The sequence below is a fragment of the Cimex lectularius genome, unplaced genomic scaffold (genome assembly GCF_000648675.2).
Source record: "Cimex lectularius strain Harlan isolate CLEC.00 unplaced genomic scaffold, Clec_2.1 scaffold92, whole genome shotgun sequence".
Lineage (NCBI taxonomy): Eukaryota > Metazoa > Arthropoda > Insecta > Hemiptera > Cimicidae > Cimex > Cimex lectularius.
The window spans coordinates 1,187,058-1,414,547 of NW_019942502.1; the positions used below are offsets into that span (position 1 = coordinate 1,187,058).

General features: G+C 33.5%; 6 protein-coding genes and 1 long non-coding RNA gene across 17 annotated transcripts; 3 read left to right on the top strand and 4 right to left on the bottom strand.

The window, feature by feature from the left end:
* Positions 1 to 52,692: 52,692 nt before the first annotated feature.
* On the top strand, positions 52,693 to 164,387 carry LOC106670029 (atrial natriuretic peptide-converting enzyme-like). 5 transcript variants are annotated; one of them, XM_014400030.2, is made up of 12 exons: positions 52,693 to 52,780; positions 81,084 to 81,107; positions 156,740 to 156,884; positions 159,252 to 159,350; positions 159,420 to 159,688; positions 159,752 to 159,878; positions 159,940 to 160,182; positions 160,241 to 160,351; positions 160,829 to 160,967; positions 161,030 to 161,130; positions 161,244 to 161,300; positions 164,069 to 164,387. In XM_014400030.2, the coding sequence occupies exons 1-12, from the start codon at positions 52,760 to 52,762 to the stop codon at positions 164,230 to 164,232; spliced, it is 1,500 nt and encodes a 499-aa protein (XP_014255516.1). In that variant the 5' UTR covers positions 52,693 to 52,759; the 3' UTR covers positions 164,233 to 164,387. The 5 variants fall into 5 exon arrangements, with proteins under 5 accessions (XP_014255516.1, XP_014255532.1, XP_014255499.1 ...); XM_014400046.2 differs by lacking the exon at positions 81,084 to 81,107 and having other exon boundaries at positions 52,711 to 52,780; XM_014400013.2 differs by lacking the exons at positions 52,693 to 52,780; positions 81,084 to 81,107 and adding an exon at positions 99,458 to 99,675.
* Positions 164,388 to 166,917: 2,530 nt separating this feature from the next.
* On the bottom strand, positions 166,918 to 181,678 carry LOC106669647 (tyrosine-protein kinase shark). Its single transcript, XM_014399251.2, has 16 exons — positions 181,414 to 181,678; positions 181,266 to 181,350; positions 181,061 to 181,210; positions 175,046 to 175,210; positions 174,808 to 174,989; positions 174,587 to 174,674; positions 174,366 to 174,524; positions 174,093 to 174,292; positions 173,879 to 174,037; positions 173,607 to 173,817; positions 173,446 to 173,546; positions 173,229 to 173,375; positions 173,054 to 173,162; positions 172,339 to 172,510; positions 172,144 to 172,270; positions 166,918 to 168,503 (listed from the first exon to the last, which is right to left on the bottom strand). Exons 2-16 carry the CDS (start codon positions 181,339 to 181,341, stop codon positions 168,306 to 168,308), a joined length of 2,244 nt encoding a protein of 747 aa, XP_014254737.1. The 5' UTR covers positions 181,342 to 181,350; positions 181,414 to 181,678; the 3' UTR covers positions 166,918 to 168,305.
* Positions 181,679 to 186,073: 4,395 nt separating this feature from the next.
* LOC106669406 lies at positions 186,074 to 198,689 on the bottom strand. The gene is made up of 8 exons (XM_014398876.2): positions 198,360 to 198,689; positions 191,612 to 191,683; positions 191,052 to 191,267; positions 190,742 to 190,993; positions 188,789 to 188,911; positions 187,018 to 187,231; positions 186,634 to 186,959; positions 186,074 to 186,571 (listed from the first exon to the last, which is right to left on the bottom strand). The coding sequence occupies exons 1-8, from the start codon at positions 198,492 to 198,494 to the stop codon at positions 186,317 to 186,319; spliced, it is 1,593 nt and encodes a 530-aa protein (XP_014254362.1). The 5' UTR covers positions 198,495 to 198,689; the 3' UTR covers positions 186,074 to 186,316.
* A 16,495-nt stretch (positions 198,690 to 215,184) lies between these two features.
* Positions 215,185 to 216,758, bottom strand: LOC106669501 (slit homolog 1 protein-like). Of its 2 annotated transcripts, none has more exons than XM_014399029.2 (5): positions 216,674 to 216,758; positions 216,358 to 216,568; positions 216,056 to 216,298; positions 215,840 to 215,997; positions 215,185 to 215,779 (listed from the first exon to the last, which is right to left on the bottom strand). In XM_014399029.2, exons 1-5 carry the CDS (start codon positions 216,712 to 216,714, stop codon positions 215,293 to 215,295), a joined length of 1,140 nt encoding a protein of 379 aa, XP_014254515.1. In that variant the 5' UTR covers positions 216,715 to 216,758; the 3' UTR covers positions 215,185 to 215,292. The 2 variants fall into 2 exon arrangements, with proteins under 2 accessions (XP_014254515.1, XP_024086167.1); XM_024230399.1 differs by lacking the exon at positions 216,674 to 216,758 and adding an exon at positions 216,585 to 216,642 and having other exon boundaries at positions 216,358 to 216,491.
* Positions 216,759 to 217,171: 413 nt separating this feature from the next.
* Positions 217,172 to 222,337, top strand: LOC106669531. The gene is made up of 5 exons (XR_001340941.2): positions 217,172 to 217,258; positions 219,083 to 219,179; positions 219,237 to 219,281; positions 219,343 to 219,402; positions 221,216 to 222,337. It is a non-coding gene; the product is annotated as an uncharacterized LOC106669531 (long non-coding RNA).
* On the bottom strand, positions 218,520 to 222,722 carry LOC106669478 (prolyl 3-hydroxylase OGFOD1). Of its 4 annotated transcripts, none has more exons than XM_024230398.1 (9): positions 222,502 to 222,722; positions 220,065 to 220,361; positions 219,889 to 220,005; positions 219,680 to 219,771; positions 219,505 to 219,627; positions 219,245 to 219,447; positions 219,043 to 219,170; positions 218,763 to 218,974; positions 218,520 to 218,703 (listed from the first exon to the last, which is right to left on the bottom strand). In XM_024230398.1, the coding sequence occupies exons 1-9, from the start codon at positions 222,584 to 222,586 to the stop codon at positions 218,557 to 218,559; spliced, it is 1,404 nt and encodes a 467-aa protein (XP_024086166.1). In that variant the 5' UTR covers positions 222,587 to 222,722; the 3' UTR covers positions 218,520 to 218,556. The 4 variants fall into 4 exon arrangements, with proteins under 4 accessions (XP_024086166.1, XP_014254487.1, XP_014254504.1 ...); XM_014399001.2 differs by lacking the exon at positions 218,520 to 218,703 and having other exon boundaries at positions 218,763 to 218,840; positions 218,921 to 218,974; XM_014399018.1 differs by lacking the exon at positions 218,520 to 218,703 and having other exon boundaries at positions 218,763 to 218,840; positions 218,921 to 218,991.
* A 4-nt stretch (positions 222,723 to 222,726) lies between these two features.
* On the top strand, positions 222,727 to 226,554 carry LOC106669508. 3 transcript variants are annotated; one of them, XM_014399038.2, is made up of 7 exons: positions 222,727 to 222,960; positions 225,039 to 225,275; positions 225,332 to 225,499; positions 225,619 to 225,711; positions 225,958 to 226,044; positions 226,115 to 226,272; positions 226,332 to 226,554. In XM_014399038.2, exons 1-7 carry the CDS (start codon positions 222,864 to 222,866, stop codon positions 226,395 to 226,397), a joined length of 906 nt encoding a protein of 301 aa, XP_014254524.1. In that variant the 5' UTR covers positions 222,727 to 222,863; the 3' UTR covers positions 226,398 to 226,554. The 3 variants fall into 3 exon arrangements, with proteins under 3 accessions (XP_014254524.1, XP_014254539.1, XP_014254531.1); XM_014399045.2 differs by lacking the exon at positions 222,727 to 222,960 and adding an exon at positions 223,002 to 223,176; XM_014399053.2 differs by lacking the exon at positions 225,619 to 225,711.
* The last annotated feature ends 936 nt before the right edge of the window (positions 226,555 to 227,490 follow it).

The following is a 227,490-nucleotide window of genomic DNA, read 5'->3' on the forward strand; positions in this document are numbered from 1 at the left end:
TTAATCTAAACATTTCTCTGAAAATCTAATAGCACCGTTGAAATTCCCGTTAATTTTTCAATAAGAAGATGACGGTGGCAAAATGTTTGGGCTAATTTTTTGTGTTTTATTTCAGCCAGAACTACAAAAAGAGTGGAAAATTGTGTAAATCGGAAAGTGTATAAAGTAATCCAGAGTTTCTAATTTTAGTCTCAGAAGGCAGCAAATTTGAGGAAAACTACCTGATTTAATAACGCTTCCAACGCACTCGTCATTTTCTTATTTAGTGGTTGTGAGACCAAGATGTTGATGACAAAAAGAGAAAAAATGGTGGTTCAAGGATTGCTAATGTTTGAGAGTGACTTGCTACTCGTGCTACAAACTTCACCAGTAGATTCTTGACCCTAAAATGAACAAAAAAGTTCATATTGACCATGGTCCGATTCTCAACCATTTCAGAGTAATTTCGCTTTTTATCGATTTTGAAAGATATCACGTCCTGGCGTCGGAAAATCGTGATATCTTTTAATCTAAACATTTCTCTTAAAATCTATAAGCACCGTTGAAATCCCCGTTAATTTTTCAATAAGAAGATGAAGGTGGCAAAACGTTTGGGTCTTTCTTCCTTGACCTTCTAGCTGTTTGTAAACTTCTTAAGCATTACATACTAAATGGGCATTAAATTAAATTAAAAAATTTCAATGGAATTATGATTTTGATTCTCTCTAAAAATTAACGGGGATTTCAACGGTGCTTATAGATTTTAAGAGAAATGTTTAGATTAAAAGATATCACGATTTTCCGACGCCAGGACGTGATATCTTTCAAAATCGATAAAAAGCGAAATTACTCTGAAATGGTTGAGAATCGGACCATGGACAATATGAACTTTTTTGTTCATTTTAGGGTGAAGAATCTACTGGAGAAGTTTGTAGCACGAGTAGCAATTCACCCTGTATACAATAAGAAGGAAGCAGGAACAAACCGCGCAATCTAACAGGATTCTTAGAGGGAGACTGCAAATTAAACTGACATTTAAAGAAGATTGGCATAACCCAACACGGCACGATTCGGCAAAGAAGCATAGGAGACACCAACACACCTACTAACAAACTGGTGCTACACGCCCGCAGGAGGAAGTGTTTTGGGACATATAACGTAACCTCAGAAGAGATTCAACCGAAACCGGGCTAATCAAGTTCCTTGATGATCTAGGACTTACCGGTGTGCTTTAAGCATAGAACGGGGGATACAATAGTTCTTAAAGCGCAGTATAATATGCACACCGTCTAATATAACCTAACCTGTTTCTAAGCCTGAACCATGCTAACATCATATAGCCTAACATAACCTGTCTCAAACCCTACCTAAAATAACAATAGCTAACTTAACCTAACCCAATCCATGTGCTCGGAAAATCGCGAAGTTATAAGCTCAATTCTATATCTGTTTTATGTATGAGTTTATATGTGTCGAATCGAGGTTATATAAATCAATCATTCGTGCAATATTTACGATTAGGATATACCAATCAAATAACCGTATAAACTGTCAAGGCTACCTTGGATATTTTAATTTTATTTATCTCGAAACAAAAATATACATGTTATCAGAAATAATAGCAGAGTTCGATGTTTATTTTTGATAATAAAACTGGGGTTTCCCGTGTACAATCCGACACATGCCGATTACTGGAAATAACATGTATTTGAAAAATGTCTATCGAGATATTATTATTTTTTAAACAGAAATAAACACAAAACTATCTAGATCTTGGGTCTTTTTAATTAGGCATATTCTCATAATAAAATTGCCAAACTGTTGCAATGAAAATCATGAAGATTGAGGGAAACTTTGACTCGCAACGCTGCGGGTAGTTCCATTTATGATAACCCATATTAATGGTCATAATTGACCTTATTAATTATTCAAATTAATTATTCTTTTTATCTAAGGTTTTTGGTCGAATTGAAAAATTAGCGTGACGAGCGGGATTCGAACCCACGACCTTCGGCTCAATACGCCGCTCATCTAACCACTTGAGCTATCTTGACTTCGATCCCCCCGTCGTGGGTTCGAATCCCGCTCGTGACGCTAATTTTTCATCTCAACCAAAAACCTTAGATAAAAAGAATAATTAATTGGAATTTATGATAACTTTCACGAATTTTGGACCAAGTCGGCCAATAAAGAGTAATTTTGGATTGGGCGTGTTCTTTACTAGAGATCATGATTTCTACAAACTTGAAATATCAGAAACTATTTTTAACATAAATTATTTTTCAAGATTTTTTTTTGGTACACAATATATAACGTTTTAATGACATGAGTTTTCCCTAGCAAATTCCCATTGAAAATGTAGCAAAAAGAGGAAAAATTCGAACTGTTGTAGGTTGAAATGGGAAGTTGGTGTCCGGGGGGATCGAAATCCCCATAGTTCAAGTGGTTAGAGTAGCTGCGTATTGAGCGAAAGTCGTGGGTTCGAATCCCGCTCGTTACGCTAATTTTTCATCTCAACCATAAACCTTAGATAAAAAGAATAACTTATTGGAATTTATGATAATTGATAACTTTGAGTTAGTAGAAATACTTTGATTGAATACAAAAAATATTTTTGGCATTGTATAAATTCACTTTTTCGACATCCTACATGTATTTAGAAATCATTTTCTTTATCGTGCCAACGTTTCGAACTTTATTGAGATCATCTTCAGCGCCTGGGATTTATAAATTTTGTTTAAATTTTACAAATACACGTAGAATGTGAAAAAATGAATTTATACAATGCTAGAAATTTTAGATTAAAAAATAAAGAAAGGAAGGAAAAAATAAAATGAATTTATACTATGCTAGAAAATTTTTAGGTAAAAAAATCTGAACATTTTCTAGCATTGTATAAATTCATTTTATTTATTTCTTTATTTTTTTTATTTTTGGGATTTATAAACTTTGTTCAAATTTTACAAATACATGTAGGATGTGAAAAAATGAATTTATACAATGCTAGAAATTTTAGATTAAAAAATAAGGAAAGACAAATGAATTTATACAATGCTAAAAAATTTTTAGATTAAAAAAAATCTAAACATTTTTTAGCATTGTATAAATTCATTTTATTTCTTTCTCTATTTTTTTATTTTTGGGATTTATATACTTTGTGCAAATTTTACAAATACATGTAGGATGTGAAAAAATGAATTTATACAATGCTAGAAATTTTAGATAAAAAATAAAGAAAGAAACAAAATGAATTTATACAATGCTAGAAATTTTTTAGATATTTTAAATCTAAAAATTTTCTAGCAATATATAAATTCATTTTGTTTTTTCTTTATTTTTTTATCTAAAATTTCTAGCATTGTATAATTTTTTTCTTTCTTTGTTTTTTTAATTTAAAATTTCTAGCATTGTATAAATTCATTTTATTTATTTTTTAATCTAAAATTTCTAGCATTGTATAAATTCATTTTTTCACATACTACATGTATTTGTAAAATTTAAACAATGTTGTAAATCCCAGGCCCTGAAGATGATCTGAATAAAGATCGAAACGTTGGCACGATAAAGAAAATGTTTTTCTGAAACCTACATCACACCAGACAGCATCTCACGATTTCCGAATAATCATTTTTCTAAAAATTTATGCCGATATAATATTTTTGTCTTGACAGAACGTCTCATGGTTTTCTAAACTTAGTACACTGCCCCTTGGTTTTTCGAGTCAACATTTTGTAAAAATTCGTTGTCGATTGTCTTAAAGCTGTCTTTAATACAAAAAAGGTTAGTAAACCACGTAGAGAGAAAAAAAAATAGTTATGGTCAGACAATTTTGAAAGGTGCCTCTGTGGTATTGAATAACGACACAGCCTCCCATTATATTTCTATATATCGACTTCAATTTACCAATTTGCGAAATAAGTGTCAACACAGAAGGAACAAATTGTGTAGACGGGCCTGCAAAGTTTCTAAACTTCGCCTTTGTGTCGAAATTCAACGCTTCTCCCATGGTACGTAATTCCGCATTGTTCAACCTCATTAATCCCGACATTAAACATTCATATTATTCACTTTAAAAACTGGAATGACCTCGTTGGCCACTTTATTTGATTCTTTTATTAAACTGTTTTAAAATCGGTCGCAATCTTCTGTCCGCCCCCCTTATTGTCCGGATGTTGGAGAGAGGAAATGACAGGACGTGTCTGATTTTAAGGAGCTAAGCTAAACGTTCTAATTTTGTTTGTATAACAGTTACTCTGTAAAAATACACATTAAAGCGGAATAAAACGCACTAAAAAATCTCGACGATTTTGACGATAAGAACGCGACAGTTGCCCTACTAAAACATCCCCAATAGCAAACTTCCTCATTACTTAAAAATACCAATTAAGATTAAAAACATAATAAAAAGGCAATAGCGAAGGTTTATACAAACATGAACGAAACGGGCATTGAATAAAATTAACATCCAAAGTAGACAAATTTTTTTTTAATATGATTTTCTAGCGCTGGATTCGCCTTGATAAATTTTTTCCTCCGTTGTTTCGTGCTCCACTTAAAAATTCATAACTTCCCCAGATTTTATCCTGATTCATCGATATTGGGAGGGGCGTCGGTGGCCGCAACGGTTTAGGCGTTGACACGGCGCTCATCTGTAAGGTAAAGGTCCCGGGTTCGAATCCAGCGGCCCTGCTTCGAACCCGACATGGTTATAAATGGGCTTTTTCGCACGACTATACGATTATTGTAATTTATAAGCTTCAAAACCTTTGTAAAGTTTACTGTAGATCCGTGAAGAAGTTTTTTTGTTTAAAGTTAAGCCTATTTTGCAAAAAGTTTCATTAAATCGGTTCTCCCAGGTCTGTAGCCTCCTCTTAATAGATCCCAGCCGGTGTACCGCAAGGCTCGGTTCGTGGACCTACTCTATTTTAAAAGCATTACATTTCCTCCCGTGGTCTTCGGGGTGAGGAATCTGCATTTGATTACCTGATCTTATTCTTTTTGTCTATTCATCATTAATGACCGAATTTAAACTAATAAAGGAATATTACACGAGAATCGCATGTTTCCATGTTCATGTTTGGAGGTATACTAAAAAGTGTGTAACAAATTGGGTAGCTCATCATTACAAACAAAGATTATTCGGAGATCGTGAGATGCTGTCTGGTGTGACGTAGGTTTTAGAAAAACATTTTCTTTATCATGCTAACGTTTCGATCTTTATTGAGATCATCTTCAGAGCCTGGGATTTATAAACTTGGTTTAAATTTTACAAATACATGTAGTATGTGAAAAAATGAATTTATACAATGCTAGAAATTTTAGATTAAAAAATAAATAAAATGAATTTATACAATGCTAGAAATTTTATATTAAAAAATAAATAAAATAAATGAATTTATACAATGCTAGAAATTTTAGATTAAAAAAACAAAGAAAGAAAGAAAAAAAAATTAATTTATACAATGCTAGAACTTTTAGATTAAAAAATAAAGAAATAAATGAAATGAATTTATACATTGCTAGAAAACTTTTAGATTAAAAAAATCTAAAAAATTTCTAGCATTGTATAAAATCATTTTGTTTGTTTCTTTCTTTTTTTATCTAAAATTTCTATCATTGTATAAATTCATTTTTCACATCCTACATCTATTTGTAAAATTTGAACAAAGTTTATAAATCCCAAAAATAAAAAAATAAATAAAATGAATTTGTACAATGCTAGAAAATGTTTAGATTTTTTTAATCTAAAATTTTTCTAGCATTGTATAAATTCATTTTATTTATTTCTTCCTTTCTTTATTTTTTAATCTAAAATTTCTAGCATTGTATAAATTCATTTTATTTCTTTATTTCCAAATTCATTAATTTCGTGGTCCGCTTGACCATTTAATATATTACAATTAATTAAGGTTTTAATCTCAAAATTCAAAAGGTGGGGTTGAGATGGGAAGTTAGTGTCCTAGTGGATGGAGGTCACGATAGCTCAAGTGGTAGAGCAGCGGCGTATCAAGCCGAAGATCGTGGGTTCGAATCCCGCTCGTGCCATTGACTTTTTTATCTCAACTAAAAACCTTAATTAATTTCTTTATTTTTTTCTTTATTTTTTAATTTAAAATTTCTAGCATTGTATAAATTTATTTTTTCACATTCTACATGTATTTGTAAAATTTAAACAAAGTTTATAAATCCCAGGCGCTGAAGATGATCTCAATAAAGTTCGAAACGTTGGCACGATAAAGAAAATGATTTCTAAAACCTACGACACACCAGACCGCATCTCACGATCTCTGAATAATATTTATATTTTATGCTAGCTTGATTAATTATCTCTAATGAGCCGATTATTTGCTATCTGTTAATATAAACATGCTTCAACATAGACCTTATTCCCAAATAAAATAAGATTCTTTATTTATTTTATCTTGTTTCATAAGAACTGTGATAAAATACAACTATTTAAAATATGTTGGTTATGAAACAATTTGTACAATGTTTTATAAATCAAATTTTATAAGTTTATAGCAAAATTTCATCACATGATAAATAATTGATGAGGAGAATTGAGCACTGTCGCAATATGGGAAAATTTTGGTTTGACGCTTTGTTCGACTGCCCTTTGCCCGTCATGAACTGGGTCTGACCCTTCTCCGTCCTAAGGCGCTCACGATCCACTCGGCAATCCCCGGACCACATCCGATCTACCTTCATCACTACTGGAAATGCCAGTCGTGTCGAAACGGCCCGAACACGCAGTCCACGCGGGGGAGACAATCGGCCCCTTTTCAGCGTTTATCGAACCCAGGAGTTTATTCGCTCCGATGTCATATCGGATTCCGAATCACCAGAGGGGAATGCACCCGGCACTCCGAGAGTAAAAAATTATCGTCCAGTTAAAGAAAACGGCTAGTGACCAGGAAGTCTGTTGATAATACGTTTTTCGCCCAGGCCCATGAGATAGAAACTATCTGGGTCGCGACCTTATTTCAAATGAATATGCTTTCTTCCTCAAGTGCAACCATGAACGAAAACCACAATTGAAATGCGAAAGCTTGATAATACTGATTAAACACCAGCAGAACACCGCATAGTACATGTGGGATAATTAAATGACAACGAATTAAACGACCAAGTTTTAAAATTCCATTTGCACGCAGTCATGCTTACTCAATTATTTTAATAAGCTGAAAATAAATATAACAGTAAATTCTAAAACTCACGGTCTTTCCTTCTTCTTGAAGTCTGCGAGGTTTCCGGTCAGTCTGCCTATCCTTGCTGGATTATCTATCTGCGTTTATTTTTCTATTTTCCTTCTCTTGTTCTCTTCCTCGTTCTCTCTCTCTATTTGACTATTTGACTATATCACTATCGCCCTCTCTCTTTTGCTCTGCTTTTGCCTCAATTTCTTTCTCTCTCTTGATCTCTACCTGTCTATTTTTATATTGTAAATGTACAATATCTCACTCTCTTACTCCCTCTCGCTCACTCCATCTCTGACTTTGTTTTGTTTTTCTTTTTACCGATCTAACGATTTTTATATCATCTTTCTCTTATTCTCACTCACTCCCTTTCTTTCTCTCTTTCTACCTATAAAATTATTTTTATATATTTCTCTCTTGTCTCTATCTTTATTTTCTGTACGTCTACATCTACTTCCTCTCTCTTTTCCGATCTCTCTCTTCTCATTTTATCTTTCTCTTTACCTATCCAGCTATTTTTCTATCACTCTTACTCTCTCTTTCTCTCTACTCTCTATTTCTCTCTCTTTCTCTCTAACTATCTATCTGTCATTCTATTTATTGGTATATGTAAATTTTTCTTTCTTATTCTCTTTGACTGAGGGAGCTTGATGGTGATGGTGATGAGGATATTAGGAAGCGGGGTTTATTTTCCCCAAGCACTGCTGCCTTCTGGCTTATTGTACCTTCCTAGTTCCTTAGTTCAGTGCAATAACCTCAATCCTTCTCCTTAGAAATATGAGACAGTCAATATTAGGCCATTGACTGTCAGAGCTAGGGTTTGAGACAGGTTCTGTTAGGTACGGTTAATGTTAGGAAAACGTTTAGACTTAGGGTTTGAGATAGGTTAGAGTTAAGGATTAGAGTAAAACAGAGGTAATGCGAAACTGAAAAAAAATCATCAGCATTAGATTTAGCTAAGATAAGACTAAGTTAGGTAAGAGTTAAGTTTATGCGCAGGTCAGGTTAGGCAGGGGTAAGGTTAGATTATTTAGTTTAAATAAACACCATAGCACCAGAGGAATGGAGATAACCTCAGATGTTTGTCGATAACCTTCCACATCATATATACATAAACATACAGTGTGGACTATTCCACGCTATAATAGTAAGGTGTTGGAAAGTTTTAAGTTAGTTATAATTAAAGTTAGGGTTAAGAACAGGTTAGGTTATGAAGGGCTTCAGTTAGGAAAAGGTTAGGTAATGTTTGCTTTAGGTTACGCACTGGGTAGATTATGCAGGGTTTGGGTTATTAGTTTATTACATAAACATCTAGTGTACAGAAAATGTTGGACGTCTTTGATATCAGCCTCAAAACAATCTTTATATATATTTTTTTTGTCTGTCTCTTTCATAAGAAATATTGAACTTATAAAAACTAAATGAAACGAAACAATTTTTAATAAAAATATTGCCCTAGAAGAAACGGCATTGTTGTCCATTCAGTATGGTATGGTACGGTAATAAGGATACTAGGAAGGGTTTGTGCTCCCCAGGCACTGCAGCCTTCTGGCTTATTGTACCTTCCTAATTCAGTGCAATAGACTCAATCCTTATCCTTAGACATATGAGAAAGTCAATATCAGGTAATTAACGTCGTATGTTAGGTTACATCTCTACTGAGCTGTTAGGAAGCGTAGTCGTTTTTATTTGGGCAACTATATCCGGCTAGCCAAATAATTGTTTTAATTCATCATTGTTGCGTATGGTATGGTAAAAAGGACGCTAGGATGTGGGGTTTGTGCTCCCCAGGCACTGCAGCCTTTTGCTTATTGTACCTTCCCAGATCCTTAGTTCAGTGCAATTGACTCAATCCTTCTCCTTAGAAGTATCAGGTCATTGACTGCTGTTGCAATTTGACTCTCTAAGTTTTTCCGTACGTTAAATCTCCATTGAGCTGTTGCTTCACCTTCGAAGAGGACATGGGTTGCTGTTTCCTCCTCCTCATTGAACAATATGCAGAAAGGATCACCGTTGTATATGCCCATGTTGTGTAGATGTTTACTCAGATGCCAGTGACCGGTTAATAGTCCTACCACTTTCTCGTAGCAGTGATTTTGCCAGTCTTGGTGAGGGTTGTTTCATCATAAGTTTACTATGTCCATCGCCGCTAGAGTTCACTCACTTCTTTTTTCGTTTTGTTTGGATCCATTCTGCGATGGAGGATTCTATATTTGTTTTTGTTATCTCAAGTATAGGTTCGGGGCCTCTGTATTCTCTTGCAGATCCTCCTCTGGCCAGTCTGCCTGATTTCTCCTTACCCAAAATTCCTCTTGCCCTGGCCCCCAAGATATCATCAGGTTATTGTGTTTCCCCAGGTTTTAGAGATTTTGGACGCATTCACTGATGATTTGACTCTTTGCTTTAATGGCTACTTGGCTATCAGATCTTATGAGGATTTTTTTGCCAGTGTAACCTCTTTTATGATTTTCCAGGACAAAAACATGACGACATGTATTTCTGCTTGAAAGACCGAAGTGTACCTTCCTAATGAGTTTGATTGCTCATGTTTTGGGCTTGTACAGAAAACGCCCTTCCTGCGTTTGTTTTGGATCTATCTGTATACCATATCATTGTAGCTGATGCTCTCCTGAGTTCTTCCTCTCCTTTATAGTCCGTTGAGACTTTATAGGATGTTGTAAAGAATGTTTACGGGATCACAGTTCCCGAAATGAGTGTCCGATTTTGTTAATTACAGTTGTGTGCCCGAATTGATTAGTTCCGATCCAATTTGATTGTTTTTTGAGTGATGAACTTTTCCTAGTTTTTCATTGCATAGATGTTTCGAGTGGAGGTAGGTTTAGCAGAGTTTCTAGTACTCTTATTCCCTCTCTCACATTATCTCTGTCTGTCTGTCTGTCTCTCTCTCTCTCTATCTCTCTTTATGTCTGTCTCTCTCTCTATCTGTCTGTCTGTCTGTCTGTCTGTCTGTCTGCCTATCTGTCTGTCTGTCTGTCTGTCTCTGTCTCTCTCTCTATCTGTCTGTCTGTCTGGCTGTCTGTCTGTCTGTCTGCCTGTCTCACTCTCTCTCTCTCTATCTGTCTGTCTGTCTGTCTGTCTGTCTGTCTGCCTATCTGTCTGTCTGTCTGTCTGTCTCTGTCTCTCTCTCTATCTGTCTGTCTGTCTGGCTGTCTGTCTGTCTGTCTGCCTGTCTCACTCTCTCTCTCTCTCTCTCTCTCTCTCTCTCTCTCTCTGTGTCTGTCTGTCTGTCTGTCTCTATGTCTCTCTCTCTCTCTCTCTATCTATCTGTCTGTCTGTCTGTCTATCAGTCTGTGTGTCTCCCTATCTCTCTCTCTCTGTCTCTCTCATTCTCTCTCTCTCTATCTGTCTCTCTCTCTGTCTCTCTCATTCTCTCTCTCTCTATCTGTCTGTCTCTCTCTCTCTCTCTCTGTCTCTCTCTTTCTCTCTCTCTTTATGTCTGTCTGTCTGCCTCTCTCTATCTGTCTGTCTTTTCCTTTCTGTCTGTCTGTCTGTCTGTCTCTCCCTCTCTCTCTCTCTATTTTTCTCTGTTAATTTGTCTATTTCAAAAATTGATGATTTGGTAAAATACAAAATTTTAACTATTTTCCATGACATAATAACAATACAAATACCATTATACCTATTTGATATTGTTTCTTATTTTAAAGTTAAAAAGCTATTTCTTCACGTTTTCAATCTGCATTTAAAATGCCGTTGTTTTGTACACACTTTTTTTATAATTCATTCTTTCCTAAATCTATAAAACTTTACAATGATTTATTCAATATTATACAATCATGTTAATCCAAGCATAAGAAACATCAAAAAACTTTTCTCTCATTTCATTATGCTCAACCGTAAGCTGTATAACATGAATAATATTTAAATATATACGTAGACAGTAAAAAAATATATTTTTATTATACATATTTTGTATTTTGAGTTATGTAAACTTTATTTGTATGTATGAATGCTCGTTAAATGTAAGAAAGGTCCATGGGACATGATTTTACGAACTTTTATAAATACTCAATTGAATTCTTTATATTTTCCTTTGCTTGTCAGTTAATTTTTCTCTTTCTTTTCCCCATTTTCTGTCTTTACTTATCTATCTTTTTATCATATTTATGTTTCTCTATCTCTCCCTTTCCTATTTATGCATCTCTCTTTCTCTGTATCAACGATTAATGCAAAGAGTCAGTTTGGATAACGTAAATGTCGTAAGAAAAGTTGTGTCAATGAATATAGTATTAGTGCCGGTTACTCATACAGGAACAGAAATGCGAAAATTATTCGTCATAAGTGAAAATGGCCCTGAGAATTTTTATCAGCTTTTATCCAGATCCAGGAGGCCTTAATTTACATGGTGTTGCACGTTCGCCTCGCCACGTCCTTAGCTTACTTCAGATCCTTTTATTTTTATTTTGCTCACTTTTACCCATTCTTCAGCTCACGCCCATTTACCTTTCAACTCGTTCTTAATCGCTGATCACTGAAGCGGTCGTCAGACAGAGTCAAGGCTGGGTCTCGAAACTCCAATTAGGATGTTCGAACTTTAAAGATTGGAGAAGAGGAAAACAATGATTAGTGCCGGATTTAATGGATATTGAGTCTTTGAGTTCAATTCTTTTCTTCCCTCTTCCTTATAAACGAGGAAGTGCACTTTTAACATCGTGACTTGTCATTTACCATCTTTTAAAGCTCAAATTCAGTTTGATTCAATGTCAAAATAAATTTAAAAACACTTTATTTAAATACACCATTTGCCTGTGCAAACTATTCATAAGTAATGACGCGGATTGAATATTTGTATACAAATCAAAATTATACATATGCATTAGGTTAAAAATATGTGCATAACGAGTGAAAGAGATGAATAGATAGATGTGTAGACAAACGGTAAGGGAAAATGGAGAAACTGAGTTTGTGTCTGTGCGAGGGTTTTGTGAGAGTCTTCTTCTAACAATCTTTCAATGTGCACGCGTCTGTACAATTGTGATTGTTGTTGTATATACTTCTGTTTTTGACTATATTTGTTGGTTAGTGTCTGGTGTGTGTGGAGGGATTTTTAACTATTTTTTTTATCACACTCTTGTTCTTATTTCTCATGTTTTTTCTGTCTTTCTTCTCTACTTACCTACCTATTTTTCTATCTCACTCCCGTACTTCTTTCTCTCTCTCTCTCTCTCTCTCTCTCTCTCTCTCTCTCTCTCTCTCCCCATCTTACATCTTAGTCTATCTCATCTTTATCTCCTGTTTCTTCCTTTATCTAACCATCTGTTTCATTCCTTCCCTGTATTTCTTTCTCTTTTTCTCTCTCTCTCTCTCTTTCCTTCTCCTATTTTTTGTCTATCAGTCAGTCTCTCCTTTCTCTCTCTCTCTCTCTCTCTCTCTTTTTCCTTCTCCTATTTTTCTGTCTATCAGTCACTCTCTCCTTTCTCACTCTCTCTCTCTCTCTGTGATCTCTAGTTTTATCTTTTTATCTTTTTCTTTACCTATCTGTCTATTTATCACACTGTCGTACTTCACTCTCTTTCTCTTTCTCCCGTTTTTTCTGTTTGTCATTCTGTCTCTCCTTTTTCCCTGTCTATCTTTCTCTCTTCTCTATTTCTTTCACTTTACCTTTACCTGTGTTTATATATTTCTCTCTCTCTCGTTATCTTTTTCACCTATCTATTTATTTTTTTATCTCACTCACTTTCTTTTGTCTTTAAGTTTTTTTTTATTTCACTCATATTCTCTCTCTGTCTCTCTCTCTCTCTCTGTGATCTCTGTTTTTATCTTTTTCTTTACCTACCTACCTATCTATCTATATCTCACGCTCATCTCTCTCTTTCTCTTTCTCCCGTTTTTCTGTCTGTCATTCTGTCTCTCCTTTTCCCCCTCTCTCTCTTCTCTATTTTTTTACTTTCTCTTTACATATGCATATATATTTCTCTCTCTCTCTTTCCATTCTTTAACTTCTTCACCTATCTATCTATTTTCAATCGTAATTACTTTCTTTTCTCTTTATGTATCTACCTATTTTTTTTATTTCACTCTTATATTCTTTTTTTCTCTCTCTCCCTCTCCCTCTCTCTTTTTCTTATTCTTTCTTTCTCTCTCTCTTACTACGTATCTTTCTATTTTGATATCTCACTTTTTCTCTCTCCCTCCCTCTTTTGTCTTTCAGCTTGTTTCTCTTTATCTGTTTCTCTCTCACTCTCTTCCTCATATGTTTTTCAGTCCGATTCTCTATCTCTTTTCTCTTTTTGTATTTCTCTCCCTTTCTCCTTACTTATCTATTTTTCTATTTTACTATCTTATTCTTTCTCTCTTTCTCTTTCTTTCACTCCCTCGATATCTACCTATCTATCTATTTTTATATCTCACTCTCTTACTCGCTCTCACTCACTATCTCTCTCTTTCTCTTTATATATCTTTTTTATATCCAACTCTCTCTTTTACTGAAAAAATGCAAGTTTGATTGGGGAAAATGGTAAAACATCTTCAGAACCGGCAAGTCTGGAGTTCCGTGGCGCGCTGTCATGGGTCACTTTTATTTTCTCAACGAAGTCAGTGATATATCTACTTCTATTAAATATTGTAAATGTTCGATGTGCGCTGAAGACATTGACATAATAAAGTTTTCTTTCTTTCACACTATTTATTATATATTCGCGTTTGTTTCCGTACCTTGTGAGTAGTTTGCTTCTATTCCAATAGAAAAATTTGCTTTTATGGAGAATAATCGATTTCTCGGACAAACAGATATTCTCTACCATAGCCCCGAACATTTCATTTTCTAATATTTTTATCACGATCTGACAAATCCGATCGCCTGGAACCATAGGTATAAATCAAAATATCGTCCGTAATTGGTATAGAGGTCAACGGAGTCAATGGCAAAGCGTAAAGCTCTCCGTTTAGAATGGAATTAATGTCACCTTTGGATTCTTGATAAATTGCTTATAATGACTTTCAAGTCTCAAGGCTGCCGTGTGCGGTATGTGTAAGATGCAGAATAATTTTGGCCTGATTAGGTATCAACGGTCAAAAACAAAAACTGTTAAATAGGAGTTAGCGTTAGTGATAGAAGCAGGTTAGATTTGGTAGGATAAGAGTTATGTTAGGTTAAGTGAGGTTATGTTAGGTATGTTAGAGTAAGTTGAGTGAGGTTATGTTTGGTATGGTTAGAGTTAGGTTGAGTGAGGTTATGTTAGGTATGGTTAGAGTAGGTTGAGTGAGGTTATGTTAGGTATGGTTAGAGTAGGTTGAGTGAGGTTATGTTAGGTATGGTTAGAGTTAGGGTGAGGGGCATGTTTGAAAAAACCACGAATGAAATTTTATAATTCATACAAATTCTTTTCGAAAATGATTTATATAAAATTTTACATATTGAGCAAGACTGATGAAATGAAATTTCATGGCATACGTTAGATTTATGGGAATTGAATTTTTAAAAATTTATTTTTGGATCATTAATATATTTGTATGTATAGTTTGTAAAGTTGCTAGTTTAAATAAAATTTAAGCAATTTAATATGTATATTATTTTTAAAAGTTTTTTCATATTATTGAAAAAGATAAAAGTGGTAAGAATACGTTCATATTTGAGATAGTTGAATATCAGAAAATTAATTTCAAATTTTGAACTATTGAAACAGTTATTTATTTTAGTGTATTTTATATTTTAATTTTCTTGGACTTCTTTGTTTCTTTTTTAAATTTAATGTCGGCAATATAATGTTGGTAGATTCGACTGAAAAAATATATTATTAAACAAGGAACCAGAAAAATGTAAATTTTTATGAGGCCAAGAACCAAAAGTTTGTTGTTTAAATGTTTTATCGTGGCATAGAAGAAATATTTAGATTTTCCACGGAATAAAACTAGTTGTCAGGTAGGCAAAAAAATATTAACGGTCCATTAATAAATAAATAAGAACAAAGAAAGGTGCATTTGAAATTCCGCACCCATTTAATGGCTGGAGGCTTGTCTGGAATCCGCGGTGTCAAAGGGTCACGGCTATCATTTCATGGTCAAATCGTTCATCTGTAAATTCATTATTTTTAAGATTTCTCTTTTTTCTTCATGCGAAAGCAGAATCAGGAAGCTATCAAAGGTGTTTTATAGGGATCGAGAAACGCGTATCTCGGACCGGCGCGAGGTGAAAAAGTGTAATCAACCATCGTTGCTGCCTGATGTGATAATTATGCGTTCATGGTGATCAAATACCACTTGAATACAAACCAGAGCAAACACTATCAAAATATCAATCATCAAGGGAAGAAATCAAGTCGATATTTCTACATGATTTATCGATATGCTAACCGTCAAATTTTTTTGTATTACGAGAGTTTATATAACAAAGAAGTTTCATCCTCGCCAGTTTTCGCTTTTGGTTTTTTGAAAGACTTCCTGTCATGTGCCATATCTAATGAAAGTTTGTACGTACCCGGAAGTAAAATTGAAGACTAACTTCTGGATTAAGGATCTGTTTAGATTACAATTAATTAAGGTTTTTAGTTGAGATAAAAAAGTCAATGGCACGAGTGGGATTCGAACCCACGATCTTCGGCTAGATACGCCGCTGCTCTACCACCTGAGCTATCGTGACGTCGATCCACTCGGACATCAACTCTCCATCTCAACCCCACCTTATGAGTTTTCCCTCCTTTTGCCATTTTTCAAATGTCGTGTAATCGGTTTGGATTCTCGACGACAATTGAAATGGCGACGGAGAGCCTTAGTGAAGTGTACTTCATTTTAATTCATTAAATTCACTAATTTCGTGGTCCGCTTGACCAATTAAACATTACAATTAATTAAGGTTTTTAGTTGAGATGAAAAAAAGTTAATGGCACGAGAGGGATTCGAACCCACGACCTTCGGCTAGATACGCCGCTGCTCTACCATTGAATCTATCGTGACCTCGATCCACTCGGACTCCAACCTCCCATCTCAACCGCACCTTTTGAATTTTCCTTCCTTTTTGCCATTTTTCGATCTGTTTAGAACAAACCGATTACTAAAATAACATTAAAATATCCAATATGTACAGGCATGTGTGACTATATATATATATATATATATATATATATATATATATATATATACAGAAGTAGACGACCCGAAAGGTCTTCCATTGCTACGAAGAAACTGGTCGATACTCAAGAAGTTCAGGTAGCAATCATGCCACATCTCAGGGAGGTCTGCCAGTGGTCCAGAATTTAAACTGGCTTTGTAAGTTGAAAATGTAATAAACGAAGTTGTTCCTTTTGAGCCATTAAATATTGACCGGCTTGATAAAGCAAGGCCATAGTAAGGTACGTTTCTGGCTACTTGGAACAGGAGGAACCACATGGAACTTCTTTGACACGGGCTGTCAAAAACGTTATAAGTCGCCTAGTTACTTAAAAAAACTTAAAGGGGTTTAAAAATGGAGTAACAAATCATTTTACAGCACTACATTCAAAACATAGCATGTAAAAGAATCACATCAAAATTAGTCAAGGAATGCATCCAAAATCTCCAAAATCTGCGGAAACACAACAACCTGATGATATCTCGGGTGACAGGGCACAGAGGAATTTTGTGTAACGAAAAAGCAGATTCATTGGCCAGAGGAGGGGATCCGCAAGACCATGCATAGTCCCCGAACCTATACTTGGGATAACAAAAAGAAATGTAGAATCCTCCATCGCAGAAAACGAAAAGAGAAGTGATGAACTCTAGCAGTGCTAGACATAGTAAACATGATGAAAAAACCCTCACCTAGACTGGCAAAATCACTGCTGCGAAAAAGTGGTAGGACTACTAACCGGTCACTAGCGTCTGAGAAAACATCTATACAACATGGGCATAGACAACGATGATCCCTTCAGCAAATTATGTAATGATGAGGAGGAAACAGCCACCCATATCGTCTTCGAAGGCGAAGCAACAGCTCAATGGAGATTTAACGTATGGAAAAAACTTAGGGAGTCAAATTCCAGCAGCAACATTCAATGATTTGATACTTCTAAGGAGAAGGATTGAGTCTATTAGACTGAACTAAGGAACAAGGAAGGTACAATAAGCCAAAAGGCTGCAGTGCCTGGGGAGCACAAACCCTTCCTAATATCCTTATTACCATACCATATATTCAAAACATCACAAGATTCCAATTCGAATGCAACGGGTCATTAACGCAAGATGAAGAAATACTCCATTCTGAATAGACAATAATATCGTTTTTTCTATGGTATTATTTTTTATTAAAAATTGCTTCGTTTAGTTTTTATAAGATCAATATTTCTTATGAAATAGACATATAGCGCACAAAACAAAATAACGACTCTTATGAGGCTGATATCAATGACGTTAAAATTTTTCTGTACACTAGATGTTATGTAATAAACTAATAACCCAAATCCTGCATAAACTAGCCAGTGCGTAACCCCAAAGCAAACTTTACCTAACCTTTTTCTAAATCAAGCACTACATAGCCTAACCTGTTCTTAACCCTATCTTTAATTATAACTAACTTAACACTTTTCCACACTCTACTATTATAGCGTGGTTTGTCACTGTATGTTTATGTATATATGATGTGGGAGGTTATCGCGGGCCCTCTGGTGCTATAATGTTTATTTAAACTAAATAAATCTAACCTTACCCCTGCCTAACCTGGCCTGCGCATAAACTTAACTCTTACCCAACTTAGTCTTATCTTAGCTAAATCTAATGCTGATGATTTTTTTTCAGTTTCGCATTACCTCTATTTCACTCTAATCCTTAACACTAACCTATCTCTAATCCTAAGTCTAAACTTTTTTTTAACATTAACCGTACCTAACAGAACCTTCTCAAACCCTAGCTCTGATCCTACCTTAACTTAAAAAAATGTCTAATCCTAAATAAAACCTTTCCTAACCTGTTTCTAACCCTAACCCAAAACTGCCTAACTTTACGTTTTCCTAACCCTATCCCTACCTAACCTGACATTTTTGTAACCCTAAATCTAATTATTGCAAACGTAAAATGGTTCCTACCCTAACCCTAATGTTTGCTGAAACCTGTTAATAACTATTAACGCAATTCAAGGTTTCTTTTGTACATTGTATATTTATGTAATAAACTAAATACCCAAATATTGCATAACCTAAGCTGTGTTCATGATTTTATTGATCACAACGCAAAATTAAAAGCAAGAAAATCACACGGCTGTTGCAAATTGGTACAATCATTTTGAAGTAACAACCGAGCATTAAAGTATAAAATTGAAATATCACGAGTTTCAAATGGCAGTTTGGATCTAATCGATTTCATGACATATAGCTTTTCAGTCGAACTTTGCAAGCTGGGGTTTTCATTGTTTTGGACGTCATGAGGCCTCTCGGACTTCGGGTCTCAATGACAAGACTTCTCCCTTTCCACATTCTTCACAATATCCCATGATCGCTTTGCCCAACACACGTGAGCTTGGTATTTCACGATGTGCACGTCCGACGATTGCGACAAGAGATGTGCTATTTTGGACATTTCTCACATGCCGATCTAAAAAGGATGCAATTCGAATATAAAACTTATATTTAAAGAAAAAAATAAGAACTCAACAAAAAGAATTTCTTCTTTCTAAAATCAATTTTATTATGGAACATGATTTCACCTTAGTATTAAATTTTCAACCAAGTAAAATATATAAAAATATAACAAGAAGATACGATGTTTATACAGCGAGAGACAAAGTGGCCACCCTTGTTTTTGTACATATGTAAAATAAATAAAATCATCAGAAATAAAAAACGTCAGGAATAATGATTGTAACGTCTATCTGGTTATCCAAATCTTTAATTTTATATTGTTCTCTCTCATTAATATTACGTTTGGTTAAGCTCAGGTTAGGTTAGGTAGGGTTAAGGTTAGGTTATTTAGTTTATTACATAAACTTTCATTGTACAAAGCATCTTGACCTGATTGATATAATCTTTAATTCCACAATCTTTAACTATTATAATAGTTTAAGTTTCTTCCCTGTTCCTTCTTCAGAAATAAAATACCGAAAGCGAACAATAAGACGTTTATACCCTGAGTGACAAACAAAGTCTCCATTATTGTTTTTTTCAGTAGATAGATGGTTAGATAGATTTTTCAGTAGATAGATAGATGAAAAATAAGGGATAAGTTATCTGGTTATCCCAATGTTTTAATTTTATATTTATCTCCCACATTAATATTTATTTACAGGTTATCGATAGAATAATGTCGATAATGGGCCTTTTATATTTGTTTTAAGGCTAGGGTCAGTTTTAAGTGACAAAGGGTTACAGGTTAGGTTATGTTGGTTAGGATGGAGAAGAGTTTAGGAAGAGCTAGAGTTTGGTTGAGCAGAGGTTAGGTTATGTATATTTATATATAAACTAAATAACCCAAATCCTGCATAACCTGTGCTTAACCCTAAATCTAACATAACCTAACCTTTATTTTTACGAGGGTTCGCAACAGCAGAGGTTTATATCAACCCTCGGGGTGCCGGTGGTTTTGAGAAAAAGCCCCCCAGCAAAAACAAGCAACTGTCGGCGTATATACGCATATTATGTATAAGGTAATTCATTTTTGTTTAACAACTTGTAACCTGACAATAACCCTGACCCTACTTCACCCATCCTAACCCCTCCCTAACCTAACATAACTCAACCTAACCTAGCTCGAATATTTACGGCACTATTTCTGTATCCAGCCCCAAAATACATTCACGTTAAAAATAACACGTTTGTGAAATGTTTGGCGGACTCTTTGAATTTTGAAAAAATTTAGTATTTTTCTTTTAATTTATATGCACTTTATTAAAACTCTGCGCTTAATGCATGTTTTTGAACCTCGTGTGCGTATTTTATATTTTTAAATTCACTAGTTTTCGTGGTCCTCTTGATCAATTAATTTCTCTCAATTAATTAAGGTTTTTAGTTGAGATCAAAAAGTCAGTGTCACGAGCGGGATTCGAACCCACGATCTTCGGCTAGATACGCTGCTCTACCACTTAAGCTATCGTGATTTTATATTATGTGCTCATGTTCATTTTTGTAATCTGGCCATAGTTAATTTTTTTTAATTTATAAATGAACAATAGTAGAAAAACAAGAGCATACGTGTGAATATTTTTTTTGTATTTTGTGTTGATGTTCATTTATGTTAAACGTGTCTTTTAGCATATTTTTCTAATCAACCTGAAACCCATCCATAGCTCATAACCTAACCCTAATCGTACCTAACTTAACGATTCCTAATCTAACCCAAAAACATACAGTCAAACAGTTAAAAAAATACTATGTTTCTAAAATGAATTTTGATGCAGCCTGAGCAATGATCAACTTACCCGAAATGTCTCATTATTCCAACCACCGAAAAAATTGCAGTAAAAATTGCCAAAATTTGCAGTTAAAGCCCTGAAATATGCAATAATAAGCAGTATTAATACGTTCAAAATTACGAGATTTATTTAACGAGGGTATTTCAACTACAATGTAATTTGAACCCTCGGGGTGCCAGTGTTTTTGAAAAAAGCCTAGTCGTAAATATGTCGGGTTCGAATGCAGTGCCGCTGGATTCGTACCCGGGACCTTTACCTTACAGTAATGAGCGCCGTGTCAACGCCTAAACCGTTGCGGCCACCGATGCCCCTAAAAAACCTCTTATTAACTTTCCTTAACAGTAACAACCCTAACATTATAAGTCGGTATCAATGACATCAAAATTTTTCTGTATAGTTGATGTTTATGTATATGTATGTTGTTTTTAATTTTGCGTTGTGATCAATAAAATCATAAAAATTAATAAGAAATGAAAACTAATGTTCTGGTCTAATTAATGTAATCACTCAATTAATTACTTCTGATTGTATTTTTTAAATAACACTAATAACCACCGGAGTAATATCGATTTTTAATGGTTTTAGTGTTTTGTTTTTCTTATTATCTATTGCTATATTTCTTACTGCACCATTCAATAAAAAGATATGTTTTTTTTATTCTGACAGTCCATTGTTCTATTTTAACGGTTCGTGCCTTTTTTTTTAAAAAAAGAGATCTAAAATTGTTTTTAAACCGTTGAAACGTTCTCCCAGACAGGTTGCAGACGGCAGTGATATCCGTGTTGTTAAACGGACCGTGAGACGTTATGAAATTTTTATTTAATGATAAACAAGTCTGTACAAAAGGGGTACAAAAACAACTGATAAGGTTTTTTTAAAAGAAAAGATATGTTTTTCATCGGTCAAGTCTCATAACTGGGCAAATCTACGATGACCGCTTTGGTTTTTCTCAACAGGCGACAGGACTAAAAGCTTGTCACTCTCCATCAGTCATTCCGAATGAATGGTTCGCTTCAGAACGAAATAGAGAATGGACGATTGCGACAAATTTGTGCCGGTGGAAGCGAAGGGCGTCAGGCAGTTTAGTAGAGCGTGTAATCTTATAAACAACGGTTATGAATTTTTCGGCTACTGGATCGAATAAATTACATTGGATCTGAAGTGTCACAATTACTTTTCATCTCTAGGAAAAAGTTAGCCCTGGTGTAATAATCCAAGGATAGTTTCTAAAAATGATCTAACCTTTCCTTAACATTTAAATTGTCTATTAATCAGAGTCCATCCTTGAAAACTGATGAATCTTTGAAAAGAATATTGTGCAATAATTTTGATAAGATTATATTGTTATATTATCTATTCTATAAATAGATATTTATAGATTTATAACAATAACATGTCAATAGAAATATCTATCAAATTGCGCATCATTTCTAACAAACGATAACAACTTTTGAAGAAGAGTCTATTGAAAATTTTACACATTTTGAAAAAGCAGATCAGATTTATTTTAGTCCTTTTTAAATTTATTAGTTGCAACAAGTCTTTGCGTTGTTTAAGTTAGGATTAGGCCTAGGTTAGGTTGGGTTAGGTTATGTTGAGTGCTAAGAACGGTTAGGTATTATAGCATTTACTGACGCAATTTTAATAAGGAGGCTGATATCAATCACACCAAGATGTCTTATACACAGGTGAGGTTATATAATAAACTAAATAATTCTAACCTTAACCTTACATAACCTAAGCTGTGCCTAACCCAAAGTCAGGTTCTACCTAACCTGATCCTCATGCTAACCCTACTGAACCTAACATATTCCCCTGTTAAGGTAACCTGTAACCCTAACTCCACTAAAAAAATTTTAATTGCTTACTTTCGCTATGTTACTTATGAGAAAACAACTGGGAAGAAATTTGTACAATTAATAATCTAATAGCCTTTATTTACGCCTCAACTTTAATTTCTTTCCAAAACTTTGTTCAAAATCTACAGCCCATTATATTTCAGTACTTTTAATAAGGAGGCTTATATCAATTACCCCAAGATGTTTTATACACTGAGAGGTTATAAAATAACCTAAATAATTCTAACCTTAACCTTACATAACCTAACCTGTGCCTAACCCAAAGTCAGGTTCTTCTAACCTGATCCTCATGCTAACCCTACTGAACCTAACATATTCCCCTGTTACCCTAACTCCACTAAAAAAATTTTAATTGCTTATTTTCGCTAAGTTACTTTTTACAAAAGAACTGGGAAGAAACTTATACAGTTAATAATCTAATAGCCTATATTTACGCCTCAACTTTAATTTCTTTCCAAAACTACGTTCAAAATCTACAGCCAACTATATTTCAGTACTTTTAATAAGGAGGCTGATATCAATCACACCAAGATGTTTTATACACTGAGAGGTTATAAAATAACCTAAATAATTCTAACCTTAACCTTACATAACTTATACAATTAATAATCTGATAGCCTATATTTACGCCTCAAATTTAATTTCTTTCCAAAACTACGTTCAAAATCTACAGCCAATTATATTTCAGTATTTTTAATAAGGAAGCTGATATCAATTACCGCAAGATGTTTTATACACTGAGAGGTTAAAAAATAACCTAAATAATTCTAACCTTAACCTTACATAACCTAACCTGTGCCTAACCCAAAGTCACGTTCTACCTAACCTGTTCTTCATGCTAACCCTACTGAACCTAACATACTCCCCTGTTAAGTTAGCCTGTAACCCTAACTCCACTAGAAAAAGTTTTAATTGATTACTTTCGCTAAGTTACTTTTGACAAAAGAACTGGGAAGAAACTTATACAGTTAATAATCTAATAGCCTATATTTACGCCTCAACTTTAATTTCTTTCCAAAACTACGTTCAAAATCTACAGCCAACTATATTTCAGTACTTTTAATAAGGAGGCTGATATCAATCACACCAAGATGTTTTATACACTGAGAGGTTATAAAATAACCTAAATAATTCTAACCTTAACCTTACATAACTTTTACAATTAATAATCTGATAGCCTACATTTACGTCTCAACTTTAATTTCTTTCCAAAACTACAATGAAAATCTACAGCCAACTGATATTTTAGTACTTTTTACTTCTTAAAATATTTGGCTAAGCAAAAAGTGGATTACGGAAAAAAAATGTTGCAATAGGAACAAGCAAGGTCGAAACTGTATGCCCGGATGAAAAGTTTCAATATTTGGCATTTTTTGACACTGAAATATCTGGCATATTTTTGAAAATTGGAACAATTTTGAGCTTATTAGCATTACCCACACATTATTTTTAGCTTTAAGTAGTCAACATCAATTTTTAATTACTAAATTAAATTTTTTTTAGAATAGTTTTTCTCATTTTTCATGGATGATTTAATGAAGATAATGATTCTTATGAGGATCTTAGAACCAGCTCAATATATGGTGCAAACCTTTAATTCATTAGTGAACATTCTTGTGCTTGTTGGTAGCAGAAGTCGATTTCAAAATACTGATGTTAAAAGGTCGTCAACGGCTTGATCTAACTCCTCTCCATCTAATAGCCTTACCATGTAAAGCCTGTTGAAATAAGTCCACTTCTCATCGCGATCGAAAAATTTCAAAAAGAAAAATTCTAATTGCTTAATCTTGGTATAAAATGGATACTATTTATCGATAGTTAACAGACTATGGATTGTCTGTTTATTTGTAAATAAAAAGTGAAAATTTTAATCGAAAGCTGCTAATAAATTAATTATTCAATATAAAAACCAATGATTTATCCTTACTACAAAAGATTTTGTATATTATGAATTTTTTTTCTAGAAATTTATGTCGAGGCTGATCTGTCGTATATCATTGTCGTGAAGCATGAGGATGTAATGCATGCAACTAATGCTTGGAGAGGTCGCATCGAGTTCGAATATAATCATGGAAATAGAGTCGCAATATGCAATCATAGAATAGATTACAAATTTCCACTGTAGAACGTAATAACCCAAGAGGATTTTATAACTGATTTAAATACTTTTCATGCTCGGTTACAAAACCGAAACCTTCTACATGTTTTAACTATTTTAGGAATAAACCTTAAAAATAATTTATAAACGTGGCATTTAAGAAGGACAGGGGTTAGAGAAAGGAATTAGACATGAGGTCTTCTCCGTGATTCGTCTCCTTATTTGCATAGATGGACGATAAAAAAAAATAATAAGACTGCACACAATAGGAAATTCTTATCTTGACCACCCAATTTCTTTATTCGTAGCACAGTATAATTATTGTTTAATCACGTTTGTTTTTTATCCTCATATGACTTAAAAGAGAACGGCAACAAAAATCGAAGCTCTTCACAACTTAAAGACGCGGAGTCACGATCGGCTACTCTTCACTCATTATAAAAGTTCAAGGATGAAAATCCGCGAAATATTGGTAGAAAGAGATGCTTTATTAATGCCAGCCGATTGCGAAAGTCAATTAGTTGTTTAAGAAAAAAACAATCCCTGATAATTATTTTTACCTTTAAATTCCTCGAATTTTTCGCAAATTACAGATGAATGTAAGAAAATCATCATTGATCTGTTTTGAGTTTTTCCGTTTTGGAAGGGTTGGCCGGTTGTGAAGACCAAAAGTTTGATGATTAATATTCAAAATGATTTTTTATATTCTAGAAACTCGATTCTCTGGAAAAAATATTGAATCATGGAATCTAACCCGTTCTCAACACTAAACCTACCCAACTTAACCTAACACTAATGTTGCCTAACTTAATTAACCTAACCTGTCCCTAACCCTAACCATAATCTTCCCATTATTGAATTATACCATTTTTTACAACCTGTTAATTAATAAAAATGTTGGGTGTAAAATTGAACAATAAAAAACCAGCTACTAATTGGAAAATATCAGCAGTGGATCGGTAGGTTCACTCTTACAGTTCATGTTGAGAGAGAGTTTGTAACTCTTTCGACCTGATGATGATCGTTTAATACTTGAATCCAGATCGTTGTATACAAAAACCATTATTTGCAAAAAGTGAATATTTATACTCACCCCAACAACATCACTTCTAAGAAAACTATACCTCACACTAAACCTAGCCGAATTCGCCCTAACTTGAGCACTCCCCTGCAAAAATCATGTCCATTTAAAATAAAATTGAAATTCAAAAGCATTTATACAAATTAGACTTCTGATTGAAGGTTCATCAAATTTTCTTAATATTCCTTAAATATCTCATTGTATACAAAAAATTTCTTTTCCAATAAAGTCATGTGCATTCGGCCAATTATAAGTAAAAGAACTTAACAGGGAGTAGATTCTTAAGTTATTTCGCTTATGATTGTAAACATTACTTTTTTAAAGTAAGAAGTTTTAAGAACTAGAATGAAAGACTACCAGATATTTCCCAGCTAAGTCCATGAAGTTTTGTTCGATCCTCTCTAAAAATCAACTGGTTTAGGGTTAGCATGATTTTCTCCAGACTTTGAAAATACATAATCTTTTTAAAGCAAGAATTTTTAAGAACTTGAAGGAAAGACTACCAGATACTTCCAAGTTAAGTCCATGAAGTTTTCTTCGATCCTCTCTAAAAGTCAGCTGGTTTATTAGTTTTAGGGATAGGTTAGGTTAATTTAGTCAGCATTGGGACATGTTAGGTTAAGTTAGGTAGGTTTAGAGTTGGGGACGGGCTAGGTTAGGTTCCATGATTCAATATTTTTTCCGTAATGAGAATCGAGTATCTAGAATATCAAAAATAATTTTGAATATCAATAATCAAACTTTTGGTCTTCACAACTGGCCAACTCTTCCAAAATGGAAAAACTCAAAACGGACAATGATGATTTTCTTCTCCAGACTTTGAAGAAACCTTACTTTTTTAAAGTAAGAATTTTTAAGAATTAGAATGAAAGACTACCAGATACTTCCCAGCTAAGTCCATGAAGTTTTGTTCGATCCTCTCTAAAAAAAATGAACTGGTTTATGGTTAGCATGATTTTCTCCAGACTTTAAAAATACATTTTTTTTTAAAGAAAGAATTTTTAAGAATTAGGCTGAAAGGCTACTAGATACTTCGCAGCTAAGTCCCTGAAGTTTTGTTCGATTCTCTCTAAACATCAACTGGTTTATGTTTAGTATGGTTTTCTCTAGACTTTGGAGAAAAATTACTTTTTTAAAGGAAAGATTTTTAAGAACTAGTCTGATAGATTTAGAATCTTTTAGCTTTTTGTTAATTTGTTTTTTCTTTTTAAGGGTTGGTTTTAATTCTTGCATAATTAGCTCTCTACTGTCTTATTTTATTCTGCGTGTGGGAAATTTTTGTTTTCGCATTCGTGCACGAACAGATGGAGAGTCTATCCTTTACACGTAATGAAATGATTAAATAATGAGTCTAGCGACTGTGGAACTTATGAACAGTTTGTCACGATCTCCTTCACAATGTGACAGAGGATGAAACGAAAGTATTTTTCGACAACAGTCAACAATGATCAATGAGGCATGTCAAATATCATAGTCCGACGATTGCGACAGTGGTTTAATCCAAGATTAAATGATCAAAAGAAACCGGTAGCACGTGGGCCAAATGAGCCGAAATTCATGAACGAACTTAAAGGCTGAAAATGATGATGGATCATCTTGAAAAATTATCGGTGGAAGTTGGGATGCACAAGACGATTCGGGTGAAGGGGATTCATTAGCATAAAAGAACAATGGACGTATTATCGACCTGTCAAACGACACTTTCTCATCTCCTCTCAACCAATCACTGGGTAAAATATGGAATACATTTTTTGTAAAGAAGATTAGAAATTTTTATGACTTTCTCTGAAAGAACAGATCTCCTAAATACTAAATGTTTTCATTATCTAGGGTACTTGTAATTTAAAAAAACCACTGTTTTGTTGATCTTAACATTATTTAACATTAAATACAATAGAAATTTTAACCAAGAAGTTTTATTATTTTTACTTCAAAACTTTAAAATTGAATCTGTTGTATTGTAGATCAATTTTGCAATGAGATCTACGCTGTATTTTCTTATCTAATCGACTTTTTGCAAAAATAGTTGTTTTATTGCTTTACTGAGATAACACAATAATGCGAGATAAGTTCAAAGTTAAAGAAATTTATCGTGCAGATAAAGGCATGGGAAAAAATTGTCAATGTATTGCGTTGATCAGAAAATGGCGTTCCTTTAAAGTACGTTTATCAATTCGTTATATTAATCATTCATTATATTTTTTAACACTTTTTTATATCAGTAAGTATCAATAATTACTATTAGAGAATACTATTTTTGTTCAGTGGTTAAAAAGTACATCATAGTATTCGATAGGTATCATTATTTTACGATTGTCACACGTTCTGTTCATAATATTCCCTCTTCTTAAAAGTTTGGTCCTCCGGGCCGGATAGAGGCGCTGCCTTATGTTTTCAATATAGTCGCACATGATCTGGTCAATGCACGATTTGATTGGTCGTATATTAGAAGTTGTTCGACATTCCGCCATTAACTTTTTGATTTGATGTCCGTCTTATTTTACCGGTCATCAACCTCTTCATTTCGATCAAAAATCATTTTCAACAGTTATCAACTAATTTGTTTTTATTATTTTTTAATCTTCAATAAATTCTCAAATCAGAAATGAATATATTTATGATTTAAAATCCCTTTTGCTTAGACTTTGGTCCTCCGGGCCGGATCGTGTGTCCGCGCTTTCTTCTATTTTCTATATTTTCTCACGTGTTCTGGTCATTACAAGATTTTATTAGTTGTCTTCTCTGTTTTAAAGTTCGATCCTCCGGGCCAGGTAGTGTGTTCGCGTTTTATTCTTTTTTTTAATATGTTCCCAAATGTTCTAGCAAAATTTCATTGAGCAAAATTTGTCTGCTATAAAGTACCTCAATCATCATATTTGATAGGTATCAAAGTTTTTGGATTGCTGCGGGTTCTGGTCATTGCACGATATGATCTGTACTTAAAAATTTGGTCCTCCGGGGTAGTTGTTCATAATTTCTCCTTTTTTAAAATATATTCTCAAGGGGTCTGATCATTGCAATATTGGTTAGAAGTTTTACTTCATTTTGTCATCTTCTTGTTGGTTTGTAGTTCATCTTGTTCCACCGATCATCAAACTCATTTCGATGAAAAACCATATTCAACAATTACCAACCAAATTAGATTTTATTTTTTTAAATTTAATAAATTGTTACATTAACGTCCGCCTCTACTTATCGGTTCCAATATATTTCCAATATTTCTTAATTACAGTTATCCATAGGTGTTTTTTTACTGATTCGATGTTTGATCAGATATCCTGCGCGATAATCGATCATCGAAGCCCCTCATTCCTTAGCAGTTTTTAATTAATAACAACTCTTAAATTTATACCTAATTATATTTTTATGGCGTAATAGTTCATAATAAATCGCCCTTGGAAAATACCTCGCTGAATATTTTACAATAGGCCTTTCTTTTTTCTTTATCACTTTACTGCTTCGTCTTTTAGACTTCATGTCTTTGGTACGTTTGAGCTTGTAAGTTGAGATACTATTTACAATTTACGTTACCATCAATAATCAGAAAAAAAGTGGTTGAATAGATGTTTTTATGGAACTTTATTACCATAATACACTTGTTTTAACAATAATAAATGTATATCTTTTACTGTCTTAAATTTCGTTAACGTAACGTTAGCATGATTTTCTCCAGACTTTGAAGAAACATTATTTTTTAAAGCCAAAATTTTTAAGTATTACAATGAAACACTACCAGATACTTCCCAGCTAAGTCCAACAAGTTTTCTTCGATCCTCTCTAAAAGTCAGATGGTTTATGATTAGGTTTAGAGATAGGTTAGGTTAATTTAGTCTGCATTTGGACGTGTTAGGTTAAGTTAGGTAGGTTTAGTGTTGGGGACGGGCTAGGTTAGGTTCCATGATTCAATATTTTTTCCGTAATGAGAATCGAGTATCTAGAATATCAAAAATAATTTTGAATATCAATAATCAAACTTTTGGTCTTCACAACTGGCCAACCCTTCCAAAATGGAAAAACTCAAAACAGACAATGATGATTTTCTTCTCCAGATTTGAAGAAAAATTACTTTTTTAAAGCACATATTTTTAAGAATTAGAATGAAAGACTACCGGATATTTCCCAGCTAAGTCCATGAAGTTTTCTTCGATCCTCTCTAAAAATCAACTGGTTTATGGTTAGCACGATTTCTCCAGACTTTGAAGAAAAATTAATTTTTTAAAGCAAAGATTTTTAAGAACTAGACTCTCTTTGATACGTTTGAGCTTATAAGTTGAGATACTATTTAAAAATTACATTATAATCAATGATCAGAAAAAAAGTGGTTGAATAAATGTTTTTGGAACTTTATTACAATAATTAATTAAAGTTTTTTAGTTGAGATAAAAAAGTCAATGGCACGAGCGGGATTCGAACCTACGATCTTCGGCTAGATACGCCGCTGCTCTACCACTTGAGCTATCGTGACCAAGGTCGTATCTAGCCGAAGATCGTGGGTTCGAATCCCGCTCGTGCCATTGACTTTTTTATCTTAACTAAAAAACCTTAATTAATTGTAATATATTAATTGGTCAAGAGGACCACGAAATTAGTGAATTTATTACAATAATGCATTTTTTTAACAATAATAAATGCATATTTTTTACTGTCTTAGCTTTCAGATTATAATAATTCAATGAAAATTAAGAGAGTGGCCTAGCTCAACGGTCTAATTTCTTAAAACAATTTTTTATTTCTTAAAAAAAACTTTTTTCTAATAGCTGATAAAATTGATAAAGAAATACAGGCATAGAATGTAAATAGCTCAACTGATTGTACCATTTTTGATGTATCAAAACGTATTCTTGTTTATCAATTATATCAATTTGAAGATAATAACGTCCAAATGATTAATATTCTCGAGGATACGATAGGAGTGTGCAGGAGTACCCAGTAGTTCTCGCAATGTTATTTCCCAACAGGGGATGTTTTATTTCAAAAAACCGTTTGTAGAAATGATTTGAATACGAAACGTCACGTCCACAACCTGATAAATGTACGTGCCAAGCCGCAGAACGCAATCGTCTTTTTGATAGTTCAATAACGGAGTACTCCGAGCATCAGGTGACCTTTCCCATTGTACATGATTCCAACCGTTAATGTACGAGATTTACGACCGTCTGTGGGGTCTTATGTAGATATGAAAACGTTGGGCAATCAACCCCCCAATGGAATTCTGATTCCGGCGTTAAACCTGCAAAATCCCGTGTTACTTAACGAAACTGAATAAAAAGCAAGGATTAATACGCCTATTTATACCAACGGCGGAAATTCTTGCAGCATCATTCCATCCAGCACAATATTTTTTTTTGCAACTCCGTTTTAAATTTCAGACATAAATAAAAATAACAATATCGTGATTCTACGTACACATATATTTAAATTATGCGCAATCAGGTGCAATCTCGTTTTACATCTCTCCCGATCCTTTTCTGGATTTGGAGTCGTGCGATCCATTTTTGAACGTCCAATCTGAAATCGTATCTGTTAGGCATCCTATTTTAAAAAGTTGGCCAAATTGAATTAGATTGTATAAGACAATTTATACAACTGAATGTAAACAGGACGAGCTTGTTAAGGCCTCAGAAACTATTGTAACAAATTTATTTCTTGTATTTCTTAAATAATTTATTTATAAAATTTCATAATGAATATTTTTTAGCAGTGGACTAAAGTAGCATATGTATAGCAACTTTTAATTAACTTTCACATAATTCTTCATAAAACATGATTATCAATATTAATTATCAGTTAAGGGTTCAGTGATAAAAATATGTGACGTGTTTAGTAATTAATATCCTATTTTGGCTTAGCATGTCAGTAATGACTTTATTTTTTATGTTAAGAGTTTACAGTACGTACTCATTTCTAACACTTTTCTAAGCAAGGTAAATAATAATTTTATGACGTGATAAACTTTTTATTTTATTATCTGTATAAAGAATTACAGAGGATTTTATATTTATGGCAATGGCATAAATACGAAATCATCGGTTTGTATCAAGCTTGAGTAATTTTCTCCAGTCACAAATGAAACATGTGCAACCTTGTGATGTTAAGATTTATTTTTAACATTTCCCTTGATAGGTGCACATACGGTCGTGATTTAAACATTATTCGAACTGTTTTATTCTCTCTCTTTTTCTTTCTATCTCTTTCTTTGCCTGTCTGTCTACCTATGTATTTAAAGCACTTACTCACTCTACCATACTTCACTTCTATCCCTCTTGCACACATTTTATTTTCTCTCTTCTTCTCTCTCTATGTATTTAGTTCTTACTAAGTCTCATTATTTCTTTCTCTTTCTCTCTCTCTCCCTGTATTTTTCTCTTTCTGTCCCGCTCTTTCTTTCTTTCTGTCAATCAATCACTCTTTCTTTTTTTATCTTTCTCACTAACTCCCTCAACTATACACAAACACTCTCTTTTTTGTCGGACCTTTTTACTCATTTTCCCTTTCACTCTCTCTGTATTTTTTTTCTTTCTCGCTCTTTCTTTTTTTCTTTTTCTTACTAATTCTCTCAACCGTACACAAACTCTCTCTTTTTGTCGGTCTTCATTCCTCATTTCCTCTCTCATTCTCTTAGCTTTTTTTCTACTCTTATCTTACTCGTTCTTTCTCTCCCTCAATCACTCACGTTTTCTGTTTTCTTTCTTCCTTATTTTCACTTACTTTTTCTACCATAAGGAAACACTCTCTTTTTGTCCGTTTTCATTCCTCATTCTCCCTGTCACTCTCTTGGCAGTTTTGTACTCTTATCTTGCTTGTTCTAGCAGAGCAAACACTCTGTTTTCGTTGGCCTTCTTTCCTCATTTTCCCTCTCTCTTTCTCTCTGTATTTTTCCCTTTCTGTCGCCCTCGCTCTTTTTCTACATTAATCAATAACTCTTTTTCTTTTTTTCCTTTCTCGCTATCTTTCATTTTCTTTCTTTTTCTTTCTCACTAACTCTCTCTATCGTACACAAACACTTTTTTTGTCGGTCTTCTTTCCTCATTCTCTCTCTCTCTCTCAGTCTCTCTGTATTTTTCTTTTTCTGTCTCGCTCGCTCTTTCTCTCCCTCAATCGCTCACTTTTTCTTTTTTCTTTCTTTCTCTTTTTCACTCACTCTCTCAACTAAAATGAAATACCCTCTTTTTATCGGTCTTCTTTCCCCATTCTCCCTCTTACTCCCTTGGCATTTTTCTACTCTTATCTTGCTCGTTTTTTCTCTCCCTCAATCACTCACTTTTTCTTTTTTTTATTCTTATTTTTCACTCACTTTGTCAACCGTAAGCAAACACTCTCTTTTTGTCGGTCTTCTTTCCTCAGTTTCCTTCTCACGCTCTCTGTATTTTTCTCGTTCTGCCTCGCTCTTTCGTTCTGTACTAAAATCAATCACTCTTTCTTTTTTTCCTTTTCTCACTCTCTTCCATTTTCTTTCTTTTTCTTTCTCACTCAATCCCTCAACCATACACAAACACTCTCTTTTTGTCGGTCTTATTTGTTCATTCTCCCCCTCGATCTCTCTATATTTTTCTAGTACCATTTCGCTCGCTCTTTCTCTCCCTCAATTGCTCACTTTTTCTTTCTTTCTTTTTTTCACTCACTCTCTCAATTATAATGAAATACCCTCTTTTTATCGGTCTTCTTTCTCCATTCTCCCTCTTACTCCCTTGGCATTTTTCTACTCTTATCTTGCTCGTTCTTTCTCTCCCTCGATCACTCACTTTTTCTTTCTTTCTCTTTTTCACTCACTCTCTCAACTATAATTGAATATGTGGTGATTCGTGACCGTTAATCGATATTTATTTAGAAATCGTGAGATGCGGTGTGGTGTGAAAACACTTTGAGCCCTGAAGATGGTCTCAATAAAGATCGAAACGTTGGCACGATAAAGAAAATGTTTTTCTGAAACCTACATCACACCAGACCGCATCTCACGATTTCTAAATAAATATAATTAAATACCCTCTTTTTGTCGGTTTTCTTTCCCCATTCTCCCTCACATTCTCTCTGTATTTTCCCTTTCTGTTTCGCTCGCTCTTTCTCTACTTCAATTAATAACTCTTTTTTTCTTTTCTAACTCTCTTTCATTTTCTTTCTTTATCTTTCTTCTCTAATTAATTCTCTCAACCATACACAAACACTCTTTTTTTGTCGGCCTTCTTTCCCAATTTTTCGCTCTCTCTATCTTTCTGTCTATCTATTTATCTATTTACGTGTCTTTGCCTCCTTTACTCGCTCAATCTTTCTCCTTCTTCTTCTTATATCTCTGTCTCTAGTATCTGACCCCTTCTCTCTCTCTCTCTCTCTCTCTCTCTCTCTCTCTCTCTCTCTCTCTCTCTCTCTCTCTCTGTCATGAACCTCAAACAGAAAAATCATCCCTTACCCTAATGTAACCCTACGTAATAATACCTAGCTTATGGGAATGGGATAAATGGTCATGCAAAAACTTTGTGTATTCAGCCCAATTTCCTCATATTTATCTTAGTTTGCAAAAATTAGAGAAATTGTCAAGGAAGCTTGAAATCTAGCCATATATCCAGTTTCTTAAAATTATTTAAAGTTAAAAGAAATTTAAATGTCTGTTCCGGTTTAAGAAAACAGCCAGTTTGTTTGTATTCTTTCGCATCAAGTCTGACAGATTACAGAAGACAGGCGAATATCGTTTAGAAAGAAGTTTAAAAAGCAGTGGCCCAGCTGACTTATGGAAAATAAAAACTCTCCGATTTCACTTTCTATTACAAAAAATGCCCCGGAGAAAAACTTTAAGAATTCGGACACTTCCGTTTTGCGTCATATCGAAAATGCGAGCGATTCAATTAAATGCCAGCAAACGGCAGTGCGCGCCCGGTTCAAGGTTCTCTTGCAAAACTTGGCATGTAACGGAGAATTTTATTTTTATATTTACATTCATCTGTAATCGGAGTATTTAAAAAATCTGGGTAAAAAATATATAACTTCTATTTTCATAAGTAACCTTAAGTCACTGTTTTATCTTCAGTTATTGTGATATAAGGAAGCAACTAGCATCACTATTGATTTGAAGATCAATTTTAACGTGTTTTTCAAGAAATAAATTAAAATATATCGTAAATTTACACGGGTTTGATATAAAAAAAGCAAAAAACGCAACAAAGAGTACCGAAAAAAATTGTAATTGAATGAGATTTGGTGTTGATCAGTGTGGATATTCAATCAATTTTACCTCAATGCACTTATTGGAAGTCATTGATGTAATAAGAACAAATTAGGATAAAACAAAAAAAATACTAATTTAACTAATAATTTATCCATTGAAATTTTGGAAAAAAGTATAGTAAATTTATATTTCATATTTAATGGTTGTTTGTACAAACAGTTAATGGGAAAGGGTGATCACCAGTGTTTGCATAGATTTTTGTAAATGAATTAATATTTACTCTACTATAAAACTAAGACTGGAGTACATATTTAAAAAAAAAGAAGATGACACCATTATTATAGTACATAAAGAGGACATGAATACATTATTAATTGGCTTTAATGTTTAGGTTCAAATTTAAAGTTCACAGTGGAAAAAGAAAGAAAAAACATCACCGTTTCTAGATATGATAATAATGAGAAATTTAAAAAAAAATTTGCTTTTAATGTTTACAAAAAATGTGTTTCTTAGTGACCTGTTGTTTTATAATTTGTTGAATTCGTGAGGAGCGGTCAAGAATGAGGTATTTTAGAAAATCACATTTTTCGTTTTTTTGCTGACGTTTCGACCTTTATTCGGGTCATCTTCAGGGCATAAAGTGTGATTCTGTTCTTCTGGTGTCATATTGGATTTGTGTGAAAGTGTTGTGGAGCAATATGACACCAGAAGAACAGAATCACACTTTATGCCCTGAAGATGACCTGAATAAAGGTCGAAACGTCGGCAAAAAAGTGAAAACGTTTTTCTAAACTACCGCATTCTTGACCGCTCCTCACGATTTAAACAAATTGGTTTACAAAAAAACTTGAATGTTTTGATTGCATATTAAAATTTGGCTCAACGCATCTGATGACAAAAAATCAATTTTGATTAGAAAATAAGACATCTTTTCACATTTTTATTTTTATTTTAGCCTTTAAACCTGTTTTTTTCGATTCAATTAGATCGAATGAACTTTTACACCTCTCGTAATTATTCACTCCAGGTAACAATTAATTGTTACACGTTGTAATTACCCTTTTGACAGCTGAATTCCCATCGAGTCCCCATTCTAAACCGATTAGTTATTATTTTGATTCGTATGTGGGTTCCGATGAATATGAAATTTTTTCGCGTGCTCTTTCCGATTGCGAAATACAAAAAGAACGCCACCCTTTCAAAGATTGCCCTAGTTCCTTTCTTTGCAAATTTCTAGCAACAATGTTAATCAATGCTTTTACAAATTATTCATAATAAATCATAGAGGATCGTTTTTATGTTAATCACTCCAAGCATACTTCCCAAATAAATGTTTCATTTCAATATCTAACATCAATACCTAAAAACAAAAAGACAAATTATTTTTTATTTTATATTAACAGAAAATGAGTAATATAAAAAATTTCTCTGTTACAATGTCAAGAAATTGTCAAGAAAAGACTATATTTGGTTTGATTTTGCGATGTCAAGGTTATAAGCAGGGTGAGGCAAGACGTTGACTTTTTTTGTAGTTGCTTTTGCACTGGTTATGTAGATTGAACGAAGTGAAGGATTTGGTTTTGTTGTATTAAAATCTAGCTAATAAAACATCTTCTATTTTCAAACAGAAACACTCCCTGAGATCTAAAAGCTGAGCGAAAAAGACTTGTTTGATGGTGAGACATTAGGGATATAAGCAGGGTAGAACAGACGCCTTCGATTAAAGAAACATCTGAATTCTACAGGATTGGCCGGAAAAATTCATTGCTTGATTGTTTGACATCAGGATTATAAGTAGGTTGAGGCGATGCGCCAACTATTATTTCTATATTTTACAGCACTAGGTTTTAGATTTAGGTTGATCAAAGAGAAGAATTTAGCTTTTTCTTATTCGTTTCTTTTGTGTATCAAGTCTAACAGAAAAAATTCTAAAAAATGACCGTATAATACTTTTTTGATGGTGCTACGTCAGGGTTATAAACAGGGTGGGGCGATGCACCAATTTGTATATTAGTTATTATAGTCCTGTTTTATTTAGGCTGGACAAAGAAAAAAAATCATATGCGTTCATTTGTGTATCAACTCTTACAGAAATAATTCTAAAAAATTACCGTATAATACTTTTTTGATGGTGCTACGTCAGGGTTATAAACAGGGTGGGGCGATGCACCAATTTTTATATTAGTTATTACAGTCCTGTTTTATTTAGGCTCGACAAAAAAAAAATCATATGCGTTCATTTGTGTATCAACTCTTACAGAAATAATTCTAAAAAATTACCGTATAATACTTTTTTGAAGGTGCTACGTCAGGGTTATAAACAGGGTGGGGCGATGCACCAACTTTCATATTAGTTATTATAGCTCTGTTCTATTTAGGCAGGACAAAGAAAAAAAATCATATGCGTTCATTTGTGTATCAAGTCTTACAGAAATAATTCTAAAAAATTACCGTATAATACTTTTTTGATGGTGCTACGTCAGGGTGATAAAAAGGGTGGGGCGATGAAACAACTTTTATATTAGTTGTTATAGCCCTGTTTTATTTAGGTTGGACACAATCATATGCGTTCTTTTGTGTATCGTCTGACAGTGATAATTGTAAAAAATGACCATATAATAGTTGTTTGATGGTGCTACGTCAGGGATATAAGCAGGGTGTGGCGTTGCACCAACTTTTATATTAGTTATTATAGCCCTGTTTTATTTAGGCAGGACAAAGAGAAAATGAATTGCATATGCGTTTTTTTGTGTATCAAGTCTTACCGTAACAATTCTAAAAATGACCGTATAATACTTGTTTGATGGTGCTACGTCAGGGTGATAAACAGGGTGGGGCGATGAAGCAACTTTTATATTACTTGTTATAGCTCTGTTTTATTTACGTTGGATACAAAAAAATCATATGCGTTTTTTTGTGTATCAAGTCTTACAGTGATAATTGTCAAAAATGACCGTATAATAGTTGTTTGATGGTGCTACGTCAGGGGTATAAGCAGGTTGAGGCGATGCACCAACTTTTATATTAGTTACTATAGCTCTGTTTTATTTAGGCTGGATACAAAAAAAATCATATGCCTTCTTTTGTGTATCAAGTCTTACAGTAATAAGCAGGGTGGGGCTGACTACTTTGACTTCTGCTAATGTCAACGACAGCTTCTTCGTAACCAAGACATTTTACACATAGGACCAATAAAGACTATAGGTTGATGTCCTGGCATCAGGGTTAAAAGCAGAGTAAAACAATACTGTACTTTCTGCTTTTACTAATTTGTCCGATAAGAGTTCTTCCGTTTCAAAAGAAAAGCACTCCCTACATTTTAAAAAATGTGACATCGTTGATTTTAAAGCAAAAAGGTTTCTGCATCATAAACAAATGATCGACAAAAGATTATCTGATGTTAGGGTTATAAGCAAGGTAAGGCAATACTCTCACCTTCTTTTGCTACTATCAACTTGGCCGATAAAACTTCTTCAGTTTCCAAGAAAAACTCTGAATTCCAAATGATACTTTGATATTTAAACGATTACGAAAAAGTTACAGCATTTTTACTAGAAATTTATCAAAGCGAGAAATAATTATTCTCTATACTCGATCTGTTGAATTCAAAGACGTTAATGACCATGCTATTTGTAAAAAGCACAAAGTTCAAAACATTAAGCACTTCCTTTATGTCAAACTTGATGAGCCACTCGACCTTGTAGTACCCACGTTTACAATCCATTCAATTTAAAAAAAATTGAAATATTTGACTTAGGAATTAATAATGTTTTCGTCCACAAGGACTCTTATAAATATAGTGGATAAGAGTTTAATTTCCTATACGAACACCTATCAGATTATTCGGGTTCAAAAAATGAAAGTTCGATCTGTTGAGTATTTTTTTTTAGAAACTTTTCCCCTTGGTTTTATCAATTTGAGTTAATTTACACCAGAAGAAACGTACAAAACGGACTTTAATGCGCAGCGAGATTAGGCGGACCAGAATAATCGATCAAGCTACGGGAGTTTTCTTCACTTACGATTATATAATCAATCGTTCAGGCTAGAAAAAAAATACACTGGGACAATTGATTCTATTCGTTTTTTTACACACAATTTATTGTTTTATATTGTTCTGAGCTCTTAGGTGAATAAGTTGAAAATCGGCGGATATTGCTGAATTAAAATTACGTAAATTAGCATCCACGCAGGTAATTTCACTAAGAAACACTAGACCGTTCAAATACGAGCAAATTATTTCGAATCGAAGCAAAGAATCCAAGAGTGTGCTTTCCTCGAGGACAGCATATCAATCATGATGGCATAAGTAGAGTATGCTCTGGTGGAAAGGGTCATGAGCTGGTGCGTCGCCGGACTTTAACTTATTAACTTTTTCTTAAGCAAGCCTGACGTAAGTGTCACAGAAAGGACGGCCCATTTTACAGTCGAAAGAGCCGTTTTCCGTCCTTGATAAATAAAGCGACCGTAGAATCGTTTTGTCGATTTTCCTTTGGTCGAAGGTTTTAATTGAAACCGATTCATCATACCAACATTTAAGGTCACATCAATATGGGAATTGTTCAGTCGAGAAACCATTAATTTACAAATCCGAGCTGACTTCTCTTTATAGGCCATTTCGCCATCACCAGAACAAATGTACAAAAGCTCTCAGAACAGGCCAAATTTCACAGACGTTAATTATCTAGGATGATAAGTTAATTTTGTCTGCTTTTTACTAAGTTTTCACTTCTTGTATTGGGTAACATTGGCACAGGGAGGACGTCTGCCTATTGTGTTGCTTCACTTTGTTCCTATTTTTCAAACCCATTGTTTTCCTTTGCCTCGGAAATAATTTCAGCTCTCTTGGACAATTCAGCCCGTTTAGATCGGTAAAAACTGCCGACCTTCTCCAGCTTACATCAAGAGTACTAAGAAAATAAAGGATTTCTTGTTGGGTCTGAAAGTTGATGAACTTGTACTATGGTCGTATGTTGCTCTGCCTCTTAGACCCCTTTCGTATCTGTATTATTTTATTAAGAAATCTATTACTAAAAATAGCGAGAAGCTGAAATAAGATTGTTAGGCGAAAACAGACAGGGCAGACAAATATGATCAAAATTGACCGAATGGTCATCACCCAGCAAACCTCAAGATGAAATCACACAACTTCAGTTGTACAAATATTTTGTAAAGTTCTGCAATGTGATTGACCTTTAATCTGTTTATTCTTGAGTCAGTCAGACATTGTAGTGAGATACCTTACTTATTATGTGTACTGTATCGCTGACTATGTCGAGGCAGTTGCTTGACAGGCCAAAACATCCTTGAAAGACAAAAAACGTTCTACAGTTAATTAAGGTTTTTAGTTGAGATAAAAAAGTCAGTGCCACGAGCGGGATTCGAACCCACGATCTTCGGCTTGATATGCTGCTGCTCTACCACTTGAGCTATCGTGACTTCGATCCACTCGGACACTAACTTCCCATCTCCACCCCACCTTTCGAATTTTCCCTCCTTTTTGCCATTTTTCAAATGTCGTTTAATCTATTTGATTCTCGGCGACAAATGAAATGGCCACGGATAGCTTTATCTCAACTAAAAACCTTAATTAATTGAAAGAGATTAATTGGTCAAGCGGACAACGAAACTAGTGAACTTTCTACAGTGTGTCCAAATTAAAAATAAAAATATATATCTTCTTGATATATGCGGAGTGATCGACCAGTTGATAAGTTTCAACTGCCACATGTATTTTTATCATTTTTCCATTTTCAATGGTACGCGTCTGGCTTACAAAAACACCGAGGAAAGAAGGACGAAATGATGGGCCTAACTTCAGGTCATCACCCCGCAAACTTCAAGATAACAATTTTTAATTTTTTATTGGACGATAACAACTGAGTACATACCCATCTAGTTCACTTTAATACATAATGCACATTTAGGGGTAATTACTTCACTAATTAACCTGCACAATCCAAGAGAACAAATCTCACTGCACTTTTGCTATAATGAACACTGAACTAACGGAGCACCAAGTCCAAGGGCTTCGTCCTCTTCAGTGTTTTTACTTCTTCGCTGTTATCCAACAACAGGAGAGCATGCTCATTTTGGTAAAGCCTTTGTTCATGATTCACAGCAAAGCGTTGAATTGCAGTACCAACAGTTTCTACCCGGAAGTCCCGATGTAGGTCGTCGTTGCGGATGTGCCATGGTGCATTCACGCGTCACACTTTGTTTTGAAACGTCTGTATCATCTTCGCATTAGCTTTCTTGGTACAGCCCCAAAGCTGGATACCTAAGTCCATACAGGCTTTAGAACTTGCTGGTAAAGGAGCACTTTGTTGTGAATATCCAATTCTGAATATAGACCAAGGAGCCGGTATATTTTCCGAAATTTGATTTTGAATTCTTGACATTTTTTCTTAAGCTCTTTCCACTTGAGTTTGGCATATAAGGTCATACCCAAGTACTTCGCTGTATTTGCATATGGTACCCTAGCTACATTCAGTTCTAATGGAATGGTTGACAAACTTTCTATTGATGAAGTTATGCGCAGATTTTGTCTCGTTTAATTGAGTGCGCCTTGCTTCCACTTAGAGACCTCTGTGAGAGCTGTTTGAAGCTTGACCGTTCCTTCTACAACACTGTCTCCAGGAGAGGACCAAGGACTATGCCCTGTGGCACTCCCGCTGATATCTCTCTTAGCTATGTCTAATTGCCTTGTCTAATTCTGAAGCTCCTGTCAGCCAGGTATGATCGCAGAATCAAAAAGAACTGCTGTGGAACGTCCCGTTGCAACTTGAACAGGAACCCCTGGTGCCCCATTTTATCAAAGGCTCGAGCGACATCCAGGAAGATCAAGATAATGATAATACAATTTTTTCCGTAAAAAGACTGATTTAACTGGAACAAAACAGAAAACACATCACATTTATTTCAACACACTGTTGACCAACTTGATCCACCCGTACCGTCTAACAGATTCGAAAGTCCAAATAAGCTCGAATATTAAATCATTTAAGTATATCATCTGTTACCGCATCCCTGGGAAAAATTTCGACTCTCCCTTACGAGAGTTCAAAAGGTCGTCGGATTGCTATAATCCTTAATACGTTCCCATTAATAAAACTGTTCGGAAGCTCTCTTAAGCATCAATTAATACTTTTTATGGATTAATATAGTATATTTTTAATTTCATCTCAAAGACACTCAATTTTGACAAAAATTTGATTATAAATCGAGATCAACACGTTTAACTACTTTATAATTAAGCGATTCTCGTACGACAAAGTTCGTCAGGAGTTTCTATACCCCAAATTAAAAAAAAATTAAAAGAGCAGTAAATTTCCTTTAAAAAGACACTCTTCTAAAACTTTCCATCCAATTTTGACAACTAAATCTTTAAAAAAATGAATTAGTAAAAACCTAAATTTGGAACTTCTTTGAAAAATATTACGAGAGAGAGCTTGGAAAATTTCATAACAACTTCTTCGTTTCATAACCTTTCTTGTTGTATACTTTCTTAAATTTACTTCTAAACAAAATGCAGCAATTTTATGCTAAATGGGACAAAAGTGGTGACGGCGTGAAAAAGGGGGAGTGGAGTTAATCTAGTAATTGTACTTTCTGCCGTAGGTACAATTTATTTTCCAATTTTCACTTAATAATACAGCAAAAAAGGAAGAAAAATGAAACAACACACAAATAAAAGAAGTAACAATCTACACTAAACGCACTAAACTAGAAAATAAAAAACAAAAACAATACAGAAATTGAAAATCAAACTTTAGCCTAATAAAAAAAAGCACAAAAAAGAAAAAACTTCAATGTAATTGAGTTGTTTACTATGTTTATTATTTCTTTTCATTTTATTATTTGATTTATGCTTTTTTATTAGGTTAGAGTTTACAACTTTCCGTAATGTTTCTTTTTTGTTTCATCTGTGTTTAGTGTAGATATTTTATGCAATTTTTCAGCTTTGATTGTTTGCTATGTTTATTGTCTCTTTTTTATGAGTTTTGTTTCAATTTTTCTTTCTTTTTCTATTTTTTTTTATCAAGATAAAGTTGAGAAATAACTTTTGCCCAGGTCAAAAAAAGTATTAATGTGTTTTTTTAAATAAAATTAAATTCAAAATTATAGAAGGGCGCCTTGTTAAAGAAAATTTTCAATGCTTTCTTATTTAATTTTCTCCATTTTTTAATTGCCAGTTTTTATGAGTTTTGTTTCGTTTAACGAAAAAGCAAAAAACATCAATTTAATTTAGTTGTTAACTATTTTTATTGTTTTCTTTTGTTGTGTTTTGTTTGATTTTTACTTTTTTAAAGCTTTGTTTATTAGGTTAGAGTTAGGTTTTACACCTTCTGTTTTGTTGTTCCCTTTTTTTGTTTTTTCTGTGTTTAGTGTAGATATTTTATGAATTTTTTTCAGTTTTGGTTGTTCGCTATGTTTATTGCCTCTTTTTTATGTATTTTGTTTCGTTTTTCTTTCTTTTTGTATTTTGTTTATTGAGTTAAAGTTGAGAAATAAGTTTTAATTAGGACAAAAGGTTCAATTATTAGATTAACTTTGGTTGTAAATTTAGTTTTTTTACAGATTTCAAATTTAGCAGTTTTTAAAAGATTTAATGTGTTTTTTTAAACAAAAATTGAATTGAAAACTATAGAAGGGTGCCTTCTTAAAGGACATTTTTAATGATTTCTTTTTTTAATTTCCCCAAAAATGAATATTTCAAGAGCTACGAGGAAATTTGTGACAAAAACTACAGATAGATGAAAAAACTTAAAAAGTTGAATATCTGCAAAAGGGTCGGACTATGGTACATTTCAACTTCTTTTTTGCAATAGAGGTGTAAGAGGACTTCACGTACTTGTCGAACGAAAAAATCACACACACACCCAAAACTTCAATTTAATTTAGTTGTTCCCTATGTCTATTGTCTCTTTTTTATGTGTTTTGTTTGATTTTTTCTCTTTTTTGAGCTTTTTTATTAGGTTAGAGTTAAGTTTTACAACTTCTTTACTGTTGTTTCTTTTTTTTGTCTGTGTTTAGTGTTGACATTTTATGCAATTGTTCTGATTTGTTTGTTCGCTATGTTTATTGCCTCTTTTATTATGTGTTTTATATCATTTTTCATTCTTTTTGTATTTTTTTTTATTAAGTTAAATTTGAGAAATAAGTTTTACTTAGGACAAGAAGTTGAATTACTAGATTAACTTTGGCTGCAAATTTACTTTTTTTACAAATTTTAAATTTAGTAGTTTTTAAAAAAATTAATGTAATTTTTTTAACAAAAATTGAATTGAGGAAGGGCGCCTTCTTAAAGAAAATTTTCCACCCTTTTTTTTAATTTCCCCAAAAATGAACAGTTCAAAACCGACGAGGAAATTTATGACAAAAACCGTAGATAGTCGAAAAAACTTAAAACGTTGAATATCTGCAAAATGGTCAGACTATGGTACATACGAACTTCTTTTTTTGCAATTGAGGTGTAAACGCACCTGACGAACATGACGAACGAAAAAATCACCGAAAAAGACAAAAGCAAACATCAAATTCAATTGTTGTTTGCTATGTTTATTACCTCTTTTTAATGAATTTTGTTTGATTTTTACTCTTGTTTAAACTTTTTGATTAGGTTAGAGTTAAGTTTTACTACTTCTGTATTATTGTTGTATTTTTTTTTGCCTGTGTTTAGTGTAGATATTTTATGCAATTTTTCAGCTTAGGTTGTTACCCATGTTTATTGCCTCTTTTATTATAAGTTTTATAACATTTTTCATAATTTTTGTATTTTTTTTATTAAGTTAAAGTTAAGAAATAAGTTTTACTTAGGACAAAAAGTTGAATTACTTGATTAACTTTGGCTACAAATTTAGTTTTTTTACAAATTTTAAATTTAGTAGTTTAAAAAAAATTAATGTGTTTTTTTTTAACAAAAATTGAATTGAATCGAATTATAGAAGAATGTCTTCTTAAAGAAAATTTTCAATGCTTTTTTTCTAAATTCCCCAAAAATGAACAGTTCAAAACCGACGAGGAAATTTATGAAAAAACCCGTAGATAGTTGAAAAAAACTTAAAACGTTGAATATCTGCAAAAGGGTCGGACTATGGCACATACGAACTTCTTTTTTTGCAATTGAGGTGTAGAAGCATCTGACGAACTTGACGAACGAAAAAAGCACACATAAAAAAAGCATACTTCAAGTTAATTCAGTTGTTCACCATGTCTATTATCTCTTTTTAATGAATTTTGTTTGATTTTTACTCTTTTTGAAGCATTTTGATTAGGTAAGAGTTATATTTTACTAATTCTGTATTGTTTCATTTTTTGTTTTGCCTGTGGTTAGTGTTATATAATTAATTAAGGTTTTTAGTTGAGAAAAAAAGTTAGTGTCACGAGATTCGAACCCCCGACCTTCGGGTCAACCGGACTACGAAAACTAGTGCATTTCATCAATTTTTAGCTTTGGTTGTTCGCTATGTTTACTGCCTCGTTTTTATGTGTCTTGTTTCGTTTTTTCTTTCTTTTTTTACTAAGTTAAAGTTAAGAAATAAGTTTTGCTCAGGACAAAAATTTGAATTACTAGATAAATTTTGGCTGCAAATTTAGTTTTTTTTTTACAAATATTATTATTATTTACTTATTAATAAATATGATGATTGATTTTAGTTTTTAAAAGATTTAATGTGTTTTTAACAAAATTTGAATTGAATCGAATTGTAGAAGGGTTCCTACTTAAAGGAAATTTTCAGTGCTTTTTTTAAAGTTCCCCAATAATGAACAGGAAAACCGTAGATAGTTGAAAATTTAATTTAGTTGTTCCCTATGACTATTGTCGCTTTTTTATGTGTTTTGTTTGATTTTTACTCTTTTTTGAGCTTTTTTATTAGATTAGAGTTAAGTTTTACAACTTCTTTATTGTTGTTGCTTTTTTTGTTTTGTCTGTGTTTAGTGTTGACATTTATGCAATTTTTCTGATTTGTTTGTTCGTTTATTGCCTCTTTTTTATGTATTTTGTTTCGTTTTTCTTTCTTTTTATATTTTGTTTATTGAGTTAAAGTTGAGAAATAAGTTTTAATTAGGAAAAAGGTTCAATCACTAAATTAACTTTGGTTGTAAATTTAGTTTTTTTTTACAGATTTCACATTTAGCAGTTTTTAAAAGATTTAATGTGTTTTTTTAAACAAAAATTTAATTGAAAATTATAGAAGGGTGCATTCTTAAAGGACATTTTTAATGCTTTATTTTTTTAATTTCTCCAAAAATGAATAGTTCAAGAGCGACGAGGAAATTTGTGACAAAAATCGTAGACAAAAAAGGTTTTTGAAGTTCCCCAAAAATGAAGAGGAAAACCGTAGATAGTTGAAAAAAAATTTAATTCGTTGAAGGTTAGACTATGGTTCATACGAACTTCTTTTATGCATTTGAGGCTTAGAAGCACCTGACAAACTTTGTCGCACGAGTAACGAAACATCCTGTATATTATCTATACAATAAAAAAAAAAATCTCTATTATAGAAATTTGTTGATATTTCTGCTAGAGTAAATATTTTACAATTTTTCAGCCAAACAAGTTATTTTATTTCCAATCCATTTTTTTATGTTTTTGTGAAAAGTAAAAGTGATATAATTTTTATGTGGTCATCCATTTGAGAAAAAAGTTTTGAAAGCTTTTGTAATCAGGACTTTTTTAAGATAAAAAAGTCATTACACACAGTTAAAATATTTTGATATCTTTGAGGCAAAATTTGTCTTTGATTGATTTTATAAAACGTCTATGCACCCTTTACCTTGAAAAAACATAAACGTTGACATCATAGATTCAATTGAAGAGTGATTAGCCTTGATCGAACTGTTGAAAATCAATCAGTTTCAGTCAAAATCGTGCCCGATCTACCATGAAGTTCATTCACCACTTTTACGTGTTCGTCCGATTTCCAGGCGTTGTACATTACGTTTTACGTATTCAAAGAGTTGTATCTATTGTTTTTCATGTCGTGTGAATCTGATAAGGCCCGCTCTGAGTACGTGCGCCCGGACTTGTTTCCGTAAACGTACTTTCACACGAGCTATAAAGTTCGAGTCACTGTTGCGATTTCGTACCTCTGAACAGACGCAGTCCCTTTCTCCAGGTGCTCTCTTTCAGCCAATTGCGCGATGCACACACCCGCGCCAAGCCTCTTTCTTATCTCGGAATCAATAGTGAATCCCTGGCGGCCCTTCTTGCCTCACTCTTTTTATGGTATGAGCATGAGAAGAAATTTGCATACTAAGAGCTATGAAAGACCCTCTCGAGGTTATTGAAAAGAAAAATGTCCATTATCAACTGGTTTAGAAAACATCTTTAGGCCTTGAATCCCTGCCTTATGAGCGAGGGCAGCTTGATTAAGTAACATCTCTTAGTTTATGGTCGTATCCCATCATTTTTGGACTGTCAGTCGGTTTTTCGACCTTAGTTTAAACTTATAGATTGTAGTCGATTCGTAAATCCCTTGAGCAACTTTCTTTGTCGTACGTTTCACTGGAAGTATGAAGACTCTTCTGGGCCGATTAATCGCTGGTTTGTCGGAAAACTAGACTTTAAATAGAATAAAATAAAATAGAAATGTCGGTACGGGGAGCTTTTTAATAAATAAAATAAGCTGTAGCTTTGGACTAAATCTAGAAGCGAAAATTTAAACTAAACCAACTAACCAACAACCAACTCAAAATTAACCTCTCTCTGTTCAAACTCAGATGTTTCGCGTTGGGCATGACACAGACTTGCCAACTTTGCGCGATTGTAATTTCTAGCTTTAATAAATTGAAAAGATTGTTTTATTAAAAATTATAAAAACTAATAACTTGTTAAAGTCGTAAGGAGCGGTTAAGAATGACGAAGTTTATAAAAAACCCTTTTTATTTGTATTATTCACAGGCTTTTGACACGGTCTGGCATACAGGCATACTTTTTAAACTTAAGCGCTTCCTACCTTCTCATTATTACCTTTTATTGAAATCCTACCTAACTGATCATTGTTTCAGAGAGAGGTGCGGCAATGAATTCTCGGAAGTCAAACAGATAGGCCGGTGTATCGCAAGGTAGTATCCTTGGTCCTATCCTATTCCTATAGGTCCTATCCTATGGTCCTATTTATACTGCTGACCTTTCAATACATCCTGACACTATTATCACCACCTACGCGGACGACACCGCAATCTTATCCTCTACTGGAATCCTGTCCAAGCTACCTTCAACATCCAGGAACATCTTGAGCTTATCGAAAACTGGTGTAAAAAATGGAGGACAAGACTGAACGAAGAAAAATGCACTCGGTGTACTTTTACGCTGAAAAAGCAGTCTTGCCCTCTATTTTACATCAACGATAAAGAGATACCAGTTTCCACTCAAGTCAAATACCTGGGACTATATCTCGACAGCAGACTGACGTGGAATCCCCACACAAGACTAAAAAAACAACAACTTAATACAAGACTTGGACTACTACGAAGACTTCTAAGACCGAAAACTACTTTGACAATTAAGACAAAGTTAACACTGTACAAGACTTTACTGAGACCAATTTGGACAAATGGAGTGGAACTGTGGGGTACTGCCAAGCCTTCCAATATCAAGCGCATCCAGTCCTTCCAATCGAAAGTCTTTAGATAAACTGTCAAAGCACCTTATTATGCACTAACCTCACTATCCACAAAGACCTCAACATTTCTTTTGTCAGCTAATCCGGTCCAGATTCCAAACCTTCTACACCAACCATTCGAACCATCCTAACCACTCATTCCCATCCTGACAACCCACCACGTCGCCACCTGACCTCGGGACCTCCTTGACCCCTCATCATACACACTGAGTGCCAGCAATGGCTGGCTCCTCAAAGCATGTGTTCTACCGGTGCAGTGCTGGCATTAGTGCCAGTGTCGTGCTGTGTGATAATTAATCATGTGTACATATTTGTACAGTATACCATCATGTATAGGTAACAAATAATTTTAAAAAAATTGTCGACGTTTCGACTTTTATTCGGGTCATCTTCAGGGAATGAAATGGGGTGCTGTTATTGTGGTGTCATATAGGCTTTGTGTGAAAGTGTGACTAATAACAAGCAAATTCTCAAACTGGAATAAAAAAAGAAGTGAAAAAAGAATACAAACAGACGAGAGTGAGAGATTATGAGATCTGGGTATTAAGAAGTTGGAGCACGAATCAGGGTATTTTGGACGAAAGTAAAACATTACTCCACTTCCTTGGAGCAAACATACCACCCGCAAAAATAGGATGAACTTTCCTCACTTGGGAAAGACTGTCACAATGTGAAGTCAGTGAAAATTGGCGGTAAAAGGATACAAAATAGGAAGAAAATTGTGAAACGTGAATAAACGAAAAGAAAGTAAAACAAAGACAAGCAAGTAAACAAAAATCTAGAAACTATGCGAGGTTCGATAGAAAGCTGAAAAACTTGAGGAGAGGGGATACATGGCAAGCTGGAAAACATGAGTAACAAGGGTACATAGGAAGGATACATAAGAACCTTTCCCTTTCTCAACTCAATGGCCAGGTCATATTTCATTTTTTCTTTTTCGCATCGTCCTTCCTTGATTTATTTCACACATTTCCGTTTCAAATTTTCTTAATCTCTCTTCTATTGCTGTTTCTTCTACTTCTTATCCTCTTAAGCTTGTTCAAGACTATTTGGTCACTGTGCAACAACGCTCGTGTTAAATTCTTTCCTGCTCAGTGTTTTCCGTTAAACGTTTTATCCCAAAAATACTTTTATCTTTATACATATCTTTAATAAAAACATTATTTAAATTGTAGAATATCTGAGATCATAGCCTTCGTAGGAAGGTTTTAAAGTAACCGGAACCAGTTCGTGTAAGGCCGTAAGAGAGTTTTTTTTTATTAATGTCGGGCTGAACTTTTTAAAGTTACATTTTGCTCCTTGTTAGATTGCCAAGTAAATGGATTTATTCGCTTTAAAATTAGTCACTGTAAATTTAAAAATTCTCGACCGGAACTGTTTCCGGATTCAAAAGTTGCTACTTTCGATTTTTAGCTATGAAACTTCTTTGTGAAAATTGATCTAATCAATCAATGATTGATTTTCTGTTCGTGACGACATCAATAATTTCTCTAATGGAAAGAAAGTTACTGAATAGAATGATTTTTCAAACGTTGTTTAAAGAAAACAAAATGGGCCCCAACTCTAGCTTTTCTGAAATCCTATCATCTCAACCAGAAACCTACAAACACATGTCACTGTACACACATGTACAAGCGTTTGAAGATTAAAGATGGCAGATAAAACGGGTTTAAGCACGTTCACCACGGAGATGTCCTTAGGCATGTCGTGATGATCTTGGCGTGAATGGCGCACAAGTTGGTATATTCAAAAAGACCAACCAAATAGGCGTCAGCAGCTTCTTGGAGAGCCATAACGGCTAAAATGTGGAAACGCAAGTCGGTCTTGAAATCCTGCGCAATTTCTCTGACCAAGCTATGGAAGGGTAATTTCCTGACGAGGAGTTCAGTGTTTTTCTGATACGGACGAATTTCACTAAAGGCGACGGTTCTGGTCCTGCAACGATGGGGTTTCTTGAAATAAACCTACAAAAATGTCACTTTCACCCTTTGGAGAATGTCGACTACGATCGGTACGATATGTTGGGCTATATAGGGACTCCATACATGGGGGACATACATGGAATCCAACCACACAAAACTCAGAAAAAACTGGTAAACAGACGATTAAGACTTCTTACACGTTTGCTTAAAAAATGATCTAAACTGACTCAACAAACCAAACTACTCATTTTATTACTATTTTGAGACCCATTTCGAGATGGCGTTTCAACAAAACGTTCCAACCTTCAACGCATCCCTACAATCCAAAATCGTCTGAACCACCGCCAATGTTCTTTTTTTATGTATCCATCGCTACAATCCAAAATACTCTGAACCATCGTTAATGTTCTTTTCTATGCATCCAACCCTATAATCCAATATCCTACGACCATTGGTCAATGCTCTTTTCTGTGTATCCAAACCCAACAATCCAAAATCCTCTGAACCACGGCCAATGTTCTTTTTTATGTATCCAATCTCTACAAGCCAAAATCATCTGAACCACGGGTTTTGCTCCTTTCTATATATCCAACCCAACAATCCAAAATCCTCCGAACCATGATCAATGCACTTTTCTATGTAGCCAACCCAACAATCCAAAATCCTCCGAACCTTGATCAATGCACTTTCCTATATATCCAACCCAACAATCCAAAATCCTCCGAACCATGATCAATGCACTTTTCTATGTATCCAACCCTACAAGCCAAAATCCTACGACCCTTGGTCAATGCTCTTTTCTATGTATCCATATCTACAATCCAAAATCCTTTGAACCCCGGTCAATGCTCTTTTCTATGTATCCATCTCTACAATCCAAAATCCTCTGAACCACGGGTTTTGCTCTTTTCTATGTATCCAATCCGTAAAATCCAAAATCCTCCGAATCATGGTCATTGCTCCTTTTTATATATCCAACCCAACAATCCAAAATCCTCTGAACGATGATCAATGCACTTTTCTATGTATCCAACCGTACAATCCAAAATCCTACGACCATTGGTCAATGCTCTTTTCTGTGTATCCAAACCCAACAATCCAAAATCCTCTGAACCACCGCCAATGTTCTTTTTTATGTATCCAATCTCTACAATCCAAAATCCTCCGAATCATGGTCATTTCTCCTTTCTATATATCCAACCCAACAATCCAAAATCCTCCGAACCATGATCAATGCACTTTTCTATGTGTCCAACCCTACAAGCAAAAATCCTCCGAATCATGGTCATTCCTCCTTTCTATATATCCAAGCCAACAATCCTAAATCCTCCGAACCATGAACAATGCACTTTTCTATGTACCCAACCATATAATTCAAAATCCTACGACCCTTGGTCAATGCTCTTTTCTATGTATCCATTCCCTACAATCCAGAATCCTGTGAACTACGGCCAATATTCTTTTCTATGTATCCAACCCTACAATCGCAATTCTTCTGAACCACGGTCGATAATCTTTTCTATGTATCCAACCCTACAATCCAAAATCCTACGACCCTTGGTCAATGCATTTTTCTGTGTATCCGATCTCTATAATCCAAAATCCCCCGAACCATGGTCACTGCTTCTTTCTATGTATTCAATCTTACCATCCACAATGACCTTAATGTACAATATATCCTTGAAATAGCGGAAAACCGCTATAAAAATTTTCACAGACTATTATCCATCCCCACAAACACTCAAGAAACTTTTCATCTCGCACCCTTCCAAGTAATCCTTCTCGACGGCTGAAGCGTCACTCGCCTCGCGACCTCCTAAGTAACAGGAAAAGTGGCTTGAATTTTAACGAGTTTTTTAATGTATATAAATGTAAGTAAATCATTTGTTTTACAATTTGACGTATATGATCTATGTACTTGTAGAAAAACTCTATCATTTTTGAATAAATTGATGCGTAGTAAACTTGGCATTAGTTTGAATTACATATACATTTTTTAAAAATTTAAAAAATGAAAAAAGAGGAACTACTCAATATTGTCTCCTGTGTATTGGCGTTAAACTACTCGTACTGACATTTAAAAGGTCGCGGAGGCCGGTGACGCTTCAAATTTATTATTCGACCAAATTTATTTCCTCCCGGTTACACCACGTAACGCAACAACATCATCATAGCTGACATAAAACATTATTTTCACATCAACACGAACACACTTTTGTATCCTCGGTTGCACATATTCGTGAGAGAACCGTGAGAACCAGGCTTTTAAAATGAAAACAAACAGGTAAAAAAAACACGTCCAGCACAAAACAAATTTCCCGTTAATAAGCTAAAAAGCGCGGGTTTTTTTATATCAAATCCCTCAGCCCGAAATTTGCAGGGTCGCGGAGAGTGCAAAGGTGGGGTTGCCAGGAAGGGATGAGCCCCCGCTTTCCAGGTGACTGTGGCTTTCTGGAGGTCAGTCAGTGGTAGTCAGGAGTGCAACCTGTTCGCTCCCACAGCCATGGGAACTTTCCTATTAACCGTGAGTAAATCTATTGTTCGACTTGTTTTTTCTCGTCCACCGTTTCCCAACAATTAACACTTTCAGGACCATTTGTTTTAAATGTTGCCTATTCTAAATAATAATAAAGAAATTCTCTATTTTTTTTTCCATTGAAATTTTGCAAGAAAAAAATATTTGGCGTGTTAACCATAAACAAAAAACTTTGATTATTAAACATTTTAAAATAAAGCGTTAAAGACACCGTAAGAAAGTAGCAGGCGTTAAAATCTCCGTTAGAACCTCCTGCCAGCTCATTCTTGCAGTTTCCTATCTAGTGAATTTAATTAAAATATTATTGATTTATATTTAACTCTTTATAATTTTTGATACAAACTTTTTCCTTAAAATATTTACTGATTAAAAATATTAAGCATGTTACTAATTTATACATTGTTATATCAGGAATTATAGTCCATTCTAATCCATGTACAATTTTTTTCTATCACTCTACTGGATTTTCTGTTTTGTTTACATTTATGTTTTTTGTCAAGGAAAAATTTCCCATAGAAAATTTTTAAATTATTTCACGAAACGTTAGCCAGTTAGGCCCAACCATTTTTTTTAATACAACCGGCGTTTTAGTATGCAAGGTTCGATGGTTCTGCCGTGGAAAATATTCAGCTATGGATTTTCCGGTCTAGCACTTAGCGTAACGCGATCGTGTTGCAATCGGGAACGATGTATTAAAAAAAACTGTGCAAACATTTCCAAATCCCCAGGAACTTTGTTTATATTTACCATTTTTTCCATATTCGAAAACATGAGTTTCCACGGACCGACACATAGCGATACTATATGCACGTTTTAAAGCTATATGTGTGAAAAAATCGACTAACATGTAATTTATGTAATGTGATAAAATCCTAATTTGTCATATTTGTTTCCTGATCGTTGAAATTCTTGTAGTGCCGCCTGCGTTAAAGTTTTGAAGACACGACTTAAATGTATTGTTTACTTTCCAACCAGAAGTATACTTTAAAAGAAAAGATATATTTTTTTAGCAAAAATTGTGGAACTTAATAAAAAATGTCGGTCAGTTTGGGTGTTCCGCAAGGATCTCATTTAAGATCACTTCTTTTACTATTTTTATTGATAGTAACTACTATTAAGTTCCAAGAATTACTGTTCAAAAATTTGTTCTCTCTCTCTCTCTCTATACCATACGCACACACTCTCTTTCTGATAATTTGTTTCTCTTCTTCACACACTCTTCTCTCTCTCTATCTCACTTTATCTGTTATTTATTTATCTATCTATCACTGTATCCTACTTAAAACTGACTTATTCTGGTCAAGTCTGATAAAAATTACTGTTAAATTATTCCTTAAGATTGACTTAGTTATACTTTTCAAACCTGCAAACATTTGGTGTTGGAAAAATTCTCTCTTTCTTTCTCTTTCTCTATCTACCTTTATCTATTACTTATCTATATATCACTGTTTCCTCCTTAAAATTGACTTAGTTATACTTTTCGAGCCTGCAAAGATTTGTTGATGGAAAAATTCTCTCTTTCTTTCTCTCTTTTCTTTCTCTATCTACCTTTATATATTATTTATCTATCTATCGCTGTATCCTACTTAAAATTGACTTAGTTAAACTTTTTCAAACCTGCAAAGATTTGTTGTTGAAAAAGTTTTCTCTTTCTTTTTCTCTTATTTCTTTCTCTATCAAACTTTATCTATTATTTGTCTATCTAACACTGTGTCCTACTTAAAAAGGCTTATTCTGTTCAAACCTGATAACAATTCCTGTTAAAATTAACCTCTCTCTCTTAATTTATCTATCAGTCTATTTACCTCTTATTCACTGTCTCTATTTTTTTCTCCGTCTCTCTCTCTCTCTCTCTCTCTCTCTCTCTCTCTCTCTCTCTCTCTCTCTATCACTCTTCTCTCGTTGTACTTTTTCTATCCATATATTTAACTATCTATTTAACCACCACTGTTTCCCTCTTGAAATTGTCTTATTGTATTCAAGCTTACAAAAAATTATTGTTAAAGAATTTGCTCTCTCTCCCTCTCTCTCTCACTCTCTCTCTCTCTCTCTCTCTTCCTCTCTCTCTCTCTCTCTCTCTCTCTCTCTGGCTTTCTTTATTCATTTCACTTCCCGTATATTTATTTATTTAATACTTTCTTCTACTCAAAATTATCTTATTCTATTCANTCTCTCTCTCTCTCTCTCTCTCTCTCTCTCTCTCTCTCTCTCTCTCTCTCTCTCTCTCTCTGGCTTTCTTTATTCATTCTACTTTCTGTATATTTATTTATCTAACACTTTCTTCTACTCAAAATTGTCTTATTCTTTTCAAACCCGCCGAGAATTATTGGTAAAGAGTTTGCTCTCTCCCTCTCTCTCACTCCCTCTCTTTCCTTCTTTCTTTCTCTCACTCCCTCCCTCTCCTTCTTTCTGTCTCACACTCTCTCTCTCTTTTTCTCTCTCTCTCTCTCTCTCTCTCTCTCTTTTGATTCATTTTTCTAGTCACATATTTATCTAATACTGTGCCCCACCTGAAATTGTCTTTTTCCATGCAAGCCTGCGAAGAATTATTGTTAAAGAACTTGTTCTCTCTCTCTCTCTCTCTCTCTCTCTCTCTCTCTCTCTCTTTTGTTTTTTCATTCTTTCTTTCTCTCATCCAAATTATTCAACTAGTCATATCTCTCGAAAGCTTGACGACAGTACTTAATGTTTTGATCTTCTTTCAGATTTGTCTCATTTCTGACTTTTTACGACAAAATTATAATATTAAAGGCTGATATCAATTATATCGAGAAAATATTATTTTTGCAATTTGGCCCTCGCTGTGTTCTTTCTGTAAGATACGTCTCGGTATTTCGCCACGTCTTGCTCTTTTTGAGATATAAGCAGGGAAAATTAATACAACAGAACAAAACAGAGAGGCCAGGCCGACCAAAATGATCCGAACTACCAAATTTCAGTTTAATTTAGTTGATTTTAACATTTATTTAAATTTTAATATTTACAACTGATCTAAATGAGAAGAAATCCAACAATCGCACGGCAGACACTTCCGGGCAGGACAATTATTATTTGAGTAATAGCCTCGGTTTACGCAACTGCCATTTGGGACGGCGATATCGCTTGTTATCTGCCAACTTGCCAATAATAAACGACACGGGTCCAAGAAGCCTGCAATTAAAACGTACAAGTGCACTTTGGGATAGTATCTAGGCTTTCTTAAATTACGAGACCCCATGTCCAGTGCGTGTACCGCCTACGGTCTAGCTTTCTCGAGTTAAATTTCACGGTACGGTCATTCCTGTGACACGGTTAAAAGTTGCATCGGCCAATTTTAAGGATCTAAAAGAATTTTCACTGAAAGATAATGGTATTCCTTCAGAAAAAAAATCTTGAAACTGTATCTGTATGCCATCATGACATTCTAATTTATTGAACTTAATTTTATATTTCAAGCATTTATCTAAATTAAATTTTTTTTAAATAAACATTTAGTATTGTTAAATATTTCCTTAAATTAGCACAATTAGTGAACTATTTTTAGTTACTTAATCGTCTCTGAATATCCTATGCTTAATCATCTTTTCTGGGACAATGGATGATGACCTCATCTATAAAGAGTTGCATCTGAAGATTTTCTCTAATCGAAAATCTGATTCAGTCAGAAAAATCTTGACATTAGAACAGTACATCATCAGTATATGCTAATTTACTGAGAAAAAAGATGAAAGTGATCTCACTTGTGTGACTTACCTTTGCTTTTTTGTATATATTTTCTAGTCTAGTTTCAATTTTTTTAATCTTTTTGGAAAACAATTATATTGGGTAATCAGACCCAGTTCAACTTCAAAATTTCAAACAAGATCCTAAAACTTCCTGGCACATCATATTAAAGGATTTTCGACGCTGAAAATAATAGTGCAAATGGATTTTATATTGGCCATTTGATTATCTATTTATTAAAAACATTTTATGATCAGGGTGTATAGGGTCGTATTTAAAAATTTTGTAGATGAACTGGGCCTGATGTGCCCTGCATTATTTTTCTCCAGAAAAAGGTAACAATTTGAAACTAGACTAAAAAAAATTAAACTAGTATTTTTGATAGCGTCAGTGATTCAACAGAAATTCAACCGGGCCATCTAAAAAGAACTCCCTGTATATAGAATTATTTTGATCATTAAAACCAAAATTCAAAATGGGCGGTCATAAATCTCCGAATGAAGTCTCACAATTTTTTAAGCAGTGGACTGGATTTAACTGGAGGATGATCTAGACCAAACTACAGGCCCACTACCTCGTAAACCTGTACAAAAAATTATACAAAACACTATTAATTTTCTGGTGAAACATTCTTTAGAAATCTGTTGGGTGATGATTTCATTATTGTTTATCTTTTCCAGAGAGATTTTCGCTTCTTGCCATCTTCAGTTAGGCTAAAAAATCTTACAATGGAATATAACTATTTTTTTATGGTTTGGTCGTCTTGATCATGGAGAATCAGAGAGATGTTCAATTTTTTCTCAATAGACCCAAGAAAAAAATCTTCTTTTTAAAATTTTATTGTAAGATATAGAGCGTAGTCCTTTTTTCAGTAGGTCCAGAATCGGTCAAGGTGATTTTTTAGGTCCTATCCTTTATTCAACCTAAATAACAATTCTTTTTTACAGTATTACTGTTAATACAGATGTTCTAATTTTTCTCAATAGACCTAAGAAAAAATTTTCTTTTCAAAATGTTATTGAAAGATACAGCACGTAGACCTCTTTTCATTAGGTTCAGAGTCGCACAAGGGGATTTCTTAGGTGCTATCCTTTATTCAACGTAAAAAACAATTCTTCTTTTTACAGTTTTATTGTTAATACAGGTGTTCAATTTTTTCTCAATAGACCCCAGAAAAAACTCTTCTTTTTAAAATTTTATTAAAAGATAAAGCACATAGTCCTTTTTTCAGTAGGTCCAGAGTCGCACAAGGGGATTTCTTAGGTCCTATCCTTTATTCAACTTAAGAAACAATCCTTTTTTACAGTATTACTGTAAATACAGATGTTCTAATTTTTTTTAATAGACCAAAGAAAAAATTTTCTTTTCAAAATGTTATTGAAAGATACAGCACGTAGACCTCTTTTCATTAGGTCCAGAGTTGCACAAGGGGATTTCTTAGGTCCTATCCTTTATTCAACTTAAGAAACAATTCTTCTTTTTAAAATTACAGATGTTTCAATTTTTTCCATAGACCCAAGAAAAACTCTTCTTTTTAAAATTTTATTGAAAGATAAAGCACATAGCCCTTTTTTCAGTAGGTCCAGAGTCGGTCAAGGTGATTTTTTAGGACCTATCCTTTATTCAACCTAAAAAACAATTCTTTTTTACAGTATTACTGTTAATACAGATGTTCTTATTTTTCTCAATAGAATCAAAGAAGAGAAAAAAATCTTTTTTAAATTTTATTAAAAGATACAGCAATAGCCCTTTTTTGAGTAGGTCCAGAGTCACGCAAACGTATTGCTTGGGTCTGACCCTATTTTTCTTCTACACAAACGCAGGCAGTTTACAGTCCAACAATGTAATATTTTTCGTATTCTTATGAGAATAAATCTTGAAATTTGCGTTGTCTGTCAGACGCGCTGCTGCCTTTCTTCGTCATTTCTGGTGGGTTAATTTGTTTCAAAAACACCAGACAAAATAAAAATAGTGAGGACATGGAGTAAAAAAAATCCAACAATTGAACTAAATTAGTTAGTTATATAAATGAATTAATATCATACAATTAATTAAGGTGTTTTAAGTTAAGATAAAAAAGTTAGTGCCCGAGGAGATCGAAGTCACGATAGCTCGTAGAGTAGCGGCGTATCAAGCCGAAGGTCGTGGGTTCGAATCCCGGTCGTGACACTGACTTTTTTATCTCAACTTAAAAAACCTTAATTAATTGTATGATATTAATTGGTCAAACGGACAACGAAAAATAGTGAAACTTAATGAATTAAAATGAAGTATACTTCACTAAAGCTCTCCGTGGCCATTTCACTTGCCGAGAATCAAATAGATTACACGACATTTGAAATATGACAAAAATGAGGGAAAATTCAAAAGGTGCAGTTGAGATGGGAAGTTAGATCGAAGTCACGATAGCTCAAGTGGTAGAGCAACGGCGTATCTAACAGAAGATCGTGGGTTCGAATCCAGCTCGTGACACTGACTTTTTTAACTCAACTTAAAAAACCTTAATTAATTAATTGAACTAAAGTTTTTGTTGGACCTAAGGCTGTCTGCCGGATATGTAGCTTTTCATTCAAGTCTCTCATACGTTCTCCCTTTCGTCCTCATCAGTGGTCGGTTAATTTGCTATAAAAAACCCCAGAAAGCGAGGCTCAACAATCAGGCTAATATCTCTTCTGATATTCATTTAATATTATTACCATAAATGTTGTGTCACGAACAGACTGATCTTAATATAAAAACCAAGGTCCGCATAGTCTTAACCTTGGGTTTTCGGCAAGTCTCACACACAAGAAAAAAAATTAATTCGATTTATTTCAGATAGAATTTATTTGCCAATTTAACCCTAGAGGTGCTACATGGGCTTAAATATGATCACCTTTATGATTAATATATTTTTAAAAACTCCTATCTAATTATTAGCGTCACGTTTTTTTAAATTATCCAACACACCCGACTGAATAAATCTTCCGGGGATGCGGTTTAAAAGAAAAGTGGCGGCTAATGAACTATAAACGAGCCGATATAAACAAATAAGAAAATTTTCCGTTTCAATGAAAATGAGGACAGATCTTGCTAGATGTTTCAACAGCGGGGAATCAACGCGGTCCGCCTTCTTCGGAATGTTAGTAGGTTAATCGTTGCACAATTTTCTAAGCCCGGACCGTGCGAAGACGTTTTGCATTCGTGCCATTCGACCGTCGGGATTTTTTACGAGATGCACCATTCCAAATAATTATGTTTTGTATTACGATAATTAATGATTAAAACAATTTTTTTAATCACAATTTCCCCCCTTGACTTTTGAGCGACATTTGATTCCTTATTTCCGACTAAATGTGACAAATAGGAACGACCCAGGAAACATGAGAGTCAAAACGATTAATGTCGATTTCTCGCTAAAAAGCATTCACCTTTTATTTTAAAAAATCTAAACCATTAAACCTAGGAAGAAAAATTTTCATCCCATCATATTATTTTTAGCGATTAATTACTTTTTTGCATAAAACATCGCGCATATTTTGCATGACAGGCGTGAAGGACTCTTTTGCCAAAAGTTCGTATTTACCTTGTAACTTCTACAAGCCTTATGAAATTTTATCATTACCCTTTACAAAATTACAAAATCTTCTTTGGCACCACACCGGTCACGCCTTTGATTCTCATACGCCATTTTATGGTTTTATGCTCATCCCAGAGGTGTAATTTGCATTTCGTTAAAACAAACACTTTATATGATTTAACTCTGTCCCTTAGAATAAAATGGTAAATAGATGTGAAAACGTTTTGATAATTAAATCATTTTTCAGAAAAAAACTTTCACAATAAATATTTTTTGCAATTTTCATCATGCATTTTATTATTATTACGTGTCAACCTAAGCACATTGTATACAAAAAGGCAATTTTAAACGAAACTATTGAGCTTAATTCCTTCTAACTTTCTAAATTTAAAAACAAAGAAATTCCAATATTGAGAATTCTCAGCAATTTTTCATTATTTATTTGGTGGTTCCAGCATCGCGCCAGGGGATTTTTCAAGCCCTATCCTTTATTCCACTTACTCAGACAATTCTTCTTTTTTAACAGTTTTACTGATGATAAAGACGACCCTTCTTTACTTCCAAATAAACGCTGCGTCCTAAGGAATTTCTTAAGCTTAATTTTTCCAGTCCATCTAATTCTTATAATTAATTATTAATAATTCTTCTTTTTAAAAGTTTTATTGATAATACGGCATTTTCTCATTTTTTGCTCAATTGACTAGATGTCGCGCAAGGATGTTTCTTAAGTCCTATCCTTTATTCTATATAATATTAACCCCTACCATCGCCCTAGGAATTTCTCAAGTCTTATCTTCTTTATCTACATAACCTTAACTTCTTTTTAAAATTTTACTGATGATAAAGCATTTTCTTCTTGTTTTCTTAACTGACTAAATTTCGCGCAAGGATATTTCTTAAGTTTTGTCCTTTATTCCATATACAAAAATTATTCTTCTTTTCGACAGTTTTCCTGAAGCTAAGAATTTCTCTTTTTACTCAATGGACTAGGTTTTGAGCAAGGAAATGTTTTGAGACCTTTCCTTTATTACGCATTCAAAACCGATTCATCTTTTTAACAGTTTTATAGTTTGACTGATGATACGGCATTTTCTCATTTTTTTGCTTAATCGACTAGATGTGCAAGGATATTTCTTAAGTTTTGTCCTTTATTCCATATACAAAAATTATTATTCTTTTCGACAGTTTTCCTTAAGTTAACAGTTTCTCTTTTCACTCAATGGACTACGTTTTGAGCAAGGAAATGTTTTAAGACCTTTCCTTTATTACATATTCAAAAGCAATTCTTCCTTTTAATTGTTTTATAGTTTTACTGATGATATAGCAGATGCTTTTTTTTCTCGGTAGCTTAGACCTAGCGCAAGGTGATCTCTTAAATCCTAGTCTTTATTCTAAAAACACAAATAATTCTTCTTTTTGACAGATGTATTGAAGATAAAATGTTTCTAATTCTTTTAATAGTTTTATGGTTTGACTGAAGACACAGCAGTTTTTCCTTTATCTCAATTGACTAGATTTTGCGCAAGGAGATTTCTTAGGTCTTACCTTCTTTTCCATCTACAAAAACTAATCTCGGTTTTAACAGTTTTACTTACGATGCAGTCCGTGTATTCAATTCTTCTGTCCCACATTTTCTATGATATCAGGGTCGCGCAAGGGGATTTCTTAGATCCTATCCTCATTTCCATCCGCATAAATAATTCTCCTTTTTTAATCGTTTTACAGACGATACAGCATATTTTTTCCGTTGACCGGGCATCGTGCAAGAAAATTTGTTAGCTACTACACTTTATTCTATATAAAGACATACTTCTTCTTTTATAGCTTTGGTGTTGCGCAAGGAAATGTTTTAAATCTTACCCTTTATTCTATGTACAAAAAATTCTTTCTGTAAACAGTTTTACTGGAGTTAAAACCGTCTGTTTGATTCGTTTTTATGCTGCTTGCACTGAAAAATCCTGTTTTATGTTTAATAAAATCAAATAATGGTAGGTCATGAGATGCCATATATTGATGAAGGCGGGAACCTTTAGCTTGTTTGTACCCCGATCATTTTTATCTGGCGGTCAACATTTCCAGTGGTTGGTCTGTGTGTTATTTTGTTATTAATTGAATTTTCTATTTATTTATAAATTAGCCAATTTCGTAATGACAATAACTGTTAATTAAGCGAAAATTCATAATTTTTTAATAGTATGCTACGGTTTATTAGCTTAACCAGAAAAAAATTATTGTGATAAATTTTTTTTGAGTTTTAAGAATGAACCAGTAAAATGGTCATCTTTTATCATCCTGGTCCGTGTTTTAGCATTTTGTTTTCTTTGATAGTTAGCTGAGCAAAGTTCATAAAATAGTAATAGTTCAAAATGCTTCTTACTGAAAATAGCGAGCATACACGGAAAATCGGAAACCATCATCATGACATTTTATTATTCTTTTGATTACACCACATTTCTCAGTGTTGATCATTCTTGACCGTGGTGTAAAAAGGCAAAAAAATTGGCTTTGACCGAACGACCCGACTCTTGCGGTTCATCCTGACTCAAGAAATCCAATAACCAAAGTTCAAAATGTTAGCCGATATTGCATTTTCTCCATGACCTGGAATAAACCATATACGATGGTTTCGATCACCTTTCCCCGTTTAATTTAATCTTTTAATGAGCCGGCTAGATCTTCCTCACTTCCTAGAAAATATCTTAAAAGAAAGTTACCCTGGGATTTAAAAATTGTTCAGAGTGCAATAGTTAAATGTCCTTTAATGCCAAATGGATTCCAATGAATTTTGTAATGCTTAAAACTTTTGTTTAAGTTAATTAAAGTTTATTAAAATTATTAGGTCGTATTGAATAAAGAATCACATAGCAAGCATTCCTTCTGCTTAAATTCTGCTCATCCCCTTATCCAAGGACGACTGGTTCCGTGACATTGTCCTCTTAATGGCCTGTCCAACTTCCATCCCAAGTATAACATTGCGATTTTATGCCATTCATTTTAAACTCAAGTCGTAAATAGTTATAATTATTTTTTAAGGCTTGGCGATTGGCATTGTTCTGCGATAAATATTTCTATTATGTTTTCTGATTTTCTGCTCAAGTTAGGCTGAGCCAAGGTTGTCCGACTTTCAGTTAACACTGAGTCCTTCATGCGGTCCGAAGAAGACCAGAGTGAATCGGAATATGGATATGAAAGTAAAATCCTTGTTGTACGAGGCCAGGTTTTAAAAAAAAATTTACCACTATCAACGCGTCACGATGTCATTAGTTCATCGTGGAATATTCAAATAACATTTCAAATTCAAAAATATGTCGACTATAATTGTTATTAGTAAGTGGTAATAAGCGCATATGGCGTCGTTCCTTTTTTTAAAATTATTTATGACCGATGTGCCTTGACAAAACCTTTAATTAATCAATAAATATAGAAATATGATGATAAATATTGGTCTTTTGAAACAAATTATCAGAGTGATAAAAAAAATTCTGCTAATACATTATTTTTCTAAGGATTTAGCAAACAGTGGAAACTTTTTAAATTTCTCCCTTCGAACCTATTAAAAATTACTTTAATCAAAAAATATGGAAAAGCAACATTTAATTTTTTTCTTTTCGCCAAGTAAATAAAGAAAAACTTTTCATTTCAACAGTTTAGTACAAAGTAACTATTAACTATCCTAATCCTTTTTATATGAATTGCTTTCATCAAGTAATGAAAAAAAGTTAAGTTTAGAAGTTGAGGGAAAAATAGCTTTAACTCGCCTAATACTTTTTCTAGTAATTGCCATTTTCATGATCTACCTCGGGGTTTTTACTAACTAAAGATACAAAAATAAGATAACTTTTAACTTTTGAAATTTCTTACTTGAACGAATTAATGAAAGAAAAAGTGTTCGATGTAAATGGTCTAAATAAAAACTTTTTACTCTCGTTTTTGTTTTTCTGGGAATTGCTTTAAGTATGTTTGCCATTTTCTTGACCTACCTCGTGGTTTTTACTAACTAAAGATACATTTAACTTTTGAAATTTCTTACTTAAAAGAATTAATGAAAAAAAGGTGTTCGATGTTCGATGGTCTGAATAAAAACTTTTACCTCTCGGTTTTGTTTTTCTAGGAATTGCTTTAGGGATTCTTGACAAATACTTTCATGATCTACACATTAGTTTTAATAATTAAAAGTTATTTGACTTTTGACGTTAATTACTTTCACCAAGTAATTAAAGAAAGGCTGTTCAGTTCAAAAATTAAGGGCAAAGAAACTTTGGACTCTTATAATACTTTTTCTGGGAATTGCTTTAAGTATGTTTGCCATTTTCTTGACCTACCTCGTGGTTTTTACTAACTAAAGATACATTTAACTTTTGAAATTTCTTACTTGAACTAAGTAACGAAAGAAAAAGTTTTCGATTCAAATGGTCTGAATAAAAACTTTTAACTCTCGTTTTTGTTTTTCTAGGAATTGCTTTAGGGATTCTTGACAAATACTTTCATGATCTACACATTAGTTTTAATAATTAAAAGTTATTTGACTTTTGAGGTTAATTACTTTCACCAAGTAATTAAAGAAAGGCTGTTCAGTTCAAAAACTTAGGGCAAAGAAACGTTGGACTCTATAATACTTTTTCTGGGAATTGCTTGAAGTATGTTTGCCATTTTCTTATCCTACCTCGTGATTTTTACTAACTAAAGATACATTTAACTTTTGAAATTTCTTACTTGAACTAAGTAACGAAAGAAAAAGTTTTCGATTCAAATGGTCTGAATAAAAACTTTTAACTCTCGTTTTTGTTTTTCTGGGAATTGCTTTAGGGATTCTTGACAAATACTTTCATGATCTATACCTTAGTTTTAATAACTAAACAATAAAAGAAAGATATTTAACTTTTGACGTTAATTACTTTCACCAGTAGTTAAAGAATGGTTGTTCAGTTCAAAAATTCAGGGCAAACTTTTAACTTTCCTAATACATTTTTTAGAAATTGTTCTCGATTAAAATATGTTATGTTCTACCTCGTAGTTTTTAATAACTAAAAGACCGAAAAAACAATATATTTAACTTTTAATAACTAAAGATACTACACTAAATAAAAAGTTGTTCAGTACAAAAGTTCAGGAGAAAAGACTGAACTATCAGTATACTTTTTAGAAATTTCTTTTCGGTTTCTTGACAAATATTTTTCTGATTTTACTAAATTTTCCTAAGTGAAGACAAACAAAAACCTAAAATAATTATTTTATTGGAAAGAAAACCTGTTCAAAAATTCAGGGTAAAATAACCTGCAAATTTCCTTATCCTTTTTTTAGAAATTGTTTGAAGGATCCTTAACAAATATCTTCATTATCTATTCAAAATTTTAATAAGTGAATAAAAAAAAGACAAGATATTTAACTTTTGAAGTTTAGTAATTTCGCGAAAAATAAGACAATTTTGTCGTTTCAGTTCAGGAAAAATTATTTTTATCTCTCCTAATATTCTTCAATTCTATTAATTGTTTTTGAAATTATTGACAAATGTTTTCATGCTCGACTTCAAAATTTTTCTAATTACATACAATAAAAAGATATTTAACTTGTTTTACTTTCACCAAGAAATGAAAGAAAACTGTAAAACTGTATTACAAAAAGAGGAAATTTAACTTTTGGATTTTCATACTTTCTGTAAGGTGACAAAACCTATCCGCTTCGAAAGTTCAGGGCAAAATAACTTTTACTTCTACTTATAATTTTTTTTAGGATATGCTTTAGGGTTTCCACGATCCAGTCATAATTTCAATAACAAAAAGATACAAATATAAAATATTTAATTTTTAAAGTGTGTTACTTTCACCAAGTTATGAAAGAAAACTGTCCGGTTCAAAAGTTCAGGGCAACATAACATTTGACGCATCTAATACATTTTCTAGGAATTGCATTAGCAATCCTTGACAAGTAGGTTTACTCTCTATATTTCATACCTTTTACAAACTAAAAACGAAAAAAGAATATGTTGCTAAGTTGAAGAATTCTTAGAGAATATTTTCAAATTTTGGCCATTTTGAAGTTTATTACTGTATTAATATTTATTTATAACTTTATAAATTTCAAAATTTTTTAAAAATTTGTAACTTTTGTCAATTTATCAACACAATTTCTTGAAATTCTTTATTTTGTCTCGCACATAGAAAAATACAAATACGAATTCGAAACCTGATCATCTGACGGCGAATATTTTTTCTAAAGTACAGGAAATTGGACAACAGTGGAAAATATCCTTATGCTGGATGAGAGGGTGTTCAGGGATCCGTTAGAATGAGCTGGAAGATTCAAATGCAAAACAGGCTACCGTTAAAGGGGAATTTTTCGAATATGAATACACAGCGACTGTAGACGTGTACTCAATGCCAGTTGGCCGTCTGAGTGGAAGGAATTTCATGCTGGTTCCGACGGCTGATCATTGTATCCTGTGGTGCCCAAGACTCCACGGTTTCAAGGATGGATCTCGCGATTTCTTTATAGTAATTACCCGGATCAGAAACAACCATGGCTTAAGGAGTGCACATAAGTATAGAATTGGTATAAGGGAGAATGTGGAAAGGTCATATTAACAACATATATAGGAAAGGCACTATATCAATTGTACAATGTAGGAGAATTGTCGGTAAAACACGGGGCATCAAACCATCGGTAGCATTATTCTACCCACTGCAATTATTCTACCTAGATTCTTTTTCGAAGCTTTAGTATGGTGGAAAGGTCTAGAAAACAAAGGGAATAGTAATAAATTAAGGGCATTTCAAAGACTAGGTTGTTTGATGATGACAGGAGCATTTTCAACTATACCCTCCCTAGCACTTGAAATCATAACCAAAACTACACCTCTTCACATTGAGGTTAAGGTCAGAGCACTAATCAGCTGCTATAGATTAATTAGCGAGGGCAGCTGGAATCATAAGTGCAATAACATAGGTCACTCGAAAATCTCACAACTATTGAGTGAGGTTAACGGTCAATTATTAAGCGTTAGTGATAAAAAGATTAAAACCCCTTCGGGGAAAAAGCACTTTCAGGTAGTCATCCCTTGTGATTATAATTATAGTCTGGATGATGACCACCGTAACATAGATGGATCACTTATCAAAGGTAGAGGGAGTGGTGCAGGAATCTACTTACCAAAATTAGGAGTAAGCATCTCCTTTCCTTTTGGCAATAACACCTCCGTTTTTCAGGCGGAAATCTGGGCCATCAATGTGAGTTGTAGACACTTATGGAAAATAAAATTAAGGGAAAAGATATTATAATTTTTTCTGACAGTCAGGCTAGTCTTAGGTCATTCCAAAAAGGTTTGTCAACCTCACGACTGGTGGAGGAAACTATAGATCTTAGCAATAGGATTTCTTTCAGGTTTGAGAACAAGGTAACTCTTATTTGGATACCAGCACATAAAGGACACCATGGCAATGAAAAGGCGGATGGCCTAGCCAAAGAAGGTTCTAATACTGCGTTTGTCGGGCCACAACCGGTATTCCTGAGCACAGCGAAAGAGAGTATTAATAACTGGGGATAATTTATCCCCGGACACAGGCAATCGAAAGAGTTTGTTAAGGCGATCAAACCAGCAGAATCGAAATGGCTATTCTCTATCTCAAGGAAGGTAATTAGGAGGCTGAAAGGTATTCTGACGGGCCACTGCCCATTGATAAGACACCTCTTTATAATGGGTATCCTACCAGATCCCTTTTGCCGGTTTGCGAAATAAAAGAGCAGAGTGTGATAGGTATGCTAGGTCTAGATTTGAAATCTTTGAAGGAGAGGACATCACCAAATCACTCCCCGAGATTAAATGGTCCAAAATCTTGGGGTTGAGTGCTCGGTCACACCACTCTACAGTCACAGTTTGAGCCTGCATTTGAAATATATTAAGAAAGTACTGAATCACACACCTGACAGACTGACGCAGTTTTTGGCCGACGTAGTAATAAATAAAGGCATATTATGGCACAAGCAGCAGTCAGAGTTAGGTAGGCTATACGGTGTAGGAGTAAGTAGGGAAGAACTGAAGTCCTCTAATACCAAGGACTTGATAAAAAAAATGGGAGGAGAGCAAAAGGAAAGACCTGGTAACCCGCGCGAGAAACAGCTTACATCACAACTTGTACGCAAGACTGGATTTTAACTTAGGGCGAAACTACATGGAGTGCTCTAATATGACAGCCTATGAGGTGTCTCTGGTCTTGAGGGCGAGGGGTGAATTACTTCAGCTAAACTGCCAACCGTGGAGACAGGACCGCGCCATCATGTACCCCTTATGTAACCTCAACGTCCCAGAGGACACTCACCACTTCATAGGAGTGTGCCCAATTCTGAGAGAGTTCCGCCAAAGATACTTTAGGAAACTGAAGCTGGATGTAGAAGTTATTGCAATCCTTAACAGAAGGGATAACTGGAGGAAGCTTGTGGAGTACCTCACTCACGCCCTGCGTGTACCGAAAATACCTGGTTGACCAATTCAATTTTTAAAATCAAAGATCATTCTAAAGATACAAAAATAGGGATTCATTCAAAATTCAAAAATTGATAAAGCAACTCGACAGACGGCTAAGGCGATGGTCAATTTAGCTTTTTCTTTTGAAACGTGAAGTTAATGTAAATACTTTGTGTAAATAAAACCTTTATTCATTCATTCAAATCTTGGGGTTTTTGAACAGGTCCAAGAGGTTTATGCAGGACACGTGATGGGGTACGAGTCTACCCAGGCATTTAATTCCTCGGATCTTGGCTGTATAATATACAATAATATATATAAGCATATATATATATAAAAGGGAGAATAACATTTGTCCTTTTTGAGACAGCACTAATGTTAAGAACCACATAATCATGGTATTCTTGGAATATGAAGAAATCTGATCAGCAGTATCGAATCCTTGGTTATAATAGTCAGATTATTTTTATAGAAACGTTGATTACAGGTAGAAATGACATGTACTATCTAATTTATTGTTTATAAGGGAATATGGCATTGACATGTGATTGAAAAGTACATACAACATCGTTAGTCCAGTAGAGTTGGGTGGATCTACGGGGGTGTGTTCCTCACCTAGAATCTTTTGTTACCTGCCTTGCTAGTTGGTAGTTCAAAAGAAAAACAAAACAAATACACGTGTGATATAATATCATAAACGCAAAAACAGCCAGGATAATTGGATACGACGAAACTATAGGCCTACCTCCTCGCAGACTTCTACAAAAAACCTCCAACAGTTTATTATTATTTCAATTAATTATTCGTTGTATGTAAGGTCTTAGTTGAGATGAAAAAGTTAGTGTCACGAGCGGGATTCGAACTCACGACCTTATCTCAACCAAAACCCTACATACAAAGAATAATTCCTTGAAATAAGTAATTTAATCAATTAGACCATTAAACATAAATGGGTTGTTATTATTCTGGAAAAACTTAGAAATGAACTAATTATTCAGAAATCGTCAGATACGGTCTGGTGTGAAAGTTTTCAGAAAAACATTTTCTTTATCGTGCCAACGTTTCGATCTTTATTGAGATCATCTTCAGGGCCTGGGATTTACAAACATTGTACACATTTAACAAATACATTTACGATGTGGAAAATTGAATTTATACAATGCAATATATATTTTTTTATATATATTCAATCAAAGTATTTCTACTCACTCAAAGTATTTTAGAATTAATGTTAGAAATGAACTATGATTTGGTCGTTTCAGATTTCATTTTAGTCTGCCTATTCTCGATTTTTTTCTTTTAGCCGCATTTCTGCCCTTTGCCATCATCAGTGGTGATTAATTTGTTTTAAAAACAGCAGAGAAGACTGGCAGATCAAAATGATCGAAAACCATTCAACTGCAGGTCCATCGCTTCTCAGAACACAAAAAATCCGACAATTTAAATATTCTAGTTGTTATAAGACGCATTTTGATGGATTTGGTGTGGTGACCTTTGGATTGGTCATTTTTGGCCATGTCGGACGCACTACTGCCTTTCGTCATCATCAGTGGGCGCTTTTCTTGTTAGAACCACACCATAGAGGCCAAGACAGCGAGGGCAGGCAGACCAAGATGATCTGATATGACTAAACTGCCTTTATGCGCAAATCTCTACAAAAAGAATTTTTTTTATATATTTTAAGAAAATTTAATAAAAAAATCCCAAATATAAAATCGTTTAAAAACTCATTCTTGGTGAATATTTTGACCTTTTTTAATTTCTAACTTCGATAAAGATACACGTACGCGATATTCAACTTTTAAAGTTTATTACTTCATCTAAATTTATATATTTCATTATTTTAAACGTAAAATGTCAATTTTTTTCGAGGACCTTTTATCTCTCTTTACGGTAACTATTTAAACCAAGGTTGGTAGTTTCGCTTTCATGAAATATTAAAAGAAAGACTGCCGAAGTTCAAAAGTTCGTGGCGGAAAAAAAGAAACAGTTAAGAAACCTCAATTCGCATTAGTGGAACTATGACGAAACTAATGCCACTAACGGTGGACCTGGAAGAGAGGTAGAGTTCAGTCCGTCGATAAAAAATGGAGACAGGATGATTATGAAAGAGGTTTTAAGGTAATCACGAGTGCAAAGAACATGAAAGTACCAGCAAAAAAAGAGAAGAGCCACATGGTCGATACACTGGTTTAAAGTTCGTTTGAACCCTGACCTCAGTCTCACCCCTGCGAAACAGAAAATCCCGTTTAAGATTTAAGAGTAACTTATTGATTTTGTTTCGAAAGGAAAAACCTTCCTTTAAGGATGAAAAGGTCAGGTGATTTTTTTATGGTTGGATAAAGATTATGGAAACGAATTGCAAAATAATCGTTTGCGGTTGGCGGTTTATGATGTGAGAATGAGGATTTTATACCCGGGAGCATCGGTTAACTAGAGTCGAAAAACCTTCTTTATTGATACAAGACGGAACTTTCGTAACATTGAGCATAATAGCGTTCGGTGCACGACTCCGTGAGAACGTATTTTTTTCGCATTGGAATCCAACTAAGCACAAAGTCCAGTCGAACGCTTTACTTCGACAAAGACGAAGGAAATCAAACATACCACTTTTAAACATAATTCGGGTCATCCTCGAAATATTTGCGGAAAATTATGGGGAAAAACATCCCATTATAAAAAATTATAAGATACTATTTGTAGACATCAACAACAACCACACATAAACTTTTATTATAGAAAACGAGAAAAACATACAAACTAAATTCAATTAATTAATCTTTATGCATGGTTGGTTGAGATAAAAAAGTCAATGTCACGAGCGAGATTCGAACCCACGACCCTCGGCTAAATACGCCGCTGCTGTACCACTTGAGCCGAGGGTCGTGGGTTCGAATCCCGCTCGTGACACTGACTTTTTTATCCCAACCAATACCTTGCATAAAGATTAATTAATTGAAAAAAGTTATTCGGTCAATCGGACCACGAACTCTAATGAAAACAAACTTAAGTTAGATATGCACAAAGAAAAATTATAAGAACCTCAATCGACTCACCCACTCTGACACAAAATGACGGACAGACTAAAAAAAGAAACTCAAAACAAGGAGAAAAAAAGCAAAACAAAAATTAAAAAACCTTATACAAATTTAAAAAAATAGACTAGATAAAAAATTGGCCTCTAACCTAGAAAAATCTCTCTGTCAACACTATCAATTTCCAGGCTGAGATCCATGCAGAAGAACAAATTTCACAAAAATACACAAAAAAAGAACTGAAAAGTGCACTGATATCCATAGCACAACCAATCAACAAAATAATAAGCAAAAGACAAAACAATACAGACACTAAATAAAACTGACCCATATATAAAGGAAAAAACGAACTAATATATTTAAGAGATTAAGTAATTAAAACTGCACTGAAAGTAATTTTAAAAATCGGAAAACCTCTTAGGCAAAACATAAATAAAATTAGGGCATCTAACCTGATAAAAACTTTAGGCTCTACACCTACAATTTTCCAGACTGAGATTCATGCAATAGAACTTTCTTCAAAAGAAATACCCAAAAACGGACTGGAAAGTGCATATATATATANTATATATATATATATATATGTACATATATATATAAAGTAACAACCCAAACACAATCAACAAAATAGTAAACAAAAAACATACCATAATAAAACTCAGTGTACAAATTAGACTCAAAAAGAGAATGGAACGTGTACTGAGAAACATAAAACCGGCAACCCACCCAAAAAAACCATAAACAAAAGACAAACCGCTCTAAAACAATAAGGGCACTAAATGGAACTCGCACATATACAAAGGAAGTTGTACCTACAATTTTTCAGGCTGAGATCCATGCAATAGAACGTTCTTCACAAGAAATACCAAAAACGGACTGGAAAGTGCACAGATATAAAACAATCAACAAAGTAGTAAACAAAAGACACACCATAAGAAAACTCAGTGCGCAAACTATACTCAAAAAGGGAATGAAACTTGTACTGATATCCATAAAAGGGGCAACACACCCAAGAAAACAAATAAACAAAAGTCACTAAAAAACATACATGTACAAAAGGAAATTGACACACAAACTAATCTATTTAACAGATTTGGCGTAACTGTGTTAAAAACAGCGAACAACTATTGAAAAACTCTTAGACGTAACATCGACTAATCCGGCAGACAAAATTTGGATCTCTTACCTACCAAAACCAGAGGGTCACCGTCAGTTTACCTAGTTTAGATCCATGTAAAATAAATACTCAAAAACGGAATGAAAAGTGTACAGATATCCATAGAAACAACAAACACCATCAATAAAATAATACACAAAAGACAAAAAACTAAACGAAAATTTAATAAACTTACTTATTCATAGGGAAATAAACATACAAACTAATCTATTGAACAGATTAAGAATAAAACCTGCACTGACAATAACAAACAAGGAAAACCTCTTAGGCAACATATATAAAATTTGGACCCCCAACCCAACAAAAATTTTAGGCCCTATGCCATCTATTTTCCAGGCGGAGAACCATGCAATAGAATTTTATGCAGAAGAAATATTCAATAAGGAAATGGAAAGGCTGAGATAGACATAAGAACCTCCAAAACAAAAAAAATCAACAAAATCAAGCGGGCCTGAATTCGAGCCCAGCACTTCCAGAACTTCGGCACCCAAGCAGAATTAAATGACAAAATAAGCATGACACACACTAAAATAAAGCAGACCACACACACACACAAAATCTACTGAACAGATTTGACATAATGATTTTATTAAATCCAACAAGCCACTTTATTTAACACCGCAGACAAAAAATCGACAAGACCAACCAACTAGACAAAATTTAGGCCTCCAAAATGTCCCAAAGAATCCAAGAGGTTTTGTCAACACCACAACTAGACAAATAAAAATCTACCTCTCTATAACCAGGCAAGATCTAAAAAAAACCAATCTAACACAAAGCCATCATAAAATAAAAGAAATACTTTCAAATAAAAATAACAGCAAGAGTACACAAAATTATGTTAGTTAAATTAAGTAGTATATTCAACCTTGAATGTGACAGGGGGGGGGTGGAAACTAAAGCTTAAATTTCGACCTGACAAAACCTCTAGACTTCACATCATCAAATTTCCAGGCTTATTTCTATATAATAAAACTTCGTGAACAAGAAATGCTCAAAAAGTAACAGAAAGGTGCGGGGATAAATATTTTCAGACAGACAAATAGCCAAGGGCTTTAGACTGCTCCTCTTCCTACTTAAAGCCCAGATGGCTAAACCTTCAGTACGTGCGAAAAGTGCAGTAAGGTGGCAAGACACGATTGAAGAAAAAAAAACAAATCGTCACTTCCCAAAGTACACGAAAAGCTCAACTGAATAAATGGATAAAGAATCACCATGAATTCACCAGGAATAAAAACCTCTCTTTGAACACACAAGAAAAATAATTATTCTGCACTGGCCACTGCCTACCTAATTATCGCTTTAGAAAATTGGTAAAAACTAAGACAGAACTGTGCCATGAATCAGCAGAGACATCGAAACATGTTATGTTGCACAGTGCAAACGTGAAAAAACAGTGCAACCACTCCGATAAATAAACGAAGAAGCACCACGGAAATTATTTAACTATCTTAAGGATAGTGCACATTTTTGGATATGATATCGTAGGGTCAATTCCAAAATAGGTCCCAGTGGATAAGAGAGACCACAGTCAGGAAAGAAAAGAAAAAAGCCGCAAGGCAAAAATAGTATATACTCAATAGCATGCGGAGAAAAATGCATCAAATAGAATAAAAAAATGAAAAACAACACTTAAAAGTACAGCTTGAAGGTACTTCAGGACGTACAAAAAGGATGAAAAATTATACAAACATAATACATTCAACATCATAAATACAGGAATCAACATCTCACATACATCATTTACATTATATATCATATTATATAACATAACAAAAGGAACTGACTCAAACTAAAAAATCTCAAACTTAATCCATCAAAGATACCAATTGATAATGGCTAAGCATTCTTACAAGTTTTTTTTATAAAATGAACTCGAGTAAATGTAAATCACACAGACCACTGGAGATGAACAAGATGTTGGAACGCGTCAGACCAAAAGAGCGAAGATAGACGGACCGAAATGATCGTAAAGGACCTAAGAGGTTCATCACCCCGATGATCCGAAAAGGAAATCACAGGAAATTATTACAGGCTGGCTCCTCGGGGCGGTGGAACGACCGACAAATATGTGGTCCACTTGCTCCTTGAAAACTTGGCAGTATTTTTTGCTCGTAACTTTTTTACCAACAAAATTTATTATCAAGGACAAATTTCTGTCGATTTCTTGTTAAAATTTGACTTTGGAAATGGGTCAATTATTATTTTTTCCACTTAATATTTTTATTTTTAAAGTTTAATTGAACTATAATATTCTGAGGATTCATTTACAATAGAAACTTCGTCAATCGAAATAGGTGTTTGCCTTGGATTCGGCACTTCTTCGGCAAGAATTGTCCTTTCTGAAATGGAGGAGCGAAATGTGTAATTAACAAGGAATGGACATGTCGTTGTCTAGAGTTTTATACGGTTTAAAAGGTTCATGATTAATTCATGATCCTTGTAAACATGATTGCTCTTCGCAGGGGCTCATGCGAAGGACAATGGATACCAATGGAATGTTCACCTCTGCGTGGGTTCTCCTTTCATACATAAATACATCTCAATCCGTACCTTATTTTCAAAGCTCGAAACCCCCGGCGGAAAAAAACGAAACAATTACCGAGTTATTTTTGTACGGAATTTACGGGTTGTTTCAAAGTTTCCAAATGAACTTTAACCGGTATCCGAGGGCATCGGTGATATTAGCCGATTCTCGCCGGTCCCCCGAAGGGGATAATGCGAGGATTGATGACTTTTAATAACGGCTTCTTAGGTGTGTTATGAAGTTTTAGTAGGTGATAAGTCAAAGGGGTCCACTCTCAACTTTCTCCGAAAGGTCATACAGACCGTATCGGGGGTGGATGGCATCGTCCTTACGCAACGTGGTGACATTCCGTCGAAGTGGGAAAATTCCCGCTTGTTGCTTTTCTTTGTCAGGTCTATTTTAAAACCAGGAAAAACATCCGGTTGCAGTTTTATTAACCGGGCGGGTGGGCGAACAGGAGAAATAACCCCTACATGTGATATAAGTTAGTAAAATTTAAGTGATAAGTTAATTAGCGAGATAACGCGTTTCTAGAAATGCTCTAACCGAGTAAAAAATGGTAATTTTATTCAAACTTGCGTAAGTTGCTCTTAAAAACTAAAGTTTATTAACATCTACCTTGAAGTTGTTTTTTTCTCTTCTTAATTTAAAAGCTGATGAACTCAAAATAATATATATTAAAGGTTAGAATGAGTCGGCCTTTTTTGACCTTGCGCACCGCGACCAATATTGGTCTATTGTGCAATCTCCTCAACGTTCAAAGCTCTTTATAAACCAGATTCGAAAAATTTATTGTCTCCCTGAGTATCCTTTAGGCTTTTTCTATCCCGATTGTTTCTTTCAGTTTGCTCCTTCGCACCAAGAAACGACATGTTCTATTGATCCTTCTTCGTCCTGGCACTATTTGAACAATTCGTATGTCTTTGGACTGTCCAACTGCCATTTCTATCAAGTCCTCGGTAGTTCTACCATATTAGTTTCTGATCATTTGATGAACTTTTTCGCATGGGTCTGTCCTGGAATACATCCCCATTGAACCGGAAACTTCACCCATGATGAATCTGCGCTTTTGGTAATACGATATGCCAAGGGGTACGGGACCTTCCATTGTTCCTTTCTGCTGCTCTAAGTCTACTCATATGTTTTCAAAGTTTGCAGAGTCCTGTCAGCAGTCCTACTATTATTCACGTCCTAGGTTTAGTAGTTCTGTTGTTAGTCTGCGATGGTTCTTTGATAAACTTTTCCGGTTTATGTCCTGCGAAACGGTCTCATTGAACCAAGAATTTATTCTTATTAATCTGATGTGTGAATTTGGTATGCTACAAAAGTTCAGGGCCATTAGATGCCTTGATCGTACTTACCTTGTACCAGTCTATCAATCTGTCCGTCTATCAGATTCTTTGCCCTGTGTGTCACGTTACCCAAACAAGGGTATTTGGGAGTTTTTATCAATCTCTGGACAGACCTTGATGCAATCCCGAACAGATCTGGGCTTTATTACCCTTTAGTACCTCCTGGCTGTCCGAGTAGTTGGTTATTCTTTTTTTCGAAATATCCACTTCTATTCTTCTCCCAGGAGTAGGAGTCTAAGCTTGCATTTTTCTGTTTTTCCCTTGCTTGTTTCTGCTCCTCCGAGTACATATGACTCAGGAGTACAGGTGTCATCATTCCAGTTCTAGCATCTCTAAGGTTTAATATTTCTATCGTTATTTTCTGCAATTTTCTTTGATAAACTTTTTCGAATATTTCTGTCCCATTGAACCGAGGATTTATTCTTAATCTGACTAAATTAGGTACATCACGAAAAGGTTCAGGCCCGATAGGTGCCCTCATCGAACTTTCCTTGGCCAATTTACGTCCTCCATTTTGACAATATATGCCAGAGACTTGACGCAATCGCAAACGGCTCTGGCCAGTATATGCAAGTTTGTTTCTGTTGCTACATTTTGATGAGTATGTCCAGTCAGCAGTCAACTAGTCATAATAGGTCGAACCATGAAAGGACAAGTTCTGCTGTTTCTTCTTCGCTTTCCTAGTCTCCTAACAAGTTCTAGGTTTAGAGACATTTTTGAAACAAGGACTTATTCTTAATGGTCTGATGAGTTTTTTGTGGAATTTGGTGTGCCACAAAAGGATCAAGGCCTCCAGATCGAATTTTCCTTATCCACGTCTACCATTCCATCCAACTACCAGATTTTTTGCCCGTATGTCCTGTGATCCAAACGAGGATAATTTTTGAGTTTTCGCCAATCAAGTTAGGGCCTTGATGCAATCCCAACTTTACCGATGAGTTCTCTTTAGCCCGACTGTATGTCTGAATAGTAATTTTTTTTTTGGAAATATCCAGCATCTTTTCTTCTCCCAGGAGTAAGGTACTAGGAAGGGGGTTTGTACTCCCCCGGCACTGCAGCCTTCTGGTTTATTGTACCTTCTCCTAGGAGTAAGAATTTCAGTCTTTATATTCCTCTGTATCTTTTTCTTGAAGACTGATTTCTGCTGCTCCGAGTCTATGCATATTTCTGCGGATCTGCAGTGTCCTGTCAGCAATCTTTCCAGTCCCAACTCGTCCTAGATTCTGCAGTCCTTTCACGAGTTTTTTTTAAATTTTATTTTACTGCCGTGGAACCGATGGGTCTACGTTTTCTGCAGTTCGGCCGTAAATGGTTCACCGCAGATAGGGGGCCTGATCTAACTTTCCTTGGCAAATTTATCAGTCTCTTTTTCATGTATCCAAACAAGGGTAATTGTGCTGCTTTCCGCAATATCTGAAATGGTCTTGATGCAATCCCAAACAGATCGGGACTTCACTATCGAGGAGTGCCTGGTGCCTCTTGTCTGGTTAGATGGCAATGTTGGTCATGCCTTTTCGGTTCTAGGTTGTTTTGATCTCCTATCACATGGTTCGATAAATAATAATCTTATTCATCAAAACCTACCAGGAAATAAATATGGATCAGTTGTATTGTAAATCGTTTTTATGTTCGCATTTTCTTTTACTTTTTGGCTCATACGGTTTTGTTCTTAAGGGAATAATTTCTGTTACACAATTACACCGCGAGTGTTCGCGTCTAATTAAAGGTTATATAAGGCAAATCTCTATTTAGGCACAAAAGAATATTTACTGAAAAACCTTACGAGAAACTGGAGCATGAGAATAGGATTGCTATCAAGGGGGAATTCTTCTAATTATCTTTCGAGTTAGAAAAACGAGCATGCCCTCAGTCTGTACATGCATTCAGATCTAATTGCTTATTATCTAATTATATTTTGTCATCGATACCGCATTGAGAATTAAATAATTATATGCAGTTTTGACATATTAGATTACTTATAAAGCAACAAACAATATTTGTATATAAAACAATATTAACAATATGCTAAATTTGCAATAAAAACTTGATTAAAAGAAGGTTGCTTCGTCGGTGGATAAGTGGAAACTTACGGTGCGACAGTCCTTAACGAAGTACCTGGACATCCTCAATAAGTATTCCCCATTCGTTTCGTTCTTCGACTTTTAGGCGCCATCTCCTTTCACCCGTCCTCCTCCACATCGTTCAACTTCCTAAGCCGAGGGCGTCCTCATCTTCTTAAGACTCCTGACTTACTACAGAGGGGTTTCCTTGGAAGACTATCTTGAGGCATCCTCTCCACGAGACCCAACCATCGCAACTTTCCATTCTTTATTTTTGGCAACTATATCCGGCTAGCCAAATAATTGCTTTAATTCATCAGTGTTTAATATGGTATGGTAAAAAAGGACACTAGGAAGTGGAGTTTGTGCTCCCCAGGCACTGCAGCCTTTTGGCTTATTATACCTTCCTAGATCCTTAGTTCAGTGTAACAGACTCAATCCTTCTCCTTACAAGTATCAGGTTATTGACTGTCGCTGCTGCAATTAGATTCCCTAATTTTTTTTTCCATACGCTACGTTAAATCTCTATTGAGCTGTTGCTTCGCATTCGAAGCTGAGTGGCTGATTCCTCCTCCTCATTAAACATTTTGCAAAAGAGATCATCGTTGTATATGCCCATGTTGTGTAGATGTGTTCTCTGACGCCAGTGAACGGTTAGCAGTCCTAAACTCCTCTGAGTTTGGCCCTCTCCAATTGCACCAATGATTTTGCCAGTCTTGCTGAAGGTTATTTCATCATAAATTAACTATGTCTAGCACTGCTAGAGTTCATCCACTTCTCCTTTTGTTTTGTTTGGATCCGTTGTGCGATGGAGGATTCGATATTTGTTTTTATTATCCTAAGTATAGGTTCGGGGCCTAAGTATGGACTTGCAGATCCTCATCTGGCCAGACTATCAGCTTTCTCATTCCCCTGTGCCCTGGCCCCAAGGTATCATCTGGTTGTTGTGTTTTCCCCAGATTTTGGAGATTTTGGATTCACTAACTAATTTTGATATGATTCTTTTACATGCTAATGCTTTAATGACTGCTTGGCTATGAGATCTTATGAGGATTTTGTACCAGTGTCTTTTAAGCTTTTCCAGGGCACAAGCATTGATGGCATGTATTTCTGCTTGAAAGACCGAAGGGTACTTATCTAATGAGTTTGATTGCTCATGTTTTGGGCTTGTACATAAAACGCCCGATCCGGTCCCTTCATTTGATTTGGATCCATCTGTATACCATATCATTGTATCTAATGCTCTCCTGTATTCTACCTCTTCTTTATAATTCGTTGGGTCTTTGTAGGAAGTTGTAAAGAATGTTGGGATCATATAGTCAGTCCCCATTTCTAATGTAAAATGTCTGATTTTGTAACTTATGCTTGTGTGCCCGAATTGTTTAGTTCCTATCCAATTTAATTGTTTCTGGAGCCTAAGTGAGCTTTTCCTAGCCTCTTCTTGTATAAATATTTCCAATGGAGGTAGGTTTAGCAGAGTTTCTAATGCATTTGTAGGGGTTGTTATCATTGCCGCTGTGCCAATGAGGTAGAAACCACATCTAGTTTTTGTATGCTGTCTAATGCTTGGGTAGCTATTTTTGTTGAGCTTTGTTCCATCAGATTAGTGATCCATAGGTTATTCTGGGTCTTATTACTGCCCTGTGTTCCCAATAGGCCATTTTCAGTGTTAATCCCCAAGATTTGCCTAGGGTTCTTCTTGTGGCCATTAGCGAGATTTTACTTTTTGCTATGATATGTTGCAGGTGAGGGTTCCAGGTTAATTTTCTATCAAAGATTATTCCTAGGCATTTAACCTCATTTTTTAGTTGCAGCATTTCGTTATAGAAACGTAAGCCTTGTATCTTGGTGAAAGCAATTAGGGTGGTTTTTGAGGGGTTTGTTTTAAATCCCCGTTTTGAACACCATTGCTCCACCAGGTTTAGTGCTCATTCTTGCGTACTTTCCACTCGCCGTTTGCACACTTAAGGCCGAATATTTTTCTTAGGACTTTTCTTTTTTTTCTTTGATAAGTGGACACGCTTCCTCATTTCCACTAAACCACTATCCCATGGTTGCTCAACTTCCGACCCCTAGAATCTTCCACGCTGTATAAAACGACGATAGCTTCATGACATCTTCTTCTAAAAAGAGAGTTCCAGTACTGCCTCCTCGTCTATCAGATCTTTCTCTAACTGTACTATTTCCTCCATGTACATTAATTTTGTAAATTCAAAAAATTATTAAAAACCATAATGGATTTGGAGTAAAAATCGATAATTCCTGGAAAAAACAGGAATCAAATCAAGTTTTTTATAACGGCTTCGGACTTAAAAAAAGAAACCCTATTAAGATAATAATTCCTATATCGTAAAAATTCAAAATATAAATTTTTTTTGGAAACGATGCAATAAATACTAAAATCCTCACTTTCTTTTCCAGGTTGGGCTGTCGGATCAGAAACTGGTAAGTCATAATCAGGGTATCATTTTTTTGCTGATAACACTAGCGACTTAAAATGTGTTACTATTTTATCTAATTAAATCTGTTAAGGAATTGTACAAATCTTATTTAACCAGGTAAAGATAAGACAAATTCTTTTATTATAATGTTTGTTGTTGATCATCGATAGCTGCGGACTGATTATCGTTTCTTTAATTATATGCTCGTCAACTGCTAATAGTTAGCAGGTTTTTTTGTGTTAACCATCGTAAATCTGTTTTTTTAATTGTACTCCTCGGGTTGAAATTACAGTCGTTCGAAGTGGTATTTATCGTCCTATTTCGTTACCTCTTTCTTTTAACCTTGCCACCGTGAATTGCGCATTCGCGCGCGCCCCCTCGACACGGCCTTTTATCCGATTCGGTTTGTTCCGTCTCTCGGCTCGCGGGGGTGTCCTTGCGAGGGGAAAACCGGTGAAAAAGCGCCCAAATGTCAATTTCGGCTGTGCACAACCTTCCATGGAGGATGGCGCAATTGTAACTGTCACGACATCGATCCTTTCCTGACGATGTCGTGAACAAAAGGAAAGGGATGGCCAATCATCATTTTATTGAATCTCGACGTTGTCATCTTTACTTCGGTTTCTCTTCCACACATCGATCTTACAATATAATCAAAATTGCTTTTAAATTTTTTGGAAAATTTCAACGTGGTCAACTATTTTTAAAATCTGCACATTACTTGGGCTTCTGGCAGCACTCTTACAAGAAAGATTTAGCAATTAAACATATTAACATATTTAATAAAGACAATACGGTTCTAAGCACTTTGTTTAATGATAGCCTCGGTTTTAAAAAATTGATAAAAATAAAATTCATTGTTTGAAAGTTCAATGTAAAGCTCAAGAAAATCCTACCAGCAACCTATTGCCTAAGATCCAATCTCTTATCCATCCTATTCGAGGAGGTGTCGCACAGAGCGACGTCCTCGCACCTCTTCTCTTTTCAATCGTCCGACTTAAACAACCTAACACTATCATCCTCGCCTTTGCCGGAATTTTCCCCCTTCCAAATGTGTACGATTTTGTCAGAAAATTACGAAATATGGCGATAAATTTGAAACAACTGCACTGACCTACGGCAAATTTAAAAACGTTGAAAAATCTATAAGCTTCGTTTAAATTGCACAGTCCTACTCTAGATAAATAAATTAGAACTGTCAGAAAATAAAAATAAAATAATAATAGTAATTTTATAGAAGAGTATTTTGGCTTTTGGAACTTTTTATATATTTAATCTCAGTTAATAAAATCTAATATACTTAATCTCTAAAATAAAGTCTGAAGTAGTTGAAAATATTTTTGTAGCAGGAATCAAAATTAATATTCGTTTTTTGAATACCCCCAAATAATACTACAATAAATACAATTTTTCTTAAAACCAATGTACACAGTATTTTTCTAAAATTTTTCGCCTTTCTAAAAGCTTACGATTTTTTTATTAAATAACAAAAATGATGATAATTTTAAACGAATCCACTGATCTACGTGAAACTTTACAAGGGTTAAAAAACCTACAAACCATACGTAATACCATAAACCTGATATTTCTAAATAAATTAGAACTAGTGATATAAAATCAAACATTTAAATTTTTTTATTGATTTTATCAACATTTTCTAACTTATACTGATATAATATCAAAATCTTCTCTATAAAGACTAAAAGTAGAAAATTCAGCTTTTCAACGATTGTATTATCGTTAAATTTGAATTAAATGAAGAGTAGGTATGAATTTTTAAATGGTACATTGGACATTTGAGGATAAAATAATTGACCCAGGCGAATCAAGCCTAGAAATATCTATTATTTTTTTGCGTTAAAAATTGTCATTATTGGCTTTAAAGGACGTTCAAAACTAATCCAAATTAGTTTTTTCAACATTGATTTATTTTACTGAAAACACTTTTAAATTTTTATACATCAAATCATATTAAATGTAATTATGATATTGTTTTCATATTCCTCGTAAAATCGATTGATACATAATAACCTTGAAATACACGAAAAAAAAAACAGAAAACCATATTTCAATCTTGATTCGTAAAATATTTTTTTGGCTTATTTCACTGAAAACATCTTATGATTTTTGGAACTTTTTTTATTCTAATCTTATTAAATCCAATCTTACATATTATTTTCATATCAATCGTAAAATCGACTGATAAATAATGACTTTGAAATAATGCAGAAAAAAGAAAAAACACTTATTTTAATAAATATATAAAAATTCGTACTGATGGGAATTAAAGTTGACGATTAAAACTAATCCAAATTGGTTCATAAAATTTTTTGGCTTATTTTATCGAATAGATCTTATGGTTTTTTGGTACTTTTTTTAAATCTAATCTTATTAAATGCGATCTTACATAATATATTTTCTTATCCCTCGTAAAATCGACTTACACATAATAATCTTGAAATATATGCAGAAAAAAAATCTGAAAACCATGTTTCAACAAATATATAAAAATTCGTACTAATGAATTTTAAAGGTTGCGTTCAAAACCAATCCAAATTGATTCATAATTTTTTTTTGCTTATTTCACTGAAAATATCTTATGGATTTTTAAATTTTTATATATCTAATCTCAGTAATTGCAATCTTACATATTATTTTTTATTCCTTATAAAATCGATTGATACACAAGAACCTTGAAATAGATGCAAAAAAAAAAACGTTGACGTTCAAAACCAATCAAAATTGGTTCAACATTTCAAATCAGCAAATTTTTGTGTGTTTATTTTGCTCAAAAAGTCTTATAGTTTTTGTAACTTTTTATACATCTAATCTCATTAAATACAATCCTTTTTATTATTTTCTTATCCTATGTAAAATCACGAATCGAAAATCATATTTTTACAAAAATATATAAATTGCTTTGTCACATTGGCTAGCAAGATCGGAAACGTCTAATATTTTTCGACCATAATATACCATAAAAAGTTACATTTCCTCCTCTTTTGAGTTTGAGTAATTTGGATTATTATGACTTTAATTTGTAAATTTTCTTATCCCTCGTAAAATCCACTGATACATAATAACCTGAAAATACATGCAGAAAAAAAGCAGAAAACCATATTTTAATAAAAATATAAAAATTCATAACTAATGGGCATTAAAGTTGTTCAAAACCAATCCAAATTGGTTCAACATTTTAAATTATTTTTATTTATTTTACTGAAAACATCTTATGGTTTTTGTAACTTTTTATACATCTAATATCATTAAATACAATCTTCCTTATTATTTTCTTATCGTACGTAAAATAACGAATCGAAAATGACGTTTTAACAAAAATATGTAAATTTTTAAGGGGCACGTGTCTAATATTTTTCGACTTACTATGTACCATCAAAAAAAGTTACATTTCCTCCTCTATTGGGTCTGACTAACTTGGATTAATATGAAGTTAATTTGTATATTGAGTATTAATTTGAACTGAAAAATTAGTAATTTGAAGGAGAAAAAACATTATTAAAGTATTTATTTTTGCCATAGGTCACACATATTTTCAGAATTAACATCTGTTTTTATTTATATAAATGAGATTAACGGAGAAGAGCATTCGTAATAAAAGATTTTACTGTCTTTTTACCACTGCTTGAAATATTTTAATTGAACCGGAGAATGGTAATCCGACGCCGGATTTCTGAAAGATGGTGCCTCTTGCATCTGGTCGTTTTTGAAAAAAACCAAAACCCCTTGATCCTCAAAAGACGACAAAATACGTTCAAGTTACGCAAGTGGGATAAACATTTCGGAGATAGTCAGCCGTCCTTGGAAGGCTAGTTCAACGGGTTTGTGAGGTGGGTGAAAAAGACAATTTATCCTTCCGAGGGTGGACTTCGGAATTCGTCCGGTCCGACGAGCCGGTATTGTCTTTTTCTGGAAACGCTTTCACTGCAGAGAGAAAGAGCTTACACGCCGTTTTCCTTTTTCTTTTTTTTATTGATAAATTGTCCCCTTTTTACGCGTCCTCTTTAAAATTTGCGACCCGTGATGTCATTTGGAATAAATTGGCAAAAGAAGAAAGCGTGGATTTATGCCTTCCCCAAAAAATGTTTTCCCCAAAAGTCAAGTACGACCTTAGAATTTTTTGGGTAAAGAAAGCATCATTTAATTAATAAACAATATTAATTATTCTGTAATTAACATTTCACCTTGTAACCTGAAATACCATCAACCTTTACGTTGGAAGATTACAATTAGAAATAAATCGCCTACTTTCTTCAGGAAGGAAATACAAATCTTCTAAGTGAATAAATTAAAACCGATACAGTTTTAAGATTTTTTGTTGTTGATTTCATTCTTAGTTTTCTCACTTATAGTAACATATATATTCGTTGCTGGCAAGAAAAAGGATTAACATTTCTAACCGAAAAATCCAGAACTTTGAAGGAGTTATGAATTTTCTAGTAGAATACCGGACATTAAGAAAAACTTCACCCAGGTGAATCCACTCCAAAAAACGTCTATTATCTGTTAAATATGAAAATTTATTTTTAAAAGCTTTAAAGGGTGCTTAAATTGAAATGGAAATTGTAGAACAGAATTTTTTGAATAGACGGACATCAGTAAAGTTCAGTTGATTTGGCTGTTGGTAGAAGAGAACCTATTTTCAAATTTTTCAGTGAGGAACTTTGTTTTTTATTCAATACATAAACATTTCTTCTTTTTAACTATATCATGAATGATACAGCGAAATGTCTAAGTCCTATCCTTTATACCATATACAAAACCAATTCCTCTTTTAACAGCTTTACTACAACAGCAGTTCCTTCTTTTTTTCAATTGACCTGGCTTTGTACAAGGATACATCTTAAATCCTATTCTTTTCCCCACCAACAGAAACAATTCTTCTTTTTAACAATTTTACTGAAAATATTTTATTCAAATTACTAGATGTCGCGAAGGGATATTTCTGAAGTTCTATCTTTTTTTCCATATACACAAACAAATCTTCTTTTTAATAGTTTTATGATATTACTGACGATACATTGTTTCTCCTTTTTTATCAACTGACTGGACGACGCGCCAGGAAATTTATTAGGTTCTACACTGTAATTAATCTACACAAATAATTCCTTTTTTGAACAGTTTTATTGATCATACAGGATTCTTCCTTTTTTCCTCTATTGACCTTGCGTCGCGCAAGGATATTTCTGAAGTTCCATCTTTTTTTCCATATACACAAACAAATCTTCTTTTTAACAGGCTTACCGATGATTTAGCAGTTTCCTTCTTTTTTCTTAATATACACGAATTCTGTTGTATATGTTTTTATTCTTCTTTTTAACAGTTTTACTGAAAATATTTTATTCAGTTGACTAGATGTCGCGCAAGGATATTTCTGAAGTTCTATCTTTTTTTCATATACACAAAAAAATCTTCTTTTTAACAAGCTTGCCGATGATACAGCAGATCATAATTTTTTATTAATTGGCTAGATGTCACGCAAAGATATTTCTTCAGTCTTATCTTTTATTCCACTTACAGAACCAATGATTTTTTAAAATATTTTATGATTTTACTGGCGATACAACGGTTTCTCCTTTTTTCAATTGACTGGACGACGCGCCAGGAAATTTATTAGGTCGTATGTTGTGATTCATCTATACAAATAATTCTTTTTTTTAAACAGTTTTATTGATCATACAGCAGTTCTTCCTTTTTTTCTCTATTGACCTGGCGTCGCGCAAGGATATTTCCGAAGTTCAATCTTTTTTTCCATATACACAAACAAATCTTCTTTTTAGCAGGCTTGCCCATGATGCAGTAGTTCTCTTCTTTTCTCTTAATATACATAAAGCCTATTATATTTGTTTTTATTCTGCCATCTCTAACAAAAAAATTTAAATCCCAACTTCATCACTGTCAAAACAATAATATACATTTAATCATTAACAACATTTTATAGCAATTGTGACAAAAAGAAATGAAACGGAAGCATCGTCTACTTAACAAGTATTCTGTAATTAACATTTCAGCGAGGAAATCGTCTGCTTTCTTCGAAGCAAATACAAAAACAAATATAAGCCGACCAAATAGGAGAAGAAAGAAATTCCATACATAACACTATGCAATTTGACTCCGAATAAATTATAAAAACAAGAACCGAACAAAAAATACACAAAGCCAAAACCGAAACTCCCAATTGCCCCGAATTAAAATTAAAATTACACGCTGGTCTAACACTTCCTCATGTGCGACCTTAAGGATTAATCCACTGATGTAATGGCCATGTTAAAATCCTTACGAAATATGGTGATTTTGCGTTTACATTTTTAGAAAATTGAGATGGCTTGGGAAAAAGCTTGAATCTCACCTGGGGGTCATAGCATTAAACACTCTTTTATACGGGTCAACCTGTCCTGTATCCACTTGAGTCATATCGTTGCAACCGACCATTTGCATAAAATGAACATATTTCCACCGTAAAGTCCCATGATTTGGATTTCTACATTGTAAAGCCCAATGGGAACGGGCCCAATTAAAAAATAAAAAAAAACACGGTTTAATTGCACCAGGGATTACTGTCAGTATAATCCTTCCTATATCTAAAAATAGTAAATCATTTCGAGGAAAAAAATACGCGAACGATACCAAATCCAGTTAATCGGGTTAGATGTGGTCACAGATGGCCGGACTTCCGGCGGTAGCTATTTACCAGATCTCCCCCACTGCGAGGCGCCAAAGCATTTGAATAAATTAGCCGATAGTCGTTGTCTATCCGTGTTTTGAAACTGGCAGGAGCAAAGACAAATGTCCATCGCGACAAAAGAAAGTATTACACAACGGCCCGGAGCGGAGGCGATGTTTTGTAATAGTGGTGGAATCTCCCTGCATCTGACGCACTGCCGATAAACAGCTTTCTTCCCACTTGGAAACGCTTTACATCTCCCTGATAGCAAGTTAAGTTTCCCTTATAAGGCATTCGAAAACGTTTATCTTATTTTCCCTTTCGTAGGTTATTACTACCAATTACACTCGGCGGTCACAAGACTAATGTAGAGCTTGAACTCCACCTCGGACTCATATCGGTGTAATTACATTATCATTGATGCTAAAGCTGGGAATTAGAGACTTGATATAATAAATATACCCAGTGGGTTTCTTAATTCAAAGCTGCAGTCAAGAATCATCATAAATCTTTCTTATCCTAAAAAATATTCACTAATGAAGACATTTACAATTTTTTAAATTATGATAAGGATTTTTTATCATAGAAATTTTTGGGTTGAATAGGCCAGAGGTAATATTTTTCTCAGATGTCAGTCACAAATTACGTATTTCAATATCTATGCTGTATATTTTACCCAAGCTAAAACAAATCTGATGAAATTTGGGTAGAACATTTTCGTAGCGAGAAACAACGTTAATACTAGTTTTTTCTACCCACAAACACCCTAGAATACATGTTTTTTCATAGACATTTTTGGGCTGAATTGGCCAGAGGTAATATTTTTCTCAGATGCCAGTCACAAATTACGTATTTCAATATCTACGTCATATACTATGTCCAGCCTAATCAAATCTAATGAAATTTGAGTAAAATATTTTCGTATTGAGAAACAAAGTTAATATTAGTTTTTTTTCTACCCACAAACAACCTGGAATATAATTTTTTCATAGACATTTTTTGGTAAAACAATTTCGTAGCGAGAAACAACGTTAATATTACTTTTTTTCTACCCACAGACACCCCTGAATACATTTTTTATCATAGACACTTTTGGGCTGAATTGGCCAGAGGTAATATTTTTCTCAGATGTCAGTCACAAATTACGTATTTCAATATCTACGTCATATACTATGTCCAGCCTAATCAAATCTAATGAAATTTGAGTAAAATATTTTCGTATCGAGAAACAAAGTTAATATTAGTTTTTTTTCTACCCACAAACAACCTGGAATATAATTTTTTCATAGACATTTTTTGGTAAAACAATTTTGTAGCGAGAAACAACGTTAATATTACTTTTTTTCTACCCACAAACACCCCTGAATACATTTTTTATCATAGACACTTTTGGGCTGAATTAGCCAGAGGTAATATTTTTCTCAGATGTCAGCCACAAATTATGTATTTCCATATAGGCTATATGTTATGTCCAGCCTAATACAAATCTGACGAAATTTGGGTAAAACATTTTCGTAGCGATGTTAATATTAGTTGTTTTTTTATCCCAACAAACACCTTTGATTACAAATTTTTGTAAAAGAGAAAAATTCATCTTTTCTCTCATATTTTTCGCCTTATACATGCTTTCGATCTTTTTGAAATCACAAAACGGAGAAAACTTTGAATCGATTCCACTGATCCGTTTTTCATTTGGTTTCAAGAGTTTTTGTTGATTTCATCCTCAATTTTCGGACTTGTAATGACATATAATCTATACATCTACACAGACTGAAAGTAAAGGGATTTAACTTTAAAATCCAAAAGTGTTATGAATTTTTAAGTTGAACGACGGACATTGAAGGAAAAACTGACCCCCGTCGAATCCAGCCAAAAATGATGTATTATTTAATAGCTCTGAAAATTCGTATTTCAGTAATTAGATTTATTTATTAAATGTAATTAGGTTTATTACATTAAATGCGATGACCATCTAATCAGCGAAAATAGACGGACCCAAGTTTAGTTGAAGGTGGGTGTTTGCGCGTCGGTGATTACATGTAAAACCAGCACTGGGTCCGTCTGTACCCGCGGGTTTTTCATGTTACTCAAAGGTGTTTCTTTGCCATCTTCAGTGAGGAACTACCTCGTGAGCTAATTTTATAAGTCCTATCCACCATTTTACATAAATAAACAGTTTTTCTTCTTCTTTTTAGCAGTTTTACTGATGGTACGTCAGGGACTTCTTTTTTCTGAATTCGACTAGTTGTCGGTCAAGGATATTTCTTAAGTCCTACGATTATTCTTTTAAACACACACACAGCTATTCTTTTTAACAGTTTAATTGAAAATACATCAGTTTCCTTTTTCTCATTTGACCTGGTGTTGCGCAAGTGCTCAAGGATATTTCTTAAGTCCTACACTTTATTCTATATTCACAAACAATTCTTCTTTTTAATAATTTTATTGATGATGGAACAGTCTCTTTTTTTCACAATAGACTAGTTGTCACGCAAGGATATTTATTAAGTCCTTTAGTCCACCCACAGGAAAATTATTTTTAATAATTTTATCGTTTTACTGATAATTAAGCAGTTCCTTTTTTTCAATTCACCCGGCGTCGCGCAAGGGTATTTCTTAAGTCCTATTCTATATTCCATATACACAAACAATTCTTTATTTTACCAGTTTGTCCGATTAAACTTTCTTTTTTTTAATGATGCCAACTCTAATAAAACTTTATTGAAGTCGGATTGGTGTAACACCAAACATCCGCGAGTGTAGACGGACCCAGTATGCGACTCAGTGACGGTTTATGTTTGATAAGCGTTGATCAGTTCAATATTTATAATATTTATTTATTCATTATTATTGCGACAGAAAAAATGTTTAAAATAGCTAAAAAGATATAATAATAAAGTAAGTTTTACATTTTTTTATGGACAATTGAAATATAAAAAATGTCGCGTAGGAAATACTCGGCGATTTCTATGTATTTGGGTGTTCTACAATGCCGTAAAGGTTGCAAAATTGTTTCGCGGATTGATGAAATTTTGTCAACACGTCGATATCAGGCGTTCATCTCGGTCCGCTGATTCTCGCTGTTTGTTCCAGTCCAGAGTCGTCACGGATTTTGCCATCGTCGGTGGATTAACGCAATGACTAGCAACAAACTGCCCCAGGCCCTGTGCATAGGAAAATTTAACAGAAGAGATCCAGACGAATTTTGAACCGAACGTCCTTGATAATTATGCAAAAAAAATCTCCAAATGCGCTTTTATTTAGCAATATGTTTCAATAAAAATCTTTTACATATTGGTTTTATTTAAATTTAATAAGAATGTGATGTTAGATAATGTTGATAATGATCTGATGATTTTCTGCTTTGCTTTCAAAGCCTGGGTAGGCTTCTTACTGTCAATTCTCAACTTGTCCGTTTTGCTTTTGAGCCTTGTCGTTCTCCAGTTTACCAAATGATTAAAACCACATCCGATTTGATGGATGTGGAAATGGAGTCGGGCAGGGAACGTCGGATTTATATATTTAGACAGGGAGTCCTGGATGATTTTTGCAGCGGTTGCTGTCAGTGCGTCTGAGTTGCCCGGACTAAGGACTTTCACCTATTTTAAATCGGACTGACAGTTCGGAAGAACAGCCTGGGACGTCGGTCTCTTCGTGGGGGGCTCCTCCTTTGGTGAAACTCGACGTAAAAATCTACGTTTTAAAGCTATCTAAATCAAAAAGATGAACTAATTACTCTGTTATTCAAGTTACTTTCTCTTACGGACAGAGTTATACAGGGTGTATCAACTTCTATCGTCCACCCATTTAATTCGAAAACGATCAACTTTAGCAAAAAATGGTCTTATACGAACCACATGTTAATTTTGGTTAGAAATCGCGGGGTGGTAATAGATTTTACATAACTTTCTCATCTAGCAGGTAAATGACACTAACTTTGTTATTTTTGATGAAAATCCAATATTTTTATTGTACAATTCGATTTGAGAGCTTATTTTATGCCACTTGTACTGAAAGGAAAATTTTGATAGGATCGAGCATTTCTGAGTTATGATCGACGGAAGAAGCGTGAGTGGGATATGCTTTTTGTAGCATGAAACAACATATTATATATATTGGGTCTAACAGTGTGTTGAATGTTGAACATAATGGGCGATGTGTGTGCAAGGATATTTCTTAGGTCATATCCTTTATTCCACATACACAAACAATTCTTCGTTTAACAATTTTACATATAATTGGACAGGTCTTCCTCTCAATTGACTAGGTGTCGTACGAGAATATTTCTTAAGTCCTGCCCTTTAATCCTTCTATAGTAACAATTCTTCTTTTTAATATTTTTTCTTTTCTTTTTCTTGGTTTTTAATTGATTAGATAAAAACAATATAATTTTTTATTGATAATATTGTTTGTGTTGTTTTTCTTCAGCAAGTTGTTTTATTAAATTACGTTTGTTGGTGTCTATGGATGTTATTATATTTATTATAATGGAATATTACAAATAATAAGATTTAAAAAATCATTAAATTCACTAATTTCGTGGTCCGCTTGACCAATTAATACATTACAATTAATTAAGGTTTTTCATCTCAGCTAAAAACCTTAATTAATTGTAATTTAAAAAATCAATTGATTAGATGTCGCGCAAGGATATTTCTTAAATCCTACACTCCATCTACCCAAGTAATTTCTTCATTTTAACAGTTTTACCGATGTTTCTTCATATTCAGTATTATTCATAATAAGATTAAAAAATCAATTGATTAGATATCGCGCAAGGATATTTCTTAAATCCTACACTTTATTCCATATACACAAAAATTTCTTCTTAACAGTTTTACCGACGATACAGCTTTTTTTCTTTAAAATAAACCCATCGTCGTGCAAGAACATTACACAAATACACAAACAATTCTTCTTTTTAATAGTTTTATAATTTTACTGATAAATAATTATTTTCCTTCTTTCTTCTCAGTGGACTACGTGCTGCATAAGGGTATTTCTTAAGTCTTATATTTCATTCCATCTACCCAAGTAATTCTTCATTTTAACAGTTTTACCGATGTTTCTTCATATTCAGTATTATTCATAATAAGATTAAAAAATCAATTGATTAGATATCGAGCAAGGATATTTCTTAAATCCTACACTTTATTCCATATACACAAAAATTTCTTCTTAACAGTTTTACCGACGATACAGCTTTTTTTCTAAAATAAACCCATCGTCGTGCAAGAATATTACACAAATACACAAAAAATTCTTCTTTTTAATAGTTTTATAATTTTACTGATAGATAATTCTTTTCTTTCTTTCTTCTCAGTGGACTACGTGTTGCGTAAGGGTATTTCTTAAGTTTTATATTTCATTCCATCTACCCAAAGAATTCTTCATTTTAACAGTTTTTCTTTTTCTTCTTCAATTAATTAGAGAAAACTATATTATCTTTTATTGACAATATTATTAGTGCTGTTTTGCATTAACAGGTTATTTTATTAAATAGTGGTTTTTTGTTTTTTTTTTGGTTCCGACTATGGAGTATTATTCATAATAAGATTAAAAAATCAATTGATTAGATATCGCGCAAGGATATTTCTTAAATACTACACTTTATTCCATATACAGAAAAATTTCTTTTTAGGCGTTTTATCGATGATAAAGTTGTTTTTCTTAATAGACGTCACGCGAGGATATTTCTTAAGTGCTGTACTTTATTCCATATAAACAAAGAGTTCTTCTTTTTAACAGTGTTCTGATGATGGAACATTTTCCTTTTTTTCAATAGACTAGGTGTCGCGCAAGGATATTCCTTAAGTCTTATCCTTTTCTCAACCTACAATTTTGCTTTTAACAGTTTTACGCTTCATTTAGCAAGTCTTCCTCTCAATTAACTAGGTGTCGTGCAAGATTTTTAAGTCCTGTAATTTATTTCTCATAGAGAATCTTTTGAATTGTTTGATTGATGATACAGAAGTTTCCATCTTTTCTCTCAGAAGTCCCGACGCCGAGGATACATCTTAAGTCAAATACTTTATTGTATATACTGTTTTTATTATAGTAAGAATTAATAAGGATATAAAAAATATTTTTTTAAATATGTTTTGACCGACGTTACTGAATGTATCTTAGCGTTTTTTTTAATTTTTTATGTATCTAATCTCAATGCAATCCTAATTTTATATTTAAAAACATACTAACTGTTATACAGTCCGTGAAATATATGCTCAACAAAGGAAGAAAAGAAAAAAAAACAAGTATTTTACTAATGATTTAATCTTAGACAATGGCACGCAATAACTATTATCAGGGGTAGAAAATTTTTGATGCCACCTTGAAATCTCTGTAATAGACATTAATGCTCTTTCAGGAAATAATTGTCCAGGGTTATTTCCGGTTATATCACACAATTCGGTTTAACTGTTAGATCTTATGTCGAATCGGCATAATTTGACTGCCGCAATTATGCCTTAATTAGATAGTTTAGCATTATGGCCATTTTTTCGCAGTCGTTCGAGTGTGTGTGTGTGTGTGTGTGTTTGTGTGTCTATCGGGGAAAGTTGAAACCATTATACCCTATTGAGTCTTATTTACAGATCATTTCCTTCCGCCGGACTTGGTCAATTCCGCCGCTCCGGCCACTTAGCGTCTTAGCATATTCGCGTGTTGTAAATAATTGTAATTTTCCCCATGCGTCGGAAGAAAGATTCGATCCGTCGATGCCTCCTTTTGGTATTCAGATGGAAAGAAAGTCACTGTTGGAACGACGAGAGAATAACAATTATTTTGGCCATGTGCCGTCTCGATATCCATAGTTTATGCATATTTGTATATAATCAAACGAAAAAAAGGTTCAAACGATCAAAATGATAGAAAGGCTTGCGCCTATTTAAAATCATTCTGAGTGATTTGACGATTCCATTCATCTGAAACGAAGAAGAAAGCTTGTATTTGAAAATCCGATATACACCTGAAAAATAGTCTTGATATTCTTTTTAGAGGTCTTTGGTCTCTACGACCACCCCTTGCATAAATCAACCCCAAACAATTGAGGCAGAGAAAGCTGACGTTATTAATGAACAACGGGTTATAACGAAGAGCCGAGGCGAAAGAATTGATTTCTGATTGAAAAGAAATTACGTTCAAAGCTTCGGATGCGTCGATCATATTCAGACTCTCTGTTCCTGGAGGTTGCCTTCCCATTAGATAATCGGAGTTTGCCGAGGCGCCTCTTCGTTGCGCAACGTCTCAAGAAGAAGAAACGACTCCATTGTAGTATGATTGATAGACTCCGGAGCATGATCAAACAAAGGTTGCATCATCCCCACTCGTCCTGAAAAATCATTTAAGTAAACGGAAAAGGTTCTAGGTCAGATGACCAAATTAACATAGCCAAAAGCCATCCGATTATAGTTGAACAAAACATTTGAGAAACTCCATAGGTTTTTCCGAAAATATGGCATTCACGTAAATTTTGATTTCTTTATGGAAGACATGTTCTAAAAAGAACATCATAAAAAAGTTAGCTTCGTTATCAAGTTTCTAATAAAAATAGAAAAGACACAAGTACCCGAAATATATTCTTTCTCTGAGGATAGATAATATATATATCTATATATATTAGATGATTTATGCCGTTTCATAAATGACAGGTTCAATTATGTTAGCTACAATACCAGCATAAACACATTAGCTTAGTCATATTTCAAAAAATATGATTAAATCAAATCGACAACCACGAATTACAATTGTAATTAAATTATTAGTAGAATGTCAGTTTTAGATAATAACTTCGCGGCAAAGGAAGTATTTGTTGCTTATAATGAAAGTTAATGGACTTAAATATCGTTCGGAAGAAAATTTCCTCAATTATTTAAACGCCTTTTAATTTGTTCGTTTCAACTTATTATCCTTGACAACGGGATAATTTTTAAAATGAAAGGTGCGAAGTATCGGGTTCTGATTAATTACGAACGATTAATTTGAAATTTCTCTTTAAAAAAAGAAAAAAAAGAGCAATTGTGGTATTTGAACATTTCGATTTTCTCAAACTGACCAAAAGCCCAGCTGTTTTAAGCATATTTCTAAAAAAATTTAGTTCATTGTTTCTTCAATTTTTTAATTTTTCCATCTACTGTCTGTTAAGGAATTCACTCTTGTGTAATAAACGTCTTATAGTGTTTCATCTTTATATAATTTTATTTTCAACAATTACTTTTTAAACAATTATGTTAGTTATAATTTACAACGTGTGTATGCTCTTCACAAGCATCCTTGTCAATGTTCCCAGTGTATTTCTACAGACTTTTCTATTTTTTTTTTTTTCATTTTAAAGTTTTAAATGTATCAACCACCTTTTTACTCATGAATAAACTTGAATGGTATGGTCTGAATGAAAAAACAATTGTTTTACGAATTTTTGATAATGACCTTTAAAAAACTCGAAAGCTTGATAGTAACAATTAAGCATAGCTTTTCATTCAGTCCATACCGAGATCCAGGTTACTTTTTCAATTTACTTATTGGTTCTACTATTTATTAGTTAAGGAAATATTCGGGTTAAAAAAAAGGCCTCGTCTGTGAATTTTTCAAAAGCATTTTCAAGAAGTGTCTCCAGTGTATTTCTACAAATTTTTATATCATTATTTTTTAAATATACTTATTGGTTCTACTATTTATTAGCTGAGGAATATGATATAATTTTCTAGTAGCTGAAAATTAATTTTTTTTTCAAACGCATTCCCATCAGATGTTCACATGTTATTACTACAAATTGTTTGTTATTATTTTTCAATTATCAATTTTTTTTCTAGTATTGATTTCTTTCAGAAACATGTAAGTTATATTAAGAATCTTGTAAATAGATGGTTCACACTGTATTTCTATCGAATTTTTTGGTCGTTATTTTTTCAATTTACTTATTTTTTTCTAAATTTGATTTTGTTATTAATTATTTGGATTATAAATAAGAGTAATAGGTTGATTCTTTAAAGCATCCTCAACAAATTTTCACAGTGTATTTTTAAAAATAATTAGGTCATTATTTTTTCAATTTATATAGTATTTTTTTATTTTTCCCAACTATTGTTTGTATTTCGTATTTTTACAATTATTGTTTGTTAAGGAAGTGCATATGAAGGTTATAAAATAATCGTTACCGTTAATAGTGTATCGTTTGAACACATCCCCATGAGGATATAGTGTTTTTTAATTTAGTTATTTTCCTTGATTTCAGTAAGAATTATGTGGGTAATAAAATAAGAGTCTAAGTTGATTCTTTAATTTAATGCACATCAATAGTTCACATTTTATTTTTAAAGATTTTTTGATAAATAATTTTTCATGTTTTCTCATTATTTTTCTTATAGCTCAAGTGTGATTATAAAAACAGCAGCTTATTGGCCGAGGGTCGTGGGTTCGAATCCCGCTCGTGACACTGACTTTTTTACCTCAACCAATGCGCAACATAAAGATTAATCAATTGAAAAATGTTATTCGGTCAATCGGACCACAAACTATAATGAATTTTTCTTATTGTTGAGCTGTTTCTGAATTACACGGATTATGAAATAATTGTTTAGTAGGTGAATTCTCCAAACGTATTCTCATCAGATGTTCACATGATATTTCTAAAACCAATTTCATGATTTTTTCAATTTTCTTATTTTTCCAATTACTGTTTTTTAAGGAAGGTTATAAACTAATAGTGTAATGAGTTGGTCGTTTGAAAACATCCTCATCAGGCTACATAGAATATTTCTAAAGAATTTTACGTCGTTGTTTTTCTTACTTTTGATTCCAGTAAGAATTATGTGGGTTATAAAATGAGAGTCTAGTAAGTTGATTATTTAATTATATGCGCATCAATAGTTCACAGCGTATGTTTAAAAATAAATATTTTTTCAATTTACATATTTTGCTTATTGTTGAATTATTTGGGAATTACGCTGATTATGAAATAATTGTTTATTAGGTGAATTCTTCAAACGCATTCTCATCAGATGTTCACATGGCATTTCTAAAAAAAAGTTTTGGCATTATTTTTTCAACTTACGTACTTTTACTACTAGTGTTTTTTGAGGAATTCAATTTACCTTTTTTCAAAAGAATTGACCTTTTTTTTATGAATTATGAGGGTCTACTGAGTTCATTCTTTAAATACAACCGCATTAATTGTTCGCAGTATATTTCTAAGTAATTTTCGATCTTATTGTTTCAATTTACAGATTGTTCGTATTTTACGTTTTACGTTATATACGTTTAGAAGTTACGTGGATTATGAAATAATTACTTCTGGGTAAATTCTTCAAAAGCATTCTGGTGGTATTTTTAAAGATTTTTTTTTGTGATTATTTTTTCAATTTTCTTATTTTTCCAACTATTGTTTGTTAAGGACTGTTCCAACTAATGTTTACGTCGTTGTTTTTTTAACTTAGTCGTTTTTCTTACTTTTGATTCCAGTATTTTTTCAATTTACATATTTTTCTTCTTGTTGAGTTGTTTGGGATTATTCTTATTGTTATGCTGATCATGAAATAATTGTCTAGTAGGCGAATTCTACAAACGCATTTTCATCAGATGTTCACATGATATTTCTAAAAAAAAATTTTTTTGACATTATTTTTTCAACTTACGTACTTTTACGACCAGTGTTTTTTGGTTGAATTCAATTTATCTTTTTTCAAAACAATTGAACTTTTTTTTAGGAATTATGAGGGTCTACTAGGTTCATTCTTTAAATACATCCGCATTACTTGTTTGCAGTATATTTCTAAAGAATTTTAGCTCTTATTTCAATTTATAGATTGTTCATAATTATTAATACGTTTAGGAGTTCTGCGGATTATGAAATAATTATCTTGTGGGTAAATTCTTCAAACGCACGCTGGTGGTATTTTTAAAGATTTTTTGATTATTTGTTCAATTTACGTATGTTTACCACTATTATTATTACAGTTAGTTTGAGGAAGTGTGTAAGCTGTAAAATAAGTGTGAAATATGTTGATTAGTCATACGCATTCTCATCAGGTTTTCACGTTGTGTTTTGAAAGATTTTTAGGTCGTTATTTTTCAATTAGCTTTTTTCAAAACTATTGATTTTTTAAGGAATTATGGGGGTCTACTAGGTTCATTCTTTAACTACATCCGCATTAATTGTTTGCAGTATATTTCTAAGGAATTTTCGATCTTATTATTTCAATTTACAGATTGTTCATAATTATTAATACGTTTAGGAGTTTTGTGGATTATGAAATAATTATCTTGTGGGTAAATTCTTCAAACGCATGCTGGTGGTATTTTTAAAAAAAATTTTATGATTATTTTTTCAATTTACGTATGTTTACTACTAGTTCGTTTGAGGAAGTGTGTAAGTTGTAAAATAAGTGTCTAATATGTTGATTCTTCTGCATTATCATCAGGTGTTCATTGTGTATTTCTATAGAAATTGAAATTCTATAGATTCCAAAGAGTCGGATTTATTGTACAGAACAGTCTTGAGAATAAGGTATAAAATTTCCTTTTCGATACGGAAAATTGCCAATATATTACACGTGGGAAAGCGTAAGGTGGGAACCCACTCCTTGTCTTTTGGGTCCGCTTCGCCGGGCGGGAGGAACATTAATTAAGACGGTGAGAAAAATTACGTGGGGGGGAAACCAGCGGGGTTTAGCCCAGCTCCCGGTAGCCCAGTGTCCCTCGAGACAAGTGCCCAGACATGTTCTTCAGGAGGACCATGTCCGTCGCAGGCGAAGAGGACGAAGGAGCTTCGACGACGGCCAGCGCCGAAGCCCTCGCCCCTGGCCCTGCGAGAGCACCGGCGAGATTCCACTATCTTACAGACCAACCACTCGAAATAACCAGCTCACTCAAAGGATACAATTTTAATTACCCGGTAGGATTTTAAACGACATCAATCATTTATTTTAAAAAATTATACCTCTTTTATTTTGATCACTGTAATTACTTTTAATTTTACTCTAAACTTCTCTTTAAACAACGTCTTACGTTTTATTTAATTATACAAGACCTTATACATTGCTTACAGCATTGCATACAGCAAAAAGAATTAACCCAGGTCAAATAGATTGCCACAAATGGCAAATTTTTGTCAGACATGCTTTTTTTTCAATAGTTGCAGTTTTGCATAACTATTACAAACTAAGCACAACTGACAAAGAAATACCAAAAAGTACTTTAATACTGACAGCTTTCGGTAAAAAGTTGTCGTGATCAACACAATAAAGTCTATTATACAATCATCAATGGCGAATTATGTTTGTCGTGTTATTTTTTAAAATATTTGTACATAAGATATTGACTAATACTTTGTCAATTTGTCTCAATGTTTCCAAATTCGACTAATTTGGTTTTTAATTGATTTAACTGACCTTTTAAGAGCTCATGAATATGTAAAATGGTAACTGGACGTTACATGAGTATAGATCGACCAAAGGCCACGTGGTTACTAAAAATTTAAATTTTTTAATAAATTTGGCGATCAAAATCAAACAGAATTTATTTATGCAAAAATATGAAAAATGGGTAAAATAATTATTTTTTTAATCGTCCATACAGAATTGCTAAGATCTTAAGAGGAAGAGGACAATATTATACATCTTTATTTCACTTGTAAACATATAAGCATTTCAAAATTGGATACTTTCGAATATTAAAAAATAAAGTTTCAAATGTATAATTTATGATAATTAAGTTTGGAGAATCGACACGTGGTGTCCTTTGACCCAGCGATTCATGTACACATAACAAAGCATTCTTTTTCTTTCAAAAGCTTTTTCATACATGCCATTTACATCAAATATGTAATTATCAAATTTAAACAAAGGAAACATCGAAAGATAGTTCAAATCAAATTCCATTTAAAAACTGTATTTTATTATCTTTAATAATCGATATATTCTAACGTTGGTTTTCCTCCTATATGTTATTTTCCTACTATTTTTTTTTATTAACCCTTTCTTGCCCAAGGCTGCTTCAGAGGAATACCATCTTTAGCAATTTTTCTTAAAGTTACCAGGAAATCACGCGAGTATAGGGCGTGGGCAGTGTTTTACCTTCCATGTTTCATCCCGCGTATTGGCAACACTGATTTTTTTGGCGCCCAATCTAAAACCTCTATCTTGGAATCTTCAACCGGCTCTGCAACCCATTACTGCATGTTCTATCGATTGGTATATTTGCCAAACATAAAAGTTTTATGTACAGTTTAAAATTTAACACTTTTTTGCTCAAGGCAGATTCCGATTAATACTAAATTTAGCAATTTTCTGAAAGTTAGGAGGAAATCAGGTGAGTTTAGGACGGGGGCAGTGTTTTACCTTCAACGTTTCATCCCGTGTATTGGCAACACTGATTTTTTTGGCGCCCAATCTAAAATCTCCATCTTGGAATCTTTAACTGGCTCTGCAACCCATTACTGCATGTTGTATCGATTGTTATATTTGCCAAACATAAAAGTTTTATATTTAAAATTTAACTCTTTCTTGGTCAAGCCTGCTTCAGATGATGTATCGATTGTTGTATTCGCCAAACATAAAAGTTTTATATACAATTTAAAATTTAACTCTTTCTTGCTCAAGGCTGCTTCAGAGGAATACCAACTTTAGCAATTTTGCAGAAAGTTAGCAGGAAATCACGCGAGTTTAGTGCAGGGGCAGTGTTATACCTTCAACGTTTCATCACGTGTATTGGCAACACTGATTTTTTAGGCATCCACTCTAAAATCTCCATCTTGGAATCTTCAACTGGCTCTGCAACCCATTACTGCATGTTGTATCGATTGGTATATTTGCCAAACATAAAAGTTTTATATACAATTTAAAATTTAACCCTTTCTTGCTCAAGGCTGCTTCAGAGGAATACCAACTTTAGCAATTTTCCTTAAAGTTAGCAGGAAATCACGGGAATTTAGGACTGGCAGTGTTTTACCTTCAACGTTTCATCCCGTGAATTAGCAATACTGATTTTTTTGGCGACCAATCTCAAATCTCAATCTCGGAATCTTCAATCTCCAACTGGCTCTTCAATCAGTTGGAGATGAGTAGTGACTCCATCTTGTATCGATTGTTATATTGCCAAATATAAATTTTTTTATGTAAAGTTTAAAATTTAACTCTGTTTTGGTCAAGGCCGTTTCAAAGCAATACCAACTTTAGCAATTTTGTTTAAAGTCCGCTGGAATTCCCGCGAGTTTAGGGCTGGGTCAGTGCCCGTGTGTTGGCAACACTGATTCATTTGCCGTCAAAGTAAACTCTCTGTCACTAAGCTCACGGGATTTACTGCTAACATTAAAAAAAGCTAAAGTTCATGGTGCTCTAAGACAACATTAAGCCTTAAAGTGTTAAAAATCACTTTTTTATCACTCTCCTCGATCATTAGGAACCACCATCATCTCGGACGATAATAATTCACGATTTACCTTATGAAGCTTATAAGTGTCATAATATCTCAATTCTCCCCGTTTTATGCCGATTACCAAAGTAAATTGCCCATTAAATTAGCTTTAGATGATGGCCAAACCGGAAACGAATACATCCGCATGCGTGAGCTTCAACCTTTACATCGGAGAAGATTTTTATATTACAGTCAACATGCAATTTATTGCGGGCTTAATTATAAAATATCGCCTCGTTATTTTTTACAACTTGGATCGATTCGGTGGTTTATTTCATGGAACCTTAAACATACGGCTCGTAAGTGTTCTATTTACAAAAACACCCCTTAAAAAGATTTCAACGCCGAATAAGAAAGGTCGGATGTCAAGTTATTGAATTGATTCAACTCAAATCAATTTGCATAATAATTATTTATATATTAGTATTATTAAAAAATTAAGTGTTCAAAAATTCCAAAATAGTATGCTTTCAAAAATGATTTATTAGCTAAGTTAGCTACAAAAATAAGTTAGTTCTACGTTCTCAGAAATTACTTTGATCTCAAATCTCTTTTCACATTATATTATATATCATTCATTTATTCTAAATAAAATTCAAGATGAGAAAATCTTCATTAAGTCAAAATTTGCACTGAAAAACTGAAGCATATATATGTAACCTGACTGTAACCTTTACTCCTAAAAAACCATGAAATAGTGTTAATAATGGATTAAAAAATTGTTTGGCAAGTTTTTGAACCTAGTCCAGTCAATTACAGTGATAACCAAAATAGTGCAACGTGTGTAGTTGGCGTTTTCTATATACGTTTGATCAAAATATTTGTACGATTATTTATAAATTTGAAAATTATTCCTGATATTGTTAGTTATCAGCCTTCAGAAATTTCAATTTTATGATAAAAGACAATCAAAGTTGATGCCATTTAAAAAGTGAAACACTAAATTTCTTTACACTTTTCCAGGAATATATTCTTTTCATGAAGACAATTTTTAATTTTTTTAATTTAAGCAAATTTTTAACCTAGTCCAGGTAATCACAGTGAGTAAGAAAACACTGCAACGTGTGAACATTGAGTTTACCATATAATTTTGTTCTACTCAGTAATATTTTTTATGAATATGTACAAATTATTCTTTTTATGTAAGGTCTTGGTTGAGATAAAAAAAAAGTCAGTGTCACGAGTGGGATTCGAACCCACGACCTTCGGCTAAATACGCCGCTCTACCACATGAGCTACTGTGACTGGTGTGAGCGGCGTATTTAGCCGAAGGTCGTGGGTTCGAATCCCGCTCGTGACACTGACTTTTTTATCTCAACCAAGGCTTACATAAAAATAATAATTAGTTGAAAGAAGTAACTTGGTCAATTGACCACTAAAACGTAAATGAATATGTACAAACTTGGAAATTATGCAAAAAATTAAAGATATCGTTCAACTTGTAACAATATAAATTCTTATGATCATGGATGATGCCAGTTAAAAATAAAAACTCTCAGATCATTCGGCGACCTTCCGAGGATATATCCCCTTCATCAGGACAATGGACTTTCAGTTATTAATTTAAAATATTAAACAATCATACTTTGCACTTGTATACTTTATGTGTAACACGTCCATATCACTATTTTTAAATTTAACCTAACCTGTCCTAACACTAACCTAACCTAACCTGCAAATTCCTGCCATAACCTTACCCATTTGCACTCCCCGGTAAACACACTGGGTAAAAAAACACTTGGCCAATTTTTAATCCCAATCCGGCAAATTACAGTAATAAAATATTTCCACGTGAAATTATCTACTATATTAATATTGTTCAGCCGTCTATAATATAATTTTAAACTAAAAGACGATCAGAGATGATGCCAATTAAAAAGAAAAATAGTTTCTTTGGTGACTTTTGAGGAAATATATTCCCCTTCATCGCGATTTTCAATTATTAACTTAAAATGTTAAAAACTAGCGCTACGTACTTGTATATTTTTTCCACTTTACCAAAAAAAAATACATTCATGGATATGTAACCTTACCCGCCCTAACACTAACTCTTACTTTAAAGCTAACCTCACCTAACCCAACCCTTGCGCAATCTAACGTGCAAAATCCACATCCATGTGTAAACAGCCCAGTTTTAACGAGAAAAATAAAGATTTTGATATTGGTTCTTTTACAGATCATTAAATGATTAATTTTGACTTTTTTGACTACATTCACTAATTTTTCAAAGCTAGGTGTTGGAATTTTTATGGGATTTCATCGTCAAGCATTCGATCGGTTATTTCACCAGGATATTGAAACTATTATTAATATTTCACAAAGTTAACTAGTATAAGCATGTGCTTACAATACTGAAACCATGTTTTTTTATTATTTTACTTTTTGTATTGTTTCACGCTTGCCAGGTTACGGAAGCTGTTGCAATAGTTAGTAGTGTGCATGTGAAAAATAAGAATGACTTTCACCCCGCTCCAGAGTACGTGGGAACAGAGCACAATCTCACAGTGATCTTTGATAATTTCAAAAATCCATAGGATCGAGTCTTTGTTCCAATTCGGACCCAAAATGGTTTAGGTGGTGGGACAGGAAGAAATCTATAAGCTGAACGGACGATCACCTCGGTTCGATTCGATCCTGCCATAATGGCATTATCACTATGATTTAACTTTTAATTAACTGTTATTTTATCCTGAATAATAGGATCGGCGCCTGTTGATACTTAAATGTAAATCAGCTTTTCAAGGACTTATTAACGGTTTTGGCAATCGGGCTACTTAATTTCTCAAAAGTTGACCTATGAACCTCCTCGAGGACAAACTTCAAAGGTGTTATTATTGCGATTATCTAATTTACACCTTGGCTTAGGATAAAATTATAAAAATAAAACTAATGCCAATGAAAAAACATTAATCATATCTGAACCTATAAAAAAAGGAATGTTTGATATATTTTCATTCAGTGAGAAATGTAAACAAAAAGCTTGCGATATCTACGACTGCCTACCGGTCTTGTATGTCACTTCCTGATCATTTATCTCTTATATAAAGCCATCTGCATTCCAGCATGCAAGTAGAAGAGATCCGGGTCAAGGACAGGGTTAGACTCAGTCCTATGTTACAAATTCTCCCGGACGGGGGGGGGAATCCATACCTCAGAGGCTTTCTGTCACAACTCTTTCTCATTTAGAGAGAATCTAATATTTACAATCTTAATGGCGAAACGTCCATCGAGGGCAAACAATGGTAGAATCAATTAGTAATTACCTGTCAGGCAGATAGCTTTCAGCGGGGTCCGGTGATTGATAAACAGGGACAATATTCGCAAACATACCCCACCTACACACGCAGCATTGTTTCGAAGTTTTTCAATCAAGTGGGGAAGGCGTTAAGTAACATAATTAGAAAATGTATTACCTAATTTTTGTAGAAAGTCGATCGATATCTTTAATCATTAAATCATTAATAATAATTGATCAGAATTAGACGGTTTTCTGAAAAACACTATATTTACGAGGCGCTGATTTGTAAAATGAAATATCAAATTCACAATATTGAAAACGTTTTTATATAACATTTTAAAAAGTATAATAATCATGTCACTTTTAAATGAGACAGTGGACTAGTAGCTCAAAAGTTATGCTTTTTTTAAAAAGCATTTGAAAAATCATTATAAAACTGAATTATCATCTGGTTCTTCTTGTCTTAATTGATCGCCTGAATGTTTTGTTCTTCTTCTCCGTTCACTAGGTTATGCAACTCCATTCACTGTCGCAACGTAGACAAACTCGAAGAAAAAAAACAACCCTCGTTCGAGTCACCCATGGGTCGTGGGATACGCGACGACCCGGAGAATGTAAGCTTATTAGGTGAATAGTTCACGTGCATGTTTCGAATACTCCCACTCGGAATGGCCCGACACAGAAAATTTGTCACAGTCACTTTTAAAGGGCCCCTTCTGAGACCTCGTAAATAATTCCGTACGTCCCAGGTCCTTAATTTATTCTGGCAGGTAATAAGAATTTTCATGAGTACGCTTAGAGATTCTTTTCCGATCTTTTTGATTTATGTAACTCCTCATTTGAATGCTTTAAAAAAATTTGTTGTAATAAATTTGAAAAAGTTGGAAAAGTAAGAATTTAAGTTACTCCGTTGATGTTAACAACTTGGCAAAAGTTATTGCAACAGAACCCCCTATATAGTAGTTCATTCAATAAAATTTTTTATCAAAATTTGTATTCAAAAAATTTTTGAAATATTGCAGCCAGAACTTTTTTGATCTGCCTGGTCAATTTGTGTCTTGGCTTTCCATCATTTTTAGTTGGCCTGTGTGTTATTATGCTGTTCTTTTAAAAATTACATATGAATTTTAAAAAGCACAAACCTCTCTGAGAGCAAAAAGAATGCACATAGTTTCACAAACTGAAAATGGATTGAAAAAATAAAACACAGGCAAACCACTGAAAATTGCTAAAGGGCGTTTGACAAAATCAGCTTGGTTATAAACACCAGGATGGTTTAATAGGGCCAAACTACAAATCCATCACATCCCAGATAATAATACTTCGTTATAATATTTTATAAATAACAAATACGAGAAAAATTATTTTGCATTACCGCAGATATGTTGAGCTAGGTTAGTAAGTAAATAGTAAGTTCAGTATGAAAACCCAAAATATTACGTTAAAAAATCTGTAAACGAACCCATGTCAACACCTTTATTTGTTCTTATCAACAAGGATATTAGGTTAGGTGAGAGTTAGGAATAGGTTAGCTTAGTTACGGTTAGTTACAGATTAGGTTAGTTAAGGTTATGGTTAGGTTACGTAGGGTTGGGGTTAGTGATGCTTTGGATAGAGTTCAGCTTTGACATCAATATTGATTTTTAAATTTAATTTGCTATATCTTTTAAATTCACTAATTTCGTGGTCCGCTTGACCAATTAAATCATTACAATTAATTAAGGTTTTTAGTTGAGATGAAAAAAAAAGTAATGGCACGAGCGGGATACGAATGAAAAATGGCAAAAAGGAGGGAAAACTCATAAGGTGGGGTTGAGATAGGAAGTTGATGTCCGAGTGGATCGAGGTCACGATAGCTCAAGTGGTAGAGCAGCGGCGTATCTAGCCGAAGATCGTGGGTTCGAATCCTGCTCGTGCCATTACCTTTTTGTCATCTCAACCAAAAACCTTAATTAATTGTATCTTTTAAATATGCAACTCTGCGTTCGAAAGAAAATTTTCAATCACAAGACGAAGATTGAATAGGGATAATATTTAACTATTTTAATATGAATATTTTGGAGCTAGAAACTTTTCACTGCCTGACCATTTTTATGTAATCGATTTTGCGTTACTGCAGATCGTTTGGCTAGGTTAGGTTAAATAGTAAATTCAGTATGGAAACCAAAAATATTACGTTAAAATATCTATAAATGAATCCATATCAACACCTTTATTTGTTCTTTCAACAAGGATATTAGGTTAGGTGAGAGTTAGGAGTAGGTTAGCTTAGTTAGCGTTAGTTACAGATTAGGTTAGTTAAGGTTATGGTTAGGTTACGTAGGGTTGGGGTTTGGGCCGCTTTTACGTCATCGATTTAGCGTTACAGCAGATGGGTTTGGCTATGTTAAGTTAAATAGTAAGTTCAGTATGAAAACCCAAAATAATACGTTAAAAAAATTGTAAATGAACCCATGTCAACACCTTTATTTGTTCTTATCAACAAGGATATTAGGTTAGGTGAGAGTTAGGAATAGGTTAGGTTAGTTAGGGTTAATTACAGATTAGGTTAGTTAAGGTTATGGTTAGATTACGTAGTGTTGGGGTTAGGGCCGCTTTGAATAGATTTCAGCTTTGACATCAAAATTGACTAATTTTTTAAGTTAATTTGCGGTATCTTTTAAATATGCAACTCTGGGTTAGAAGTACAATTTTCAATCACATTCTTTATTCAATAGCTAGCACATCGAACCATTACTAGACGATGATTAATTAGGGCTGTTTAAATTTAACCAATGTGAAAGATATTAATTGGTCAAGCGGACCACGAAAACTAGTGAATTTAATAAGTTAAAATGAAGTATACTTCACTAAAGCTCTCCATTTCATTCAAAAGGTGGGGTTGAGATGGAAAGTTAGTGCCCGAGTGGATCGAAGTGACGATAGCTCAAGTGGTCGAGCAGCGGCGTATCTAGCCGAAGTTCGTGGGTTCGAATCCCGCTCGTGACACTGACTTTTTATCTCAACTAAAAACCTTAATTAATTGAAAGTTTTTAATTAAAACATGGATTTTTTCGAAATTTCACTTAAACAAGCAATGTTTTGGTGGAAGAACAGTTTTTATAAAAGTTCGTCTGCAAAGAGTCTTATAAACGGGTAAAATGAATTTTTTAAGAACATTTTGCTCCAAAAAGTATGTAAATTTAAAATTTGGCTTAAATGCGGAGGAGATTTTTTTTGAACTGTTTGAAGAAAAAAATACCTAAGCTTCGGAGTCAAAATATCGACAGCAAAAACCGTTTTCAACTGTAGATGCTCAGTTTGACTTGATTCTTTTCTTTTTCTTCGTTTTATGTTTTGAACACGTTAACTGCCAACCAACTGGAAAGAATGAGACAGAATTGGATTCAGAATTTTCAAAAATTCCATATTTTTCGTCCTAATTAATTTTTTTATTGCATTAGTCAAATGAGTCCTGTCATACAGTTGGCCTTAATTTCCAACTATCCATTGGGTGCTACAGAACCACTGTGTCGGTCAAACTACTTAAAAATACTTTTTTCATGCTATTCTAAATTAAAAATCTATGTGTTATTGCGAGATTCGAACCTAGAACGGTATTTACGGCAAAGTATTGCTCAACCGAATGCCCTAACCACTCGCCCTCTGCGGTACGCTTCTTTCCTTAACATCACATAAAAATTATGTCGTGAAATTTATCATAAGTGTTTATCATATACTAATAAATCTACATTTGGACAAAATTGGTTGTAAGGATGTACATGGGTCTTAAAGATGATTTGTTTTGTGCAATCTGTAATATTAACATACCTAAAAATTCTTGCTATTATCATTTATTATTAATATTGTGTATTGTTACTAATTAAAAACATAAAATCCATAGGAATAACCGAGGGAATCTGGTTTGTGAGACGGTGAAGGTATTGTTTTTTTAAATCTGCCCAACTGAAAACCAGGATTTGTTGAAACTTTGGATTATTATAGTTTATTTAAGTTATTGTTAATACTCGAAAATTAGTTAAAATCGTAAAATATCTGACCACGGGGTCCGAAGCAGTACCGGTTTGCAAGCCTTTTCTCCAAAAAGACTCATTTCCATTAATATCTCCTAACTGATCTACCAAATTTGATGAAATTAATCGTAATTATTGAACAGACGGCTATCAATCTGTTATTAAAGATGTTTATCCAATTCGCCCTCCGGGTACTCATAACATACTGTACATTATTGTCTGAAAATATTACGAATTGAGAACATATTAAGGATTGCATCAGTCAGATGACCTCCGTGATACCCCAAACGGCAATTGAAAGTTTCCTTTAAATCCCAGTATTGATGATTGATTTAATTTAATTTTATTTAATAGTCAAAATTCATCGGGGTTTTTAGATGATTTAGGTTGAGCAAACTGGAGCTGGAATAAGTTCGTATCGCGCATACAGTAGTCAATGAATTTATTTGACAATTTAAACTATGTGAGTTGTGTACAATGAGATTTTTTCTTGATTTTTTACATTTTTAAAACAATTACAACTCTAAAAATACTGTAAGAACCAAATTGCATGTGTGGAGAACTCACTCGATGTTATGCCTATAGTAGAAATAAATAATGACTTTTAGAACATCATTTTTTAATTTTTCTTCGTTGGTATAGGGTAAGGTTTGATCCATAAAAAGGACGGTTAACAATTTTTTCTAGAAGTTTTGATTAGAATCTTTGGATATGTTGGGAGTTTGAAGGTTTGGTTGACCCCTAAAGTTCTATATTATGAGAACTGTGATATACATCAAACTTAGCAAAGTTGAAGTTTGTATCGTCTGTCGATTAGTGCTGACATCAGTTTGTAATGTCTGTTTAGTTTGTAATGTAAGTGTAAAAGAACATACTTCGACAGAGGTAGTGTAATACGTCTAAGTTTGAAGTCATTGTATCTTCTTTGAATTTATTTTAATTACCCACTTTTTGGACCGAAAAAACCCTGCACATAGTTTTGAAGGTTTCTGTTTGCAAAGACTGGATCTTTAAGCGGGAAAGGATTGCTATATGGTCAGTAAAATTGTATAGAATTGTTTCTGGCAGGTTAAGAACGTCAGCAGTATATATCGTATAAAGAAGAGGTTCAAGAATGTTCCCTTGCGTTACGCCTGGACGGTCAGGATAGATAGAGGCATTGTGCCTTGCCTGAACTCTGAAGTAACGGTTAGACAGATAAAATAGATTTAATAGTAGGTGCTGGTATGATGCTCTTCAGCTTCCCCAGCTTCAAAGGATCAAGGAAGACACCCGAGCAACACTGCTTCTGATCAGGAAAGGATGAAATGAAATCCACAGCAGAAATTGAATTATTTATAAAAAAAAGTTCCTTCCGGATTTGAAATTGACTTTACAACATTGATGTTATCATTTCCTGCAAGGTCTAGCAAACACAGTGAAAGCTGTCAGAAATCTACACGCGATGATAATTTTCATCCTTACGTTTTATAAACAGTGCTGATATATGCTGCTTATAGGAAATATTTCTGAATAAGGTAGTACGGTTGAATAGTCAAAGGTCGTTTAATCAATTGAATGTGGAGGTTTGACACGAGTCGGTCCGCTCGGGTAAAGTTTTGCAACGGTGTCGCAACAGGGAGGATATAAGGTGAAGGAGAGCCGCATATCAGAGTCGGAATATTGTAATATTACAATAGGAACATGTCGGCCCTATCGGGTCAACAAATTATGAAACGGCTGGGACAAACGTGTCAACAGGCAGTCGTGGTAATTGGGTCGTACGACCCAGTTTCGGACATGCAAAGCTCAAGGAAAGATCTTCACCTCAGGCGAAGCCGGAGGCCGGTGCGAAAACAAGACGTCAAACTGTGAAATATTACGATGATGCCATGATACAATAACGATGAATAAATTGAAGTTTAAAAATAAATTGATTGACCGAAATGAGTCTTCCACCTGTCTTGTGATGTAAGCTTTTTCAGTTCCTTCTTTTTAAAAAATCAGCCGTCCTTGGTGAAAATAAATTCCAGAAAGACAGATACACATGATTCATTGAAATTACAACATGACGTACTAAAAGTATGAAAAACGGATTTACTTAGTAAAACAGAAATATACCAACATGAAGGAAAATAATAGTCCTTCACACTGGCTATATCACATTTAATTATCAACTCAAAAAATGTGAAAAACTAAAACAGAAACATGCGAAGAAAAAAGTAAGATTTTCATGAAGAAACAGGAACATCGATACGTTATAGAACTGAAAAGCATTAACATCCCTCTCACTCTCTCTCTCTCTCTCTCACTCTCTCCATCTTTCATCTTACCTCTTTCACTGTCTCATCTCTATCTTTCTTTATCTAACTATATGTTTCATTCCCTCCCTCCATTTCTCTCTCATTCCGTCTCTTTCATCATACTTCTTTGACTAGCTTATCTTTTTCTCATGTTTCTTTCTTTATCTAACCAATTTGTGTCATTTCTCACTTCCTTTCACATTCTCTCTCGCTCTCTCTCTCTTTCTCACTCTCACTCTCACTCTCACTCTCTCTCTCTCTCTCTCTCTCTTTCTCATCTTACCTTTTTGATCATATCTTCTCTATTTCCTGTTTCTTTCTTTAGGTAACCATCTGTTTCATTCCCGTCCTTCCTTTCTTCTATCGCTTTCTCATTTTACCTCTTACCTCTTTGACCATCTCTTGTCTATCTCCTGTTTCTTTTTTTATCTAACCATTTGTTTCATTCCCTCTCTTTCTCTCTCTCTCTCTCTCTCTCACTCTCTCTCTCTGACTCTCTCTCTCTCTCTCTCTCTCTCTGTTTCTTTCTTCCTCTCTCGCTCTCTCATCTTACCTTTTTGACCAACTCTTCCTATCTCCTGTTTTTCTGTTTATCTAACCACTGTTTCATTCTCAACCTCCCTTTCTCTCTCTCTCTCTCTCACTCTCTCTCTCTCTCTCTCTCTCTCTTTCTCTCTGTTTCATCTTACTTCTTTGACCATCTCTTGTCTATCTCCTGTTTCTTTTTTTATCTAACCATTTGTTTCATTCTCTCTCTTTCACTTTCTCTCTCTCGCACACTTTAACACTATCTCTCTCTCTCTCTCTCTCATTCTCTATGTTTCATCTTACTTCTTTGACTATCTGTATATTTTCTCCTGTTTCTGTCTTTATCTAACCATCTGCTCCATTCTCTCTCTTTCACTTTCTCTCTCTCGCACACTTTAACACACACTCTCTCTCTCTCTCTCTCTCTCTCTCTCTCTCTCATTTCTTCTTCTTTTTAACTGATCATTAACGCAGGCCGACAAAATTCTAAAATTTTCCATCAAACCTCTTAATTTCTTTAAATTCCCGATTTTTATGTTTTAGTACAAATATCATCACTCAAATCCACAAATTAGTAAGGACGCAGAAACTATGTACTAAATCATCTAACTGTCAATGGTTACTGTTTGTAATAATCCACGAAAGACCGGCAGGAATAATTCGATTTATTAAAAGTTTAACTGCAACAAAATCAAAATTATAAATTTATGTGATTAATTATTAAACAATCAAATTCAATACAGATTTAGGGGAAATCATGATACTTGGTTGTAAAAATTGTAATTGTAAATATTATGATTTTTTCCGTATAAAATGTTACAAAATTCTCCGCGCGCAGTTATTATTGCTATATCGATTTGGAGCTTCTCTTTATTTTAATAATTAATTTAATGATACGGCGAATAATAATAGCTGCAGCTAACACCTATCTGATGTTACGTCCCACTCCATCAAACTTGATTAAATAAAGACGTAAATCACAGTTTTTAAGTCAAGCGGATTAGATTGACTTAACCCACATCGTTTTTTAATTTTTTTATTGATTTCTTCATTGTCGACCTTTAAAATATAAAAGAGGTCGAAGTTGTCACCACTTTGATTCTTAATTGGCCAAACGGCTTCCAATTGAACGGTGTGGGTGTAGCCCAGGGGTTTGGAAAGACCAAGCCCGATCTGGAACTTTTTTTCTTCTAAGGTGAAGGTCTTTGAGTCAAGGGCCACCAAGCCCAACAATCTAGAGCACTTCCGTCTAGAACTCCTTGAAGACATTTTCTCCTTGGTTCTATAGCTAAATATCCTGTTTAACATTCCATTAAAAAAGCAATGAGACATGGTAAACCTCGTTTTACCATAAATGATCATTGAACGCCAGGCTAAGCCGTACTTTTTTTCCTACTTTCATGGGAAATAAAACTTTTTTTTTTTAAACTAATCCATTTACAAGGCGCGTATATATTTTTTTTACAAAGAATAGTGTTACAATGGTATCATCTTAAACCTGTTTTTACTCTAAAATGTTACCAGTATATCAAAGAATCTACAGTTAAAAAGCTATCTTTAAAAAAGCAATTTTTGAGATGTGCCAAGATTATGAAATAACCCCTTTACAGGTCGTAAGTTATTCCGGGTGTTGTTTAGATGGTTATCCTTGGAGTTTTACTAAGTCTTGTTTCTCTGACCAGATTTCCAGCTATCTGGAGACACTGTATGTCCCTTTTTCTTTGTCTTTTGGGATCTTCGATGTCCACTATGTGCTTGAAATGTCAAGGTGATAAAGACCACGATCCGAACTTTGTATTATGCCAATTAGAATTTACGCCCGTCGTGGCTTGTTTCGGCATTTATTATTATTCATGCAACTTAGTTGTTCCGAAAGAACGTGTGGTTTTTCCTTATGTTTCTGTTTAAATGAACTTCTGCTCAACGATTTTTAATTTTGATTTTATTTTTTAGAAGGGTCAGTACTATCGGCTTTGGATCAAATTTAAGCAAGAAAAGTCTTGTGTATTTGACATAGAATATACGTAACGATGGCGAGTTTCACGTTCATCAAGTTACTCCAGAACTTGATTTGTAATTTTCACAAAAAGAATTTAAAACATTCTTGGGATTTTATAAAACCAGTTTGAAGGTTGATTAATATACATACATATTTCAAAAATGCATTTTTTTGTACAAAAGTCGCTGCCCCTTTAACTGAACTTTATATTTTGGAGTTGAAAGCATTTCAGACTTACTTAGCTATTTATTTTCAGATTTTTCCAACTGTATTCACCCTCTTCTAAATCAAATTCATTCTATTTGCAAATTTAATTTGTTCATTTGTAAAATAATTATTCGCTCTTTTTTCAAACCTGTTTTGCAAAAAGTTAAATTTTATTTGCAAAAGGGTGAATTTAATTTGTATTTAAACATTAAATTCACCTTTCGATTTAATAAATTTAAAATGAAATAAGTGAGATTAATTTGAAAAAAAGTCAAATTGATTTACATAAGGATGCATTTAATTGATTTTGATTTGCAAAAGGCTAAATTTAATTTTCAAACAGCTGACTTTAATTTTCAAAAGGTAGAATTTCATTTACAAAAGGTGAAATTGTTAAATAATTGTAAACGTCGTTAAATATTTTTAAAAAGGTTTAATATGATTTGCGAGAAGAGAAATTGTTTTACAGGGCAGAACTTAATTTGCAAATGACAAAATTTACTTTGCAAAAGGGTGAATTTAATTCGAAAAATGCTCAATATGGTTAGCAGAAAGGTGAATTTAAATTGAAAACGGGTAAAATTGGTTTGCAAAAGGATTAATTAATTTTTAAAAGGATGAAATTTATTTGAAAAAGGGTGAATTTAATTTGAGAAAGGTTGAAATTGATTTGCAAAACGATGACTTTAATTTGCAAAAGGGTGACATTGATTTGAAAAAGGGTGAATTTAATTTTCAAAAAGTTTAAATTGATGCAAAAGGTTGAATTTAAATTGAAAAAAGATAAAATTAGTTTGCAAATAGATGATTTTTTTGTTGAAAAAGATTCAATTAATTTGCAAAAGGGAGAATTTTATTTGCATAAGACTGAACTTCATTTACAAAAGACTAAATCTGATTAGCAAAAGTGTGAAATTAAACTAAAAATGAGTGAAATTGGTTTGCAAAAGAGTGAATTTAATTTTCAAAAGGATGAAATTAATTTGTAAATGGGTAAATTTGATTTGTAAAATGGTGAATTTAATTTGAAAATCCTTTTACATCAGTCTCATTCAATCCCCAATATAAAGGACTGTAGTATGATCACCTCCTTCATCTTCAACCACTCAATTTCACTCTCAATCATCAAGATGCTTTCCTGACCTTTTACCAGTTGGTTTACAGCACCCACAAAACATCTTAACGTAGTAGACGTAGAAACAATATATAGGATTTAATTGTTGAAAAGTTATTAGTTGTACCATAGTTGTCTTTATTAAAATGCAGTCCGAACTGTTTTTTTTAATTATTATTATTATTAATATTATTATTATTTGACAATCCTTGGCTATCTTGGTCCGCTTATTCTCGCTGAATATTTTGGTCAGTGTTATAGAGAAAATGTCGAAATCTTTAGTTAGATATTTCAGATTGGAAAGACAGTGAGATTGCAAAAACCGTGCAAGTTATGCTTAAGGGAAATGAAATATTCAAGTTCTGTTTTAGCACGTACACTATTATTTGCAGTGCGTACAAGGCAAAAATAATAATGACACGTATGAGTCCGTTGAATCAGTTGTTGTTGTTTTTCTTCGAAAAATTGATTTACAAAAAAAATATAAAAAATTCTCTGATGAGCACTGATTTTGATGATATAATTAAAAGGCACGATGGCCACGTAATTGCCGGCCCGGGTCGAAATAATCGGGCATCAAGGTGTAATTGAGGTACGTGGTTCGGTTATAAAGCGCGATCCGAGCGTATTAGGAAGTCCGAAACGCTAGGGAAATATTTTCGCCAATAGGCTTTTAATTGAATCGCATTTTTAGACGTGACCCCTCTATGATCTTAGTTGCGAAACTACACTTATGCCATGCGACCTCGGGCTGGCTAAATTGAGTAGAAGTCATGTGTGCAATATCACAAAAAGAGATAAACAATTGGTGTGTGAAAAGTTGCGCACTTGCACCAGTGTCCTTAGAAACGACGAGATTTTCCGATAGCTTTAGGATATCCGGAAAAGACCAAGGCCATTTTTCAACATGATTTAAGGTTTATCCCATGGATTTGATTAACCTTTTTTACCTTAAGGCATTAGTTGTAGATAAAATAACACAAATAGAAAACAATACACAAAAGCACAATAAATTACATTCACACATTAAAATGTATTTTCTTTACCCCTGAGTACTCGATATTCCTTGGGGTAATTGGGGATATGCCTCTCCATTCACGCTAATAAATTACATTTAAACAACCTCAAAGTTTTCGATATTCCTCGGGGTCTTAGAAAAAGCCCTCCCATTCAATAATAAATTACATGTACATTGCAAATGCATCCACTCCCCCCCCCCAGTGTACTCGATATTCCACAGGGTAAATGGGAAAGGCCCAGCCAGTCACGCTACTAAATACATGCACACACCAAAATTCATTCACTCTACTCTGGAGTACTCGATATACGTGGTGATTGGAGATAATCCTCTCAATTCGCGCTAATAAATTACATTCATACAACAGAATTCGCTAACACTACCCCACAGAACTCAATATTCTTCAGAGTAATTGGAAATATGCCCTGAGTATTATCGATTACTTTCCTTGGGGTAATTGGGGATATGCCCGTCTATTCACGCTAATAAATTACATTTATATAACCCCAGAATAATTGATATTCCTCGGAGTGATTAGGAAAGAAAACCTTCCATTCACGCTAATAAATTACATGCACACATTAAAATTCTTTCTCTCTCCCCCTGAGTACTCTATATTCCTTGGGGTGATTGGGGATATGCCCCTCCATTCACGCTAATAGATTACATTTATATAACCCCAGAATAATTGATATTCCTCGGGGTAATTAAGAAAGAAGACCTTCCATTCACGCTAATAAATTACAGGCCCACATTAAAATTCATTCTCTCTACCCCTGAGTACTCGATATTCCTTGGGGTGATTGGGGATATGCCCCTCCATTCACGCTAATAAATTACATTTAAACAAGCCCAAAGGTTTCGATATTCCTCGGGGTCTTAGAAAAAGCCCTCCCATTCACTAATAAATTACATGTACATAGCAAAAGCATCCTCCCCCCCCCAGTATACTCGATATTCCTCAGGGTAAATGGTAACAAGCCCAGCCAGTCACGCTAATAAATTACATGCACACACACCAAAACTCATTCACTCTACTATGGAGTACTCGATATACCTCGGGCTATTTGGACTTAATCTTCTCCATTCGCGCTAATAAATTATATTCATACAGCACACTTGTCCACATTGCCCATGATTACTCGATATTCATCGGGATAATTGGGAACAGTTTTGCCATTTACGGTATTAAATTACACGCATACATTAAAATTCAATATCTCTACCCCTGAGTACTCGATATTCCTTGGGGTGATTGGGGATATGCCCCTCCATTCTCGCTAATAAATTACATTTATACAACTCCAGAATAATTCATATTCTTCGGAGTAATAAGGAAAGAAGACCTTCCATTCACGCTAATAAATTACATGCACACATTAAAATTCATTCTCTCTATCCCTGAGTATTTGATATTCATTAGGGTAATTGGGGATATGCCCCTCCATTCACGCTAATAGATTACATTTATATAACCCCAGAAAATTGATATTCCTAGGGGTAATTAGGAAAGAAGACCTTCCATTCACGCTAATAAATTACAGGCACAAATTAAAATTCTTTCTCACTACCCCTGAGTACTCGATATTCCTTGGGCTAATTGGGGATAGCCCCTCCATTCACGCTAATAGATTACATTTATATAACCCCAGAAAATTGATATTCCTCGGGGTCTTAGGCATAGCCTTACCATTCACGCTAATAAATTACAAGCACACATTAAAATTCATTCACACACCCCAGTGTACTCGATATTCCTCAGACTAATTGGAAATAATCACATACATGAAGGTATCACAATGATCTATACACAATTAAAAACATTTATGGACCTGAGATATTGGGTCAGCGTTCTGTGCCTTCTACCATGCCTCACGGTCGCTCATATGTCGAGATGTATTTCCTGCTTTGTAGGCTTAGTTTTTCTACTATCTGTCATTATGTACTCTAACGTGATAAGTTCTCCACACCACGGGCACATACATGATCTCACACGCATTGTTGGACGAGTGTATTCTTGGTATGAACTACGTCCGGTCTGGTAAAGATGAACTTTACCCTTCTAGATTTCGGCAGATTCTCCAATCAGTTTGCAATCGTTTTTTGTAAATCCGCGGGACGCTGAGTGGGTGGGGTCGTGGGGTCGTGTGGTCTTATCTTAACTACGTTGCCTTTATCTGCATGTTCGTTCCCGTTATACAAATTGGTTCACAAGCTTTAAAAGCAAACATGCAAAAGATTTTTTTAAAGAAAATCTTTTGTATTGTACACACTTAAACTTTTAAAATCATAAAATAGTAATTAATTTACTCCACAACTATACAATTCGAGCTTTGCAACGATACTTGCTTAATAAGCTCCGTCACGACTTTTTCGACGCCGTCCTTGAAATAGATGCAATATAATTAATTATTAACAGTCCGACAATTTTATGTTAACTATGAGAGTGGGTGTCGAAAGCGTTCCGAATTATGTGCGCACAGCCATAGCCAATCTGAAATTACGGATTGATTATTAGCATAGGAAGCAAATTAAAAAAACATATCTCATAGAGACGCATGGATTCTGTGAGCTCAAGCCCGACAATAATTACGGAAAATAAGCCTTAATATTATTTAAGAATTTAATTATAACGATCGAGTGATAAAGTTGTGTCCATAACAGAAAGGATGAACTGAACGTCAGCTGGACAATCTTTTAATCCGGTTTTGATAACTTTTTTCGCCGGTTCAGCATTCGGCATTTTTTGTTTTAACCTTTACCTCCTGATGTAATTGGCCCCAAAATAGTGATTCGTTGCGTAACAGTTCAATGATTTATTTTTTTTTTAATCTGAACAAATTAAAAATAGGCCTAGAAGGAAGAAACAAAAATAATGACCTTAGGAAAAGAAGACTCCGCAAACAAAAAGGAGGAACCTTCAATTTTGTCGCCAAAAAATATAATAAAAATGAGAAAATGCTACAAAACAAATTGATAAATATATTTCCTATTGATTTAAATTACCTTAAAAATTAAAAAAAACTTTAACCGTAAAGTACTTCCTAATATACAATAAAAAGTGCAACAAACTATACAAAAATAAAGTTTATAACAATCATCTGTTTGTAAAAAAAAAAAATATTTTGGATTATTTACTTGTTCCTTGCATCTTGGCTGTTGGCTGTTGTACCTGTCTATACCTCAGGTTCACTTATTCTTATGCTGCTGGATCGCAAGCATCGCTCTTAAGCCAAATGCCCAAGATCTAGGATCAGCTAGGTCGTTCCGGCCCCCAGCGCATGCAAAACATCATCTAACCTAAAACTAACTCCGCACAAGTAAATACATTCACACCTATGTACATTTCACTAATTCTGATTAGTCTGTGGAATACTCGATATTCCTCCATCGACCTGCACACAGTATTAAAAATCTAATCGAAATTAGGGTCGATGGTAACGCTATATTTCACCAAAAACCCTCACTACTCACACTAATAAATACACTCTCTCAAACAAAACGCATAAAACATATCAATGTACATTGAAAAAACCCCGCATCCACCAAAAAGCGGAATAGGGTAAAAACTCGCTACTGTGCCTGAGAACCATTCTCAAATTCGGCAACATGCCTACAAGCTCTCTATAAGGAGCCAAGATTTGACAAGTTTCTATTATTGATCACATTGAGCAACCTTTCTATGCATAACAGGCACATACGCGGGCTTGGGCCTAGGAGAAATTTATCTTCGTTTTTCAACCGCGTATGACCTATCCTTCATCAGGTAAGGACGAGTCCTTGTTTTCGGCTCGGGTTCTCGGGAGTGGGGCAATAATATTGTGATATTTCTTGTTGAGGTTTATATGGTGACTTAGATTTTATTATTACTTTTATGTTGTCCTCATGAGCAACTATTTTTTAATAATTATACTTATTATTAAATTACCGTAAATAACCGATAATTATAGGTTTATAAGTAAAGTTTGTTATCAAATAAAAACTAATTAAAAAACTGGCTGGAAGTGCTAAGTAAAATAGTTCACATCATCAAGTATCATAATTTGCTGAAATGCCATAAATCGAGCATAATTTGACGATGGACGCATTCGCCTAATTCTTCAACATATGGGGAAATGATTGATGGATAACCAAACCCTATCTGACCCGTTCATAACCCTAACACGAACCGATACCTTCACTCCCAATAAATTCAAAATCGAAGAGGAAAAATGATCACACAAAAAACCTGAATTTTTGGATTTTGTTTATCCAGCCCAGTTAGTTATAGTTAATAGTTAAATTTTGTCATTCATATTCAATCAGTCAAAACCCATCTTTGACAGCCTAACCCTAACCCTACCTAACTTAATCAAACCGGTCCTCAATTTATCGTGAACGCACTCCCATATTTTTTCACTTTCACGATAAAACATTAAAGGTGGATATTAACCTAACCCTAACCTTACCTTCTTAACCTAACCTGTCCTCAATTAATCGTGAACGCACTCCCATATTTTCTCACTGTCACGATAAAACATTAAAGGTGGATATTAACCTAACCCTAACCTTACCTCCTTAACCTAACCTGTCCCCAACTAATCGTGAACGCACTCCCATATTTTCTCACTTTCACGAAAAAACATTAAAGGTGTGTATTAAGTTAACCCAAACCTAACCTTACATAACTTAACCCAACCTGTTCCGAATTAATCGTGAACATACTCCACATTTTCTCACTTTCACGAAAAAACATTAAAGGTGGATATTAAGTTAACCTAACCTTACCTATCTTAACCTAACCTGTCCCTTATCCTACATTTGTATATCTAGCTCAAAAACAAATCCATGTTAGAAAAAAGCACACAGACAAAATAACTCTAAGACCAACAACTACAAATAGACAAATTGACCCAAGAGGCGAGAACAGGTTGGCCATTATCCTTTCCATAATAAATTCAACTGTAGTATAATTTCGGACAGGCTAGATGTTTTGATCTGGATAATATTTTCATCTCATAAATTTTATAAATTTTGTCCGGTGAAAAGGAAACCTCACGGGGGAGTTTTTTTTGTGTACATTTGAGAAATATCTCTGGGGCAAATGATATTTGTAAACAACTTTCTCCACTTCCTCCTTATCCTTCCTTCACGGAATCGGTCATTTAATAACTTTTTCAATTAAAACCAATTTTCCTTTCTGTTAATAATGGCTATAATTTGATGAATTAGTGCTTAACAACTCTGTGTTTTAGTTCATGAAAACCTAAAATATAAACAAAAATATACTCTTGGACAATCTTAAAAGGTTGTCCAAAGCTTATAGGTTTTTGTTTTTGTAATTTTTGAAGTTATATAAAAAAATATTATTATTAAACTACGATATCAAGGGAATTTTTTACGGTTTGAACTTCATTTTTTTAACAACACTCATTAACCATTACTATTAAAATTAAAAGTTTCTCAGTGCAAAACCAATAAGTAGGAATTTCAACAAAAACCGTGAGATTTCTAGAAATTTTAAGGTATTTTCATCGAAAAAAAAATAGTTTAAATGTTTTAAAATAGGAACAAATTTATTAAGCTTAAAAAAAAATCATAAATCGTCCATTCTTGGGCTGTTACGAAATCCGGCTTATCCTCTTTTCACAAGCCGGATAGATTGCTCATCCTATAATCCGAATGTCTCTGGGATTATAAATCCCGTTTCTTGTTGCTAAATACGTGAAGGGGAGAATGTATTCGAAGACAATAGAAAGTATGCGAGTCATGATTGTTTATTATGCGAAATGGAAAAGATGAGTCCTTCACCTTTCTTCTGAACTTCTGAACTGCTTAAAGGCTCGTTTTCGATCCTTCGCGTGTCTAGGAAAATATAGGGGAACGTTAAACGATGACCTAATGTTAAACTACCTGTTTTCGATTTTAACATAATAAAAAAAATGAAACATTTTAGTTCTTAGCTTTGACCTTTGCCGTCTGTTCTGGGCTCTTCGAGCATAAATGAAAACAATCACGTCCTTTCGTCCATTGAGGTCACTGCATAATTTTTTTAACGAGCGGACTTCTTGAGCAAAAACTATTCACCGATCTTCTCCAAATCAAGCATTTTATTATTCTAAATGTCCATAAGTGAACGTCTAATTATTGTTTTCAACCGAGCCTCTTTAGGGATAGGTTTGACGGTCGGCATTTAACGAGGTATCAATGCGCTGACGTAATTTGAGCACGAAGAAAGGTACAAAGGTCTGTCACGACCGGATGCCTGTGAACTTTCGGTGGAACTGTCTCGCCGGACATCGGAGTTTCTTCTGTTTCATGACCCAATCACGAGTTTGAAATTTGATCAGTACAGAGGAAGTTTTGCATTTACTTCCTTAAACTTTCTTCTCGGAGCCTCTTACGAACTTTCGTTTTATTTCAACTTATAAAAGTGTAAGTGGTGAATTTGATTGTAATTCTTTTCCGAAAGGATTTTTATTTTCTAGAGATTTTCTAGCTATTGTGAGATGTACTCTTTTGGAGAGAGACAACAGAACGCTTTGCTTGGCCCATCGCGTGTCGGTTTTTTATTCTTCAGTGCTGGAGGCTTTGAGAACATCTGCTTCTTCAAAAATTGGTAGACAAAACTCATAGACTAGCCAAGGACCTCAGTAGCATTGAATCCGAACCCTTCGATAAAATTCCAAACTACCAGAAAAAAAAAGAAATATTTGCTAAACGGATCATGTTTAAAAAATTAATCCTGGTGAAACAACATCCTAGGGCAGAGGCAAAAGACTTCGTTAAGTAAGTCTTGCCTATACTTACTATACTTAGCTGTATCATGAACGAAAAAACTTTTATTTTTGCTAATAATTCCGAGGTCATCTTGGACCCTAGGTTATGTCTTCAATGAGTGATTAATTTCCATTCGAAGATAATGTAATTAAGAAAAAACACTGATGATAACGAGAAGCTCAAACACGCCTGACAGACCAAAGTGGTGCAAATAGGCAGTCCATAAATGATCAGAAATGACCAAATTGCAGTTTAATCACTTTTTTCAAGAAATAAAACTCGAATTTTTGCTAAATAAGAAGTTGTTTGTTATCCGTTTGATCCAACATTAAAGTACGTTTGTATTGAATTGAGAATTGATGTTTATTTATATTTGTTCGAAAGGATCACATTGTTAATCTCACAGTTGTCATTATCCAACCGGAACTTATACGAAGTAGGAAGATGGGCCAAAGCAACGGGGGTGATCATTGTGTGCTAATCACACGAGGAGGTGGCATTGTTTGTAAATTGTCGCCTCAGAGCCCATGGTCATTCATGGGCCCCGTGATCCTGGAGGAAGAAAGACGCAAGGGCGATTTTCCACATGGAAACATCTCTTCCTCGACAGGAACAATGGAAATAATTGTCAACGTGTATTACAGGCTTATTAAGGGGGCGACATGCCGTCGTGAGATGTCGGATTCGTGTTTGATAAGATTCGCCCTTGAGGAGTATTGACGTGTCTGATCCAACTCGAAAAGAATTTGTTTTTCATAGGGAAACTACACCGTTGTGCAATTCTTTCGGAGGTGGTACAATGAGAAGTTTCGAAAATGTTGATCATGTCATCCGACGTTCATTTTAGAGACATGTTTGTAAGTATGGATATGTTGAGCCTGACATAAAATTTTTTGGCTGGGCTGGGTTAGGCTAGGTTAGGAATCGTTAGGTGGAACCAACCAACGGCCAGTCATTGATTAAATTGGGATGATCAAATTTATCTAATTTAACGTGGATATGTTTTTTGGGCTGGATACACAAATGTTTTTTTACCTGACCATTTTCACGTCATCTATTTTGCGTGACCAGGGAAGTGTGAATGGGTTAGGTTAGGTAGAGGTTATTGCTACGGTTAGGGACGGTTAGGTTAGGTAGTGTTGGGCTTAGGATTGGTAAGGTTAAGTACGGTTACGGTTAAGGACGATGTAGGGTTAGGGCTAAGTAAGGTTACAAGATACGTTCAAAAACATGCATTTCACGCATTTATGTATTTATTTTTTAAACTAAAGTGCGTGAATAAATTTTAAAAAAAACTAGATTGGTATAAAATTCAAAGAGCCTTTTTCACCAGCCATACCATTTAGAAACGTGCTATTTTTAACAAGAATATGTTTTTGGGCTGGATACAAAAATTGTGATGTAAATATTTTTGCATCATCTCGTTTCCGGACTAGGTTATGTTGGTTTGGGGTTAGGAACGAGTTGAAGCAGGGTTAGGTTTTATGGTCAGATTATAGGTTGTTAAGCAAAAATTAACATGAACACATAATATAAAATTTGCACTTATGATTCTTCCTTCTTGAAGGTGGGATAATAGGTCATCTCAAACTCATAAAATTTCCACACATGGATTCAAAAACAAACACGTAGATTTTTACAAAAGTGCATGTAAACTAGGTTTACTACTAGGTAACTACAAAAGAAATAAACTAGGTTGCTTCAAAGTTCAAAGAGCGCGATTTACCCGCCATACATTTCAGAAAGGTGTTATTTTTAACCAGAATATGTTTTTGGGCTGGATACAAAAATTGTGGCGTAAATATTTTTGCATCATCGCGTTTCCGGACTAGGTTATGTTGGTTTAGGGTTAGGAACGAGTTAGGTTAGGTGAAACAGGGTTAAGTTTATGGTCAGATTACAGGTTGTTAAACAAAAATGAACATAGACAGATAATATAAAATTTGCACACATCGATTCTAAACCATGCGTTACACATAGATTTTTACTAATGTGCATGTATAAATTAAAAGAAAAATACTAGATTTTTACAAAATTTAAAGAGCCCTTTTCACCCGCCATACATCTTAGAAACGTGTTATTTTTAACGTGAATGTGTTTTTGGGCCGGATTCAAAAATTATGCCGTAATTATTCGGGCTAGGTTAAGTTGAGTTAGGTTAGGGTTAGGGACGGGTTAAGATGTCTGAAGTAGGGTTAGGGTTATGGTCAGGTTACAAGTTGTTAAACAAAAATGGACACGTTATACATAATATCAACATATACGTTTAAAAACATGCATTACAAGCAGTTAATTGTTTTTACTAAAGTCCCTGTTTAAAATAAATAAAAATGAACGAAAAAATTTTTCGGTGGTTGGAACAATGAGACATTTCGGTAAAGTTGATCATTGCATTAAAATTCATTTTAGAAACATAGTATTTTTTCAGTATGGGGTTAGAATTAATAATATTGGGTTAGATGCAGAAATCGTATCGCGTTACCAGGTTAGGTTAGGAATCATTAAGTTAGGTACGGTTAGGGTTAGGTTAGAGCGGACGACGGGTTACAGGTTGATTAGAAACATATACTAAAAGACACATTAACATAAATGAACTAGAACACAAAATACAAAAAAATATTCACACGTACGTTCTTGTTTTTTTCTATTAATGTGCATTTATAACTTAAAAAAATCAACTAGATTTATAAATAAAAACCGCTAATTAAAAATATAAGGAATTAATTTTTTCCATTTCCTAATTTATTTCTTCATATCCAGAAGATTAGGTTCTTTGGCAATTTTCTTCTTTTAATAAAAAACATGTAGAAAATTAAACATAATATATGTTTTGATATGACCACTAAACGAATATGGATTAATTTAATAAGAAATATATTGTTTTAATTTATACTTATACGGCTTAAAATCGATGTCTGTATTTATAATAATTCAAATTTCGTATGGCCAAATATTTTTCGCTTTTATAGGCCTTAAAGTATGAAGTTAAATATCGTATATAATTTTTAATGTGTCGATTGCATGGCTTACAAAAAAAAGAACGCTTTTAAAATTTTAATCACAGTTTATACATAAAGGGTGATGAAATAGTGATAATTATTTACTTCTTATCTCAGGAATAGTCTACAAGGTGGCTAGGAAGATAGCCTATCTATCAAGTAAAAAAGTAAAAATAATCTAATGTTAAAGTCAATTCAAACATTTGGAAGGTTTTCTAAATAAATCATTTAAACATGTAGGTACCTTATAGCTATAGAGCAGGACCTTTAAGGCTTTTAAAGGTCTAATTCATAATTTTTTATCAAACAGTAAGTAATACAGAAAATGAGGTCTTTGAACAGACAGTCTAAATCAATTTTATTGAACGTCTCGTATTGACCGGTTGTTGAGAAAGTACAGCGTGTAATAGTTCGATAAATGAGGGAGGATCGTTTGTAAAAGTTCCGAAGAGAGGTCGGATTGGTCGTGAAAGGTCAAACCTTTGGGACATAAGCCTGTCCGCGTTGATTGCAGGGAACAGGAGACGAGTCAAGGCGAGATCCCAGCCGCAAGGTCAAAACCAAACGGTTCACTTTCTTTTTCGTGTTAATGAAAGCAAAACTAAGAAGACCTGATTACTGTCCGAAGCTTTTCCTTGGAATTTTTAATGGCTATATTATTCAAATTGCGTCCAAGTTCGACTGACGATTTGTCTTTTTTTTCACATTTTATCATTGGTCCATTAGGAGACTCATTAAAAAGATGAATATTGACGTTTGTGAAGACTTTCTTTCTTGTAAAGATTTTAAGCATTTCAGTGTAATAAAGTAGCATAGATGTTAGCGATGTGTTACTATTGAACATTTTTCTGAAAAAAAAACCTTGCTTCTTCAAGACAGCACATGTTTTGAAGTGCCGAAAGTGGGAAATGATAGGGAGAGAGGTTTGATGAAATCTACAATCATTCATGTTCTCTTCCCGACTATACAATGAGTCGTTAATAATGTCGCTTTCTTTATTTTTTTAGTCAGTTCCCACAGGAAAAGTTCAACTTTGAAATTTCTCCCTTGGAAAAAGTAATGGAATTTATTGACGTGGAATTTGCCCCGGAGAAGCGATTTTGTTTTTATCTCGTGACCAAGAGTACGTCACGTGGATTGCGGCCTTTGCAGACCAGACGACTTATTATCAGCAGACTGACAATTTCATAATCTAGGTTCAGAGTTTAAAAACGATTGCGCGGATTCTTCTCGTTCTATTTGACATTAAATTACAATACTTTTAATCCTCATCGGCGAGTTTAACGTCTGAGTACGATGAGAAGAGGATTTCGAAAGAACATTGGGAAATTTCATTAGGTAGCATGCGAGTTAATGATCTGTTGTCAGCAGTTTGATCATCACTCATCAAGTTGGAGTTGGATCCGTCCGTTCACGCTGATTCTTTTTTTTACCCAACCTTCCCTCACGCTTTTGAATATTTGTTTTCCAATCTAACGACAACATTTTCATAAGGTCCTGCAATGTTTTTTTCCTTAGTAGTTGAAATTTACTGAATTCAGTGAAATATTTTTGTTGATGATGGGTGAACCGAGCTGAAACGGCAAAGGGTCTTTGGGTCCGACCTTGCTCACTTATGAGCAGAGACCGGATTTTTATGCAGTTGCATATTTTGTTTGCCACCACATACGACCGAGGAAATCAAGTATCTAGGAAGCTGTAGGTTAACTTTTATAGAGCATATTTTTGCATATTTGATGAATATCGCATGAAATTGCATATTTGAACAATATCGCATATTTGAAGGATTTTTAAGTAAAATCGTATTTATCGAGCAAAATATTTAAAATATTATATTGGTTTTCGGGGGAAACATCAAAACAATATATAAAAATAACAAGTTGAAAAAAATTTGGTTTAATTCAAAGAAGAAAGACGGTAAGAAAATATTCAATATTCTCACAAATTTTAACCGTAAGCGCTATTTGACGGAAGAAAAATTAGAAAAGTACTTGTTTATTAACATTAATTATACTCAATTAGTATAAAATACATAATTTAATCATGAAAGTGAGAAAATTTTTTTGTTAAATGGACAAGGCGTTTATCACTGGAAGGTAAAGGTCCCGGGTTCGAATTCACCGGCCCAGTATTCGAACCCGACATATTTACAACTAGGCTTTTTTCAAAAACACCGGCACCCCGAGGATTCAAATAACATTGTAGTTGAAATACCCTCGTTAAATAAATCTCGTAATTTTGAACGTATATACTGCTTATTATTGCATATTTCAGGGCTTCAATAGTTTGGCAATTTTTACTGCATAAATAGCAATTTTTTCGGTGGTTGGAATAATGAGACATTTCGGGTAAGTTGATCATTGCTCAGGCTGCATCAAAATTCATTTTAGAAACATAGTATTTTTTTAACTGTTTAACTGTATGTTTTTGGGTTAGGTTAGGAATCGTTAAGTTAGGTACGATTAGGGTTAGGTTATGAGCTATGGATGGGTTTCAGGTTGATTAGAAAAATATGCTAAAAGACACGTTTAACATAAATGAACATCAACACAAAAATTGACACGTACGCTCTTGTTTTTCTATTAATGTTCATTTATAAATTTTAAAAAATTAACAATGGCCAGATTACAAAAATGAACATGAACACATAATATAAAATCACGATAACTCAAGTGGTAGAGCAGCGTATCTAGCCGAAGATCGTGGGTTCGAATCCCGCTTGGGACACTGACTTTTTTATCTCAACTAAAAACCTTATTTAATTGAGAGAAATTAATTGGTCAAGCGGACCACAAAAACGAATGAATTTAATAATATAAAATACGCACACCGAGGTTCAAAAACATGCATTAAGCCCAGGTTTTTACTAAAGTGCATATAAATTGAAAGAAAAATACTAAATTTTTACAAAATTCAGAGTCCGCCATACATTTCAGAAACGTGTTATTTTTAATGTGAATGTATTTTGGGGCTGGATACAGTAATAGTGCCGTAAATATTCGGGCTAGGTTAGGTTGAGTTAGGTTAGATTATGGACGGGTTAGGATGGGTGAAGTAGGGTTAGGGTTATTGTCAGGTTACAAGTTGTTAAACAAAAATGAATTACCTTATACATAATATGCGTATATACGTTTAAAAACGTACAATTTTTTTTGCTAAAGTGCATTTATAAAATTTTAAAAAATGAACTAGAAATTTTTTCGGTGGTTGGAACAATGAGACCTTTCGGGAAAGTTGATCATTGTTCAGGCTTCTTCAAAATTCATTTCAGAAACATAGGATTTTTCAACATGTTTTTGGGGATGATACAGAAATCGTGTTACAAGGTTAGGTTAGGAATCATTAAGTTAGGTACAGTTAGGGTTAGGTTAGAGCTATGGAAGGGCTTCAGGTTGATTAGAAAAATATTTAACATAAATGAACATCAACACAAAATACAAAAAAAATCATAAGTACGCTCTTGTTTTTCTACATATGTTCATTTATAAATTTTAAAAAAAATTAACAAGATACAAATGGGCTTTTATCAAAAACACCGGTACTCCGAGGGTTCAAATAAGCTTGTAGTTGAAAAACTTTCAACTGCATATTTTATATATTTTGGCAATTTTTACTGCATAAAAGTCCGGTCCCTGTTCATGAGTGAAGGCGACCCCAATAGGTGATTTTAGCCGGTTCAGCGTAATATTTTTCGCTCAGGTTTTTCTTAAGGATCAAAAATTTCAAATTTAACCTATGCTCAGTTTTTTAATGTAAAATGGTATCAAATAGCACATGGGAAGTTTTTAAATTGGCAGTGTTGAAATCTATTTATCCAACTCTCTGGTATTTTAGAAATCTTTACGTTGCGTGCCGTATTAATTTTTTAAATATTAATTAGTTGAACCAGTATAATTAAATAATTTACAAACTGCATGCAAATACATTCCAATCTAATTATTTTAAATTAATAACTATGCTAAATTTATTGATCGATGATTGGGTCATATATCGCTGATTGAAGGAATGTAGGCTTAAAGGCAAGGAAGATCATATTCAGTAAATTCGTGAATTTACAGAAAATATTTACTTTTAGTTTAACTGTTGCCATTGTTAATAGACTTTTTTTATAGATTTTGTTGTATGGGATATGAATGTTGTTGGTTGTAGTTTCTGGTATGCACGATGTTGAAAATAAACCTATGGGCCCAGTTTGACCCAAATATTTGAAAGTCATTATCAAGAAATATTTTTCGAATCGAAAAATCCGGCAAAGACGTAATATTGGCCGGTTCCCGGCTTAATTTCGTCGGGATATTATCCAACTTGTGTTACGTGCCGCGGGGTTACATGCCTTGGGACTTGAATCTGTACGAGAAAAGGAACAAAAGGACGACGGATGACCGGCGAGCCCGGAGGACGAGACTGGAAGACCGTGATCTACTTCACCCAGATCTTCTAGGCGTTCCTGGTGCAACGATTCAAAGCAGTGCGCAACCTTTCTTCCACAACCGGTTTGTACCAACTTACATAACGGAAGCGAACTGACTGATGATTCTCATTTTTAGTTACGAAAGCGTATTTTCGGTGTAGCTCGGCCGCCTCATCAGAAGACATCCCGATAATTCAACCCGTTTGTTTATGGGATGAAGTTCATAACAAAGCTAAATGACTGCGTGTAGTAAAAAAAAATACATCATTAAAATATGATATCTTTTAAGAAATAAACAGCCTGGGTGTTCTGTAATTTATTTGTATATGTATACGAGAGAAAGAGAGAGAGTGTGTGTGTGTGTGTGTGTGTGTGTGTGAAAGAGAGAGAGAGAGAGAGAGAGAGAGAGAGAGAGCAAATGGAAGATTTTTTATTTATTTACATAAGATTACGGCTCAAGGACCACTCTTACATCTAACGTAAATTATATATTTACAATAAAATAAAGTTATCTACTTTATACAGTCTTGCACCTTATTTCAAACTCTTAATATATACCTTGAACATTACAAAAAAAAGAATAAAAAAATAATAAGTTTACAGTACAAAGTGTGAAAAAAGAAGAAAATTAATACAGTACAAAAAATATATAAACAACATTTAACAACTGGTTTCATCATCTATTTTAGTATAAACATTATACGTTTACACATAGAAACTAAATTTTAATTAAATTTTCTTTTAATTTTGATTTAAAATATTTTTAAGATTTGTAACTGTTTCTTTTTTCTAAAACTAGATTTATTAAAAGACATAGTTTTATGCTTTATATTTGCAACTGTCGACTGTTATATTAGTAGTCTAGTATACTATAAGAAGAGAAATAGAGCTTACATCCGACGGAAATTTTAACTTTTCGTATAAATACTTAAATTATTATACCTTGAGAGAGAAAGGGAAACAGAGAGAAAGAGAGAGACGGAGAAGAAGAGACAGAAAGAAACAGAGAGGGAGAGAGAAAGAAAGAAACAGAGAAGGGGAGAGAGAAAGAGAGGAAGAGAGGGAAAGAAACAGATGGGTAAAGAGAGAGAGAGAGAGAGGGAGATAGAGAGAGAGAGAGAAAGAGTCAGATAGAGACAGAGAGGGAGAGAGAGAGAGAGAAAGAGAAGGAGGGAGGTAAGGAGAGCGAAAAAATAACAAAAAAACGGAAAGAGAGAAAGAAACCAAAACAAAACAGAGAGGTGGAAGGGAAAAGGTTGAGTGATAGATAAATATATTGATAGACAGAGAGAGAAACAAAGAGTCTGTGAAAGAGGGGCATAGAGAAAGAAAAACAAGAGAGCGTGAGAAACAGACAGACAGAAGACATAGAGGGAGAGAGAGAATGAGATAGACAGAGAGGGGAAGAGTGAGAGGGAGGGAGGTTAGGAGAGCGAAAAAAGAACAGAAAAACGGAAAGAGAGAAAGAAACAAAACGAAACAGAGAGTTGGAAGGAAGGAGATTAAGTGATAGATGAGTACAGACAGACAGATAGATAAAGAGAGAGAGAGAAGGTGAGTGAGAAAGCGACAGAGAAAAGAAAGAGAGAGAAACAAAGAGTCTGTGAAAGAGGGCATAGAGAAAGAAAGAACAAGAGGGCGAGAGAGAAAGAGAGAGACAAAAAGATTGTGGGAATGGAGGAAAATGGTAGAGAGAGAGAAAGAGAGAGAGAGAGAGAGAGAAACAATAAAAACAGAGAGCCGGAAGAAGAGAGATTGAGTGAAGGAGGGAGAAAAAACACATCGAAGCAATGAGACCGAAAGAGAAATAGACAGACAGGCAGAGAGATAGAGATAGAGAGAGAGAGAGAAGGAGAGGTGAGAGAGCGAGAGAGAAACAATAAAAACAGAGAGGTGGAAGAAGAGAGATTGAGTGAAGGAGGGGAAAAAACACATCGAAGCAATGAGATCGAAAGAGAAATAGACAGACAGATAGATCAAATTTTTAATATGATATAGATAGACAGACAGACAGACAGGCAGAGAGATAGATAGATAGATAGAGAGAGAGAGAAGGAGAGGTGAGAGAGCAGAGAGAAATGAAAGAGCGAGACAAAGAGACTGTGAGAGAGAGGGATGGATAAAGAAAGATAACGAGAGAGTGAGAGAGTGAGAAATTTTACCAACTAAATGAACGTGAATATGCTTTCAAAAATCTGTATTTTTCTTAATATGACTCGTGGTTTATTCCTCCATCCGGGAAATAATTTTCGTTCATTTGATGTCAGTAGAAAGTAAATAATGGCTGTTAGTTTTTAAATATTTGTATACTGTTCCTTCCATGTTCTTTTGGACACTTCTCATTTCTTGCCTTTCCTGATCTTTATATTGGTGGTCAATTTTGATAGCAAATTTTTAATATGAATATTTATTATATATGTTTTTACATATAAATCATATATTATAAGGTGTCAAGTCAACATTGGTTAAATTATTCTTTTGTTTATTTTTGCCGATGGACTTTTCAAAAATGTTCTTATTCCACTATTATTTTTTGCCATTGAGGGTTGAGAAATAGATACCGAAGTATTCAAAACATCCGTTATAAATGGTACTAATGCGTGCCAAGTATGAAAAATGTGAAATATTTATTTGTTACAGAACGAAGTCCACGAATAGTTATCAACTTTTCCATTCCGCTGCTTTCTCTTCGAATCACGCAACTTGTTACCCCCCAAAAAAACTCTTTTGCCCAACGAATCGGCCGTATGAAACGTAACGCACTTCCAATTGGGCAATTGTCAACGCGCCGTTTTAATCCACGCGTAATACTTCATGACTTACCAAGTCCCCTGAGACGTTTTGACTCGGGACCCCCCTAGGATCTGCCTTATTTCGCGTCACGCGTCCGGCCTCATCCCGATTGTGAAATCTCCCCCAGAAAAACAATCCGATGATGGCAATTGAATAAGAGAAATTGAGAAAGGACCCGATTGCGTGAACGGAGTGAATCGTGATTCGCTGGGCCGGCTAAGGATGAACCAGCTGCACTTACCTTGCCTAATGACCCACAACGCCCGCAGGACGATAGCATGCAAGTCTCGCTTTTCTTACTCGAAACCGCTGAACAAAAACGATAAAAACATCGTACAAAGATCTTTAAGGAAAATAACAGCTCGATTTTCAACTATAACTATACTCTTATGGCTTTGAAATCATCCTTTATATTTTTAAAATCGTCTGTTCCTGACGAATCATCCTCCTACTGATATATGATTTGTTTTATTATTTTACTATTATAATAAATTATTACTATTCTCAATCAAATGCATTAGATTTCGTGGTCCTATTGACCGAATAACTTACTTCAATTAATTAATCTTTATGTAAGGTATTGGTTGAGGTAAAAAGTCAGTGTCACGGCTGGATTCGAACCCACGACCTTCCGCTAAATACGCCGCTGCTCTACCACTTGAGCTATCGCGACTTTGATCCACTCAATGAAAAATGGCAAAAAGGAGGGAAAATTCGAAAGGTGGGTTGAGATTGGAGGTTGGTCTCCGAATGGATCGAAGTCGCGATAGCTCAAGTGGTAGAGCAGCGGCGTATTTAGCCGAAGGTCGTGGGTTCGAATCCAGCTCGTGACAGTGACTTTTTTATCTCAACCAATACCTCACATAAAGATTAACTATTCTCAATGCTTTTAAGACTAAGTTTTGCATTTAAAAAATAATAATGACAATGATTAAGAACAATAAACTTCATTCTGGTACTTAAAGCCCCCTTGAATAACTATACTACATAATAAAGCTGTGTAGCTAGACTCGTGCTCAACACAAATACAAAAATTACAATTACAAATTTACAAAAAAATTAAACTTTTACTCAAAATTTAGTGTATCAAATTAAAAGAGAAAATTAAGTTTAATAATAGAGATGATTTAATATTAATTTTTAAATTAGGGCAACTGGTGCTAAGTTGCAATGACAGGAGGTAAATCATATAGACGAGGCTTAAAGGTAGAAAGGGAAAGCTCGATGAAGGGATGAGGAAGGTACGACTGAAAGCAGTAGTTCTGTATTTAGGAGGATAAATATCAAAAAAAGCTAGAACGAAGAACCGAATACCTAAAAGTTAGGAGATCATATATAATAGGAGAGGAGTGGGAAGATATTGTTTGGTAAAGAAAGGAGCCAAGCAATTATAGCATGCGGTAGGAAGTGTATAACCCCTTCAAGCTAAGTACGTCACTTCCTTGGAGAGCCGAAAATAAAGCGTTAAAACAACTTAGCTTAAGTCTATCATCTAGCTCCCCCCTGAGCCCCACGTACACCCCACATCCATAGTTAGAGAGAAAATCAAAGAGGAAACTAGGGTTAACGGGTGCTAATGGAAGGTGACTAGCACGACGGAACTGACGGAGAGTGGAAAAGCAGCCGCATCTGGGAAATATGAGGTCAAAAAGTTCTTGTCAGTGATACAGAAAGAAGTAGGTTGATTGTCAATGGTAAAAGGAGGGAAAAAAGGTAATTGGAGGAAAGTACTAGACCCAAACACAAAGGCCTGAGAATTTACTACATTAAGTTTCACCTCATTTTTAGTCGCCCAGAAATTGAATTTAAGTCCTGAGTTTTTACAATTGCAGCTTGTAAGCATAAAGATGGTGGGAGCAATATTTTACGGAATTAGGAAAGTCGCTAATGTAGCAGCAAACTTGAGAAGCAGGGATACTTGACCCTTGAGGGACTCCAGAAGTGATAGGTTAGGGGGAGGATAGGGGCTTGTATGGATGGATATACTTGGGAACGATCTGAAAGGAAAGATAGAAACCAATTGAGGACAATGCGGGAGAAGGATAGCGTTTTGTGTTCAGCAAGGAGAAGGGAAAGATCTACTGTACAAAAGGCTTTAGAAAAGTCCAGGAGAACCAAAATTGTACTTTTACGTTGGTCAATAACCGTATGTCACTCGAGATTTTTAGGACAGTGTGTGGAAAAGCCAGGACGAAAACCAGATTGGAGGCTCAAGGAAATTGGAGGTTTCTAAATAAGAAGACATTTGTAAATGGTCTAATCTCTCAAGGAGTTTAGCTAGGTTAGAGAGGATAGATATTGGGCGGAAATCATTAGGCAAAGTGGGATTAGTAATTATGACAAAACTGCCGAAACCTATTTTAACAATTTTTATGTAACAATATAATTTATCATTGACAATAAAATCAATAATAATTTGTCTTCATTTGGTCAAAAGGTTCTACTATCAGGTAATATAAAACAGTCCAAAACACTTAAAAAGGACTTCAACTATTTTTAAATGTTTCTTCTTCGAAACGACGTTAGTATGGAACAAAACCAATAAAATACTCTTAAAAAAGTCCTAAAGATAGTTTAAAAGTAAAATTTTCAACATCAAGTACAGCTTAATGGATTTAAAATGATCGTCTGAGTCCTTGTAACCAGGATGTTTTAGCTTTCGCAGTTAACTTTTTGTAAAAGAAATTACAAATAATGTTAAAATATTTAGTTGAGTAGTTACTTAAATCAACACATAAGAGCAAACGATAAAACACCTAGTAAAATTTTTTGAAGATAGTATAGTTAATTTTTATATGTTGACGTTGGATGGCACGCACAGGTAATGCCAATTTATGACCCAGTGCCGGACATGGAATATATTATTTTTGGATCGGATTCAATATTTTACATGACGATAGGAAGGGTTGGGTAATAGAAGAATGGTTAGGTTAAGGTAGGTAAAGTTAGGAATGGTTAGGATAGATAGAGTTAGGTTATGTTGGGAATGATAAGGTTAAGTAGAGTTAGGGTTTGGTTGATCACAATTGAGTATTTTTCCGTGAAACGAAGAAAATATTGAATCGTAAAGCGCGAGTTTAGGTAAATATTTTTTTTTAAATGAAGCGTAATTTATAATGTATGGTATTTAGTGACCGTTAGCCAATGATTATTTGGAGATCATGAGATGCGGTCTGGTGTGACGTAGGTTTTTTCAAAAACATTATTTTTATCGAGCCAACGTTTCAATCTTTATTGAGATCATCTTCAGGGCATAAAAGTGTTTGTTTTCCGTGTAAATGTGACATTCTTGTCTGTCGTGTTGAAAGTACCATCTTGAGAGATGGATTTTAATCTGTTTCAGTATGTGACTCAGTGTCGATTGAACAATTTTAACATGAATTTGTTTTTAGGCTGGAAATACATTTTTAATTTTTTTCGTGGTCTTTTTCGCTTACTTGAGCGATTAGAGGAGTGCCACAGAAAATGGCGTATTGATTGGATTAGGTTAGGAATGGTTAGGTTAGGTAAGGTTAGGTAGGATTATGGTTAGGGTAGGTAGCATAAGGTTAGGGTTTGGTTATACATCCTCGATTGAATTTTCAGTGAAGTGTAGAACATATTTAAGGGCTAAGCGCTAGTTTAATTACGTATAAGTGTCTAACAATGTTTCCTTTGATTAAGCCAAAATAGAAAGTAAATCTTTTTTTATATTTGAATCTAATTTCTTAATTTGGCATAAATAAAAAGTCCAACTCTAAAATTACTTTAAAAAACATAAAGTAGTAAAATTTGGTCTTTGTTTTTGCAGAAGGTAGCACAAACATTTCTGGTATTAACACTTTAACAACCTCTCTCTATTTTTCAATGGCAAATACATTTATATAACACTATATTTTTATAAACATAAATTAGCAATATATAACAAATTATAATTATAAATAATAAGTATTCAAAAAGAACAGACTTATTGGATAATTTGCAAATCTAAACTGCTAATTATAATTTTTTCGATTTAACATTGAAAATCTGGTTTGTTATGAAATTAATGAATAAATTATGTTTGCATTTAACACCTGATTGTTATAAAATTATAATAATATAATTAATAAATTCTCTAGAAGAACAGTGAATTAAAAGATTCCATGATACATTATTTTATTTATTTATTTTACGTACATTTTTATATATTCTGCTATATACTCTATGTATCGTCTTTCTGGTCGGGTTTTGTTGTAATTTTATTTGATTAGTAAAACAATTGTGTCTTAAAGACCCTGATAACGTCGTGATTTAAGATAATCTTTTTTGCCTAGAATAACGAAGGCATCGAATGAAATTGAAAATAACATTACACAGTCAAAACTGCGTCAATTTGATTTTTTATGTTCTATTTTTACACTCGTTATCATGTTTTGGACTCGTTTGGTTTTTTTAAGGCTTATGTAGATTATTAGCTGGTGGTAGTATCTGCATCTCTCCGCTCACAAGGGTTATCTGTTGTTTTTGTTTGTTTATTTGTCCCCTGGGGCATGAATGATTGATACAAAATAAAGCACGTTTCGGCCTCCAACACGTTGAAACAGGACAATTTTCCTATTGTTTTAGTTATTGAGCAAAGCTTTTGTTTTCTTTGTCTGAATTATCGGGCTTCTAGGTGGGAATTTGTGGATGATATGCGTAACTCGGGTCCCACATAGACGCTATTAAGAACATGAGAGTCTTGCAGAAGAGGAACATAGCACAGGCTAAATATGGGAAAACGGTAAAAGCAAGGACGATGGGTAAAATAAACTTATCGTTAGCTAACGCACAAAATTATAAATCTGAAATAATTAGATACAAAGAGATTATCGATCTCTTGTCTAATAGTTAAAAATTCTCTGTACTTATGTAAAATATGACTGAATAATGGTGTCCAGGGATCGTTGTTTTTTTCATAATTTTCCGGAAGTTCTGGTTATTTTGGCCGGTTGTGGAGCAATTCGTGCATGTTTGGCTCGTGATGATGTTGTGTAAGGCACCTGGTGAAATTGGCATGCGACATAATCGTGTACGATAAGATAACGCTAAACTAGTAACAATTAGAATTTTTTCTCACAATAAAAATAATTCCCTAATTTTCGTGGTCGCTTGACCAATTAATATCTTCCAATTAATTAAGGATTTTAGTTGAGATAAAAAAGTCAGTCACGAGCGGGAATCGAACCCACGACCTTCGGCTAGATACGCCGCTACTCTACCACTTGAGCTATCGTGACTTCGGATTCCACTCGGACACCAACTTCCCATCTCAACCTCACCTTTTGAATTTCCCCTTCTATTTGCCATTTTTCAATAAAAAATAATTTAAATCCCCATAAAATAAATCCTCATTTCTTTTCAGCAAAAATACAAATCTATATTTTTTTCTCACGTGGTTGTTACGAGAAGGAAAATCACGATTGTAATGGAAACAAAGTTAGGCAAAGATGAACAAACTGTCAAAAAAAATTTGGTCCTTTCGTGGCACAATCGACAATTCCTGAAGTGAAGGTTTTTCTCCTTGGCCGAAAGGTTTTTCAACCCTCTTTACATTAATTAACAGATGGCTATCTGAGTGTTCTTTGTCCGGAAAACCCGACGGAAAACGTGTCCTAGATGTCTCAGGAAATGAAAAATTATTACAGTTGCCAAATTGATTTTGGGTGAAGGGCGCGCGGTTAGATTGGGGTTTTATTTTGCCTTATAAAACTTCTGCACGCTATCGATCCCTATTTACTGGGTTAGCCAACTTTTTTCTGACGAAAAGATTTTTTTTCACAATTTTCCGGACGTTCTGGTTATTTTGGCCTGTGGAGCAATTCGTGCATTTTTGGTTGTTGTTTTTTAATACTTCTCTGTTACTAGATGGATTTTAATTTTGATATTTCTTTATCAGGAAAGTCTGTACTTCCTTTTTTTTTCAAATTATAAAATTTTACTATATTCAAACAATTTTTCTTTCAAAGTTATTTACTTTCCAAGGAAAAACCAAAGAGTGTCCATTTTTCTGTATCAATTTCCCAAAATCTATTTAGTTTTGTACAATATTTTTTCGTCGTATTTTTCTTAATATACTACGCATCAGTATCTACAGCTTTTAAATGATTATTGAATTGTTAATTGTTTTGGCAACAAGTAAATTTATGACAAAATTTGACATATATTTTTTACAAGAAAAAAATATTTTTTCCCTTCTGGCTGTATAACAGCTAAGTACGATTTTCCTCATGATTGGTCTACAAAACAAAGAATTGTTTCTACATATTTGTGATGACGTGCTGGATTATATTACTATTAAAATTGCCAAAAGTTGGATCTTGTCTCTGTAATAAAAATGGGGAATTTCCTACCGGGCTATCTGTTTTGAAAAATGAGTCCATTCATTTCAAATTAAAAAATTATTACATTTATTATTTCTGAATTATATTGAGTAATTATTTTTTTATTGAATATCACCCCTTTAGATCCAGAGGTTTTGTCAGTCAGTCAGTATATGTATAGATTTTGAAAAAATGTACTGAATGTTAAAAAACACAATTTTTCAAATAAAATCATTTCGCATCGAGCTCGAATTTTAATAAAATTCAAACAAAAAAGCTCTTGCAGAAAGGTTGAGAGACGATTTTTTAGTTGGCAAACTAGTTTAGGATATAGAATATATAGTTTTTTTCGCCAAACCCTTTTTAACTTTAAATTATTCTTTTTTTTAATTTCGAGTTAATGCTTTTTAACTTCCAATTCGATTTTTGTACAATTCAAACAAAAAAGCTCTTGCTGATAGATTGATTAACCCTTTTTAATTACAAATTAACCTTTTTTTTTAATTTCAAATTAATAATTTATTACTTCAAATTAACCTTTTTAATTTTAAATTAGCACTTTTTTAACTCCAAATTAGTCATGTTCAATTTCAAATTAACGCTTTTTAACTTCAAATTCGATTTTTGTACAATTAAAACAAAAAAGCACTTGCTGATAGATTGATAGACGATTTTTTAATTGGGAAAGTAGTTTATGACATAGAATATATAGTTTTTTCTCGCCAAATTAACCCTTTTTAATTTCAAATTAACCTTTTTTTAATTTAACATTAATAATTTATTACTTCAAATTAACCTTTTTAATTTTAAATTAACACTTTTTTAACTCCAAATTAGTCATGTTTAATTTCAAATTAACGCTTTTTAACTTCAAATTCGATTTTTGTACAATTCAAACAAAAAAGCACTTGCTGATAGATTGATAGACGATTTTTTAATTGGGAAAGTAGTTTATGACATAGAATATATAGTTTTTCTCGCCAAATTAACCCTTTTTAATTTCAAATTAACCTTTTTTAATATAACATTAATAATTTATTACTTCAAATTAACCTTTTTAATTTTAAATTAACACTTTTTTAACTTCAAATTAATCTTTTTTAAATTTTAAATTAACGCTTTGTAACTTCAAATTGGAATTTTTGCAAAAATTAAACAAAAATATCGCTCTTGCAGAAAGTTCGTCATTAGATGATGTTTTTGATGAAGAACATATAGAGTTTTTCGTCAATTTAAGTCTTTTTAACTTCAAATTTACCTTTTGTAAATTTCAAGTTAATACTTTTTAACTTCAAATTAACCTTTTATTAACTATTAATAATAGAAGAATTTTGTTTTTAAAAGTTGTATTTAGTTGTATATAACTTTTAATTTTAGTTGTTAACTAATCATTTTCATGTTGTTTTAAGTTTTGTTTCAACTTGAAATTGAAAAAGACTAATTTGAAATTAGAAAGTGTTAAATTGAAGTTAAAAAGGCGAAATTTGAGATTAAAGAAAGTCTGGAATTAAAGTAGGTTAACTGAAGTTAAAAGGGTTTGAAATCATTAAAGGATAATTTGAAATTAAAAAAGTTGAAGTTGAAGTTAAAATGTTTGAAATTAAAAAATGTTAATTTGAAAAGGAAAAAAAGGTTCAATTGAAATTTTAAAAAGTTCGATTGAAGTAAAAAAGGATTAATTTGAAATTTAAAAAATATTAGTTTGAAGTGATAAAAACTAATAAAAAAAACTATAAGTATATAAAAAACGAGTCTTCAGAGTATGGAATGTCGAATTGTAAGTTCATCAAGGCACGATATACCAAGTCACTTGATTCGCTACTTTCAGAAAATTATTTTCACCACATCTAAAGCTCAGCATCTCATGGTTGTAGTTAAATTATTTCAAGAAAATTTTATCCAATTGGAAAAAATTCATTTTCTCCTGTTTTTGGTCCTACAAGCCTATACCAATTAAACACTTAACGTACATCACATATTATCTTGTGCAATTGTATATAGCATTAAGAAAAATAGATTGTTTAAAAAAAATTTAAATAAATTTCTGAAAGGGCCTCCTGGAAAATCAGGTAATGTTGGAATACGTCTTGTGTTTCTGGTGAAACATATATTCGGGTTTGTGAAAGCTTACTTTAATTAATTAACTTTTTTATTGTTTGTAATTAACTCCATCCTATAAAAAACTGGTCTTTCATATGACACAACAACAGAGTGAATTATTTATTATTTCTTTCGAGTCTTCGGCAGGAGGTTATTTGTTGGCGTTGTGTCATTTTAATTTCTTTTTATGCAACTCTCCTATGTTTGAGAGATACAACGCTTGAAAACAATCTTCTAAAATGGATTAGTTTGGGTATTTCTGTCATGTTTAAATGTCACTGTTCCTCACCGTGAGAAGATGTCCATTACAGTGATGCAACATATCGCACAAGTATGACCGATCGGGGTTGCCTCATGGACAATGGACCGAGGTTTCTCAACGTAGATGGGTGTTCGGCGTACGGTAATAACGGTCCGTGGATCCTCGCTATCGCCACCTCCGGTGATCCTTGACGCAATAATAAACAAGGGTTTAATGAAGAGTCTGAATCTGACGACCTTCGGATTCTGACTATTTCCATAGCTAGAAGGCTTAGGCCTGATTCGGTGTAAATCTTAATGCAACAGATCCGCCTGTGACCCCTGGGATCAGAAAAGGAAAGGGTTATTTGTAAGTCACATCTGACGGCCGGATTGTGAAAACCCGCAATTTACATATTTATGTTCCTTTTTTTGTACTTTTCCTGCAAATAATAGAGTAGTCATTTTGGGGAAGAAGGCAATTATTTACAAAGAATTACAATTTTAAAATACCGAAATATTAAAACATTACAATTTTTTACGTCAGTTCCTAATGGTTTGCCTATCCTAGATATTTTCGTCTTAAATCACCCCCCCCCAAACAAAAAAAAAAAATCATACACATTTGAAAAGTCAAATATCACATCCATTAGTTTTTCTTGGAGACCCAAAAAGAATTTAGGTATTAGACAATTAAAATTTCAGTTGATTTTTCTTGTCAGTTCTGAAGTTAAACAAAAAGGTAAAATGTGTCATTTTCTCTTGAGAGCTGGGAGAAATTTAATTAAAACTTATTTTAAAAATCAAATTTATGATCTAACAATTAATTAAGGTTTTTAGTTGAGATAAAAAAGTCAGTGTCACGAGCGAGATTCGAACCCACGATCTTCTGCTAGATACGCCGCTGCTCTACCACTTGAGCTATCGTGACCTCAAGTGGTAGAGCAGCGGCGTATCGAAGGTCGTGGGTTCGAATCCCGCTCATGACACTGACTTTTTTTATCTCAACAAAAAACCTTAATTAATTGAAAGATATTAATTGGTCAAGCGGACCACGAAAACTAGTAAATTTATGTTCTAAGTTTTTGCCTTGTCTGCAATGAAGTATGAAAAGTTAAATCGTGAAGATCCCTCTTGACTTCTTGAGTCTGCAAAAAATTTTAGGCTGTTCGTTTCCGATCCGTTTTAATCATCGATTCTCGCGGTTTTGGTCTGTTAAATCACCTAAAAATTCTTATGGATTTGAAAATTGCAGATTCATTTTTTGGTATTTTGAAGAAAAATCTGGAATTCTTGTGGTCTGCGAGGTGATCCAATCTGCAGTTTGGCCGCTTCCGATCATTTTGTGTCGTGTTATCGCTGTTTTGGTCTGTTAAGTCAAAACAATTTCTCGAAGCTCTTTGGAGTCGCGTACTTTTTAAAATTAAATCGTGAGATTTCTCTGATTTCTCAAATAATGAACATGTTTGGTTATTTCAGGTCATTCCGATCTTACTGTTTTGGTGTGTTAAACACTACAAAAAATTCTTATGCATTTGGAAATTCGAATGACAAATTTGTTTTTATTTTTAGATGCTTTGTAACTAATAATGAAGGTTTAGGTGGTAAGATTACCTCTTAAGGTCGGAAAGTTAATAAATCTGTAATTTGATAATTTCTGCTCATACGAGTCTTCTCGTACGATTCTCTTTCTTTTCGAGTGTAAAACCACCCAAAAAATTATCTAGGGATTTGAAAATTGAACTGGATGGTATAATTTATTTTTTCTTGATTGTTCTGAAGTCAAAAAAAGTTAAAATTGTATAATTTCCTCTTGAGGGCTAGGAGGTGAACCTATTTGGTCGTTTAAGATCATTTTGGCCTGCTAAGGCTCTAAAAAAATTCGTATGCAATTGATTACTCACTATTTTTTCTCGTCTTTATTAAAGTACAAAACGTTAAATTGTGAGAATTTCTCTAAACTTCTTGAGATCTGCAAGTTGATAAGCTTGTATTTTGGTCGTTTTTGATTATTTTGGAATAACTATCCTTGGTGCTTTGGTTTTTTAAACCTTCCAAAAAATGCTTATTCATTTGAAAATTCAAAGGGCACATTCATTTTTTTTCTTTTTTTTTTAATAAAAAATTAAAATTGTGGTATTTTCTCTAAATTTCTTGAGGTCAGTGAGGTTGGTATGAGTGAGCCTCCAGTTCGGTAGTTTTTGAGCATTTTGAACTATGCATTATTTCTGTTTTGGTTTGTTAAAACAAAACATTTTTTCCACGCTCTTTAAAATTCAAATGGCAGATTAAATTTTTTTCATGAGATTATCCCCTGAGCTCTGCCAAATAATGAGCATGTGTTTGTGTTTTTCTTATTCTCGCTCTTTTGGTTCGTTAATTCCCAAAAATTCTTAGTTTCTTCTGATTTTTTTTCTCAACGTGAGATTTATCTTTGAGGTCTGCGAAATGATAAATCTTGAGTTTTATCGTTTTCGATCATTTGGTCTATCTATTCTCGCCTTTTCGTTCAGTCGGACTCGTTTCGGCTTCTCACCGTCTTCAGTGATGGTTTTATTGTATTTTGTCGTGATCCATTTCATAAATTCCTCTGTTAACCAACCTAAAATAACCTTATGCTTTTGAAAATTCAAATGACAGATTCATTTTTTAAAGCTGTTCTGAAGTCATAATGTTAATTCGTGAAATTCCTTCTTGAGGACTGCGGATAAACCCGTAGATTGGTTGTTTCAGATCATTTTGATCTTTCTATTCTTGCTGTTTTAGTCTGTCAGTCTCGTTTTTTACAACTTCATAAAGGAAACTATTAAATCTTTTTAGAAATGTTATTATTTTTACACAACGAATGTGACAATATTTTAATTAATTATCAAATGGCAGGAAAAACAAAAATATTTGCCATTTAGGTCATTATTTTGTTGATTCCAAGATAAATTAGGCACTTAAATTAAAAACAACAACAGGATTATTAAAACAATGAAAATATTTATCATACTGTCAAAAATTCTTCACGCACGCATGAAGCTAATGTTCACAATGTTCTGTTTACACCAGCAGGCTCATTAACATCGTTTTATAAATTCGACTTAGTGGAACTTTAATTTAAATAATGAAACATAGTGGCATTAAAGCGGGTGTCTCCCATGGCAACATCCTAGGGCCCTTCTTATTCACCATATACTCATCAGGTTCTTCTCTCTAACAATATTACGTGCTCTTTTGCTGACCACTTATTCTATCATGTAATTCTTATCACTTTCTCCTCCAGTCTTGGTCAAGCTGGAGGATAAATATTAATGAAATTAAATCTACCAGCATCTCCTAAGTGACTTCTATTATCTCGTTTACACGCTTTTTTTGAGCAAGATTTGTTTCTTTTCACGTTCTTAGCAAATAAATGAATCGTTTACTATCTTAAAAGCATTTTGCCAAAAGCTTTCTAATTTTTGTTTGTCCCAAAGATCGAGATGGTCTGAAATTTCTGGAATAAAAATATTATCTAATGATAGATGTATTTTTTTATTGATATTTAACTTCGTAATTCTTAAAATATTTACAAACTCGAGCCACCCTTGTTCACTGTTGTTTTACGACAAAATTTGATTAAACTTAGTCCGTAGCATATAAAGTTTGGTCTGATTGTCAGCTTAACTTTTTAAAAGTTACTTTTTATTGAGACTAGTTGAAAAAAATAATCGAAACAATACAGCACGTTTAAGGATGGGTCTTCGTTACAAAATGAACAAAATCACTTTAAAAAAACATAAAACGAACATAAAAGCAAATGCAGTACATGATTTTTTTAATGAAAAGACGTCAATTATAAGACAATTTATCATCTTTGCACATTAAAATTTTAATCGCTTAATTTTTCTTGCCGATTGGCCAAAAAACAACAGTGCAAAATACAGTTGATAACAAAAAAAACTTGTTGTTTCAACGATGCAATCATAAAATTTATCGCATTGTGGGTTCAAAGGTATGTCTAGCTTCAGAAAGATAATTTGAATTTATTATATTTCAAACTCTTTGTAAATTAATTTTAACGAGAAGTTATTAATGTTTAATTATTTTTGTGAAATTATCAATTTAGTTATTTTTATTAACGTAACGTTTGTAACCTTTAGTTTTTATTAACGTGTAAGTTTGTAACCTTATATAAAAACATCGAAAATTGACTCCGTGGTTTTTAATTTTAAACTGCGGTTTTTCAAAAATTCTTCATATCCAATTTTCCTCTATTCCTTTGTTTATCAACTTTTTATCCGGCGGTCGAAGAAAATCAAAAGAAACGAACCTAGGAAGTTATTAAGGGATTCCTAAGGAGCGGATTACCCCTCGGATGGTCGGTTTCATGACTGTAATCTCATCTCTTTTTTCTCAGCCGGTTTTTTTTTTTTTTTTTTTTTTTTCAGGGGGAATCGATCATCCATAGATTACAATATTGTTGTAGCACATCATTTATTAATCCGAAATGGAGAGTGAAAGTACGATTTTCGACTTGGTAGCTTCGTCCGAGCAATGAGACCTTGACTCTTTAATCTCTACAGACAAAAAAAATCTCTAAAAGCCTTAAATAATCCTGATTTATCTTAAACCCCTTGATCGTTATTACAAACCTAAAACCAATCTAAAAATAAACATTCTCTTATTTAAAAAACATTATTGAATCTTCAAAATCTTTGTGAAATAATGTTACATCTACTACAGTGATAAACGAAATATTGCAATGCGTGAACTTTTGGCTTTTTTATATAAGTTTCGTCGACATTCAAATATTTTTAAGAAATTTGTACAAATTTGACTTCACAGAAAAACATTCAATCATGGATGTAATCTAACCTGTGCTTAACACTAATGCTACCCTAACCATAAACCTAACCTTGTAATAATGTTAATGATCGGTTACAAAAAACACTTGGCAAGTTATTAACCTTAGTCCAGCTAATTACAGTGATAAACAAAAAATTGCAAAGTGTGAACTTTTAAGTTTTCCACGTCTAAATATTTTTCAAATAATGCACAAATTTATTATTCCCGATGTTGTTTGTGTATAGCCTTCAAAAATTTCATTTTTATGGGATGTTAACAATTAAAGGCGAAAACACTCAGTTTCTTTGCCGACCTTTCGAGATATAAATCCACTTCATTAAAGATAATGAAAGTACAATTATTAATTTAAAACGTTACAAACTCGCGCTTCGCACTTGCACATTTTCCTGCATTGGATCATGAAACTTACGTAACCTAACCCATCCCTAACACTAACTGTAACCTAACCCTAACGAAACCCCTACCTAAAAACATTGAATCATGGATATGTAACCTAACCCTTCTTTAACCCTACGATACCCGTCCCTAACCCTAATTCTAGCCCAACCCTAACCATAAACTTTCCTAACCTTGAATAATGACAATAAGAGGTTAAAAAAAATTTGGCAAATTCTAGTCGAACCCATTACAGTGATAAACAAAAGTTTGCAACGCGTGGGCTTCAGGTTTGGTATACATCAAAATATTTTATGAGCTTCCACAATTTTGGAAATTGTCTGAATCCCTAACCCTAATACTAACCCTATCCCTAACTAACCTAACTTAACTATACCTTTACCTAACCTTAAAATACTGTTAATAATGTGGAAAAGATACTGCAAATTGTCGAGCTTAGTCAAGCCAATTACGGTTATAAACAAAAGATTGCTACGTGTAGACTTTAGGTTTGGGTGACAACGAAATATTTTTATGCTTCCACAATTTTGGAAATTGTCTGAATCCCTAACCCTAATACTAACCCTATCCCTAACTAACCTAACTTAACTATACCTTTACCTAACCTTAAAATACTGTTAATAATGTGGAAAAGATACTGCAAATTGTCGAGCTTAGTCAAGCCAATTACGGTTATAAACAAAAGATTGCTACGTGTAGACTTTAGTTTGGGTGACAACGAAATATTTTTATGAATTTGTACAAATTTGAAAATTTTCTGAATCATAGATGTGCCCTAACCTTAACACTAACCCTATCTCACATTACCTAACCCGTTCCTAACCCAAACACCAACGCTATACCTAACTAGCCTAACCATACCTTTACCTAACCTTAGAATATTTTTAATAATGTGGGAAAAATACTGCAAATTCTCCAAATTCCAAATTGTCCTAGTCCAGACAATTACAGTTATAAAAAAAAGATTGCTACGTGTATCCTTTAGGTTTAGGATACATCGATTTTTTTTAATTTGTACAAATTTGGATTATCTAACCTGTTTGTAGCCATACCTAACCAACCTAACCTTAGATATCTCAAACAATAACTTGAACTTCGCCTAACCTAATACTTCACCCTAACCCTACTCCTCTTAGCCAATCCATGTCCACTCCACGATGACGTGAAAATGGACAAAAATGTCTATATTCAGGCCAAAAGCCTGCCCGTATTAATTTATCACCAGGTATTGGCATATAAATAAATTTTACTATTATTATTTAACAAAACCAGCATTGCTTTATATACATGTAAAATGTTTTAATGCAAATTACGATTTTTCACGTTCAACAGTTTACAAGTTACATAACTGGGTTTTTACACTCGGCAGGAGGTTCTAATGTTCGTATTTCATGGAAAACTACCATTTAAAAAATGACAACTTTCACGTCTTTAAAAAAAATTTCAACCTGCTGTTAATGTGTTAATGCACATCGTCGGATTTATCCAACACCGATGTCGTAAAACGTGCTGGAAAACTCCCAGTTCGTTTTTCTTTAAGTTTTTCCCCCCGAGAGGAAAAACAAATCCGTTAAATTAATTAATAGCCGACTGTGTCCATTTCGCTTTTCCTCCGTTATGCAATTATTGTCTGGCGTATCTTTTGCAAAAGGAGAAAAAGAGGAAGAGTTGAAAATTATGGTTTCTCTTATGCGTCAGTGATCCCATTAAGCCAGACAGCGTTTCCTCTACATTTATCTAATCATTGTTGGAGTCTTTTCAGCCAAAAGATAATTCTCTTTTGTTTTTAAATAGCTGTTTATTGTTTATGAGCTGTCTTTCTAGTAATATCACGCTCATTAAACAAATATACCTTAGATGTCAATTTTTTTTAATTTTTTTAATTTATTTTATTAAGAGGACAGCTAATATATTCTCAAGGATGTTTGAAGTAATTTATTTCGCTACTTATTTATTCACAGGTTTTATTGATCAATAAAGCTAAAAAAGTAACACAATGGGTTAAAATATGATAAACAAATGTAGAAGATTGAGTTTTTGTCATCGTCCAGTGTAGGTTATTACAAAACTGGAATGTGAGAATGTTTTGGAATGAAAAAATCTACAATTGAGTTGTAGCATGTATTAGTTCATCAGTAAAAAAAATATCAGATCGTACCAGATACTCAGGAGGAGAAATTTACCGTCGTTGATCGTTGTCTAGATTGCTCATTTTGTTCCTTTTAAAAGGAACAGACGTGAACACGGATTGCTGGCCCGATTGCTTTATACTCTTCTTCGCCAAGTCCACTGTACATTTAATCTTCAAATATTCTGCAAGAGGTCAAAAGGGAGTGAAAGTGGCCGGCGACATTCTCGGCGGAATCCAGATAAAATTAAGGATGACGCCAGTCGAAGAAGAGTTATCCGCGAACGTTTTATTAACTTGATTGATGGCTCAATTTTAAACTTGTTCAGCCCTGAATTAAATATCTAAAAAGCCCATTCGTTATAATCACGTAATAAGGTTCAGGCTGGAAGAAATTAAAATTAATCTATTTGGCAAGTTTTAATTTCCCAACATATAAATTGCCCAATTTTTCCCATATAAACAAAGTTGATTTCAATCTCTTCCGTTAAGAAGTTTTCGATTTTCACAAATTCTTCCCTCGATATTTATTGAACATAATTAATTTCAAGTCATGATCATTAATGCACTTAGAGATAGCAAGATGTTTATCTTTATGCAACATAGTGATACACGGAACATGTTTATTCATCTTTCATCATTTCACATTTATGTAACGTGTCCATAAATTTGTACCAGGAGGGGATAATTGCAAGAGCAATAACGTTTTATTACTACTCATGACTGTAGACAATAAGACGCCGGTGACTTTGCCGTTTAAGTGAGAAGGATTTTTAACTTTTATTTCTATTTATCAAGTAAACTAAGTTTCCTTCTTCATTGATGTTCTAACTGCTTGACTGTTGATAATTTGAAATTGGCTTTACAAAAAATAAATTTTAAAAAATTAAAAGCAAATAAGTAATTTAAAAATCAATTAAACACGTCTACCAAGTTTGTTCTATTTTAAGTTAAAATGGTATTGCATTTATATTGATTATCTATCACTCTGACNTTCGGCTTGATACGCCGCTGCTCTACCACTTGAGCTATCGTGACCTCGATCCACTCGGACATCAACTTCCCATCTCAACCGCACCTTTTGAATTTTCCCTCCTTTTTGCCATTTTTCCATTTGCCATTAATTGTAATATATTAATTGGTCAAGCGGACCACGAAATTAGTGAATTTAATGATTTATAATGAAGTATACTTCACTAAAGCTCTCCGGGGCCATTTCAATTGTCGTCGAGAACCCAATCCGATTACACGATATTTGAAATTCGTTTCGCTCGTGCCATTGACTTTTTTATTTCAACTAAAAACCTTAATTAATTATAATATATTAATTGGTCAAGCGGACCACGAAATTAGTGAACTTATTTACTCCATTCATTCAAATTATGGCAATGTTTCAAGACGTGAAGTGAATAATTTTTTGAAATTTCTAACACAATTGCAAGTGATAAGTAATATTTTTTATATCGGTTTGTTTAAAATAAATATGACTATTTTGAATATATCTTTTGGCTTTACGTTATTAAATTATTTACATTCGGCTCCTTTGTCCTGTTAAAATTTCGAAATTACTGTGCACAGTTTGACCTCGTTTGGTTAAGGAGATGTTGTAAGGTTTTTGTTAAAAGGGTTAATTTTGCAATTTCACGAGTACCCCACGCAGCAATTTGAACGCGATTAGGATTGCGAAAAAGTAGGAATCTTCAAAGTCTAACAACTTTAATTAAGTTTTTTGTGTTTTTTTCACACCTTTTGCTTCAAGCACGTCCTGATTTGCGCCCCACTTCAAAAGGACGACAGAATAATTGCGAAAACAGAATGTTATTGTCAGCCGGAGGGGTCTCACGGAACCGAACCGGCCCTGACATTAACGGGGTGAGAGGGCTCATCTTCTGGGTTAGAAAAGTATTTCTTCTCTACAATCCGAACCGAGGACTTTGTTTATCCCGGCGAAAATAATGAAAAAAGGCTGAAAATATTAAATAATATATGTTGGAAAAGATAACTTTTCATTATTATTTTTAGAGTGGGGCAGCTTTACCTTCTTGGAAAACTGAGGACTTAAACCATTTTCTTATTTATTAACTAATTTCAATACAAAATTAACCCTTTATGGATGAATAGAGTAAAAGGAAAAAATGTACCAAAGCCTTTATTTACGTCTTTCTTCCTGCAAAAAACTTTGCAAATTTTACAACCTGGTTTTTGACAATGATGGGAAAACGAATTATTTTGTTTTATCGTTTTTTTTTCCCCCGAGTGAATAATATTTTTATTGTATTCAACAGTAATAAATTAGTAAATCAGGTCAATCCCTAATTAGTAGATTAAATAGCATACCGGAAAGCCTATTTTTTAAATTTGACTGATTCTAAATTAGGAAACTTGTCTTACAAACTAACATAATTTACTATTTTAAAAAAACTTATATTTGACATAATACATTGACAGATTCCGCGCCTAGGAGACCCCGTTTCCCAAACCCAATTTGATAGGAATGATTAAAAACTTGTTTGCTATCCCACCGAAGGTTTCCAAAGATTATAAAATGGGTCAGGCGGTTTTTTTGTTTGAGCAAGGTGTTTCTCGTCGCACTAGGTCAGAATGGAGAAAAATACCCATTTTCCACGTGTGAAATATCTGAATAATTCAACTGTCCAATTTCAGACCGTGGCCGATTTCACGACGTCGTAATATATGCCGAATCGATGGGAAAACAGGCAAAAATCTACGACAAAATCTATCCCTAAAGCAGATTATCGACGGATCCATAAAGCCTTTGATTACGCAACAAAAATTGAATAATATTTCAAACTTTGTTCGCAACCTTTTTACTTTGATTTATGCCGCATATTGACTTATTTGCTTGAATTTAACATAAACAACAAAGATATGCTGGTTAACAGTACATCATGAACTTTAAATGTTAAATTTGCATAAACGAATATATGTATTGTTTGAATATTTATAGTGAAAGAGTAAAAAAAATCAAAAATCTTTCTTTACTTTCCTTAAAAACGTTCTTGCCATTAGATGTTCGGACTTTACAACCATCATTTGCTTTTCGAAATGTTTCACTGATTTGTGTTTTCAACCTTTCGTGCAAAACATTGTTATAACTTTAAACTTTCATATTCAGGCCACGCCCAATCGGTAATTTCACCGCATTTAGCCACGCCCCCGTTAAAGGTTATCTCATTTAGCAACGCCTGTAAGAAGATTAACTCATTTAACAATTGCGAAATTTCTACCGGCGAAGATAGAAAGACCAAAATGATCGGAAACGACCAAATATTAAGCAATGACCATTCTGCAATTTTAGCGTATTTAGCCACGCCCATCTGTTGGGTTATTCTTTTCATTTTGACGTGACTGGTAATCGTTCAACCGAACGACAAAAAATACTGTGATCTGGCCACTACAGTTCACCAGAAAAAACATTAAAACATTAGAGTTAAGAAATAGACCACGCCCTACTTGTAATTTTGCCGTGTTTAGCCACGCCCGTCAATAGGTTTAGATCATTTAGCCACACCCAGCCTGTTAAATTAACAGATTATTAACGTCCACTTGATTTTTATTGGTGATCAACTGTATGCCATAAAACACTATAATCAGGCAATAAAAAATTATCAGAAAAAACTACAACACGTAAAATGGTTTAGATCAGACCACGCCCAAGAAGTAATTTTGTTGTATTTAGCCCCGCCCATCAATAAGTTGAACACTTTTAACTACTCCCAAAGACTAAATATTTATCGACAGCCTAACATCGTCGATCAGGCCACAACAGGTCAGAAAAAACTATGAAACTTTGCATTAGGTTGTTTTTATTTAAAACACATCAGGTCAAACAACTAATCAATATTGATAAGTGTTTTTGAACAAAAGTTGAAGAATTACAATACAAAGAAACATATTTTAAAGAAAAGTTTCATGAAGAAATAATTTTCAAAATCTCACGTCGTATTTTTTTAAAAATGGGCTAGATCTTTTAGTAAAACTCAACCCGCCAAACCGAAACTGGTCTTCAATCTAGATGCGAGTTGAGTATAAAAATGTCCGTGAAAATTTAACTTTCTCTAATCGGTCGAACAAATCAGTTCTGCTCAAAAGTAGAGTGCAATCGGGTTAAACAATATCACCACTACACCGAAATAATCAGTACAAATTCTATAAAAATCCCATAGAAGTAAATAGTAAATATTATCGTCCATAGGTCAAAAATGATAGGTTTGTTTTGTTAATTCAGTTAAGCAGTACCATTTGTAAACAGTTCTTTGAATAAATTATTTGTCATCAAATTTTGATAGATCGTAAACTAAAGCATCAGATAATGTTTTATCTTCTTATTTACTATTTACAAAAAACGAAAGAAATAATCAAAATGAAATATCATCATTGGACGGGGCTAGAAATAAAAAACAAGATAAATAATTAGAAGAAAATAATGCCTTTGTGAAAAAGAACCGAAACACTATAAATTTAAAACACACCATGGGGAGTGAAACGTTTTGTTGATTACAAAATTATAACATGAAAACTCTAAAAAAAAATTTATGAAATAACCATTGAAGATTTAACAAGGATTTATATGTTCTTCATAATTTCCATTCTTTACAAACTTCATCTTTACATATCATAAACAGGACTTTAATTTTAAATGTTTAACCTTAAATACGTACTGCCAAGATTCCTATGGGCTAAAGAAACTAGAAAATCGTTAAAAAGACTAAAATGACACCATTATTATTTCTACTTCATCGACTGTTTTCATTCAGATATTGAAATTTCCTTTTTTGCGTTGTCTATTAATATAAAACCTTAATCGAAGACTACTTTCATTCAATTTCAATCCTGAAAAATTTCCCACAGTTTCAACCGTTCAATTTTCTCAGTAGGTTTTAAAAGTTGCATAATTTTTTTGTTGGTAAATTTCTCTTTTAATGATTTCCTTGGTAGCTTCAATCAACTCTTAGAACTAGTTTTTAGATTTGTTTATTGCAATTCGGCTTGCCACTCAACTTTCCAATCGTCCGAATCTTCCGAATTATTATAAAATAACACTTTTTTCCTTGAGATTTTCCGTGTTCACCTTAACCACACTTGTTGAAGAGACTCTGACTTGCTGAAGATCTCCAAACCGTACAAAACGTAAAAAAGTAAAAGCAAAACCGACAAACGATCAGACATACAACGGCTGATACTTTAACTGGGGCAAAGATAATTAAGTGGTTGTATCTGAGGAGTTAGAAGATAGTAGACGTGTCCGTGATCATTTACCTTAAGATAAGGTACAGGTTGATGGTTTCACATTGTAATTAAGTTGTAATTGTCACATTGTAAGGTGGGTAACGATGCTGAAGGGCACCTGTTAACTGATTTTCTAGATTTTAAAGAGTGCGTGTTAAACCTTTTCGTTATGTCCTACCAACTTCGTTTAGTAGAAAAGAATAGTTTAAAAAATCTTCGTCGTTTTAACGTCCTTGGCACAAGAGATCAGTTCTAACGAGATTGATACAAGTCCGAGAATGAAGTGATTAGTGCTTAACCCGTCTTAAGATTTAAAGTTAAGTCAAAAAAGAGTTGGACCAATAGGATTTTTCACTTTATGTCTGTGAAGCCCTGAAGTTAAGTCAAGAAGAAGTTCGACCAGAAAGATTATCCACTCTATTTCTGTGAAGCCTGGAAGTTAAGTCAAGAAGTTCATTCAGAAGAATTATTCACTCTATTTCTGTGAAGCCCTGAAGTTAAGTCAAGACGTTCGATCAGCAGAATTATCCTCTCTATTTCTGTGAAGCCTTGAAGTTAAATTAAGAAGTTCAATCAGCAGAATTTTTTCACTCTACTTCCTTGAAGCGGTCAAGTTATGTCTGGAAGGAGTTTTATCATGAGAATTACCCAATTTATGTCTGTGAAGCACTAAAATTAAGTCAAGAAGAAGTTCGACCAGAAAGATTAGCCTCTCTAATTCTGGGAATCCTTGAAGTTAAGACAAGAAGTTCCATCAGCAAAAATATCCACACTATTTCTGTGAAGCCTTGAAGTTAAGCCAAGAAGTTCCACCGGTAGGATTATCCAGTTTATATCTGTGAAGCCCTGAGGTTAAGTCAAGAAGTTCGACCAGAAAGATTATCTACTCTATTTCTGTGAAGGCTTGAGGTTAAGTCAAGAAATTCAATCAGCAAAATTTTTCACTCTACTTCCGTGAAGCGATCAAGTTATGTCTGGAAGAAGTTTTATCGTGCGATTTACCCAATTTATGTCTGTGAAGCCCTAAAATTAAGTAAAGAAGGAGTTCGAACAGAAAGATTAGCTTTTCTATTCCTGTGAAGCCTTGAAGTTTTGTCAAGTTGTTCCATCAGCAGAATTATCCACTCTTTTCTGAGAAGCCCTGAAGTTAAGTCAAGAAGGAGTTCGACCAGAAAAATTAGCCTCTCTAATTCTGTGAATCCTTGAAGTTAAGAAAAGAAGTTCCATCAGCAGAAGTATCCACTCTATTCCTGTGAAGCCTTGAAGTTAAATCAAGAAGGAGTTCGACCAGAAGGATTACCCAATTTATGTCTGTGAAGCCCTGAAGTTAAGTCAAAAAGGAATTCGAGGATTATTTATTTTATTTATGTGAAGCCCTGAGGTTAAGACATTTCGACCAGAAGGATTATACACTTATTTCATCGGTCGATTAAACAAATTATAGAAGAAGAACTAACAGAAAGAAACTGACTTCCCAAGAGGTCATTGCTTTTGTCACGGATTTAGAAAACTGTGGACAATTTTCCGTTCACCTCATTTGTACTTTGTGCACAATTAACAAATACAACCGGAAGTTCTCGGGAAAACCGGCGTGGAAATAAATTAGGTTATTGTTAAATTCTCCGTAATTCGGGAGAATGACATTACATGTTGGGAAAACGGTCGGGCTCTTATAAAACGGCGAAACAAAGCCGACAGGAAGTCAACGATTATGCAAACCCGTGTAGCAAATATGTCATGACATAGTGTATAATCCCCGCCTTGGGAAATTGCCAAAGTCCCAAAACACCCTTTGTTGTTCATCGTGTAGTTTTGGTTTTCATAATGAATTACTTTCCCGTGGGGAAAATAACAATAAAGAATGAACAAACGCAAATAAGTAAAGCTAAATAAATGTTTTTCCTTTGATTACAGAGAGCAAGAACAGAGGCGCTGTATAAGGCAGAACCTGCAAGGCACCGAGATGCGATGAACTTCACCAACTGGCGCATCCTCAAGTGGTTGCTATTGCCTTTGTTGACCCTTCTTTTGCTGGGTGGTGTCGTCTACTCTATAATTTGTATGCATTCAATTTAATTATTTTACTTTAACAACATGCGAATGAAATATAAACCAAACAAGTTGGAACCCCTTTGATTAAGTCCATACGAAAATTGTGCTTTTAATTCAAAACTAAGCACTTTAGACCTCTTCATGCAGCTTTCTTGGTGTAAGAATGGCCTTACTGTCTCAAGTTTCTCTTGAAGGAGTCGGCATATCTGTCTTTGCTTTAGTAATAGAAATATAGAGGCCTATATTTTTTTCAAAACTGCTGAGAGAGAGGAATACCTTCACCTACCTTTTTGAAGATTTATAGATCTCTTAGCTTGCCTCCTGGTGCTTTTGTCCAGTGCTTGAGTTTTTCTTTCTCAAGCCATTTTTCCAGCTCCAACTTTACCACACTCTGCTACACTCACTTCAAAGCATTGATAATATCCACTAGTCAGAAGGTCTATGCTCTTTCTTTGCACTGCCGTTTCAATGGCTTGTATATAAGGTTTTGTTAAAAGCTCCTAATTCCGTAAAGAATGACACCACTATTTTTTTATACCACAATGATTGATCTGCATTCTCTGTAAATTTGTTCAGGGTAGTCTCTGTGGATTTGCCATTTTGGAAGGCATTTTTGCAAGATGATTATCATTAATCTCTTGAACTATAATTTTCTCCGTTTGGACAAATGAAGTTGAGCTGATGGGTCGTACTGCTTTGGCTGAACCTAAAGTGTGACCTCCTCCTTTCGAAGTACGAATACCACCCTTGCAACTTCATATCCCTGGTGTATGCACTGGCCATAAAAAGTTCCTAATTTCCTAATTCCAATCCCTGTTATAGTAACATGGAAAACTGTGATTTGTAGGGGTTAAAGTCAATAATAGCCCATTTAAATTTGTTGGGAGTGAATATTTTGCCTGAGATAGTTCATGTGTTTTTGGCCAGTTGACAGTTTTAGTTCGGTTTCTTCAAGATATCAGCATTGCATTTATTTAGCCTGTGGAAATGGAACTCATATAATTTATTCCGGGATGCTTTTCCCATTGTAGCTTCCACTTGCATATGCCTTTAAAATAAAACCAGCTAAGAACTGGGTATCTAACAACTAAACAGCTGGGTATTTCGTTTTATAATTTTCTGTTGAGCTTCATAGCAATACAAGTAATATTTTTCTTTGTAATCTAATTATTTACAATGATATATAAAGAGACAGTTGTCTGCAAAATCCATTGATTTCTTTTTTTATCTAGTTCTTGCATGTATGCTGGAAGTATGCAATTCTTATGCTTACTTACTCATGCCAATTCCTTACATACATTAATAAATATTTTTAAAATAGCCTGACAAGAAGTTTTATCTAGTATTGTGCAATTGCAAAAAATTCATAAGCTAATCAAATAATGGTATCCTTGATCCTAGATTGTTTATTAAATAAAATTATGCAATGTCATTTTTATTTTTTAAATTTTTTATGGCATATAAAAATACAATACAGCACATTTTTACTTAATTATTTTTTATTAAATTTGAATATATGTGACCTTGATGATTGAGTGGTTAGGACGTCCGACTCTTATTTACACTATTCATTTCAGGTTTGAATCCCAACATAACTTAAGGAATTTTAATTAAGAATAATATGAAAAAGTATAGTAAAGTGGTTTGGTCTTTGTCCAGCAAATGGATTTAGTGGATGTTTCAGATATCCAAGCAGCTCTAATGGATCAAGCCTATGAGACCAACTCAAAACTAGCTTGGAATGTCCTCAGATCCTAAAACATCTTTCAAACCGAATTCCTAGTCATTGAAACATGCCATAAAATAAATAACAAAGAAGGGTGCAACAATAAACTGTCAGATAGACAGCTCTACAAGACTATGAGATCAACCCCTTGGAACGGTCTCAATATCCTAAAAAAAAATAGGGATCACCAAATAGCCTCAAGAGGCAGCAGACAGGCTAAAAAGCATTTTGTGGCTTTACTTATAGTCACATTTAAAAATGGAATCTTTGGGTTACTGAAGTAAGCAAAATATACTGGAAATGTCAGGCATGAGGCACGGACAAAGACTAAGAAAAAGAACCTCCTTCTTGCAGAAAGACAACACAAATATATTTACAGTAAAACAATAAATAAAAAGTGTCTATTAACAAATGACCAATGTCGACTAGGTCTAGATAAGTTAAAAACAATAGAAAATAGCTAGGAAAAGGCTATCATACCTAGGAAATTCATTCTTGTGCTAAGGCCTTGGTACCATACCCTTGCGAAAAAGTTTGACTTTTTTAAGCCCTCTTGTTTGACAGAAATTGCTTTACTTTTTTTTTCAATTTGAATATTTCAAATGATATTAGTGTGAATTATATAATAAATATTACTTATATTTAAAGGGGCCACACAAGTTCGACCGAAAGCAATTACAAATGCAACCTTCACCTTCGAGACAGATCTTGATCTTGAATCTCACTCGAGTTTAGCACAGTTACCAGGTACATCCATTTCTGTAACGCCTTATATTAATTCCTTTTAGGATTTTCTAAAAATTTCGAAATTATTAGACAACGAGACAAACAGCACATACAAGTCTTTAGAGACAATGATTGAAGAACCGGAAAAGGAAATCGAAGAAGAATCGGATCTGAGCAAAGAAATGGCACTTGCTGAAGAAGTCTCTTTTATAGACAGGCTCATATCCAATTTCCACGAGAGCGCCAAAAAACAAGAGAAACCTGTGCATGAAGGGCTGAGCGTTAAGCAGTTCACGAGCTTGGGCGAAACCGGATACATGAAGAGAATAACAAATGGGCACAAATATGGAGAATATCAAGTACTTTATCGAATTTTTTTTGTTGATATCCATAAATAGTGTTTATTATTTTTTTCTTTCCAGTCTGCTCCATCTATGGGCAAATTGTTGAGCATGAGCACTACAGCTCTACCTGTATCTCCAACTCTACCGAGCCTGCAACCACGGGGTGTTCCACAGCCAACTCAGCCTCCATACAACTACACAGAAAGTCTGCATTTTTGCTTCGTTCGTACATTAGAAATGTAATTTTTAACTTTTTATTTTTTTAGGCAATTGTCACTCTCCTCAGTTACAAATATGCCGAGGGGTGATTCCGTGGGATCTAACATCAATTCCATCCTTGCCCGGGATAAACACAATGGAGTCTTTAAGAGACGCAATGCCTTATTTCGAACTCATTCTGGATTCCGGGTGTAGTCCGAGGTCCAGGCAGTTCCTCTGCTCCCTACTTGAGCCTGAGTGTCGCCCCCTCGGCCAGCTCGTCACTCCTCCATGCAGAAGTCTTTGCAAAGGTATCATTAAAAAAATTTTTTGTATTCGTACACCTTTAACTTTCGTTTACGGTTTCAGCCGTTGCGGAAGATTGCCACGACTTCATCCTCGATTTGTTGGACCTTTCGCAGGTCTTTAAATGTGACAACTATCCCGATGCTGAAGATTCTTGTGTGAATCTTGCAAAAGGTACGACTAAATTTATTAAAACAAATAATAAATACAATATTTAAAAATTAGTGTTATTGTCGCTGAACAGAATAATAGATCATGCTGATTATTCAAATTATATTTAAATCTGATAATTCTGACCCCCCCCCTCCAAGGTCTTGTGTGTTTATTCCTTGGAAATAGAAGAAGACCTAAGATGAACCCCTGTGGAACACCAAAAATAATAGCAACTAATAATCATACATTTTTATAATCTAATATATTTCTAGATAATTTGCTTCCTCTATTTATTTTTTTTATATATTATACAAATATTTAAAAAAATTTATTTGAAATGTTACAAATACTTAAGAATATTATATCGTACATTAAAATTTTAATGTTGATTCATATTAAGAAGCAAAGTAAGAAATAAAAATAATAATGGTAAAAATACTTGTACTAGAACACAAATTGAACTTTTTCTACAGTCAGATTATATTTTTTAATCTTCAGGTGAGACCTGTCTGAACAAGGAGTTCAGCTGCGGTGACGGAACTTGTATTCCAAACAGGTGGAGATGTGATGGAAAAAAAGATTGCTTGAATAGCATAGACGAAGCCAATTGCACTGCTTGCAACAATTACCAATTTGCGTAAGTTGATTTTGATTTTTCTCGCAAAGTTTTAATTTTTTTGAAAAATTGTTAAATTCTAGTTGTGGCAGCAAAGATCAATGCGTTCCTTTGGAATGGAGATGTGATGGTCACCCCGATTGTAGGGATTCGTCTGATGAAAACAACTGCCAAGGAAACGAAGGTAAAATATTTTTGTTTGAATTCGTAAAAGATCGACTACATTGAAGGATTTTAACCATTTCCCATGTTTTGTTCTGCCGGATTGAAATGTTTCAAAATTAATATTTTTTGTAGAGAATACAGTAAAAGGAGAAAACAACCTTAAATACTTAGTAGTTCCTCAAAAACATGGTAAGAAGCTGTTGCATTCCTTGCTCTATGCTTGTGGCTATAAACAGGTTTTTTAAAATATCGAGCTTTAATTAAAAATTCCAGCATTGCTGGTTACCTCAGAACATTTAACAAGCTTACATTTAAAGCTTTTCAGCACGTAAATATTTTTGTAAATTATTGTACAGAAGACAAGTTGAACACTTGTGTACAATGCTTTTAATCGACGCTATCAAATTTAAAATACAAGTATGATTAGGTTATGATAATACTTCTACAGCTCCAATCTAAATACTTCACTTGAGCCAAACATTATTTTAAAATAAAACGTTTTATGACAATTTTTCTATGAAAAGCACAGCTCTACAACCAAGCTTAACTTCATTATGTCAATATTATGTAAATATGAGACAGCTTGGTGTAAAAATTCTTTAAACATAATTTTTTTAACTAAAATAAGGCAACATTAAAGAAAAAGTGTCATTGTAAGTAATGTAAGTATCTGTAACAGTATTTTGAAAGGAAAAAACAATAATGAAACTTTTCTTATTTAATTTCCTTTTTTCCTCTATAAAGTTTTTCTCCCTATAAGTCCCGCTCATCAGCAAAGAGGGATTTGTACTTTTTTTCATTTTCTTGTATTTTACAGTTAAATTTAAATAATATTAATAATGTGTAAGGTCAGTTATTGTGGCCTTAGATTAGATTAGAAAAGATGTCAGTTTCTTTAGGGCCTGCGCATGCACCACGAATAGTTCGGTCCATTGTGCTACTCTATTGTTGTCTAGAGCTCCTCATTAAGCTTTTTACCAGATCCCAAAGCTTTTTCAATGACTCCCTTACGTATCCTTCAGGCTTTTCCTCTTCCAGAAGGATTCTCAGCCTTCCCCAAGTCTATATGTATCCAGAACCTGCAGTGCTCCTACTATCTAGGCCTAACACATCCTAGATTAATAGTTCTGCTGTTAGTTTCTTTTGTTTTCTTCTTTTCTAGGTCTTTTGATGAACTTTTGACATGCCTCTGCCTTGGGCTACATTCCCATTGAACGGAGGCTTATTTTTAATCCATTGTCTGATGGATCTATGTTTTTGGCAGTAAACCACAAATATATATATACCACAAAATCATTCATGGGAAATGAGTGTCAACATCATACTTTCCTTTATTAGACTTTTCATTACTCCCACACTATGTGCCTTGGTACTGTTTTCCCTGTCTGGCAAAGCTCTAATGCAAAACCAAACGACCCTGAACTGTACCATGGCTATTTCTGTTAACGATACCTTGGTACAGAGTAAAATAGCTACAGTCTTCACTTGAAATACAGTTGCATATTGCTCAAAGTTGATATGAATTCAAGTCCTTGGTTTATTTCCATAAATACCAGCTCCTGACCCATACTCGGTTTTGGGATCTTCTGTATACTGGATTTGGTCGGCATTAACTAGAATCCATTCCTCCCATTCTGCTGTACTATTTTAATTTGAAATTTTTGTCAAATGTGAATTTAGAATTTATGGCATTAGCATTCATGCCCAGAACCCTGACTGCCTAAAACCCCCAAAGCTTTAGGTGCAGACAGGCAGGAGCCTGCCATGCATAAGCCTATGAATTCCCCCCTCCCTGGATAAAGATATGTAGTGTGGCAGATCCAAAAGGACTTCCTGAGCATCAGGAGGTCATCTCATTGCCACAGTGATGCTCAGGCATGACTAGATCCACTAGTCTTTGAGCAGAAACGAGGATCCTGACTGTCCTTAGATGTAATACTTTTGTCCAGCAAGCCACCGATCTCTTGAGCTATTATGGGCCTAACAACTGCTGTGTATAGCCTTAGACATCTTTGGGTTTAGTCCCCAACTTTTCTCATAAAGGCGTTTAAATCTACCAACAACCATTTTTGCTCTCTGTGAGATTTTATTTAGTTGTCAATTCCTTGAAGGTCTTTGGTCAAAGATGACTGTCTTGTGATTGTGGCCTTGCCAACTCAGACTCTACTCTCTCGAAATTCTCTAGATTTTTTCTTCTGCACTTTCATCCTACAATTGTAATGTGTGGTCGTCTGCATGGTGATGATGTTTAGTCTGCCTATCATCGTTAGCTTGGTTAGACACTATTCGACTTGTCGCCATCTTTAGTAAATCAAAATTATTATTAAAAACTAAGGAAGCCAACACATATCCAACTAAACAACCAAGCATTTCCAGATTTTTCAATGTGCTTATATGACATGATCCGGTGTTTCTACCAGATCAGTCTCATGCTTGCTTCTGCAATATTGCAGTTGTTCAACTAATCCAATTATTCATTATTTTTCCTTAAAAAAAAAAAAAAAAAAAAAAAAAAAAATTCTCCTTGAATCTAACGTTCTCTGCCAGCCCAATTTTTTATTTATTTTTATTTCTTCATTCCCCACATTTACAACCAAACAGGCCAAGCCATTTTCAACAGTTACAGTATGCGATTTAGCATAATATATATTTTTTTATGGTATCGCATAAAACAACATATTAATTACCTTTTTATGTTATTTTTTAATTTTTTGGAATATGTCTATTTTGTGCATATAAACTCTTATTATACCTGCCTATTCTTGCAAATAAATATAAGTCCTCACTTTGCACTTTACGAAGCATCAAAAACATAAATAACAGCGAGAATAGACACAAGTTGCAGGTTTATCACTTTGCAGATCTTAACACATTTTGTAAAAATCCAGTTTTATATAATAACTTTAAGCCCTGAGCCAATATTTAAAATTTATTATTAATGGTCCATTACATTCCAGATATGATAGCGATGCATTCTTCTCACTCACACGCTTCACCTTGCCCGACGAGCGAATTGAGATGTTTGGACGGAAGGTGTATCACTCTCCAGCAAATCTGTGATGGCAAAAAGGACTGTATTGACGGCGCCGATGAAGCAAACTGTCAGCTCCCTTACACCTGATTTACTCTCTAACTCGAATCCATCATCCTAAGAAGTTTCTTAATTATAGTTATGTGCCAAATATAAAAAGTAAAAGTTGAAAAAGCATGTTATATTCGGATAGAAGAAAAACCTCGATATGCAATCTTTAAAAAATAAACAATATTCTGAATTAACTTCTTGATTTTCTATGGCACATTTTTGGCTGAGCATTGCAACCCATGCATTGTATCGTTTTCCAAAAATTTATGTAAATGTACTGACTGATCCCTGAATAAAAAGCAAAATTTTTCTTTGTGTGTACAGTGCAATTTACTAGGCTTTTTTTAATTAGTAATTTTTTACCATATTGTGTATATTTTTTAATTTATATTTTTTTATAAATGTGTTAACCAAACATGTATATTGTATATTGTTAAATAAAGCAATTGTACTTTTTTATATATTTGTTTCAGTAGCACTAGAGTGCTGCAGACAACTTTGCTAGCTTTATGAATTTTATATTATAAGAGCAGTTAAATATTACACTCCTAACGATAATATTCACTTTCCTCATTGAGGGAACGAGGCGGCTGAGTGGTTAGTGTCCAACTCGTATTTGCCACATTAGCAGTACCATCTTTGAATTGAAAATATGAAAAATATATTGTAGTGTTTTGACCCCTTGACTGTGGCACCCAACCAGGTAGGTGGACCTTAAGCCCTCTTGTAAGATAAGAATTTCTTTATTTTTATTACTTTATTTCACTTTCCTCATTGAGGAAAAAATCACATGTACTTTAAGCATCTTAGAAGATGGTCGGGAAGAGTTCGAAAAAAAGGTGTTGGACTGAGGTTGGGATGAGGTTCCAGGGTTTTATTGAATCACCAGTATCAACTTCTTGCGGTTTTGTGGATAGTAAGATTGATACAAAGTAGCTTGTACAATGGTTCGAAGGATTTTGGACTGGTATAACTGGATTCTTTGGAGGTTGTTTTGCTTGGTCGAAGTTTCAGTAATTCCAAAATTCAGGACGTTCAGATTGGTTGTAGTAAAGTTGTTTTGTCGTCAGAGTTTCGATCTGTTGTCAAGAAGAATCTTTGAGGTAAATATCGTACGTTCAGTTCTATTTTTTTGGGTCGAGTGTATGGGTTCCAAGTAAGACTTTTGCCAATTTAAAGACCCAAATAATATTTTCTTTGGTGATTGATCAGCCTTCTCAGTTTAAATATTTTTTTTTCTCTTTCCAAAAGGTAGATCAGGGATGAGGCCAGGAAGACAGAAACAACATTTATTTTCTTGTCGAGCTTTCGGCAGAATATATCGCCTTCAGGACTTCGAAAAAAATCATTATACTATATAAACAGGTACATGTGTGGATAACGGATGAAGTTTATGAACTCTGGAAAAGAAACAGAGTTACAGTACATCTCAGAAGGAGAGTCACAGCACAGGATATAAGTTATTTGCTAGAATTTAGTTTCGTTGAGTCTAATCCTCCATTTTTTGAACAATTGTTCCATGCAGAGAAACGGTTCTGGAGGTTTCGGCAGGCTACTATTGATCTTGGGTTTGGTGAAAAGACAGTGTCATCTGATTATGTGAGAAGTACTGTATTGAAATCGATAGGAATGTCTGAAAGTGTATATTGAAAATAGAATGGGATCAAGAATGCTGCCTTGCAGAACACCTACTTTGATATGGGAGATGGGGTATGTTGTTTCATTTCATACTTGAAAGTAGGATTTTAAGATGATGTAATAAAAGTTTCCAGACTCGATCAAAGGCATTCTTCATGTCTAGGAAACCCAATTCAATGACATTGAAGCTTTCAAGTATGCTTTAAAAGAAGTTTTCCAGTAAACTGATAGTGCAATATGAACAGGGAGATGCTGAGGTTTTTTAGATTTTATGATGGATAATTTCCCTTTGATTTGGAAGAGATAGTTTGGCAGTTGTAAGGACTGGGTAATGGTAAGGTTAAACCAGAAGATTTCTTTCCTAGATGACTAGTGAAGAAGTTGGCCTCAGATAGAGTGAAGAGTTTTAATAACATCTTCCTCAGTCAAAGATCCCTAGGAAAACTCCAGGTTTCAAATCTAATAAAATTTTGTACAGGCCAAAACAATTTATTTTCCTTTAATCCAGCAATAAAACGACTTTCGGACAAAGATTTGTTTTAACATTATAAAACAATGAGTGAAATATAATCAATTCATGTTTAACAAAAATCAGACTAGGAGACAGTTGAACTATTGCTATTCCCTGCCTTATTATTTTTTTTTTTTTTTTAATAACGTATAATAAACAGTCTTAATAACTAAACAATAACAAAATATAAAAGTTCTATGGCATTATCACAATATACAAATTATATTTTATAATCTTAAAAATATTATTTTAAAACTATGTACAAGCCTTAGCTAGTCTTCAGGATTAATCCATTATTGTAAAGATAAAAAAGCTATTTTTGTTTAAACAAAAATAGTCTTTGAAATTAATTTGTTTTCAGTTATTTTTTTAATGAAATATTGATAGTTCTATGAATAACAACAAAATAATTGTAATTATTTGTATAATTCTAGAATAATATTTTTTATAATTCATAACTTTTTTTTTAAATAAATAACTTTAGCAAGTTCTCTGACTTGAAAATATTAAATTAGAAATCTGTTGTTTAAATGTAAAATGAGCAAAACTGAAATTTAAAAAAAAAAAAAAAAAGATCAAAGCAGAAAACCAGCTAGGTTAAATTTTATTTAAAAATTATAATTACCAACATTAATATTCAGTCAAAACGTTTATGTTCACAATCATTGATTTATTTTTGACAAATTATCTTCCTTTACAAGGCCAGCTGTCAGAGATAAACAGATAAAACAATTTAGAAAAAATACATATATAAAATAAATTTATCATAACATTAAAAACACACGCAATTATTTAAGAAGTTATTGAAATGCTTACATTTCTTTGGCATCATTCAGAACCCATCATAAATCTCAGTAAAACTTTCTATTTTTAATTAAACGAGTAAATTAAATATACTAAATGCTTTGATTTAATAATGAGCACATGTTAATTACAATATAAAAACAAACCATTAGCCATAAATGAGCTATTATCCTAAGATGTATTTTTTTTTAATTTCAGGATTTAATTAATCACAAATTACAATGAGGCAGGGAATAAAATTGCACATGCCTTTAAAAAAATAACCTAAAATAAAACATTTGGCACCAAATAAATTCAATCTCCATAGTGAAATTAATATAATTAAAATATCATTTAATATTTTCGATCGATATAAAATCATTTGCACAAGTCTAAAGCCCCTGTTGTTCTCTAATTAATAAAACTCTAAATTAATCCAATTTTTTTAAACAAGTCTAACCACATTTGATGGAAAAGTACAATTTATTTATTTTATTTTATAATTATTGTCAGATTTACCTATAAAATTTGGTTGGATATGCAACAATCTAGTACAATTGTAAAAATTAAAATTCTGTATGTCTACCGTTGACAAAAAATTAAACTTCATGGCTCTATTAATCCAATTAATTTCTCCTTTATTGTTAATTTGTATATTAATTTTTCAGTTAACATTATTTTTAAATAAGGTTTTTTTTTTATATTAAATTCGATGAACTCGTTTTTGATAGTTGATTGAGTATAATAAAAATGAGTTTATTACATAAAACAACTATTTTCAATCAAATTTATTGACCAGTTTATTGTTGATTGAAATTTAATTAAAATTTAATAATTAAATAATACTAAATGTTATTATTACATCTGCTTCCTATACACGATTCTTACTTCAAACATTAAAATTTTGCCAAATAACTTAATTAAAACCTATTTATAAACCTTTTGATTGTAATTTTGTTCAATTTTCCCATCAATGTATGCAATTTTTCATTAAAAAAATAATAACATTGAATAAATGAAAATCATATAAGATAGAGTTATAAGATAGAGACACTCGGTTAAAATAAAATATTGAGAATATCACGATTCTTAATAATTGGCAAAATTAAATGTTATAAGAGACATGCTGAAATAAGACGAATTGGAATGGATTGAATAAGGCATTTGATTTGTCTAATCCTCAGCTAATATCAGTTTTTGTTAATAACTGTCTTACGTTCTCGTACGAATTGAGCGATGCGAATAGCTCGGCCAGCTCGGAAAATGTAGGCCTGTCTCTTGCAACGTACTGCCAGCATTTTTCCATCTCTTTGTATATTGCGGGCTTGCAATACGCAGGCTGGGGAAGCCTCTCGCCCTTCTCTATCAGTTTAATAACCTACACAAAACATCAAATTAATATATAAAAATAAACTATTATTATTTTAAAATATGAAAATGCTTTTTTAAAAGTGTTGATTAAAAACTGTGAATAGCCATATGTAACACTACTTGGGCCAATCTTACAAAATTGATTCGTGAACAGACAAACTTACCAGTCTTATTACAGTCCATTGTGAATTGTCAAAAATAAGCAAATGTGAAAAAGTCAATTATCAAGCAAACATTTCTTAAAAAATCCTTGCCTGCTGCTTCCAAATTCAAGTGGTTAACAGAAGTATTACCAATAATTTAAAGTGGATTAACTGATAGCTATTAGTATGAACTCAAGTTAAAACACATCAATGTAAGTCCGATTAATAAGAAGTTTTGGAAGAAAGTAAGAAAAAGGAAGAAAGTTTTGTTTCAAGAACCCATCCTGTCATGAACCTCTAGATATACAGAACAAAAACTTTCTTAAATAAACTAATCTAGTTTTTATCACACCCACCCAATAATCCTGACCTAACTCCTTCAGATTACGCTTTGCCTGGCTTTATTGATTAAATATTACAGAAATTACAAATAATATATTGAGCACACTGCCACCAGGTCAGACACCAGGCACTTATCCTATTAAGGATATGTATTCCTCAGTCTTATGGATGTTTCAGGGTATGTGAGTAAAAAGTTTAAAGAGCAAAGAGCAGCCAGACATCCATCTTTGTCACCGTGAGCAGGATCACCCCTTACCTAAATGACAAATTTATTTGCCACACTAAACATACCAAATCTGATTTGGTGAACTATTATATTGCTTAGAATTATGATTTTGGTGGTCAAGAAAACTTTTCATAACTGAGGAGTACAGTAGTTCTCTTTTTCAGGGTAATTAGTGGGCAGGAAAAAAGGACGATCTTTATCTGATAGCCCCCCTGCCACAATTTTTGTTCTTATATCTTTAATTCCGATATTGCACAGATGGTATAGAAAACTGTTGTGGTTCAGGTGGTCTGCAAATTTACATGAAAAATGTTCTTGGTCGACCAATTTTGCTGAACCATACAGGACTTATTTCTGGTTGGATATTTGCCTATATTTTCCTTTTTTATGCCTTTGGTTTGTTGTACTCCTTTTTCTGTCTGCTATATTTGTTAATATGTACAGCCAAATCGCTAACTACTGTTTATATTGATCCTGAAATGTCTGCCTCTTTTGCCAGAAGATTGAACTTTAAAGATTATACAGTTCAAAAACAAAGCGTAGGTCAAATCAACTTTTGATCCAAGGCGTGCTACTGCTATGGGATTTGATTGCCTTTATGATGGGTAATTAATCATCAAGTAAAAAGAGCTTATTAATACTAATTAATCATCAAGTACCATGATTGAAACAAATTCAATTTAATTCTTAGTTATAAGCTTATAAGGTTGAAAAATAAGTTTGTTCAGTTTTTTCACTCTTACAAGTTTTACGCAGCTCTACCTGCCTCTGTAGTAGCACTGTCTAATTATATTTCATAGTTGAAAGCCAACATTTCACATAACATTTTAATGAGTTCGGGATACTTTAATATGTAATGTATGTAACAAATTTGACATAAAGACATAACATTACCAGCATATTTTGCTTTTTTACTTCAAAAAAAGGTACACGAGCTGAAGATCATAAAAAATACGTAGCATCACCAAGAAAATGACCCCATTTTAAAGCGCACGATTATTTGAGATGAAAAATGGATCCTACACAATATTGTGGTGCTAAGAGATCATTGGGACACAAGAATGAACCACCGTAAACATTCTGTGCAATTGAATTCACTAATTTCGTGGTCCGCTTGACCAATTAATATATTACGATTAATTAAGGTTTTTAATTGAGATAAAAAAGTCAATGGCATGAGCGGGATTCGAACCCACAATCTTCGGCTTGATACGCCGCTGCTCTACCACTTGAGCTATCGAAGTGTACTTCACTAAAGTTCTCTGTGACCATTTCATTGTCGTCGAGAATCCAACCCGATTACACGACATTTGAAAAATGGCAAAAAGGAGGGAAAATTCAAAAGGTGCGGTTGAGATGGGAAGTTAGTGCCGACTGGATCAAGGATAGCTCAAGTGGTAGAGCAGCGTCGTATCAAGCCAAAGATCGTGGGTTCGAATCCCGCTCGTGCCATTGACGTTTTTATCTCAACTAAAAACCTTAATTAATTATAATTTTGTGCAATGTTAGTGTATTTTTCACTATGGGGAGCTACCAACAAGCAGAACGATAGATCCACAGTTAACATAACTAATTGGCTGGTCAGAAAGAAGTTCTTTCCCTGACAATGCGACACCCTCGCATCATTATTGACCTAGAGTGAATTATTCTCCATTGGGATGTTTTGTCGCACCATCCGGATTAAAGCGGTACTTTAGCATGTTCTAATTATCACTTATTATGATCGTTGCATGAGAAAACATTTATTGACGAGGAGGCTTTCAAAAACATTAGGGTCAGTTTTTCACCTGTAAACCTCAGGATTTTTGTAAAAACAGATGGCAAAAAATCATTATTAAAAAGGGTTAATACATAGCTGACTAGTATGTCTGCGTTGAGGGGCCGGGTTAGCCGAGTGGTTAAGGCGTCAGACCCTCAGCTAGTAGATCCCGCGGTCGTGGGTTCGATCCCCACCGTCACCTCTGGATTTTTCTGACGCTTAAGGGGACCAGTGGCTGCAATTGAAGGAAATTGACACGGCACTCATCAATGGAAGGGGCAAGATCGGATCTCAGCGACCCTGAATTTGGTCCCAACCCCTTTCAAAAATGAGTTTCTTCGATGGAAGAACACCAGTACATCGGGGGCTCAAGTTCACATTTGTGTTGCGAGCCCTCACCCAAAATATGGAGCCAGGGATAAAGTACAATAATCTGTACAGCTCAGCTGCAGTGCTCAGGAGGTAACTCGTCCAGTCCCTGGTATCCAAAAAAAAATGTACTACGTTTATTCAATAAAATGTGATTATTTGTACTCATAAAACCCAAATAAATTTATTTGCTGACATAGGTTTCACAATACCATTATTGTTAATATATTCACTAATTTCGTGGTCCGCTTGACCAATTAAATCATTACAATTAGTTAAGGTTTTTAATCGAGATGAAAAAAAGGTTAATGGCACGAACGGGATTCGAACCCACGATCTTCGGCTAGATACGCCGCTGCTCTACCACTTGAGCTATCGTGACCTCGATCTGCTCGGACACTTTATTGTCAATATAAATAGAAAAACTATAAATATACTAAATCTTTGTAAATATAAATTGGTCATTACTGATCATTTTGGCCTGCCTAATCTTGCTAGTTTGTTCTATCCCTAAAGGCGTCAACTTGTCAAATGGACACACAAACCAGTACACAACAGGTTCATCACACTGCAGACCCCATGAAGATATCACACAATTTAAATTTGTAAATGGGATTGCAATAGCTGAGTGGTCAGTGTGATAGATTTCCGGTTGAAGACCCAGCGGTCGTGGGTTCAATTCCCACCATCACCCCAGACTTTTTTTTCCCACTATACAAGAATACAATTAATTCATTCTTTGACTCTTTTTGGCTAATATTGAAAAATAAAGCCAATATAAAAAAAAATTATACAAAAGGATTATTACCTCAGTACCCTTGAGATTGCCAAACGGTTGTTCACCGTAAGTGAACATCTCCCACAACGTAACACCAAAACTCCAAACATCACTTGCCGATGAAAATGTGCCAAAGTTGTACGATTCAGGAGCATACCTGAACAAAACAAAATTCAATTAAATCTTCACTCTTTACCCACACAAAAAATTATTTGATAGGCTAACCATCTGATCGGCCATCTTCCTCCACTCGTCGCCTGGTAATATCCACCTTCTTCTTTCAGCGGTCTAGAAAGTCCAAAATCGCTTATTTTAGCCTGATGTCTTGTCGCTAATAAGACATTACGAGCTGCCAGGTCGCGATGAACAATCATGTTTTGCTCTAAATACTGCATGCCTGTAAGCACCCATAAAAATGGCTTATAAAAGAGAATAATTGATTTAAAAACCTTTTAAAGACAAATAATCATGAAGTTTTAAATGAACTCACTACCCAAGAAAAGATGTTTGATTTTACAGTTTGATTTACATAAGTCTAGATCATGAGGGATCAGATATATTTGGGGGAGAAAAGTTTTGCAAATGTGCTTTTTTGCTTCTGAACTACCTAAGGTAGGGAAGCATTGTATTCATGCGGAAAGTAAAAAAAAATTTGTCCTCTAAAATCAGAATTTCCACTTGCATTTTGTGTTTTAGACCTTTCTGAACAATTTTGGTTCCGTATCTGTCTGTCTTTCTGTATATGGTCAATTCCTTGTAACTAGAAAAAATCCGAAACATGAGACCAATTTTTATTAAATTTTCAAAGATTGTGCGGGTTGGTTTCTAGACGGTCATATTAATCAGTATTGATTGCACAAGTGCAAACATAAAATCTCGTACACAACTATATCTCCAAAACCAGTTGTCGGATTCTTATGAAATTTTTTTTACCGCATACCACATGCAATCTGTGATGCCCATACAAGAAGTTCATAGTCAGGACTGACTTGCTCAGGATGTTTGTGCAAAAAGGAAAGAATTGAACCTAAAGGAACCAACTCCTGAACCTGGAAAATGTTTTCATAACATTATTTGCACTTTTTATTGTCAAAAAAAAAAATTTAAATGTTAACCATGTAAAATGAATCGCCTTGTGCTAGACCGATTAGTTTAACGATGCAGTGATGATTTAAACCAAGCATGACTTCGGCTTCTCTTATGAAATCCTTTTCATTTGAGCTTATATGTTCACGTCTTAAAGTCTTAACTGCTACCTCTTCCTAAAAACAAAAATTCATTTATATTTTATATTCTTTATAAAAAAGAAACATATTTATAATTCCTACTAACCTCATTCCCGTGTCTTGTTTGATATAACGCTCTAAAAACCGAACCAAATTCCCCTTCGCCTAGCACATCTTTTAGAATTAAATTTTCCTTCGGGATAAACACTATAAAATAAACGTTACTTCAATTTATATCATATAAAATAATAATATTGTGCTTTTTACCTTGAGATTGTGGTTCAGGAGGTAGTGAAAAAGGTAAAGACAGAGTAGAATTGTGCAAGGATATGTCATTGCTCACTAAAGACATGTGTGAGTTACTTAGGCTGGAATCTATGCTATACCTAGATGGTCTTGGTTTCGGTGGCATGGGTAAAGTCGCAGTTACATTCCCTTCAGATTTCCTTGCTGTTTTTTTATACGGTAATGTCGGAAACTAAAAAATTCACATTTCATGTTTATTTTTGTCGAAATGCTTATAACTGTCTTGAACTTACACTTCTTTTTGGGTGGAAGTTTGGTAATGGCGGTTTGGGCTTTGGTTGTACAGGGTGTTGAAGCGTGGTAGGCAGGCCATCGGTTAAAAGGCGATAATGCTCCACAACATGTTCAAGGGAATCGAGATAAGGTCCGTTGTCAATTACATAAAAAGATTCCTAAATGAATATATTAAACATATCAAACGGGAAGAAAGCAATTTAAATAACATACATGCTTCTGAATAACAAAATTATAAGCCTTGTTGGAACATAGCATGGTCAACACGTATCCTTTATTTTCACTGTATCTGACTAAGAAGGCACCATCGCCCATATTGCTAGCTTCGAGCGCCAGAACAGCTTCTTGACGATTAAGCGTCCCATGATACCATTGTTCCCTTGAAGTTTGAGGAATTGGGCTTGGATATGTTTCTAAGATTTAAAAAAAATCACTTTTTTATTGCAAATTCTACCATTTAAAACTTCAAATTTTTGTTTATCATACTTAAAAGATGTGCGCACTGGAAAAATCCATTGCTTTCTGCCAACAACTGAGGAGTTTCATTTTTTAGCGTCCTTGGCCGACTAGGCGCGCCAATTTGTAGCAATAATTCAACAATATCTTTATGGCCTCTACTCGCCGCTTCGTGCAGAGGTACCCACCCTATCAAGACAAAAAAACTTTAGTAAAAATTCACAACATAAAACATTCTTATGCATAAGCACCTGTGATTGTATTCCTCCTTTGAACATTAGCAAATCCGCTATCTAGAAGTATTCTAACAATTTTGATTAAATTGTACTGACAGGCATACTAAAAAATTAACAAAACAATATAAAAATGAAAACAAAACATACTGTCACATACCAACTGGATCCTTGTGTTAGCACAGAACAGAATTTTTTAATTATGTCAGTTAATACTAAAATACAAGTTATAAGCTTACATGCAGTGGTGTATTTCCCATTTGGTCTAAACAGTTAACATTCGCTCCTTTATCTATGAGGATCTGAAGAATTGCTTCTTGTCCCAGTTTACTCGCCAGATGGACAGCAGTTTGTCCTTGTTCGTCTTTCGCTTCCAGCCGATAATCACATTTCAACAGCTCAGACGCGACAATAAACTCTCCTATTATTTTTTAAACAATAAATGGACTATTTTTAATTGTATTAAATTTAACATACCTTGCTTGGTGGCGCGATGTAAAAGGTTGGTCCTCCCGTGTCTCCTCGTGTCATGCGGCGGTAAATCTTTTTGTACGGGTTCAACCAAAGCACACATCAAACCGTTGGCATTTTCTTGATAATATTCTATCAACGTGTCTAATCCATGAACTATAGTCTCTTCGTCTGAAAGCCAAAGAGAGAAATGCTTAATTATAAGTAATAACATCTCAAAACTTGCTAAACACATAAAATTAAATATTTTTAGCATTTAAACCTATAGAGTACACCATTATAAAAAAATAATAATAATATGCCATGAATGAATAATTTCTCAACAGTCATTAATTCCTAAAAGGCCAAAATTTCTGAAAAATTTGGTATAAATACTTCAATTTACTTCATTCTATCTTGATAATTACCATCACTAAAATATTATCATATAAAATATCTTACTTGTCTTACATACCTTGCACCTGCATGTACCTTGAGCTATCTGAGATTTTAAGTCCTTAAGTTCTAAACCGCTGATTTAAAATATTTCTAGCGTAGGAGAATTACTTTTAGTGATTTATCTATCTATTATCTCAGTGTAAAATTATTTTTTGTCTGGCATGATATTTTCAGAAAGTGGCCAGGATGAAACTAAAGGAAATTTTTAATTCCTCGCATATCTTCGAACATAGGGAACCACGGTGGCTGAGCAGTTAAGGCGTCTGACTCATATTTACTACATATGATTTTTCTTCTAATGCCTAGGATTGATTGGACTATCCGTCCTCGCTTTCCTGCCTCTACCATGGACGAGGATAGCCTGGACATAGTTTGTTGTTATAAAAGTGAATCTACATACTCCATCTTCATCATTTTTATGTGAGGTGATTTTTCAAATAAAAATTTCCTTCCAGGGTTATTTTAATTCTTGATAAAAACGTCTGTGCCTGAAGCCACCAGCTTTGGAGCTTTTATTTCGACAAACTTTAACTCTTGATAATTCAGATCTTCATTAAAAAATTTAAAACCAATCATAAGAGGGGCCTAAGTTTGCCATGTTAGCAGTTCTGAATTTGAATCCCGACAGAACTCTTGGCCTTTTAATTAATAATGGTATGAAAAATGTATTGTAATGTGGTTTAACACCTTGTCCACAACACCCAACATTGAAAATTAAGCCCTCCTTTATGCAGGAATTTCTTTGTATTAATCAAAAGATCTTTTCACCTCAAAGACGCCAACTCCTTACACAAAAATGTCTTTCTATACCGATTTCCTTCCCCACCCCTTCAAAATCCAACGTATATAAACGTACAACAGCAATATCTCACTGGCACTCTCCACACGACACACAAGAATGGCACACACGCAGAAAAAAAAACACTTTGAGTGAGTAGAAATACTTTGATTGAATATAAAAAAATATATTTTTTTGCATTGTATAAATTCACTTTTTTTCACATCCTACATGTATTTGTTAAATTTAAACAATGTTTGTAAATCCCAGGCCCTGAAGATGATCTCAATGAAGATCGAAACGTTGGCACCATAAAGAAATTGTTTTTCTAAAACCTACATCACACCAGACCGCATCTCACGATTTCTGAATAATTAATCAAAAGTTTAGTAATTCTCAGATATCATTTCTAGTTTTGTTGTTTTATAGTTTTTTTTTGCAAATCGATAATGAATGATTTATATAAGCATGAACTTCAGATTTTAATATTCTACAATTCAGACCTTAGTCTTATCCGACCTCATCAAAGTTCAGCCCCGGGGCTGTCAACAGTTAGCTCCCTCTATATGCACATCCAAGGGCCATGTCAGCCTGAGGATGACTCCTGTGCCAAGAACTATCAGCTAATGGTAAACTGCTCTTTTCAAAGTTCAATGACAGGTCACTCTCGACTTACAGCAAAGGCTGGCCAACGGACTAGTCCTGAACACGCCCAAGAACACGCACGTATCATTATCAGCATAAATAATTAAATTTACAATTTATAAATTTATCTGTTTTTTATTGGTTTCAGTAATTTGTCTGGTTTTTGTTATAATTCAACTTGTAACGGCTAATTTTTCCAATATTTCCATAATTTTAATTTTTCAATAGAACTATAGAACCATATTCTTCAACAAACTACACATTTTGAGCCAGCTTGCAATCTCTTCATGATAAAAAATCAATTCTCAATAATTCAGACGCATCTCATTGAAAATACATCTTTCAAAAGAACGATCTATTTTTTTAAGTTAACGTGTATCTTATTATATTTTTAAAGATTTATTATTAACAAATGTTTAATGTATGTCAAGCAAAATGGATTGCCAGGAAAAATTGAGAAATAAATAAAAGACATCACATGACACAGATGAAAATTTTTTGTTTACTTTCTATGATTCTTTCTAATCATTCCTTCTTTTTTTTCCTTTTCCTTATAGTGCCTATAGTGCAAAACAGCACATAATTGCCAAGTAGATTGTGTTAATTAACAACCTTCACATGTGAAAAAAAAATTAACAAACAAGATGCAACTTTATTAACATTTATTTTACAATTATCCAAGTATAATTTTCAGCAATGCTCTTGATAGCATATTTAATAAAAACGCATGCACTGTTAATTATGTGCCTAAAATTGGCATTAAGATTTTAGTTTCATTTTTAATAAAAACAACATCAAAGCTTTCAGTTTAACTTTAATCATTTATTATTTGGTTTAAAATAGTTCATTTGTTACAAAAGAAAAAAGTGTATCATTTAAAAAATATTTAAAACACATAAATTACACTTATTTTTATCAATTTGTTAACATTTCCTTCATGCAAAACACCTATTATCTTCAGTATAAAATTTGTGGTCAAAGGATAAACATGCTCTTTGGGAACTGGTGCACTAAGGTAAAAAAAAAAATTAGCAAGGGCCGTGCAAATAAATTTAAATCTAATGCTTTAAATTTGTTGTCAGTTTTTTTTTCTTAGAATGAGAATGAGTCAGTTGTCAATTTTCCTACTAGATCTATCCTACAATGAATAATCAGTAAGACAATGACTTGGTCTAATATGAAATTCTTTGACAATCAGTCAGCAGTGTTATTTTGCTTTAGTTTCTCTTTTAATAAATTTGTTTTAGATAATAAAACAAGTATAACTATGCCAAGAAAGATGGGAAAAGTTTTAATATCAGACCAATATTTGGTGGTATCGTGGTACCTCACGATTGATCAGAGAAAATCTAAGAAATGAAATGTAATTTTTGTTCTAGTGAACACAAATAAATAATTCTTGTCAGGAATCTAATAGTCAATATGCTTCTTGGGACAATAAATTACATTTTTCATGATTCTTCTACTTCATACACTCTAATTAGAAAAATATAGTGCTCATTAATATTTATATCCCTAAGATGGCTCCAAGACTGCTGAAACATCTGTAAATATAATGGCAAATATAAAAAAATCTCTTTTCTTCCCTGGCCAACTCCTCGACAATCAACAAAAATACAATCCAAGAATTCCAATTTATTCAAATGGTATAGATTATGACTATTGCTCCTCTAAAACCCTACTTTGGGTTCTAGGATGTAGAAATTGAGAGAAATGAGAAATTACGAGAGATAAGAACACACTATCAGATACCGTTTTGGAAAAGAATAGAACTAAAAAATTGCTGTCATGTTGATTTGACACGGTCAGTCCAAAATCAAGAAAGACTGAAGAGGACAAATTTCATTGTGCATAAAAGGAAGCAGTAAGAAACTTAAAACAAAAAAGTAACACATTTCTTGACAGGGAATTCTGAAGCAGAAGAGACCAAAACTAAAGATACTTTGGGTTTTCATTTAAATTTTTGATAGAAATGTCTGCGCCTGATCCTGTGACATTCACTGTAACATGTCAATTTCTATCCTGCTGATTTTAAAGTCCCTCTAGCGTGAGAGAATAACTTCTTTGTGATTTATAAGACTATTATCTTAGTGGATAATTATTAAGTTTTCAAAACAAAAGTGGAATTTTTAATTAAAATATCATCTAACACAGAATCGAACAGTAGTCAAGTAGTTGCGTTGTCTCTCATATTTGCTAAGCTGCTAGTAGTAATAGATACAGCTCAAGGAATTTTAATGACAATAATTTTTTAAAAAGTTGGACGTTAATCCTCTTTTATGACAGAAATTATGTTTATAATCAAACGTTCCATTCAATTTTAATTATCTCTAGATTAAACTAATGGTATTTTGGGTGTCTGGAGTGGTTTTCATTTTTGGTACCAGAACCACCAGCTGTTGGTCTTTCATTTCAACAAACTTCTTAATTTATGTAATATAGGTCTAATGCAAGAATTTATTTTTCCCAAAGCCATTAACTTTAACTTCACATATAATAGGACTTATACTAAATATTAATAGTCTCTCAGATTTGATAATTCAAGCCCTTTTGTTCTGAGTTACATAATTTAATACTAGTGAAAAGTTTAGTATTTTCCGGTGATTTTAGTTTCGTCAAAATCTATAATTTGGTTTCAACAAGTATCACCCATTTCAGAGTTTTGACAGCCCGGGGTAAGACCTTAGGCACCAGATGTCAACAGCTAGATCATTTCAGCCCACCAACCTAGAAGTTTTTAAACTCTCTTGTTCTTTAAAAATTACTTAAGTTTCTAAAATAGTAGAGGAAGCTCAGATTTACATCCACATTGCCTCATTGAATAAACTTTTCTACTTCTGAAGAAATGCCAGAATAACAATTTTTTGGCTTATAGCCTGTAGTATGAATAGCCAACAGGTTTATTGATTTTGGAAAGCTAAAACAATGGAATTGGAGCATTAGCAGCTTGGGAGATCATAACAGTCCAAAACATGGTACTTATACAACTTTAGGTCCTAATTTATCAATGATCCTATTATTTCTCCAGTTGCAACAGTTGTACTTCCTCCATATCAAGGATTCTATCAAAAATCAGTTTGACCGTTGTCTTATCTGATCACTCAAAGTTAGGCTCCAGGCACTGTCAATAGCCAGGTCATTTAAGCCTAGTAGTTTTTAAGCATAGTTGTTCTCGAAATTTTTGCTGTCTTGAAAATTGTGGAGGAAGCTTAGGTTAAATCCACATTGGCTGAAGTGTTTGAAAAAATTTCTTCTACTTCGAATTGAACGCCAGAATAACAATTTTAACCCGGTGAAAACAATGGAATCGGAGCTTTAGCAGCTTATAAGATCACGATAGATCAAAAAGTGGTACTACTTATAGTACTTTAAAATTCAATTTATCAATGAATTTTATTATTTCTACAGTTGCAACAATTGTATTTCCTCTTTATCCAAGGGTCCAAAAGTCAGTTTGACCTTGGGTCCTCGACACCAATGTTAGGCTCTAGGCGTTGCCAACAGCTCGTTACAGGAACACCCTGCTGTTCTTTCATTACAACAAATGTGTAATTTAGATCCACACAAGAAAATTTGAAAGCCTTGGAGTTTGATAATTCAGGTCCAAGTTGTTCTTACTTAAATTAATTTATTACTAAAGAAAGGTTTAGTATTTGTCAGATCTTATTTCTAGATTCGTGGTTTTAATTTCTTACAAAACTATAATTTGATTATTTGTATAAGCTCAACTCTGCAGCATATATGTAATTGAGTTTATGACTTCATGAACCACTTGGATTTTAGCAATAATGAGACCTCAGAATTATCCGTTCCTCTGCCGAAGTCAGGCTACAGGGATTCCAGGGAAAAGCAAGGTAATTTCAGCCCCCGATTCATGCAGTTTTAAGAGAACCAGACTAAAAAATGTCTTGAAACTTTAAAAAAAAGGAATATCATTCTTCATGGTTGAATAAATTGTCTTATATCGGAGTGTAAGTTTTTAAAAAATATCTGTGATTTAGTCAGAACTTTTTTTTTTTTTTTGCTACAGCCCCTTATTTAGCTCTTGCAGATTAAAGCACCAAAGAAGAATTATATTGATCTTAAGCAATTACCTAGAACAGATGACATTACAAAGGCACATGTTAGTAACAAGCGAATCGAATAATACACAAACTTACCGATTGCAGCTATCGCAAAAAAGGCGTCCTCCCCGTGCCTTCGTATTTGATAGTGAATTATCTCATTCTCGTACAAGACTGACAAAACAAAGTCTTTAGCACTCGAACTGCTGTCGCGGACCAGAAAGCGCCCGTTTGTTGTCGACCCACCTTAAAAATAATATAAATTATTGTTGAAATTTTATAAAATAAGATTTTTTTTTACCATTGAATAATATCCTTTCAGCATCTTCCCTTGACAGATTCCCATGGTACCACATTAGATTTTTGTCAACTGCCATTCTTAGATCCTTTTTTTAGAGAAATCAACAGGTCAATTTTGTTATTGAAAATTAAAAATAATCTCGCCTTACCTTAAAAATAGATCTGAATATGAAGAATGCGTGAGAAAAATTTTTAACAAGACCATTATAAAAGAAAATAGTGTAGATAAGGTGGGACCCTTAATCCATAAGAGTCTGACGTCTGTTACTTGGACCTGTCGGAGAAATATTTATCATCTGTTCCAAGAAACAGCAATTCTGTCAGAGAGAACAGCAGAACTGCTTTGTAGAATTCCGTCCTGTATCGTTACTTGTAACGTAAACGAAAGCTACAGGTTATTCTGACCTTGGTGCCTGTCAGAGAAAAGCAGCTGGACGTGATTTGGTTTCAAGTGATAAAACGACTTGACCTAGAAAAATGCACTCTTTTAATTAAATTTAAAAATATCCCCTATAAAAACCGTTTTATTTTGTTTTGTATTTTTACAGAGACACTAGGTTTTATTTATAACAATAAAAATATCTTAATAAACAGCTCTTAATGAGTAATAAAAACTACAAAACTTGTTGTTCATTTTATTCCTTACTTCAAAACAGCCTAGAAAATAATATTTACAGAATTAAAAACAATAATAATCTCAAATATTCATTTTCTCTTATGTCAACTTTTTCCTTCCTGATATTTCACTAAGAACTAATTATCTTTTACATCTCAGCCATTTTTGTAAATGCATTAACATTAATACTTAACTTTCAATTAATTAATCTTTTTATATAAGGGTTTGGTTGGAATGAAAAAGTTAGTGTCAAGAGCGGGATTCGAACCCACGACCTTTGACTGAATTCACCGCTGCTCAAACCATTTTTGAGCTATCTTGACTTCGATCCACCCAGACACCAATTCCCCATCTCAACCTAGACCTGGTTAGAGCAGCGTGTATTGAGCCGAAGGTCGTGGGTTCGAATCCCGCTCTTGACACTAACTTTTTCATTTCAACCAAAACCTTACATAAAAAGATTACTTAATAACAAATAATTTTGCCATTTCACAGCATTCCGCTCTGCTTCACCTTGATGGCGAATGTCTACCCTGCATATGACTCTAACCATTGAAATGGTGACGAAACATTTCTGCCTTGAAATATTAAACATTAGAAATAATTTATATGACAAAGTAAATAATATGGATTTTTTCACTTAAAAAGACTAACAAGTATTCAGAACAATATTAAACAGAATAATAAATATACAATGAAATATTATATAGTACAATAAGCTATTTGTATAGGTCGAACGTTTCAGAACATGCTGATCTGTCTCTTGGTAGTGTTTTTTTGCCTCGCCCATGTTATATCCCTGATCAACCAAGTTAGGGAAAAACATCTGACTGACCAAAAACATCAGCCTTATGAAGAAATCATACAAGTCATACGATGGACTCTGACGAACAAGTTTGGGCAATCGTCATTTACATTTGGTTTGAGCAGCGTATTCAGCCGAAGGTTGTAGGTTCGAATCCTACTCGTGACACTAACTTTTTCATTTCAACCAAAACCTTACATAAAAAGGTTAATTAATTGAAAGAAGTAATTTGGTCAATCAGACTACTAAATATAATAGAATTAATATTTAACTTTCATTCCATCTCAATATAAAGCAAATCAAATTTTAGGTTTCAAACATATAACTACAAAAAAAATTGTAAGATGCAGAAGCAATGATTATACTGTATGGTCCGTCCCATTTTAAAATGCTGTTCATTTGTCACACATCAGAAAGTATTAATCAATTCAACAGAAAATGTATATTGATGATTTATTCACACTCTCTGGTTTAAAATTACTAGAACATACTTGAATACACTGTACAAATTTATTATAGAATCCACAGAAACATAAGATGATCAAATAATGACCTGATATTTTCTTACAAGCTAAATAATATGATTATTCAGAAATCGTGAGATGCGGTCTGGTGTGATGTAGGTTTCAGAAAAACATTTTCTTTATCATGCCAATGTCAACACGACAAGCAAGAATGGCACAATTACACAGAAGACAAACACTTTGAGCCCTGAAGATGATCTCAATAAACATTGGCACGATAAAGAAAATGTTTTTCTGAAACTTACATCACACCAGACCGCATCTCATAATTTCTGAATAATTATCGATTAACGGTCACTAATCACCACACACACCTAAATAATATGATCGGCTGTCCACAGTTAATCAATTTAAATCCATTAGAGTTTGTGTCCGATTGACCAAATAACTTCTTTCGATTAATTAATCTTTATGAAAGGTATTGGTTAAGATAAAAAGTCAGTGTCACGAGCGGGATTCAAACCCAGCCGAAGATCGTGGGTTCGAATTCCGCTCGTGACACTGACTTTTTTTATCTTAACCAATACCTTTCATAAAGATTAATTAATTGAAATTAATCAATTTGCTAAATTTCCAAGTTATATTTTCCATACCAGGCAAAAATATTATTTTCAAAATATAATTACAATACAAATTATTTAAAATTTAGTCCGATTCCTCGACTTATGGAAATGAGTAACAAACTTCTTTTACATTTTCCTTCTCTTAGGTCATTTTTTTGTTTGTTTGTTTCTTTCTTTCTTTCTTTTTGGTGTTTGATGTGTTTATATATTTCTATTGTTTCATTAAATTTTTATCATTCCTTCTCACTTCCTTTATATTGGTTTATGTATTTCTATTGTTTAATTAGATTTTTATAATTCCTTCTCACTTCCTTTATATTTGCTTATATATTTCTGTTGTTCAATTGAATTTTTATCAATTTTTCTCACTTAACCTTAGGGTCTATATATCACGGAGTTCACCCACCCTGGTATGTGGCTGGGTCACTAGAATCCCCCTTAAGCCAAATGTTTATGTTTTAATCGTTTATTATTTGGTTTAAAATAGTTCATTTAACACATATATATATAAATATATTATAGCTATTCTAATCAATTTATAAATATTTCCATCATGCACCTTTCATTTTCGACATCAAACCTGTGGTCAAAGGAAAAACATGATCTCTAGAAATTGGCGCACTAAGATTTAAAAAAAAAAGCAGTTTAAACACCTTTTTTAACATATATTTTAACTATATATGTTTTCATGAACATCTTCCAACAGTGGATTCTTTTTGAAGCAATAATCTGAAGTTTAATGATGTTAAAAATGGCAAGTTTCATCAAAGTTTAAAAAGCCGACAAATTTTATCGTTAATAGTTTTTATCAATGCTATATGCAAAACAGTGCAGCAATTTCTTGCTTTAATTATTTTTTGTTATGCAGGTCAGTCAACTGGGAGATTTATCATTCAAAAGCTCTAAAAAGTTAAAATAGTACTCCTCTGGCACTGGCAAAGAAAACCATTCCAGGCACCAGAATCTTTTTTATAAATAAAATTTAAAAAAAACCTCGGCCTTTTCTCTACCAGGAGAATGAGTTTCTTCTTCCTGGCAATATAACCGTATGCTTTTTTCTGCTGATCTGATTCAAATTTGCATCCAGTTTCTTTTATTCTAGTTCTGACTGATGGCCCATGCCTCTGTCTTTTAATACAATCGTATTGAAATTAGAACTTATTCTTAGCCAACTGTCCGATGAATTTACGAAAGAATTCAGGGTCCTCATCAAACTTTCCTTGACTAATTTATCAACTGTCTTGTTGCTCCTCTGCCCTGTGTGCCCTAGTAATCAAACAAGACTCTAAAAAGTCAGAACGATATTTTGTCTGGTGAATCTAACTTTTTGACAATTTGGTATGCCACAAAAATGTTCAGGGCAGATAGGCTCCTCATCAAACTTTCCTTGACTAATTTATTGGCCTACTCATTGCTTTTCTCCTCTGTTTGTCTTAGTAACCAAACATGACTGTAAATAGTCGAAAGATACACAAAGAAATCCATTGCTTGAATCGGAGTTTTTTTTAAGATAATTTTTAGGGCAGTGATTTCTAATAAACGGTGGTCCAGCAAGGATTTTCAGGCAGTATTTTAGGTAAAGCTAGAAGGTTTACAAAATTGCTGTTTCTAAACGTATAGTAAGGCATGACAGGTAACAAACTAAACCGTTTTTTGAGGAAATACTTTCGAAAGTTTTTGAATAACCTCATCTGAGCTCCATAAGTGACAACTGTCCTTATATGCCTTTGTAAACTTTTATTTTAGAACACAACGGGCATTTCTGTCTTTTGTAAGTTTAGCAGCCATGGCTTAAAGTTTAAAAACTAGATTCATTCTTTATCTAAAAAGCCAACTAAGCTTGAAAAACTTAGATTAGTAATTCTGTATTTTTACCATTATTATTTTTCATAAGAGCTCAAATGTAGAAACTTGTCAAGCTTTTTGGAGCTTTGATACGTTCATTTTGTCAGTCAATTGTGATTCCGAGGAAAAAATGCTGTTCAGATTATGAAAAGGTAAAAGTATACCTATGAAAAAAAAAAAATCTTGGACCAGATTCTTGCTTGTTAACTTCTAGGCCAGTGATTTTTAGTAGTGATCTGGCAACTTTAATATTTTAGTATTTGCGTACAGTAATATTTTTATTTTAATACCTCCAATATGCACCCCATCCTCTAGAACGTGACAGAGAACATACAGAAATATAGAAAACAGTATGGGGCATCCTAGCTGAAGGATTTCAGGTACTTCATCTTACAGAACTCGAGGATCAATTTCAAAAGACTTAAATTCACTAAAATGATATATTATAAAACAATATATGTCAATAAGATTTTATTAGTTGCTTATTATAAAAAAAGTATAATTTTCATAAAATCTTATGAATTATGAATATCAAATAGAAATACTGCTGCCACACAATCTACATGGCCAGTGTTTAAAATACATTGGGCTCTCAAAAGCCAATTTTTTACATGGACATACACCTTAGAAGTTTATAAAATAAGTCTTGTAAAAATAAACTCTAGTGCAATAAATTAAAATGTTAATTTACAATAAGTCTTAAACAGGAGTGAAGACTAACTCGTCCCATTGCGTAGTGAATAGAATATTAAGCTGAGAGTCTAGACCGATGTTTTCTATCCTGAGTATTTCCGCTTCAGAACATCCTGCCGGTTTTGAAAGTATAGTGTTTCCGGAGATTCTCATAATGTGAGGCTCTGGAGATTTGTCGTATCTTGTGTCTAGCGTGACGTGGCAAGTCAAATCAACGTGAATATGCTTTATAATTGTAGTTTTTCCATTTTCTTCTTTGACCTGTAAAGAATTTTAATTAAGAGTTATAATCAAACAAAGAAATGTAATTAATTATTTTTTACCAGTTCCATGTGTTTTTCTTCTTGAGGAGTATCAGCTCTGAAGACATTCGCTTCTCCTAAGCGTAGTTCTCCTGCGTAAATATTGAATTTCATACCAGCTCGTACCGCACTAGGCTCAAATCCGAATCCATCCGGGTGGGAATCGCTCCAGAAGAAATTTTCAGACGAGTTGAGTGAATCTGGAGCAAATGTGATTCTTTTACCATACCCCATGCCAATAGAGACCAACTTTAGTGGTCGCCCGCCAAACAATGGTCTTCTCTTTCCTGCTGCTGGTATTACACGGTAATGAAAACCCGGTATAATCCTTGGGTCAACATAAGTACCTAAAAGACAAAAATAATAAATATATATAATTTTTTAAAATGCTCAAGATTAACATACCAATAACTGGAAGTTGATGAGCATCTAGACCGGCGACAGTATATGTTGTTGGCACATCAGAGATTGAAGTTCCTCGTACACGAATCAATCTCAAACGGCTGTCTATTCCCGGCCTAAGTGTAAACCCTCTCCTTGGGTGACTTCCAACAGTGACACCAATCAATTTCGTCCTGCATCCTTGTTTGCTTTTAATGCTTACAGCCACTCCAGTCATCTGTAAATATATTCAGGCTTAATTCATATCATGCATATGTCTTAATCAGATTAATAAGAAGATTTAAAATTTTGTTTATTTTGTAAATTTAACTTCTTTTTGGAAAAAAAACATGAACAAGTCCTGAAGCATTCTGTTCTGATATTTTTAGAGATTTCTTCCAGCAGGAAGAATCTGGCATGCTGATCTTTTTAAATTCCGACCAAAACTTATTTGAAATGTTCTGCATTATAATAATTTTTACATAACTTTTCTTTCGACACAAAAACATGTACTTTGAATTTAATTTTTCCAAATTCAGTTTAGGTAGATTAGGTATTCTTCCCTCTTTTACTAGTACTATGGTACTATCTTTTTATTGTTGGATTTCTAGAAAGTTAAGGAAACAACCGTAAAAAGCTGTAAAACATATTAGCTGCCATTAAACTTGTTTAAAAAAAATTGATAATTTTTTTTTATCATTCAAATCATATCATGAAATTTTTGCCTCGCCCTGCTTATACCCGTACATTGCTCATACAACTAGGGCTAGAGTTAAACCAGTGAATTGCCAATTATATTAAAATTATTAGCATTTCAAGGAGTTTTGCATTCTGTGCTTCCTCTAGATTTAATTGTGGTCTCAACCTGCTTATATGCCAGAAATAGTATCTTTCAAGCAAGAAAAATTCAAGCAAATTCTTCTGAATTAATTATTGACCAAAATTAGAGCTTTAAATGTCGTATTAAACCTCCTGCTAATAAAATCTGGTCAACTTTTGTGTGATACAGTCAAAATTGGTACAAACGAAGGTGTAAACTTGTTGCTACACCCTGCTTATATCCCTATTTTGCTCCAATGACTAAAGCCATGTGGCAAAACAAGAGATTTGCCAATTAAATTGAAATAATTGGTTTTTCAAGGTGATTTGCGTTCTGTGCTTTCTCTAGATTTAATTGTGGTCTCAACCTGCTTATATGCCAGAAATAGGATGGTTCAAGCAAAAAATTATTAAAAAATTCAAGCAAACTCTTCTGAATTAATTATTGGCCAAGATTAGAGCTTTAAATGTCGTATTAAGCCTCCTGCTTATAAAATCTGGTCAACTTCTTGTGGGGTACGGTCAAAATTGGTACAAACGAAGGTGTAAACTTGTTGCTACACCCTGCTTATATCCCTATTTTGCTCCAACGACTAGAGCCGTGTGGCTAAACAAGAGATTCGCCAATTATGTTGAAATAATTGGTTTTTCAAGGTGTTTTGCATTCTGTGCTTTCTCTAGATTTAATTGTGGTCTCAACCTGCTTATATGCCAGAAATAGTATGGTTCAAGCAAAAAATTATTAAAAAATTCAAGCAAACTCTTCTGAATTAATTATTGGGCAAGATTAGAGTTTCAAACACCTTCTTGAGAGTTGGTATTCTTTGAATTTGATTTTTTTTACAAATTCTGTTTGAGTAGACTTCCCTAGTGACATTTGTATGCCTGGTTTGTGTTTGTTGTGAAATGTATGGTATATAAGTGAAATTCTAATACAAACATTTTTGTAGTAACGCTTAAATTTCTATATACTTACAGGAACTATTAAATCACTGTTGTCATCTTCGTACCATTCGACTTTGACAAGAGCTCTGACTTTCACAGTTTTTTCTACGCAACCGCTGCCCAGTATTCTATGTCCCAGTTCCTCTTGCGGACTCTGTTAACAAAAAATTTTAAAAAATTAACTTTCAGTTCTTTTAAAGGTTTAGCAGAAAACATTTTAACTACTGTAAAATTTTCCTGTTTTTTTTTTTTTTAATTATTTTGCAATAAATTTACATTTAATAACACTTGCTGTATATAACTTACCTTAAAGAAATTATTAAGTTAAAATGAGTGTTGCTTTCAAAATGCAACCAAATGCTGGCATATGTGTTATGTTCATATTACGTTTTAAACTCTATTGTTCCCCTTCAGGTCATGCTTTATTGATGTTTGAACATATATACAAGGCTGCAGTATGGTAAAATGAAACTAATTTAATTGTTAAAGTAAATGATAATAATGGCTCGTACAGTTTTGTTTTATATTAGGAATGAAAGCAGAATTTTGTGCATGCAATACAATGACATATGCCAGGATTTGATGGATAATGAACAAACATTGTAAAAAGTTGAGGGTAAAGGTTGTTCGATGGGTACCTTGGTCAACCTGAGTCATGGTTTGGGTTGCCAGGTTGTGGGTCAGGCTCTGAGAGGTGAAGTGGCGCGTCGCAGCTTCCCTCAGCATCATTGTCTTCATCAGTCAGAAAGAATCCATCCTCCGAATGACAGCTTCTAATCATCTAATCTCAACACATTTTCGCCAAGTGATCCCACATTAAAGGGAAAAAAAATCAAGCCAAGTACCCTACCTAAGTTCTCAAAAATTGACGTTTTTTCGTCTGTACGTGGGCGTCCTGGCCCAAATGAAACTTGTGAAAAGTGTAAGTGTGTTTTTGTAGGTGAAATAGGCTTTCTTTAAGTACAGTTTAATAAATTTTTTTTTAAATTATGCACTGAAGTTATTTGAGCATAAAACAAAGGAAAATTATGCCTTAAAATTTAATGAAATCTGATCAAATTATATCTCTTTGGCGCAATTTATGAAAAATCTCATTAAGATTTATTTATAAATATTTCTTATTTTAAGACAATTTTCCTGTATTTTCTGTTCACCTCAGACATTCAATTAAATTTTACTGAATGTTGAATTGAAAAATTGAATTTCGTTAAAAGTTTAGGGGATTTTTAAAATGAAGTTATTTAAAATTCGACTGTGCTATTCTTATTATTCCAATTCTATTGTTTCTTGCTATTATAAAGTTTTAAACCAAAGTTCTCAAATCTCTTTTTCATTTCCAATATGAATCAGTCATACCGAGTCAATTGGAAAAAAAAAACATACCAAACTTTGATTGCAGCCAAATGTCAATTACAAAAATCAAAATGTAATAAAAATAAATGTCTTTATTAAAACACAAGATTATGAAAAAATGGAATACAGAAATAGCACAGTTGAAAATTATCTTCATTGTACAATCTCCAACGTTTAAGGAAATACAAAATATTTCGCCAATATTTTCACCAATATTTTTTTTTCATAAAATAATAATCTTATTGCATTTAAATCAAACCTATTTGACCTCTGGAATTCTCTTAGTAAAAATAATAAAACATTCCTCTATATAGTTCTAATTTTTGTATAATTATTTTTTCTTATAAATATGTTTTTCTAAGAAAATTCCTGTGTGATGTGTAAATATGTTAAGTTTATAAAATAAAATAAAAATGTGAGATGAATTTTTACTTATGAATGATTTATGGAAAATGCATTTGATAAAACAAAAATAAAATTGAAATGATATGATACCCCAAATAGCAAAACGTACAAAAAACAAAGACAGTTGTGTCAGACACAAGAACGGACAAAAAAAGACAAATTTCCATGAAAGCAAGACATTACCTCTTTTTTTCTTTAAAATTACAATAAGAACTCGAATATTTACCTGATTGCTCAAGACTTCAAGTGTTCCCACGGCGACTCGGTTGGCGTCGAACACGGTGAATTTGTCGCCCGGGGAGACTACTTCAATTTCAAAAGCAAATCCTTCTGCATGCGAGTCGGCCCAGAAATAAAACTCGTTGTCGTTCAGATTTCCCTTGTCGGCTTTGAACGTGATCCTTCTCGAATAGCCTCTGCCGATTGACTGAAGTTCTAAAGCTCGGCCGTTGAAAAGCCATTTTATTTTACAGCCATTCTATTATTTAAAAAAAATTAATTATTCAATTTTATTTACATTATAACAAAAAATATACCTCTTGTATAGGCCGAACTCTGTATTTAAATCCTGGGACGACCCTTGGGTCAACGAAGATCCCCATCGCTGGAAACTCATGTTTGAGAATATTCTGAATTTTATATATCGCTGGAATGTCTCCGATTGTGGATCCGTCTAATTTAAATGACTTGACTTCGGATGAACAGAAGCATTCAGTTTTGCATTTTGGAGTGTAAGTTTGCTGAGTGAAATCCTGCAACGAACAGCTTTAATAATAAATCTTTTTTAAAAAGACACAAAAATACACGGACTTTTTTTGAATTGATCAGATTAAATAATTTACAAGTGAAAATATTTTTGATTAAAAGAGATATGTTAAAAAATATGCTTCCTTCATCTGCTTGCATTGTACCACCTTAAACAATTGCAACTCCCACTAAGGTGTTCCAATGCTAAAATATCTCGGACCTTGGCACAGAGACAGAACTTTGTTTTGGTTTGTTTATCACCTTATTATTAGAAATCTTCTATATCTGGATTGAAATCTTCTATACTATAACTTTAACTTTATTTTCACAAGTTAAAAAAAAAAATTACCTGGCAGAAGTCCCTGTCTTCATTAAAAGGAGGAACAGGACTACATGGACGGCTTTTAACATCAGGTTCAACCTAGAATAACAATATTAATGTTATATGTATATATTAAAATAACAGATTTGATTAGAATTATATTATAAAAAATTTTTATACATTATTATCTATGCTATCTGCGAACATTAGCATTCTAAAAGATTGCCAAAAAATTTTAACGCTCGTTTGTTCAAAATTCAATTCTAGTAAAAAAATTTCTTTTTGTGATTTCTCTGTTGTATAGATTTTTGAGACTTTCAGACTGTTGCAGGGGGTTTGTTTTGAAAAAGAGCTTAGCAATATCTAATCAAGCCATTTTTAGGAAAATGGAGGATAATCTCAGCCATCTGTACTGATAAAGACATTATCTGCTCCGACCGAAAAACTTACTTGGTAGATAAATTTTAATTAATTTATTATTAATCGAAGTCTTTAAAATAGTATGCCTTACGGCTATTGACATCGCTGATGAATATTTATAAAATTTGTCCTCCTGTAGAACAATAACAAAAAGTATCCTTGGACAGTATTGTTAAGATAAATTAATTTTTTTTTACCAAAACCATTTACCTAATTTTTAATACTATAATTTATTTTTATTTTTGAATTTCTAGAAAGTTAAGAAAACAACCAAAAAAAGTTGGAAACATTCCTATGTATTATAAACTTTTTAAAGACAAAAAAAATCAATTTTTTCATTTCTTCATTCAAATCATGTCATAAGGTTTATGCCTCACCCTGCTTATATCCTAAACGTTGTTCCAACTGCTCCAACAACTAGAGCAACATTGCTAAACTAGTGAATTGCCAAACAAGTTGAATTATATTAAAATTATTAGTGTTGCAAAATTGTTTTGTATTCTGATTATTTTTTTTTTCTATACTTAATTTTTCCCTCACCCTGTGTATATGTTGGAAATATTAAATCTCAAGCTCAAGAATTTTGGCAAAGTTGAAACAAACATTTGTAAATTAATTATTGGTCAGATGAGGTCTTCAAATGTCATCTTAAGCCTCCTACATAAAACTTCTTGTCAAATTATGATTTGACACCATCAAAATTGGTCCAAATTAAGGCATAAGGTCTTAACCTACCTCACCCAGCTTATTACCTAGACGTTGCACCAATGACCAGAGTCAAGTGGTTAAACCAGAGATTTGTTAAAATTGTATTGAGGTTTTTGCATGGGAAGCTTTTCGCAGATTTAATTTTAGCCTCACTGCTAGGCAGTTAGTAGCTTTCAAGCTCGATTTTTATTAAAAATTAGAACAAATTTGACCAGGCTAAGCATGGCCATGATGTGGGCTCCAAACACCATCTTAAGCCTCTTACTTAGAAATTCTGGCCAAAATTGGTACAAATGAGCATGAGCTTGTTGCTTGTGAACCATAGAGCCGCATGGCTAAACCAGGGATTGGTCAGTTATGTGAAAGTGTTTTGCATTTTAAGCTTGTCACAGACGGAAGTTATTCTGACTTTCATTCCAAAAAGCTTGTTAGGTTATACATAAGTTTAAAGAGACTTGCACTACTTATAACCCAGCCATTGTTCAACTGGATGTTCCAACGACCAGAGCTACATAGCTAAACCTGAGACTTGGTAATTAAATTTGAAATAGGTTTTGCATTCTGAACTTTTTCTAGAATTAATTTTTGCCTTACTCTGCTTTTATACTAGAAATAGCTTTCAAGCTTAATAAATATTCTTGAGAGTAAGCAAACAAATGATAATTGGTCAAAATGGAGAGGCTTCAGCCATTTTAAACTTCCTACTTAAATTCTGTTTTGTTAGAACTATCGCGTTTTATCATTACAATAAGAAACCTTGATATTAGGATAAATTAAGCAATTTTTTAACAAAATATTTCAGTTTACTTGTACATTGTACTATTTATCATTGAACAATCAAATTTAACTATGATAGAATGTTTAAAAAAAAAAAGGAATTAGATAGCCTAATTTTAAAAAAATCAATTTTCATGTCATCTTTATCATTGTATAAAATGATACTGATTGGAATGTATTGTAAAAATATTCCTTTTTTCCTGTTAATGCTGGCATGAATGCGTTGAAGGTTTAGCATATCTTTTTGCCGTGTTATTTTAATCTGTTTTTATATTTTTGCGAAACATTTCGGTTTGCGCTATTTAAAAGAGGAATAGAAATTGATACAAAAAAAGGATGATCGATCAAATAAAATTGTGTTTTCAAATGCTGTTATTTTTTGAAATGAAATTTCCTCGTTCCCTCCCGGAAAAAGCGCGTGTTTATTCCTTAGCGTTTGTTTATTTACTCAAAAAGTAAACGGAACTTTAGGACAAAAATAAAACATCGATTTTTTTTAAAATAAATAAATAAAACAGTCTGACTAATCATTATGAGAAAGTAAGAGATAAGAATCTGCCAGACATCAGAATTTTCATGTTTATCTTAGAAGGAGCCTCTAATAGATTTTTATCGTCTCGGTTTTACATTTCTTATAGGACAAATATTTTTTTTTTTTTTAATTTGGTTTATATTTTTAAAAAATCGATCTCGACTCGGTAGAACCGGACAATAAACTAGAACACCCTTAAGAAGCCTTGCAAAATTAATAGCAATCATGTGAAACCCCTCTGAACCACGTCCTTGGGTGGTTAAACGGTCTTTTTTCCCCATCTTTTCTCACCACAAATTTAAATTGCCCCAGTATCAACTGGAAGAATCTGATGGATTTTTTTTCCGGAAGTTCAAATCGAGAATTAATTACGTCTTAAACAAAATTAAACAAGTCTTGCCTAATCAGAATGTTAAAAATCAACATTTTTTATGTGGTATTATTTGAAAGGTTTTCAGGGAGAAAAGGGATCTGACAAGCGGAGGTTGGATCCACGAGAAGATCAATACTTCCACGAGGCCCCTCGACTCCAAAGGTCGGCCCTTTATCCACAACCAGATTTATTCCGAATAATCTTTTAGATTTTTTATTTTATTTTATGGAATATATTTTTACATGAATCGAATCCCCTTTGAGCATAAAAAACGGGGTTGTCTGGGAAAGAACAGGTTTCTGAGGGAAGGGAGGGCTAAACATCCTGTCCTGATCGAAAATGTTCTGACAAAATCAAAACATATTGGATATTTTAATTAATCAGGGGATTATGCTAAATTTAAAAACAAATCAAGCATTAATCTACCCATACAGATTAAACCCCCCCTCTCAATAAAAACATACTTTTCCCTAAAATAACTCAAGCTTTCAAGCACGTTCGCATAATAAAAATTAATTAATAAACAAAACATTAGATATTAATTAACCATTTTATGTAAGATCTTGTTTGAAATGAAAAAGTTAGTATCACGAGCGGGATTCGAACCCACGACCTTCGGCTGGGGGCGGCGAATATGGGTTCGAATCCCGCTCCTGACACTTACGTTTTCATTTCAACCAAGACCTTACATAAAAAGATAATTAATTGAATGAAATAGAAAACCATGTGTTTTACAGAGATAAAAATAAAATCACATAAACCTTCTAGGTTTCAGGATCAACAAAATTTACTTTCTTTTTATTTTATTTAATTTTTAGTAAAGCCTAAAGTCCTGAGGTGGTTCAGACTAGAGATAAGAAAAACCGTTCTTTTTAAGGATCGGATCAAAACCGATCGTGAAATGAATAGGGTCTTTTTCATGGCTCGCCGGATAAAATTTGGCTGATTTCGAATTTCGGCCGAACGGAAAAGTACGATTGTCTGAATTGCAATGTTGTTATGCGAAATAAATCACGAACTCAACGTCATAATTGACCACATTAATTATTTTAATTAATTATTCTTTATATCTAATGTCTTGGTTGAGATGAAAAACTTAGCGTCACGAGCGGGATTCGAACCCACGACCTTTGGCTCAATATTCCGCTGCTCTAACCACTTGAGCTATTAGAGCTATTGAGCCAAAGGTCATGGGTTCGAGTCCCGCTCGTGACACTAACTTTTTCATTTCAACCAAGATCTTACATAAAAAGATCAATTAATTGAAAGAAGTTATTTGGTATATCAGACCAAGAAATAAAATGGATTAAATATTAACTTTATTTTTTATTTAAACAATAAACGCAATTTTTTTTCTTTTCATCTCAATGGGTCAAGTAAATATAACAACTTACTACTAAGTTACTCTGTATTTATATTTTTTTTTCCAATAAACAGGCTCTGGTGATGAAGGAATAAACCACCGAAAGCTCGGCACATCCCAAAATTGTTTTGATATGACCTTTAAATAAGATTTTATAACCCAAACTTACAAACTTAGACTTGCTGCAGATCGATAAACATCCAAAACAATAAATGCATTGTTTAAATAATAAGTAATTGGCAGGGTCGAGGATTTATGGCAGTCAAATCGCGTGTTTCTAATGCGGTTTTAATGTTTTTTATGATATTTTTCAGCATATTAAGCACAAGCTGAAAATCAAGTTTTGATCAATAATCATATTCGAAGCCAAAGTTGATTAGTAAAAATAATTCCAATTATAATTAGCTAAACTGTCCTTTTCCTTAACTTTCACATATTTCAATTTCTCCATTCACCAGAATTTTTCAGAGCAATAATTTTTTACAATCGGATTTATTTGTTTGATTCGAATTTATGAAAAGTGGGCAAAACCCCATAGTAAAAAAGAGAAAAAAAGTAATTTTGTAAAATAAAAATCATAAAACCCAGGATGGTTATTTTGTTTAACTATTTAATTTTTTGTTGGGAAAATATATTTTTTAAATTTTTTATTGCATAAAACTCAAGATTTATTGTAATATATATTTATTTACAATATTATATTTAAGAATTTATCGTTTATTAAAACATTAAAAATAATGTCAATATGTAGTCCAAACAAGGCCAAATTGCATTTTTTTAAAGCTAAAAAATAATATATTTTATTTATTTAATTTCATTGTTATATTTCGACCTCAACAGTTAATCTTATGATTTTTCCTTCTTGAAGGTGGGATATAGGTCAGGAACTCACCTGAGGAAGGATTAAAACAAATCCGAAACGTTGTGGATAAAAACTGGTTGTGGTTTTTTTTAGATGTTCTATTATCCCACCTTCAAGAAGGAAAAATTATAAGTTTAATTTCATTATAAGATGTATATTGTAAAATGCTAAAATACACATTTAAAAATTTAATTATAGTGAAAATCACAACAAACAAGAAAAAATTTGTGTAAAATAAAAATCAGTGGATCGTGGATGATTATTTTCTTGAAATATTTGACTTTTTCATTTCAACCAATACCTTACATAAAAAGGTTAATTAATTTTCAAAAAAAATTGTTGGCTAAACTAGGGCCTGTTCTCAAGAAGATATTTTGGAATGAAGAATTTTAAAAAAAATTTTGGTACAAACCCGTGACCAGGTGTGAGTTCCCTCACACATTAATTTCATTCTTATATTTCGACCTCTANTTTATCGTTAACTAAAACATTGCATTTTAAAGCTAATAAATTATATATTTTTATTTATTTAATTTTATATAAGATGTATATTGCAAAAGGCTAAAATACACATTTAAAAATTTAATTATAGTGAAAATCCCAACAAACAAGACAAAAAATTGTGTAAAATAAAAATCATTGGATCGTGGATGATTATTTTCTTGAAGTATTTGGTTTGTCGCGTGAACAATATTTTTCTTTATTTTTTTTATTATATACGATGAAAAAAATATAATAATGATTTATTATATAACATTGTTTATATTAATAATAAAAAAAATAATGACTTCCAAACAAGGCCGAAATTTACATTTTTTAAAGCACACACAATTTTATTTATTTAGTTTTAAATAAAATGTACATTTCAAGATTCAAAATTTAAAAGTGTAATTAGTGTAAAAATCACGCAAAAAAAGTTTAAAAAATTGTGTGAAATAAAAATCGTAAGATCAAGGTATATTTTGTCGAACTATTTAACTTTTAGCGTGGAAAATATTTTTTTAAAGATTATTTTTTTAATTTATACGACTAAGGAATATAATAAAGATTTATTATTTAACATCAAATTTAATAATATATCATTTTATAAAATATACAAAATAAAAATAATGTAAATATGTGGTCCAAATCGGGCAAACTTTTTTTATAGCTAGTAAATTATATAATTTTATTATTTTAATTTTAAATAAAATATATTACACAATGCTAAAGTGCAAATTTAAAAATTTAATTATATTCAAAATCACAACACACAAGACAAAAATTGTGTTAAATAAAAATCATTGGATCGTGGATGATTATTTTCTTGAACTCTTTGGTTTGTCGCGAGAAAAATATTTCTCTTTTTTTATTATATAAAAGTGTAAATTTAAAAATTTAATAGTGCAAAAATCATAACAAAAAATATAAAAAATTGTGTAAAATAAAAATCGGATCGTGGCTGATTGTTTTATTGAACTATTTGGGTTTGAGTGTTTTTTTGTATTTTTAAATTTGTTAAACGACTAAAGAATATAATAAAGGTTTAGTATATGATATTATATTGAATAATATATCATTTAATGAAATATAAAAAAATAATGGAAAATACGCGGTACAAACAAGTCTAAATTGAATTTTTTTAGGCCACATAAAATTATATAAATTTTATTTATTTAGTTTTAAATAAAATTCATATTGAAAAATGCTGAAATGAAGATTTTAATTTTAATTGGTTCATTGACAAAAAATGTATGTTACCTCGACTTGAGCCGAAGGGAAAACTTCTTCGAGAAGACCTGCGATGTCTTCCTCGTGGATGTTGCTTCCTGTCAGCCTCCTTCCCCAGAGCCTCTGGAGGCCCAGTTCCGTCGAAATCTCAGTCGCCGTTTCCATAGCCGTCTCCGAAGCTATTCTCGTATTTAAAACAGACGCGAAAAACGATTGTGTCGATGAGCGCAGGCGTAGACTCGGTGCGTACCGTCTCACTCCTGTTTCAGGACTGGTGCGCTTTCTGTGGCCCGTTTCGGTTATATCTTTCTCCTTCCCCTCTCGCCGATCGGACGTATCCCTTCTCGACCCACAGTCTCCAAGGGTCCACAACGTGGATTTAGTGCAACTTGAGATAGTTCCTAAGGAATTTCCTACGCGAAAAGTGCGTCATTTTAATCACTAACTATGAAATCACTGACGTAAATCGATTCAATCTACTTTTTTTAAATGATAGTTCTACTCACAGATTTTATTAATTCTGTAAAAAAATATATTATATACAACATACCGCATTAAAAACTATGAATCTACGTACTCACCCCTCCTTCATCTTTTGTTTTTCTTACTTGTTTCATATTTGGCTGATTAAGCTTTATTATTGGAATTAGCTAGAAAAGATAATAGCCTAAATTTTCTTATAATAAAATTGAAAAAAAAGAGGTTTTCTGTCTTTTCTTAGAAACATAATCTATTATTTATCTTTCGTTAAAAAAAGAAAATTCTATCTGTTATTTACGTCCTTTTCTTTAGGTTGGATAGCATAGTACTAAGCACCTTTCTGCTCTTTAATCCCTAAAATCAGTCTTATTTTTGTTTAAAAAAATATCACGATAAAACTTTCTTTTCAAATTTCTAACAACTGATGGCACAAGCTTTTGTCCTTACCCTGCTTATAACCCATACGTTGTTCTAATAACAAAGCCAGAGAATTGCCTGTTATATTGGAAGTACTATAGTTTTTCATTTTGAGCTTTTTTTTTCAGATTTCATTTTCGCCTCACCCTGCTTATATGACAGAAATATTACCTTTCGAACGCAATAATTAGTGGAAAGTTTAAACGAACACTATTTGTCACGATTGGGGACTTCAAACGCCACCTTAATCCTCCTACTAAAAAAACTGGTCAAATTTGAGTCCCGCACGGTCAAAATTAGTCCAAAGGGGAGCATAAGATATTTTCCCAACCTGCTTTTATCCCAGACGTTGTGCAATCGACTACAGCCACGTAGGTAAAACGGAATTTTGCCTGAAGCTAAGCTAGAGTACAACTAGACTCACTCTGCTTATAACGCAGACCTTGCGCCAACGACCAGAGCCACGAAGCTAAGCCAAGAGCAACTGGCCTCACCCTGCTTATAACCCAAACCTTGCGCCATCGACCAGAGCCACAAAGCTAAGCCAAGAGCAACTGGCCTCCCCCTGCTTATAACCCAGACCTTGCGCCATCGACCAGAGCCACAAAGCTAAGCTAAAGTGCAACTAGACTCACCCTGCTTATAACCCAGACCTTGCGCCAACGACCAGAGCCACGAAGCTAAGCCAAGAGCAACTGGATTCACCCTGCTTATAACCCAGACCTTGCGCCAACGACCAGAGCCACGAAGCTAAGCCAGAGAGCATCTGGCCTCACCCTGCTTATAACCCAAACCTTGCGCCATCGACCAGAGCCACAAAGCTAAGCCAAGAGCAACTGGCCTCCCCCTGCTTATAACCCAGACCTTGCGCCAATGACCAGAGTCACGAAACTAAGGCAGAGAATAACTGGCCTCACCCTGCTTATAAACCAGACCTTGCGCCAACGACCAGAGCCACGAAGCTAAGCCAAGAGCAACTGGATTCACCCTGCTTATAACCCAGACCTTGCGCTAACGACCAGAGTCACGAAGCTAAGCCAGAGAGCAACTGGCCTCACCCTGCTTATAACCCAGACCTTGCGCCAACGACCAGAGCCACGAAGCTAAGGCAGAGAATAACTGGCCTCACCCTGCTTATTCGATTCCAAAGCAACGTAGCTAAATCATAGCCAATTATGTTGGAAATATTCGCGTTTTGATGCTGGTTTAATTTCCTGTTAGTTTTAATTAAAAAAGTTTGATTAGTAATAGATGAAAGATAGCAACTGGCTACACCGTGCGTATAAGCTAGATGTGCCATCGACTAGAGTTAAATAGTTAAATCAGAGAATGCAAGTTAGGGTGTTTTACATTTTGACCTCTGGATTTCATTCGAAAAGCCTGATTATTCCTAGCCGAATAGATAGTAACTCGACTCACCCGGCTTAAAACCTAGACGTTGCGTCAATTACTAGAGCAACGTAGCTAAACCAGAGAATTGCCTGTTAGGTTGAAAGTATGTATTATTGTTTCGAAGTGATTAGCATGCCAAAGTTTTTCTAGAGTTAAACTTTTGCCCCATCTTATTTTCCAGAAAGCTTTCAACCATTTCGGAAAAATATTATAAACTGGCCAGAAGATGATGAACCTGAACTTATAGTTGGGCGACAAAAAAAAACAAAGAATCCTCCATCTCAGAAAGGGTTCAAAAAAGACAACCCCTAAAACACAGAAGTTAATAAAAGACCCTCCAAAACTGACAAAACCCATTGGTACAATTAAAGTAGGCTAAACGTAAATAATTAATACGACTGTACACCGATTTGGGCAAGGGTCTGTAAAATTCTTTCACAAAGATTCTTAGCTTATCTTTTGCAAAATTACAGACCTTCACGGCATCTTAGACATACCAATTTTTCCTCAATAAAACACTGAACCAACCAAAAAATCTTCGACCTATAGACATGACCATTGAATCTTGTTCTTTCAATTCCAAAAATGCTTTGTAAAAAAAAAGAAGCAAATTTGTATAAAGATATACAATGTGGTTCCACACGGCTCCGTGTTAGGTCCCCTTTTCTTTTTAGCGTACGTCAACACATTTCGTGCATTAGAAATTTAAAAGAAGCATTCACCCGCAGGTGATATTTCTGCTCAGTATTAAATCAAATTTCATGTGTTTTAATCAACGGAATATTGGTTTAAACATTAACTTAAGCCAGAACGAACTGATGATTCAACGAATTATTTATGTTTGAAAAGTTTTAAGTGTGAACATAAAAGAAGGATTATGATAAATAGAAAGTCTCTTGGGATAAACGAACACTTGGATAAGTGGCATATGGTACGGATAAGAGATATCCGTATATATCAGATAGGGTCAAATAGATAAAAATCGGTAATTGCCTATCGACATCGCCGTGCATAATGTCTAACCTGACGCACACCGATAACGTTTCAAGTTTAAAGTTCACTACGCCACCCTTTACTTTAAAACAAAGTCAACGATGTAGTTTGGCTTGATTTTTCAAGTTGGTTTCTACCTAAACGGGCCGATAATCCGTTTTCTTAACACTTTTAAACTCGACGATTTTTTGTTTTAAAAATGGCAGAAACTTAGGGCTTAGTATTTTCAATGTGCAATAAAGCATCTGTATAATAGTTTAATATAGGAATTTAATTAAGAAAAATTGTCTTGATCTTAAAACAGGAATCCCTTTTTTAAACAAATTTTGAATCATAGAAAGCAAAACTGAAGTCTTAAAATAACACCTGCCTTGGAGTTTATTTATAAGCGCTCAACTATCCCTGACAATATCACTTTTTGATGCTTATAATAAAAAGTTATTATCGCCAAAAAATAAATAAACAACGATATTTTTCCCATGGAAATTATTTCGGACTGAACAATGCATCATTTGTAATTTTCCATTGTAAAAATTCCATTTTTAGCTCGACAAACAACAATCAGTGGGACAAATAAACGCATCACTCATTTGCGATATTATAGATTCATAATTTTTAATATTATTTGAACAATTGTATAAATAAAAAAACCCACTTTTCACAGACTGACGCAAAATTAGGCAATTAGGCCCAAAGGTCCGCTATTCATTGATGTAAAATTTATCAAGTTTTTTAGAATAAAATCTAGAGTATATTCTTATCAGCAGGGTGAGGCAGAAATTAAATCAGGAAAAGCTCAGCATGCAAAACATCTCGAAACACTTATACTTTCAACCTAACCGGTAATTCTCTGGTTTAGCACGTGGTCGTTGGGGCAACGTCTAGGTTATAAGCAGGTTGGTCCAGTCACTACTCATCCAGAATTAATTAAGCTTTTTTTTAATTCAGAGTAAATTCAATCTGCAACAAAGCTTAAGTGCAAAACACTAATACTTCAGCATAATTGGCATCTTTTCTTTTTATCTACGCGGCTATGGACGTTAGCGCAACTTCAGGGTTATAAACAGGGTGAGACCAGTTGCTATCTATTAATCTATAACTAATCAGGCTTTTTGATAATGAAATGCTGAGGAAATTCGATCTGCAACAAAGCTTAAATATAAAACATTAATACATTCCACCTAACTGGTAATTCTCTGGTTTAGCACGTGGTCGTTGGACAACGTTTAGGTTATAAGCAGGGTGGTCCAGTCACTCTCAACTCATCCAGAACTATTAAGCTTCTTTAGTGAAATCCAGAGGAAATTCGATATGTAACAAAGCTTAAATACAAAACATTAATACATTCCACCTAACTGGTAATTCTCTGGTTTAGCACGTGGTCGTTGGGCAACGTTTAGGTTATAAGCAGGGTGGTCCAGTCACTCTCAACTCATCCAGAATTAATTAAGCTTTTCTAATGAAATCCAGCGGAAATTCGATCTGCAACAAAGCTTAAATGCAAAACACTAATAAATCCCACCTAACTGGTAATTCTCTGGTTTAGCACTGGTCGTTGGGCAACGTTTAGGGTGTAAGCAGGGTGGTCCAGTCACTCTCAACTCTTCCAGAACTGATTAAGGTTTTTTTAATGAAATTCAGAGTAAATTCTATCTGCAACATAGCTTAAGTGCAAAACACTAATACTTCAGCATAATTGGCACATTTTCTTTTTATGTACGTAGCTTTTGTCGTTAGCGCAACGTCAGGGTTATAAACAGTGTGAGACCAGTTGCTATCTGTTTAATCAGGCTTTTTGTTAATGAAATCCTGAGGAAATTCGATCTACAACAAAGCTTAAATGGAAAACACTAATACGTTCAAACTAATACGCCAATTTCCGTAGCTGCGAGGCTCTGTTAGTTGACGCAACGTCTAGGTCATAAGCAGGGTGAGGCAACCAGCTTACTCCTTCATTTGTTATAATTTGTCCGTGCCAAACGAAATTTGATCAGGTTTTCTAAATGGGAGACTTAGGGTTTTCTAAATCACCAGTATTGAACCCCTGACAGAGACAATATGACTCCAAAAAGAAACTGAAGATTTCGGTGGTTGGTCTGTGCGTCATTTTGCCAACTGGGTCCTTTTTATACGTTTTTAAACAACAAAATATATATTGTTTTTTTTTTCCAATTATTCAGCTTGTCAGTTCGATATTTTGATGTTTTATAACAGAACCTGTATGATTTTTTGTCGAGTTCGTTTTTCTTCTTTGTGTTTCTTGAGTTAAGTTCTTTGTTGATAAAGCATTCCAAAAATTTTTGGGCCTTTCCTTTAAATGTTATTTTATGAGTCCAAAGATATTTTCTGTTTATATGAAAGAAGAACAATGAAAGTTTCATGAGTTATTCCTCGCAGAAGGCATTGTTAGAATCCTTTCAGATCTGATGACGTTGAAGAAAAGGACCGTTATCCTGGCATTGTGAAAGAATTCAGCTTGTTCTTTTAATCCTCTGTAGCTTAATAAGTGACCTGCTGTTTAAACTTTTTTTAAAATTAATTATAGAAACAAAAACTTTTTCCTTAATATGTTTTTTACTTTTAAATCGAGGTAATATTACAAAAATTAGCAGTTTTTTTCTAGTTTTCAATTATAGATTAGTTTTGAGTTTCGAAAACATTTCTTTTTGTTTATCAGCGGAAAATCGTTGGAAAATTAGTACAGATAGTGGGACTTTTGTTCCGTATATTACGTAATTCATTGATTATATTCAAGTTCGGAAAGTAAGCCAAGCTTTATTTCGGATGTCCTAGTTCAAATTATGATTAACCTGGAAAAATTTATATTTTGTTTGTCTCTTTTCATTTTTATTGCTAAAAACAACGGCTCAGAAATTTTTCAAGTGCCAAACGATTGGCCAAACATTGGCCTATAAAACCAGTATGATATACCTGCTAAGAACCAGGGAATCTGCTTGGAATGTAGAGAAAAAAAGAGCAGGTATACAAAATTGAAACACACCATCCCAAAATGGATGAAATAACGCAATTTCCCTTTTACCATGGACATTAATAAATAATGAAGCAGAAATAAAGCGAGACCTGGATTTGATCAAACTGGCTCGCAATTTTACAACGGATCAAACACGACTGGAGAAATTAAAAATTTATTTTAGGCGTTATTTCAGATAGGATCTTTTAAGAAATTAAATAAATTGCAAACCTACGACTCACGTCACTTTATCAGCAGACGAGGAAAATGGGGCGTTTAATATCGCCTTCTATCTACGCTTTTCTCGTGTGTGTATATGTGAGTTTGTAGTTGTATTTTTTGCGTCGTTACTTGTGTTTTATGTGGTATTTTCAGTCTCTCACATTCTTCTCTTCTAATCTATTTTCTATCTACGAACATTCTTTTTTTATCAACTCTCCTTCTATAAGTTTTTGTCGTGTGTGTATTTGGATTTTTGTAGTTACTTGTGTTTTGAGTGTCATTTATCTTTCACCCTCACTCTATCTCTTTCTTTTCTCATTTCTATTGTTGCTTTTCTGTTCTGTTCTCTCCTCTTCTCTGCCCTTCAATCAACTCTGCTCTCCAATCTTTTTCTGTTCTCTTGTCTTGATTTCTGTCTTTCTCTCTATAAGTACCTCCAACAAACAACCTCTACTTTTTTTCTTATTCCTCTCCTTCTATCTACTTCAGATTCCCTCTCTATCTCCCCTCTCTTTCTTTCTCTCACTCAAAGAACCTTTTCTAAACTCAGTCTTCTCTTTTTAATCTTCCTCTTTTTATCACTTCTCTCCCTTTCCGTTCAGATCTCTTCTCTCATCTTCTACTTTTTCTCTTACATTCTTTATCTCTTCTCTTTCTAGCAACGTAAGATTTTCTTGCTCACTCGCTCACCCTCTCTCTCTCCCCCTCTCTTCCTTTGTCTCACTCTCTCCCACTCATAGACATTTTTCTAACTCGACTCTTTTCTTCTTAATCTTCTTCTTTTTATCACTTCTCTCCCTTTCTCTTCAGATCTCTTCTATCATATCTTCTACTTTTTCTCTTACATTCTTCATCTCTTCTCTTTCTACTAACGTAAGATTCTCTCGCTCACCCTCTCTCTCTCTCTCTCTTTCTCTCTCTCTCTCTCTCTTTCTCTCTCCCTCTCTTTCTTTCTCTCTCACTCCCACTCACAGACACTTTTCTAACTCAACTCTTTTCTTCTTAATCTTCTTCTTTTTATCACTTGTTTCCCTTTCCCTTTACTCATATCTTCTACTTTTTCACTTACATTCTTTACCTCTTCTCTTTCTAACATTCTCTCTCTCTCCCTCTCTTATGCTTTTCCTCTTTTGCACACACAATATTTTAAGTCTAGAACTAAGCTCACACTTAGTTAAAATACGTGGTTTTGATTTTTATATTGTATTTTTTTGTTTAAATATATTTTACTATATTACGATTTTTGTGAGTGTTTTTTGAATTTTTTTTTGTTATTTCTACACATTGATAGAAAGAATATAGACAGATTGGAGATCTTTATGCTTTCTAAACATTTCTATTGTTACTGAATGCAATCATTGAAATTTTGAATGAAAGCTCTCAAAACTTATATTTTTATTTAGAAATCGTGAGATGCGGTCTGGTGTGATGTAGGTTTCAGAAAAACATTTTCTTTATCGTGCCAACGTTTCGATCTTTATTGAGATCATCTTCAGTGCTCAAAGTGTTTGTCTTCTGTGTAATTGTGCCATTCTTGCGTGTCGTGTTGAGAGTGCCAGTGAGATTTTGCTATTTTGGGTTTATATACGTTTATATACGTCTCTCAATAAAGATCGAAATGGCACGATAAAGAAAATGTTTTTCTGAAACCTACATCACACCAGACCGCATCTCACGATTTCTAAATAAATATCGATTAACGGTCACTAATCACCACACACTTTTATATTTTATTCATTTTAACTGATTGCGAGTAGTCTGATTTTTCTCCTCTTTTCTTTCTCGTTACTCCCCAATTCTCCCGACTTCTCGCTTTCTCTCTATCTATGCACCTCCATTAAACATCCTCTACTTCCCTCTCTCTTTCTTTCTCTCCCTCGCTCATTCACTTACTCTCTTACTCCCTCATTTACTTCTCCTTCCAGACTGTACTATTTTTTCTATGTTTTCTTGTCATCTCATGTCTTCTGTACTCTAATCTACTTTTCTGACCTATTCTTAATCTTCTCTTTTCCTCAATTCATGTCATCTTTTCTATTCACTTGTCTTCTTTTGTTCTCTCCCCTCTTGATTACTCTTCTCTCTGTCTAAGTACTTCCTCATCCTCTACTTTTTCTCTCACTCTCTCTTTCTATCTTTCTCTGATGTTTTGGATCTCATTTACTCTCTTATCTTTTCATTGTTCTTTCTATTTACTTCTATCACACATCCTCTATTTTTTTCACTCTTTTTTTTAAGTCCGCTTTATATCTATGCTTTATTCTTGGGAATACGATTTTTCCGTATAATTTGTTTTCTTATCTGCTGTTTTGGGTCTCTTTCACTTTATTTCTCTTATCTTTACATTTCTACCTCTACCACATACCCTCGACTATTTTCACAAGTTTTCTTTTACAATTCACCTCTTTACCCACAAATTGCGTGCCACTTCCGATAGGATCTTTCGAGAAAGTAAATAAATTGTTGCAATAATATCAACAACAGGGGCGTCGGTGGCCGCAACGGTGGGTTGACACGGCGCCCATCACTGTAAGGTAAAGGTCCCGGGTTCGAATCCAGCGGCCCTGCATTCGAACCCGACATACTTACAAATGGGCTTTTTTTTCAAAAACACAGGGTTGATGTAACCTCTGCTGTTGCGAACCCTCGTTAAAAAAAAAAGTTATTATTTTAATCAATCCTAGTTTAAACAAATTGAACAAATATATTACTAAACTATCATGGTTTGTGATAAAAATCGCAAAAATAATTTATTTCTTACAGCCATGATTAAGTTTTTTTATTATAAATATTATTACAGGGTCTGGCATGATGACGTTCTCAATAAAACGGAACAAGATAACATCTATTAAAATGTATTGTTTCGAATTAGATTTTTTTTAGAACTGGATAAGGATGATTGGTAAATAATATGTTTGTCCAACCTTCTAATCTGTAAATGCTTATCGTTTTTTTTTAAACTTATAGCCAGGCATTACAAAAGTGTGCCGAGGTTAAATTTTAAGCAAAACTAGTTTTGTCTAGTCTAATTTGAATGGTGAGCTAATCGTAGATCTTGACTTTTGTCTTCCTGTGTAACTCGTACTGTTCGCCTTCGAAGTCAAGAAATTTCTATTTTGTTTTCCTCGTCTGAAAAAAAAAATCGACAGATTATCTTTTATATTTCCGTGTTGGTCGTTATCAGTCGGTACAAAAGGGCAATACATAAAAAAACTTTAGTTTTATTACACCTGTTTTCTGATCGTTGTACTCTTTTATTTTACGTTGCCCATCGCCATGCGTATTTACTTTGAACTGGGTTATCAATCGTGACCTGAAGAGCGATAAATATAATTTGTTTAAATTTAAAAAAAAAAATCCCCAGACGATGCGCAAATCGCAATTATGTCTAGGTTGAATTAGGGTAAAAGTGCAACTCCGTTGCGTGCTCTCGTACAGTATTTACGTCTCAAAAACGAATCGATAAGGACCTGCTTATAAATATTTATTAGAATCTGATGAATCTATTAAAACTTAAAATTACCTGAAAAAATCCGCTTAAATATTATAAAATAGTGGTTCTCTTTTAAAATATTATGTTGATAAAAATGTATCAAGTCGCGAAATATAATGACAAAATTTCATGGAGGTTTTCATAACAGCCTATATTTATAAATGAATATATTAATTGATTAAATTGACTATAAAATCTTTGATGCCTCTAAGCAATTTTGTTTTAAAAATTTATTTGTTGTACTTTTAGGACAGCAGAAGAATAAAAGTTTTTTTTTAAATAATAAACTTATATATAACATTAATAAATTTCTAAAAAATAAAACTTCTATGTATTAGGTACATATAGTTTTTTGTGTAGTTGCACTAGGTCCATCTTCACTGCCATTCTAACATGTTTCGGCTTTGCGCTTCTTCAGTGATGAAATAGTGGCGTAAACTCGCGAGTATAGACGGACCCAAATGCGAGTACAAAAAAGAAAAAATCATTACCATTAAGTTTTGCGTGTTACTTCTGTTCTTATCTGTTTGGGCCGTTTCCTTCAGCCTCTTTCCTCTATTTACCTTTATCATCATCTTTTTTTCAATCTTTGAACATATTCTCTGTTTATATGCTTTATTCGTGGGTGTGATTGTGTGTTTTTTATATAGTAATATTTGGTGTTTTGGATTTATCATTCGCTCTCACTCTCTTCTCTTTTTTTATCTCTTTCTTCAGCTTATCTCCTTTTATCCGTGCTTTTGTCGTATGTGTTTGTGTTTTTGTGCAGTTACTTGTGATCTCATCTGGTATTTTGGGTCTATCCTTCAGCCTCTTCCCTTAACTTTATCTCTGTCTATCATACAATTTTTTTTTCAATTTTTCTTCTTTCTGTAACGCTATATTCGTGAGTGTATAGGTATGTATGTTTTTGTACAGTTAGTTGCGTTCTTATCTGGTGTTTTGGGACTTTACTTCATTCTCTCATTTTTCTCTTCGTTTTATCTCTTTCTTCACCTTATCTTCTTTTATCTATGGTTTTATCATATGTGTTTTTTTGTGTTATTTCGTGTGTTCTTATCCGGTATTTTGAGTCTATATCTCTCGCTCCTTCCCTTCTCTTACCTGCTCCACTCTTCACTTTTCTTTTCTTAACTCTTTTTTTCTTCTATTATCTTTTCTTCTCTTCGGTTCTCTTCTGTACATTTTCTTTTCTCAATCTATTCACCTCCTCTATCTAACCCTCTACTTTCTCACTCACTTTCTTCATTTCTCTATATTTTCTTTCTCTTTTCTCTCTATTCTCTCTTTCCCTTTCTCTCTCTCTCTCTCTCTTCTTTCTCTTCTCTCTTCACTCTCTTCTTTCTTTCCCTTTATCTCCCTCTCTCTCTCTCTTCTCTATCTTCTTTCTTTCCCTTTCTCCGCCTCACTCTCTCTCTCTCTTCTTTCTCTCCCTCACTCGCTCCCCCGACTCCCACAGACTTCTTATTCCACTCTTCTCTTCTTAATCTTCTCTTCTCCTACCTTTTCATCACTTCTCTACTCTTTTCTTCTGGTTTCTTCGATTCTCTTCTCTCCCTTTCCTTTCACGTATCTTCTTTCATATCCTCTACCTTTTCACTCACATTCTTTACCTGTTCTCATTCTTGCTACGTAAGATTCTCTCTCTCTTTTGCTTTTTCTTTACACACACGCTCACAACATCCCAAGCCCAGAGTTAAAAAAGACCATGTTTTTGTTTTTGAGTTCGTATTATTTTTTTATATAGCTTATTATATTACGATTTTATTTGCGAAAAGTACTTTGCTGATCTTTGTACTTTCAGATTCTATTGTTTTGAAATTTTGAACGAAAGCTCCTAAAACTTTTATATTTTACCATTGAAGCTGATTGTGAGTAGGATTTTATTTTCCATCCTCGGTTAAGATTTACAAAAAAAAAAAGCTCTACGCTTGGATTTTTAGTGTACTCTAGATAAGGGGGCGATAATCTCGGTTCGGAGCTTCATTGAAGGGGAGAAAAAGTGGTAAAAAACTGTCCGGCATGTGGGCGTGATTATTATGTATTATGGAAGGCAGGCAAGTTCAATGGACCTGGGTATTTTTAGAACGCCGTTCTTGTACGTTGACACATTAAACTTCCGACTACCATCCTCACAATCTTTCGTTTGAGTTGTGGTCAGTGTTTTATTTCAATCGAAACCCTGGTCGTTCCCAATCGCCATTTTCTATTACGTTTTGTTCTTCATACATTGAGACTTGAATCGTCGAAGAGTTTATCGTGATATTAAATAATTTAAAACGCCTAATCCTCTTTCTTCGAATAACGGTTTAAGAAAAATCATCAGACTTCTTCCTGAATGGTGGGCGCCTGGGCCTGAATAGACCTAGTAATTATATTGTCCCAAACTAAGGAACGTTCTAGACTCGATCTTAGAAAGTGTTTGCGTCTATACGTTCTTCATCTCATTTATCTGTTGAAGAATAATAAATTGAACAATATGGTTTTTTTTGTTAATTTGAAAGAGGTTGAGTAAGAAAAATGAGAGTGGAATAAATAGATAGATAAATAAATAGAGATAATATGTTAAAATTAGATATTCCCAGATTACTTCATTCATTAAAAAATATTAATTTACTCTCAAGCAAATAAATAACCAATCTTAAATGAGTCAGAAAACCAAGTATTTTTATAATTTCGTGTTCATCTGAGTTCCTTTAAACAAGGAAACACATCGTACTTATATTTTCTTACAGCTGTAAGAAAAATCTATCAAGCTCCATTGTTAGATAATATTTTGTTGGTCTCTCTCTTTGTCTTTTCTCATATCTACTATTCTTTTGCCCTCTCTTAGCTTCTCTTCTCTCCTCTTTTCTTCACGACTCCACTCTTCACTCTCTCTCTCTCTCTCTCTCTCACACCTCGCTAATTACTTAATTCATCTAATTCAACGCAGAACAAAAACACTTAGCAATTCATATTTAAAATAAAAGCTTCAAAAATCTTTAACTCAATACCAAAACACATTGTTCAAATAAAAAGCATAAAATCATTCAAAGTAAAACATAAAGGTCACCTTAATGGATAAAAGACTGGCATACACAGAATTTGTACATCTATTGACTACTATCAAGATAATGATATAACTACTGAATATAATACTACAGATTAGCATTTACCTTATATATTATTTATGTAGATAACATCACATCATGTACTTTTATTTATTACTTATTATCTTTTTTATTACATACTTTTACATTAACTTGTAAAACGTTAATAACCATTTTAGTATTATTTTATTTCATTTTTAAATCTTAAAATTGTGGTCCAATTCTAAAAGGTTCTAATCTAGTTTTTAAGAATCTTACAAAAAATCTATATCTAATTTATATCTAATCAGCAATAATATGCTCTGTATAAAAATATTACTATAAGTTAAACTTACAATAATTTGTTATTTTTATTTTACGTCTGCGCGACTGTAAACAAATATTGTAATTGTAATTACACATTAGGTGTAAGAAAGGTCCTAGAGACCTAACTTTTCCATTAGTTTAATAAATAAATCGTTAATTAATTTCTCTTTCCTTCTCTCTTTCTATCTGTATCTTCTCATTTTAGACCTCTCTGCTCTATGCTTCTCTTCTTAATATTACCTTCTCTTCTCTCTCCTCTTTATATATCTGCTTCAATCACACATCCTTTACATTTTTCACACTACCTATCCATGCTTTAGGCTTGTCTTTGTATAAGTGTGTTTGTATTTGCGATTTTTTGAATTTTTCAGTCACTCTCTCCCTTTCTTAGTCTTTTCTCTCTTATTCTTTTCTTCTTAGAATTCTATTTTTTCTCTTCTGTCTTCTCTCCGTTTACCTTCAACACACGTATTCTAGTTTGTTCATTCACTTTCCTCACTTACTATCTTTCTGTTTATGCTTTTATCATGGTTTTTTTATTTAATTATTTAAATAAAATTAAATTTAATTGGGTTTTGCTGTCTGGAAATTGGGCCAGAGATGTTATTAAAATTCAAAAGTTATTATGTCCATCATTTTGTAATTGCAGTATATTAGCCAAATTTATCTATGAATATATATTTTTTAATTAATTACTTTGTCACAATAGGTTGTAGACCCAAAATATTTCCTCATTTTGTATGTAGTGTAGCTTCACAACCTGGGAGTAAATGAGCTGGTGTGCCCTAGTAACATACAATTAATTAAGGTTTTAAGTTGAGATAAAAAAGTCAGTGTCACGAGTGGGATTCGAACCCACGACCTTCGGCTTGAATTCAAAAGGTGCAGTTGAGATGGGAAGTAAGTGCCCAAGGGGATCGAAGTCAGATAGCTCAAGTGGTTGATTAGCAGTGTATCAAGCCGAAGGTCGTGGGTTCAAATCCCACTTGTGACACTGACTTTTTTATCTCAACTTAAAACCTTAATTAATTGTATAATATTAATCGGTCAAGCGGACCACGAAAAATAGAGAACTTAATAAAATTCTAGTGTTTTTCCGGGGTCCTTTTATGCATTTTTTTTTTTTTTTTTTAGTTAAAAATCTTGCTAGGAGATTCTTGGATTGCTTGTACCCTGTTATCTGCTTATGAGAACTTCCATCTGACAGGACAGTTAGAGCTGTCAATTCTGCTTGTCTTGTAACTCAGTGACTCTGTTTGGATTAAGTAATAAATTATTTTGTAAATCAACCTGTTAAATAAATTGAAATTAAAATTTCCACGACTGTAGCTTATAACTGGCTAAAGCCACAAGTCAATTTGTTAGAACATTTGGGTACTGCCGAACTGCATATAAATAATAAAATTTTGGCAAAGTTGTTTGATATATTTTTACGTAGAAATAGGTTGGTTTGAAGTCATTGATTTATTTTTTACTCCTTGACGTTTTTCCCTTATGTTAAACAGAACTGCAAACAAATCGGCCCATTTGCAAGTCAACCAAGCAAAGAAACACTTTTTGGTTCGTGAAAAGCATTCATTCCAAACCGGTGTCTCATTGTTATTCTGACAAGTGGCTAAGTAGGTAAAGTTTAACTGTCTTGCGTAACTATCCGGTCCAAATTGATTAAATCTCTTTTAACATAAATTAATTTTATGATCAGAAAATATTTCAGATTAACAGAGTAAACATTTTTTTTTTTCTGGTATTATAAAAAGGAATTTATTATCAAACTGAAAATGTTAAAGTAATAATAAATCAGATAGTGAGAAAAACAAGCAGTTTTTAAATTTTGTGCAATTTATTAAAGAATTAAAGCCTAGATTCATTAAAAATAATTTCATAATTTTCAAATTGGCCCCTGGTCATCGTTTCGTTGCGTCACCCTTCCACATTTTTTTTTTAATACTTAAAATGCATTTATAATATGTAGAACATTGAGAATAAAATTGATTTATTTTCTGACAAATGTTCAATAATTTATAAGGATTTTTTGTAAGTCTTTTATAAAGTTGTCTTTAATATATTTGTGAAACATTCTGGTCTGGTAAAAAAGGTGAATTATCAGCATGATCTTCTTCAATTGTACTTGTCTGCTTATTTTTGTTGGGTTTTTTCTGTCAGATACATTTCAGCATTTCAATATATGGTCTGTCTGTTTTTGCGTGAATCGAGTCCGTTAAATAAACCTCTGCGTTTTATAAAGCTAAAAAAGTTTTCTAAGTGAAAACCAATGTTCGACGCCAGGACTTGAGGGTATTGAAGGCAATGAACAGGCTGACAGTCAAAAGCAGAAGCCCTCGCACTTATTGGACCAGAATCACATAATAACATGCTAAAAGTTGAACTGAAATGGATGGAGAAAGAAATGACACACTGGATGAATTCACCAACAAAACGATCAAAAAAGTTCCTCGACATCTCAACAGGACAAAAATCTACCTCTCTACAGCAAGAAGTAAATTTTGCTTGTTCAACCACCACCTTTAAAAAAATGAAAAAAAATCAGACCGAAACCTGCCAAGTGTCTTGAAACAGCAGAGACATCGAATCATGCACAGAAATGGTACAGCCTCTTCAGAAAGACAAGAAGAAGTAAAAAAGGGACAATTTCACAATTTAGGCCACGATGGAAGAAAGGAAGATTATAGTCACCACTGACTCTAGAAAAATGGAAAAATTTTGGGATTTTGAAAGAGGTCTGAATCTGTGGACATGATAGTCAGATGTGGTCAATCTAAAGATGTATTTCTTAAAAAGAAAACCTGTATGTTTTTAAGACTTATTAAAGTTGCAAATTAATAAGAATTATATCAACAATTTATTAACTATGAAATTGATGGCAGATGTCTGCACGTCACACTGTGAAAAATCAACTAACTGACACTGTCACTCTTTTTGCACCATCTTCAGTGAGGAACTGTCAAACAGTCCAGTAAAATATTTGTATTGACAATTTAAATAAATCTTTAGCAAATGTATTTAAAAATTTGATTTTTTATTTTTAAGTGTTTATTTATTTGGATGTAAAATCAGTAAATTTTTGTTTTGTTAATGATCATAAAAATTATGAACAAGTTATTAACACTAAAATGTTTAAAAAAACATGCTAATAGGTGTCGGATATACTGAATGTATTTGATCTTTTGAGAAAGGAAATACCTGACAATTAATAGATAACGTTATTATCTAAAATTTATTATTTATTGTTCTGACATGAATGACGTTAAAAGATGTCAAAGTTTATCAATTAGAGTAGTATAAGATAACTAAAAGTAAAAAAAATAGTTTAATAAAAACGTTCAGTAATAGGTTAATGTACACTTCAACTGTAGTTTTGTTCATGTTGATCAATTTAAATTCAAAATTTAATGTGATATTAGGTTCTAAAAAAAATTATCGTAATGATAAAAGGAACCTTTGTTTTATTTGTTAACATTTACAAATTTATATTCATATTCTTTTTGGTAGTTTTTGACCCATATTTTTATAATTGTACAAAATTTAAAACATTATTATTTGGTAATTATAATTCATCTTGTTATTATGTTAGTAATATTAGTTTGTTCCAAATAAGTCACAATAAGTTGGAGGTGGTGTTTCACAAGTTGTGTAAATATTATTTCTGAACTGTCTCATTCTTCTTCTTCTTCTTGTCTTTATCGCCTTCCAAGAGTAAATACACATAAATATAACTGTTGTCGAAAAAGCTCCACCGATGATCAAGCCGCAAAAAAACGACAAAGCTAGCATGTGCTCTCGGTATCCCAAGGAGAAATTCTTTTTCTTGGTGGTTTCTTCCGGCTTTCTAGTGGTCGTAATCGCCTGTGTTTGATCTTTGGGCTCACATTTGTACTCCTCCTCACTACTGCGATTCTCTTCGTTGTCTTCTTCGGAGAAATACGGATATTTAATTGCGATCAGTTTTTCAAATTTCTTGGTTTCAGCCTTCAAATTTTTTTTACAAGGAGAGCCGATGATTTTCGTATAGTTTGACGCCCAGTTTATCAACGCTCTAGTGTCACCATCGCATTTAATCCCAGTTCTATAAAATATTTTAAAAAATATTAACTTAATTTTTTAACATTTATAACGCATTACATACTCTGTTATGTCAAGAAGTTGAAGAACAAGGGTGTCCAAGACCTTCGTTCTTATTTGAGAAACCCAGGTGTGAGATATATTTAAATGCTTCAAATTTGGTAATGATTTAAAAGCTAATGGATGAAAATGACTGACCCGACAGTTGCTCAAATCCAGATACTAAAGGAAGAAACAAAATTTTAAGAAAAAAATAAATCATTTAAAATAAAATGCGTACATTAATAGAATTGGAAACTAAAAATGATTCAGCCTGAGTTATATATCTTAAAGGGTTTCCTTGAAGAATAAGCATTTCAAGTTGTTTATTAGCTTCAAATGTATTTGGCATGATGTGATAAAGGTGGTTGTAGCTTAAATCCAGCTTCTTCAATCTTCGCATACCGTCGAAAGCATTCAAGCCTATCTGTTGGATCTGGTTGTAAGCCAGGTCCAGTTCCACGATGTAAACGAGCTGCAAGTCCTATAAAACATACATGAAAAATATATAATTCGTTTAATACATACTATGATAATCGTTACCCAAAATTGAAAATCTCTAATTTCATAAATGGAATTGTGAGACAGTTGCAGCCACTGGACGTTTTTCGGTATATCCAAATCGACACTAACGATTGTCTTCCCGACGCAACTTACAAGTCCTCTGCCTTTTGTAACTGAACAACGGCAATAATGTGGGCAATAAATTGACATTACATTTTCGTAAAGCAATAAAAATACAATTAATTGTATTCTGAAACAATACACACTTATGACCATAGGGTTTTTATACAAGGCAAATTCATTTTTATAAGCAATTTAAAAATCTGTCGTTGCATTTTGCTAAATTAGCACTTACTTAAAAGCTATTGGGTTCACTAACACACTTTGCGACTTCATTTATTGCTTCAACGTATAACATTACTGATATTGACTAATTGGCTTTATTCTTATCTTATCTTCTTTGCTCCACCTTTTTAAAATATGAATCATTTAATATCTTTTGAATCAATTTTAAGGTGCTGCACTGTTAAAAAATATAGTTCTTTTAAAGAGAATATCAAATAATTAAACAGACAAATAAAACCTAGCGTTGAGTTATTAAAAGCTGGCCTCATTATGACCTTACACACCGCGCCCAATATTTATTGTGCATCGAAACTTATTGTGACAGAGAAACAAAAATATACATGTGATACATACTATGTTTGTGTTTTCAAACAAATTTGGAAAATTAAGACAGTGAATTTTTTCCTTTGCAGTGTATGCATCAAAATTAAGTAGACATATTGTGACACTTCTCTTGTACTCCAGGACGTCCAGGATACTATAGCGAATAATAATGTAATAATGAGAATATTGTTGCCCTGAGACGTAGATCTTGGATCGCTGGAGGTACCTTCTTCTGATGAACTCCTCGACAGGACTTAACTTCCAAATTCAGGTGATTTCACTGAACTGATCTGAATACTGTGAATACCAAACTGCAGCCATCAACTCTCTGATTCACTTTGGCAGTCTTCATTCCAAGCCTGTCTTAGCCAAGGCTTCAAATTGTGAACCTTGGAAGGTCATCAGCCCTGGATTCATATGCAATCTGGAATGACACGGACCCCAGGTCCTGCTGACAAGGTTTTGTACTTTACGTTGGATAAAGCGGCTGTTTACAAAGCTCTGGATAAGGGCATAGATGTGCGACAATGTAATTTAATTGTGTTTTATTATCCAGGGTTTTGTTCTCTCAGGTTTAATTCAGCAGCCTTGAATGGTTGGTCTGTGTGACGTTTTGAATATGTCCTTTTTATAAATCTGTGAAATGTTGAAGCATGATAATGATAAACAAAACCAGATAACAGATAGTTCAGGATGACCTAAGACAAGATACTTTCTATTAGTGAGATTTATTTTTGAAGCGGGGTGACAACGCAGTTTGGTTCTTTGTTTTTCTTTCTTTTATCCTCGTCCAATAGGCAACTTTCTATTTTGTTATTTATAACAAAATGAAAACCAACTTTTTCAATTTATAAGTTTATTAAAGAGTAATTCCGCTAAGAAGTAATAAGAACCAGCAAATGACTTTCATTGAACATTTTAAAATCTTCATACAAGCAGAAACTAGACTAATAACTGTACAGAACTGCAATTTAAGTCCATACACAGTAGATTAAGTTGATGGAAGAATAAGCATGGATTTAGTAAAGTGTTTTAGGGTTCTGTGTTTTATTTCAAATTGGCTAAAGGTTCAGTCAAAACTAGGCGAACCCTTGAACTTAATAACTGAGCAGAACTGGGATTTAAGTCCACAATGTGGGAGATTAAGTTGATGAAAAATAAACATGGAGTTAGTTAAGGGTTTTAGGATTCTGTGTTTTATTTCAAATTGGCTAAAGGTTCGGTCAAAACTAGGCGAACCCTTGAACTTAATAACTGAGCAGAACTTGGATTTAAGTCCGCACTGTGGGAGATTAAGTTGATTAAAAATAAACATGGAGTTAATTAAGTGTTTGAGGGTTCTGTGTTTTATTTCAAATTGGCTAAAGGTTCGGTCAAAACTATGCGAACCCTTCGACTTAATAACTGAGCAGAACTGGGATTTGAGACTACAGTGGTAGATTAAGTCAATTGCTGGGCCATGATCACTTGGAGGAAGTAAAGCTCATAAAAATAACTTTAAAAAGGAACAACAACAAGCAATAAGCACAGTGTATAAATAAAATTATTTATTTCGATAAATCAACAATTTTAGATAACATTTGGTTCGAAATACGTTGCTGATATGCAATAATAATACTCTTTTATTAAATGGCTAACGCATTTTGTAAACTTTATCGTATCGGATGTTCTATACACCATGATTAATGCGTTGTCTTCTGGGTTGATGTTCAAAAGCTGAAACATTTTTTTTTTCAATATCGTCTTTTTAACAGCAGATTGTCAAATTTAAAAACCTCATTGTCATCATCATCATCATCGTCTGCAGCCAAGTAGCTTGTCGAGCCTCCATTAGTCTCCGTATCATGTAGTTCCTGGGAATTGAAAAAAAGATACATGTCTAGGCCGGATTTTTCAAAAAAAGAATCATTATCCGTTGCCATCGTGTAACAACCTGAAGTCCATCTTTGAACCTCTAAAGTCATTTTTGAAGGGTTTGTATCCAAATCTTGAAATAATAGAATACTACATTGTATTTTTTATTAACTGCTATTTTGTTATTGTTTTATTACTCACCTGATGAAGCAATAATATCAAGACCTGTAATGTTCTTCAGGTAGGCGAAGAAAGAAGGACTTCTCAACAAATTTATCAAGATGTCTAAATTGCCTGTTATTTTTTTCATATCAAGCACATCATATTTCCTATTCAAGGTATTTAAATTTATTATATTTTGATAAGTAATGTATTTTATAATTAAATTGTTCTAGGGAATAACCTTCTATTTGGTGGGCCTTTTTCTTTCCACGTGATCGGTAAATTTTTTAAATTGTTTAAACATTTTTTGAAAAAACTGTTTACAAAGTAATTTTTCAGGAGTATGAAACTGTTGATTTCAAATTCCTTCTGGGCGTCGACAATCACGCTTGGAGTTAAGTAAGTCACGTTGATGTATTCGTCTAAAAATGAAAAATCCAATCCCTGTAAATGTAATTTTTCTATTACAACACGTTTACAAGGGTCGATGCCAATGTTTACCTTTTTTTGATGAATGATATTAGGGAAAGGTTCCTTGTATTTGAGAAAATTTAATTTCCTATCGCTGTGAAACCAGCCGTTGATGCTAAGCCTTTCAAAGTTCTGCGATCTCACTTCTGAAACCTTGTAAAATTGTGAATTGAACTATTCAGTAGTAAACTAGTAAAATAATTACCTGGTGGTATGTATAATTGCCGACTTCAAAAATCAAAAAACTATTTTTTTCAGGAGGTATTGACTTAACTACACATGTTGGCTGGCCGTTTTCTAAAAATAAATTTACAAGAACTTCAATTTGCAATTTGTGATTATCAAGTGATACTAATAAAATTACATAAGTTAATATAAATAATTGGGTGTTAAGAAAAATTCTTTAATACTTACTATTGCTATGGTCAAACATTTCAAAAGCACCACCCATTTCGTTTGTTCCTCCAGTCAGATAATAAACAAAAGCCACACATCGGTCATCACACTTGTCGTCATGACACAGTAGCATATCTAAAAAATATTTGGTCATTTTAAAACAGTATAAATATGGTAGAAAAATAATTCCACACCTCCATGCTTGTAAATAGAAGCAGTTATGCTGAGGGTTTTGTTGAATTTTACTTTTACTATCTTTTCTAGCAATGGAGCCACTTCATTTTTCAATACTTCAATGAATTTTCTGATGCTTATCAATTTAGGGTAATTTTGTAGGTCCCCACTTTGCCAGAGACTGTACAAATCGTTGTTTTTTCGGTCCAGTTCAATTTTTTTGACGTCACCTCGAATTGCGGAAATAAACTCTGGGTCATTGAGGAAATCGATGAATTTCAGAGCTTTAAATGGCTTTGTAATCAGTTCATATGATTCTAAAAACCAAAAAAGTTATAGAATTAAAAACTAATCTAATTAAGGTTGGTGACTTAATATTACACCATCAGCCCACTTAACGCATTCACGCTAATAAGTGCATTCACACAAACAATATAAACAAAATGGAACACAAAATGAGATATATATCAGTCTGCATACAATAAGACAGCCCAGTTTCTTCTTAAAATCTAAACAGGAGTACCAAATACTTTTTTTTTTTTTTTTAATGGATAACTGGAGGAGTAGTCCTGAGCACTGCAGCTGAGCTGTACAGCTTATTGTACTTTATCCCTGGCTCCATATTTTGGGGGAGGGCTCGCAACAGAAATGTGAACTTGAGCCCCCGTTGTACCGATGTTCTTCCATCGAAGAAACCCATTTTTGAAGGGGGTTGGGACCAAATTCAGGGTCACTGATCTCGCCCCTTCCATTGATGAGTGCCGTGTCAATTTCTTTCAATTGTGGCCGCCGTTCCTCTTAGGCGTCAGAAAAAGTCCAGAGGCGATGGTGGGGATCGAACCCATGACCGCAGGATCTACTAGCCGAGAGTCTGATGCCTTAACCACTCGGCTACCGCGGCCCCCCACCAAATACTCACTGCTGTGCTCAAGAACCCAATTCTACTGTCAGGTGGCATCCTTCTATACCTGGTATTCACACTTATAAATACATTTCATATCAATATACACTAAGAAACACAAGATGAGTTATAAAATATTATCTCTATGGAGCTAAGGAATTCACCCTTCAATTTAGTGAGATCCTTCGAACTTTGGCCCAAAAGGAAGTGTATGTCAACCTAGCATGGCTTATTCTTGGGTGAGGAATGATCCATTTTTTTTCATTTCAGATACTCAAAAGGCCACTTATCTTCCGAGCTCTTGACATGTGAGAGCAATCCAGCCCAACACATCAATTTCCTTTTAATCATGTTTTTAATTGCATTTTTAGTACCTCATGGCCGGATCGCTAGCACTGGAGGTTTTGAGGTTGAAACAACCTTGCAATATTTAAATTATGGCATTCCTACACACTCTCTATATAGTGCCAAGGAATGACACCCTTGATATATAAATTTCTCTGTCCATCTCACTGATGCTGCCATTTCCTTTTAATCATATTTTTTATTGAATTTTTAGCATTAGACTGTCGGATTGCACTGGTCAATTCTGGAAGTTGGAACTTATTGACCTTAACGGCCTTTTTTTCATATTTCCTTTTTTAGAGTATCAATAATATTTGTCTTTTATTATATTTTTGTTGAATTAAGGCAATATTTCTACTGAGTATATAATTAATGGGCAAGTCTCATATATTAAGAATGAGAGTAGGTATAGACGAGGTGATTAGTATTGATCAAACTGTGTACTTCACTACAACCAATTAAAACCACCCAAAAGAATTGCACAGTTTAATTTCATAAGATCTAAATGTTTCAACTAACATTATCTTCTAAGAAATTATGCTCTGGGGGTGTTCTTGACTGGTGAGTGCTGAATCTGTGTGCCATTTAATCAATTCTTTAATTGAAATGTATAAATGCAAAATCCAAAGATATACACAAATTTATTAATGAGTGTTCTTTTAATTGTTAACATACTGCATTTACCTAAATTACATGTCAAGATAAAAAAATCTCAAATTTTATTTGTAGAACTGTCGTTACTTTAGCTGTGTAATTTGTTTTTTAACAACCTACACATATATACAAATTGACAGGAATTAGTTCATCCGATATTGACGCCTCCTGGATAAACCCCCTACACACAATATTAAGATTAAAAAAGCATTAGTTGCATGAGATCCGGGGTTTTTGGAAGCTTCACTTTGATGAGGACGGGCTGCACCGCTGACTTTTATAGACTTAAGGCTTAATGACCAACAAGGTTGCAGCCTTAAATTGTTTTTTATTATTATTTTATTATTAGGATTGATCTGCAGCTATTGTGTGTGAACGTTCAAGCTAAGGAAGTCTTTTTGTACATAAAATATTAAAATTAAAGTTCATACAGAAATATTGTAAATACTGGTCATAACTCAAATTTAAAAACATAATGTTTTTAATGTGAGAAAAGGTAAAAATGTTAGTAATAAACAGTATTGCAATAATACCTATGATAGTAATAAAGCAATCACCTGTCAAAGTCTGAGTTTCCTTTTCATATTTGGTCGAAATTTCCTCAACGAACTTGTCGTCGACAAAATTCTGATTAAGAGACATCGTAAAATTAAAATAAAATTATTTAACCATGTTTAATTAGTATTTAAGGGTCGTATAAAGTTCATAAGTTATAAGAAACAGCGTGTTGTCCATAAAAAGTAACCTTCGTCTGTTTCTGATGTTGACACGGTAACCAGCATAGCTGTTACTGCTGTTACCGTTAACCAGCCCCACTCTACCTGAGGACAAGCAACAGATTACTCTGTCCGTTGGTTGTTTACTTGTTTTGAAAAAAAAAAAAAAATAGTTTTAAGGGTTTTTTCGTTTATTTCGAGTAATGGATTTAGAGTTGGACCCTCGAGAGGTCTTGGAGCATTTGAATGCTCTCGGATATTCCAACGTGTCCAAAGAGCAACTTAAGGAATTCATAAAAGGTATTTTACAAAATTGCCAATACTAAAACAGTTTTTTTACATATAAAAAAATTTTGTACATCGCCATGTGTTAAAATTGGAAATTCTTTGCCCATTTTATTTGGGTTCGAATATCTAAATTTTTAAAAATGTAAAAAAAAAGATTTAAGTTTTTTCAAGTCAAGATGCAAGGTATGGATTTGACTGCGGTGAAGTCCATCACTTCACCGTTGGGTGGTAAGCAATCACAATCCCGACTAAATATAAAGTGTAAAATTATATTCAAAACATTAAGCTTGCAAGAATTAATCATTTACAATCAAGCTGTAATAATGGACAAATGCTACATTGTTTAGCTTTAACTTGAAACTAACTAGCTTGGTTGTCTCTGAAGATGTCGAGCATGTTTCAGCATTTTATCATCCTTTTAATGGTGGTCAGATACAAAATATTTATCAATCTCCAAGCTTTCAGGGCTAAAATATATTGTTAATATACACCCAAAGAAAAAAAACTGGCTACTTGTATTTATTTGTTTATTTTCCATTATAACTAGCTACAATATAAAGATTAACAGTTGAAATGAGTGACTGTTAACCAATGATTATTTAGAGATCGTGAGGTGTGGTCTGGTGTGACAACACGGTCTCGAAACGACACACAAGAATGACACATCTACACAGAAAACAATCACTTTCAGCCCTGAAGATGATCTCAATAAAGATCTAAACATTGGCATGATAAAGAAAATGTTTTTCTAAAACCTACGTCTCACCATACCACACCTCACGATCTCCAAATAATCATTAACAGTTGACTTAAAACATAAACACAACATTAATAACTTGTTTACCTTTATAGAGTGTTACTAATCCCTTTACACTCTTTAGATTACCAGTAAAGAAAATCAGTTCAATTTCATCCTTTACAAAATCAACTTGTTGAATGAGTTAAGTTAGTTTTTTGTTTTCTCGCTCGAGCAGATGCCTTGGCCAATGATAGTAGATCTAGCACCTATTGCATAACCCAAGTCCTGGGTGCTAGTTAGTGCTTTCTATGATGATGGTCTGCAGTTTAAGGCCATCAGAAGTCTCAATCGAAGAGAAGGTAGTGGTCGACCATGATGTATGACAGCTAGAGACGATAGTTTTATTGTTCATACCACACTATAGAACCATTATTTAACGGATTCCTTGATGGGTAGTCAACATCAAACAGAAAATTTCATGAGAATAGCCGAGCCCTATACATCACACTTCAGGTTTTCTACAACTGGAGAGGCATCGGGTAAAAAGGTGACTATTCGCAAATCAGCAACTCGCTTGGACACTTGAGCGGTCGGGGGCTATTCTTTCACAGATGAGGGTTTGGTTTGTGGTATCATATGATCAAGACCATTTGTGGAAAACGCTTTTTTTCAAGTACCAAGAGTCACAACCTTTGCAAAGACAGTTATGCTATGGGTTGGGGTGGAATTGACTATGCCCATACTGAACTTTAATGCATGGACATCCTAAGGTACTGGAAGCTGTAATCTCATTCGCTTCATTTATTTGGGATAACTGTACATTAATGCATGATAATGCTGGATGGCATGTAGCTCGAGTTGTCACACATTCCTTTGAGAATGTACAGATTACCAGTTCTCCAGACATGAACCCAATAGAACACTTGAGGGACATGATAAAGAGATGGGTTAGATATTGTTCACCACCTCCAAGAAATTTTGAACAGTTTCAAACTGCTTTTCAGTATGTAATATGTAATTTCTAAAGCTACGCCATGGCACGAAGTATAATTTTGTTTAGTAACACTGGGGATTTCAGCAATGTATGAAATGTGTTGTTTGATTGTTTTTAATTTCCCTAGTTTTATCTAGTTTTGCTAGCTTCTTCTGTCAGATGCATTTTACTTTTTACAGTCTATTTAATTGGCCAAATAATATAGAAAACTAGCAAGATTAGGCTGTGTTGATCAAGGTACAAGGTACGACTGTACCTCAACAGAGTATTTCACAATAAAACATGTTAGGCCAGATAGAAACCATTGAGATTAAAATTGTCATGAATTTTTAATTAATTTTTTATTTTATTTTTTAGATTTAAAAAAGTTGATCAAATATGACACAAGGAAAGGTGATAAAAATTCTTCTGATGGAACAGTTAAAAAGAAGGGTGAATCCGAGTTGGCCCATTCTTTTAAGAGTACCAAATTTGTCATGAAGAAACAATATGCCACATCGATCAATAATCATTTAGAAGGATCGGCCAACAGCAGCACAAGTGATGAATCCTATCAATCAGCTGAAAACACCGACGAAAATGACAAAGAAAATGGTACATATTTTTGAATTTCAACTAAAAACATTCCTCAACTGTGTTTTTATTTCCAGCTATGTCGGTGGGGAGAAGCAGATCAAAAATCAGTTGCACATTACAGTGTTCAAAAAAAAACTGTTCGATTCACGGGTCTGTGAACTCAAAATCATTGCCCAAACGGCCTAACTGTATCTATTGCCAGTCTAATGGTAGACAACCGTCAAAAGAGGGGGGCTTATCAAGTAAGTTTCTATCATTGATTTAGTTCTTTTACCAGCAAGTCGAACAGATTAAAAAAATATTCAGTTGGAGCTTGAAGAAGAATTGAAGCAAAGTTGGAAAGATTTATAACTGTAAAAAGATTATGAATTTCAGATGGAAAGTTTTTCTTGGGATAATGTTAGTTGTCTGGGAGTAAATGAATCTTTTATTCAACATGAAACAAAAGAGCTTCGTAAGTTTTGTAGTTAAACATTAATTGAGTAATTAATTCTCCTCATTTAATTGAGTAATTTTTCTAAAAAGACAACTTTTTAAGATAAACTGATCATTGTTAAAGTTAAAAAAAAAACTCAGTCCATAAAAAATAAACAAATTTAAATAGAATTTGTTAATACAACATTTGGTTTCAAAAAAATTTTTGTTGCTACATATAAAAACTAAATATTTATGTTAGTTTTCTAATATAGTTTGTTTGTAGAAGGTGCAGTAAGTTCAGTCTGCAACTGTCCCAGGTGTAGGCCAGAATATTGTTCAAAGAAAGATGAACTTCCCCCTTGCGGTTCTTGTAAGAAATAGTTTTATTTCCAAATGATAGAGTTGAACAGCGCAAATTTTAATTCATAATCTGTTGTTAGTTATAAGGCCGTCGAGTTCTAGCAGCCGCCAAGGAAAGTCAGACCCTGTTGCTTTGTACCATCGTTACCAAAGTGTCTGGTCACAGCAGAATTTACCCGGTGAAAACCCACATGCGAACCTGCGATGGAAAATTCGCCATAAAATGATGGGGCCAAATGTGAGCATTTTACATTCAAAAATAAATTTTCAAGAGTCTGACAATAATTTTTTTTACAGCCTTCCAAAATAGAGGACCGGAAAGCTAAAACAGCCCCAGACCGACCTCCTTGGGTTGATCCTTGATTCCAATAAACCCCCTTTTTAAAGTTAAAAAATACATATTTTTTCAACAAATTAGCCATGATTGTTAAGACTTTGGTGTAACCTCAAGTTGTTTTATGTTGACTTCTATTTTGAACTGTACATATGAGTACTGGGTATTAAAAATGACTATTGTATATCTATTTTTACCTTTAATAATTAAATGTTATTTTTAAAATGTTTTAATTGAACTATTTGATAACTTAAATTGTATAAATGAATTTTTAAATATTGAGAAGTGGTATGCTTCATCTATTATCTTTTTTCTAGTCATCCTTCATCATCCTGGTTTGCCAATTGTGGCAAGTTTTATGTCATCCAAATTTTATTTTTAGAAATGATAAAGGTGGGGTGTTGTTTAATTTCTTTAGAAGGTAATTCTTACAGTTTGTTTTTTAAAATTGTAAAGATTTTCAAGCATTAAATGCTCATCATCAGGCTGAAGCAGTTAGAAACATGACACATTACATGTTTGTAACTCCTTAAACCTGATTATAAGCATTTAATGCTTGAAATACGGATCATCAAAAAAAAACAAGAATTATCTTTTAAAGAAATTTTGATTTTGTTGATCCTGACCATCTGTAGATAACCAAAAACAACTAACAGACCAACAACAACAAAGAAGAGAGATCATTAATAAAAATTGAAAACAATAAGGGTTCTAAAATTGCACCTTGAGGGATGCCAGGCTTAACAGGAGGGTCAGATGATATTTTATTATTATGTAGTTTGACTTGTTTACTTGACAAATATGAGGATATTAATTTAGAACTAGAGGACGAAAAAACCAAACGAATTTTCAAGTTAACAAAAAAGTAGGTTGTGGTTGACCATCCTGGCAGCATTGGAAAATCAAGTAGCATTAACAGAGTGCATTCTTGAATATCTATGGCTCCTCGTGTATTTTCACTAGTTTTTATTAATTAATTATTCTTTTTATGTAATGTCTTGGTTGAGATGAAAAAGTTAGCGTCACAAGTAGGATTCAAACCCACGACCTTCGGCTCAAAGCGTCGCTGCTTTAATCACTTGAGCTATCATGACTTCAATCCACTTTGACACCAACTCCCCA

What these genes read in the sequence shown, in the direction of transcription:
- LOC106670029 (XM_014400013.2), top strand. Translation starts at nt 99,499, where the DNA reads ATGTTCTTCAGGAGGACCATGTCCGTCGCAGGCGAAGAGGACGAAGGA. An exon ending in GAGTTTAGCACAGTTACCAG is followed by an intron (nt 159,351 to 159,419) that starts GTACATCCATTT and finishes CGAAATTATTAG; the next exon opens with ACAACGAGACAAACAGCACA. An exon ending in ACAAATATGGAGAATATCAA is followed by an intron (nt 159,689 to 159,751) that starts GTACTTTATCGA and finishes TTTTCTTTCCAG; the next exon opens with TCTGCTCCATCTATGGGCAA.
- LOC106669647 (XM_014399251.2), bottom strand. Translation starts at nt 181,341, where the DNA reads ATGGCAGTTGACAAAAATCTAATGTGGTACCATGGGAATCTGTCAAGG. An exon ending in GGCATCACAGATTGCATGTG is followed by an intron (nt 172,511 to 173,053) that starts GTATGCGGTAAA and finishes GGGTGCTTACAG; the next exon opens with GCATGCAGTATTTAGAGCAA. An exon ending in GGAAGATGGCCGATCAGATG is followed by an intron (nt 172,271 to 172,338) that starts GTTAGCCTATCA and finishes TGTTTTGTTCAG; the next exon opens with GTATGCTCCTGAATCGTACA.
- LOC106669406 (XM_014398876.2), bottom strand. Translation starts at nt 198,494, where the DNA reads ATGGAAACGGCGACTGAGATTTCGACGGAACTGGGCCTCCAGAGGCTC. An exon ending in GAGTTCGGCCTATACAAGAG is followed by an intron (nt 190,994 to 191,051) that starts GTATATTTTTTG and finishes TTTAAATAATAG; the next exon opens with AATGGCTGTAAAATAAAATG. An exon ending in TCATCAACTTCCAGTTATTG is followed by an intron (nt 186,960 to 187,017) that starts GTATGTTAATCT and finishes TTTGTCTTTTAG; the next exon opens with GTACTTATGTTGACCCAAGG.
- LOC106669501 (XM_014399029.2), bottom strand. Translation starts at nt 216,714, where the DNA reads ATGAAGTCGCAAAGTGTGTTAGTGAACCCAATAGCTTTTAA. An exon ending in GTGAACCCAATAGCTTTTAA is followed by an intron (nt 216,569 to 216,673) that starts GTAAGTGCTAAT and finishes GTATTGTTTCAG; the next exon opens with AATACAATTAATTGTATTTT. An exon ending in TTAGAGATTTTCAATTTTGG is followed by an intron (nt 216,299 to 216,357) that starts GTAACGATTATC and finishes TATGTTTTATAG; the next exon opens with GACTTGCAGCTCGTTTACAT.
- LOC106669478 (XM_024230398.1), bottom strand. Translation starts at nt 222,586, where the DNA reads ATGTCTCTTAATCAGAATTTTGTCGACGACAAGTTCGTTGAGGAAATT. An exon ending in TTCTATTTACAAGCATGGAG is followed by an intron (nt 220,006 to 220,064) that starts GTGTGGAATTAT and finishes AATATTTTTTAG; the next exon opens with ATATGCTACTGTGTCATGAC. An exon ending in AAAGGCCCACCAAATAGAAG is followed by an intron (nt 219,171 to 219,244) that starts GTTATTCCCTAG and finishes TACCTTGAATAG; the next exon opens with GAAATATGATGTGCTTGATA.
- LOC106669508 (XM_014399038.2), top strand. Translation starts at nt 222,864, where the DNA reads ATGGATTTAGAGTTGGACCCTCGAGAGGTCTTGGAGCATTTGAATGCT. An exon ending in ACTTAAGGAATTCATAAAAG is followed by an intron (nt 222,961 to 225,038) that starts GTATTTTACAAA and finishes TTTATTTTTTAG; the next exon opens with ATTTAAAAAAGTTGATCAAA. An exon ending in ATAAAATGATGGGGCCAAAT is followed by an intron (nt 226,273 to 226,331) that starts GTGAGCATTTTA and finishes TTTTTTTTACAG; the next exon opens with CCTTCCAAAATAGAGGACCG.